Here is a 244,675-nt window from a genome sequence, read left to right as displayed (position 1 = left end):
GCTCCCCATTCCATGCTGGCAGATGCTGCCCCACACCTCAGCTTGCAAATGGCTTACCTTACCTCCTGACCCCTGCCAGGTAACTGACTGGTAATTCTTACAACTCTGTGATTATATCCTGCAATCTTTGTCTGCTTCCCCCAACATGTCCCTTCTCATCTCTGATTTTATTGAACATTTCCTGTGAGATTCTGCCAAAGATCTGCCAAAGATCTGTTCCTCGTTACTTTGATTTTTAAGAAAAGCAAAATTGATGGAACTCAAACTGGCTTTGACAGAGGAGCCATAACAAATAAAATTTTCCATTCCTAAGAATATAAATCATTAGTTCTGACACACTGCCTTTGACTTGAACTACAGCAGCTGTAATTTGGGAGAATACAGGTGCTACCTCTTAAACACAATCTGCAATTCTTACCTGGGTCAGGAGACACCCCGGGTGGAATCAGACCTACAGTGCTGAAACCGGGACCTGTGGAAATTTCTTTGGGAATTTTCATTCCCCCTGAGCTTACTCAATAACACCCAATTGTAGTCTTCCTTTGGTCCAGGTGTTCACTACAAATCTAAGATGATCAGTTGGAGAGTTTCAATTCACCCATAATCTTTGCCAGGGGGCATCCAAAATGGCAAATGTCAGCCAAAACTCTACGGGAGAAGGGGGCTTCCTTTGATCTGCAGCTCACAGCCTTGAAAAAACAAATGACTCTAGAAAGGGCAGTAGCCATGGTTCAGGGTGCTGCTTGCTAATCAAGGGCCCTCACTCACGACCTTGGCTGAGCTGTTTGCACAATTTTCCTGGACTGGTCAGAGGCGAAATGTTGATTTTAAGCAGAAACACTTATAAAGCTCTCCTCTCCCTTCCCTAACTGTCATCTTCTTTCCATGTTTCCACTATTTTTAATCCCCAGACAAGTGAGAAAGACTGGACTTAGGAACACTGTGATTTTAGGGCAAACAACCTTGGCAGATTTGAAAACATAGTTATTTTTCAGAGAGTACTTACTTCACATACACACTTTCCTCCAAATTGCTCTGCCTTTTCAGGTCGGAAATAGCCTTAATGTACAATGAAGTTTCAAGGTTAAAGGAGATATTAAACATTATCAAAGGCCTGCCAGAGTAGGGCCATCTACTTGCAAAGTACTAAAATTTATGTGATATAGAAAGCTCTGGCATGGAAAATGGATGAAACATTTGTTTATAGTTTTATGAGTGCTTGTTACCTACCAGCCTGAATACATATTCATATATCAAACCCTCAAAATATTGTTATGAAATAGTACAAAGAGCCATGTGTTGAAGACTTGGTCCTTGGCTTGGTGGGGGCTAGTGAAGGGAAGGAAAGTTATAAGGACATGCCTTCAAGGGGATGTGGGATCCTGCACCCTTTCTGTCACTCTTCTTTTCTTGGCCACCATGAGGTGAGCAGCTTTTTCTGAGACCTGCTCATGGTCGTGATGTGTTGCCTTGTTACAGGCCCCAAGAGAATAAAGCCAAGTGACTACAGACTGACATATCTGAGCATACAAGCCAAAACCAATCTTTTCTCCTTTGAAATGGTTATCTTAGTATTTGTCACAGTGATACAAAGCTGACCTACACAGGTGGATTAAGCATATTTTGCAGATGAAGGGACTATAGTCTAGAAAGGTAAAATAACTTCCCTAAAGTCACAAGATCTTGTAAATAAACTTATTTCTACATTCATGTAGCATGGGGGTTTTACTGTGTATTAGGCCCTCAAGGTTCCTCACCATACAGATGGCCAATCCCTCTCTCCACCCAGACCCACCTGACTATGCACCTATCTCACTTGCTGCCCCCAGACCCTCCTGCTACCTGAACAGGAACGGATGCCGTGGTGCTTCCTCTTCAGGGAAATATGGCTCCTCTAATAAACCTTGTAATAATCTTTCTTCTGTGCCTGCCTGCCTCCAGGTGGTCCCCTGGGATGGACATGAAGGATCCTTTCACTTATAATCCTCCAATCCTGGATGAATACCTTTATTTTAGTGCTTATCACAATATAGCGGACCCTCCACCCATCCACATCTTCTGTTTAGACTCTAGATCCTCAGACATTCAGCTATAGTTTGTGAGGAGAGGAGAGGAGGGGAGGGGACAGGAGAGGAAGAGAAGAAAAAGAAAAAAAAAGGAGGGAGGGAAGGACACAAGGGATAAGGTAGTTTTCAGAAATTCAAGTTAAGAAAATAAGAAATGCACAAAATTTCATCTGAAATCAGGTAGAACCTAAAACCTCGTTCTTTTGTCAATTGAAAATTATGCAAAACAAGTTACATATATGAAGTTTGTATAGATTTATATAAAATGCACTTTCTATGGTTGTCCCCACTATCAAAGAGATTTTTATGTGTTTTACTAATATGCACAATCTTTAGCCTTTATATATGTTTAAAAGTTTATTAAAATATTTTTAAAAATAAAATGAAATTATTATATATTCTGTTATTTTTCTAATTAAATAATCCTAAAGTCAAACAGTTCAATGTTTATTATAAGGAGAGTATTTTCCCAATTGCCACTGAATCAGAATGAGTGCTATTATGTGCACAATTCTTAAGCTATTAAGACCTTTACACCTGGATGCCAGAGGTAATTGGAAGGCATTTTTCTTTTTTCTATCTGCCCTCACTATCGGAAGCAGTTGCAAGTTTCTTAGATTTGATAACTTATTAGTTTTTGGCATCTTCTACATGTTGGCTGATACAATTCATTCATTCTTTCTTTGAGTACAATTAGCTATGAAAACAGATCTTAGATAATCCCCCAAAGAATTATTGAAGGTCCAAAATGCAGGTGATTATCAGAGTTGCCTTTGATACAGACATCCTGCTTTCCTGTGAGCCCTTTGAACTAACTTTGATATGGGATAATTAAGAGGGATTCCGCCCTGGAGGAAAAGCTGCTGTAGCCCTGCCTCTTGTCTCCTTCTATTGAATGCTTGTTTTGAACTATTGATCAAAGATTTGAAGGGATTTGTTGAAGCCTGTGTTGGGTAAAGAGGAAGGAAACAAAGGGGGAGGGAGAAACGAACTGGGGGCACATCTGTCTATAAATAGTTTCAGAAGGAACCTGCTCTCAGACGGGCTCATCCTACTTCAGAAAAAGCCTTTTCAGGTGACTTGCCAGGTTCCAGCTTGGGAAGGCTGGGCTGTAGGTTTAGTGCATCCGGCAGAGTACTGGGAACATCAAGGAGCTCCAGGTGACAAAGGATGGTGCTGGTGGCCTTGCTTGGTCTCAGTTGCTTCTACTTGCCCTTGGGAGCTCTGGTTCTGGATTTCAACAACATCAAGAGCCCTGCTGATGTGCAAGGAGCCTGGAAGGTAGGTGCAGTCAGGGCTAAGATGCTGTGGTTTGTGGTTAGGAGATGAATGTGGTCTGTATAGCGAGGGCCAAATTAAGACTTTAGTAAGTCATTCAAATTAATGCACGAAATAGCTTATCTCATAGAAAACTGACAGGAGTAGGAATGGAAAAGGCATCTAGGTATAATCCAGTTGCCTCAGTAATCACACATTAAAACAGCAAAGTGGTTTTTCAAGTCAGTTAGCTTGCCTACATATATATGTTTATGTATATACGTACATACATATATACATTCATGTGTGTATGTGTATATTTAACTATTATACTATATACTTACCAAAGAACAATTCATCTGGGAAAGGATCATCCAGTAACGGATGCAATGCTAGATGAGATTCACTACATTAAAAATTAAATGGCAATACTATCAATGCCAATTCTTACTTACATGTAGCACAACATCTACTGTTCTTAAGTTTAGAAAACCTGTCATCTATAAGACATGCATAGAAAATTATTTTCCTTCCAAAAGCATAAGAAAATTAAATTCGAGTTAAGACAAGGGATGTGACTCAGTGATGGAGCACTTTCCTAGCATGTGTGAGGCCCTGGGTTCCATGCCCAAACCTCTGCAGAACTGAGGTCCCTTCACAGGTGGTTTAAGCTCCCCTTTGCAGGAGAAAATCAACTACATTGGACAATTAAGATGCTTCCTAAAATGTCACAGCCTCCAAATTGTGCTGTGATTAGGCTGCTCCATCTAAGCCTAGAATAATGTTATCTTACATCTTATTGGATCCCCCAGCCATGTGACAAGTTTCCCTTCACAGGGTTCACAGTGTATGTCAGACAAAGACTGCAGTGTCAGAAAATTCTGCCTAACGCCCCGGGATGAGAAGCCATTCTGCACCACATGCCGTGGGGTACGGAGAAAGTGCCAGCGTAGTGCCATGTGCTGCCCAGGGACACTCTGCATGAATGGTGAGCAGTTACAACCCCATGAACAGCATGAGAAGCCATAGCCTATATAGATCTGTGCCTCCTAGACTAGAGTATTGCTCCCAGATAGTCCTTCTCATGGTCTCCTTGAGTTAGCTTGAAGTATACTTATGCAGATACCCATTTTCAGTGAAACAAATTAATTTATACTTGCAAAAAATAGTAATAATAAACTTACTACCTGGCAACAATTCTTGCCAGTAACTTGAAGATTAATGATTTTGAAGATTCAAGTTGGAATAGTACAAACTATTCCATTTTCACTTGAATCCTATTATTTATCCTCTTTGCCTTATATGAGCATGTAAATCCTTGGCGCACATATAAAGTTAAAAAGTTACTAACTTCAATATCTTCAATAACGGAGTTAATAACTCTAGTTCCCTCTGGCTGTCCCTCAGATGTTTGTACTGCGATGGAAGATGTAGCCACAATAATGGAAACAAAGAGTGATGATCAAGACAGCCTGGAAACAAAAGGAAATAGCGGGCATCCAACTGAGGAAAACAAACCCAACAGGAAGCTAAATACCAAGAAATCACAAGGCATTAAGGGTAAGATCAGCATTCTAAGCATTTTATTTCAGAAAAACATTTTCCCCTCCCAGCCTCACAGTTTGGACAGTTTGGAGCTCATTCTCTATACCTGAACATAGGGAGGATGTCCTGTCTATAATCTCTTCCTAAGCAGCTTGCACACTAAGCAAAGGTAGCACAAGGCATCCAGCAGAACACAAAGGCAGGGGAAGAGTTACAATAATGGACTAGTTAGAAAGGAAACCCTTCCTTGTCAAGTTCAATTTCATTACACACACCTTTCTTCTAGTTTATACTGTAATTTAACAAGTGACAGCTTCCCTGCCTAGATCCTCAGAACATAAGAGATGAAGTAGATGCATTAACTTTTCAACTTTGTGAAAAATATCAATTACAATTGTTTTAAAACAAAACAAAATTGTAGCATGGAGTTCCAGTCTTTGATATAGTACAGCCAGAATGCTTGAACACAAACAGGCCATTCCTGTCTTCTCTAATGATTTCTCTGCATTACTATGAATCCCATTTAATAAAATTTTGTAGTGATACTTCTTCTCTCAATAATAGAAATCCTCCTTCCTTGATGTATATTTGACTTCATAGAAAGACAGAATTTCTACTTGTGAAGGAGGGCCCTGAAGGATGCTTGTTTTTGCTTCATGGCATTCGGTCCTGGAGTCCTGACCTTATTCCTTCAGCAGCCATCCCCTTCCCCACATGAATCACTCCCATTTACCACAAAAGTCAATATTAATCTTGTTACAGGACAAGAAGGTGACAGCTGTCTTAGAACTTTTGACTGTGGCCCTGGACTTTGCTGTGCTCGTCACTTCTGGACTAAAATTTGTAAACCAGTCCTATTAGAGGGACAGGTCTGCTCAAGGAGAGGACATAAAGACAATGTGCAGGCTCCTGAGATCTTCCAGCGCTGTGACTGTGGTCCTGGACTACAATGTGGAAATCAGGTGGCTGGCAGTCGAAAACATGCAAGATTGAGAGTGTGCCAAAAATATGCAAAGTTATAATCTTGTGTTAAAGCAGGGTCTCAAACATTCATTTTAAAGCACTTCTATATGTTTTGTTGTTTTAGTTTTTGGAGACAAGATCTCACTGTATAACACAGGCTGGCCTGAAATTCATCCTCCTACCTCAGCTTCCAGATGGCTGGGACTAGTGTCATGACACTAGCATGCAACTATCTCTTAATAGCAAATCTTTTAGCAACAGAACTAGACTAAAAGTAGACAATTATGAGATACTGTATTGTAATGACTGAAAAGTAGCCTTGGCTTTTTGTCTATTATTCTAAAAAACATGAGATTCTATAACAAAAAATAATAATTTTGATTTAGCAATTCAGTAAGTTTTAATAAACTTTTTAAAAATGGAAACTATATACTTAAGATGTACAGCATGATGTTTTTTTTAATTTTAATTTTTATTTTTTGTGAACATACTGTACAGAGGGGAGCATGATGTTTTTGTTATACATATGGTAAACTAGTTAATAGTTTAATATTTCATTTTGGGTAAAGGGCTGGTATTTAATAGTATCTTCAAGGCAGAAAAAAGTGATGGAACCTGAAAAGTTAAAATTGAGTAAACTAGAGCCAGACATGATGGCTCAAGCCTGTAATTCTAACTACTTAGAAGGCAGAGATTGGGGAATTGGGGTTCAAAGCTAACCTGGACAAAAAAAAGTTATGATGTTGTTTTGTCAGTCATGGGGCTTGAATTTAGGGCCTGGGCACTGTCTCTGAGCTTTTTTGCTTATCAAGGCTAGTGCTCTACCACTTGGAGTCACAGCTCCACTTCTAGTTTTCTGTCGGTTAATTGGAGATAAGAGTCTCACAGGGACTTTTCTGCCCAGGCTGGCTTTGAACCATGATCTTCAGATCTCAGCCTTCTGAGTAGCTAGGATTACAGGCGTGAGCCACTAGTGGCCCAGCCATAAAAAAGTTCTTGAGACTCCACCGCAAGGTATGTGCCATACCTATGCCATACAGGAAGCACAAGTAGGAAGATCAAAGCCCAAATTAGTCCAAGAGCAAGCGCCTACCTCAAAAAATAACCAATACCAAAAGCAGAGTGGCTCTAATGATAAAGCACCTTCCTACTATAAGGCCAAGTTCAAACCCCATAGTACTGCCAAAAAAAAAATTAAAATAAAAAGTGGTTCAAAACCAGCAAAAAGTCAGCAAGATTCCATCTTAACCACCAAGTCACACATAAGGGCTCACACATAATGGCACATTCTCATGATCTCAGCTACTCTTAAGGCATGAGTTGAAGAATCAAAGAACAAGAATCTATCTGAAAATAACTAAAGCAAAAAGGGCTGAATGATGTGGTTCAATTGGTAGAATGTCTATCTACAAGTACAAAGCCCTGAGTTCAAACCCCAGTACCACCAAAAACAAAAAAGAGAACTCATATATTTTACCAGAGAAAATTATCACAGCAAATACTATAATTTTCCTTAAGAACCCTACTGTTTGTTTATGAAAGTGGAGCTGTGGCTCAAGTGGTAAAGAGCTAGCCTTGAGCACAAAGAGGCTCAGATACAGCACCCAGACCCTGAGTTCAAGGCCCAAGACCAGCCAAAAAAAAAGTGAATACCTATTGTTTGGTTAGTTTCCATCATTCATTGAAAGGAAACCTGACATTTCAGTAAAAAGCATTTTCACATATTTTGTTTTTGATAACTCTAGTTAACTAACATTTGATAACTATGCTTTTCTACTTATATAATTTTTGTTTGAAAGTGAGGACTTTCAAAGTATTTCTACTTCTATATTTTGACCTTTTGTATGTAAAAGTTACCTTAATGAAAGGCAAGCATTGAATTTGTCTGAAGTTTAGGAGGCCATACTTTCTAAACAAGAGTGAGTTTGTTTAGTGAAGTTCTTTCAAATAGACTACAACAAACAGCTATAGATTTCACTTAAGAAATAAACCATATACCTCATTTTCTATTTAAGTTACAAATATATATTACAAAATAGATTATGACTCAGAGGAAAAAAAATGTATGAAGGTCTTAGTTTGTAAAGAATATTAAACCATCTTCCAGAGGCAGGCCTCTGAAAGTACCTTAATAGACCAAATTAGTAAATAGGTGGAAAAGCAGTGGAATCATTCAGTGTATCATTCATTTCTTACTTCTTTCTACTACTCCCATAGTAAACTATGATCAAAAACACAATGAAATTCAAAGCGAACACATTTACTAATAAGAACATCATCCAATAGCAATGCAAGAAGTTTTATTGACTATTGTACAAGCTAGGCATGGGGACAAAGCAATCATTTAAAAACAAAGACCCTTACAAAGCAAAGGTTAAGAAATAAATTAAGACTCCTACTGGGCTATGACTGGGAGGAAGAATAGGCCTCATTCACTTCGATCCTTGGGTTCTCGGTATTTCCACTGGATGTAGTCAAAGATATCTTTCTCACTATCCACTGGCAAGGGTTCTCCAGCAACTCCTACAAGTAGAGAGAAAAAAAGAAATGTATTTTAAGAACCATTTTTGGAATATAGTTACCCAGGGTTCAGGACTGATGCTTTCAGATGAAAAATTAAATGGTTACATGGCTGAGACTATCGCTCTGTAGAAGAATGCTTACACAATGTGCATAAAAAGCCCCGAGTTCCATCCCTAGTAACACAAAAAACGAAAAAAGGAAAGAATTCAAACAGTTAGCAAGCCACTAAAATAAGATATTCACCTCCTCCCTCCTTCCATATGAGCTTCTGTTAACCTGAGTATCTCAACTATAGTCATAGAAGTCACCCTAACTTATGATTTTCCCCTATACTGGACCTCCATTGCAGTCATCATGTATTATATGAGGATTCTAAGTTAGTTTCTTTGAAGCTCAAAATGTGGTTCTTGGATTAACAGTATTGGCATTATCTAGAACATTGTAGAAACATGTAATCTTGAGCTGGGTGCGATGAGTGCACACCTGTAATCTCAGCACTGGAGAGCTTGAAGCAGGAGGACAGCAATTTCCAGGCCAGCCTGAGCTACATAGTAAGACCCTGTCTCTGATAAACAAAAAGAGAAAGAACAGGTTATATACTGGTATCTCAAGCCTGTTAATCCTAGCTACTCAGAAGGCTGAGATATGAGAATAGTGGTTCAATGCCAGTTTAGGGAAGAAAGTATGAAAGACTCATCTCCATTTAGCCAACAAAAGACTGCAAGTAGAGCTGTGGCTTAATGGTAGACCCAAAAAGCTAAGGGTCCTAAGTTCAAGCCTCAGTTCAGGGAGTTAAAAAAAAAAAATTGATTGACTGACTGATTTTTGATTCCCACTCCAAGCCTATAGAATTAGATACACATTTAATAAGGACCCAAGCCAGGTGTCAGTAGATAGGTTTGTAAACCTATCTACTCAGGATGCTAAGATCTGGAGGCTCACAGTTCCAGGATACTCTGGGCAAAAGTCTATGACTCATCTAAATAGAAAAACTGAGCACAGTGTTGTGTGCTTGTTATCCAGATAGATCAAGAAACATAAATAAGAGGATCATGGTCCAAGCTAGCCCAGGCAAAAAAGAAAGACTTTATTCAAAAACTAACCAGAGCAAACAAAAGCCCTGAGTTAACCCAATACCAAATTTCTCCCCTCACCCTCCTCCCCCAATTAAACCAAAGAAGCCAAATGCTGGTGACTTACACCTATAATCCTAGCTATTCAGAAGGCTGAGATCTGAGGATTGTGGTTTGAAGCCATCCTGGGCAGGAAAGTCTGTGACACTCTTATCTCCAATGAACTACTCAGAAAAGCCAGAAGTCTGCTGTGGCTCAAGTGGTACAGTACTAGCCTTGAGCACAAAGAGGCTCAGGGACAGTGCCCAGGCCCTGAGTTCAAACTCCATGACTAGCAAATAAAAAACAACAAAGACCCAAGTGACATGTATACATTCGGTGTATGCACATTAAAATAAGAGAAGCATTGCCCCAGGCACTGATGATTAATGCTCTATTTCATGCTTTTAGGACACAATGACAAAAATTCATTCTCCCAAACAGAAAAGAATAAACCATATAATAGTCTGTCAAATGTTAACAAGATCCATAAAGCATAAAGGATAAATCCTCATCCTTTTAAATATTTTCTTTTGTTTTGCTTTGTTGGTACTGGTATGCCAAGTACATGCTCTACCACTGAGTTATACTCCAACCTGTCAGTTTTAAGTGGCACTAAAAAGTAATATACCTGAGTCTCAGAAGACATTGTCTCAGGAGACAGTGGTTCAGAGAGCTGAGGATCTCGGTTCAAAGCCAGCCCAGGAAGGAAAATCTGTAAGACTCTTATCTCTAATTAATCACCAAGAGATGGAAGAGGAGCTGTGGCTGTGGCTCAAGTTGTTGAGCAGTTGTAGAGTGCTAACTGTGAGCAAAAAAAATCAAAGGGAGGGCTAAGAAGGTGGCTCAGTGGTAGAGTGCTTGCCTTGCATGAATGAGGTCCTGGGTTCACTTCCTTAGCACCACATAAGCAAAAGAAGCCAGAAGTGACACTGTGGCTCAAGTGGTAGAGCGCTAGCCCTGAGCTGAAGAGCTGAGATACAGCATCTAGGACCAAAGTTCAGGTCCCACAACTGACAAAAAAAAAAAAAGATAAAGAAAAAAATCAAGCCAGGCGCTGGTGGCTCATGCCTGTAATCCTAGCTACTCAGGAGGCTGAGATCTGAGGATCGTGGTTCAAAGCCAGCCCGGGCAGGAATAGCACCCAGGCCCAGAGTTCAAGCCCCATGACTGACACACACACCCAAAAAAAAAAATCAAAAGGAGAGCACCTAGGCTCTGAGGTCAAGCCCTAGTATAGGCGCATAAACACATAAAAAAGGCAATAGACCAAGTAACTAACAAACCTTTCAGAATTTTTTTTTTTTAATGATCATCATAGGAGGAAGGATCTAACCCATTCTAGTAGAGGCAGAAATAACTTGCTTTGAATAACACCCATGAATTGAGGCCTGGGAATGCCTGTCCTAACTTGAAGGACTACAATTATTTTGCATAGTCTATAGAAACCTTTTTACAAAAACTAAATTTGGTCACCTAAAATATCTTTTGAGAAAAATTTTCTCTCCAGTTGGGCATTAGTGGCTTACAACTATAATCTTAGCTACTCAGGAGGCTCAGGATCAGTTTGAAGCCAGCCAGGGCAGAAAAGTCTGTAAGACTCTATCTTCAATTAACCACCACAAAATGGGAAGTGGTGCTGTGGCTCTAAGTGGTAGAGAGGTAGCCTTGAGAAAAGAACTCAGGGACAAAAAGAACTCAGTTCGGGCTGGGAAGTTGGCTCAGTGGTAGAGCATTTGTCTTGCATGCCTGGGGCCCTGGGTTCAATTCCTTAGTACCACATAAGCAAAAAGAAAAAAGCCAGAAGTGGCGCTGTGGCTCAAGTGGTAGAGTGCTAGCCTTGAGCTGAAGAGCTGAGGGACAGCGCCCAGGCCCAGAGTTCAGGCCCCATGACCAGGCCCAAAAAAAAAAAAACTCAGTTAAAGCTCCACAACCAGCCGGGCACTGGTGGCTCACGCCTGTAATCCTAGCTACTCAGGAGGCTGAGATCTGAGGATCGCGGTTCAAAGCCAGCCAGGGCAGGAGAGACCGTGAGACTCTTATCTCCAATAAACCACCAGAAAACCGGAAGTGGCGCTGTAGCTCAAGTGGTAGAGCGCTTGCCTTGAGCTGAAGAGCTGAGGGACAGCGCCCAGGCCCAGAGTTCAAGCCCTACGACCAACCAAAAAAAAAAAAAAAAAGCTCCACAACCAACAAAAAGAAAAGAACTCAGTTCAAACTCCATAGCCAATAAAAAAGAAAAGAAAAGAAAAACCTCTCCAGATGACAAGGATAGTCATGAAGACTCACCAGTAACTCCCAAAGGACGGATGGTATATTCATTAATTGTGAAACCCTTTTCTAGGGCATGAGCTCTCATATTCTTATTGAAAATGTCACTGCCAGTGAAGTAGAGAACACCACAGTAATACTGATCTTTGGGTATCAATCTAAAAAGAAAAAAGCAGATAATTTTTATTATATATTTGAAATGTAATAAACATAGGACTTCAAAAAACAGCAAGGAACAAAATACCTAAAATATACACATATGGTCTAATATCCTGAAGAGGAGATTATCACTAGGTTGATCATTCAAATCACCCAAACTTGCAGTCTGTTTAGGTCTTCAAGTTTTTTGTTTGTTTTTTTTTTCAACGAAATGACTCACTTTTAATTGAGTAAAAGCTCAACAACTCTTGGTGTCTGTTCAGAGGCATCTGGAGATAAAGCTTCTTTCTAGAGCTTATTTTATGTAGAAAGAAGGATCCTTAAGGTACTTTACAGGTCATTTTCAAATTAAAAGTCAAGCTTTTTTTTGGTAGATCTAATGATTCACTTGGTTTTATTTAAAAGGAATCTAGACTAAAACTATATTCCTGAGCCAGGTGTGGTAGTGCCTACTTATAATTCCAGCTCTCAAGAGGCTGAGGCAAGAGGATCTTAAGTTCAAGACTAGTCTGGACAAGACTATACTTTCAGGGATCATTTCTATAATTCATTACTAGAGAAATGTTACTGATCATGTAGAGCACCCATGTAAGCCTAACTTGAACATTTTGAGGACCAAATCTTTTTCTAATCAAAAAAAAAAAAAAGACTAGTCTGGACTACATAGCAAGATCGTGTTTGTCTAAAACAATAACACAGGTCTTTAAGTTTTGCTCTGAAAGAGATAAACGAGTGAAAAGCAATTATTATTTTGCTGTCCCCCTGCAGGAACTATTTTGGGGCTGTGGGAGGAATCATGATGAGGTGAAAGCAGTCTGCATATAGTCTTTGTTCCTTACGTATTTCAGGCTAAATATTCTAATCAGCAGAAACATACGGCCTTTCAGACTAAACAGGGATTTGTCTATAGTATGGTTCAAACTGTAGAGCACTCACCTAGCAAGCATGAGGCTTTGAGTTCAAGCCTCCAAACTACCAGTTAAAAAAGAGAGAGAGGGGACTAGGAAGGTGGCTCAGTGGTAGAGCCCTTGTCTTACATGCATGAGGCCCTGGGTTCGATTCCTCAGCACCACATAAGCAGAAAAAAAAAAAAAGCTGGAAGTGACGCTGTGGCTCCAGTGGCAGACCACTAGCCTTGAGATGAAGGGCTGAGGGACAGCGCCCAGGCCCAGAGTTCAGGCCCACGACCCAAAAAAAAAAAAAAAAGAGAGAGAGAGAGAAGGGAGAAGGAGAAAAGAAAGACGAGGTTAAATGAAGATAGAGAAGAGAGAAAATCAAGAAAGAGGAGAGATGTTAAAGATGGGTGGAAAATTTAAATGACTTGAAGTGTTTGGGGGTTGGGTCTGTAGCTCAGTGGTAGAGAACTTGCATTAGGCCCTATGTGTTTATACACTAACACAATAGATAGATAGACAGACAGACAGACAGACATTTAAATAAACTTCAAGATACTCAGAGGAAGGGAGAAATTGGTTCAAAAGAAGAAAAGCTAAACAGGCCAGCAACAAAATTCAAGTCATACCTGATATCAATTCTTCTGTGTGGACATTCCTTTTCATCATTTTTACTGGGAAGTTGGCAGACACCCTAAAAGAGACATTTTAAAGAATAAAGATAATTTTAATCAAATGTTTTTTTTTTTTTTAAAAGTTAGTCCTAGCTACTTAGGAGGCTGAGATCTGAGGATCATGGTTCAAAGCCTGCCCAGGCAAGAAAGTTCATGAGACTGTTATCTCTAATAAACCACTCAGAAAACCAGAAGTGGCACGGTGGCTCAAGTGGTAGAGTGCTCGCCTTGAGCTGAAGAGCTGAGGGACAGCACCCAGACCCAGAGTTCAAGCCCCATGACCAACCAAAAAAAAAAAGCAACTTGGAAGAAATAATGGTAAAATAAGACAAAAAAAAAAATGTAATATTCTCAGATAATAAAAGGTTTTTGATCCATGAAATATGCACAGAATACTTCAGAAAAGCAATGCTCAGGAAAGATTTAAATATGACAACAGAAGTAGAAATTTGAGGAAAGCTCTCACAAATTATGAGACAGACAAGACAGAAGGGGAAGGAGAATATGGAAAATGAATATAAAAGATAAATTATAGAATCATTTTCTTTCTTCTCTACAAGTGAGGCTTCATTATACACCTATAATTTTCAAAGATGATCAAAGTTGGCCTTCCCATTTTTTCTAGAATAGGCAACAACCCATACATATATGAAAACAACCATAATCATGACCAAATTTTGAATTTTCTACCAGGGCACTGGTGGCTCATGCTTGTAATTCTAGCTATTTGGAAAGCTGAGAATTTAAGGATCATGGTTTGAGGCAGCCTAGGCAGAAAATTTTAAGAGACTCCTTCCCCTGGACACAGTGGTATGTGACTATTATTTTAGTTACAATTGGAAGTCAAATGATGGAGATCATGGCCATAGTATTCACCCCAGCAGAATCCAAGACCTTATCTCAAAATTATCAACACAAAAAAGGATAGAAAGAATAGGAAGCTGGTGCCTCATATCTGTAATCCAGCTACTCAGGAGGCTGAGATCTGAAGATCAAGGCTTAAAGCCAGCCTGGGCAGCAAAGTCTGTTAAACTCTTATCTGTGCTAAACTACCCAAAAAAACAGAAGTGGAGCTAAAGTGACTGAATGTATCTTCTTTTGTTTTTTATTTTCCCCACTTCATTCTCCTTTCATATCACCTCTTTCTTCTGTTATTCCTCATTCTAATCTTACCAGGTCTTGACCTATTCCTTCAGACCTATTTCCAAACAAATGGTACTTTATATCTGTATAGTACTCTTAGAAGATACATCTTCAAAGTTATACAAATTCTTATTTGTACACTTAATATTTGTACAAATCCCTAACATTTCTAAGCACAGTTCTTAATTTGATTTCCATAATAGTCACCTGACATAGAGCAAAGTTGTGACTTTATTTACTTGCAGTACTGGGGATCACATATGCTAGGTATCTGCCCAAACATGATCATTTACAGACAGGAAATTAAGCCCTCAGAAGGTAAAACAATTAGCCTGATGCCACCTAACAAATCAGTAACCAAGCCAGAGTAAGATTCTTCTTGCATGCTATAATAAACACATCAACATTCACCTTTCCTTTGCCACAAGACATAATTATCTATGTTGTCTCCAAATTAATCTGAGTGATTTTCTAACATATAAGATGATAATTAAGCCTTTTAAGGCACTTTATTATTTCACAAATGAGAACTCTTGCTTAATGGCAGAAAAAATTTTACATAATAAAATGCACCTAAGAGAAAATAAGTGCAAGATTCAGGAATTCTAGAGCTACTACTTTCCAGTTCTTCTACATGACAGTTAGTACTCAGAGCTTTCATAAAAAATATTAAGTCCACCAGGCACAGGTGGCTTACACCTCCAATCCTATTTAGGAGGTTGAAATCTGAGGATCTCAGCTCAAAGTCAGCCTAGGTAGGAAAGCCAGTGAGCCTTCTAGTTGACTACCAAAAGCCAAAAGTGGAGCTGAGTTGTAGATCCCTAGCTTTGAAGAAAAAAAAAAAAAAAAAGCTTAAGGACAGCACCCAGGCATGACTACTTACCAGGCCTGGAAAGATTTATATACTTAGGAAAATACTAAAACTCTAGACATTTCAAAAAAGTTCATATTCTCAAAGTTGTAGGCAACTACAAAATATCTAAATTATGCCTTTAATTTGATTGTGTGTGTGTGCATGCAAATATATGTGCACACATGTTCCAGTACGGGAACTGAACCTAAGATCCTGCTTGGCTTTTTTGTTCACAGCTGGCACTCTATTACTTGAGTCACACCTATCAAAGCTGTTTAATGACAGGTGTGCATCATCAAACCAATTTTTTTCAGTTGATTCAGAGTCTCAAGGACATATCTTTCTGGGCTATCCTGTAACTATGATCTTCCCAATCTTAGTCTCCCAAGTAACTATGATGATAGATGCCATTATCACAACCAGTGATGATGATTGAGAAGGGAGTCTTGTGAATTTTTCTGTCCAAACTGGCTTCAAACTTTGAACCCTCTGAGCTGATTACCTGCATTAACCATTTGCATCCAGGTTGTGCCAATTATTTTTCCCCAAAGTCTCAGATATCCTATTTGTTGACTGTAATACAAAGCTACTATGAAGTTATACGTTCAGAATGCTTACTGAACAGTCTCCAAAAGTTGTATTTAGTCAAGTTAGCACTTACCATGAACTTTGTATCCCCCTTTGACAGAGTATCGGTAATAAAATGCATCTTTTGCAACTGTTCCACAACACGATGTAACAACTTGGGCTGCATAATTATAATCAAGAAAAAAGAAAAAAACAAATACTCTATTACAGCAAGAAAAAAATGGGGGAAGGGGGATTGAACCCAAGGCCATATATATATATATATATATATATATATATATATATATATATATATATATATATATATGTATATGTATCATAAAACATTCTATGTAATGACCTTTCTCTTTTAAGTAAAGTCCATCTTACATTTTTTTCCAGAAACAAGTATTACACCAATAACATGATACCCAAAACAAGAATAATCTTAGGGGCCAAAAGGGAACCTTACTGCATTGCTGGTGGGAGTGTAAACTTGTTCAACCACTTTGGAAAGCAGTATGGAGGTTCCTCAAAAGACTTCACATAGAACTCCCCTATGACCCAGCAATCCCACTTTTGGGCATTTACCCAAATGATCACAAACAAGACCACACTAAAGCTACTAGCACAACTATGTTTATCGCAGCATTATTTACCATAGTTAAGATATGGAACCAACCCAGATGCCCCTCAGTAGATGAATGAATCAAGAAAATGTTTATATATATATATTATACACACACACATACACATATCCATGTATACACACACACATATACACACACAATGGAATTCTATTCCTCCATCAGAAAGAATTACATTGCCCCATTTATAAGCTAGGTCTAAAGAAATATAGGTCCTATGGTTTTCCTTATTTGCAATAACTAGTATATGTCTATGACAAGCAGAAAAGGTCAAAAGCTATGTACATATGACCATATAAGATGATGTTAAGTGAAATGAACGCTAAGATAGGGACACAAATAGTTTTTTTCTTGCTTGCTATTGTTTTTAACATATTTATAATGAACTATGTGATTTTTTTTTTGTTTCTTTTGTATGTTCTTCCCCCATGGTATAACCCCTGTTTTCACTGTATTTGATTCTGGTGCCCTATACCTTGTATATACATTTTTCTAATTTGGGGAGGGGAAGGGAAAAAACAAAACGCTTAAATAGGGATAAAGGTTGACCCATTGTAACAATGAGACATACAAGACATTATGTTGAAAACGAACTTTACAACTTCAGGCGTGCGGGGTGGGAGGGGGGCTGAGGGATGGGGGATGGGGGACAGAGACAAGTTAGGGAGGGAAAGGATGGTAGGGGAAAAACAAAGGAGGGGGTAACAATGCTCAATAGGAAATGTACTCATTACCTTACTCATGTAACTGTAACCCCTCTGTACAGTATCTTTACAATAAAAAATGTATATTAAAAAAGAAAAAATATTTTAAAAAACAAAAAAAGAATAATTTTAGTTTATCTATTTGATTAAATCAAACAGCTGTTTTATCTTTGGGGAAAATACATATATACACATATATGCTTATAAATAGATGTATATACATATATAAGCATATGTGTGTATATATATGTATGTGTGTATATAGACACATATATATATATGTATTCCAAAGTTAAGAAGTCTTTTCCTTCCTAAGTTTTCTAAGACTCTCAGAACTTTAATAGAAAAAATATTCCTTTAATGAAAACTTAAAATTTTAAGCTAACTATTTCTGAAATATATCAGATAGTAAGTAATTCTAGAAATATTTCTTTTTTTTGGGGGTGGGGGGGGGTCCGGTCATGGGGCCTGAACTCTGGGCCTTGGTGCTGTCCCTCAGCTCTTCAGCTCAAGGCTAGCGTCCTACCACTTGAGCCACAGTGCCACTTCCGGCTTTTTTCTGTTTGCTTATGTGGTGCTGAGGAATCAAACCCAGGGCGTCATGCATGCAAGGCAAACACTCTACCACTGAGCTACCTTCCCAGCCCCCTGGAAATATTTCTTAAATTTCATGTTTTTCCAATAATATCAAACCCAACAATCCTACAAGAAAAAAAAATGTGTATCTCTTCCCACAAATACTGCTTCCAACAGAATTGAAACAGCATAAAATACTTTAGATAAAAAAACTCAGAAAGATTAAAACGAAACTTAGGGGCTAGGAATGCAGCTCAGTGGTACAGGACACTTGCCTAACAGGCGCAAGGCCCTGAGTAACATCCCCAGCACTGAAACAAAACAAAATTTTTTTTTAATAGCATTTAGAAAATGCTATTTCATGCTGTGTAAGAATGGCCATAGTGCAAGATAGAGGTACCTGTTTAGCAGACTCCGAGGTGAAGTTTGGGTGGGTGAGAAGAACATCCATGTCACCACTAGACTCTGCACCTATGACAACAAAAAACATATACAGGCCTTCTCAATGTAGATCTACCAATTAAGATGAACAGAGAACTAAACTGAAGACACACATAGAAGAGCCTTACTTCTTATAGGCTAACTTTCTACGTCACTGTGCTTCATATTCAGAATTACTTAAAAGATTTCAATTTTCTGTCCAACTATTCAGGTATATTGATACAGACAGCAGAATCTGGGATAACAATAGTAATTGACATTAGATATATCTATTTATATATATATATTGCATACAAGATGTTGCATTAGTATAAAATATGCCTAATGTTAAAATGTACCAACTTATTCAACAGTAAAAAGAATATTCAAACACAGCTACAGGAATATATATACATGCGCACACACATATATATATACATATATATATATTTAAATATAAATTCTAACTTTGTAAAAGTTAACCAGAAGTCTTATTTCAAGTCTTATGACTGAGCACATTTAGTAAATATTAGTAAAAATTACATGATCACAGGTAAGAACACAACATTTTATAATGACTTAGGTTTCAGTTTGATCTTTACAACCATAAAATTCAGACAAGTTATATACAGCTGTATGAGCTATATACCATGAAGTTTTGTCTTCACTTAAATTTTATGAAGGCAAGAACTATTCCTTTTCATATAAAGGAAGCACTTTGTGACTTTTCTTTGGTGTATATCAATTGCCAGTATCACTGCTCTCAAGCTATAGGGACACAATTAAATAAAATAGGGGCTATGTGAGCACAAGCACTATGATTACTTAACAGTCAAGCTGACATCTAATAGCTGAGATGGCTATGAAATGACTAGTGGATGGATAACACATTCAGCATGAATATACTAGACAAAAAGATGACTCCTGTCAAGGATAGGGACCCGAAGATTTCATCACATTACTCAAAGCAGTATACAATTTAAAAACACAAATTAAGCTCAGCAGTACAACGCTTACCTACCAAGCATGAGACTCCCAAGTTCAAATGCCAGAGCCACCAAAACAAATATATACATGCATACATTAAATAAATATACATAATCTATTTCTGGAATTTTCCATTTAATATTTTCAAACTCATTGCTCTTGATTAACTGCAACCTCAGAAATCCAAATCATAGGTAAATGGAAGGGCAACTATATTTAAATATATGGAAGACACAATGAAACCAAGTGCCAGTACCTCAAGCCTATAATCCTAGCTACTCTGAATGCTGAGACCTAGAGGATTGAGATGTGAAGCCAGCCTGGGCAGAAAATCCTAGAGATTGCATTTTCAATTAATCAGAAAAATGAAATGTGTTCTGATCAGAGGACATTTATAGAAACTAATTTAACATGAAAGTCTATTCTCTTTTTATTTCTTTCTCCTAAAAATTGTCATTTACCACACATCTACCATCAAAAATATTTTATTCCTTTTGCAAAAGACAAAACAAGCTATATTAGGAAAATAAAACCTAAAGAATGAAAACAAACAGAAAAAATCCAGAGGTCTCTTAGTAGTAAGATTGGATAAAGTATGATAAACTTAAAATCAAATATTACACAGCGATGAAAAGAATAATGAGGCCGGCGCCAGTGGTCACACCTGTAATCCTAGCTACTGAGGAAGCTGAGATCTGAGGATCATGGTTCCAAGACAGCCGGGGCAGAAAAGTCCATGAGACTGTTATCTCCAAATAACCACTAGAAAACGGGAAGTGGTGCTCTGGCTCCAGCGGTAGGTAGAGCGCTCGCCTTGAGCTGAAGAGTACAGGGATAGCGCTCAAGCCCAGAGTTCAAGCCCCAAGTCTGACCAAAAACAAAAGAATAATGACGGGCTGGGAATGTGGCTTAGTGACAGAGTACTTGCCTACCATGCATGAAGCCCTGGGTTTGATTCCTCAGTACCACATAAACAGAAAAAGCCAGAAGTGGTGCTGTGACTCAAGTAGTAGAACACTAGCCTTGAGCACAGTAGTTCAGGCTCCAGGATTGGCAAAAAAAAAAAAAAAAAGTTGTATTTAGTTATTATTCTCATGTAGAAGCACTGAAAGAATTCACAATGGAATAGGTATTAATGAGACAATAGGTTAGAATGAGCAGAAACAAGGCAGAAGACTTCAAAGTATACTCTATATTAAGGCATAAATCCATATAACATACTCAGCAATTAAAAGTAAAAATAAAATAGAAATACTCAAGTCTAGGAAGATCGTCATATTCAAAAAAGCATTCACTTAGCCTGTTGTGCACCAAAATCTTCATTTTGAAAATATAGAATCTGGCGCTGAGAAGGTGGCTCAGTGGTAAAGTACTTGCCTTGCATGCATGAGGCCCTGGGTTCGATTCCTCAGCACCACATAAGCAGAAAAAGCCAAAAGTGGCACTGTGTCTCAAGAGGTAAAGCACCAGCCTTGAGCTGAAGAGCTGAGGGACAGTGCCCAGGGCCAGAGTTCAGGCCCCATGACCAACAAAAAAAAAGTACACACACACACACACACACACACACACACACACACACACACACACACACACACACACACACACACTCTAGATTGTGGCAGGGCATAATAATGTGTAGATGTTTTTTATACTTTCTAAATGTTTCTAACGAAGACATCCTTGAATAACTGATTATCTTCAATCCTCTCATTTTTCAAATATGGACACTAGGATCAATCAAGACAGACTTACCTAAAATCATATAGTAGTAAAGTAGATTTGGGGTCTTTTGACCCCAAATTCTTGTTATTTATCAGCAATTATGAATGTAATCCATTTTTCTTCCCAATTCTACATTCTTATAGAAGCTATCTAGAGTTTTTCTAATAGCCTGGCAATTTCCAGACAAAATTCTACCAAAGGCCATAGATTTGGCCCAGGTATCTTTTCTAACATGTTTTAAGTAAAATTTGTCTATTCCATGGCCTGGGAATGTGGCATAGTGGCAGAGTGCTTGCCTATCATGCATGAAACCCTGGGTTTAATTCCTCAGTACCACATAAACAGAAAAAGCTGGAAGTGACATTGTGATTCAAGTGGTAGCGTGCTAGCCTTGAGAAAAACAAGCTCAGGGACAATGCCCAGATCCTGAGGTCAAGCTCTAAGACTGACCGCCCCCTCCCAAATATTGTCTATTCCAACTCTGAAAGTTAATATTTTAAACTTATATTAGCCCTGCAAAATTGTAAGCTAGTTAAGAAATCAGAATCATGTGGCTCTCACTTTGTCTGCAATCACATAGCAAACAAAGATCTGGAAAATCTGGCAATTGCAAAATTATCTTTGAACTGGTCCTCTGAGACACTGTTCTTACAGCCATTACAGAAAACAAAAACAAAAACAAAATTAAAACTGAACAAAACGATGCATGGTTTTACAAACATTTACAACCATTATTAGCATTTAATAATAGTATAATTTTCCTCTAAATCTATACATTTGTAAACACATGTATATATTCCAAACTATGAACAAATAAACTCTGCTAATATAGATCTTAGTAATTACATGAAATAACACACAAATCACACTTTTTTTGAGGGGGTTCTAGTACTAAGGCTTAAAGTCAGGGCCCTGGGCATTGTCCCTTAGCGCGTGCACACGTGTGTGTGTGTGTGTGTGTGTGTGTGTGTGTGTGTGCGTGCACGCACGCAAGCACATGTGTGTTTGCATGCTGACATGCATATGCCCACTAGTCCTGGAACTTGATGGGGGCACTGTTCCTGAACTTTTATACTCAAGGCTAGCACTCTACCATTTGAACTACACCTCCATTTCCAGCTTTTTGGTAATTAGAGTCTCATGGGCTTTCCTGTCCAGGTTGATTTGAACCATGATCCTCAGATGTCAACTTCCTGATTAGGATTAAAGGCATGTCCCTTAGCTTTTCCACTCAAGGCTGGCACTCTATCACTTTCGGGTTTTTAGTGATTAATTGGAGAGAAGACTCAGGACTTTGCTGCCTAGGTTGGCTTGGAACAGCAAGTCTCAGATCTCAACCTCCTGAGTAGCTAGGATTACAGGCACAAGCCACTAGTACTTGGAAAATTATGTCTTTTAATCCAAGTTCTTATTACATACTAAGCAACTTTAACATCAAGGTATGAGTAACCCAAGATCAGGAAGTATGTTACCTCTTCTGAAACTGCCACAGACTGTAGCAATGTATTCAGAATCCACTTTTTTAACTTCATTTAGTACAATATCCTAATAGAAGAAAAATTAAGTCAGTATTCCAAAAATGGCTTTCTATCAAGTGACTCTCTCCATACTAATAAAAGAACACAATTCAGCATCTTACTTGCATTTGTAACATCTCTTCGCGAGGGATTCTTTTTTCAAAGTCCTCAAAATATCTAGATAGAATAAGTAGAAATGAATTTTATACAATTTAAAATTCTTTCAGAACTAAATTGTTTACTATACAGTTCCAGTTCTATTCACAAATTTAAACTAAAATGCAAGCGCTCCGTGGTAGAGCACTTGCCTAGCATGCCCAAGGGCCTGGGCTTGATCCTCATCACAATCAAAAAAAAGACAAGCCGGGCGCCAGTGACTCATGCCTGTAACCCTAGCTACTCAAGAGGCTGAGATATGAGGATCGCAGTTCAAAGCCAGCCTGGGCAGGAAAGTCCGTGAAACTCTTACCTACAATAAACCACCAGAAAACCCGAAGAAGCGCTGTGGCCCAAGTGGTGGAGCATTTGACTTGAGCTAAATAGCTAAAGGACAGTGCCCAGGCTGAATTCAAGCCCCACGACCACCACCAACAACAACAAAAACATTCAGACTGGGATGTAGCCCAATGGCAAAGCACATAATGTCCTGGGTTTGATCCACAGTACCAGAAAAAGAAAAAAGACAAATTCATTGAGCATACAACAGAGCAAAACTGGGGCATATGATAAGATCTAGTTCAGTTCCTGAACTAGATCAAAATCCTGAAGTTCAACCTTTGGAAGATTCCAGGGACTACACCTAAATTCATCTGTAAATATGTTTAATATTCAAGTAACAAGAATAAATAAATACAAGTTGGTGCATGTTTTAAAAGTAGACTTCAATCTATTGCTAAGTTAAGGGGTATCCATTTACTGCACTCAAAACTGCCTAAATATAAGTAATAGATTCCAGTTAAAACAAGGTAACTATAATGTACTGTATATTTTTCTTTTTTTTGTGGGGGGAGGGGGTCCAGTCATGGGGATTGAACTCTGGGCCTGGGTTCTATCCCTCAGCTCTTCAGCTCAAGGCTAGCACTCTACCACTTGAGCCACAGCACCACTTCTGGCTTTTTTCTTTTTTGCTTATGTGGTGCTGAGGAATCGAACCCAGGGCCTCGAGCATGCAAGGCAAGCGCTCTACCACTGAGCCACCTTCCCAGCCCCCTGTACTGTATATTTTTCAAAAGGCTAGAAGGATTTTGAATGTTTTCACTACTAAAGAATTATTATAAATATGAGGACATAGGCAATGTTTACCCTGATTTAAATATTATGCAATATACATGCATCAAAATATCACACTGTATTCAATAACGAATTTTTGCATTTATGTATCAGTTTAAAATTTTAATTTAGGGGCTGGGAAGGTGGCTCAGTGGTAGAGTGCTTGCCTTGAATGCATGAGGTCCTGGGTTTGATTCCCCAGTACCATATAAAGAAAAAGAAAAAAAGCCAGAAGTGGCACTGTGGCTCAAGTGGTAGAGCACTAGCCTTGAGCTGAAGAGCTGAGGGACAGCACCCAGGCCCAGGGTTCAGGCCCCACGACCAGAGCCCCCCCCCCCCCCCGCAAAAACAATTAATTTAAAAAATCAAAACTCCTACAAAAGTATTTTAAAAATTTATTCCAGAGTATAGCTGAACCTAAGCAATAATATGCTAAATGAAAGAAGCCAGGTACGAATGACTACATATTGTACAATTTTCATTTATATGCAATGTGTACAATAGACAAATAGCACAGACAGAAAGATTAGTGGCTGCCTAAGGCTGAGCAGAGCTGGGGAAATATGTCAAAGATAAATGGGCAATGACTGTAAATGAGTATGTGGGTTTTTTTGGAGGAAACAAGAAAGTGTTCTAAAACAGACTATAATAATAATTCTAGTTCTACAACTCTGTGAATATACTAAAATTCTGAGTTGTGTGCTTTACATAGGTACATATATGGTATAAGCATCATGTCAATAAGACTATTATTATCATAGTATTATTATCATAGTATCATAGTATGTCTACATACATTTCTAAGAGTAATGCACCTGTTCAAAGACCAATTTTCATAATCCTCAGCCTCTTCAGGAGATCTCTATTTACTAAAATGCAAGAAAAGTGAGAGCACACCATCCTAAATGTCTTGCTGGCTCTTACTGGCAGCATACGCATAAAGTATTTTCATAAGGCAGCAAAAAGTACACTTAAAGACATAAGCTTATAGAATAATTAAGGAGATACATATAGGGTTTATCTGACACAGAAAATTTATTGACACATAGGAACATACCTAGTAATTATTCCTATACTTTTATTTAGGTGTTTAGGATTTCTCTCTTTTTATAAAAAATGCACATTTTCATGTTCATACAAACTTATGTGTTAGCTGGGAGTACGGCTCAAGTGGTAGGTAGGCCCTTAGTTCAATTCCCAGTACCTCAAAAAACAAAATCTTATGTTTATATCTTGCATGTTCTTCTCAGATAGACTATAAATTTCTTAAAGGTTACACTGAGCCAGGCATGGTCACACACCCACAGTCCCAATACTCAGGAGGCTAAAGCAAAAGGACTGAAGTTTAAGGCTGGTCTGTGTTACTTCATGACAAACCCTGTCTCAAAAACCAAAAAAAGAAAAAAGAAAAAAACCCACAAAACAATACCAAAAACCCAGCTATGCTAATCCTAGCTCAATGCTTCGAACTATGTAGCATTAAAAATACCCACCAGAACTCCTGATGCTTTTTTTGTTGTTGTTGTTGGTCATGGGGCTTGAACTCTGGGCCTGGGCACTGTCCCTCAGCTCTTCAGCTGAAAGCAAGTGCTCTACCACTTGAGTCACAGCACCACTTCCGGTTTTCTAGTGGTTTATTGGAGACAAGAGTCTCACGGACTTTCCTGCCCAGGCTGGCTTTGAACCCCGATCCTAAGATCTCAGCCTCCTGAGTAGCTAGGATACAGGCATGAGCTACCAGCACCTGGTGATTTGATGGTTTTTTTTATGAGAACTTCTTTGATAAAGTCAGGGTTACAAAAGGAAATTCTCAAAACAAGTAAACAAACTAGAAAGTAATTTTAAAAATGTGTGAGCACTAGTATAAACTCTATAGAAACCTAAAATGAATATTAGCATTTCTAAATTCAAAACTGGTTGTTTTAGCTATATTTAAAAAATTATTAAGGAATATGAAAGAATGTAACAGTTTTATTGTTTTTGTTTTTGGGTCCGGTCGTGGGGCCTGAACTCTGGGCCTGGGCGCTGTCCCTCACCTCTTCAGCTCAAGGCTAGTGCTCTACCACTTGAGCCACAGCGCCACTTCTGGCTTTTTTCTTTTTTGCTTATGTGGTGCTGAGGAATTGAACCCAGGGCCTCATGCATGCAAGGCATGTGCTCTACCACTGAGCCACCTTCCCAGTCCCCAGTTTTATTGTTATATCTCAAGTATCAAGACAAATTTTTTTCATCTTACTTCAACCCAATTCGTTGGTGATGGTTCAATTTATCTTCATTTCTCCTGAGATCTGAAAGATAAAGTTAAAAGTGTTAATTTAAATAATTTCTGGGAAACTAATATTAAACTCAATGGTCCTTTTCCCAAAGAACTACTTTAGAGAAAATTTTATTTTGACAACACAATGAAGGAAAAAAACTATAGATAATATGAGATAGATAAAGCAATTCTTCAAATTAATGTTGTAAACCTAACAACTGATTTCATGAATTTTTTTTCAGTACTAGGGACTGAACTCTGGACCTTGCAATGGTAGGGAGTCAGTCACTCCACCACTTGAGCTATGCCCCTAATCCCTTTGTGCATTTGTTATTTTCTAGGAAGTATCTCATTTTATTCCCAGGCAGTCTTAAACTGTTATCCTTATACCTGTGTTTTCCCTTATCACTAGAAATGACAGCTGGGATAACGGGCATGTCTCATTATTCCTAGTCATTGGTTGAGATGAGGACTTATAAACTTCTTTTTGCCAAACTGGCTTAAAACCACTATAACCCTGTCTTCACCTCTCAAGTGCTAGGATTACAGGCTTGAGTGATTGCATCTGGCTAATATCTTGATCATTTTTGTGTAATAAATCCAAACTCATGTAGAATTACATAAAAAATGATCTACAACATACCAGGAATCATACCAAATTTTATTCTCTAATGCTAAAGCAACCTTAAGACAACCAAGGGGTGAGCCATGGATGCCCAGCCTAAGTAACTTTTAATCTTAAAACACATTGTTGCCAGGTGCCAGTAGCTCACACCTGTAATCCTAGCTTCTTAGGAGGCTGAGATCTTAGGATAGCAGTTCAAAGTCAGCCAGGGCAGGAAACTCCATGAAATCTTATCTCCAATAAACCACCAGAAAACCAGAAATGCTCCTGTGGCTCAAGTGGTAGAGCGCTCGCCTTGAGCTGAAGAGCTGAGGGACAGTGCCCAAGCCCAGAGTTCAAGCCCCACAACTGACACACAAAAAAAATTTACTTAGTTCCATTAAGCATTCTTTCAGGTATGAATATAGGTGTAAGCCTTGTTAAAGAAACAGCAACAACGTTCAATAGGAAATGTACTCATTACCTTACTCATGTAACTGTAACCCCTCTGTACACTATTTTTACAATAAAAAAATAAAAAAGAAACAGCAATATGCTTCAAAAGCAATTCAGAAGATCATAAGTATACTCAAAAACATAAAATTTTAATTTTTAATTTAATTTTTAATTTTAAAAATAATAATCTCTGTGACATAAAAGCATTCAATAACTCCCACAGAAAGCACTATATGTCTGAAAATGAAAACGTTGAGTTTGTTATGTAGACATTCAGTTATATACTTGAATTACAAAACAATATAAACGCCAGAACAAATTCTTGACATTACCAAGAAATACAACAGTATTTTTTACAGTAATCCACAAATTCTTGACATCTTGAGTCAGTTACTATTTTACTTACTTAAGTTTGTGCTGGTACTGGGACTTGAACTCAGGCCCTCATTCTCCTTCAGCTTTTTCTTACCTCACAGCTGGTGCTCTATCATTTGAGTCACACCTCCACTTTTTGCTGGTTAACTGAAGATAGAGTCACTCAGTTTTATCTGCATGGACTAGCTCCGAACCTAAATTCTTAGCTCTCAGACTCCTGAGAAACTAGAATTTCAAGCATGAGCCACTGTACCCAGCTCAGTTACCATTTTTAGTATTTTCTACACATCCAGTACTCCAATTTCTTTACATGCTTTATTGTATAATTTGTATAAGGCATACATTTTGTAGCTAAGAAACTGAAGCACCAAACTTACCTATTCTAATTGCATGGTACAGGTGGGACTCAAACCAGGTCCTTCTCCAAAATTTAACCACTGCTTATAAATGGTTGAATCCACAAATACAAATACAAAATGAGCTTATAAATGGTTGAATCCTCAAATACAAATACAAAATGATATGCCATGGAATGGCAGAGAAATTGCTACAGATATAATGTAATAAATCCATATGCATAGCATACATGCTTGGAAAATAAACTGGATTAAAGGATTGCTTTATCAAGTTTAAGAAAAATGTTTCTAAAATTGCTTGACATAATCTATTTTTTTACTTTCTCCAAGCAATAATTATTTCAATAAACATTGCAAATCTCTAACAGAATCTTTCTCAATAAACTTAATTTAGATTTAGTTTGATGAAAAAGACTATGTTATCTAAAATTTTATTAACAGCCAAGAACCAGTGGCTCACGCCTGTAATCCTAGCTACTTGGGAGGCTGATACTGGAGGATCTTGTTTGAAGTCATTCCAGGCAGAAAAAGTCCACAAGTCCCCATCTCCAACTAACCAGCAAAATGCCACACAGGAGTCGTGAGACAAGTAGTACAGTGTTAGCTGTGAGCAAGCAAGCTGAATGAGAGCAAAAAGCCCTGAAGTTCAAAAGTCAGTACTGGTACAAGAAAAAGAAAAAAAAAAGATCAGAAGAGAAAGAGATGAAGGAGGAGAGGAAGAAGCAAAAAATCTATAAGTATTTCATTGTTTTTAAACCAAAAAGTCATGTCTTATGCTTCTTAATTTTCTTGTTCACAAACTTAAAAATGTTTAAGATGGAAAGTACAGTTTACCCTATATCTACTTTCTACTACAGAGTTTAAAAGATAATCTTACTTATATTTACAGTTGAGAATAGGTTTTTCAAGTTTCAGTTCATTAGAGGACTATATTTAATCTAGAATTAGTGATCTATGGTTTTACTTACCTTCTAATGTTTTAATTCCTTCATCTACAAACTTCCTTGCAGCAGATGGACTATAAAAAAGAAATACATTATCTCAAATCAGGCAAAACCCAATCCTGGTAACAATAACCAACTGTGTTCTTTATTGTTAAACACTTTCTACTACACTAAATAAACAAGACCTGCTAAATGTTTCATGGTTACTTGGTAATGTTCAATTTTATCCAAAGTTAGATTTTCTGAAGCTTCAATCTGAATTCAATACCACCATGAACATGGACATAAGACATCTAAGCAGCTGTCATAAAGTCAACACACAGACATGAGGGCATTTGAAAACTGTTCATTCAACTAAGTTTAATGAGGTCCTAATAATTTGCTACACACTCTGTAAAAAAAAAAAAAAAAGCAGCATAAACAAGACAATTAAAAGCCCTTATCTTGGTGGGAATGTACACTTATATAACCACTTGGAAAGTAGTCTGGAGGGTCCTCAGAAAGCTAAATATTGACCTCCCTCAAGACCCAGTCATACCACTTCTAGGTATCTATCCTGAACAACAGGAACCTGTATACAAGGACACATGCATCTCCTCCATGTTTACTGCAGCACTGTTCACAATAGCTAGGATATGGAAACAACCCAGATGTCCCACCACAGATGAATGGATCCAAAAATTGTGGTATCTATACACAATGGAATATTATGCAGCCATTAGAAAGGACAAAATAATGACATTTGCAGGGAAATGGATGGAGCTAGAAGAAATCATGTTGAGTGAGGTAAGCCAAGAGCAAAGGGACAAACGGCACATGGTCTCCCTGATAAGTGGATGTTAAATCCAAATGTAAGGTGATACGACAAAATTAACAAGACTTAAGAAACAAAGGACTGCCACCTATCTGGTCAAATCACTACTAAATAACCTCATGGTATATATGTGCACACCAGAGGGAAACCAGGAGGACAACACAGAACTAGAGGGAATCAGGGAAAATCATACAACAGCGGAACCCATCAGGGCCACTGGACATGGATCAAAATGAACTAAGCAACTCAATGGCAGCAATGGGAGGGAGGGGACAAGTGGGAAAGAGGGAACAGTTGATGCTATGCAAAACAAATGAAATGTACAATGTACCCAATGTGGAAGAAATAACTGTATTGCAAAGCTCATAGAACTCATAAATGTTATAGACCATGATAAAAAAAAAAGCTCTTATCCTTGCTCACTTGATTCCAGTGAGGAAGAGAGAAACAATAAAGAGACACATAAAAACAAGAAAAATATGAGGCAGATGAACAAAGAATATAACATGTCAGAATAGCGAGGTCTTACTTTACAGTAGTTAGTAGGCAAAGGCCGCTGAGATTTGAATAACAAAGAGCCAGTTATCTGTGGTGACCAAAGTAGAAGCATTTGAGCAAAGAAAATGATTACTGAAAAGACCTCAAACTAACATGAGCTTTACTCATTCAAAACAAGACAGAAAAATTTGTGTCTGGAATGAAGGTATGAGGTCACCAAGCAGTACATAGGTACCATATTCTAGGATGATTTTTAAGCCAAAGTGGTAAGGGTTTTGCTAAAGGGTTCTGCTAAGTGCAATGAAGCTACTAGAGCAAAGCAATAAATGTGATTTAGATTTGTAAATGATCACCTTTATATAAATAAATCAAGACATCAAAAAGGGCCTCATAGAATGGAAGGGGAAGAAGGAACCAGATTAACCTAATTTCCCTCCCATTTTTTTTATGGAAGGACACTGAAATCTAAGAAGTTAAAGTGACTTTCTAAAGTAACAAATCCAGCTGGGAGTAGCAATAGGATGAAAGAATTGAATGAAATACACACAGACATTCACAAGGCAATAATCTGAGACACAATGCTTTAGGACATTTAAAATATTGTGATATTATATTATAGTATGATAAAGAATCTGGGTGATGTTAGCAAGGCAATGTTCAAGGAAAAAGTTAGTATTGAAAATGGCCAATAGACATATAAAGAAATGCTCAACATCTCTAGGCCAAGGAAATGCAAGTCAAAACAACCCAATTAGAATGGGTATTATCAAGATAGTATCAATAATAGATACTAGTGAGAATAAGGCCAAAAAGGAACCCTAATACACTGTTGGTGGGAATGTAAACTTGTTCAACCATTCTGGAAAGCAGTTTAGCAGTTTCTCAAAAAATTAAACTACCCTATGATCCAGTAATTCCACTCCTGGGCATTTACCCAAAAGATTATAAACCAGGAAAAAGTGAAGGCATCAGCACAACCATGTTTATTGAAGCATTATTCACTATAGCCAAGGTATGGAATCAGCCAAAATGCCTTTAAATAGATGAAGAAAATGTGATACACATACACATACACATAGATATACATATACACACACATAATGGAATTTTACTCACCCATTAGAAAGAATGATATGCCATTTTTAAATAAATGGAAAGACTTGGAAAAAAATTATTTGAAGTCAGGCCCACAAAGACAAAGGACCCATGCTTTCCCTTATATGTGGAATCTACATTTAGCTTAAAAACTCATAAGTGGCCGGGCAAAGGTGGCTCACACCTATAATCCTAGCTACTCAGGAGGCTGAGATCTGAAGGTCGAGGTTCAAGGCCAGCCTGGGCAGGAAAGTCCGTGAGACTATTATCTCCAATAAACCACTAGAAAGCCAGAAGTAGTACTGTAGCTCAAGCGGTGGAGCGCTCACCTTGAGCTGAAGAGCTGAGGGACAGTGCCCAGGCCCAGAGTTTAAGCCCCATGACTGACCAAATAATAATAATAATAATAAGTAAATACACTTGGTATGCAGGTGTACAAATTCATTAACTGAAATATGGTAGATTCAAGGGAGATCTCAAATAGAAAGCCAAAATCAAAGTTCAGCAAAATAAAACACCAGGAAGTGGGTACTAGAAAGGGCCAGGGTAGTGTCAAAGAGAAAGGGGTAGATAGATGAAGAGAAGAGGGGGTAAATGCAAACAAGAATCCAATGTATATCCTATAAAATTAATAAAGAGTGGGGGAAGGAGTGTGTAGGGGAGGGATAGGTGAGAATGTTGAAAGGGATGACATTGATCAAGATATATTGTATCCATAAACTGCTTTGTTAAATGGCATCTCCTTTGCAAAACTACCTAAAAATAATCATTAAAATATTTTTTAGAAATAAAGTAAGTCGGGCACCAGTTCATGCCTACAATACTAGATACTTAGGAGGCTGAGACCTGAAGATCATGATTTCAAGCCAGCCTGGACAGAAAAGCCTGTGAGACTCTTACCTCCAATGAACTACTTAGAAAAAGCCAGAAGTGTCACTGTGGCTCAAGTGGTAGAACAATAGCTTTGAGCCCAAAGAGGCACAGGGACAGTGATTAGGCCCTTAGTTCAAGCCCCAGAACTGGCAAAAAATAAAAATAAAAAAAAGAAGCCAATACTGAGTCAGTTCAGGCTCTCCTAGAGCTACTCACAATCTATATTCAAGTTTCATAATTTTCTTCCCTGGAAAGCCTTGAAAACATAACAAATATGGGGCTGGGAAGGTGGCTCAGTGGTAGAGCGCTTGCCTTGCATGCTCGAGGCCCTGGGTTCGATTCCTCAGCACCACATAAGCAAAAAGAAAAAAGCCAGAAGTGGCGCTGTGGCTCAAGTGGTAGAGCGCTAGCCTTGAGCTGAAGAGCTGAGGGACAGCACCCAGGCCCAGAGTTCAGGCCCCACGACCGGATCCAAAAAAAAAAAAAAACAAAAACATAACAAATAGTCACAGCATCTGAAGAATCAGTCTTTTAGACTCATAAGCTAAAAATGGGTGAATCCTATGGTCAAAAATCATAAAGGAGGGCTGGAAAGGTGGCTCAGTGGTAGAGCGCTTGCCTTGCATGCCTGAGGCCCTGGGTTTGATTCCTCAGCACTACATAAGCAAAAAGAAAAAAGCCGGAAGTGGCGCTGTGGCTCAAGTGGTAGAGCGCTAGCCTTGAGCTGAAGAGCTGAGGGACAGCGTCCAGGCCCAGAGTTCAGGCCCCACAAGTGGACCCCCCCTAAAAACAAAAACAAAAACAAAAATCATAAAGGAAGCTGGGTGCCGGTGGCTCACGCCTATAATCCTAGCTACTCAGGAGGCTGAGATCTGAGGATCACAGTTCAAAGCCAGCCTGGGCAGGAAAGTCCATGAGACTCTTTTTTTGGGGGGGTCCGGTCGTGGGGCCTGAACTCTGGGCCTGGGTGCTGTCCCTCAGCACTTCAGCTCAAGGCTAGCACTCTACCACTTGAATCACAGCGCCACTTCTGGCTTTTTGCTTATGTGGTGCTGAGGAATCGAACCCAGGGCCTCAGGCATGCAAAGCTTTACCACTGATCCACCTTCCCGGTCCCCCCCCACCCCATGAGACTCTTATCTCTAATAAACCTAATAAACCACTAGAAAACCAGAAGTGGCGCTATGGCTCAAGTGGTAGAGCACTAGCCTTGAACTGAAGAGCTGAAAGACAGTAGAGTGCTTGCCTTGAGCTGAAGAGCACAGGGACAGCGCCCAAGACCAGAGTTCAAGTCCCATGACCAACCAAAAAAAAAAAAAATCATAAAGGTAGAGAAGTACAGGTTTTGGCTGACATGAAAAATAAAACCATGTCTGCTTAAGAAATAGTTCTTACCCAATGCCACTAACTCGAGTCAGGAAATTGATGGATGAACTTGTATCATCCTGCCGAATCTTTAAGAAAAAAAAAAAAAAAGATTAACAATGATTAAGGAAACCCCTGCAGACTTCAGTGATCTTATCAGAAATATACCAATATGCTAAGAAAAGTGGGACAACCATTTGCATTTGCCTGGATAACTCATAAGTAGGATTCACATATAACCTAAGTGCTAAGTGACGAGTAGAAGCTAAAGATGATTTATTATTTATCTAATTTATTCTTTAAAACAAATGTATTCTTGCCAGTACCAGAGCTTGAACTCAGGGCCTCCAGCTCTTGCTTGTCTTTCTTGATCATGGCTTGCATCTTATCACTTGAACCATGCCTCTAGTCTGCTTTTTGCTAGACAAGTCTTGCAGACTTCTCTGGGCGAGCCGACTTTTTATTTTATTTATTTATTTTTTTTTTTTTTTGGTCAGTCGTGGGGCTTGAACTCTGGGCCTGGGCGCTGTCCCTCAGCTCTTCAGCTCAAGGCAAGTGCTCTACCCACTTGAGCTACAGCGCCACTTCTGGTTTTCTGGTGGTTTATTGGAGATAGGAGTCTCACAGTCTTTCCTGCCCGAGCTGGCTTTGAACCATGATCCTCAGATCTCAGCCTCCTGAGTAGCTAGGATTACAGGCGTGAGCCACCAGGGCCCAGATGAGAGCCGACTTTTTAAATGAAGATCCTCTAATCTTACCTCCTAGGTGTCTAGGAGTATAGATAGGCACTGATAATCAATTCAAAAAAGTTTTGAGGGAAGCCAGGCACTGGTAGCTCACATCAGTAACCCTAAATACTCAGGAAGCTGAGAATCTGAGGATTGTGGTTCAAAGCTAGCCTGGGCAGGAAAGTCCATGAGATTCTTTTCTCCAATTAATCACCAGAAAACTGGAAGTAGTGTTGTGGCTCAAAGTGGTAGAGTGCTAACCTTAAACACAAGAGCTCAGGGACAATGCCTAGGCCCCAAGTTCAAGCCCATGACTTAAAAAAAAAAAAACTTAATGGAGTAAGGGCTGGAAAATCAGGTTTAGGTGCAGAGCATATGTGAGGCTCTGAGTTTAATTCCTAGTCTCCACACATACAATTTTTGTTTCTTTGAACTGATAAATTATATGCCTCATGTTCTGAAGAGTATATACATTAAGTAATGGTTAAATCTAGTCAGTTATGCAGCTACTTTTGTGATAAGAACACTTGACATTCAACACTTAAAAAAAATGGATATAATTATCTTTAAGGTTCCAAAAAAATGCTTGGGAGAGTTTAAGCTTAGAAATTCTGATGATCTCTCTGTCTCTCTCCCTCTCTTTCTCTCTGTCTCGCTCTCTGTCTTGCTCTCTGTCTCTGTCTCTCTCTCTCCTCCCCCCAGTCCTGGGGCTTGAACTCAGGACCTAGATATTGTCACTGAGCCTCTTTTGCTCAAAGCTAGCACTCTACCACTTGAACCACAGCACCACTTCTGGCTTTTTCTGCACAGTTTATTGGAGATATGAGTCTCTCAGACTTTTCTGCCCAGGCTGGCTTCAAATTGCAATACTCAGGTCTCAGCTTCCTAAGGAACTAGGATTACAAGCATAAGCCACAGCACCTGGTTTTTCTTTTCTTTTCTTTTCTTTCTTTTTTTTTTTTTTGGAGGGGGGGGGGGTTTGCAAGTCCTTGAACTTAAGAGCCTGGAATTATTTCTGAGCTTTCTTGCTCAAGACTAACGTCCTACCACATAAGCCACAGCTCTACTTCCAGCTTTTTGGTGGTTAATTGGAGATAACAGTCTCACAATCTTTGCTGCCAGGACTGGCTTCAAACTGAATCCTCAGATCCAAGCCTCTTAAGTAACCAGGATTACAGGCATGAGCCACTGGCATCTGATGGTAATAATATTTAAAAGTTTATCATCTCTTTCCTGAATGGTACTGTAAATGAACCAACTGTAAAAGTGAATCAACTATCTCATAGATACTAATATTTTCTTGTGTGTGTGTGTGAATGTTTAAAAGAATGCAATATATTTCAAGGATGTGTTGTATTATGTATAACAAATTTCATAAAAATTCATATAGTGCTGGGCACTGGTGGCTCCTACCTACTCAGGGGTCTGAGATCTAAGGATCATGGTTCAAAGCCAGCCCAAGCAAGAAAGTTCATGAGACTCCTATCTCCAATAAACCATTAGAAAACTGGAAGTGGCACTGTGGCTCAAGTGGTAGAGCAATAGCCTCGAAATGAAGAGCTGAAAGACAGTGCTCAGGCCAAGTTCAAGTCCCATGACCGACAAAAACAAAAACAAAAAAACCCAACCATATAGTACATTGTAATATGTGTTTAGGCATGACTGAATTTTAAAACATGTCTAATGCCATTAAGAATGCTTCCACAAGCCAGGCACCAGTGGCTCACACCTGTAATCCTAGCTACTCAGGAGGCTGAGATCTGAGGATCGAGGTTCAAAGACAGCCCAGGCAGGAAACTCCATGAGACTCTTATCTCCAATAAACCACTAGAAAACTGGAAGTGGCACTGTGGCTCAAGTGGTAGAGTGCTCACCTTGAGCTGAAGAGCTGAAGATAGCACCCAAGCCCAGAGTTCAAGCCCAAGACTGATCCCAAAAAAAAAAAAATGCTCCCACAGAGTGATGGGTGACAATGTTATCAGATACTTCGTATTCATATACTGTTTCGTAGAATGGAACTTCTTTGTACAACTACTTAAAGATAATAATTTTTTTAAAAAAGAATGCTTCCACCTATTATTCTAATCAGCACAAATACAACAGCTGCTAATAGTCTCTTAAATGTCACATAAAATAAGTGGAAAACTTTTGCATAATAAAGTCTTACTATGTTATTCAGGCTGGTCCTTCCACATTGGCCTCCCCAAAATAGCGGAAGGAAAAGGCATCCTCCCTCATAACTATTAAGTGAAAATGTTTAGAAGCAATATTGACATTTCAGAAGGCACTTTACCAAACTCAGGGCTTTATATTGCCAGGCAAGTGATTTACCAACTGAGCCACACCTCTAGCCCCTTTACCTCTGGTCATTTCTAAGACTGGCTCACTTTTTTTGCCAGGACTGGTCTGGACCACATTCCTCCTGTTTGTTCCTGCTATAGCTGGGATGACAGAAGCACCCAACTATACCCAGCTTTTTCTGTTGAGTTGAGGCTTTGTAAATTTCTTCTGTCTTAGTTGGCCTGGAACAGTGATCCTCTGGCCTCCCATGAGTTGAAATCTTTAGCCAGCACTTCTGGCTTAAGAGATTAAAAGGATGGCAGTGTTTAAGCCTGGGCATAAAAAGGAAACCCTCTCAATGAATAGCTGGAGGATATACATACAGTGGCATACACCTGTCATCCTATCTACATGGGAAGCATATATAGACACATTACAATACAGACCAGCCTGGGCATACATGTGAGATTGTGTTCAAAACCTAGCAAAGAGCTGGGCATTGGTAGCTCATGCCTATAATCCTAGCTATTCAGAATGCTGAGATCTGAGGATCATGGTTTGAAGCCAGCCCAGGCAGAAAGGTCCTTGTGAGACTCTTATCTCCAATTAACCAAAAACCACAAGTAGAGCAGTGGCTCAAAGTGGTAGAGTGCTAACCTTGAGCAAAAGCGCTCAGAGACAGCACACAGGCCCTGAGTTCAAGCCCTACAACCAACAACAAAAAACTAGCAAAGGTGAAAAGCGGTGGGAGTGTGGCTCAAATGGTAGCACATCAACCACCAGTACCACCAAAAACTAAATAAATAATGGAATGCTTAGAGCCATAAAGTCCAATCATCTCTTTTCCTTCAGAGACTTATTAGAATGAGTAACATACAGTTGCCATAAACAAAGATACTGTAATCAAATAAATAAGTTACTGTTTTACCTTTTCCAGTTTACGCAATTTTCCAGTTGCTAAAAACTCATCAATCTTTTCCGCAATTTTTGTTCCTACTCCTGGCTACATAGAAAAGCAAAAGTACGTTAGTCATATAAATATAATGCTTGCCAAGTCAAAGTGTTTGAGAAATTAAAAACAAATACCACATGACAAATTTTGAAACAAAAGATACTGAAAATTGAACCCCAGCAATTAATTTTTCCAAAGGCAAATAATTAAAAAGCTTGGTAACAGAACTTTTAATGAAACAATTGTTAATGATTCCTGTTTATTTAAAATTAATTTTTGGGAGAAATGTACTCACTACCTGACAGTAATCCCTCTGTATAACACCTAATAGCAATAAAATTCTATTTAAAAATTTAACTTTTGAGAGCAGAAAATTCAGTGATCAAACAGTACCCTAGCATACGCATAGCTCTAGTTTCAATCCCCAGTACCACAAAAAATAATCATCATTTTAATTGTAGAAAAATTTGAAAATATAGTTATGTAAGTATTAAAATCAAAACTGGAAAAAAGCAAGGGAAGGGGTAACATTGTCCAAAAAGAAATGTACTCTTTACCTGACTTATGTAACTATCACCATTCTGTATATCACCTTTATAGTAACAATTTAAAAATTAAAAAATATTAAAATCATTTATCAGATGATTTCACTTATCTAAAAGTTAAACATAGGACTGGGAATGTGGCTTAGTGGTAGAGCGCTTGCCTAGCAAGCATGAAGGCCTCGGTTTGATTCCTCAGTACCACATAAACAGAAAAACAGGAAGTGGTGCTGTGGCTCAAGTGGCAAGAATGCTAGCCTTGAGCAAAAGAAGCTCAGTGACAGTGCCCACACCCTGAGTTAAGCCCCAGAACTGGCAATAAATAAATTAATTTAATTAAATATCACCTGTAATGTTATCCACTCACCTTTTCTTGCACTATTTAACTTCTTTTCTACTTATAAACATATAAACATACATATGTGTAAACTTTTTCTTTAGGATATTATGAACAAATTTCTATATCAGTAACTACATATAGCAGTAGTATCTTTTGCGGCTGCTGCTTAGCATTTCACTGTATGAGCTTACTTAACACATATCCTACATGTGAACATTTAGGTGGTCTCCAATTATTTCACTATAGTCATGAACTAGCACTGTTCTAAAAGAGCTTCTCAAGCTTTTGCATACATCACTGTTCCCTAGGGAACTTATTAAACTATAGAATGTCAAGTCTCACCTTTGAGTTTCTGATTTGTTATGTCAGTGGTAAAAAGAGAGGCCAATATTTTACATTTTAAGTTCCCAGGTGCTGGTACTGCTGCTAATGCGGCTACTTCCACTGCTGCTGGTGTAGGCACCACATAGGTACTCTAGACCCGCAAAGTCCAATATGATACACTAGCTATATGTGATCATTTAAATGTATATAAATTTTTAATTCTTCAGTTACAGTAGCTACATTTCAGGAACTCAGTAGCTAAATGTAGCTTGTGGTTGTCATGTTGGACAGCACTTCTCTAGAATGCAAGAGCAGAGAACCCATCTTTTCAATTTATCTTCCCTAGTGCCTGACATGTAAGTGTTCAAAAGTTATGAACTACTGAATCTTGCATGCACATAATGCTACTGGCTTCCTTGGAACAAACTTCTGAAAGTGGAACTGCTAGACATCCTGCAAATTATTCTTTGGAAAGACTGTAGCAATAAACATTTCCATTATTAGTAAATGAGGGTACTTTTTTTCACATCTCTGCCCACATTTCATATTATTCTAACAATAATAGTAGACGAACTTGGGTTTACTGGTCCTTTGTAGTTTATTAACATAGTTAACTAGTTTATACATGTTATGCATGAGTGCTAGCCCTCCATTCACCCTTCCAAATTCTGGATTTGTGTAGTATTTAATAAGTGCCACAAACTATTCAATTTGTATCTAACCTCTATTACCAAACAGAAATTAACAAAGAACTTAGGAAGATTAGAAGAAAAAAGAAGGGGCTGGGAAGGTAGCTCAGTGGTAGAGTGCTTGCCTTGCATGCATGAAGCCCTGGGTTCGATTCCTCAGCACCACATAAGCAAAAAGAAAAAAGCCAGAAGTGGTGCTGTGGCTCAAGTGGTAGAGCGCTAGCCTTGAGCTGAAGAGCTGAGGGAGAGCACCCAGGCCCAGAGTTCTGGCCCCACAACTGTACCCAAAAAAAAAAAAAAAAAAAAAGAAGAAAGAAAACTGCTTAAGCCTCTCATAGATAGCAGATATATCTATCTATCTATTTATCTATCTATCTATCTATCTAGAGAGAGACGGAGATGGAGACAGAGAGAGAGACAGAGAGAGAGACAGAGAGAGTTCCAAGGAGAAAGCTGTTGAGGAAAAACTGAATGTTCAAGATACAGAGTTCAGTATTTTAAATATTGTTCAAATTTACCTTTATGTCCAGCAGGTCTAAAAATCCATAACTTGAAACCACATGGAGTAGGCTACATAACTGTCATAAAACCAGTGTTGTATACATTAATACTGCTCACCAGGAGCTATATCTTAAGTTTATTTTTAACTTGACTAATGCAGATGCTTGATTTATTTTCCCCTGTTATTACTCACTCCTGCTAAAGACATGTTGTCTTTCAATAAATCTAAAATCTTTCTTTTTTTTAGCTAAAGATCTACTTTCAGCTTTTTAGTAGTTTATTGAAAATAAGAGTCTAATGGGACTGGGAATGTGGCTTAGTGGTAGAGTACCTAGCATGCATGAAGCCCTGAGTTTGAGTCCTCAGTACCACATTATCAGAAAAACCCAGAAGTGGTGCTGTGCTAGCCTTGAGCAACAGAAGCTCAGGGACAGTGACTAGGCCCTGAATTCAAACCCCAGGACCAACAAAAAAAGTCTCATGAACTTTCCTGCCCAAGTTAACTTTGAACTCAGAGCCTCAGATCTCACCCTGCTAAGTAGGTAGGATTACACAACTAGCATCAGGCTAAAATCTTCGTTTTTAGCATTTATGTTAAGGATGAAGTAAGTCTGAGCTTTAAAGAAGAATCGCTCTAATATAAAGCAGGCTATTTGCAACTAACATAAAAAAAGAAGTTTAGTGGTAACAATAGGAGAAAAGAATAAAAGTAAAAGTGATTTCCAAGGTTAATGCCAAGGCAGAACTCAGAATGAGAACTAAAGGCCAATGTACTTATTATTTAGTTGGCTAGACCTCCACAGTTACCTTTCTGTTGGGAAGGCAGATTGTCACAGAATTAAGGGCAGGGAAATACTCAGCAGATCATACAATGATGTGAACACAAGTGATATAATATGGTTTAGGCAGACTAAGCTGCATAATGAAAGAAAGGGAATATAAAATTTTGGTTTGGGAATTTCTTTTTATTTATTTACTTATTATAAATAATTACTGGGCAATAAATATAATAAAATAAAAATAAATATTGCAAGATGATGTATTAAACAATAAAAAGATAATTGGAAAATAACGCTAAAATAATTTTACTCAATACCATACTGTAATTTAGCATAAAAGTAATTTAGACCCTCAGCTCTTTTCTATAGCAAACACTGAAGAGAAAAAAAGCAAATAATTTGTTTTGGAGACTTTCGATTTCTAGAATTATTGAGAAGCTATCCAACGCAATAAATAGCAAGTGTGTTCTTAAAGCAACAGTGAAAAGGAATAATGGTATTTTTTATGTTAAGTCTAATCTAACCCAAAACATATCTTTATAATACTTTTAGGGATATACCATGAGCTTAGATTTAGGATGAAGTAAGTCTGAGCTTTAAAAAGAATCGCTCTAAAGCAGGCTATTTGCAACTAACATAAAAAAAGAAGTTTAGTGGTAACAAAAGGAGAAAAGAATAAAAGTAAAAGTGATTTCCAAGGTTAATGCCAAGGCAGAACTCAGAATGAGAACTAAAGGCCAATGTACTTATTATTTAGTTGGCTAGACCTCCTATTTAGGGGGACAGATGATGCTGAGAACTGTGTATAGCACAAAGGACTTAAAACCTTTGCAAATTTATAGGTTACATTGTGGCACGATTAATACAGGAATTTCTCACTCAAGCTTAAGATGTAAAAGATTTATAATGTTATGATTCTGAAGGGTGAAAACATGAGGGTAGCTATGGTTCATACTTTCAAGGCTTTCAGAAAAAAGTTAAGAATGATCAAATATGAATACATCAATTTCAGAGGACTTTTGTGAAACAGAAATAGAATAGAAAGAAGCAATAAAACTTCAGGACCAACACAAATCTAAGTACATGTCAGTTTGGTATCTGAAACAAGAAATAAATAAGACAATAGTCCTTTACTTTGAGGAATTTTTAATCTATTAGTGAGAAAAAACTACGATTATCAATAGGTAGAATTCCTCAGGATATTCTTAGTGAAAGTACTACAAATTACCAAGAGATGTGACCTTGTGGAAACTGGGAACTATTAGCAGACAGTGCTCACAGAATACAGGGCTAGCTACCATAATATAAAAGAGGCTTAATCCTATGTTTACCAGTAGGTTAAGATCTCTTTGGGAATGAGATGTATAGCTTGGGACCACATAAACTTACACACCAGCAACACCAAAGTCTTCTAAAGTCTCCACACTAAAGGTGAATGTAAGAGTGAGTACATGTATATTTGAAAATGTAGAGAAAGACTACTGTAATTACATATATTTAAAATTTTTTTAATGTACTCTTTCTTCAAATCAAAACACTTGAGCTCAAAAAGTATGCTTGAAATGCATTAATATTAATCCAACAAATCAGGAGCAGTGGGACTGCCTATGTGAATCTAAGCAGCTTTGGAAATATATCTGTACATATATGATCTCTACAAAAAAGAAAAAAAATGCCTACTAAACTTACTAATTTCTTAGCTTCTGCTCCACTCTTGATTTTGTGTGGGTACTTTGCTATAACAGATGCTGCTTTTCTGCAAGGATAAAAAAGCGAAATAATTAAAAATCCAGGATGACACTGATCAAGTAGTATTGTATTCATAAACTGCTTTGTTAAATAACAACTTCTTTGTACAACTACCCAGAGACAATAATAAAAATAAAATTAAAATAAAATCAAGATCTTAATTACTGTTTCTTAAACTAATATACATACATACATACAAACACACATACATACATACATACAAGCAAATATCCATATTCTACTTTCACCAAAACAGCTAATTTTCTAGTTCCATGCAAAGTTAAAACATCGATAGCTGACAGGCCCCCAAATATATCTCTAACTTTTAAAGAATATTTTGAAGTTCCTGACATTTGAGGATATGATTTTAAATGCATTCAGGAGAGCAGCAGTTTTCTTTTCTGAGCTTAAGTGGAAAATATCACTGGGAGTTTTTTTCTTTAAAGTTTTTTAACAGGATAAAATAAGAAAAAATTTAAGAAAAAAAAAAAAGAGGAAAACCATAGGCTGTACCTTATAAAGCAAATGGTCGTTTAAGACTTCAAGCCTGCCAGGTGCCATTAGCTCACGGCTGTAATCCTAGCTACTCAGGAGGCTGAGATCTGAGGATCGCGGTTCAAAGCCAGCCCAGGAAAGACCGTGAGACTCCTATCTCCAATAAACCACCAGAAAACCAGAAGTGGCGCTGTAGCTCAAGTGGTAGAGCACTAGCCTTGAGCTGAAGAGCTGAGGGAAAGTACCCAGGCCCAGAGTTCAATCCCCATGACTGACAAAAAAAAAAAAGACTTCAAGCCTTGGTCATGGAGCTTTTTGGCCACTAGCGCCCAGCCTAACCCTCATAATTCTTTCAAACAAAGATGCCACCATAAAATTCACAATATATCTCATACTAAAGGCAGTCTCATACTATGGACAGTTTTTGTCTGGAGGTGCACACGCACGTGCACATGTACATGTGTGTACGTGTGTGTGCACATGCCAGCACTATGGCTTGAACTCAGGGCCTTATGCTCTTGGTCTATCACAGCTAGTACTCTACTACTTGGGCCATGCCTCCAGACTGGATTTTTGCTGGCTAATTAGAAAGGAAGTCTCCTCAGACTTTTCAGCCTGGGCTGGCTTGAACCTTGATCCTCCAGGTCTCAGTCTCCTGAGTAGCTAGGATTACAAATGTGAGCCATGAGTGCCTAATGTCATTTTCTCAGTTCCCCGCCACCTTTTTTTTTTTTTGCACATTTTTTATGGGTTTCATCATGACAAGGAAGTAGGGTTTTTTCAATTGCTTCCATGTTGTTAGTCCAGTATCAAACACTGATCTGTGACTCTTGCCTACCTCCACACATATCCAGCTCAGGAATCTATGACATAAAGTAAACTTCGGGCACTCAATGATTGAACCCTGTCTAACTTCAATGTTAAGCATAGTTTAGAACTGATGTAAAAAAGGAAAAGTTTGTGAGGGAAAGGATGACACTGTCCAAAAAGAAATGTACTCTTTACCTGACTTATGCAACTGTAATCTATCTGTAAATCACCTTTATAATAACAATAAAAAACATATATATATATATTTTATTTTATTTTTTTGTCAGTCGTGGGGCTTGAACTCTTGGCCTGGGCGCTGTCCCTCAGTTGTCTTCAGCTCAAGGTTAGCACTATTAAAACTAGAGCCACACTGCCACTTCCAGTTTTCTATTGTTAATTGGAGATAAGAGTCTCACAGACTTTCTGCCAGAGCTAACATTGAACCGAGATCCTCAGATCTCAGCCTCCTGAGAAGGTAGGATTACAGGCATGAGCCACCGGTGCCTGGCAATAAAAATATTTTTAAAAGAAAAGTTTATAAAAAGTAATAGAGGGGGGCTGGGAAGGTGGCTCAGTGGTAGAGCGTTTGCCTTGCATGCATGAGGCCCTGGGTTCGATTCCTCAGCACCACATAAGCAAAAAGAAAAAAGCTGGAAAGTGGCACTGTGGCTCAAGCGGTAGAGTGCTAGCCTTGAGCTGAAGAGCTGAGGGACAGCGCCCAGGCCCAGAATTCAGGCCCCACGACCAGACCCCCCCCCCAAAAAAAAAGTAATAGAGGGGGTAAACATAATCAAAGTATATCATATGCATGTATGAAAGTGTCAGACTAACACTTTCTTACTATGTACAATTTAATATATGTCCTTCACAAGGAAAATAATGATGTTAATGATGTGTAACAGTGAGGGAAAACATTACTATTAATAATATTAACATTAACTATTATCTAATATTAATATTTGGTAATATTTGAAACCTTGGATTTTTTTCTATTCTAATGTATATAAACTTTCAGATTCAGATTTCAACTTCTCTGTTAGCATATGACTGGACCTATTTGTAGGCAAAGCAGGCCAAGAAAAGCTCACCTTTCAGGAAAGGCAAGTAGATCCAGATAATTGGCACTGAAGGATAAAGGCAGAAAAGGAAGATCATAAAAGGCCAAAGTACTTATTTGCAATGGAAGTACGGCAAGATTATATAACTAATTTTTGACCACAATCAAGGGAAATATGAGCCTGCTGAAATTCTAGCTATTCAGGAGACTGAGATTTGAGGTTCATGGTTCATAGCCAGCCCAGACAGTAAAGTTCAGGAGACGCTTATCTCCAATTAGTCATCAAAAAGCCAGAAGTGGAGCTGTGGCTCAAATGGTAAAGTCTTGAGTACAAAAGGTCAGGGATAGTGGCTAGGCCCTAAGTTCTAACCACAGTTCTAGCACCAAAGAGAGAGGAGAGAGGAGATGAGAGAGAAAAGAAAGAGAGAAGAGAGACAGAGAGAGAGAAAGAGAAATGTATTGGCTGGGGAGTAACAAGCAGGGGAAGACCTACTTCCCACTTAAGAATGCTGTGACCTGAATAGAGGGTTGATTATGATAACTAGATCACCAACATATGGGTCATAGTACGGTTAGCGAATTCAGTTTAAAATACACTGAGTAGGGAAGGGAAAAAGCTGAGGAAAACACAGCTTTGGAGTCAATGACACAAGTAGTATCCAAAGCCAAGAAAGAAGTATGAGAATGAGATAAGAGAACTTTAGGCTGGGTGCCAGGGGCTCAAGCCTGTAATCCTAGCTACTCAAGAGCTGAGATCTGAGGATCACGGTTCAAAGCCAGCCCGGGCAGAAAAGTCAGTGAGACTCTTATTAACCACCAGAAAACTTGAAGTGATGCTGTGGCTCAAGTGGCACAGCATTAGGCTAGAGCTGAAGAGCTGAGGGACAGCTCAAACCCCACAACCAACAAACAAACAAAGAGAAGTTAAGGCAGACCTCTGGAAACTAATATTAAAAGTTAAGACAGACAAAGACATGAAAAAACAGACAGGAGTGCCATCATAGAAACCAAGGGAAATACTTTCAATGTATGAGCCAGCAGTGAATACCACTAAGAGTCCAACAAGGTGAGATGTAGATGCAAGCATTTCACAGGAATGGTAAGATGAAAATTATACTGCATAAGAAGTGACTACAGATGAAGTCTAGGCATAAAACACAAACTATTCAAGAAGACTAGTTGTAACATGAGAAAAGAAGGTGTTGCCTAGTGTGAAGCCAACATTTGTTTTTACATCAAAGAGTTGAGGTACTAGCTGGACATCAGTGCCTCACACCTGTAATGTTAATCACTCAGGAGGCTGAGATGTGAAGACTGAGTTTCAAAGCCAGTCTACTCAAGAAAGTCTATGAGACTTATTTCCAATTAACCATCAAAAATCCAGACATGGCTGTGTAGTTCAAGTGGTAGAGCTACAGCCTTGAATGAAAAAAAAATTCAGGGATAATGCCCAGGCCCTGAATTCAAACCCCAGTGGCCCTCAGTACCAGGACAAAACAAACAAACAAAAACCAACAAAACAAGATGAAGTACTTAGACATGTTTATAAGCTAAAGAGCAGCAGCACAGCAATGGGTGTGGTAATAATAGCTAGGGGAAGGCCGCTGGTGAGGTTCCCAGTAAAGGTGACATCAGTCACCGACCAACCAGACTGTAAGAAGTGATTCCTCCAACCATACCTGTTTTACAGTTCAGACCTCTTCCACTGGTTTAAAATCACATTGCATCTCCAGATATTCACGTATGGTGGCGGAAAAACATGTATTATGCTGTATCTATTTTCAGTAAGAATTGAGAATTTATCTGAATCGATCCTATGGGGAGCACCGCCAAAATTCTAACAAATATTAAGGTACCACCTGTCATTTGTTGTTCTCACCCCTCCCCTTACTTCAGATGGTCCAAATACCCACTGTTCTCCCAGCCCTGTTAAGTGCCACACGAAACGAGGGTACCTCTGAGCCATGCTACCAGTGCGCCGCTGTCTCACCTGTACGCATTGTATTTGTGGATGGCCTGGCTCACGTTCTTCTCAAAGTTTGCAAGTTCTAAAAAGGCAGAAAGATTCCAGTGAACAAGAGTGGCGAGTTTTTCCTGTGTTTACAGGAAAGCTGAGTTCCCTGGACGAAGACTGGCAACTTCTCCGGTCGAAGATCACCCGTTTCTCCACTGGCCAGATTTCAAGGCTGCACCCGCAGCACGGGCGCTGACAGGCGACCCCGGGGGAGGAATACCTGCTGCCTACAGCGGCCACCCACAGGGCAGCGCGGCAGGGGAAGCGCAAGGGTACGGGCAGGGGACAGGAGGAAAGGCAGGGAGGAAGGTAAGAGGAAAGGAAGGACAGGGATAGGATAAAGGGCGGGGACCGGCACTAACCCATGAGCATGTCCGTGATGCCCCCGTTAAGAGTCTCCTGAGGCGCCTTCCGCTTACTCATGGCGGCCTGTACCCAAGGCCTCAGGGGCCCAGAACCTGTGACCGGTCCCCTCTCCCACTCGTTGGAAGGTACCAGGATTTAGGGAGGGGCAAAGTTACACCCAGACTCCAGACGCACGCAGGCGCGACAGGCAGAACAATGGTGGCCGCCTCTGACACAGGGCGCGGCGCGGCGTGGCGCGGCGCACGCAGTGACGTCAGGAAACAGCGACGGGGGCGGGGCTAGAGGGGCTTACGGTCGAGCTGCAGGAAGAGGGGTCGGTGGGACTGAGTGAGCTCAAGGAGGACCTCCCAAGCTTGTACTTACCAAGAGAAAATGAGTATCTCCGAATTACAGCCCATCAGAACTTTTTATGGGAAGACATGGATTCTTAACCCAAGAGTATACCTGTTTTCCTTATGCTTCTTTGGAATTCTGTCCCTAGAGAAGGAAAAAGATTTTGTTTCTGAAGTGTACAGAATGGTGGGGTTCCCAGGGCAGAAGATTAAAGATTGCTCTTAGGTATATATGTGGGCAATAACAGTAATTGAATGCATGGCATATTTTATGTGATAAGTAACACTAGTGTCATAATTTCGAAACTCTTAATGCATTATAGTAGAGAAGCACTGCAGGGACATGAAATGAAATATACCAATCTGAACTTTCTAACATATCTGCCATCTAACAGCTAAAGATGTCGTTTTTAATTCCTCTGCATTTTTTTGGTAGGAACCAATGTGATGAAAAGCCCCCAAAAAGAGAGAAGTGCCTAAAAAATAGCAAAGAACCCATGATGGAATAAAATGCAAGAAAATATACAATCTGCTTTAGAAATTGAAATGTGTTATCAATACTATTTTCTTTTACAAGTATAACTCCTAGTTTCATGCCTTACTGCAATTCCAAGCAATAGTGTAGAAAATCTGAAGTGTAATTATAAAATGACACATCTGAAAAAGGTATATAAAAGGATAAAAGAACTGAGCAACAGTGGCTTACTTCTTTAATCCTTGCAATTTATGAGTCTGAGATTGTTGGGATCACTGTTCCAAAGCCAGCCTGGGCAGAGAAAAGTATGTGATCCTTCTCAACTAAGAGCTGGATGGAGTGGCAAACCTGTTACCATAACTACCCAGGAAGCCTAAGCTAAAGCAGGAATGGAGACCTTATCTTAAAAATAATAAGCAGGGGCTGGGGATGTGGCATAGTGGTACAGTGCTTGCCTAAGGATCATGAAGCCCTGGGTTCCATTCCTTAGTACCCCATAAACAAAAACAAAAACAAAAAAAGCTGGAAGTGGTGCTGTGGCTAAAGTGGTAGAGTGCTAGTCTTGGGCAAAAGAACCTTAGTGATGATGCCCAGGTGCTTCAGGACTGGACACACACACACACACACACACACACACACACACACACACACACACACACACACACACACACACACACACACACACTGACCAAACACCAGGGCTGCAGATGGCTCAGCAGTGCCTACTGAATAACGTCAAGGCTATGAATTCAAATCTTGAGAAACAGAGAGAGTGAGAGTTTAAATTGGTGATCATCTATCTCACTACTCAGATCCCTGATAAACTACTATTTATATTTTGGGACATTTCTAGTTCTCTAATCCAGCCCTTTTTAAATTGCCATTTTTTAATTTTTATTGTTATTTTTAAGGAATTGTACAAGGGCTATAATTGCATAAGTCAGGTTATGAGGTCTTTCCTATTTGCTATGCTCCTGGGACTTTTCAAAAAGTTCCTGCCTGTGACTGTAAATTCTAATGTTTCTTCTCCTCTATTTTGCAGTAATTTCAAAGCTTCTAGTATCTGTGCAATCATTTTTATGAGTATTATGACTATCTTTTAAAAATGAGTAGCAATTTAAGGAAAAATGATCAGTTAGTTCTCTGTCCTTATGGGTTTTATTGATCTACTAACCACTCCCTTATTGAAATTTGGTTAACTTCTCTGAATATCCATAGATTTCTTAGTAAGTTTCTTTACATCTATATTCTTTTATATGAGTTAACTTTTCAGTAAAACAATACTATCTGCATATAGAAAAGGGATTCTTATTTATTTATTTATTGTTGGTTGGTCTGGGCACTGTCCCTCAGCTCAAGGCTCAAGGCTAGTGTTCTAGCACTTGAGCCACAGCGCCACTCCTGGATTTTTCTGCTTACGTGGTGCTGAGGAATCGAACCCAGGGCCTCATACATGCAAGGCAAGCACTCTACCACTGAGCCACCTTCCCAGCTCAAGGGATATGTTTTTCTTTCTTCAGATTTGGGAATGGTGAACTCAGCCCTTTTGCATTTGCTCAGCTGCTGACCACCACTTGAACCACACCCTTGTCTTGTTTTTGGAAATGGACTCAAGGAAACTTTCATGCCTGGGCTGGCCTCAAGCTGCCAACTTCTAGATCTTTACCTCCTGAGTGGCTAGAATTACAGACATGCATCACTGATTTTTGGCTAAGGAAGATAGTTTTCAATTGCAGTCACTTCAGATATTGATATGATGAATTTAAACAGCAAGAATGAATATTAATAAAAATAAATAAGAGCATCTTTTCACATAAAATATATATGTTTCAACAAATGTATGCAACAGCTTTTTTTCTAATAGGCTCTCGCTTGAAATAATCCAAATATCCCAAACTCTAACAGAAATAAAGTAAAGCACTTCTTTGAAGTAGATTGTTACTATACAATCATAGAACAAACTATGACTATTTGAAGCATTATTATTGCCTTTCAAAATCATTGTTCTGAAGAAAAGAGCCAAGAGAAAGGAAAATGAAAGTAGAATGTATAAATACTTTTACAATTTATAAACAAATCCACAGTGAAAAGTAGAAGTTCAATAGTACCCTAGGATTGGAGATAGGACCACAGTGGCTCATACCTGTGACCCTACTTGTTTGGGAGGTAAACATCAGAGGAATGTGGTTCAAGGCAAATCTAGTCAAGAAGTTATTGGAAAAACAGCTAAAAATCAGTGTGTGTAGTGGTATGTATCACCTCAACTATGTGGGAAGATGTAAGCAGGAGGACTATAGCCCAGGCCAGCCCTGGGGAAATGCAAGATTCTACCTGAAAAGCAAAAATAAACAAACTTTTGGAGGTGATGGAAATACAATTTTCATGATCACAGTAGCACTTTTATAAATGGACATTCAAAGCTTACCAAATGATACACATTAATGTCTAAAGCTTATATATTTCAAGTAGAGCTCCATAAAGAGGTTATAAGAAAACAAAACTAAATCAGAGGTGCACTATTATCCATAAATAGTTGTCTCTGGACTTTCAATTTAACATGTCTTTTGAAATATACAATGTGTCTTTATCAGTGTCATTCTTCTGTATTGAGGGTGTAGTAGACAGCCTTAATCGACCCAGGCTAGGACTGGAAGCATTTCAGAGGATAGGAGTTCATGACAAGACCCTCAGAGGCCAAGAGCATGTACCCTACAACTCCCTCCAGTTTCTTTCTGGTTTGTTTTTGAAGGGGCAGTGTTACTGTTCTGTCATCCTACCAACAACAGACAACTTTTTTTGTGCAAGCTATTTTGACTATGCCGGGTAAGGTACCTGTGGACAGGTGATTTCCGCAGATGAAGCCATTTCCGAGAGCAACAGAGAAGTACAGGAAAAAGAAGGAAGACAGGCAAGGGGCATGTGGCTCAGTCCCAGTCAGGGCCACCAACACATTTCCTGCAGCCACGCCCACAGCACATTAGAGAGTACTGGGGAATAGAGAGACTTCCCTGGACAGACTTCCCATTGTTCACAGAATTCTGGGCTTCAGATCCTAGCAAGAGAGTGAAGGCACGTGCCAGCGCTCGTATACCTAGGATCTTACAGCTGCGGCTTGTGAGTATTGTACAGAGTTAGAAGGCGCTTTTCCATCCAGAAAGCCGACGCCTACCACCGCGGACGCCGAGGCTCAGGAAGAGCAAGCGCCCGGTCCCCGCGGGGGCCAGGGCGATGGGGCCCAAAGGGCAAGGCAAGCGCCACTCCAGTGCCACCAGGAGCATGCGTGAGCCCAGTGCCCGCAGAGCCGAAGGCCAGGCCACCAGGCCTCCCCCCGCTGGGCCCGCCTCCACGGCGGAGGAGGTGACCCTGCGCGCGGCCTCCTCCACGGGTTCCACCCACAGGGAGCATTTTTCCATCGGCTCCCTAGTGGAGGGCAGGGCCACCAGACCACCATCTTCTGGTAGGCCCTCCACGACTCAGGAGGAGGCCCGACTGCGCAGGCCCTCCTCAGTGACCAGCAAGAGCCCCGGGATCATGGAGGGCAGGGACCCCCGACCTCCATCTCGTGGGGTCCCTGGCACTACCGTGGAGGTGCAACAGCCCAGGGCCTCCAGTTCCACCAGCAGTGCAGATCACTCCTTCTCTTCCGAGGTAGTGGAGTGGGGAGGCCTCCGAAGATCACCGCCCGGAGCTGCGTCCACTACTGAGGTCGAGGTCAACCTACAACACCATCAAGAGGGACCCTTCCCGCGCCATCCACCCGCGGAGGGCCCAGGGCTGGGTGACCAGGCCATGCTTCGTCGGGCCTTGGCCCATCATTGAGGAGAGGTCAGAACTGGACACAATCTTCCCAGTTATCACCCAATCTGTGCAAGTCCCTGAGAGGCCCCACAAAGGCAGAGCCCCTCAGCCGATCACCTGCTGGGGGTATCCCCAAAGAGGAGGAAGTCAACTGGGGCCAGGACCGCACCATCTCCATGACCCCCACAATTCAACTTCTCCTCAAGATGTATCAGGGAGGAGATCGCCCCACCCCTAAACTCCTTCCTGCCAGGGCCAATCGGCCAGCCCAAGACAGGACAGAACGCACGGTCTCCAACAGTGCAGACACTACACTCAGCCCCCTAAAGCTGGGGGGCCAGGGTGAAAGTCATGCTCCCCTGGCCAAGCCCGAAGCCCGGGAAGTTCAACTCCCCAGCCCTACATCTACCCAGTGCCTTCCTACACCGTCCATCTAGTGGGAAGCCCCCTGGCGGCAGTCCACACTGCCGGGGCCAATTGCAAATGGGCAGATACCAAACTGCACCTGCCCACCATGAAGAACGCCGACAACCGAGAGCGCCCAAACCATCCATGGCCGGCGCATTAAACAAAGCGCTGCCTTGGCCAAACTGGCAGCAGAGAAGGCAAAACTACGCAGGAAGGACATGGCCAAGGCGGAGAACACCTGCTCTCTTGCAGTTACTGGGGTCAATGCCTCTGATAGCAAGCAAGAAGCAGGGGCACTGCAAGATCTTCCGCAGTCTGCTTTCCCTCACCATCACACCCCTGAACCCTGCCCCAGCTCTGCCGAGTTCAGGTTGAGTGAACTGTTTCCATCTCCAGATGGACACTTGCACGCCAGGGGCCACCCCAGCAGCTGTGCAGGACGATCGCATGCACACCCGCCGCCAGAAACATCCCCAAAACCTGAACCCAGTTTCAGGGCAAAGACTGTCCTGGCATTAAGGAAGTAGGGCCAGCAGGAGAGAAAAATCCAAGTGCACCAGGTCAACAAAGAAATACTTGTAAAAGCTGTAAACAAACCCACTGTGGAATACATCCACAGTACAATTCAGGAGAATTGTGGTGAGGAAAAGGGGAGACAGTCAAAGGTGCAATACCCAGCTCACACCAACAGAAAAGAACGGGAGGCCCGTCAACCCCAGCCACCAATTCTCAGAAAGATCCAGGGCAAGTGAAGCCAGAGGAAACGCCGAGGCAGCCAGTGGAAGACAGACACTACCTGAGAGTACAGGCCACACAAGCACGCCTGAAAGCTGAAATGGAAAACATCATTCAGATGGAGCACAGGGCACACAGCCAAATGATTCGAAAAAGGTGTTGCTGGGAAAGCAAAGATACTAAACTGCACCCAGGCAAAGCAGTCACAAGAACAAAGGAACAGCCTCAAGCATGGGAGACTCCAATTAGAGTGAACAGGAGGGCTAAACTGGAAGGTGAATTACAGAATGAACTTGAGCAACTGATAGAACAGTATCAAAACTCAGAGATAACACAAAGACAATTTCTCAAAGGGAAAGAATGTTTAGAAGACAGATGGGACCAACTGAGTTTATCCACAAGGAGGTGCCCAAGGCAAAGGGTACAGACAGCGAAATGAGCCACCTAGGAACCAGAGACCAAAGTGAGAAGTCATTCCTGAAAAACCTGGAGGAGACATAAGAACTTTGAAAATAGATGAGGAGGGCAGTCTGGAGAATATGGTGGAAAGAGAAAGGAACCAATTAAGCTTGTTCCAAAGAAGAGTTTCAGGGTCTCATCAGGCTTTCCACGTCCAGAGTCACACCAAGTAAGCTGTAAGTACACAGAGATAGTTACCAAAGGACAAAATTACCAACTGTCTGCATAAGAAGACAAAATTAAGCACCTACTGGCAGTAGCAGTGGCAGCAGCAGTGGCAGTGGCTGCTGAGCCTGCGAGCTTTCCCATACTTTCAGTGCAAATTTAAAGACCAGGAATGGGAGACTACAGCCCAGCTGGCCACAGAGTGATGCAGAGACAACCCATCACGTTGGGGACAGTCTGAAACACCAAGGGAAAGTGTGAGTACCCAGAGAACATCTGGAAGGGATCCCCTCCCCCTAGCAGAGAAGAATGCCATTTTTCAAAGTGACAAAGAGCCTGCCAGAGTACCTGGCCAAAAACACTTTCCAGGGAATCGGTGCCATTTTTGAAAAGGGCAAAGGATACCCTTGCACTACCTCTCTCTGGAGGCAAATGAAAGGCCAGCCCAGGGAGAGGAAGCCCCGCCCAGGAGAGGCATAGCCGCCCCTCAGCAGTGAGCGAGGACAAGGTTGGCATTCCAGACATATTGCAGCTCAGCTCAGCACCTTGGAATTTCAAGAACAAAAGTCTCTAGGGAAAAAAAAAACAAAACTGGACAGGGTGTAAAAACTGATGACGATTACAGGATGGGCTAAGATTAGGATCTTGAATAGTCCCCACATACTAGGGAAGGCTACTGATTTCAGATACAGTCCTACTCACACCCAAGCACTCTTCAGAGATTCTAGGTGGCAGATAACAAGCAACTCCTACCTATTTTAACACACGAAGCCACTCCCCCCACCCACTAAGCCTAAGCAAGTTTGGGAGAAGACATGCAAGACATGCAGAACTTTATCCTGGCCATTCAAACAAACTGATTCGAGAATTCATTTGAGTTATAAGTAAGGTTCAGCCAGGCCTGAATGGGGGAATCTAAGTAACAGCCGCATCCCCATATGAAGAAGGCTTCTGAATCCAACTATGCCAAAGCCATCCATGCATGTGAGCATTGTGGTTCCCAACCTACAACCACCACAGATGCCTCCTACCTGTGAAATAAGGAACTCCCTCCCCCACCCCTCAGGGTTGCCTACAGCTTGGCTACAAAGACAGCTGCAGAACGCAGCAAGGAAAGCAGAGACTCCACTAAGAAACAAAGTACCCCAAACAAATTGGAGAACCTATTTTTTGTTGTTGATCTTCTTCTTAGGTTTTATCTTTTTTCTTTTCTGTTCTTTTTTTCTTACTGTTCTGTTTAGTCTTAGATATACAGTCTACGGTGACAACCAGGCCTCCTCTTTCTTAGTTATGTGCATACTTAATTCTGGCTCTATTTTTGATTGCTCAATTTTCTTTTTTTTGTTTTTTTTGGTCCGGTCGTGGGGCTTGAACTCTGGGCCTGGGCACTGTCCCTCAGCTCTTCAGCTCAAGGCTAGCACTCTACCACTTGAGCCACAGCGCCACTTCCGGCTTTTTTCTTTTTGCTTATGTGGTGCTGAGGAATCGAACCCAGGGCCTCAAGCATGCAAGGCAAGCACTCTACCACTGAGCCACCTTCCCAGCCCCTGATTGCTCAATTTTCCATTTCTCTATTTTTTTAATTTTTTGAGGATTTTAAGTTTTTATTTTATTTCTATTTTTTGTATTTTTTAAATTAAAAAATGTTTTGATTTTGTCATTTTTTCGTCTGTTCTTTCCCTTTACTCCTCTATTCATATTTGTTAATTTTTCCTTATATCATTTCTATTTCTTTTAATTTCACTTGAACTCGTTTTCCTTTATGATCCTTCTCTCTACTTCATTCTGTTGACCCTTAATTGTTTGTCTGTGAGTTAGACTTTATTTGTTTTCATTTTGACTCTTATCTAATTGGCTCATGCTGTTATCCTTTTGGTTCAGACTTTCTCACTAGCTACAACTATATATAATCTCCTTTACTGCAGCACAATCCCACCACCCACCCCCAGCAAAAAATATGGGAAAACCAATTTATGATTTAAACTCTGTGCAATTATAGGGCTCTAGTTGGTTTTTTACTTTAAATTGTGTTCTGCTGTGGTTTGAGATTTGCTTTTGTTTCCAAATGGGCAGAACAAACTATAGAAACACAAGAAAAATGTCTAATCAAGGAACCTCAACCCCAACACAAAATAACCAGGCAATAGAGCAGCCATTAAAAGATCTAGAAGATAGTTCAAGCCCCACAACTGAGCAAAAAGCAACAACAATACCAAAAACACTGTTGATAAATATGCTTTAAAAAAAAAAAGATAGAAAGCCTGCATGAGGTTATGCATTAGCATGATGAAACTAACCACTAACCATGAGACTAAACCATGAGAGAAATTATGGAATCCACAAACAGAAAGTGAGGTGAATTGCAAAAGAAGGAAAGGGAGTCCAATGAAAAAATAGTAATCCAACTAAAGGATATGAGAGAGATACCAATTAAGTCAAGGAAGTAAAGAAGTCTATACAAGACCTAAAACAAAGCTTCAAAAAAGAGACTGAAGCCATCAAAAATGATCAATTAGGGACTGGGAAGGTAGAGTCTAACATGCATGAAGCCCTGGGTTTGATTCCTTAGTACTACATAAACAGAAAAAGCCAGAAGTCGAGCTGTGACTCAAGTGGGAGAGTGATAGCCTTAAGCAAAAGAAGCTCAGGGACAGCACCCAAACCCTGAGTTCAAGCCCCAAGACTGGAAAAAAAAAACAAAAAACAAAAACAAAACAAAACAAAAAACCCCACCAAAACTTGAACAATTAGAAGAGAAATAAAAAACAAAGTACAAAGTCTTGACAGGAGATTAGATTATGCAGAACAAAGAATCTCTGGAATTGAAGATAGTTGAGACTGTATAAAGAAAGAATAGACAATTATTCAAAACAAATCAAAGAAACAAATATATCTATCCATCCCTACAAGAGCTGTAAGACACAATCAGAAGGCCTAATTTAAGGATAATAGTATTGAAGAGGGCCAAGAGAAGGAAGCTAAAAGAATAGGAAATATTTTTAACAAAATCCTAGCAGATAACTTTCCGAACATCCAAATTGATAGGCCCATTCAGACACAAGAAGCCTTTAGAACCCCAAACAGACCAGATCATAACATCCCACTGCCATATTGTCATCTGTACAGGAGAGACCAAGAAAAGGATCTTTAAAGCTGTCAGGGAGAAAAGATTGCCAGCGCCAGTGGCTCACACCTGAAATCCTAGCTAATCAGGAGGCTGAGATCTGAGGATCACAGTTCAAAACCAGCCCGGGCAGGAAAAACTGTGAATCTCTTATCTACTACCAGAAAACTGGAAGTGGCACTATGGCTCAAGTGATAGAGTGCTAGCCTTGAGCTGAAGAGCTCAGGGATAGTGGCCAGGCCCAGAGTTCAAGTCCCATGACAGACAAAAACAAAACAAAACAAAATTACTTGTAAAAGAAAACCAGTCCGAATAACTATAGATGCCTCCGCTGAGACCATGAAAGCAAGGAGAGCCTAGAATGAAGTATGCCATGCCTTTAAAACAAGCAACTGCCAACCAAGAATAGTATACCCAGTGAAGTTCTCCTTCATAACCGAGAGACAATGAAAAACCTTCCATAACAAGGAAAAATTGAAGCAATTTATCTCCACCAAACCAGCATTACAGAAGAAACTTAAAGACATACTACATAAAGAAAATGAACAAGAGCATGATATTGGCAGAGAAATGACTCTTCATCAGAGAACCAGATAAATATAGTAAGAAATGATGAGGCACAGCCCCCAAGAAGGTGGATAGCATAGCAGGAGTTAGTCCTAACTCTCAATATTAACGGACTAAATTCTCCAAATAAATGATGTAGATTGACTAGATCTATCCATCTTCTATCTTCAAGAGACACATCTTACCCACAACAACAAAAATATTCTGAAAGTGAAAGGCTGGAATAAAATGTATCAACCAAATGACCCCCATAAGCAGACCAGAGTTGCAATACTAATAGCAGATAAAATAGACTTCAAATTAAAATTAGAAGAGATGTAAAGTATATTATATACTAACAAAGGGATTTCTCCTACAGGAGGATATAATAATTCTAAATAGTTATATACCAAATGCCAGAGCACTCAACTACATCAAACAAATACTACTTAACCTAAAACACACATAGATCCAAATATATTGACTGTTAGTGACTTTAACACATCACTGTTGCCCCTGGGTAGATCAACCCAGCAAAACCTCAACAGAGAAACATCAGAACTAAATAATTACACTGATGAACTAGACTTAACAGACATTTACAGAATAGTTCACCCACCAGCATCAAAATTTATGTTCTTCTCAGGAGTACATGGGACAGTTTCCAAAATAGATCATATTTTAGGCCACACAGCAAATCTCTGTAAATTCAGAAATATTACCATCATTCCCTGAGATCTGCCAGACCACAATGGAATAAAATTAGAGTTCAATACCAAAAGCCATCATAGAAAATTCTCTATGTCATGGAGACTGAACAACACATTGTTGAATCACCAGTAGGTCCTTGAAGAGGGCAGAACGGAAATTCTACCATTTGTGGAATTTAACAAAAATGAACACACAAAATACCAGCTCCTCTGGGAGTACTCAGAGGAAAATTATAGTTCTGAGTGCTTACATCAAAAAATTGGAGAAATCTCAAATAAACAATTTAATGATGCACCTTGAAAAACAGAAACAAGCCAAACCCCAAACCGGCAGACAGAAACAATCAAAATTAAATCAGAAATAAATGAATTTCAGACAAAAAAAAACCAACCACAGGAAAAAAATCAACAAAACAAAGAGTTGGTTCTTTGGAAAAATTAACAAAAATTAACAGACTCTTAGAAAATCTGACCAAAAAAAGAAGAAAATACACCTAAATAAAAATAGAGATGAGAACGGGAACATCACAACAGAAACTACCAAGATCCAGAACATAATAAAGGGATGATATATCTAAACTAAACCAAGAAGATTTAAACCAACTAAATAGACCCATACAAGTAATGAAATAGAAATGGCAATAATACCTCCCTTCTAAGAAAAGCCCCAGATCAGATGGATTCATAGCTGAATTCTATCAGGCCTACAAAGAGAACTTATTCCAATATTCCTCAACCTCTTCAATGAAATTGAAAGTGAAAGATCACTATCAATTTATTCTATGAAGCTAGCATAACCTTCCTTCCAAAACCAGATAGAGACCCATCAAAGAGAGAGACCCAACTCTTTGATGAACATTGATGCATAACTTCTCAACAAAATTCTGGCCAGCTGAATTGAACAACAAAAACTCATACACTATCATCAAATGAAATTCATTCCAGAGACGTAAAGTGTGTTCAAAGTACCCAAGTCAATTAATGTAATTCAACACACCAACAAGAGCAAAGACAAGAAATACATGATCACTTCAATAGATGCAGAAAAAGTATTTGACAAGATCCACACCCTTTTATGATAAAAGCTCTGGAGAGGCTTCTGTGCTCAAGCTTAGAGCGCTACCACTTTGAGCCACAGCTCTGTTTATGATTTCCTGGTGGTTAATTGGAGATAAAAGTCTCATGGACTTTCCTACTGGGGCTGGCTTCAAACTGTGATCCTCAGATCTCAGCCTCCTTAAGTATCTAGGATAACAGGCATGAGCCACTGGCTCCAGGCTTGAGGAAGCTGTTTAACTTTGATTAATTTCTTATTAAATTTGTCTGATTGGAGTTCATTTGTGGAAACTTTCTATGGTAAAGGATAACTTTGAAGTTTGCCATCTGTATTTCTGAATCCATACGGTTAATGGTATTTCTCCACAGGAGAGCATTGTTGAAGTATGGATATTATTCCTATACTAGTTTTTCCATTCTAGAAAATATAAAGTTATGTTTGAAGTTTTTCATAACATAGAATTTCTGGAACACTGAAAGTAGATGATCTTTTCAATACCCTGGAACAATACTGAATCCACCTATTCCTCTGCTATGAATGTACAAATTGTTTTGGATGCAAGACTTGTACTCCTTGCCTAGACATAGATTCCAATGTTTCAGCAATGCTCCAGTGTGGGAAAGTATGATCAACTTTGTATCCCCCAAATTGAACATCATAGAAAATTTAAAATGTGAGTTTCCAAATTTTTCCTTTTCATCTAAAATGAATTTAAAATTATTCTAAAAATTAACATTTCACTGTGACTGTAAGGGTCTGGTTTTACACTTTTTGTCAGTTGTGGGGCTTGAACTCGGGGCCTGGGCAGTTTTTAAGCTCTTTTTCTCAAAGCTAGTGCTCTATCACTTTGAGCCACAGCTCTGCTTCCAGTTTCTGAATAGTTAGTTGGAGAAAAGAGTCTCATGGGGACTTTTCTTCCTGGGCTGGCTTCAAACCTCAATTCTTAGATCTCAGCCTACTGAGTAGCTTGGATTACAAGTGTGAGCCAGTACCTGGCTGGACTTTACTCTTTTGATAAAACATGTATTTTTAAAAATATTTTTCAAATAGAGTATTTATAACTTTCAAGAATAAAATGCAAAATTTCTGAAAAAAAATTTCAAATTTGTATGAAACATAGTTCATGTTAAATAGCATGGAAAATAGAATGCTACGTTGATGTCTCTTCAGTCACAACTTAATTTTTTGTAAAGAAGTATTATGTTTTAAAGAACTTATAAACAATAAAAATCTACAAATGTCTTTCAGAAGTATCTGTTAAATTTCATGTATAATGAATGCCTGTGAAACAGGATAGCAGATATGAATCTCTTTTAATATGCTTAGTTTCAATACTTTTTTATTATAAAGCTACTGTACAGAGGGGTTAAAGTTACATGTGTAAGGTAATGAGTACATTTCCTAACGAGCTTGGTACCCCTCCTTTGTTTTTCCCTAAGATTTTACTATTGTTTTGTAAAATTGTAAATCATTAAAAAGTTTCAAAAGTAATTGTTACTTATATGCATATACAATTACTTCATGAAAAATTAAATTACAATGTAATTCGCAGTGCAAATTTAAATGCTTTGTGAAATGTGGGTAGTGCTTTAAAATATGTATTAATACAAATAATTAAAAACCTACTTGTGATTATAATTTTAAAACAAAGAAATACGCTTTCGTGTGAGAGTGAATGAATGTCTTGTATGAGAGAACATGTAGGAGGGATGGGGTGTAGGGGTGAGGAGAGATGGCCTGGTGGAGGATCAAGTAAATATGAGAGGCTAGCAGCACCGGAGCAAGTTTTGCAAGATAAAGCACACTGAGAATTGTTGAGGAATCTAATGTTTTAGAAAATCTGATCTGTAGTAGGCCTTTAAGAAGCTTGATATAGAGGAAGACTCAGAAGCTTGTGAGGCAAGATGAAATATAGAAACTGTGCTAATCCGTATTTCCTTGGTATGATCAATATTTGAGAAAACTTATAGGAGGTAACGTTAGATCTGGCTTACAGATTTAATTATAGCAGAGATGGGAACACAGAGCCTAGAGGAAAGAAGAAAGAAGAAAGAAGGTAGAAGAAGAAAGAGGAGAGAGATGAGTGAACCAGGAGAGAGGAGAGATAAGACAGAAGAGGAGTGAAAACAAGAGATGAGAAAGGAGACAGGAGACAGAAGAAAGAGGAGCACAAGAATGTTCTTTCTGGCTTTTCCCCTTTTGTTTAATCTGGCCCCAATCTATGAGATGGTGTCACCCTATTTGGGACAGATATGCCCAGCTTAGTTACTCTCAAGGGAAAAGTTGTCATAGACATATCCAGAGGAATGCCACTACTACGAGCTTCTGAACCAGTCACAGTCTCATCAATGGGCTTCCAGCTTTCTGCTGTCCCACTCGTCACCAAATTAGATAAGAATGCTTTTAAAAATACATAATACCAAAACATGTCACATTTGTTAAGTACTGTTATTATTGTATGTAGAATAAAACCCAAATTATTTTCTGTGCTCTACTGGGCTAACACAATCCACCTGCTCTCCTTGTTTTCTTTTTCTTTTTCGGCCAGTTTTCTCTTTGTTTAGGACCCATACATATCTACTTCAGGGCTGCCTTCTTGCTGTGTCCGCCTTCGCTGGCTGCCTTCTCATTCAAGTCTCAGCTTAGGAGTCACATCCTTTCACATTCCTGAACAGTGACCAGGCACTCTATCTCATTCTTGCTTTATTTTCTTCATAGTATTTTAAACTATTCAAATTTTTCTTGTACTTCCTGTTTATTATCTGTCCACTGCTTATCTCTCCTTCCATCAACATGGAGTACATGAGAATAGGGACTTAATGTCTGTTATTTAGAAAATGTTCAGTAGGACTAGGGATGTAGCTCAGTTGTAGAGCATATGCCTTACAAAGCCAAAGACATCCCTTGCACTGCAAAAATAATAGTAAAATAGCCCAATAAATATTTATGAATGAATGTTTCAGTTTTACCTATGTAAAATATAAAATATTCCAAATTGCAGAGAATATCGACACACTATGATCTAAGGTGGCTCATTATCATGGCTTGGAAAGGACTGCAGTTTCCTGTAATACTGTAACTTTGAATCTTAGCACTTGGTGAGGTAGCTCCATCCTGTAATCATAGATACTTTCAAGGTAGAGTAGGATCACAGTTTAAGGCCATCCTGGGCATAAATATTCAAGAGATTCTAAGTTGGGTGCTAGTGGCTCATGCCTGTAATCCTAGCTATTCAGGAGGCTGGGATCTGAGGACTTTTAGCTCCAATTAACCAAGCTCTCAAAAATGAGAAGTGGCCATGTGGCTCAAAGTGGTAGACTGTTAGCCTTGAGCAAAAGAACTAAGGGACAGGTCCCAGGCCCTGAGTTCAAGCTCCACAAGCAACAACAACAACAACAACAAAATCAAGGTATTTTATCTCAACGAATGTCTGGGCACAAAGCATTTGCCTATTATCCTAGCTATAGGAGAAGCACAATGGCTGAGCAGAGGTACAGGCCTGTAATCCCAAAATAATCATAAAAAAGCAGGGCTAGCGCTGGGAAGTTGGCTCAGTGGTAGAGTGCTTGGCTCGCATGCATGAGGCCCTGGGTTCAATTCCTCGGCACTACATAAGCAGAAAAAAGCCAGAAATGGCGCTGTGGCTCAAGTGGTAGAGTGCTAGCCTTGAGCTGAAGAGCTGAGGGATAGCGCGCAGGCCCAGAGTTAAGACCCCACAACCGGCCAAAAAAAAAGCAGGGCTAGGCTGGGAATGTGGCTTAGAGGTAGAGTGCTTAGCTAGCATGCATGAAGCCCTGGGTTTTATTATTTCTGTTTATTTAGTACCACATAAACAGAAAAAGCCATTAGTGGCACTGTGCTCAAGTTGCAGATTGCTAGGCCTTGAGCAAAAGCAGCTCAGGGACAGTGCTCAGGCCCTGAATTCAAGTCCCGGGACCAGCAAAAAAAAAAAAAAAAAAGAGGGCTAGAAGCATGGCTCAAGTAGTAAAATGAAACCTTTGTACAAAAACTTAAAAGAAATATAAGAAAACAAAATATACAAGAACTAGTGCTCATGGGAGTAGAGTTAGAAAGGTACAGATCCATGTACAATGCAACAAATACAGTGAGGAAAAGAGGCTGGGAGATAGGAAGTGAAGCAAGTTATGATCATGCCTCAGAGTTCCTAGGGAGACTGAAGAAGAGAGAGGAGAAAATGGGAGGAGATGGAAAAACAAGGAAAAAAGAGGGGAGGGAAGGAAAAAGAGAGGAGAGGAGAGAGGAGAAAGAGAAAGGAGAGAGAAGAGAGAGAGGAGAGAAGAGGAAACCTGTTTCCTATTTTATTCTTATTTTTTTTTTGGGGGGGGGGGGGTCTGGTCGTGGGGCCTAAACTCTGGGCCTGGGCGCTATCCCTCAGCTCTTCAGCTCAAGACTAGCACTCTACCACTTGAGCCACGGCGCCACTTCCAACTTTTTTCTTTTTGCTTATGTGGTGCTGAGGAATCGAACCCAGGGCCTCAGGCATGCAAGGCAAGCGCTCTACCACTGAGCCAACTTCCCAGCCCCTGTTCTCTATTTTAGAATCTATCAATCTGTGGTCTTCCTTTGGAAAACAAGAGGTAGAACTAATGTGAAGATAGTATTTTTTTAAATAGGAACTTTTTTTTTTTTTTTTTTGCCAGTTGTGGGGCCTGACCTCTGGGCCTGGGCACTGTCCCTCAGCTCTTCAGTTCAAGGCTGGCATTCTACAACTTGAGCCACAGTGCTACTTCCGGCTTTTTTCCCCCTTCTGTTTATGTGGTGCTAAGGAATCGAACCCAGGGCCTCATGCATGCAAGGCAAGCGCTCTACCACTGAGCCACCTTCCCAGCCCAATAGGAACTCAATCTTCTCTTTTCATCCATTCTAGTCAAATAAACGTACTTATCTCCTTAAGATAAGTGGCAGAGTTGAAAGTCCCTACTCTCCTGCTTCAGGGTTTAAAACATCTACACCCTTTAAGGAAGATAGTGTTAGGTACTTGTGGGTAATTGGTATGGCAGATGGGCATAGTGACATAAAAACAAGGGAAATGGGCACCAGTGGCTCATGCCAGTAATCCTACTTATCAGGATGAGAGCTGAATATCACAATTCTAAGCCAGCACATGCAGACAAATCAAAAAATCTAAGAGCTTCTTCTACCAGCAAAAAACCTGAAGTGTAGGAGGGGTTCAAGTTTAAGCCGCAATACTGCATTAAAAAGAAAAAAAGTCAAGGATGTGTTGGGGTAGCCCAGGAGTAAAATGCATCCTCAGCAGGTGCAAAGCCCTAGTCTCATCCTCAGCACTGCAAAATCAAGTGTAATAGTCATAGGAAAGCTCCTGGGAGGTGGTGTAGAGGCTGAGTTCTAGATCAAAGTTGCTGCCCAGACAGGAACTCTCTGCTGAGGTTTCTGTGCAAAAAGATGTGAGCAAGGAAGGGACCATGAGAATGTCTAGGGGAGAGTGATCAAGGCAGAAGTGAGGGCAGACTGCAAGGCTGAAACTTGGTAATTCTGAATTTGAAAGTTGGGACAAGTTAGCTAGGAACAACTGTTCTTGATTTGAGGATTATCAGGGAAGGCAGCATGAGCATTGAAGAGTGAGCAAGGAGAGACTGGCATAAAATGTCAGACATATGCAGCCATGTGACAGAAATGTGGCAGAGATGTGGTGCCTGAGAGTAGCCCACTGTTCCATCCTTGACTTTTACTCCTAGTGAGGGAAGGAGGTTTTGAGCAGGTGACTTGATTCAACCTAATTTTCAAGGCAATTATCTGGCTGATATAGGGAAGCAATAACAACAGCACAAGTGTGGAGACAAGCAAGGAGGTTATTGCAATAATACAGAGGACAGATAGTGATGGCTAGGGCCGGGGTAGATTGTTTCTGAGGCTGAACCAACAAGACTCACTGATGATTTGGATGGGGAGTATGAGAAAAGAAGTCAGAGCTGAGTCTATGAGTGTTTAGTTGAGGCACCAGAATGATGCTACCAGGTGTGAAGCTGGGAAGACTGAAAAGAATAGGGGAAAAGTCATTAATTTACTTTTCGAACGTGTGATACCTATTATATCCAATTGGTAATAGAAACCATTGGGTATATAATTCTGGGGTTAGGGAGCAGTTCTGAAGTAGAGGTGTAAATGTGAAATTATCATTATATATGTGGCATTTACAACTCTGAAGCAGCATTAAGTCCCTGAGAGTGAGACTAGTTTAGGTTGGAAAAAAAAAAAAGAACTCCAATAAATCTAGCTAGTTCATACAGATCAGGTTGATGATGTGGAACTAGTCAGAAAAACAGGAAGTGGTATCAGTGAGGATAAGCAAGGGTTATATAAGATATTAGGTAAGAGATGAAAACTTTCTATAAGGAAAAGGCAGGTTGAACACAGGAAATCAACACTTCCCTGAAGTAATTAGAATATGGGGTTATAAGTCAAAGTAAGCACAAATGTATGCCTGGCTATGGAAACTGCACTTTTAGTTCTGGGTCAGAGTTAGTAGGAAGTTTTAAGTAGACTAGTGACATTCTCCAATTTTCTTTTAGTGGAATCTCTGTAGCAGTACTATACAAGGTAAGTCTTTGTTAGGAAGGATAGTAGAAAGCATTGTAGAAGAAGGGAGACTAAGAAACTATGGCCAGAGAGCACAGAAAGGAAAACAATAGGTGGATCTTGGTAGACAAGAGACCCACAGATCAATGCTACACTTTAGAATTTAAAAGTGTTGGGAGCCTGGTCTCCAAGGAGGCACTTTGGAGGTAGTGGAAATTGGGGGAAGAGGGTTAGTGGGAGGTCTTTAGGTCACTGGGAGAGTGTTTTTGAGAGGGAATTTTAAAACCACAGTCACTTCCTCTTCCTCTCCTTGTAGCCCAGCCATGAAGAAAGTAGTTTTGCTCTACCCACACTTCTTCCAATACGTGCCGCTTCACCACTGACCCAAAGCAATTGAGCCAGTAAGACCATAGACTAGAACCTTTAAACTGTAGTAACTTTTTAACAGCACTGGGGCTTGAACTTAAGGCTGGCCTGCTCTACCACTTGAGCCACATCTCTACTTCCAAAAGAACTTTGTGTGTGCATGTGTATGCATACACATACACCAGCACTAGGGCTTGAACTCAGAGCCTCGTATTCTTGCTTGGCTTTTTTGTTAACAGCTGGTACTCTACCACTGGATCCATGTCTCCAACCCAGCTTTTTTGCTGGTTATTTGGAGATAGAACCTCATGGATTTATCTGCCAGAGCTGGATTCAAACTTCAATAATCAGATCTCAACCTTCTGGGTAGCTAGGACTACAGATGTGACCCACCACCAGCATCCCACTTTTTTAAAAACAGATATTTAGAGACAAAAACATTCTGAAGCCAAATGCTTTCTTTCTATACCTTATACAATTCAACTTCTGGCATATACTAACCTATTTCTGTCACATGAGAACGAGGGGTTCCCAAAGCTTCTCAGTTTTCAGAACTACTTAGGAAAAGCATTTCAGGAATTCTCATTGGGGAAAAAGAAAAAGAGTCTCACAAGAGGCAAATTTTAGAAAGGATTTATTTTAGTATATCAGGGTTAAAGTAGAAACAGAAACATTTCCTGCTCCCCAGGCAGAAAACATGAGTCATGAAAGACCCATTTCCAAAAATTGTGCGTGTATGCATGTGTGTGCAGGCATGACTGTACATACAGTCATGTATGTACATATGTGTGTGTGTGCAGGCACGCGTGCGCTGTCAAGGGGCTTATCCCCAGGCACTGTCCCTGAGTTTTTTTCTCTCAAGGCTAGCCACAGCTCAACTTCCAGCTTTTCTTGTGATTCGCTGAAGATTAAGAGGCTAACAGACTTTCCTGCCTGGGCTGCTTCAAACCTCAATCATCAGATCTCAGCCTCCTGAATAGGTAGGATTACAGGCATGAGCCATCAGTGCCCGGCTCCCAATTCCAATTATTTTAACTCTATTTATTTATATTAAGAAGAAGGAGCCCCAATTCTTTTTTTTTTTCTTTTTGGTTGGTCGTGGGGCTTGAACTCTGGGCTTAGGTGCTGTCCTTGTGCTCTTCAGCTCAAGGCGAGTGCTCTACTGCTTGAGCCACAGTGCCACTTCTGGCTTTCTAGTGGTTTACTGGAGATAAGAGTCTCATGGACTTTCCTGCCCGGGCTGGCTTTGAACCACGATCCTCAGATTTCAGCCTCCTGAGTAGCTAGGGTTAGATGTGAGCCACAGGCGCCCAGCTCAGAGCTCCAATTCTTGACTTTTCACTTTGCCAATCAATTAGAATAATTCAGCACAATCTTCTAAGCTGTTTGGTAATGTCATTTTCTTACTCAAAACTCTCCTGCGGATTCTCAAATGACTGTAACAGAAGTTCACAGCCCTCTCAGTCCAGCATTCACTCCTTCCCCAATCTGACCCCACCCCAGTCTTTAAGGTCTTGTTTCCACTTGTGTCCACTCCAGGGATTCTAAAACCATTCTTTCTCATAAAGCATGGAAGAGTTATATGGTAAAATGACATTGGATCTGTACAGTGACTTAAGAATTTATATAAAGTTAGGCCAGTTTTTTTTAATATAAAGCTTTTCAGTGTATACAGTGTAAATATCTAAGAAGCAATTAAAACATGAAACATTTCCAAAACTTACTTGATGCCTCATGTCATCTCCATGGCAGCCACTCTGAAATTTGTTGGCTTCAGATCAGATTTCATCTATAAAACTCCCTACTTGAGCTTTTTTGTTACCTATGTGTGTATCCTATAATATATAAACATATATGCTTATACATGTATTTAAAGTTTTGTAGAATGTTGGAAGTAATTATAGTCATCCAGGCACTATTCAATTTTGCAAAGTCTTCCATTATATTGGCTATTGTAGAAATAGACTATGGAACCCAGAATACATGTTCATGTCACGTTACAAAACATAGAAACTATTTGTAAGATAAATTGATTTAATAATACTGTTAGCTGACAGGAAAGGCAGGAATACCCCATCCTACACACACACACACACACACACACACACACACACACACACACACACACACACACACACACACACACACACACACACACACACACACACACACGTACGTACGTATTTGACAGGGATTACTCTGCTTAAAGTGGTCAGGAGGTCAGAAGTTGATAGACACATTTTCTGGCTTTTTTTCCCTCCATGATATATGACTTCCAGGTAATCTTTGGATCTCAAATATAAGTAGCTTCTATTCCACTCTGGCTTTGGGGAGTCACTCTGTGGTTGACAGGACTAGAGTCACTGGGGAGCTTGGCACCACCAAAACATATCTAAACATTGCTAAATGGCTACCAGCATGCTAAGTCAACACACAATTTAGCAGCGGTGAAATGAGAAAAGGGCAAGAGGAGGAAGCCATGCCAAACCTATGATTAAAATGTCTATTTAGGAGGATGGATCCAGATGAAACCATGGCCATTAGGTGAGAGAAGACAGGTGTATCAAGGCTTCTCTGGAGGTCTAAAGAGGTCAGGAGAGGACAGGCTGGCTACAAGTGCTGTGCAGACATTGTCCAGAAACATTCAAGTGAGACATCAATCCAGTAGCCTATGTGGCAAACAGTACTCTGAGCACTTTTTTTCACAGAAGAGAATTCAGCTGCTGAGGCTATTTCCATGAAGACTCACAGCTGGCACTGGCATCTGCTGGGCCTCAGTGGAGTCTTGCCAAGGGTGGATAAGGACTAGCAACATCTGCTGAGGGCCACACCTATGGTCCAGGGTGAGCATCACAGCTGCACGGGGAGTGAGCTCTCCACTTAGGTGAGGATCAGTGGGACACCATCATAACAGCAGCCACTGGACAACCCCAGTCACAAGGCCTGTTCCATGCCACTCTGTTCTTCATCCTCCATCTGTAACCAGCTCCAGTCTAGACTCTGAAAGTCAACAGGTATATTAAAAGTTCAGCAGCTACCACGCACCTCAGACTGTCTTTGCAGGAAGCAACCAGCATACTTGAAAAGTCAATTTAAACCCATTTAATTGCATCGGAGCACCCTTGAGCAGAGTGAAATACATACTCAAAACCATGCAGGGTGTTTCTATTAGTTGGATTCAGAATACCTGGAATTCTGTGACTGGGAAACTTGAAAGCCATTTTTTGTACTACTTGTGGCTCACAGCATTTCTGTACATGCTCAAGAGGCAAGTGGTATCGATCAACTACAGATTCTAACCTCAGCAGAAATGCTCTGGTGAGACTTCCTCTTCCTATGGTGTAAGTTTGATTACACAGTGAGATGATCAGACAGTAACAGAAAGAAAACAATAGAGAATGGACAGTTCCCACACATAACCAGAGATGACTGAAAGTGGCAGTAGTGCCCTCTGCCTTTTCACCAAAGTTAGAAGTCAGGAGGTCAGCTAGCACAGGATTCTATTTGCAGAAAAATGCCATTTAAACATTTAAACGAACAATTTAGGATCCTCTTAGCAATTTAAACTTACTTTTACATACCCATCTCTGGCTAGGTTTTCTTCCTCCACTTTCCTGTTACTAGTGCTGCTCTAGTGACTGCTAAGCTCTGAGTCTTTGAAGTACAGGATCACAACCAACTCCATCCAACACAGTGCCCAACACACACTCAGCAATGGTACTCACAGTTCAGGTGGGGAAGAGCCTACCAGGAATACTACTGCTTTTGCCTTCTCATCAGGATTTAAGTCTCACAAAGATTTAATAATATAATGCACACAATATACTTTTAAGAATATAGTAACTGATGAATATTTATAAATGCACTAAAATCATAATATCTACAAAACTGAACTTAACACTATATTGCTTTTCCATTTTCTTTTCTTTTTCTGCAGAAAGAAAGGACAGCACAGCTGGAATCCCAAGGGTCTGTTACCATAAAACTCTGGTCCTGCGCCTTCACGGTGTTCTGCATGGCATTTTCTAGTTGGGCACAGAGAGTATGTGCTTCAGCTACCAGTTCTTCACTAAAGACAATGATAAAATTATTAAAAAAGGACATTAGTATCATACCAGTGCTAACACTACTGCTTTCAAATATACTAAAGAGCTTTAATTATACATATATATATATATATATACACATACATGTATATATGTATGGGAGAGAGAAAGAGAGAGAGAGACAGTGTGTGTGTGTGTGTGTGTGTGTGTGTGTGTGTGTGTGTGTGTGTGTGTGTGTGTGTGTGTGTGTGTGTGTGTGTGTGTGTGTGTGTGTGTGTACGTGCATGTGCCAGTCCTGGGGCTTGAGCCTGGTGCTATTCCTAAGGTTTTTGGCTAAAGGCTAGCATTCTGCCATTTGAGCCACTTCCAACTGTTTAGAAGTTCACTGGAGATAAGAGTCTCACAGACTTTCCTGCCAAGGTTGGCTTTGAACTACAATCCTGAGATCTCAGTCTCCTGAGAAGCTAGGATTACAGGAGTGAGCCACTGGTACCTAGCCCTTTTATTATTATTATATTTTGGTTGGTTGTGAGGCTTGAACTCTGGGCCTGGGCACTGTCCCTCAGCTCTTCAGTTCAAGGCTAGCACTACCACTTGAGCCACAGTGCCACTTCTGGTTTTCTGGTGGTATACTGGAGATAAGAGTCTCACAGAGGTTCTTGCTTGGGCTGGCTTTGAACTGCAATCTTCAGATCTCAGCCTCCTAAGTAGCTAGGATTACAGGCCTGAGCCTGAATGCATGAAATAACATGCATTTTGATCCTGAATGTCTGACTCCTCATGGAGTATTTTATTCTTTTGGTTAAGTACTTTTCAACTGCTCAAATTCAAGTATCAATAGTATTGCTTAAAATATGAAATAGCACATAGAACTGTGTTTAATATGCATAAGCAAAATGTCCCCTTTTGAATTACAAGATACTGAAATTAATTCTCTCTAAACTGCCAAGTATAAAGATGTTTTCTATTTATTTATGTATTTAGTGTGTGTGTGTATGTGTGCGTACTGGTTCTAGAACTTGAATCAGGGGCCTCAAACTCTTATTTAGCTTTTCACTTAAGCCTGGTGCTCTACCACTGAGCCACACATCCACTGCCAGATTTTTGTTGATTAGGGATAATGGTCATTTGGATTTATCTGCCCAGAGTGGCTTTGAATCTGAGCAGCTATATTTACAAGTGTGAGACACTGGTGCCAGGTTTTTAATATCCAATTTTTAAACTAGAAAGAAATAAAAAGGACCAAGCAATCCACAAGGTTTCCACAGTTCCTTTGTCTGTACTGAAGTGTAAAGTTCTGGAATCATACATCATCTAATCAGGTATCTTTCTTTTCTGTAGTAATACATATCTGTTTCCTATCATGAATGGGTTATCATTAATATCATCAGTGGGAGAGTCTAACAAGTTTCCTACCTTCAGTTCTGTGACTCTGTAGAAGAAAATGCCAGTGAAACGCTGGTGGCTTATGCCTGTAATCTTGGCTACTCAGGCAACTGGGACTGAGGATCATGATTTGAAGCAGGAAAGCCAATGAGACTCTTTATCTATTATTAACCACCAAAAAGAAGTGGAGCTGTAGTTTAAGTGGTAGTGTACTACTAGCCTTGAGCAAAGAAGTTCAGGAACACTGCTCACAAAAAAAGAGAGAGACAGAGAGAGAGATAAAGAAAGAAAGAAAAGAAATTGCCAAGGACAGCATAATGGTATTCTGCGACTTTCACCTTGTAAATGTGACTTTTTAAATGAGAAGGAACTCAGAGCATGTTTTTGCTCTACTTAGTCTATGGGCTCCTAGCTAGACTAAAGGTGCAGTCAGGGCATTGAGAGAAGCATATAACTAAGTTATTGTCCTCCAAGAGCTAACAAGAGGTAAGGGATATAATTAAGACTTTAACATCATGTACAATTAAATCTAAAGTAGGCTACAAACTCCCTAGGATCAAGAATAGGATATTCCTAAACTGAGTGTGATAGTACATGTCACTATACACAGCTATGCAGGAAGTAGAGATCAGGAGGATCATTAATCAATACTAGCCCATTCAAAAAGTTAGCAAGACACATGTCAACAAATAGGGCACGGTGATACGCATCTGCAATCCAAGTTATATGGGAAGTACAGGTAGGAGGATCAAGGTCTGAGCCTGGCTCTAGGCAAACATGTGACATCTTGTCTGAAAAATAACTACAGAAAAAAGGTGTGGAGGTGTGAGTCAGATGGTAACATGTCTGCGGTGTGAGACTCAGTTCAAACCTCAGTACTACCACCACCAAAAAAAGTTTTCAAAACACCTTTATTACAATACAATACAATACAATACAATTATAATACAATAAAATTACCATAAAATTTGCCTGTTTATCTGGGCACCGGTGGCTCATGCCTGTAATCCTAGCTACTCAGGAGGCTGAGATCTGAGGATCACGGTTCAAAGCCAGCCTGGGCAGGAAAGTCTGTGAGACTCTTACCTCCAATAAACCACCGGAAGCGGCAACTGTGGCTCAAGCGCTAGAGCACTTGTTTTGAGCTGAAGAGTGCAAGGACAGCGCCCAAGCCCAGAGTTCAAGACCCAGGACCGACCAAAAAATTTTTTTGCCTGTTCAATGTATACAATTGCATGTAGAATATATGGACAGAGTTGGACAATCATTACTATGCCTAGCTTTTGAACATTACTATCATGTGAAAAGAAACCTTTATGGTTTACCCCCTGCCCTGGTTACCCTCCAATGGTAGGCCATTATCAATTTCTTTTGTATACCTAAAGAGTGTAGAAAGGGACCGCTTTTAACTATCTCCAGTGACTGGGAACTGGCAGAGGGAAGCAGTGTGCACAATTGTAAAAGACATCTGAGGAATGAGGCAGTAACTGTTAGGTCCTCCCTAACAGTGTACAGCAGAGCCAGTTGGAGGACTTCTGGGAATCACCTTGATTTAGGGCTCTAAAGAGGCCCAAGAACCTGTATCTCTGCTGCTGCTGCTGCTGCTTGTCTGGTTAAGGCTTTACAAGTTGAATTAGTACAAGTGGTTTGTAAGTTGACACTGGATCTAAGACCCACACTGAAATGGGGACAAATGCCTGAATAAGTTCAGACTTGATCTACAGTGTAGTGAAAAGCTACTTTTAGTGACTAATCAAGAAACTTCTTGGTCAATATAGAAGATCGAGTGAGGAGCAGCAGTAACAGACAAAGCAGGAAGCCCTACTAGTCCATCAATACTTCTGTCGCAGTGACTCACGTAATAAAAGGGAAGAAAAGAGATGAACAGGAGATGAAGAGAGGATTAGGAGGAGAAACAGTAGATTAGTAACTCCAGGTGGATGTAAGCAGAAGGGAGTAGGCCAGGAACTCAGGTATGAGGAAGATGGTAGGAAAAGGAAATAGGTTTTGAAGAACAGAAATGATTGGTAAGACTAAAAAACAGCATGGACCGACTAGCACTTTCAATATTCTCACTAAGCAATTAATAATCCAACCATCAGACAAGGAAACTAGCTAGTTACAGCAAGTGACAAGGGACTATGAGAACAAAATATATATCAATTTTGTGTCCACAGGGTCTGGCATCTATAACAAATAGAAGGAAATCTTCAGTCACGCTGGCACCCCATGCCTATTAATACTAGCTACTACTAGCAACACATGCAGGAGGTTGAGATCTAAGAACTGCTGTTCAAAGCCAGCCCAGGAAGATAAATCTGAGAGTGGTGGTTCAAGTGGTAGAACACCAGCCTTAATCGAAAAGCTAAGCACATGTGAACAGTCTATAGTTTAAACCCCAGTACCAGCACAAATACATACACAAAAAAATCCCCTATCAGATGCTGAAGTAATGAACACTGGTAATAAACATACATCTTTATCCCCAAGGTCTCCATATGCTCCCTTAAATGTTATACTTGGCATTGTCACCATGACTTACCTTTTCTTGTTTGGCTCAGGTAAACTGTCACAGGCAGAGGAAGGCTGGGACATTAGCTGACCAGAGTGACTGACTCGAGAAGTATTGATGCTATCTGGGCTTCCACTGACAGGACCTCGGACTTTGCTCTAAAGGAACAAACCAAGAAAATTTTGGAGCCCAGTGATAAAATGAATTCTGCATTTATGCCACTGTATTTTCTAATTGTCCAAAAGTCACCAGAGTTCTTTCTAGAAACCACCAACTGACATATATTGACATATATCTACTGGTAATTTGACAAGAGCTGGAACTTTACACTTAGCCTCTAAAGTGTTTCAGTATCAAAAGGTGGGGAGACTGAAGAGCCTGTCTTTGAAGGCTTCCTTTCATCCATCTGATTCCCTAACAAGCTATTACAGGAAAAGAAAAGGAATGTGTCTTAACCCTTTTCCAAGTAGGAGATTGAGACACATGAAGAAGTTAGGACTGTGGTAGAAATAAGGAGATACCAAAATATGCTAGAACTAGTCCACTACCCAGACTGATGCTCCGTTAATGGCTCCATTTACTTACTGCACTTTTTTTTATACTTGCAGCCTATAGACAATAGTTGCAGCCACTTTTCTGTGTGCCCGGTAGCCCTGGTTGGCCCTCAGGCTAGCGATGTTTCTAGTTTCATATTCTCTTCTCTGGCTAGATTAAGGTCCACACTTCAGTCTTTTAAGCAGTTCTGTTTTGCACTGTTTTTTACCCACATGTTGTGCCTCCTATCAATCACTTGTCTATAGATATATGCCATCCACAGCCTAGATTTCTGCCTAGCCTTTGAGGGTGGCAGGTCATTCATTCCTGCTGACTGGTTCCCACACGATCAGAGAGCTTTGCTCCCCAAACTCTCTATCAGTAACCACAGGACAGATTCCAGCCCCCACTGCTCTAAATGCTGAGGTCTACCAAAGTGTCACATCCTGTTTCCAGTTGCCACCAGGGATTTTCCTAAAATCTGAATGGGATAGTATCATTTCCACACTTAAGTTCCTTTGATGTGAATGGGAACATTGAACTCTGTTCCCTCTTACACTGTGAAAAGTGCGAAAAATGAGAGAGGCCTGCATCAGATAGCTCTGGCCACTCTCCAGGTCTCCCTGGGTGTTACCCTTCTGCTATTACTCCCATCCAGACTGCACCATATTCTTTAGGGCCTCACGGGCTCAGAAAAAGCAATGTCTTGGTTTTGGAATGTCTTCATTGCCACAAAACCCCTACCTAACTCCTCTTTATTCTTCAGAAGCCTTTATGGTTGCTCCCCCACCTCCAAGACAGAAGCTGGTGGTCCTTGCCTGCATTCACATCACCATTCTCACTTGCTATGGCTACATGTTCTAGATTGTTCTTACATGCCCAAGTTTTCACATTACTGGCACATAGTCAGCACTCAATGAATGCAGGTGGCTGATCAGATGTACATACCCCAACTTCTCTCCTCTTGGATCTCACAGCTCATCACCTCTCCTCTCTTCTGTTCCTTCTTTCTTATAGGAAGAAATACCTCTTCCTTCTTGGAAAATCCAGAACTGATGCTTTTGATGGATCCTGATCATCAACTGTCCCTTTTTCTCTGATATAAATCTCCTGTGCTCTGCCTCCTCTTGCTTGTCTTACAGGCATGACCCAATCTCCAGGATCTTTACAAAACACCATCTTTGTATTCTGATCCTCTATTAGCTCCTATCTGCTTACCTGCTTTTCCTTCCCACTCTTTTTTAATTTTTTTTTTTTTTTTTGAGACAGCATCTCACCATAAAGCCTAGGTTGGGCTCCTGAGCTCATTATCCTCTAGCCTTAAGACTTCCAAAGGATAGGATTAAAAGTATATAACATGATGCTGCAAACAGAACTGAAGGCTTTGCACATTTGAGACTACTGAGATAATGCTCAGTTCCTGCACCTTTTAGACTACTGAAACACACGCTCAGTTCCTATAACCCTCTATGTGTTCTTACAAGACATGTGGATTGAGAGATTGTTGAGGTCATGAGAGAAGGAAGAGGCAGATGAGAATGAGGCAGCCATATGCTAAAAAAGGCTTCAAGTTACTAAAGCTAGAAGAAGCCAAGGAGCATTCACCCTGAAGCTGTCAGAGGGGTACCATCCTGCCAACACTTTTTGTTGTCAATCTTTTTGTTGGCTTGTTAGATACAAGGTCTTATCTAGGTTGGTCTCCAACTTTGTATATAGCTCAGGCTGGCCTTGGATTCACAATACTCTTGCCTCAGCCTTTCCAGTGCTAGGACTGCAAGAATGTGCCACTATGCCCAGCCTGACATCTGGACTTGTATATGTGTATGCTTATATGCATGTGGGGGGGGATGGGGAGAAGGGGGGGAAAGAGAGAGAAAGGAGGAGGGAAGAGAAAAAGAGAGAGAGGAGAGAGAGGAAGAGAAAGAAAAAGGGAAAAAGAGAGAAAAAGAAAGAGAGAGAGCGCGCGCGTGCGCCAAGGCCTGAACTCAGGGCCTCACATTCTTGCTGGCACTTTACCTCTTGAGCCATGTCTCCTATATGCCATTGTGTGTGTATGTGTACATACATGCATATACTGGTACTAGGGCACAAACTCAAGGCCAAGGCACTGTCCTATAGTTTTTTTGCTCAGGGCTGTGTCCGTTTCTAGCTTTTTGGTGGTTAACTGGAGGTAAGAGGCTCATGGACTTTCCTGCATGGACTATCTCTGAACCACAATCCTCAGATATCAGACTTCTGAGTAGTTAGGATTACAGACATAAACCACTAGCACCCAGCTTCTTGCTGGCTAATTGGAGTCTTCTTGGAATTTCTTGCCCAGGTTTGCTTCGAATTAAGATTCTCTAGGTCTCAGCCTTCTGAGTAACTAGGAGTTCAGGCATGAGCCACTGGCACCAAATTGACACCTGAAATTTTAACTTCTGGCCTCTGGAGCACTGAGAGGAAGATTTCTGCTATTTGGAACCAGTCAGTTTCAGTAATTAGCAACTGTGGATAAATAAAAACCCTAGTACAAGACCTTCCTCCAACCACTCTACCTAGCCCTTTACTCCCTGCCCATTCCATGTCAAAGGGAAGTGACAGTAGAACAGTGGCTGACTGGCTTGCTGGAAGACTGTAATTCCCCATGAGAGGAAAAAGCACACTCACACACGCGATCTTCAGAAGGTTCCAGAGCTCCTTCTGCCGCTTTTCCTGAAGCCGGACAACCGTCTTCTCATCCTCATTCATTAGACTAACCACCTCTTCCACCTTGGGCAGCAATTCCAACGCCTTCTGCTTGCAAACCACAGTTTTGCTGTGAAGAACAAACATGACAGAGCCCAGTGGGTTCTGGTACAGTGGGAACACAGTATTGCTCTTCAGCCATCCGCAGCTGTTACATTTTTCTGAGCAGCTGAGCAAACTATAGGAGAGTAAAGGAGACACTTCCCCATGTCCAGCTGGTACCTCCCTCCATGGAGTAGGAAGCAGTCATACCTGAGCTGTGTGTAAATCACTCGCACTTTCTTCTCGAAGCTTTGAATTGCCTGAAGGAGGAGACGAACCATTTCTTGACTGTCACCATCTGTCCGCTGGTCTGGATAGAAGAGGAAACAGTTGTTCCAGGGGGCTGGCAGAGTGCCAGTGCCCCAGAAATGAGATGGTAAGGGATGGGGCAGCCAAACCCACCTACCTCTTGGCTTCTCCCTAAGTCTCCTGTAGAGTTCCCTTGCTTGTTCCTCTCTAAAACACACAAGCAACAGTACTTATATTTAGCTTTAAACAAGCCTGTCTACAGAGATGTTCTGCTAATTCTTGCAGGAGAATCACTGACTTCCAGACACAAGACTGATGATATGAATTTCTTGATAAGAAGAACTATTTCTGGTGATATCTTTAGTAAACAAATGATCACCCTTATCAAAACTCAAACTCCTCCTGTTTAATGAGAGCAAAGTTTCAAGAAAGAAAGATCTGCTCAATCCTGAATTCCCCACTTGGCTTCTGCAAAAATTAATTCTAGGGCCTAAACAGGAGCAGATGTGAGCCCAGGGGCAGATGTAAACTGCCATTCCCTAATACAGGTGAGGCTGGCAACAATCTTAAAAGAAGGCTCCATTTGAAAACTGGAAGAGAATGAAAGATTAAAGAATTACAGGCAGGAGTGATGGCACATGCCTGTAATCCTAGCATGCAGGAGGCTGAATCAGGGGATTTGTGACTTGAAGGCCAGTCTGGGCTACATGGAAAGATTTAATAATGGTAATGAGAATAATAAGAAAAAGGAAGAATAATAAGAAAGAGGAGGAAAAGGAAAAGAAAAAAGAGGAAGAATCAGAGGACATATAGAGGAAATCAGATTTTTGATGTTTCTAATTTCCCATCCTAAAGTCTTAGTATAAGCATCAGAGAACACTTGGTACCCAAAAGGGCAAAGCCATCAATAAACAAATCCTGCTTGCTCCAGGGGCTACCTTTATTTTCTCCAGATAGGATGGGTATGCCCAGAAACCTCATCCCCTTCTGGAGCCAAAATCAATGTCAAGCATTTGACAAAGATTTACATGAACCACGTCCAGGTTCAATACATAGACTTGCCAAGCTCTTCACTCTCTTTTCTACTTCCTGCTCTTTGAGCCATGCCTGGGTGAGGATGGGCTGGAGCAGCAGTGATGTCTGATAGAACAGTAAAGGCCACTTGCATTTCATAGCCTTAACATACTACACACTCTTTTTAAAAAAAATAAGTTTTTTATTGTGAAAATACTGGGCTGGGAAGGTGGCTCAGTGGCTTGCCTTGCATGCATGAAGCCCTGGGTTCGATTCCTTAGCACCACATAAGCAAAAAGAAAAAAGCCGGAAGTGGTGCTGTGGCTCAAGTGGTAGAGCACTAGCCTTGAGCTGAAGAGCTGAGGGACAGCGCCCAGGCCCAGAGTTCAGGCCCCACTACCGGACCCAAAAAAAAAAAAAATATTGTACAGAGGGGTTACAGTTACATGAGCAAGGTAATGAGTGCATTTCTTATCAAGCATTGTTGCCTCCTCCTTTGTTTTTCCCCTACCATCCCTTCCCCACCACCTCCACAACTACACTCCCCGCCCTCCCCTCCCCCACACAAATTGTAAAGTTTGTTTTTCAACACAGACTACACACTCTTCTAATGGGCAATAGCTAAAGGGATCTACACACATCAGTGAGGGAGAAAAGTGTTTCTTGCCAATAGTAGATTTCAACACAAGGGTGCAGTTTCGGTGATTTGGCCTGGAATGCGTCGAGATGGTTTACCAGGGACATGTTCTACAGGACGGTCCCATGGGGCTTCCTGAGTCTATTCTAAACTCTACCACTGTGTTGGTGCACTGGAGAAAAAAAACAAATGGCCACTGCTGGGTGGTACTCACAAGTCATCCAGTGTGCCCCCCTGCTTCCGGCCCATTGGGCTCCTTTGTAAGTCCACAATGTCTGTTTGTAGTGCCATCATTCGTTCCACCAAATGTTTCACATCATTCTCCTGATGAAAAAAACTGTGCTAATGTCAACTGAGGTAAGAAGAATGTATGTGTGCTGGTATCAAGTGTTTGAACTCAGGTTTAGGTGCTGTCCCCTTGGCTTTTTTTTTTTTTTTTGGCCAGTCCCAGGGTTCTGTCCCTCAGTGTTTCAGGTCAAGGCTAGTGCTCTACCACTTGAGCCACTGTGCCACTTCTGGTTTTCTGGTGGGTTATTGGAGATAAGAGTCTCACAGACTTTCTTGCCCAGGCTGGCTTTGAACCGTGATCCTCAGATCTCAGCCTCCTGAGTAGCTAGGACTATAGGCCGTGAGCCACCAACACCCGGCCTCCCTTAGCTTTTTTGAAGAACATCAAGGGTGAGATTGGCCAGGACAGGCAGGGAAAGATTCTCCAAACTCACCGGTCTCTCAACTGACTGTCTAGATGGAATATGTCCTCTGGAATCAGAAGGACCTCCTGAGTTTAGATGCTACATCTACCACTCTCTAGCTGTGAAATTCATGAGCACTTCTTTAACGAGGTACAGTTTTTTCTACTATAAAACAGACTTTCAGTAGGACTGCCAAGGATTAAATCAAGTAAGCACACGTGGAATGCTTGGCACAGAGAATATGCCCAATGCACATTACTTTGTTTTCTCTTAACTTGTTCATCCCAGTGCCACCTGTGTGGGGAGGTCCAGATTCTGCTCTATGTCAGAGATGATGAATGAGAGACAAGCACGTGCCCCTTCCCATAATTAAATTCAGAACTGTCATGGTGGTCTACTTTTAAGCATGCATAAACTCCATCAGGGCTAATTCATAAACAGATATTAAGTCACAGAGGTGCAGGTCCTTGCCCAAGTGCACTGGGAGGATGGTGGAAAAAACCTTGGAAGCTGGGCCTTGAATTTGTGCATGATTCACTTAATCACACTGACTTCCCTTGATTCCATGATTACAGTTTCTCAGTGGTACCTGATTTAGTATGCTGAAACTTTCTGCCTATCTTTTATTTCAAATGGAATTTATGTCCCCCCAAAAACTAGACAAAACTTTGACAATAAGTCCTTCCTGAAAGCAAAAAGTCTGGGCTTTTCCCCAACAACAATGTAGAGCTCCTTATACTGGTTACTCTGAGTTTCTGCCCATTAAGTATGATTAAAGTCAAAGAGCATGTCAAGGAAAATTTAAATTTTGACATAAAAGAGCAATACACTATTTGATTGGGAAAAAAATGAAAATGATAGAACAAAATTTCACCTACTCCATAAGCACAGAAACATAAGATGCATCTCCTACCCGCCCACAGAGCTCCACAGCCTGTTCCATTTCCTTCCAGGCCAGCAGCAGTTTATCTGATGCTGGGGGGAAAAAATGAGAAGAAAAAAATTAAAAACAGAACAAAAACACCACAAAATCAAAACAGAAATGAACATTCTATTATAAAATGACAAAAAAAAAAACCTTCAGAAAAGAAAGGAAAGGAAGAAAGGGAGGGAGGGAAGGGGCTAAAGAGTGAGGGAAGGAGAGAAAGAGAAAGGAAGGGACTCTATAACTTATTGCAAAATACACTCACTGATCCCAAACTCGGTTTGCTCTCTGTACTTCTCCAGGTCAATCTGGATACTGGTTTTAAAGAAATCCAACTTAGCTTTGAGCTGCTGAGCCATGGAGGCCATGGAATTCTTCATTTTGGAAAGGCAACTGTTATTCCGAAGGAGATTCATCCTGCAGGGACCACAAGATACAGAACCTTGGAGCACCTTCAGGATCCAATTCTATTTCCTACACTATAATAAAATCCTTCCAATGCCAAGGGAGGTCCTTGCTATGCTAAAAATCACCACTATTATTAAAGCGGCCACTTATAACTATAAGGGCAATTTTCTAACCTCTAGCAATGCATGAGGTTCTACACAAAACTGGAATTAGCAAAGCCAATTACCTAAGTTCACCATAACCATGGAAAATATTTGCAAATCTCATGTACCTCGGGAGTTCTACCAACCCAAACTGTAGTAAGCTTCTCTGAGCTCCAAATTCTGTGCACAGCTAAGCCAGTTCAGCTCTTAAGTTTTACACTTCTGCCTCAAGTCCTCACCACAGTCTCCCATCAGGTCCAAAAGAGCCATCCTCCAACAAGCCCACACACCACTTCCCGCCCTTCTAAACCAGTCTCAGTCATAGTTGCTTCTGGATCCCTGCCTCAACCACCTCCCTGGAGCTAAATAAACCAAAAAAATTAAATTAAGTGAAAAACTGTCTGGCACAGTACATGGCAGCTCGCTGTCCCTGCTGAAGCCGGTTACAGTCCTCCTTCAGGGTTTGGATGCAGTGCCAGACCTGGCCCCACACTTTTCTCAGCTGGAAGAAAGAGAGGCTCCTCTTTGGCTCCTGAACTGGAAACAGAGATGTGCAATTGTCAGAGAATAACTGCTCTACAAGAAACCACATCCTGTTTTGCAATATAATATATAGCCATTGTACTGCTGTGTAACTTTCTGGGTATCACTTTGTGTGCCCCACTAACAGTATAATCATGTGTCAGATGGTTAGTAAATGTTTATTAATTTGATCTGAAGAAACATTTTTCCAAACCATTTATTGACATGTGTAGAGGAAGCCCATTTATTTTTTAATAGAAATACTTATGCTCACCACAATTAAAGTTGTATGAGGCTTTCTACAAAAGAAATGCCAACCAGTAGCACTGGAGATGCTTAAGAAAGCAAGAAGTTGTAACCCCCACTTTCACTATATTTGATGTCAGTATGACATGTGGAGGAGACGGGGACAAACAAGTCGTTTAAGGATTCAGGTGGACCTGTTGCAACAATGAGAAGTACAAAATGTCATGTCAAAACCAGCTTTACAATGTCGGTGTGGGGGGGGAGGGGGGTGTGATTGGGTGGGGGGGAGGGGGGAGGCTGGGAAGGGAGGTGAAGGGTAAACAAAGGAGGAGGCTGCAATGCTTGGTAAGAAATGTACGCATTATCCTGCCCATGTAATTGTAACCCCTCTGTACAGTATGTTCTCAAATAAAATTAAAAAAAAAAAAAAGAAAGCAAGAAGTCTGGAGATTGCTGAGACCTTGGGTACTTAATCTGTTTATTTTAAGTATAAATTGCGTGCAGGGGAGAGAGAGAAGTCTCATTATCAAAACTTTCTTCATTGAGAAGATTGTATTCCAACGAGAAGAAGAGCATCAGGAATTATGAAAGGGGCGACAGGACAGATGAAAAAACAGAGAAACAGAGAGGCTAAGAGTTGTTGGCCTGACTGTAAACCCAGCCTGCTCAGGAGGCTGGGGGCCACTGTTCCAAGCCAGCCTGGACAGGAAAGGCTGTGAGACTTTTTGTACAAAAACTAACTAAAAAGAAATAAAAGCCTTTGGGCTGGGAAGGTGGCTCAGTGGTAGAGCGCTTGCCTTGCATGCCTGAGGCCCTGGATTCGATTCCACAGCACCACATAAGCAAAAAGAAAAAAGCCGGAAGTGGCGCTGTGGCTCAAGTGGTAGAGCGCTAGCCTTGAGCTGAAGAGCTGAGGGACAGCACCCAGGCCCAGAGTTCAGGCCCCACGACCGGACCCCCCCCCCCCAAAAAAAAAAGAAATGAAAGCCTTTAATGTCAAACTTGTTTTTAATCTAGTAAAGGAAAACAATAGGAGAAATACTCCAAGTTACAGGCATAAGCAAAGATTTTCTGAATAGGACTCCAGTATTTCAGGAGCAAGAACTGACAAATGGGATTTTACTGTATATATAAAAGCTCTAAAACAACAAAAGCAACAAATCAAATATAGGGAGACTATCTTTACCATCTGACAGGTGACCAATATCCAGAATAAATGAGTAACTTTAAAAAATTAAATATTAGAGTAATAATCCAATCACTAAATGGGCAAATGAACAGACCCTTTTCAAACTGTCAATAAATACATGAAAAAAAATTCAACATTCTTAGTCATCAACAAAATGCAACTCAGAACTACATTTAGCTGGACAGGTGGCTGAGATCTGAGGACCACAGTTCAAAGATAGATTACTCAGGAAAAGTTTGTGAAACTCCTATCTCCAATTAACCAATAAAAAAGCTGGATGTGGAGCTGTGGCTCAAGTGGCAGAGCAGTAGCCTTGAGCAAAAAAAACCTCAGGGACAGCACCCAGGCCTTGAGTTCAACTCCCACAACCAGCGCACACGTGCATAACACACACACACACACACACACACACACACACACACACACACACACACACACACACACACACACACACACACACACACACACACCTGTTATTCACACTTGATTACAAATTACTCTATTCCCTATCAGTATAGATAGGAGTTCCTCAAAAGTTAAAACTAGAGGGTAACGTGCTAGCTACTCAGGAGAAAGAGAGAGGAGAATGTGGTTTGAGGCCAGCCCATGGCGGGGATAGAAAAGTAAGACACCATATCAAAAAAAAGCCAGGTGGGGTTGGGTATTTAGCTCAATGGAAGAGCACTTGCCTGGCGAGTGCAAGGCCCTGAGTTCAGTCCTCAGCTCTGGGGAAAAAGTCAGGCTAGGTGACATGCGCATGTAAATTCCAAGTACTCAGAAGGCCACTGTATGAGGATTATAGTCTAAATCTGGTCAAGGAAAAAGTGCAAGATACTATGTGAACAATAAACTAAAACAAAAAGCACTGAGATATGACTCAAGTGGTAGAGTGCATTTGCCTAGCAAGCTCAAGATCTTAAGTTCAACACCTAGTACCAACCCCAACACACACACAAAAATTAAAAATAGAACTCCTGTATGATACAGTCATACTACTTTTGGGTTTACACCCAAGGAAGTCAAAGTCAGCTTGCTACAGAAAGAAGCAGTATCCACATTTATCACAGCACTATTCATAATAAACTAGTTAAAGAATTAGCCTTTGTACCCATCAACAGATGGAGAATGTGTTTTATATATATATAGATATAAAATCGAGTTTTACTCAGCCATTAAAAAGAATGCAATTATGTCATTTGCTGGGAAATGGGTGAACTGGAGATCATGTTAATCAAACTAAGCCAGACTCACAAAGACAAATATCACATTTTTCTCTCATTTGTGAAAGCCAAGGGGAAAGCAAAACAACTGAAGTTATAAAAAGTAAAAAGGAGACTATTAGAGATGTAGAAGTAGAAGGGAAAGGAGGAAGGAGGAAAGAGGGATAAAAAGGTAAGAAGTGAATATGATCAGAGAATATTATATACATGTATGGAAATGTCATGATAAAACTCCTTCAACAATTTAATACAGACCAATGGAAAAAAGTCCATCAAACATTCAAGCAGAGGAATATCAAAGAGTCATTAAAAATAAGTCAGCTCCACACATATCCATACTAGTAAAGGGTAATATCTGTATAGGGGAAAAGATAGGTAAAGAAGAATATGTATTTAATGCTATCATTTGCTTGGGGAACAAATAATCCTGCAGACAAGGATGCCCAAGAATCTGAGAATAGCAGTTTTCCTGGAAGGGAAACTCACTGGTTGGCAAGTATGAAACAGAAGGTGGCTTATTTTTCATCATATATTCACTCTTTTGTGTCCTTTGAGGGTATAATTTAAACATTAACTATAAAAATGTAAGTACAAATCTAAAAATAAATAAAATGGCTAGTAGGCAGTATTCTTTGTTCCCTACCTAAATCTCTAGTTTGAGGCTGAATTCACCAATAATCCCCTTGATGTGGTTTTGTTTGTTTTTGGCTCATCCCGGGGATTGAGCTTGGGCATTGTCCTTGAGCTTCTTTGCGCTCAAGACTTGCACTCTGCCACTTGAGCCACAGCACCACTTCTGTATTTTTCTGTTTATGCGGTACTGAGGAATCAAACCAAGGGCTTCATGCATGCTAGGCAAGCACTCTACCACTAAACCACATTCCCAGCCTTCTTGATGTTTTTTCATGAGCTTCTCGTTCCCTGAGGACCAGTAAACAACTTTCTCCTTAGTAGCCCTCTCCCTGGCTTCGTATCACTTCTTCCCACTTTGTCCCCAGAATTACAACTGATCAATGCTTAAATAAATGTTCTTACGGATACAGCTGACACATTCTGGTTGTGGCCGTGGAGAGATTTGAGTCTCATAGGTAATTTTACTGTTGTCAAAGAGAAAAACAAGATCCATGTCCAATGTGCGACCCTCATTCAGCTGCAAAGGGACAAGAATAGAGTGAGATCTGACCTTCCCCTCCCCCTTTTCCAACTAATCATGAGTGGTTTCTGAGCTCTCCCCGCGGTCCAAGAATATCATATTCAGCCCATAGGCACTAGGCATTCTTTTTCCTGTTCCTGTAGTGCTTATCAACAGATTCTACTAAAGTATTCTACTTTATTCTGACAGTCCTTCCTATGCAGTTCTGAAGTTCAGCATTCACTTTCTTGTTCAATGACTGCTGCTTGCATGCAGCTCTATTTCCGTAAGTTACTTTGTAAGCTCTTTAGGGTAGGGACCTATCTCATGTTGCTGTAGCCAACAAAGGTGTCCAACACAAGTCTGCACATGCAGATATCCATCATGAATAGCTTTGGGTGACCAGAAGAGTAAAACTGAATTTTGGCAATAAATGCAAAAAAAAAAAAGTCACCAATGGTCTGGCAGTGACGTGACGTGTCTCCAGAAAACACCACAGGAGTCTCACACCACAGCTTAAAGAAACAAGCAGCTTCCTGAACTGTGTAATTAACAGACCACTTAACACTACAGATTAGCAATCTGAGAAGTTGTTTCCTAGGAGGCAGTCAGGGGAAAACAGTGTGGTCTGTAAGAAGCCAGGGGCTTACCTTGCCATCTGAAATACACTGGATGGCAGGCTTGTCAGGGATCAATGCCAGACCCGCCTCTTGCAACAGCTCTTGATCCTTCTCCAGGATTCCCGTGTCTTCCTGGATTCTGGCCTTTAAGCTCTGCAGGCTCTCATCTTCTGTCACAGGATAAGTATAAATGGTGCCTGTGACCATGTTCAAGATATGAACCAGCTGCAACAGATTTTACTGTGAAAAATTGGTCTTAACAGAAATGCCATATATCTGCCAAGACATTCCACTCCTTCACTACTCCCAAGCTCCTAAATGTTGGTTGCTTCCAAGTCCCATAAAGAAAGGCCTAGCTCAATGGAGGGAGGCTGGGTGCCATGTTCCAGGTGTTCTAGTCTTCAATTTTCCTGGTAGTGGAAGCCAACATCAATCAACTCTTACATTTTATTCTCTTACTTTGTAGAAAGACTCATAAGAGACTAAATTTCCCCCACTGAGCCAATGACTTGCTTTGTCCTGGGCACTTCTTCCTTATAATAACAACTGTGTCCCATAGGGGACCCCAGCTGTTACCTCAGAGCTACTCTGGCTTGACTCTCACCTTCAAGTTTAAGATGTTATCCAGGGCCTTAAAACAGCCATTGGGCCCATACTGGGGGTCTGTGCCCCTTTGTCTGGGGTGCCACATGAGCATCAGCTGCAGCCACTTCTCTAGTCGCTCGGCCAGTACGCTGAGAAAAGCAGAAAGTATAGAAAACACATGAGCCACGATCAAGCTGCCCATGTGCATCTCACTATAACACACATAGGTGGCAGCTAACAAATGAAAGTATTTCATGTGAGAAAAAAAGTGCGAACATTTCCATTCAATTTAACTATTGGGATGTTTATCTTCTTAGCCTCACAATTACTGAATTGTGTACAAAATGTACAGAGCTATCTACCCAGCTAGAGGCCTTGGGTTTGACCCAAGAAAGAAAAGTAAGAGAGGAAAAGGGAAGGAGAAGGAAGGAAGAGGAAGGGCATTTTTTAGGCTGACCCTTCCTGCAGGTTATCCTCACATAATCTGGACCTATACTCCAGGATTTGATAATACACCCCTCAAGAGCATGCATGAGGATACAAGACAAAATTCAAAGTCTTCCTGGCCCCTAGAGCTGCCTCCAGGATGCACTGGAATCTTCTGAGGCCAACCCAGCAACTTATTGACTCTCCCAGCAACTCACTGCCTCTCCTATATGTATGTCTCTGCTCACTCCTGTTTCTCCCCTTTGAGCTTCCTCAATATTCTTCATTGGTCCATGCCCTACCCATCTCTCCATTTTCTCAAAAGAAAACCTCATACCTGGCACCAGTATCTCACACCTGTAATTCTAGCTACTCAGAAGGCTGAGATCTGAGGACTGAGGTTCAAAGGCAACATGGGCAGGAAAGTCCTTGAGATCTTATCTCCAATTAGCCACAAGAAAACCAGAAGTGGTAGAAGGGTAGCCTGAGCAAAAGAGCTCAGGGAAAGCTCCCAGGCCCTGAGTTCAAACCCCATGACCAACAAAAAGAAGGAGAAGGGAGGGGAAGGAAAGGGGGAGGGGAACAGAGAAGAAAGGCTCCTGAGCATAGTCATTCCTCCAAGCAGTAATGCACACAATACCCTTCCTATCCTCTGATAATCATGGCAGTGGTTACTAGTGTGGCTTACTTAAAATAATTGTAGCTTATATAACTTACATACATAGGTTTTTTTTTTCCCCCCTGATAATCCTGCTTATATTCTGGCTCTAAGACTAGACTAGACTGCAATGCCCTTTGAACTACAGATTGATTTCTTTACTATGACATAGTATTAGGCCAGAAGAGGATTGCAAAGAGATAAAATATTATTCCCTACCCATAAAAGGCTTACTACAGTGGTGGACAGGTAATACCAGATTCTTGGGAAGTAGAGATTAGGAAGATTGTGGTTCTGGACCAGTCTAACAAAAAAGTTAACAAGATGTCATCTCAATGAACAAGCTAGGTGTGGTGGCTCATTACGAAAATTGCAGCTACGTGGGAGGCAAAAGCAAGACTCTCTCAGCAAAAAAGGTCTGGGAACATGGCTCAAGTGGTGGAGTGTTTGCCTAGCAACTTAGAGGTCCTGAATTAAACTTCAGTACTACTAAAAGGAAAAGGCTTAACTGTAGTAGGAGACAAACCCTATACCGAACTGAATATAAGTTAGAGAACACTAAGAGTAATAAGATGTACAGAAAAACTGGGAGTGAATTTTAAAAAAAAACAGATGATTTGGGGTCTGGGGATTTTGCACAGTGGTAATGTGGATGCCTAGAATGTATGAGGTCTTACCTTAGATTCCTAGGACAATCCATCAATCAACCAACCAATAAGACATTTCTATTTATACAGAGATGTGAGATGATAACCCATCTTGTTTGTTTAAGGTTGAGATACTTACGTCAAATTCTAGCTAACAGAATAATATCCTGATAATATGTCTAAAAGTTGTCACCTCAGACTTGAATTTTTAAGCAAGGGAAGGAAACTATGTATACTACTAACACTGCACCTTACCTGTTAAGATTATTGGGGTATGGTAAAGAGCTTGAAAATTTCACCGCTCCATTCAAGTCTTCACTAACAACGATGTCCACCTCACTCTTCTGCCGGACTTTGGAATGCCTGTAAATGTACCACCTTGTTAAGAAATCCCTTACCAAGTTCAGGGTCACATTTGTAACATCCTTGAGGACTGCACAGATGACTTAAATTCCCACGTAGATATTTCATCCTGTCTCCATCCTGTCTTCTGACAGGATGCTGAGGATGTAGCTCAGTGTATAACATGTACTTAACATGAGCAAGGACTTGGTTCCAGCTACAGCTCCATGATGAAATGAAAAAGTCATTGCTGCCTAAGTGATTTCTAGACAGCCTCTGAGAGCAGCAATTAGCCATGTGTGCCTTGACTTCTACAGACAGCATTGCCATTTCCTCCACTTCCTTTTTTCCACCTTCCACTTTCATCAAACAAACTCTCATGTTTTAATAGAGGATAGAATTAGTTAAGCCAAACCAAAGTCGCTATATATATGTCACATTGACAAGGAAGATGTACAAACACATGCACACAAGTGTACATCAATTTATTTGTACATAGCTAAGTAATATTTTCTAATAGTAAAAGAACATTTACTTTTTTCCAACCTAAGGAATTTCTTGAGGTGTTGGAAGAAGAAAAAAGTTAAATTCAACTGGTTTCCAATCTTTTTAGTAACAAGGATGATAACTTAAATAATGATTCATAGATAACCAAATACTCAGCCATAATTCCCTTAGGTACTAAGATAACATCAAGTGGTGACATTTTTTTGTTTGCCACTAGTGCAAGGAATCAAAGCTCAGAAGACTACTCCAACATGGAAGAACTGGGAATTCAAGACCAAAAATCTGACATAATTTCCACTTTTTTGTTTTGTTGTTGTTGTTGGGTCATAGGGCTTGAACTCTGGGCCTGGGTGCTGTCCCTGAGTTCTTCAGCTCAAGATAAGCACTCTACCACTTGAGCCACAGCGCCACTTCTGGTTTCCCGGTGGTTAATTGGAGATAAAGAGTCTCAGAGACTTTCCTGCCTAGGCTGGCTTTGAACCATGATCCTTAGATCTCAGCCTCCTGAGTAGCTAGGATTACAGGCATGAGCCACCAGCACCTGGCACCATTATGGTGCCACTCTTCTGAATGTCCAAATACAACTTTTCCTCAAAGATGTGGAAAATTAAAAAATAAGTAAATAAAGCTTTAGCTCTGAACACATCTCACTGGAAAGCAGTAAACTGGCCTGTATTAAGCATGCAGGAAATCCAGAAAAGGTGGGTACAGCAGATGCTGGTGGCTTACAATTCAAGTGAAACTATCACAGGCAGAAGTCAGGAGATAGCTCTAGCTGGGAACTGAGGCTCATGTATGTAATCCTAGCTACTCAAAAGGCTGAAATGTGGAGTACTAAAATTTGAAACCAGTCTGGGCAAAAAAGTCTGTGAGACTCCATCATCAATTAACCAGCAGAAAGCTAGGCTGGAGGCATGGCTCAAGTGGTAGAGTACCAGCCATGGGCAAGAATGCCTCACAAGAGTGTTGAGGTCCTGAGTTCAAGACACAGTACTGGGAAAGGGGAGTAGAAGAGAAAAAGTAGTGAGGAGCGGGAAATTACTAAAAAGATGCACTAAATAAAATGCTTATGGGGTTGGGAAGGTGGCTCAGTGGTAGAGCACTCGCCTTGCATGCTTGAAGCTCTGGGTTCTATTCCTCAACACCACATAAGCAGAAAAAAAAAAGCCAGAAGTGGCGCTGTGGCTCAAGTGGTAGAGTGCTAGCCTTGAGCTGAAGAGCTGAGGGACAGCACCAAGGCCCAGAGTTCAGGCCCCATGACCGGACCCCCTCCCCCCCCAAAAATGCTTATTGCTTAAACTAGTTCTAAAATTGTTTTCAAAACAGCTTTATAGTAGAATTATAAAACCCAAACTGCATCTGCCTGAAATTATTAGCCACCTGTCACTTGAGCTGAAACAGTGAAATTTTTAGAAGTTGGCTAAGGTTAATGATATTAAAGGAGCTGGGTGCAGGTGGTTCATGCCTATAATCTTAGCTACTCAGGAAGCTGAGATCTGAGGATCGCAGTTCAAAGCCAGCCCAGGCAGGAAAGCCTTGAGACTCTTATCTCCAATTAATCACCAGAAAACCAGAAGTGGCACTGTGGCTCCAGTGGTAGAGCGCTTGCCTTGAGCTGAAAAGCTCAGGGACAGTACCCAGGCCCAGAGTTAAAGCCCTATGACTGGAAAAAAAAAAAAAAGGAATAGATCAATCAGGCTCTTCTCTTCAATTCACAAAAGTTCACAGAAGTTTTTTAGTTTCAGAGAAGTTCATCTGGCCTATAGACAATGCTGAGATTAGAGGAAGAAGATTCTAGGTGGTGGTGGCAGGTATACTACTAAGACAGCGCCATTGGGGTATATCTGTAAACAGTATTCCAGTAATGGATTTTAACCCTTCTTGTTATACATAATGGAAAAGTTCAATATTTGAATTGGCTAACTAAAACTACTAGAGGAATATGAATAAAGCTATTTCTTTGTTGGTTCATTATAAACTCTGACTACAAGTCAATTGTTGGGTTCCCCATATTCTAGAAACTATAAGGCTTTAATAACAATGCCTAGTTTGTCAGATCACCATAGGAAGGTATGCTTTGCTGTGGCCCCAGGATTTTCAGGATGGAGCCCGCTGTCATCTAAACCTTTATTCTAGAACTGATTTCAAAGGTTACACTTTCTTCTTTTTTTTGTCATTTTTTTAATTAAAAGAGACATATTTCTCTGGGTAGGTAAAAAATATAAACATACAATAGCTAAATATCCAAAATATCTTATAAGCACAAATAGTTGCCATTATTTTTTTTTTTTTTTTACCAAAAATTAACTCATTTTCCCAAGAAACTCTGTACTTAAGACTTTAATTTTTCTTCTCATTTTTCAAATTTGACTTGATGTCTAAATAAATTTCAAAAGATGGCAGCAGCCAGTGCTGGCAACAGTTTGGTAACAGGGACCAGAAGCTTGTATTTATTCTACTTTTCTGGCTAGCAGAACTGTTTATTATGCAGATAATAAACATCAAATTTAAATGTGTTTGATCTGTTAATTCAATTCCTAAGAATATACCCCAGGGAAATAACTGTGGTTGTGAAAGGATTTACCAATAAGGATATTATTTTCTCTATTCTTTGCAGAAGTAAAAACTATAAAACACTCAAGCTTTTCACAATACAGCACAAGTTAAATGAACTTGTAGTTAGTGGATACTAAACAGATATTCTCAATAACATGAAAAAACACACAGACTGTTTGAGAGCCTTAATGTAAGAGTAGGTTGGATCAGAATATGCACCATAAAAAAAAAAAAAAAAAAAAAAGAATATGCACCATCACCTATCTTGTGCTATTCTTGGGGCTTGAATTCAGGGCCTATGCGCTGTCCCTGAGTTTTTTTGCTCAAGGTTAGCAGACTACTTATTTGAGCCACAGCTCCTCTTCCAGCTTTTTGGTTATTAGTTGGAGTTTCACAAACTTTCCTGCCTGGGCTGGCCTCAAGAACCATCCTCTTGAGTAGCTAGGATTACAGACATGAGCCACCAGTGCTCAGCACTACTTCTGTTTTTATAAAGTATAAAATACACAAACATATACTGAAGAGTCCAAAGACACAAAAAATATTCACAGCGACTGTTTCTATATTATCTAATTGTCCTTTTAAAAAGTTGTTTATACAATTTCCAAAAGCACAAAAAAAAAATCAAAATTAGTCTTTGAGATAATCAAATTGTATAGTATTGGTCTGGCTCCAGACAGGAATTTGAACTCAGGGCCGTACACATGCTATGCAGACCTTTTACCACTTGAGCTATGCTTCCAAACAAAGATTTTTGTATTATATATGAATTGGCTATGAAGAATAATTTCTCTCAGGGTAGACATGTGCAGGACATTGTTCACATTATACCACCATTGGTGAATGAAAGCAGAGGACAAGTAATGAACTAATAAACAAATGTAGGACAATCTAGTTGGGGGTAAATATCCTCCAGCACACAGTATCTGTCTGGGGGGAAAGGGAGCAGATAGTTGGGTGATAGTTGGGTGACAATCCTAGGATTTAAACTCAGGGCCTGGGTGTTAAAGTGTTCTACCACTTGAACTACAGCTCTACTGTGACATTTTTTTTTTTGGGGGGGTGCGGTGGGTAGGGAGAGGGAAAGGTGTTAACTGGATATAAAGAGTTTCACAGACTTTCCTGGCCAGGCTGGCTCTGAACTGGGATCCTAAGTAGCTAGGATTACAGTTGTGAGCCAGTGGCACTTGACAATATTTTTATAACTAGTAAAAAACCAAGTTAAAGAATTTTAAAAAGCTTGATTGTATCCTTTAGGTTTTTTATTTAGAAATTAAAAAATTTTTAATTTATATTTTAAGCCATTTCCTTTTGCTTTTAAAACAGAAATTTATATTTAGGTCAGGGACAGTAGTGTAGAACTGCAGTCCCTGCTACTCAGGAAGCTAAGGTAGATTACTTCAACCTAATAGCTTAGAATCAGTATCAGTGATACAGTGAAAATATACTCTTAAAAGACTATATTCACGTATAGTAAAACTTGCCATCAGTAAATATTTCCTCATAATCTGTCATGTGCACATATCATTTCTTTCTGTTTACTAATAGTACTCTCAGTAAGAATGAACACACTGGTTCATAATGTACTGCTGTTACTACTGAAGGAAGGGCCAATGGAATTCACATAGTACTATACTTAAAGATATTAACAACTGCTCTTTTGTTCAAGGTTTGTGGAGCTGTTGACAGCTAAGTCCTAACAGATTTGTCAGGCAAGAAGGGTCACTGAATAAGGGGATAGCAAAGAGATGAACATGGCCAGGTCTGGGCCCTCACTTACCATTGCACAGGCTGCCAGTTGGGGAGAAAAGGCCTGAAACCTGTGATGCATTCGAAGGCCAAGGTACCAAAGCTCCAATAGTCAACCGTCACTGTGTACTTCTGCTGCTCCAGTAGCTCTGGGGCCTGTAAGACATATGTGAGGCATGCCCAAGCTGCTCCTTCTTCTACTGAAAGGGCTGTCAACTTATCTGAGTGCACTTCTATCCAGGAACACTGGTACATGTACTTATAACGGAGGATGTGACCACCGGAGCAGTTTCAGCTGCTGGTACCTGGTACCTATTCCATGCCTTGTACACTATAAGCAAATATAGACAGAAGGGCTAATCCCAAGGAATTGTTTTTCTCACTGTGCTCTAATTTCTCAACTTTAGAAATGAGAGTTGTACGCCTTTCTATAACTGATTCCTGCTAACAAAAACAACAACGAAAAGCGTCTAGTGTGGTAGCTTAAGCCTTGAAACCAAGCTATATGGGAGGCAGGGATCAAGTTATTGCCATTTGAGGCAGCCTACGCAAAAACAAAAAAATCACAAGATTCCATCTCAACCAATGGCTGGGCACAGTGGCACATATCTGTTACCTACTGGGGAAGCACAATGGCTAGGTGCAGTGGCATGTGCCTGTTATCTCTAGTGACTTGGGCAAGCGCAAGTAGGAGGATCACGGACAAGCCAATCTTGGCATAAAACAAGCCCCTACCTTGAAAATAACCAATGCAAACAGGAGCTAGAGACAGGTCAAGCAGTAGAGCATCTTCCCAGCAAGCATGCGGCCTCAAGTTCATTCCCCAGCATAGCCCAAAATAATTCTTTAAAAAAATGAAGGTTGCAACATTTCAGATATTTATTCAAATCTATTTAAATGCAGGGCCCAGTCATGAGTATTGTGTAGAGATGGAAAGATAGACTTTGTACAAAAAGGAAAACCAATGCCAGGCTATACACACCAAATCAATTATGCACATTAAATATTTTCAAGTCTCTTGAACTAAGTAATGGTGGTCACATAATGGATGGGGTATTTCTAATCAGGCAGGGAAAAAAACAGATGAACAACTGCCACCAAAGCAGAGAACTGGGGTGACAAAGGAAGGTGATGAAGCCCAAGTGGGACCAACTGAGTTTAGAGAGCTTTTCACAGGAGCAGGGAAGACACACATCACAGAAAGGACCATCCTGAGCAAGCTTCAGAGATAAGACTGTGCATGGTCTCAGTCGAAATATAATACTTACATGATGTGTAAACTCATGCAAGTGAATAACCTGATTTAGCATCCAGGTCAGAATAATTGCTACTGAGCTGATAAAGACTCTACAATACCTAAATCATAGCCGCGCTCCCCCCCCCCCCCCCAATCCACCCTCCCCACCCTCCCGACCACCCCCCCCCCCCTCCGCAATGGTCATTCCACAAAACAGGAGATAAACTCAAGGAGGCCATTACTCTAGTTGGTAGGACAGGCAGGAAATAGAAATGCACATAAAAATACATCACATAAGGCTTGGAAGGTGGCTCAGTGGCAGAGTGCTTGCCTTGCACGCATGAGGCCCTGGGTTTGATTTCTTAGCAGCACATAAGCAGAAAAAGCCAGAAGTGGCACTGTGGCTCAAGTGGTAGAGCGCTAGCCTTGAGCTGAAGAGCTGAGAGACAGGCCCCAGGCCCAGAGTTCAGGCCCCACGATAGACAAAAAGAACAAAACAAAACAGAACAAAAAATATCACATAACTTCATTCTCACTTAAGCAACAGGTAAGACACTAACCTTAGCAAGGATTTTTTTGTTTTTTTGTGCTAATACAGTATTAGGGCTTGAACTTGGGTACTGGGTGCAGTCCCTTAGCTCTTTTGCAAAGGCTAGCACTCTATCACTTGAGCCATAGCTTCACTTCCAGCTTTTTGTGATTAACTGGAGCTAAGAGTCACTTAACTTTTCCTGCCCAGGCTGGCTTTGAACCATGATCCTCAGCCTCTTGAGTAGCTAGGATTACAGGAGTGAAACACCAACACCCGGCTCCTTTGTTTTGTTTGCGAAATGGCAGGCCCCATTATTCAACCATAACTTTACTGGTTGCTCTTACTAGAAGGTAAGAACAACATCTTGCCAAGCATTTCCTGAACCTAACCATGCTCTATTTCCTTTGCTACTACCAGCTCTGAATGGGCCTATTGCAAAAGCCTCCTTTCCACTTGCCCACTAATCACTTCTGTTTACAATTCAGTCTCTGTGTCATCCCAAGAGTGGTCTTTCCAAAGCCTACTCCTGCAATGTGAAGCCTTTCAGTGTCACTTAGGTGTTTTTAAAATTGAATTTTATGGTCTTTAAGTAGTTGTACAGAAGAGTTACAATTCAACATGATAGTTTATGAGTAGAGTGAATCTTGATCAATGTAACTCCTTTACTCAAGAAGCTTTTAGCACAGTCTACAATCGTTTTGTATGTACCAGTGCTGGGGCTTGAACTCAGGGCCTCATGCTTTTGCTTAGCTTTTTCACTCAAGATTGGCACTTTACCACTGAGTCACACCTCTACTTCCAGCTTTTTGGTGTTTAATCGGAGATAAGTCTCATGGACTTCTCTGAACCTTCATACTCAGACTTCAGCTTCCTGAGGAACTAGAATTAGCAGGTGTAAGCCACCAGCAACTGGCTACAGTCTACAACTTTTTAAATGTCTAAAGGTCTTTCCTTCCTTCCCTCCTCACTTTCAATTTCTCTCTTCCTTCTTCTGGAGACACCAACCATACCCTTTAGCCTCCTAAAGTACTATTCCTTTGCCAGAATCTCTTCTCTCTCTCTCCTACCTCTCCTCCTCTCACCTTAGTCAGCCCTTCCATACACTCATCCTCTAGATCCCTGGTGCAGCTAGGCCCTCCTCATATACATCTATTGCTTGCTTGCACTGCCCCTCTGTAGCCCTCAACAGAGCAGTCTCTTTGGAGTTATCTGTGTAGCATGTAATGCCTGCTTTCTTAAGGCTCTAAGCTCCTGATGAGCATGGAAAGGCTTATCTTTCCCAATATACTACCAACTCCAAGTACAGAGACAACACTGCATGGCAGAGACAACACTGGATCAATATTCCTGAATGAGTGACTCAACCAGAACTCCAATATTCAGACCATATCATGTCCAGAAGAGGGAAGGGCTGAGCTCTGCCTCCTCTTCACTAGCTCCTTGAGACCTTTATAGAAACTGCAGCCTATCAAGCCGGGAGTTGGTAGCTCATGCCTGTAATCCTAGCTACTCAGGAGGCTGAGTCTAAGGATCGCAGTTCAAAGCCAGCCTGTGCAGGAAACTCCGTGACACTCTTATCTCCATTAAACTACCAGAAAACCAGAAGTGGAGCTGTGGCTCAAGCACTAGCCTTGAGCTGAAGAGCTAAGGGACAGCGCCCAGGCCCAGAGCTCAAGACCCAAAGTCAACCAAAAAAAAAAAAAAAGAAACTGCAGCCCGTACACAATAGCTTCAGTATAGTTAAAAATCCTTCCTTTCCAGAAAACTCCTGCTGCACAAAGAGCATTTGGATCTGTGAAAGCTACATAGGCACAGCCCTTCTGACATTAGAGAAAATACTATGACTTCCAGATGGCATCTGTTGTCTGAAAATGCTGACTTGAGTGGATTATGATTCCAAGCTCATGGAATAAAAGCAGTACATCTAGGAAATACCCACCAAGCCGGAAAGGCCGAGATTGTAGGCAGGCAGGGACAGAAAAAAAGCCCCACAAACACAGCTGTCAGAAACTAAGAAGCAAATGCACAACCCTCCTTTCTTACCAAGTACTGTAGGGTTCCCACAAAGGATGTACAAAGACTGCCTTGATCCAGTTCCTTGGCATATCCTAGGTCAATAATTTTGTGTATTAACTGGAAAAAAGTGGGGGGAGGAGAAATCCAAGAGTTATAAGAACACAAAAATAATCAATGTTATCCTTCAACAAAGGGTATTGGATTTGAATGCCTAAGAGGCATCACCTACACAGAACAATGCCATTAATATGGGGATTTAAAACAAGGAGGGAGGGACGGAGGGAGGAAAGAAGGGAGGGAGAGAGAGGGAGAGGGAGAGGGAGGGAGGGAGAGAGAGAGAGAGAGAGAGAGAGAAAGAGAGAGAGAGAGTGTTCTCCTCCCTTCACCTGCGACAAAACAGCAGGTAGGCTAAAATTAACAGGCCAGACACTGGCCCTCAATCTGGACTTCATAATGTGAAAGACTAGGCCAAAGCCTGCTCAGAAAATACTTTCAGTTGGCCGGGCACCAATAACTCACCCCTGTAATCCTGGCTACTAAGGAGGCTGAGATCTGAGGATCATGGTTCAAAGCCAGCCCAGGCAGGAAAGTCTGTGAGACTCTTATCTCCAATAAACCACTAGAAAACTGGAAGTGGCACTGTGGCTCAAGAGGTAGAGTACTCGCCTTGAGCTGAAGAGTGCAGAGACAGCACTCAGGCCCAGAGTTCAAGCCCCATGACCAACAAAAAAAAAAAAAAGAAGAAAAAGAAAAAGAAAATACCTTCAGTTATAATCTGAAAACCACAATCAAGAACAAACGTGGGCACTGCCAGTCACAGGTTGGACCTAGGATGCTGACAGAAGCTTAATCAGAAGAGATTAGTGATCTAGAAGCTGAGTTACTACATTCCACTCACCTGAGCTTGCTCATCACACCCAGCTGAACAAACAAGAGTGGGAAAAGACCCTGGCATTCATAGAGAGGTTACCACTACATCTAAGCAACGGGACAATGAGGAGTTATGAGAGCTCTTGGAGAACTGCAAATTGAATCAGGCAGAAGTGGGCAATTGCTAGCTCTAAGTGTCTTATCTCAACCACACCTACAACCAGCTTACAGTTTCTACTTTAACATAAAAAATTGAGGCTTTTAAAATAACTGAGAAGCAAAGTCTATTTCAAAATGTACTAGACTAAAAGGCAGAAGGTGGAGGTAGATCAAAATAAATATTATTTTCTTATCAAAGTCCTCCAACTGGGGCTGGGAAGGTGGCTCAGTGGTAGAGCGCTTGCCTTGCATGCATGAGGCCCTGGGTTCAATTCCTCAGCACCACATAAGCAAAAAGAAAAAAGCCGGAAGTGGCACTGTGGCTCAAGTGGTAGAGCGCTAGCCTTGAGCTGATGAGCTGAGGGACAGCGCCCAGGCCCAGAGTTCAGGCCCCACGTCCGGACACCCCCCCCCCCCCCCCGCCAAAAAAAAAAAAGTCCTCCAACTGGACTTGATCCAATGTGATCCATTTCAAGCTTGCCCCAATCTACCAGTGAGACTTGCTGAATTGTTTCAAATCAAAATGCCTTCCTAGGGAATCACAGAATGTCTCAAAGAATGTAAAGCTACAAAGGTGTGGTCTACTAGAGGCAACCCCAAGACTCCTGAGCCCCAGGAAGTCACTCACTCTTTGTTCTCCTTGCTGTAGAACAATGTTTTCTGGCTTTAGATCCCGATGGATGATTCTGTTTTCATGAAGGTATCTAAGTGCAGAGGCTGAAGAAGTGCAAAGTGTGGTCAATTTTTTATTAAACCTAGAAAATGCTTCTCATTTCAGAACCTCCCACTTGTAAAAGTTAAATAGAGTGAACCTCTGAAAAGTGCTCTGTGACCTTTAGTGCATGAATTCATAGTGCAAGGAAGGGGTCTGGAGCAACTGCTCCTCAGGAGGAATGACAGTGACCTGATAAAGTAAGCAGAAGTTTAAACTACCTCAAGATTCTGGCTAATTCATGAAAAACATTCAAGGGGACTGGGGTGTGGCCTGGTGGTAGAGCATTTATTTAGTATCAACAAGGACCTAGGTTGATCCCCAGAAACATTCTCTCTCTCTCTCTCTCTCTCTCTCTCCCCCTCAGCTTTGCATCCATGAGGCCACACTAAGTGACCCATAGGTCTCCAAAGCCAGCAATTCTTAAACTGCATTGCCTAAAACAGCAGTATTTGAACTTGGAAATAAAAAATTGTTAGGCCTCACCCCAGTATCACAGGTGATGATGATAATCTAAGACACCCTCTCAGAACTCTAAGCTCAAAAGTCTTAAGTTCCAGAGTGGGCAAGGGAGAAGGGATCTTTGGGTAGATCTAACTTCTCATTAAGGTTAGATACAAGGAAAAAGCACAGGAAGGACAAAGCCAGAACACCTTCAGCACTGACAGTATGCATATTAGTTACTGTATGTCCAGTTCTGGAAGACTCTGTGCGTAAATAACCGTACAGCTCCACATTTTTTTTTTTTACTATGGTCTCATTTTGGGGATAAAGTCAGCCTATATAATCCTGGTAATGAGGTCATTTAATCTCCATAGCTCCTTCTGTGGAGAAAAATGTGAGATTGCACATGGAGGCCATAGCATAGAGCAACAGGGCCCAAACTGTAGCTCAGACTCAACTACAATTTTTATTAATAAGACAGATTTAATAACTTCAATATGAGCTAAGTATACTATTAAAGAGAATGATAGATTAAGTAATGGAAAGATATATCATCTAGAGATGGTATGACTGACTATATGCCTAGAGAACTAGCAGACTAAAAACTGTAAAGAATTTAGAAAGCTGGCTGGAAACAAAACATACATACATACATATATATATATACATATATATATATGTATATATGTATTTTATATATGTATTATATATATATATTTATACAGATCAGTAGTTCTTTCCTGTGTCACTTTAGCAGACTGTCACTTACATTAGCAACAATAATTCTAAACTCTACTACATGACAAGTTTAATGAAACAAACAAAAAGTAGTTAAGTGAGGAAAACAATATCATATAAAGAAAAGTAGCAGGGCACTGGGATATGGCTCAGTTGTAGAGTGCTTGTTTAGCATAAATGCCTGTCTAGCATCCCTATCACCAATCAATCAATCAATCAATCCTTTGCAAGTTAATGGTGAAGATACCATAAAACAAATGTCAAAAAGACAAAGAGGCTAGGAAAAATACCTACTACACGTATGCCAACGAATAAATGTAAATATATTTAATACAGAAACAGCTTTTACAGGGGCTGGGAAGGTGGCTCAGTGGTAGAGCGCTTGCCTTGCATGCATGAGGCCCTGGGTTCGATTCCTCAGCACCACATAAGCAAACAGAAAAAAGCCGGAAGTGGCGCTGTGGCTCAAGTGGTAGAACACTAGCCTTAAACTGAAGAGCTGAGGGACAGTGCCCAGGCCCAGAGTGCAGGCCCCACGACTGGACCAAAAAAAAAAAAAAAGAAAAAAGAAAAAGAAACAGCTTTTACAGGTCCTTAAAGTATAACCCAGTTTAAAAAAATAAGCAGAAAAGGTTTAGGGATATTTTATAAAAAAAGAAAATGAGTGGTAAACAATTAAGTGAAAAGCTGCTCATTCTCACTAGTAGTAAAAACTGCAAATGAAAGTAGCAATTCTTTTTTTAAACCTCTTCAACTAGTAACAACTTTAAATGAAAAAGGGAACCCTTCTACCTTGCTGGAAGGTGTCTAAATGGGGATGCAGTTGGAGAAAGTAACATGACATTATCTATTAAGTTATAAAAAGTATACAAAGGTTTGTTTTTGTTTTTCTGGGGGGTCCGGTTGTGGGGCCTGAACTCTGGGCCTGGGTGCTGTCCCTCAGCTCTTCAGCTCAAGGCTAGTGCCCTACCCCTTGAGCCACAACGCCACTTCCAGCTTTTTTCTTTTTGCTTATGTGGTGCTGAGGAATCGAACCCAGGGCCTCAGGCATGCAAGGCAAGCGCTCTACCACTGAGCCACCTTTCCAGCTCAAGTATACAAATGTTTAACCCAAAGGTTTGACTTCTAGAAATATGCTAAAAAGTTGAAAGCATTATAAGATACATATAAGGATACTTAATATAACAGAGTAAAGTAAATCAGTTGATAACTCAGCTAGACAAATTATAGTACAGCTACATTATAATAGACAATTCTTCATAATAACTTAGGTTTATAGTTTCTGACTCAGAAAGATGTAGGTGATTCAATGATACAGTGCCAAATAAATGGTATGACTATTTTTTGGTTTTTGGTTTTTTGCCATGCTAGAGACTGAACTCAGAACTCATGCAACTGGGCAAGCACACTATCAATTCAGCCATGGTTCTAGTTCTGAGCATGTATTTTATTAAAAAGAAAAGACTCTGAGTTCAAACCCCAATACTATCAAAAACAAGAACAAGAACAACAACACACACATACACATACACACACACAACACAGGAAGAAACAAAAGCACCAAGAAATGTTTAATAACAAGCTGCCTTTGCCCCTCCCTGACAAATATATACACACCCATACATACACATACCCGCGAACAGATGGGTAAAACACACAAAAACATACATATACAATTCCTCCTCAACCCCCCTTGCGCATGTTTTTCCTGTTTTTGGCAGGCCAGACTGGAAGCTAGGGAAGGCAACCAGGGAGGTAAGAGTCCTGCAGGTTTGTGTGGCCAGTCCTGTCTACTCTCATCAGCAGAAACACTGAATGGGGTAGAAGAAAAGCTGCCACAGAAGTTAAGTGATCAGGTTTGCTTTGGAACACTTTCAGATGGATATTTCCTAAAAATGCATGTGAAAGTCAAACCCAGAGAACTAAGAATAAAATTGTACTTTACTAGAGGAGTTCTAGCTCAGAACATTAAGTCATATTACAAAACTATCTAGTTCTATTTATTTAAAAATATTGTTACTGCAAAAGGGATGTACAGAGGAATTAGAGTTACCCAAGTCAGGTAGAGAGTACATTTCTTTGTTGGATAATGACACCATCTATTTACTTTTTAAACTCAGCTTTTACCAGCACAGTTCCAACATTTCAAACTTGCTCCTTACTTTCTTTTATTTCATAAACCACTCAATAATTGGATTACGTTTAACTACTCCTCAAAGAAGCCAAAGACTTGCTGCTTTCATGTATACAAAGAATTCTACTCTATCTTGTCCTCAACTGTATTGACTTCTAAAGTCAGATGCTTCATAGCAATGTATCATCATTAGTGTTTTACCAATTTTTATAACAGAACAGAGCAAAAGAAAAACAGAGAAAAGAAAAAAAAACAGAGCAAAGAGTAATAAAACTAATTAAAACTACACTCATATAACCTTTCACACAAGATGGCATTGCTAATTAATTTCAACTACCGGTTTGCAGGGAATAAGGCCATGGAATAATTTTTGAAGTGTTTCTTCACCAATAGATTCACAAAGGATGCATTTTGCTTTATTGACAAACTGTTCAACAACACTTGGATATAGCGTGTAAACACATGTGTTTCAGAGTGGAACACAAAAGTTGAGACACACTGTTATTTGAACAAGTACATGTGATACCAGTACAGTATCTTAGGGCAAATAACATGGCAGGTGCAGGGGAGGTTATCCAAGAAGCTCTGGTAAGGAGGAGCATATTCTGAGAAGCACTTGAGTCTCTAGGCCAGATTAAGAGCTGTAACCAGACTTCTAGAGAGGTTGAATGGCAAATTGATAACCAAAATCCACTGGTGTCTATAAAGACCTGTTTATTTTTATATGTAAATATCAGTATGTAACAAATTTTAGTCCCTATCTTTGGGGTGGCCATTAATTCTCAAATATTTCTGTCAACTCACTAACTAAAGTCTGGAATTAAAGAATTCTGACAGGCAGAGTTATAGTTTCTTGGACTGAGTTGACTCTACAATGACTGAAACAGCAGAACTTCTACAGGCAAGTCCTACTAAAGACACATAAATTTCATTTCTAATGTACCAATCACAGAAACGAGCTGGTGAATGTGCTTGCTCTGAGTAAACTATTAGACTGGAGTGTAGTTCAGTGGCAGACACTTGGATAACTTGCTGTGATCCTGGGCTGTCTCCAGCATAGCATTAGACTATGCACATCATGTTTCAGGATGGATACTGCCCAGAGAGATTCCACAGGTAGAAGCTGCTGTGGGAAAATAACAGCCACATCCTTGTCAGGAACAGCACCCACTGCTACTTTGGTTCTACCTCAGTTTAGGAGATATATAACAACTCTGTGGTCTTACTATGGAACTGGAATTTCACAGCTGGTGTATTTTTCAGATGACAAACCTATGACAAGTTAGGGAACAGATGCAAGCAGCTAGGTTTCAAATCCAAAAAAATGTGGCAAGGATTGTGTCTATTAATCCCTACTTACCTACTCTACACATCTCAGGCGTTCATTGAGCTAGCTCCTTTCAGTACACTTGTTTGAAATACATTCCACCAAGAAGAAATGGAACAAAATGGACCAAGACTTCTGGACAGAGCTTAAAAGAAAATGAAAAGGCAAAAATAAACGGGTGGTCCAATTTACCATGGAATAAAAAAGCAACAGGATGTCTGTGTCCTCAATTAAAATTGACTTCATGCCTACTACATGCTAGCCAGTTTGTGTCACTGGACTTTCCAGGCGAAACAGGCAAGAAGGCCAACTAGACATGTGGAGAAAGACTTAGTCTAGCTCAAGGTTTCTTGCTATTATAGACTCTATGACTACGCATCAAAGGCAGTGACATGGTAGGCTGACTAAAAGGTGCAGAACTACAAGGTGGAGAGGACTGGCCATTATCTAGCCATGGTGCATGATGATGAGTTACAAAATGTAGATAAGGAAGCCAAAAAAGCTGAACAATTTTGGAGAGTTTTACTTTGTTCATTTGCTCTCACTATGAAGCTCAAGCTGGCCTTGTCTTTTCAAGCAAGCCATTCAAAATATAATAAAAGGATGCTTCTGATAAATGAAGGAATGATTCAATTATTCAAAACTTCAATTTTGTTAACATTCAGGGAAACAAGCTTCAGCCTCCTAGTGTTTGGTGGAAACTTTTTTAGCGGGGGAGGGGGAAGTGCTGGTCCTGAGGTTTTAACTCAGCTGAGGCATTGCACCTGAGCTTTTATGCTCAAACCTAGTTCTCTACCACTTGAAGCACAACTCCCCTTCCATCTTTTTGTGTTAATTGGAGATAAGAGTCTCATGGACCTGCCCTCACTGGCTTTGAGCTGCGATCTTCAAATCTCAGTCTCTTGAGGAGCTAGGATTACAGGTGTGAGCCACTGGCTCCCAGCCTGGGTGGAAACTTTTTTAACAGCAGGATATGAAACAGTAATGAGAAGATTCTAAAAGACAAGATTCAAATTTGACATTTGTGTCTGGTAACTGGCAGAAAGATAGGACCAGTGACAAGAAAGGATTCTGGAGTGGAATCAAATTTAAGGAAGAAGTCTAGGACTTTAATTTGGAAGTGGGATAAGGAAAAATATCTTGCAGGCATGAGCATGGACTTTAGGACAAACAGTGTATTTAGGGAAAGATAATAGTGAGCAAAGATACAACCTAGCAAAGAGAATCCTGGAAAGCAGAGGCCCATGGGTCCAGGTATAGAGAAAGATGAATAAGAGTGAAACAAGGAAGAGAATGCTAGAACAGAGCTCCAGGTCAGAGATGTGGCAGAAGATGAAGTATAAGGGTCTGGGAGGCAGAAGTCAGGCTGCAACAGCTGAGTGGACCTCAATGACAATATGAGGCAACCATTCTGAAGATCAGCTACCCAAGTAGTGAAATAGAATGACTCAGGTAGGAAGAACCTTAGAGAAAAAGTACCTTGAGGCCCAAATCCATCATTTTAAAGGCCTATCAAGTTTCACAACTGTCCAAGGTTATAAATCTGGTAAAAGGGGAGAAGACAGAACTGAAATCAGTTGCCTTCACTTTTGTTATTATGAAGCTTTTCTTTTTCTTTTTCCTTTTTTGGTTAGGGGGTGGGGACGGCAATACTGGGATTTGAACTCAGAGGCCTCAGGGACTTATGCTTTCAACAGAAACATTCTACCCTTGAGATATATAGGCCCATTCCTTTTTGGATTTACTTTTCAGATATAGTTTCATGTTTTTGCCCAAGGCAAGCATCAGGCCTCTGGTGTTCTAGGGTCCACAGACGAAGACCATTACACCACCTGTTAAAATGAGGGTCTCAATAATTTTTTGCCTGGATTGATCTCTGCTTCCTGAGTAACTGAGACAGCAGGCATGAGTCACAATGTCTGTTTTGGGTTTTTTTGTTGTTGTTGTTTTTTTATTGACTTGGCAATTTGCACTTTCTAACACACAAATGATCTAAAATCAAGTAATCATCTTCTGTTACAATCAAAGGTAGAATCAGACTGAAGTATCAATAGAACAAGCAGGAAAATTCCCAAATAGGGAAATACTAGAGTGCCTAATTTTCCTACTCCTTGAGTCTGTCTTCAACCCTGTGTTCATGCTAAGACCCTCCCTATGCCTTCTTGTTGAACTATTGGATGTCTGTGAAGGGCAGCTTCTACAGGAAGGCATGAGGCACAAAGATGCAGGCTGGAGTTCCTCCAACTCACAGTACAATATATTCAGCACAAAAGTTTAGATCTGGATGTCCTGTAAAGACTTACATATTAAAGGTTTGGCCTCCAGCCTGTGGCACTACTGGGAGGCTGCAGAGCCTTCAAGAGGTGGGGACTAGTGAGAAGTCTTCCATTCCCTGGGATACACACTTTGAAGGGGTTAGTGTAGCTCTAGGTCTTTCCTCTTCAATTCTTTTAAATCCTAATCATGAAGTGAGCAACTAGGTGTATACTGCCACAGGCTCCCTGCCATAATGTGCTGCCTGACCACAGTACCAAAAGGAAGGGGGCTAAGTGACCCCCTTGAAAACTGTGAGCCAAATTAAAACTTTGCTCTTCAAAAGTTGATTATTTCAAGTATTTGTTATAGAAAATGGGAAGCTAATCATTAATTGCCATGGAAAACTGGCCACCTGGAGAATCAAGGAAGACTAATTCCAGTCTAAGATCCAGTAAGGCCATGGCAATCAGACAGCCTCAGCCTAGTCAAGAACCTGCTCTTCCCCACCCTTAGCCCCTTGGGGCAGAAGGACTGCCGTCAGCCCCTCAGTCCTGATTGCTTAGAATCTTACTCCTCCAGCAGCAGAAGGAAACACTCCAACATTTTCCAAAGGCTAATTAGCAAGACTGTTTGAACAAACATGGAACTTCCGTGAGCTATTTTAGCATGACATTATGTGGAAATCTACATCTTCCCAGCTACCTCTATATCTGTCCTCAGATCTCTTTCCAAGGTAGGGGCAATACATGGTAGGTTAGATTTGTCTGACACAGAGGCAAGGGTTCCCTGGAAGGCACATGTGTACCCTTCAGCACCTCACGTGTAACCTCCTCATGTGTACAATGCTGTATCTTCTCAGTTCATGGAAAAAAATTCTACCTGTGCTGCTTTCTTGATGCTACTCAAAGTGGATGTGTTATGAGGTTAGGGGTACAAAAGAGACTAGAAGCAAACAAGTTTAATCCAGAATAAAGACAAGGGAGCTAGCTCCTCTAGACCTGGGGTGTTGGCTTAGCCACTATCATCCAGACAGGGAGCAGCAGTGACAATTCCAACAAAAGGAGCATAGGAATGATGATTTCAAACAACCTGGAACAAAATATGTTCAGGAAATGTTTAAAAATATGAGTAATGTTAGATAAGTTGCTCCAAGTAAAGCTTTTGAACTCTGACTCAGTCATGAGACTTTCACAAATGAAATAAATATGATGGGTCTGGTATACAAGTCAAAAATGGGAATAAATGCTTATCAGCAACCTCATCTGAGGATATGACTGCATATAAAAGATGACAGAGACAGGAATGGGAGAGATGAGTCTGGGGAGGTCAGCCACTTCCAGGGAATATCATGAGACCTGTCAGGTTTGCTGTCAGGTTTGCTTCAAATTCAGATCAAAATCAAAATCAGGAACTGGCATTTGTCTAAGGCAGCAAAACCCAAATCCAGAGGGGGAAGGAAATGAACAAGAACAACTACTAACTGCACAGTCTACCAGGAAAAGAGCACTGTGCTAGGAGCTATACATCCCTCTCTCTCTCTCTCCTTTCCTCCCTCCCTCTCTCTCTCTTTTGGTCTGTCATGGGGCTTGAACATAGACTTGGGCACTGTTCCTGAGCTCTTTTGCACATGGCTAGTAGTCTACCACTTTGAGCCACAGTGCCACTTCTGGTTTTCTGGTGGTTAATTGAGGATAGGAGTCTCACTGATTTTCCTGCCTGGGCTGGCTTTGAATTGCAATCACCAGATCTCAGCCTCCTAAGTAGCTAGGATTACAAGTATGAGCCACCAGCGCCCAGCTCCATTTTCTTTTTATCTTCATGAAAAGTCTAATGAGATGAATAATGCCTCCATTCTACAGTTAATAAAACAGACGCACTGAAATGCCTCAGGTCACACTGCTGATCAGTGAAAGGGCTGGTTTGTGAGCTTTAAGTGTTATGTGGAAATCTGTTTCCTTGAGAAAGTGAAAACTTGTTTTAATGGGGGGGGGGGGGGGAGAGTGAACTCAGGGCCTAAGTGTTGTCACTGAGCTTTAGCTTGAGATTGGTTACCACTTTTGACTTTGTGCTAGTTAATTGGAGATAAGAATCTCATGGACTTTTCTGACCCAGATGGCTCCAAGTTGTGATCCTCAAATTTTAGCTTCTTGAATAGTTAGGATTACAGGTATGAGCCAAAGGTACTCAGCTTTAATTTCTTTTATTGTTGTTTATATGTGTGTATGTCAGTAGCAGGGCTTGAACTCTCAGGGCCCTACACTCTCACAGGGCTAGTGTTCTAGCTAGCTTTCTACCACTTGAACCAAGCCTCCAGTCTATTATTTTGGTGACTGATTTGCAATAGGGTCTCCCAGACTTTTCTGCCCAGGCTGGCTTTGAACCATAATCCTCAAGTCTTAGCCTCCTGAGTAACTATTACAGCTGTAAGCCACTGTCACCAGTGCTATTTTATCTTAGAACTTATTTTATTCATTTAATAAATATTCATCGATGACTTAAATATGATGAACTACTATTCTATATTCTGGAGAAAAGGCTGTGACTAAAGCTTCATTTTTTTTTTTTTTTTTTGGGGGGGGGGTCTGGTCATGGTGCCTGAACTCTGGGCCTGGGCGCTGTCCCTCAGCTCTTCAGCTCAAGGCTAGCACTCTACCACTTGAGTCACAGCGCCACTTCCAGCTTTTTTCTTTTTTGCTTATATGGTGCTGAGGAATCGAACCCAGGGCCTCAAGCATGCAAGGCAAGCGCTCTACCACTGAGCCACCTTCCCAGCCCTAAAGCTTCATTTTTAAGAAATTTAATTGAGGGCTGCATATGTAGCACAGTGAAAGAGCTTCCACTTAGCACGAGGCCCTGGGTTCTATCCTCAACAACAAACAAACAAACAATAAATAGACATGAAGTGAAATAAGAAGTAGGTTAATTCTAATGTAATAGTTTTTCAAAATCTATTTTCAATTTAGGGCTAGAGAAGAAAAACAGAAGATTAGTGGCCTAAAATACTTAATATCTGGGCTTGGAAGTTGGCTCAGTGGAAGAGCACTTGCCTTGCATGCCTGAGGTCCTGGGTTCAATTCCTCAGCACCATATAAGCAAAAAGAAAAAAGCCAGAAGTGGCGCTGTGGCTTAAGTGGTAGAGTGCTAGCCTTGAGCTGAAGAGCTGAGGGACAGCGCCCAGGCCCAGAGTTCAGGCCCCACGACCGGACCCAAAAAACAAAACAAAAAAACTTAATATCCATATATAAGTAATTCAGAGTTCACCTGTCTTCATCTGATTTGTATAACACACACACACACACACACACACACACACACACACACACACACTTCAATAGGTAGCACAGACATTGCCATACAAGTCAATAGTAACTGGATTCAAAATGTACGTAAACCAAAAGACACTGTGAACAGCAGAGGCATTATCAATATTTGTTGAAGATCACTCAAGAAAAAAAAAATCATATAAAGTAGTAGACAATCATGTGTACTTGAGCCAAAAATTTAAACATCTGGCTTTTTTCTTTTTGCTTATATGGTGCTGAGGAATTGAACCCAGGACCTCAGGCATGCAAGGCAAGTGCTCTACCACTGAGCCAACTTCCAAGCTCAGATATTAAGTATTTTAGGCCACTAATCTTCTGTTTTTCTTCTCTAGCCCTAAATTGAAAATATTTTGAAAAACTATTACATTAGAATTAACCTACTTCTTATTTCACTTCATGTCTATTTATTGTTTGTTTGTTTGGTTGAACTTGGGGTCTTGTATTTCCTCGGTAAGCCCCCTACTAGTTGATCTGTATCCTCAGAATTTATTTTTACTTCAGTTATTTTTGGAATAGGGTCTCAAATGTATGTATTGACTGGGTTGGACAGCAATTCTATCTGCCTCTTACACAACTCAAATTACCACCACACCCATCTGTTGGCTGAGACTGGGGTCTCCCTAACATTTTATTTGAGTTGGCCTTGAACTGGAATCCTCTCATCTCTCCTTCCTGCGTATCTATTTCAGGCATGAGCTGCTATACCCAGCTAAGGATCTGTTATTAACAATTGCTAAATGCATAATCTAAGGAGTAATGAGTGGAAGAAAACTATTTGAGGTAACATCAAAGAAAAATAACTTAATGAAGTTCTAACCAAAGAGAACAAAAGCTGTTCCCAGAAGACCAGACTATTCTCCAATTTACTAACTTATCTTCAATCTCCAATTCAATAAACAATAAATATTAATGTGATCACTGAGGTAAGAGATACATGTAAGTAATTAAGCAAAATGTGAATAGACAAGCCATGAGACAAGGTGGTAAGAAAACAAGTCAAACTGTCAACTTCTAGATTAGATCCTCCAGGAAACAGAGAAGGTACTTCCAGGTGATTCATGTGTGCCAACCCATGGAAAAAGCATTGGGCTGAGGGCGTCTCTCCACTCAAGAGAGGTTGGGCTGGGCGCTGGTGGCTCACGCCTATAATCCTAGCTACTCAGGAGGCTGAGATCTGAGGAGCCAGGTTCAAAGCCAGCTCCAGCAGGAAAGACCATGAGACTCCTATTTCCAATAAACCACTAGAAAACCGGAAGTGGCGCTGTAGCTCAAGTGGTAGAGCGCTCGCCTTGAGCTGAAGAGCTGAGGGACAGTGCCCAGGCCCAGAGTTCAAGCCCCATGACCGACCGGAAAAAAAAAAAAAAAAGAGAGAGAGGTTGAGACTGGTACATTGTCACCTTGCCTTTTATGTGATCCCTTCCACACAGTAGTCAGACTACTTGAATCTTTGCTTAACTTTTCCAATTCACTTCCTTTTTGCCTCCTCTTTATGGAAAGAAGTAGAGTAAGGAAGAGAGCTCCATACACTGGTAAGGCAAAATGTTTAAGACCAAAGGCCTCATCTTTGTAAGCCAGGGGCCAGAGAACACAGCTGTGCAAATGTGTGACTAGTGAATCTAACAAAAAGGTATATGATTTCAAGATACGTCTCTTAACTCTCTGTATGTTTGATGATCTCAAAAAAAAAGAAAAAGCTTGAGCAAACAGAAGTACATACAGCTTCAAAAGCTTGAGATAGGGGAGAAATAAAAAATGGAGTCAAATTCTCCAAATCTGGAGGCAAATATCCAAAGATAAACTCTAGATAACTCTAACCCTTAAGTCCTAAATGATCATTTGCTACCAATAACCTTGGTTTCTACTGTTATTTTTCTGAAAGTCCTGAGGAACCTGCTGTGACACTTTTGACATGTGTTTTGCTAGGCCAGAGTCAGGGCTGACCCTCAGAGCCCTACTTTTCCTTCCTCAGAGGAGGCCCCAGGGCCAGCACACACCATGCATTTCTGTAGACTGACCTGACTCTTCCCCAAAGTCAACTTAGAGAGTGCCAGGGACACTCTCATTCGAGGACAACAACAGGACCAAAGGATTAAACAAGGGCAAGTTTTCCTACGCCTGAAGCTGGCAGAGAACTGTCAACATGGGAGTGGAAACATTCCTAGCCAAGGGATGAAACTCATTCAAATGACAACCTATTCCATTGCAGGCTGTTCCAGGAAAGCAGGGAGTGGACCCTTTTAAGAGAAATGGAAATCTGTTCCACATACATCACACTTCATGACTTGGTCAGGAAGGAAAGGAAATCTATTTCAGCTCAGTGACTGCCTGACTAGCCCCTTGTTGACCTACCCACGCCACTAGGCCCCTCCACACCCCTATCATAAACTCTATAGAGACCAGAGAACAAAAATAGCTCCATCTGTGCCCTCAAAGGACTCCTAGGTGTGCCATATGCCCTCCCTGAAGGGCACAACCTGGCTTCCATAACTAGGACTTACCAATGTCACTCAGCAGGGTGAGGATGGCTCCTTCCCGTAGGCCACAGCAGTTCTCAAACTGGTTTAGGTACTATAGAGAAGTTGAAAAGAGTCAGTGTGTAGATGATCACCAATCAAGCCCACCAGCATCTTCTACAATAGTCATGAGTGCTAACACTGGCCATGGGCTTTTGCAGGCCACACATGGGGGAAGCTGGGGAAGTAGAAGGTAAGGCAGCGCCCAGAGGCTCTCACGTCCTCAGTGCTGGCCCTGGCAGAGATATGTGAGTCACTCTCAGATGAGGAACTGTCAGGCCTCACCTGCTACTACAGGTCAGAAGGAGGAAGCCAGAGTCTAAGCCCAGAGGCACGGCAGATTGGGGAAGGACTCACAGAAAACCACTCTCTGATCACTTCCCTGATATAGGTTTGCCACACAGGACCATGAAAACTGCAGTGAATGTTTAATGGGCACCTAAATGGATTCAGGAACAAGCTCTGTCCAGCTTCACCTGACCTATCTCATTGAATCCCACTATTCCCGCTGAGGAAAGTACTTCTGGGACCCATCTCAGATGTGAAGAAATGGAGACTAAGAGATTCCAACATCCAACAGTACACAGATGAGGGACAAAGAAAGGAAAGCCAAGTCTACCTAAGACCAATCACATAGTCCTTTGCCCACCTGGCCCCTCCACTTATAAAGGAACTTAGACAGCCTTTCTCAATAGAGAAAGGGGTCCAGGGTCATTAACTAACATGTATTATCCATAACTACTTTTAGGTTTTTCCTTTTTTTTCTTTCTTCTTCTGTTTTTTGAGATGAGATCTCACTATGTGGTCAAGGCTAATCTCAAACTCCTAGATTCAAGCAGTACTCTTGCCTCAGCCTACCCAGTAGCTGAGAATAAGTATATGCTATATGCAGTTGACTTAACTCTTTAAATCACTTCTGATGTACTTATGTGCTGGCCAGCCTTGTCTGTGATTTGAGAAAATTAAAGAAAGACTACCTCATTTGGGAATAAAGGGATTAACATTTTGTAAGACCTCTGGCAACAGTTCTGTCACCCTCTAGGGATATAAGTACAAAAGCCCCATAAGAAGCAATTGCCTCTTGCCTTCCATACCAGGCTCTTTGCTGACTAGAAAGCCAGGTGTGCAATCCTGTGACCAACTACTTCCAAGCTTTCCATAATCTGATCACATCCCTCTACACCCAGGCTGCCATCTAAGAGCTCTCACTTGGTTATAGCAGCATGGCTTTATCTCTACAGCCACACCTAGGGATTAGATGACCATGAAAAGGTTAGGAGAGTGGAGGAGAATCAAACTCCCCATTTCTAATAGGTCATCAGTCCCACTAATGAGTCATGCCAAGAATGTTACACATAGCCTGCCCTGATGGCCTTGACCTACATCACTCCCAGGATAAGCCACCTCCACAGCAGAAGTCACTCATACAGACTGACCCTTATGGAAACTTTCTTTGTATAAAATAAGGTGACAGGTCCAGAGGAATGATGAGAACAGCATATAATTTTATCTGTGAAACTGCCATGTAAGGACAGAACTAATGAGGGCAACTTCTCTGGCCCAAGCCCCACAAATCACAGACTTACTGTAAGAGTTGAAAGGAATGACTGGTAGAACAGATAAAGCAACTCTTCTGGTTAGATATCTGACTTTTCCCAATGCTATGTCATTACTCGGTGTTACCAGTAGAGATGAACCTGCAGCTGAATCCATATGCTCTATCCCTGTAGCTGTGTGAGGTGGGGCCCTCAGTCTAACCTCCCTGGGCTCCAACATCCACCAGTAATGCAGGAGTACTATCTGCATACTATTGTCATGGGGCTACTAAAAGCCATGAGATTCTGTGTGAAACAGAGGTCATGTGGAACCATTGTGAAGATCATATATAGGTATTCATGGAATTGTCACTGGGGAGGCCAGGACTGCCCAACTTCCAGTGTACACAGAAGGTACTGTAGTGAGGAGGAAGAAAGCAAAATTGGCAGATGAATCAGGGGAAGCTCTGGCACCACAGCCAGTTCCCTAATGACTCTTCCTGCTACATTTGATAACTCTGTACAGCAGTGTCACATCTATAAAGTCCCTGTCACAATGACAACAAAAAGGCCCCCTAAACCAGCAGTGTTCTGACATGCCAAGGAAGGAGGCATCTGTGGCCTCTTATGGTCCAGATCTAGAGATGACATTCCTTGTCCTTTCAGTAATGTAATGCAGAGTCAAGAGAGTCCCTCTGTGGTTTTCTTCAAAGGCAACTGATTCAACCTTTTGATTTACATTCACATATCACCCTGAAGTAGACACAGAAGAGGGCTTGGGAAAGTGAAGCAAGTCACTGTAAAAACCCAGCTTCTGGGCGATGACATATTTGATGACAGGCTTCCTACCCCTCCCTTCTAGGGTCCCAGCCTGCCTCAATGGGTCTGCATCCTGCCACCCAGGAGCTTTACCTTTCGGAGATCTCCTCCTTGACAGTACTCCATGGCCAGCAGGGGCAAGTCATTGGGTGCCAAATTCTGCATCCCCTCGGGAACATCCCGGGCAGCCACCACATTGGGGTGGCTTAGCCTAGGAAGGAGAAAAACCAGTGAGAATAGAACCCAAGCTTTAGCTCAAACCTATTCCTTGCTTCTGTGTCTCAGCCAAGCTCACCTTCCAACAAAGACTGGGAAAAACCAGGACCTTAGAAGTAACAGAAGTAGGAGGTGGAGGTCAGGAACTGGTAGCTTATTCAACACCCTGAACTAAGACATTTATGAGTGTTTCATGTGATGCAAAAGTTTCTTTAGGATGCCCCATTTCAAATGCAAAACTGCCTCTAATAGAGAAAACAAAAGAACTTCTAAGCTCTTGCTATTCAAGGTGGAAGGTGATATATGCAAATGTTTGGGCACATAATGAATGTGACTTTTGATTTCTCCTGTTATTAGGAAATTAGAGCAGGAACTACAGGCACAGACCATCATACCTGGCTATGATAACTTTCTTAAATTATTTAATATAATAGGCTGGGAAGGTGGCTCAGTGGTAGAGTGCTTGCCTTGCATACGAGGCTCTAGGCTCGATTTCTCAGCACCACATAAGCAGAAAAAGCCACAAGTGGCACTGTGGCTCAAGTGGTAGAGCGCTAGCCTTGAGCTGAAGAGCTGAGGGACAGCACCCAGGCCCAGAGTTCAGGCCCCATGACCAAAAATAAGAATAAGTTATTATTATTTTTAATATAAATTGACTATGAGGCCCAGTAAAGTCTTTAAATGCTTATTGTCTAGAAGTGTCTGGTAGCGTTGAGGGTGTAGCTCAAGTGGTGGAGCTCCCAACTAGAACTTTCTGGAAGCGGAGTGTCAGTCAGGCTAGTAGTCTGATGGAGGAGCAAGAATTATCCCCCCATACACACTCTTTTTTTTTTTTTTTCCAGTAGTAGAGTTTGAAATGAGAGCCTTGTTATTTGAACCACATCTCCAACTCTAATCTTCCTTTCTGGATGCAGCAGGTGAGACCAGTGCTTCAGAGTTCATTTTAGCATCCCCTAGACACAAACATGCTCCCACATCTAGGCACCAGGACCTTACCTCCTCATGATCTGGATCTCCAGGCACCAGCGATCTCGGTTCTTTGGGCTGAGCTCCTGTCGGCACTGCTTAATTGCAATCTGCTCACCTGTCTCCTAAGAGAAGGCCATGGTGGAGACAAACAAAATAACCAACCAACACATGCTCACCCCATGAGAGTGAGGGTACACTACACTACTCTCCTTGAGAGCCCCAAGGCACCTGTTCCCGTCTGATTGTTCTCTTTCTCTTCTTCACCTCTCTGCCTACCCAGATCCTGCCTTGTCCACCCAACCTTGTTCCTTCCTACACAAACCCCAGGGGCATTTCTACTTTTCTCTCAGCCTCAGCAGAGCACTATTAGGTTAAACCATGTATGTGCTGCTGCTGATATTCAGCTACTCTGATCTACACAAATGATGTTTCCCAGAAATGGAGGGAAGAAATGTGAACAAATGCAAGCATGGCACTCAGCAAACACTATATGGAAAATGAACTATGTAACTTGTGGACAGGGATAGGAGGGAGGAACTGGGGAAAAGTGAAGAAAGAGGTGACAGTATCCTATAAGAAATGTACTCACAGTACTACCCCTCTGTACAACAACTTAATAATAATAAAATTACATTTGAAAAAGTGATCTTACATCTGTACCAAAAAAAAAAAAAGGTGCTTCCATATAGCTCAACCTAATAATGCTACACCAAAGTGTCTCCACTATTGCACTAATGTTTGTCTCCACTACTGCACTAATGTTTGTCCCTCTTCAGAGGGAATATAAGCATTGGATAGTCTAAGGAACATATACTGATGCAAGTTCCAACTCTTTCACCAGCTATGTGATCTTGGGGGGAAAAAACCACCTATAAGATAGTGTCTTCTTCACCCATGAAACAAGAAAAATCACACGCACATACATACACACACATACACACTTTTCATACTGTTATAAAATAAGCCCCTAAGAAGTGGCGCTGTAGCTCAAGTGGTAGAGCGCTCGCCTTGAGCTGAAGAGCTGAGGGACAGCGCCCAGGTCCAGAGTGCAAGTCCCACGACCGACAAAAAAAAATAAAATAAAATAAAATAAGCCCCTAGTAATAGCCAGCTCTCAGCATTGTTTGCTGACCTGACAACCCATGTCAGGATACTTTTAAGATCCTCTTGGCTCCACTCTGCTCTCCCAGCTACTTTCCCTCAGTTCAAGCACTCAATGTTGCTGTAGATGAGACCATCAGCTCCTCTTGCTCAAGTGCTTTCTAGGCCTGTGCTCCTGCTTCCACTATGTAGGAACCATGGACTCATACAAGACAACTTACCCTCTTCCATGTCACCATAACAGGTAATTCCTTCACTGTACTTATCTGCCAGGGATTTATTTTTTATAGAGCAATAGAGTATTTTCTTTCTAAACTACGGATATATCCATTTCCATGGGCTTTGGCATTTACACCAAGTAACACAATGTCCTCCATTGTGGTTTCTTACATAAAGAGCGGGCAGTCAATAGGTTTTTTTTTTTTTTTTTGGTGACTAATCGAGTAGCTGGTTCCTGAAGCTAACTCATCTCTTTCATTGGTGCACTGAAGACCCAAGGAAGCTTAGGCACTGCTGTGCCCCCAATCTATAGTTCTGGTGGCAGTAACCTGAGAGCTAACCTCACCACCTCCAAGCAAGCTGATCTGTGCCAACATCCTATGTGTTCTTGGGAAGTTGTGACCCAAATCCAAAAATTGAACAAGTTACATAATCAGGATATGAGCCAAGACCTCACTCTAAAAAGGTACAGAAAACTAAGGCCACTGAAGTAATCTTTTTCAGTTTGTAAAAAAAATATCTTATTGAAAACATCTACCTATTTAAACTATACTGACAAATGGTTTGTGCTGAGTCTTGGACTGGGGTTGTAATGGCATATAGACATAGCAAGGACTGTCAAGACCCACACTGTATAGGAAAATCTAGGGAAACAGGATTAGGGTCATTTGTCACACTGTTCTTCCTCGTTGGGAAATACAGGTTGAGTACCCCTTATTCAAAATGCTGGGGACCAAAAGTATTTCAGATTTCACATATTTTTAGATTTTGGAGTATTTTCATATACATGAAATATTGTAGGACCAGTATCCCAGTCTAAATACAAACTGATTTATCTTTCATATACACCTTATACACACAGCCTGAAAGCAATTTTGTTATATTCCCAGGGAACCTGCAATTTGACTATGACCCTATTCCAGGTGTGCTGCAATATTCCACATGGGATGTCATGGGCTACTCAAAATGTTTTGGCTCTTGGGAGTATTCTGGATTAAGAATGTTCAACCTATATTCATTTTGGAGTTGGTTATTTAACGAGGAAGGAAAACTTAAATATTTTGTCCTTCAAAGTTTTCCTTCAGTATTTCAAAATGGTTTGGATTGTTACAAAACACTGGAAGTATTCTAAAAGTGTCCTCCACCTGGAGAAGCCACAATAGAAAAAGCACATAGGAGGGGGGACCAAGATGGTGACGGGGCAGTAGGGAAACGCCACAGCTCTCTCCAACCAAAAAGAAAGTTCGAGTTCCAACGCTTAATCTCCCCAAGAGACCGACAACAACAAAAAGACGAACACTCAGAGAAAAACCAGAGGTGGAAAATAACAAAAAAAGAAAGAGAGGAAAAGAAGAATTTCAGAACAGAGAAGAGCGAAGACCCCTCCCCCAACCTTTACTGGCCGCGCGGCAGTGCGCCAAGCCGTCGGCCAGCCGGCCCGGCGGGGGGCTGCCGGAGCCACAGAGACACAGGGGGCTGCTTGCAGATCACCAGGTACCGGATTGCAGAACAGCGGATCGCCAGGAACAGAGAAACCTACCAGCCGGGAGTCTCCACGAGGATCCCACCCCCACCCCTCACTCTCCACCGGAGCGGAGAGGCTCCATCCCGCCAAAGCCAAAGCCGCCCAGCACCAGCAGCGCGACAAAGGGACCTGTCGGCAGACCACCCGCCCAATCGCGATCGCAACTACCCGGCGGGGGCCGCCCAACCCAGCAAGCAACCACCCCAACTGAACTCGGATTGCAACAACAACTGACGACCTACAGGGTGAGTACCCAACAGGGGACAGTGAATCCCTCAAGGGAGACCAGAGCTGGTGGGAATCCCCAGACCCTGACCTAGACTCCCTACCCCAACACCCGGACCACAGGACCCACTAAAACTGGGAACTGTTCGAGAGCTCCACCAGCCAGTGGAGCACACTCTGCTGGCCAGGCCAGAGCAAGAGCGCCCCTGGAAGGGAGCTTAAATGCCCAAGCCAGGAACAGCGCCCCTGGGTCAAGACTACCAACAGTAGAAGAAATTTGAACTGTGTCCTCCAGGCTGCATAACCTAGGTGGTATACACATTAGCACAGGCCTAACGAGTGCGCTCCAGGCTGGGGCCGGAACCAGGCCCGGGGACCGGCGCCTGAACAAAGCAAAAAGGGTCAGAAGTGGGGCTGTGGCTCAAATGGTAGGGTGCCAGCCTTGAGCTGAAGAGCTGAGGGACAGCACCCAAACCTAGAGTTCAAGCCCACAACCAGCCCAAAACAAACAAACAAAAACACATCAGGAGCCCATAGCAGACTCCAGTATTTGGGAGAGTGCATCCAGAGCATCTGATCTTCCCAAGAGCACCTGCAGGAGCAAACACAAGCAGTCTAGGCTGCTCAACCCTTCCAAAGGCGGGAATTGCCAGCAATCTACAGCAGAGAGCTGAGAATCCTAAGTAAGTCAGAATAGCAGCTGGAAATAGGCTCCCAACAGAATCCAGATCAGGCACAGACTCTCTCTACCAATACAGAATCAGCAACGAAGCAAAGACAGACACACCAAAACAAGATTGAAGAGCAGTCTCCTGAACCCCCATGCGAAAATCACAGAGAAAAATCACAAGGTTTACCACTACCCAGGACAGCAAGCTCACCTCAAAAGCCAGCAGCCACGCAGGGGAGAGCCCCAGTGGGAGCAAAGCAGGAATGGAAGACAAAAGCTACATCCAAGGGTTGCTGGAGGCAATGACTCAAGAAATAAAGCGAGAAATGGATCAGAAATTGAAAGAGCACAAGGATGAACTATCAAAAGATATACAGGATATCAAACAAAAGTTGGATGCAAAAATAGAAGCTGCACAAACCTCAGTAAGAAGTGAGATAAACGCCAAATTAGAGGTAATGCATACTGATCTCACCTCATTGAGAGGTGAGATCAGTACTCTGAGAACCAACATTGAATCCATAAAGGGATCCATTTCCACCATGCAAACCACAATAGAAGCCACGGTCAACAGAGTGAATGAAATGGAAGGTAGAGTGTCAGATACAGAAGACAGAATACACCAACTGGACCAAAAAGTGACAGATATGGAAAAATCACTCAAATTAAACCAAAGGGAAATTCAAGAGCAAGCAGATAATGCTAAAAAATTTAACCTTCGCATAATCGGAGTGGACGAAGGTGAGGAATTCCAGAGCAAGGGAATGCAACACCTATTTAACAAGATAGTCAATGAAAATTTTCCCGACCTCAAAAACGACCATCTTAACTACATCACAAAAGCTTATCGAACACCCAACAAGCAAGATCCCAGGAGAAACACTTCTAGACACATTATAGTAAAAATGATGGATCTGAATAATAAGGAAACAATCCTGCATGCAGCAAAAATGAAGAAGGAGCTATACTACAACGGGGAAAAAATTAGAATCACTGCAGATCTCTCCACACAAACAATGAATGCAAGAAAAGCCTGGGAAAGCACCATACGAGCCCTGAGAGCCAATAACTGCCAACCCAGACTGATATACCCGGCAAAGCTAGAATTCACATTCGATGGAGAACTGAAAACTTTTAATAGCAAAGAAAAACTAAATGAATACATAAACATTAAGCCAGCATTACAAAGAATTCTAAGAGGGGGGACACAACCTGAAGAAAGCAACCAGGAACTGGGACCTGCCCCAAACAGGCATTACTCAAAGTCTAACTGAGCAAGCACAGGAGGAAAGAAAAGAAGAAAAACTTAGGAAAACGGAATGGCAGGGACAACAATGCATCTCTCTATACTTTCTCTTAATATAAATGGGCTGAATTCGCCAATTAAAAGAAAACGAACTGAGGACTGGATCAGAAAACAAGACCCATCCATCTGTTGCCTTCAGGAGACCCACCTCTCAGCCAAACATACAAACAAACTCAGAGTGAAGGGGTGGAAAAGGATCTACCAATCAAATTCCCCCAATAAGAAAGCAGGTGTAGCTATCCTGATATCTGACAAAATAAACTTTTCATTAAAATCAGTACAGAAAGACAAGGACGGACACTACATATTAATAAAGGGAACAATCCAAGAGGAGGATATAACCATCATCAACTTATATGCCCCAAATATCGGTGCACCCAGATATGTTAAACAAATGCTCTCAAACTTACAGAATAAAATAGATCCCAATACGATAATACTAGGAGACTTTAACACGCCACTCTCACCAAAGGACAGGTCTACCAACCAGAGGATTGGCAAAGAAGCTACCGAATTAAGTGAGGCCATACTTCAAGCGGAATTAACTGACATCTACCGAGTATTTCACCCTAAAACAACACAGTACACATTCTTCTCAGCAGCTCATGGAACTTTCTCCAAAATAGACCATATCATAGTTCATGCAAGGAACTTAAGCAAATACAAAGGGATCGACAAAATCCCCTGTATCCTATCTGACCACAGTGGAATCAAGCTAGCTCTCAATAACAAAGCATACCGCAGAAATTTCTCTAATACATGGAAATTGAACAGCACACTCCTTAACAAGGCCTGGGTAACAGAAGAGATCAGAGAAGAAATAAAGCATTTCCTACAACTCAATGAAAATACCTCACAAAGAAACTTGTGGGACACAGTAAAAGCAGTCCTGAGGGGCAAATTTATTGCCCTCAGTGCCCACATCAAGAGAATGGAGACAGACCAAGTAAATAATCTCATGTTGCAACTAAAACAGCTAGAAAAACAAGAAAAAATGGGACCTAAAGCTACTAGACGAAGCCAGATAACCAAATTGAGAGCAGAGATTAACCAATTAGAAAATCAGAAAACCATAACCAAAATAAACCAAACAAAAAGCTGATTCTTTGAAAAAATAAACAAAATTGATGGCCCGTTGGCAAGATTAATTAAAAAAAGAAGAGAGGAAACCCATATTAATAGGATTAGGGATGCCACGGGAAACATCACAACACGTACCCAAGATATCCAAACAATTCTAACAGACTACTTTCAAAAGCTATACTCTCTAAAGGAAGAAAATCTGGCGGAAATGGATGCATTTTTAGAGAAATACAAGTTACCAAACTGAGCAAAGAAGAAGTTAACCAAATAAGCCAATATCCTATAATGAGATACAGGAAGCTATCAAAAGTCTTCCAACAAAAAAAAGCCCAGGACCAGATGGATTCACAGCAGAATTCTATAAGACCTTTAAAGAAGAACTAATACCCATACTCCTCAAGCTCTTCAGAGAAACAGAGAAGGAGGGAGCTATCCCAAACTCATTCTACGAAGCCAATATTACACTCATCCCCAAACCAGGCAAAGACCCAACCAAAAAGGAGAATTACAGGCCAATCTCCTTGATGAACACAGATGCAAAGATCCTTAACAAGATTCTAGCTAACAGAATCCAGAAACACATAAAAAAAATAATACACTATGATCAGGTAGGCTTCATCCCAGAGACACAGGGATGGTTTAACATACGTAAGTCAATAAATGTAATCCAGCATATCAACAGAGCCAAGGTCAAGAATCACATGATTATCGCCACAGATGCAGAAAAGGCCTTTGATAAAATTCAACATTCATTCATGCTAAAAGCTCTGGAGAAAATAGGAATAGAAGGAACATTTCTAAAAACAATAAAAGCCATTTATGACAGACCAATAGCCAATATTATACTTAATGGGGAAAAGCTACAACCAATCCTCCTAAAAACAGGAACAAGGCAAGGATGTCCACTGTCTCCACTCCTCTTCAACATAGTCCTAGAACCCTTAGCCAGGGCAATAAGGCAAGAAAAAGACATTAAAGGGATCCGCATAGGGAAAGAAGAAGTTAAACTATCCCTTTTTGCAGACAACATGATACCATATCTCCATGATCCCAAAAACTCCATCCCCAAACTTTTAGAAATCATAAGTCACTTCGGCAAAATAGCAGGATACAAAATAAACCCACAAAAATCAGTTGCCTTCCTATACACTGATAACGTACAGGAAGAGAGGGAAATAAAGGGAGCAACCCCATTCACAATAACCTCCCCAAAAATAAAATATTTAGGAATTAACCTAACCAAAGATGTAAAAGAACTATTTAATGAGAACTATAAAAAGTTAAAGAAAGAAATTGCAGAAGACACTAGGAAATGGAAAGACCTCCCATGCTCCTGGATAGGCCGACTTAATATAGCAAAGATGGTGATACTTCCAAAACTAATATACAAATTCAATGCAATTCCTATTAAAATCCCAATGACGTACATCACTGAAATACAGAAAACAGTCCAAAAATTTATATGGAACAACAAAAGACCTAGAATAGCCAAAACAATTCTAGGGGATAAAGACAATATGGGAGGGCTATCCATGCTGAACTTCAAACTCTACTACAGAGCTATAATCACAAAGACAGCATGGTACTGGCACAAAAACAGACCCGAAGACCAATGGAACAGAATAGAAGATCCAGATATAAATCCACAGGCCTACAGCCAGCTGATATTCGACAAAGGAGCCAAAGACATACAATGGAAGAAACACAGCCTCTTCAACCGCTGGTGCTGGGAAAACTAGGCAGCCACATGCAGAAAACTAAAAGTGGACCCCAGCCTATCACCATGCACCAACATCAACTCAAAATGGATTAAAGACCTTAACATTAAACCTGAATCTCTGAAACTACTGCAGGACAGAGTAGGAGAGACACTTGAACTAATAGGCACAGGAAGGAACTTCCTGAACAGAGTCCCAGGGTCACAACAAGTTGGAGAGAGACTCGACAAATGGGACTACCTTAAAATAAAAAGCTTCTGCACAGCTAAATCTATCGCAACTAAGCTAGAAAGACAACCAACTAATTGGGAAAAAATATTTACCAGCAATATATCAGACAAGGGGTTAACATCCTATATATACAGGGAACTCACAAACTAATCCCTCCCAAACCTAACAAACCAATTACTAAATGGGCAAGGGAACTAAAGAGGGACTTCTCAAATGAAGAAATAAAAATGGCAAAGAAACACATGAGGAAATGTTCATCATTCCTGGTGGTGAAGGAAATGCAAATAAACACAACCCTGAGATACCACCTTACCCCAGTCAGAATGTCCCACATCCACAAATCAGCCAACGACAAATGCTGGAGGGGATGTGGAGAAAGAGGAACCCTATTACACTGCTGGTGGGAATGTACACTTATACAACCACTTTGGAAAGCAGTCTGGAGGGTCCTTAGAAAGCTAAAGATTGACCTCCCTTACGACCCAGTCATACCACTTCTAGGCATCTACCCTGAACAACAGGAACCAATATACAAGGACACGTGCACCTCCATGTTTATTGCAGTACTGTTCGCAATAGCTAGGATATGGAAACAACCTAGATGCCCCACCACAGATGAATGGATCCAAAACTTGTGGTATCTATACACAATGGAATATTATGCAGCCATTAGAAATGACAAAATAATGGCATTTGCAGGGAAATGGATGGAGCTAGAAGGAATCATGTTGAGCGAGGTAAGCCAAGAACGAAGAGACAAACGGTGCATGGTCTCCCTGATAAGTGGATGCTAAATCCAAAAGGTTAGGTGATACGACAAAACTAACAGAACTTAAGAAACAAAGAACTCCCGCTCATCTGGTTGAACCACTACTAAATATCCCCATGCTGCTGATCACAAATATGGTATATAACATGTGAACACTGTTATATATTACAGACTGTGGTAGACAATTTGCTCCAGGGAAGTTAGAATGAACTTGTGACTTTGAAATTATGTAATCATTTAATCACAATCAAAAAAAAAAAAAAAGGGGAAGGGAGGGAGGGAGGGGATGGTAGGGGGAAAACAATGGAGGGGGTAACAATGTTCAAGAGGAAGTGTACTCATTACCTCACTCATGTAACTGTAACCCTCTGTATAGTAGCTTTACAATAAAATAAATAAAAAAAAAAAAAAAAAAAAAGCACATGGGTTGGGATTTGAATCCATGGAGGTTTCATCAAATGCAGCTTCTTTATTTACTAGTGTAGCCTCTCTGAACATATTACTATCCTCTCTGCGCTTCTATTTCCTTAGCTACACAATTGGCTAGACAATAATACTTCCCTTGTGATTACAGTGATGACTGGAGATAAAGCATGCAAAACAGGGATAGGGATGGAGCTCAGTGGTAGAGTCCTGTAGCCCCTTGAGTTCAATCCACAACACTGCAAAAAACAATACTGATGCCAGCATATGGAAGGTTCTCAATAAATGACAACCTTGATTTCCTAGGCATCATATCTTGAGGATTGCCATTCTTAGGCTCCTAACTTCAAATATGCCCTTGATTGTAGACAAAACACATGTGATAACAGAAAAACACATTAAATACTGTTTCACTGGAGCTTACTACAAAGCTGGGTATCAGTAGCTTACGCCTGTAATCCTAGCTACTCAGGAGGCTGAGATCTGAGGATCGCAGTTCAAAGCCAGCCCTATCAGGAAAGGCCATGAAACTTTTTTTTTTGCTGGTCGTGGAGCCTGAACTCTGGGCCTGGACACTGTTCCTCAGCTCTTCAGCTCAAGGTTAGTGTTCTACCACTTGAGCCACAGTGCCACTTCTGTCTTTTTCTGCTTATGTGGTGCTGAGGAATAGAACCTAGGGCCTCATGCATGCAAGGCAAGCACTCTACCACTGAGCTACCTTTCCAGCCCCTATTGCCAATAAACCACCAAAAAACCCAAAGTGGCACTATGACTCAAGTGGTAGAGTGCTAGCCTTGAGCTGAAAAGCTGAGGGACAGCACTCAGGCCCAGAGTTCAAGCCCCATGACCAAAAAAAAGAAAGAAAGAAAGAAACACAAAGGTGCGACATTCATGTGCCTCTTTAGATTCATAAATAAATAAATATAGATATAGTGAAGCAAATTCCAAGATATGGAAACAAGAGGTTTCTTCACATTTGTTGTTATTTCTGTATGTAATTGTTATATATGTATGTTATTCCATATTGTTATTGTGTATTTCTCTATGGTTTATTCATATGTCTATCTTTAGGAGCGGGGGACACAGAACTCAAGGGAAAAAGGGTGAAAAAGTACAGCAGTGGCATTCACTGGACACTTTGTTGAACTATTCAACTCATGTGTAGAGACAGGAAGGAGGGACTAGGAAAGAGTGAGGGAAGGGATGATACTATATGAAAGGAAATGTACTCATAACCTAACATATAACTGCAATCCTTCTGTACATCACTTTTACATAACAATAAAGTAAATTTAAAAATAAAACCTGTTTGCCCAAGTGCTGGTAGCTCATGCCTGTAATCCTAGCTACTCAGGAGAATGAGATCTGAAGATCAGTTCTAGGCCAGCCCAGGCAGGAAAGTCTGTAAGACTATTTTTTTATTTTTATTGTCATTATAGAGTTAATATACAGAGGGGCCACAGTTATATGAATCAGGTAATGAGCAATCAGTACAATTTTTTAGGAACCAGTCTCCTCTTCCATCCTTTCACTGGGTTTTTCCCTCCCATCCCCATCCACAATATATCCAGTTCATTTTCTAGGTAGTGTCCAAAGAACGCCACTGCTCCATTTGTTCATCCCAGTTCTACCTTTCATGTACACTCCCACACTCTCCCAAATACAAACAAGACAAAAGGAAAAGAAAAGAAAAACAGGGGTCACTAAAAGATGGGTGAGACTCTTTTATCTCCAATTAATCACCAGAAAACTGGAAGTGAAGCTAGGACCCAGTGGTAGAGTGAAATAGCCTTGGGCACAAAAGCTCAAGAACAGCACCCAAGACTTGAGTTCATGCCTCACAATGAAACAAAAAAGAAAAAAAGCCTGCCTTCTACCTTTAGCTTCCAGCAAGACTCCACCTTCTCCCTGATCCCCTCCAATACTAATGGTTTTCATGTTACTTTCTTGAAGAGGCCTCCCTTGACCCCTTAGTATATACCTCACTGCACTTTCCTGAGCCACACTTTTAGCCACCATATAAACTTATAACTAGTAAATCACCATTCTACCCATTTGGGACATTCCATATTTGAGTGGACTGAGTGAGTGCTTTTGTGCACCTAACATATATGTAATATATGATTTTCCTGATGGGGAAATAAAAGAAAATCAAAGCCTGATCCAGCCTGGGCTGACTAGGAAATCAGAGGTCTGACATGATACTACTCCACACAGGTAAGAGGCAGCATAGGACAGGTAAAAGGGGCTCACAGTTGGAATCTAGCTACTCAGGAGACTGAGAACTGTGGTTAAAGTCCTTCAAATCACCAAATTTGGAAGTGGAGCTATGGCTCAAGTGGTAGAGCTCTATAGCTTGAAAATAGCTCAGGGCAGTGCCCTGGCCCAGAGCTCAAGCACCAGGACCATCACACTCACACACACCCAAAGGGGAGAGGGGGGAGAGGGAGAGAGGGAGAGAGAGAGAGGGAGAGAGAGGGAGGAAGAGGCACAGTATAGGAGACATACCAAATGAGTAGACACAAGGAACTCAATGGAGGATCAAATACAAAAGGAATGAAGCAGTCTGTGAAGAGTTTAAGAAACTATGATCTAGGGGCTGGAAAAGTGGCTCAGTGGTGGAGTGCTTGCCTTGCATGCATGAAGCCCTGGGTTCAATTCCTCAGCACCACATAAGTCGAAAAAGCCAGAATTGTCACTCTGGCTCGAGTGGTAGAGTGCTAGCCTTGAGCTGAAGAGCTGAGGGACAGCGCCCAGGCCCAGAGCTCAGGCCCCAAGACTGGCAAAAAAAAAAAAGAAAGAAAGAAACTATGATCTAGAGCTGATCTTGGAGGAAGGGGAAGAATTTACATAGCCTCTAGGAGAGGAAAGCTGGTTCAAAACAAAGCACAGTAGGTCAACCTGTGGGAAACCAGCTGGAAGGTAATGAAGCCAAGTAGCATATGCACAGAAGAGGAAGGGCCTCAGAAGGCTGCAGGAATATTTTTAAAATAAACTGAATTTCAAAAGGAGAAAGAACTACAAATAGTAATTCTAAAGGCTATCTCTGTCTGTCTGTCTGTCTCTCTCTCTCTCTCACACACACACACACACATTCTTAGGCCCCTATCTATAAAGTTAAAAAAATATCCTATCTGAGCAAATGCAGGCCATTCTGAGTTAGAGAAGACAGACAGGGCATATTTGGATAGAACTCTTTGTGAGGAAAACCAGTATGTCTCCAGTTAAGCTGACTCTTACAGGTACTAGGCTGTCTAGAAACAGTGCAGTCTAAGTACTTGTCAATGTTATAGAAAATCTGGTCTTTCTGTTTAATGCTAGACCTATCCTTTGAGCAGGACAAATTTGTTGTGATGGTTATATATTTTTCTTCTTAGTCATTTATCTCTTTTTTAGATTCAGTCTCATTACATAGTCTATGCTAGTCTAAAACTCAAGATCTTCTGGCTTCTGCCTTCTATGTCCTGGGATTACAGACATGCATCACCATGTCCAGCAAAGTAGTTGCAGTTTAAGGAGCCCTTATCCAAAGGGCATGCTGGAATTCTACCTTCCAAGTTGGGTGTGCTAAACCACTTACAGAACTATACAATGCTCTCCATCTCTGGTCCCCACACTCATTCAGGAGTCCCTCCTTCAGCTCAGAACTGACAAGACTCAGGGAACAGCCTAGAATGTCTTCCAACTAAACAGATCTGAAGGATGACCATCTAGAATGACTCTCTGATATTTGTCCAGCAACCTTGAAAAACCTTTCTGCTAGATGTGACCAGGCACCTGGATCATGAATGGCAGCATGTTCTTTCCTTCTAGTCCAGAAAGTTGCTCAACAGCCCTTAACTAAAATCTAGGACTTCCTTCAAGGACTTTATTGGGTTTTAATTTTGAGTCAGGAACTTAATTTTAGGTTTTTGTTGAGTGGACGTTCCCCAGAGGAGTGATCTCCAAATTGGGTATAGGTTCTCCAAATATTGCCTAAGAACGTAACTCAAGAATAGAAAATTAATCTTCCCTCAAACAATCTCTCAGCTCATCTTTCAGAAGGCCACATGTCTTCACTATTTGATATGCAGGTAAGATAAGAGCATTCAAGTCACAAGCAGGATGGTAGATGGGCCTACAGAGATGTTGCTGGGCAATACCATGCTTTTTTATGGCATGCACAATTATGTGTTACATTACTGAAGTTTAGTAAAACAACTCTTACATAGTGAACAAGTGGTTTAGAAACATCTCTGTAGAGCATCTGAGTGCATCTAGCACGTGCACCAACAGAAATGATGGAGGACACATCAAATGTGAGAAACAGGCAGGTCACATAAAGATTAAAAACAATGAGACTCAAAACACTCAACCATTTTTTTCAATTCTTGGCAGTATTAGAGGTTTGGACTCAGTCTTGCTCTTGCTAGGCTGGTCCTATACTACTAAGCCATGACTCTGATTTACACTGGTTATTTTTAGGATAAGGTCTTGCTTCCCATCTTGGCTCAGGCCTAAGCCACTATTGCCTATTTTTAGGCTTCTCATCCTCACTAGGATCACAAGTGAGGCACCATACCCAGCTTTCCTTCATAGAGACTACCTCAGGGCCTATCTTACCCATCCTTAGCCTCACACATAACTTGAGATGACAAGTGCACACGACTATACCTAGCAATCGGTGAAGAAAGGGTCTTGTGAACTTTTCTGCCTGAGCTGGTCCCAAACCACAATCCTCTAATTTTCAGTGTCCCAAGTATCTAAGATTGTAGGTGTGAACCACCAGTGCCTTGCTATAAAAAGTATCTGAAAGATGGTTTTTCATCCTTTATCCCAACATGTCCTTTTTCATGCAGATCCGTGTATTTTGAGTTTACAGTACTACAAAGAATACTAGGAAAATGGGCCTACAAAGATGTTAAAATATCCCGTTATTTTTAATATTGTTTTCATGCTTCTATTTTGTATGTTTTATATCATTTATCAGTATATAATGTGCTAATACTAGAGACATATGGCTTAAAATATGTAATTAGGACTGAGAGTTTTGTTTTTTTTGTTTTCCAATTATTTAGGTGACATAGATATTAGCCTAGCAGCCCCAAGGTCCTTTTTCTTACTGTTTTCTGTGACCATACTAAGGGAAAGCCCCTCTCCCTGTTCAGATCACCAGTGTGGGCAGCTCTGCCTGCCTCCCAGCCCGCCTTGACCTTCCCCAGCCCTGGCAGCAGCAAGGAATCCCTACCTGATTGTGCCATCGAATGACATTTCCAAATCCCCCGGTCCCAAGCCTTTCTTTCATTTCCCAGGCCCCACATGTCTGGGTTGGCAGGGAGGGTGACCAGCTCATATTGATGCCCTGCTAACTCTGTAAGCAATGGCGGGGGGGGGGGGGGGGGGGGGGGGGGTGGGGGGACAAAAGATTAAAGTTTTAAGGACAAATTGTGCTCAAGGGGATGCAGAAAGCATCACTGCTCTACAACCCAGACTTGTTTCGTGCAATGTGTTAAGTTTGTTGGAGGGCAAACTTTGCTCTCCTTCAGCTCCTCCCACCCGGACTCAATAGCAGGGCAGAGAGGAATTGTGCACCGCGCCCCGAACTGCTTCCCGGAACGGGGTTTCCGAACCCAGCACCGCCCAAGGTGGAGGGGAGAGCCCCGCTCCGGGACTCACGGCGCACACTCTCCCGCCGCCGGGCCCCCGGGCTCCCGGTCCCTGCCGGGCCCCTGCCCCTGTCCGCCTCCCCCCATTCCCCCCGCCCCCCCCCAGCCCCCCCCCCACTGTCCCCGCTCCCGCCCCCCAGCCCCCCCCCCCCCCCCCCCCGCTGTCCCCGCTCCCGCCTCCCAGCCCCCCCCCCCCCGCTGTCCCCGCTCCCGCCCTCCAGCCCCCCCCCCCGTCCCCGCTCCCGCCCCCCAGCCCCCCCCCCCCCGCTGTCCCCGCTCCCCGCCCTCCAGCCCCCCCCCCACCGCTGTCCCCGCTCCCGCCCCCCAGCCCCCCCTCCGGCTCCCGCCTCCCAGCCCCCCCCACTGTCCCCGCTCCCGCCCCCCAGCCCCCCCCCCCCCCGCTGTCCCCGCTCCCGCCCTCCAGCCCCCCCCCCCCCCCCGCTGTCCCCGCTCCCGCCCCCCAGCCCCCCCCCGCTGTCCCCGCTCCCGCCCCCCAGCCGCCCCTCCCCCGCTGTCCCCGCTCCCCCCCCCAGCCCCACCCCCCCGCTGTCCCCGCTCCCGCCCTCCAGCCCCCCCCCCCGCTCCCGCCCCCCAGCCCCCCCTCCCGCTCCCCGCGCTCCCAGCCCCATTCCCCCGCGCCGCCGCCGCTCCGCCACCCCCGCCCCTCACCCTCCCTATCCCCCCCCCCGCCCCCGCTCCCGCCCTCCTCCCCCCCACCCATCGGGAACTCCGCGGACGCTCCCGCCGAGCGGCCGGGAAGCGGGTCCGCAACAAGCCCCAGGGCCGGCCCGCCGAGGGACTCACCTGCTGGCGGGGGAGGCGAAACTGGCGGGGGGCCGGGACAGCCCCCCTAAACACGTGAAAGTGAGGGACTCTCAAACCCGCCCGCCCCGCGCGACTTCCTCAAACACTTCCTGCTCGGACGTCATGGAGCACGTGGCTGCGGCCGGCTCTTAAAGGGGCCGCTCGGGACGGCGGGTCAGAAGCTGGTCGGGGCTGCGGGGGTGGGGGGTGCCGGCGGCTGAGCTCCGTGAAGGAGCTTAGGAACCACTCTCCTCGGAGCGCCGGCGCTCACCTACCAGCCACTCCGTTCCCGCTGTGGACCTGGGGAAATGAGCGTGGGGCCCCCTTCGGTGAATCTGACCCCGATTTCTAATGACTGGGAATTTCCCGGGCCCTGTTCGGATGAATTTGGGAGACTGTTTACCAGAATTACCCTCCTAACCTACTCCCGCCGCTGTCTTCACGTCTAGACGCTCTGGTTCCTTTTCAAGGGGATAAATCACAGCAAGCTTCATTTGAAATGACAGTCTTCCCCCACCCTTCCCCTCAAGAAGCCGAGCTCAATCACTCCTGTAACATTAGCTAGGAGGCTGAAATACGAAAATCATGGTTTGAAGACAGCCTGGGCAATAAACTGGAGACTCATCTCCAGTTAACCATCAAAATGCTGGGCTGGATGGAGGTGTGCCTCCAAGTGTTAGAGCCCTACATGTGAACGAGAAAGCTGAGCAAGAGCTGAAAAGAAAACCTCCACGCAGACATCCAGGTACAAAGAAAAAGAAAAGGTTTATTGCCAGTAAAGGGGCCGGCAAGACCCCTTTTTCACAAGAGAGGAGTGAGAAAAAAGTGCCAGCTACTGTCTGAGGTGACCTATGTAACCTACTGAGGCTAGAAGGGGCTAAGAGGCTGGGACCTTGGTGTGGACATGTGGATTAGGAGCTCTGCCATGGCGGACTAGGATTTATTTAGTGTTGCCTAGAAAAAGGAGTATCCTAAACTGTGGAAAGGGGAAGAAATGTACTAAGCCATTGGAAGGAAGCTTATTGGGCTTGCAGAAGAAGCTCTGAGTTCAAGCCCCAGTACTGGCACCAAAAAGCAAGCAAACAAACAAGAAATCTAGTAGTCTCAAACTAAAGTGGAGTTTCAGCTCCAGTAATGCTGAGTGAGAATACGGTGAGAGGGGCTCACTAGCATTATAATGTCTTCTAACATTTGAGTTTATTTGTTCTATGGCATTATATTAGTAGACGAAAAAGTGTTGTTGATATTGTTGTAAGTTGAATCATCCCAGAAGCCACATTTTTAAAAATATAGAATATTGAAGTCTTTATTGAAGAGGCTCACACATCCATCCCAGGGGACCACGCAGAAGCAGGCAGGCAGGCACAGGAGAAAGATTATTATAAGGTTTATTAGAGGAGCCATATTTCCCCCAAGAGGGAGCAATGGCCTCTTTCACCATCCAGGTAGCAGGAGGGTCTGAGGGACAGAAATGAAGTAGATGGGAGTTCAGGTGGGTCTGGGAGGAGAGAGGGAAGTGCCAACTGTATGGCTATTGCGGGAACTCTGGGGATTGGAAGGAGCCCACGTCTGGGTGGAGCTGAGGACCAAAGGTGAGCATAATACTAACATTTATTATACAGTTAACAGGTTGCAGGTGGCCACTTGTTACAAAGGCCTGCAGCACGCAAATACACATAACACAGCTAGGAAGATGCTAATGAGTAAGAAATAACAAAAACAATACCAACAAGCCAATTCAGCTCCAATGGAGAGCTGAATTGGGACACCATGATGACCTAAGATAAGCCATGAGACAGGACACAGGACACGATCACAGAGACACGTGGCATGGCCTCTTGGTGGCTAGGCTGGTCTGGGTCTAAATAGGTCTGTGCAGGGGGCAGATTCTCAGGAAATTCCCAGTCCCAGGCACTGGAACTGACAGATTCAGTAACCTATCAGTCATGTGCCTGCCCCTGCCTCCAGGGGTCCTAGCACACCCATTACCTGGGAGGCAGGTGATGGGGGAGGGGGGTTACTTCCCCCAGCATGAAGACAAGATGCCATACCCTACAGTCTACCATGTAGCCAATATGGCATTGGCCAGCCCTGACCTTCTTACTTCAGTATCTTTTTCTGAAACAAGAAGAATGTATTAAAGGAAACCTGAAGATAGTTGCCAATATTTGTGGAATGCTTACTTGGTGCCAGGCACTATCCTAAATTTCTATTGAATCTCCAGGTCAACCCTAAAAATTGTACAATACCACATTTTTTTTATTATGCCATTTGCAGATGAGAAAACTGATGCACAGGAGTGGGGCACCTGTGGTATAAATAAATTCTAAAAGTAACTTTTTGGTGGCATTGGAGTTTGAACTCTGGACCTCCCAATTGCTAAGCTGGCATTCTGTCTTGTCTCTAGTCCTACTTTTTTTTATTGTATTTTTTATTATCTTTAAGTAGTTATACAAAGGAATTCCTATTCAACAAATCAGTGAATGGATGCAATGCATCATGTTTGATGTCACTCCTTTCATCATTCCTCTCCTCCGAACCTCAACCCCTTCTTCCAGGCAATTTTCTTAATTTCACTGGCTATGTATTAACTATAATAAGTGCATTCTCCCCTCTTCCTCTCTTCATTTGTCTACCCTGCTTTCCTTGACCTTCCTCCTACTTTTCAAGTACCAGTTTCCTGGCATTCATTTTGTTGCACTGTTTTTCTAAGGAATTACACCATTTGAATTCTGTCCTGCAAATACATTTCTATACACTTGCATACAACCACAAATGTGTTTACATGTACATTTATAAATTAGTTCTAGCTTCTACATATGAAAAAAAAGTGTCTTTGGGGCCTGACCTACTTCATTTAAAATAATTTTTCCGGGTCAATCTATCTTTGCAAATGATGTAATATTCTTCCTACAGGGTAAGTAAAATTTCAATATAAATATATACATGCACATATATGTGATATATGTCACTTTTTGTTCAAGACTGAGACACAAGCTCAGTACCTGATGCTTTCACTCATTGGCTAGCACTCTACTAATTGAGCCATGCCTCCAACACCCATTTTCTTTATCCATTAATCCATTGAAGTGCTTCTGGACTGCTTCTATACTTTGGCTATAGTGACCAGTGCAGCAATGAATATAGTTGTGCAGGTGTCCAGCCCCGCTTTTTGCTGATTATTTAGGAGATGGAGTCAAGCAAACTTTTCTCCTGGGCTAGCTTCAAACTATGATCCTCTGAATCTTTACCTCCTCAGTAGCTAGACTTACAGATATGAGCCACTGGTGCCTTGAAAAAAAATAAAATATACTTGTTGAGCAGGGCACTATTTTCTGGGTGATGTCATAAAGTTTCTTTTCATCCTATCACTTCTGAAAATCACTGTTCCTGACTCACTTATTGAGATATCCACTGACATGTCAAAAGTTTATACTCTATATATTTCAAGAATTCTCATTTTGCTCAGCTCAAGATAACTTGGTTTTCAACTGGATATAAATATCTTTAAACATTAATAGATTTTTTGTAAAATGAATGATGGCTCAGGAAGGTGCCTTTCTGCATTTTATTCTGATCTAAGAGGTTTATCATCTTAAGCCCCATTTTTCCTTCAGATAAGGACAGGTCCGGATGATTTGCCTGCATCTAGTCTCCATACAAAGATATAAATTGGCTGTTGACTGCAAAAAAGGTGCTCCTTTTTCTTCATGCATCAGGGCTGAGTGTGCTATTTAGATGTGAGTACAGGATAATGAAGAATTCACTAATTCTGACCCCAGGGCTGATACTAGAGGGATCCAAGCACCTTTGGTCATATCAGAGGAACTTAGAATCCTCCAGAGATATAAGACTACAGAAAGCTATGGGGTAAGAAGACACCAGAATCAGGAAATGAAAAAGCAGGTACTTATTTGTTCTGTTGCAAACACAGTAGACTTTTGATAAGGAAAAAGTTCATGAGCATCAGCTGGGCACTTGTGGCTCCATTCTGTAATCCTACTACTCAGGAGGGTAAGATCTGAGGATTGAGGTTTGGAACTAGTCTGTGAGACTTTTCTCTCCAATGAACCAGCAAAAAGCTGGAAGTGCAAGTATGGCTCAAGTAGTAGAGAACCAGCCTTGAGCATAGAAGCTAAGAGACAAGGCCCAGACCTTGAGTTCAAGCCCCAGTACCTACCCCCATACACAAACAAATAATTTCTGAACATCATTTTATAATTTACAATAAAGCCTTGTTCCCAGAGGAAGCCAAAGACAACTATCCTCTTAGTCTTTTTATGTCATCAGCTGATTAAACTTTACTCTCACCAAATAATAGCCAGGCAAAACTGTGTAGAGGTCCTGTAAGTAAGGAAAAGATGTTTCTGCATCATCTGGAATCTGACTCATCACAGGAGAAGCCATCCTCAAAGACAGGAAGGCAATAAAACAAACCATTAGAGATAGGAGGGTTTCCCAGTCCCACTCAGCTCTAGATCTGTGTTTTCAGCTACTCTTTCATTATCCCTTGAAAGTTTACTTGTTCCCTGGCCCTGGGGAGAGAGAACTCTGCAAGTCAGGTCTTGCTCCTTCAACAAATATTCCTTTGCCAGAAAAGTTGGAAAAACTTGTTTAGTTGGAGGGCATGAAGAAATCTGCCTTTCTTCGGAGGAAGTTCTTGGGGAAAGGGGTGGGCTGGCTATGAGAATGAACCTTGGCCAAGATCCTTTTAAGTTCAGTGCAGAGATGTCTGCAGAAGAGGAAAGAGAAGATGGCCACCTGCTCTGTGTGCAGATATGGGCATTGTGAAACTTCCAGAGGATGGGTGTAGGCAGACAGCCCATCGTGCCTCAAGCTTTAAATAAAACACAGAAAGCTCTTGCTAAGGCCTTGGACCCTGTCTCACCCAACCTTCAAAGAATGGTAGCTTGGAAGAGGAAATCACTGTGTTAGTTCCCTTTATGTTTACACAAATTCTTATCCCCAGTAAACTCAAATTGAAGAAGAGGAACTCACCAAAGGACAATAGCACCCAGTTTGGCCATGGTGATATAGGAAGCCTTCAGATACGCTCTGAGTGGGTTTATGTTTTTTCTTTTCACCTGACTCCTACATTTCTTAGCTCATCTCAGTACTGAATATCTGCTTTGGCTCCATAGAGGCAAAGATTTTTATTCTCTGTAGCTTCCCTAGTTCCTGGTATATCATGGGTGTTCAATAAAAATTTTACTGAATGAATGAAGCATTAGCCAACAAAAAGTCTTAAATTGTACTCTAGCATTTTACTTCATGTGGTCTGTGGAATCTGGGAAAGTGTTTTCATCCAGGCTCTACCTTTTTCCTAGATTCTTGAACTCAGACAACCTACTGAACTCACTGAGCCTCAGATATCTCTTCTGTAAAATAGAGGCAAGGAAACATAACTCATGATAACATAGTTTAAGTGAGATAATATGTAAAGGTGCAGAACCAGGTATTTATGAAGCCCTTTTTGAATAGTAGTTATTAATGCTTCTGTTATTAATTTATTTTTGCAGTGCAGGAGGCACTGGGGACAAAACCTAGAGCCTTATGTATGAATGACTCTACTCTTGGGCTTTCCCCAAACCCTGTTTTTTTGTTTTTGTTTTGTATATAATCCAGTTACCCAAAAGTCAGTTGAGATTCCTGTCCTGTGTGATTCAAGTGATCCTCATTCAAGTGTTCATCCCTTCTACCTGAAGTACAAGGTCCCTGTCCTTCTTTGTTTTTAGGAAGTGGATGTAGGAATGGGACCATATGATGGTGATGAAACAGAACAGTTCCTTCTCAATTCTGCATCTGACCTACTCAATTTGCTAATATTTTTAGTAAGAAAAATTTACAAGCTGGGCGCCAGTGGCTCACGCCTGTAATCCTAGCTACTCAGGAGGCTGAGATCTGAGGACCTCGGTTCAAAGCCAGCCTGGGCAGGAAAGTCTGTGAAACTCTTATCTCCAATAAACCACCAGGAAACTGGAAGTGGCGCTGTAGCTCAAGTGATTGAGCGCTAGCCTTGAGCTGAAGACCTGAGGGACAGCGCTCAGGCCCAGAGTTCAAGGCCCACAACCGACCAAAAAAAAAATTACATAATTTTTTAAATTTTTTGAGTTAATATACATGTGTAAGTTAAGGGTGTTTCATTGTGATATTTCTATACATGCACACAGTGCACTTTGAATAAATTCATACCCTCTACCATATTCCTATCCCTCCCCTTTCCATTTGATAAACATTTCATTATACTATCTATCTACATGCACACATGTACATATCTATGTAACAACCTTTGGTTTTCTTCACCCTTCAGTATTCCTTTCTTCTTCCTACCAGTTTTGCTAAATTCTCAGTAGTCCTTTCTCAGTGGATTCTCTTCCCCATCACAACTGATCATCATACTCTCTTCTAATCTTTAAAAATTTGAATGTCACATCAGTTCTTTATTGTCTGCCTTGCCCAGTACCATCAGCTCCTTGCCTGTGTATTCTGTACCTGACTGCCAAAGTGTTACTTCATGCTGGCCAAACACAATAATAACAACAAACATTTGCTGGCCACATAGCAGGTGCTTACTGTAATTTGGGTAAGTATTCTCCAAAGACCTATTTGTTGAAGGCTTGGTCCCCAGGCTGTGGCACTATTAGAGGCAGTGGAACCTTTAAGAAGTAGGGATTAGTAAGTTGTTCTAGTGAGCCAAGCTTGCCCTGGAAGGGAATGTCCTTTTGCTTCCTGGCCACAGTGAGGTGAGCAGCTTTGCTCTGTCACTTACTCCCTGCCACCATACTCTGTCTTGTCACAGGCCTAAAGCAACAGGGCCAAATGAGCATGGACTGGAACCTCTGAAACCATGAACCAAAATAAACTTTTCCTTTGTAAGTTGTTCATCCCAGGCATTTTGTTACAGTGATGCAAAGCTGACTAACATAGTGCTCTGTGATTATTTATAAGGGAATTTGATCTGTTTATGGGTTATTTTCCCATCAAGGGTTTATAGATCCTGTTCCGTCCCCCAGACATGAAAGTCAGTGCTGACCCATGATTTTACCTGATGATCATTTGTAGAGGATTCATAGAAGAATTGGAGTTTAACAGACTTGACCAAAAATTTGGAGAAGATTGACTTCACAGTACCACATGTCGTTTAAAATTAAATATCAGACAACTTTTCAAAAGTCCCCATTTCCAGATGGTTGCAATGGTCTGCACCTGTCATCCCAGCTTCAGAAGAGCCTGAGATAATGAGGATCTTGGTGCCAGACCAGCACAGAGTAAACAGTTTGAGAAGCCCTCATCTCAACCCATAAGCTGGGACATGGGAGTATGTACCTGTTATCCCATCTATGAAGGAAGCTTACATAGGTAAATTGAAGCCCAAGCTGTCCTAGGAATAAAAGTGAGACCCTATCAGAAAAAATAATAAAAGCAGCTGGGTGCCAGTGGCTCACACCTGTAATCCTAACTACTCAGGAGGCTGAGATCTGAGGATCACAGTTCAAAGCCAGCCAGGTCAGGAAAGTCTGTGAGACTCTTATCTCCAGTAAACCACTAGAAACTGGAAGTGGCGCTGTGGCTCAAGCAGTAGAGCACTTGCCTTGAGCTGTAAGAGCTGAGGGATAGCGCCCAGGCTCAGAGTTCAAGCCCCATGACCAACAACAAAATAATAATAATAAAAGCAAAGCGAGGTTAAGTCATGGATCAAGTTGAAATCCTGACTAACAAGAGTGAGGTCCTGAGTTCAAACCCTAGTCCTGGGGGAAAAAAAAAAAGCCCATTTCAACAAGCCAGTTTTCAGCTTCCATCCCATCATCCTCTTACCTGCCCAGCTCCTCAGTCCTTTTGCTCTTGAAAAAAGGGCCAGATCTCCTGAGAGTGACCAGCTCTCCTTAACTACAATTAAGAGCTACAGTGAACTCAAAGCTAGGAGACTGTGGCAGCCCCTGGTACAGAGTCTTTTTTTTTTTTTTGGTCGGTCATAGGGCTTGAACTCTGGGTTTGGGCCCTGTCCCTCAGCTCTTCAGCTCAAGGCAAGCGCTCTACTGCTTGAGCCACAGCGCCACTTCGGGTTTTCTAGTGGTTTTGTTGGAGATAAGAGTGTCATGGACTTTCCTGCCCTGCTGGCTTTTGAACCTCAATCCTTAGATCTCAGCCTCCTGAGTAACTAGGATTACAGGCGTGAGCCACTACCCGCCCAGTTTAGGGTCTTCATTTATTCCCAGGCCTGTACACTAAGGCTGCCTGTTTGCTAACTGCCACCCTGGCTAATCAATGTAAACTGGCTCCTCCTCAAGTTGATATTATCTAACTCAAAACACTTGTGATTCATTGAAGACCTGCCTTCAAGGAGGTAGGAGTTGTCTTCTTTTTCTGTCTGCCCTAGCCAGAGAGGGCCCTGGGGTGATTTGATTTGAATTATGCTTTCCTAAAAGATAGAAACACTGACAAATGTTGGAATTAAATAACATTCCTTTTCTATTTTTACTAATTATTAATTACGACTATGAATGAATCCCCACTGGTCCAGTGTAAGGATCAGTAGACAAAATATAGAAGAATGTGAAAGGAAAAATATTGGCAACCCCCTACTCACTTTTATGATCAGAAAACATTCAAGAATTTAAATACATAATCTATTTATTTTGGTCTCTTTCTCCCTCCCTCTCTTCCTTCCTTCCTTCCTTTATGGTTGTACTGGGGTTTGAACTCAAGGCCTCACACTTCTCAGCTTGTTTGTCTGGTGCTTTATCACAAAAGCCACACTTCCTGTTATCTTGGTCACTTAAAAAAAAATCAGAGGTAGGGCTGGGAAGTGGCTCAGTGGTAGAGCGCTTGCCTTGCATGCTTGAGGCCCTGGGTTCGATTCCTCAGCACCATATAAGCAAAAAGAAAAAAGCCAGAAGTGGCGCTGGGACAGCGCCCAGGCCCAGACCCCCCCCCCCCAAAAAAAAAAATGAGAGGTAAACTGGGTGTCGTGTCAAATACCTGTAATCCCAGGGGAGACAGCAGGCTGACAAGTTCAAGACTAGTCTAGCCTATATAATAAGACCTTGAAGGAGAAAATGTAAACCCAGGTAGGAAGTAACTCCAAAGAAAGTAACCCAAAAGATCTCACTGACAGAAGTCAAGTAGAAGAAAAGATTTATTGCCAGCAGAGCTGACAAGGCCAATTCTCATGAGGAAAGGGAGAAAATAGCTCCATCTGACTCCTTGGAGGCACCTTTTATATCGGGGGCTGGAAGTGGGAGGTGTCTCACCTACTGCGCAGGGCTGCCATGGAGGGTAGACATTAGGTCTGCGAGGTGGGCATTTCCTTACAGACCTTGTCTCAGAAACTAAAACAAGTGGGGCTTGTTGGCTAGCAAGACCATGTCAACCAATAATCTGGGCAGTGGTGGTACACCTGTGGTCCCTGCTATAAGGAGGACATAGGTAGGAGGATTTCAGTCCACACCAGACATAGGCAAAAAGCACAAGACCTTACCTGAAAAATAGCTAAGACTAAAGAATCTGGAAGCACAGATCAAATGGTACAGCACCTGCTTAGTAAGTGCAAGACGCTGGCTTTGAACTTTAGTACCACTATCGGCGTCCCCCCCCCCCCCCCCAAAAAAAAGACAAAATTCAGAGGTAGAATTTATATAAAACGAAGCTTACCAAATTCAAGTATACAACTTAGTATACAACTAACAGAGCCTGGCAACTACTGCCAGAATTGCTATTGGGGGGGGGAGGGGGGGGAGGGAGGGAGGAGCTAGATTGGGTTGCATGGAAAAAGCTACAAAGGCAGCCAAGATGGGAACTATAGCAAAGGCTTGAGCTATGATGTAGATCTTAGCCAGGCACAAATCCATCCTGAGCACAGACTTCCTGGTATTTTCCCTTGTCAGAGGTGTGGCCTCTACTACCTCCCACTTTCTCAGGGCTGTCCCACCACTGCAAGTGGCCAAATATTGTCTCTCCCCCCCCCCCCCCCCCCATAACTATAGAAAGCCAGAATATATCATCCCAAAATGTGCCTCTCTGACATAAGGATTACTTTAAGAAACAACATGCTTGCCTTTTTTGTGTGTGTGTGTGTGTGGTCATGGGGCTTGAACTCTGGGCCTGGGTGCTGTCCCTCAACTCTTCAGCTCAAGGCCAGCGCTCTACCACTTGAGCCACAGCGCCACTTCCAGTTTTCTGAGAGGTTTATTGGAGATAAGAGTCTCACAGACTTTCCTGCCCGGGCTGGCTTTGAACCATGATCCTCAGATCTCAGTCCTCTGAGTAGCTAGGATTACAGGCATGAGCCACCAGCACCTGGCTTGCTTGTGTGAAGCCTGAACAAAATATAGCAATTTTAGGTTTGGATTCCATTTTGTCCAGGAAATGTGTCAGCAACTCCCCTTGATCCCCTTGAGCTCAAATTCCAGGAACAACCTTCTTTTTTTTTTTTTTTGGGGGTCCGGTCATGGGGCCTGAACTCTGGGCCTGGGTGCTGTCCCTCAGCTCTTCAGCTCAAGGCTAGCACTCTACCACTTGAGCCACAGCACCACTTCCGGCTTTTTTCTTTTTGCTTATGTGGTGCTGAGGAATTGAACCCAGGGCTTCATGCATGCAAGGCAAGCGCTCTACCACTGAGCCACCTTCCCAGCCCAGGAACAACCTTCTTTACAATAAATTCCACTAACTACATCTAAACAGCAGATAACAGGAAAAACCCAAAGTTCCAGATGTTTCTGCAAGACCACTCGGTTCTAGCTCAGACCATATGCTTTAGCCAATCATTTCAAAGAGCATCAACTCCATGAACTAGCCAATCCCCAGTACCTGGTTGGTTCCCCGCCACTGGTTAAGCTAATCATCTTTTAGAATTACTTTATGATTTTCCTGTGGTATGATATGATTTGTTAAGTCTTGCAATGACTCATAGAAGTCTCTAAAAACTGGGGCTGGGAAGGTGGCTCAGTGGTAGAGTGCTTGCCTTGCACGCATGAAGCCCTGGGTTCGTTTCCTCAGCACCACATAAGCAAAAAGAAAGCCGGAAGTGGAGCTGTGGCTCGAGTGGTAGAGTGCTAGCCTTGAGCTGAAGAGCTGAGGGACAGCGCCCAAGCCCAGAGTTCAGGCCCCACGACCAGACCCAAAAAAAAAAAAAAGAAGTCTCTAAAAACCCTGCTAGAGGAAGAGTCAGGGCTCTCAACTCTGACCTACTTCATCGGTGATGGTTGTGAATCCAGGCTGGAGCTTGTAATAAAGGACTCTTATATCAGAATTGGCTCCTTGGTCGTGTTTGGGGATCTTTATCTGGGCATAAGAGTTGCCTTTTTATAAGTGAAATTTACATCTATAAAATAATTTTTTTTTTTTTGGTCTGGTTGTGGGGCCTGGGCGCTGTCCCTCAGCTCTTCAGCTCAAGGCTAGCACTCTACCACTTGAGTCACAGCACCACTTCCAGCTTTTTTTCTCTTGCTTATGTGGTGCTGAGGAATCGAACCCAGGGCCTCATGCATGCAAGGCAAGCACTCTACCACTGAGCCACCTTCCCAGCCCTAAAATAAATTTCTATTTGTAGGGTTTCACTCTACTAGGAAGAGAAAGATGAAAACAAGTCACTAGGTTCATCAGGAGGGAAAGGACTGACCTGAAGCTGTGTAACCAGCCTTCTCTTTCTTTACCATGCTTTTCTGGACACATCCAAGAGCTTCCTGGCCCAGTACCCATTGTTAGGTTTTTAAAAGAGATAGCCGAGTAAGAATTGCACCACGCACGCGGCATTCAGGTAAGGGGTAGGTTTATTCAGTAGACCTGCTGGGACCAGGCAAGGTTGGCACTCCATGTGGCTGGGAAAGGCCTGGGAATGAGAGAGAGCTGGGAAAGAGAGGAGAGAGAGAGGAAAGAACTAGAAAAGAGCAGAGAGAGCAGAGAGAGCTAGAAAAGAACAGAGAGAGAGATAGATAGAGCTAGAAAAGAGAGCAAGAGAGCGTCTGGGCCTGCGCTAGGCCTTATGTAGGGTATGGGCGGAGAAAGGTGTGGCCACATCAAATTCAGATGTGACCCCAGCGGATGCAGATGTGACCTCTTCCAGGTGTCCCAGTTGCCTAGGTAACTCAGGGTCTGGGTGGAGACTTTGCTGCGAGGAGGGTGGAGTCTGCTAGCCATCCAGGAGCAGACCTTACACCCATCATCTTTTGTTTAGGCTAGATATGGTATGTAAGCCTGAGGTCTAAACACATCTATAAATTTTACTTTTTTTTTTTTTTTAAATCTCCACCTGTAATGAGGCATACACATTACAAAACTTGGTTGTTGCCTGAAGCTGGTGGCTGGCTCATGCCTGTAATCCTAGCTATTCAGGAGGCTGAGATCTGAGGATCATGGTTCAAAGCCAGCCTGGGCAGGAAAGTCCATGAGACTCTTATTCCCAATGAACCACCAGAAAACTGGAAGTGGCTCTGTGGCTCAAGTGGTAGAGTCCTCACCTTGAACTGAAGAGCTCAGGGACAGTACCCAGGTCCAGAGTTCAAGCCCTATGACAAAGAAAACAACAACAATAACAACTTGGTTGTTTTTCTCTTCTTAATCTGTCTTGGTAGCCAACCCAAGACCCAGAGCACACAGGGCTGGCACTCTACCACTGAGTCACAACCCCATCCTGCCCCTACCCTTTTTTCCCTGAAGCCTGTAAATGGATCCTGGGAAAAATGGCAGAATGTGGCATTGGTAAGAATGCTAATCCAAGCCAGCTCTCTGAGTCTCCTTATGTAATGTCCAATCAAAAAAGCAGTTAATAGTTTCTCTTCATCCCTATAGTTCCAAATTCATATTGGCAAAAGTAAGTAAGAATTGACTTTGATTGACTTTTACTTTGATTCTTATTAAATGTGGTTTTAAATGTGGCTATTAGTCCTTTTCCTCTCAAGGTCAGCTATTGCTTAGCTGGTTTTCTTCTTTTATGTGCTAAAAGCGTGACTTGAATTTGTAACTCTTGACTGCCTAGATTATTGGATCTGTTGATGTGGGCTGTTAACCCTGCATGGAGACATCCAATAATACAGTAAGACACTGTTTACAACTAGTATCCTTTCTTTCCGTCCTTGGGAGTGGCTCTGAATTGTTGAAGGACTATGGGTTTTGATCCCTCTTGTGTCTGTAGTTAAGCTGTAAAAAGGCTTATTAGTTTTAAGTCATCAGAAGAATATTGCCTTTGGTCTTGAGCCACGTGATAGGTATTTCTTTGATGTTAAAGAAAAAACACTTAGAAAAGAGTTCAATACTGTCAGGATTATTTATTGTTTATCCCAACCAAACTTGATAATAAGGTATAGATGAAGAAAAAGGACTTCAGTGGCTGGAACCTGACCTGACTGAAAGCTAATATTTGATTGTCTATTCAGCTCTTTGTTTCTGTGGATTGAACTCAGAGCCTGTGCTTGTTGCTAGATATGCATTCTACAACTTGAGCTAGTTATGCCCCTACACATTTCTTTTTTTTTTTTTTTTTGCTCTAGAGTGTATGCGTATATGCACATATATGCGCACATACCAGTCCTGGGTCTGAAACTTGAGGCCAAAGAGCTGTCCCTGATCTTTTTTTTTTTTTTTTTTTTTTGTCAGTCATGGGGCCTGAACTCTGGGCCTGGGCACTGTCCTTCAGCTCTTCAGCTCAAGGCTAGTGCTCTACCACTTGAGCCATAGCACCACTTCCAGCTTTTTCTGCTTATGTGGTGCTGAGGAATCGAAGCCAGGGCCTCATGCATGCAAGGCAAGCACTCAACCGCTGAACTACCTTCCCAGCCCTCCCTGAGCTTTTTTTGCTCAAGGTCAGTGATCTACAACTTGAACTACATCTCCAATTCTGGCTTCTTGGTGGTTAATAGGAGATAAGAGTCTCACAGACTTTCCTGCCCAGACTGGCTTCAAAACTGGATCCTCAAATCTCAGCCTTCTAAGTAGCTAGGATTACAGGTGTAAATCACCAGTCAGCTTGCTTCCGTTATTTTTAAGATATAACCATAAGTTTTTGCCTCCCACTTCCCATATTGCTGGAATTATAGGCCTGTATCGCCACACTTGACCCCAGTCCTCCAGTCTCTTGAACCTTAGGCATCTATACTCTCAAATAACTCAGGATCCTCCAAAACCACTGTTAGGCCCAGTTTAGCCAAAGTAACTCCCCAGACAAAGGCTGCCAGTAGTCAGCCTTTGTCCCTTCTCCATCCTTGCTAAAAAGCAAAAGAACCTCTCTCCCTCAGTTAAGTTTACCAAGCTGGCAGCTTTGCAAAAGGCTACTGACAACCTTGAGGCTTATCACCAGCTACACTGAGTTTCTGTATTAGTCACGAGCTTATAATAAAAATAATTTCTGTAATAGTGTCAACAACATCGATAGTATTGGTCATGCTGACCAAGTCAAGATTATGTTTTGCCTAAGCTTCTGTGACTCAAGGCTATGTTTTTACTATGATTTGCTTCTGTAACCTTGCTTGCTTGCCTCGGTAACAGAGCCTGGGGTGGGGGTTGGGGGGGAGGATGGGAAGGGATGGGAAGGGGAAACAAAGGAGGAGGCTATAATGCTTGATAAGAAATGTACTCATTATCTTGCCCATGTAATTGTAACCCCTTTGTACAATAAAAAAAGTAAGAGGGCCCAGAAAAATAAAGGTGAGAGTCCGGTCAGGTGGAGGCATCCAATCAGTAAAAAGCACATATGAAACCCTTCTGTTATAACCAATAGAAGTAAGATTAGCTACATGCTTACAGTTAGTTTATGATTTGTCGTTTTGTCCTATAAAAACTAGCCTGTAAGACTGGGAGGGGTCACTCTTTCCATAGAGATGGCCCATAGAGATCAGTTCAATTCTCGATGCTTGGCTTGAAATAAAGTTTTGGTTAACTTTCACTTTGTATCATCTTCGATCCTTTGATAACAAATCTTATCACCACTACCTAAGGAGAAAAAAAGAAAAAGTAACTAGAAATAGACTGGATATTTTTATCTACTAAGAACATTTTTCCAGAGAAAAATTTACAGAGCTACTAAATCTCTTCTTGTCACTTGCCTAAAATTTAATATATGGCTTCCATAAAATTAGTATCTGAACATAAGCAAATATGCTCTATACTCTTTCTTGGAGAATCTGTATATCCTTTCTCTATATCTTTGAGATATATACTTTCTCTAGGATCAGAGAATCATTTCCTTGACAGGCAAACTTTGAGGATCACTGGTAATTAATTCAAATTATTCTATGAGTTTTTTTTAATTGTTGTTTTGCTTTTTGTGCTTCTCCTGGGGCTTGAACTTAGAGCCTGAACACTGTCCCTGAGCTTTTTTTTTTAGTAATAATATATATATATATATTATTGTAAAGATACTGTACAGATGGGCTACAGTTACATGAATAAGGTAATGAGTACATTTCCTATCGAGCATTGTTACCCCTCATTTGTTTTTCCCCTACCATATCTTCCCTCCCTACCAACTCCGCCCCCCCCCAAGCTTTTTTGTTCAAGGCTAGTGTTCTACCATTTGAGCCACAGCTCTGCTTCTCAATTTTTGGTGGTTAACTGGAGATAAGTTCCTGTCCACGCTGGCTTCAAACTGTGAACCTCAGATCTCAGCCTCCTAAACAGCAAGGGTTACAACTTGATCTACTGCTGCCTGGCTTTATGAGGTGTTTGGAAGTTTTATTTTTGGTAATACTGGGGCTTGAGTTTATGGCTTCCTGCTTGCTAGGCAGACATTCTACCATTTGAGCTACCCCTCTAACCCTTTTGTGCTTTAGTTATTTTTCAAGTAGGGTCTTGCATTATTATCATGGGCCAGTTTGGATTTTGATCTTCCTACCAATGCCTTCCAATTGCAGCACACACCACAACGAACAACTTGCTATTTCAGATTGGTGTCTTGATAACTTTGTGTCTGGGCTGACCTTGAACCAAGATATTCCCAATCTCTACCTCCTCAATAGGTAGAAATATAGGTATGAGCCACCATATCAATCTGCTTATTTGTTTTGGGTTTGAGTTTGAAGGGGTATGAGGCTTTTTTATTTCTCATGTTGAAATCATTCTCTTGCTGTTTTAATAAACTTCAAACATTTTCTTCTATCGGTTATCTCTTCATAGTGTTGATTGTCCTCTTTGCTGTGTAGAAGCATTTTAGTTAGGTGCAATTTCATTTTTGCTTATTTTGCCCCTGTTTTATGAGGTCATATCCAAAAAATATCTTTGTCCACACCAATATTCTAAAGCATTTCTCTTATATTTTCACCTAGTAATCTCATTGTTTGGTGATCTTACATTTAATTCTTTTTATCCATTTGAATTAGTTTTTGCATGTGGTAAGAGAGGGATCTAGTGTCTTCTGCCTATGTATATCAAGTTTACACAGCACCATTTATTGAAGAGATTTTCCTTTACTCATAGCCTTTGCTTAAATCAGGCTATGGTAGCTCATGTCTATAATCTGAGCTACTCAAGAGGCTGAGATCTGAGGATCACGGTTTGAAGACAGCTGGGGCAGGAAAGTCCAGGAAACTCTTATCTACAATTGACCATTTAAAAAAAGCCAGAAGTAAAGCTCAGTGCTGGTGGCTCATGCCTGTAATTCTAGCTACTCATGAGGCTAAGGCATGAGGATCAAGATTCAAAGCCACCCTAGGCAGGAAAGTCCGTGACACTCTTATCTCCAATAAACCACTAGAAACCAGAAGTGGTGTTGTGGCTCTAGCAGTAGAGAGCGTGCCTTGAGATGAAAAGCTGAGGGACAGCACCCAGGCTCAGAGTCAAGCCCCATAACTGACACACACACAAAAAAGCCAGAAGTAGAGCTGTGGCTCAAGTGCTAGAATGCTAATCTTTGGCAAAAACAAAACAAAAAACCTCAGGGACAGTTCCTAGGCCCTGAGTTCAAGTCTTAGGACTGGCACAAAGTAAAAAATCAGTCGGCTGAAAATATATAAGGTTGGGCTGGGAAGGTGGCTCAGTGGTAGAGTGCTTGCCTTGCATGCATAAGGCCCTCAGTTCGATTCCTCAACACCACATAATCAGAAAAAGCTGGAAGTGGGGCTGAGGGTCAGGTGGTAGAGCACTGGTCTACAGATGAAGAGCTGGGGGACAGCGCCCAGGCCCAGAGTTCAGGCCCCACAACCAGCAAAAAAAAAGAAAATATATAAGGTTATTTCTAAGCTCTCTGTTCTGTTCCATTGGTCAGAATGTCTTCTTTTATGCTTATAACATTGGAGAGTTGAGACTATTGATATGTTGATATTGAAAAGTATGTCCTACTTCCTATTTTGTTTCTATGGTGCTTGCTTCTTTCTTATTTTTCCTTTGCTAATCTAGTCATTCACTGAGGTTTATTCTTCACTGAATTTTCCTGTTTGTTTTTTTTTTTTCCAATTGTCTTTATCTTTTAAGTTTCTTTAGTAGCTCTAGCTAATAATCATGCATTCATTTAGCTTTTATAATGGAAGCTTTTATTCATTTCTCCCTTAATTATGCAGGATAGCTTTTCTAGGTCCACTAATCTAGACTGACAATTGTTATCTTTCAGAGATTGAATTATGACCTCCTATGCTCTTCTTACATTTAGAGTTTGTGTTGAGGAATCTGCTGTTATCCCAGTGGGCTTGCATTGTATACAACTTGTCTCTTTTCCTTTAAAGAATTGTTCTATATATTTAATTTTAACTATGTGCAGGTGTATTTCTTCCCTGATTTTGCCTGTTTGCGCTTTCTGCTATTCTTTTATTGGATAGATTCTTAATACCTTTAGTTTGTATATACTTTCCTTTTTATAATCACCAGTCCATAGGTTTGATTTTTTTTTTTTTTGGGTCGGTCATGGGGCTTGAACTCTGGGCCTGGGCATTGTCCCTGAGCTCTTCAGCTCATGGTGAGCACTCTACCACTTGAGCCACAGAGCCACTTCGTTTTCAGGTGGTTAATTGGGCATAAGAGTCTCAATGGAAGGACTTTCCTGTCCAGGCTGGCTTTGAACCATGATCCTAGATCTCAGCCTCCTGAGTAGGTAGGATTACAGGCATGAGCCACCAGCACCCAGCTAGTTTTGATCTTTTGATAAAGTTTGAGAGGTCTATTTCCTTAAGTGTTTTTTTTAATGTCTTCGACTATTCAACCTAATTTCTCTGCTTTGTCTTCAATCCTTAATAATCTATTAATTTGTTCTGTTCCATTGAGTTTTTTTTTTTTTTGGCGGTCATGGCTTGAACTCTGGGCCTGAGCGCTGTCCCTCAGCTCTTCAGCTCAAGGTGAGCACTCTACCACTAGAGCTACAGTGCCACTTCCGGTTTTCTGGTAGTTCATTGGAAATAGTTTCATGGACTTTCCTGCTCAGGCTGGCTTTGAATCTTGATCCTCAGATCTCAGCCTCCTGAGTAGCTAGGATTACAGGCGTGAGCCATCGGCGCTTAGCTTTCCACTGAGATTTTTATTTAAGCTATTGAGTTCTTCATTTCCCAAGATTTCAATTTGATTTTTTTCAAAATTTCTATATCTTCAATGAATTCTTCATTAATAAACTGTATTGTTCTCTTTATTTTATTCACCAATTTGAACTGTTTGATCTCAGTTATTTGTTTACATCCTTTTTAAATTTTTTGTCTTACTATTACATTGATCATTCTTTTTTTTGGGGGGGGGGTCCAGTCGTGGGGCCTGAACTCTGGGCCTGGGCGCTGTCCCTCAGCTCTTCAGCTCAAGGCTAGCGCTCTACCACTTGAGCCACAGCGCCACTTCTGGCTTTTGTCTTTTTGCTTATGTGGTGCTGAGGAATCGAACCCAGGGCCTCAGGCATGCAAGGCAAGCACTCTACCACTGAGCCACATTCCCAGCCCCTACAATGATCATTCTTATAATTTTAAAAATCATTATTTGAAATGGCTTCCTCTATTATGTAAGTCTTTCATTGTTGAGTTGTTAGCTTCTGGGAGGGAAATGTTACCTTGTATTTGTGAATTTTGTGTTTTTTTAACTAGGACTTCTACATCTTGGTGGAGGGTTTTTTTTTTGAGGAGCTTTTATTCTTTTATGTGTTTTTAGTTGATGATTTCTCAAAGCTTACATTACTCATAAGCTCCATTTTTAAGATACACTATTTGCTACATACTTAAAACTTTCTGGAGTTTGTCTTCCTCCCATTTTCCACTTTGAGACAAACAATTCAAGACAACCGTTACTTTCCAAGTCCTTTCTTATCCAGAGGAAACCAACTTTTTTGTTTCCTCAATTTCTTTCCTGAGTCTTTCTCTATAGGAGATGCAAAGGATATGATATCTTAAACTCACAAATATCCACTGAGACAGGGGTCAGTCTGGTGGACTGCTGCTCCTACACCCACACCTAGGAGGAAACAGGTCATTAGGCCACCGGAGCAGAGCCAGGCTGTGACTATAGAGTGGATTTCTCCAGTTCCCCATACCTTGAATGGTCTAAGGCTGTCCAGTGATGTTGTCCTTGCCTCAATATCCACTGTGGGAGCAGAGAGAGTTACTGGATATCACTAAAAGAATGTCCCACAAAATCTTAGTTTCAGCAGATCCAAAGCAGCTTTCCGCTGGGAAGCAGTCATGAGTGATAGAGGAGTCCAGTCCACTTTCACCACGGTGGAGGTAGTCAGCATGAGGATATAGTCTCCTCTGGATCATATCAAGTCATCTTTGAACTTCATCCAAACAGGTAGGCAGCAGCAGCAGCAACTCCCAGTGCCTCCAATGGACTGCTGGGCTGCAACTTTCTATGTAGACTGGTTAAGGATACATTAGATAGGCTTAGGTCGGCTGGTGTCTGGCTGGTTTTTAAGGCAACCTTTTAGGCAGTGGCCCAGGACAGTTTACCAGGGTGACAAGTTTTATTAACTAGATATTTCTTTTAATGAGGCTAGGATCTCCTAAGCAGATATAGAAGTCTTGGTCCTGTAACCATCTCCAACAAGTACAGTTTACACACTTACAATCTTCTTACCACTACTTCTCATGCCTCTTCCTTTTATCCATTCTGCCTCATTTTTGCCAAAATGACTCTGGTCCCTTGATCTTAAAAGGGGCTAATGGGCCAAGGTCCATCTTGCTGACCCTGCCTAGCCAGGAACTTATAACCTTAGCCTATTTTATATAACCTTAGCCTATTTTACCAAGGGATTGCCAGGATTGGATGTCATTAAGAACAATATTTTACTCCAAACTGTAAATTGTACAGCATTTAACTTTCAATAACTGCACACACTTCAATAGCTACACAATCTCAGATCCACAAACTTCCTTTCCTGAGTTTATGTGGCTGGTTTCAACCCAAAATTTACTGCCAATTAGGACTTAGAGCAGACACAAGGGGTTGGGGATTTAAACTATCCCCTACATTTTACAGCCTTAGCTTTTACTACCCACTATCACAGATGACTGGCAAATTCCTGCCCAGTTATAAAGTAGAGACATGGGCATTAGAAAGGCATGCTTACCAACTACCTTCCCATGACCTCCTCTGGATCTGATCAATTTTTGAAGGGCCAAGCACAAGAGACTCCAAGATCTGACACCATCTTTGCCATCCAAACAATGACTTGTAACTGCCTCTGGATGTTCCATCATTGCCAGGATCCCAAGAGTATCTTTCTCCATGCTGGGATAAATGTACTTTTGGCATTTTCCTTGGTTGGTCACTGGACTTGAACTCAGGGCCTGAGTGCTGTCCCTCAGCTCTCCAGCTCAAGTCTAGCACTCTGCCACTTTGAGCCCCAAAGCAACTCCATTTTCAGCACTCTGCTGGCAGATCAGAGATGACAATCTCTAATTTCTCTTCCCAAACTGCTTTTGAACTGCAGTTCTCAGATCAATAAGTCTTTACAAACAGCCACTTTACTCCAATTAAAAGCAGCAAAGATGGTAATTAGAAGTAGTTTTATAAACATGGTCTTACTTGGAGCTTATTAAGGGCCAACATTACATCTGACAAACTTGTAAGAGTCCTCTGTCCTTTGCTGTGGGCCTGCTGGAAACTGTTACAAAAAAACCTTTAACGGAAAACTGGAATAAACAATCACTTTGGTAATCCTAATTATCTTTTTTCACTTTGAAATAAACATTTAGGACAATTTTACATTTAAAATTTTTCGTCAGGGAGGCCAGCCACTCCCCATAACTTTCCAAATTTTTACAATGGTGATAACTTTTTAATACTTTTTTTTTTTTAAAGTCACTTTAATTTGCATTTAAATGCCCCCTTGACACACTGGGAAACAGCCATTACCTCTTGGCCAAAGGTTTAAACTGGCCACTTTTTTCTCTGAAATTTTCTTAATGCAAGAGTTACAAGCACTAGCACTGTACCAAGAATCTAGACTTAGCATCTTTTGCCTTTTTAGAAAAAAACAAATCCAATTGCAAATAGCATAGAAGTTAAATTACCTCCTTTCCTCATATACCCCTTATGGTCTAACTTGTGGGGATTAATATTACTGACAGGTGGAAGCGAACAGAAACAAATATCTGCAGTGGCTGTTTTTTTTTCCCTCGAATTAACAAGCTTTGATCATGTGTGATGGAACAAGGGCAAAGCTGTGGCATGTCCCAGCATGTATGGATTGTCACACCTCCCGCTGATTACCTGCAAAATTTCTACACATACTGGTTAAAGATCTGGTGCACACTGGGTTTTGCAGGCTGGTGCCACTGGTTTTGGCAGCTGTGACAACTTTGTTCTGTTCTCTGGGCATTTTCCATACATGAGAGCAAACTGCATCCTGAGTCATTCTGGTCCCTTGATCTTTTTTTTTTTGTTTGTTTGTTTCAATTGTCACTTTATTGGAAGATGGTAAATTAGTTACCAAATTAAACTGTAACTTGGTAATAATCCTAAATTACAACAAATTTTAATTAAAGCAAACTGCTTATTCAAAAGTGATCAATCAAATAACTAAACTCAAAAGGTAGAATAAAAATGAGAAACTTGACTGGCCAATAGTTAGTTCACTAAATAAAATTTGAGCTTTTTCTTTTTAAGAAAGGTAAACTGATTTCCACAGATAGTAATACAGAAAGATTTTGCACATAGACTAATTTCCATTCAGTTAACTTTTTTAGCGATCTCTGTTGGGAGATTCATTTACATAACTGGCTGTGCTTGAGCCTTCTTTGCAAGCATCTTTAGATCTGTGATACACTTGGCAATTGTCTCCTTTTCCTGCTGTGCAGAGATGCTCTGTATCACACGGTCCTCCACCCAGTTTATCATGTGCTCTTGCTCCTTTTGATGCATCATATTCTGCACAGAGATATGGTAGTCCAGGCGATTTTTTACCTCCTTGTATACTCTATGCAGCCGGTCCCGGTAAGTAACCTCCAAGGCCATAGCAATGTTATTCCTTTGGACATCAAAAAGGTAGTGGCGTTTCTGAACCAGTGCCTGCTGTGACTTCTCTGTATTAATTGCTTCCTGGATTTGTTTGATAGAAGCCTGTTTCACCTCTTCTAGTTGGGCAATTTTTTGCTCATTGATTTTATCAATAAATTCTGCAAACGAGGCTCCATACTTTTTAATAGCATAGATTATCAATCCTAGTAATGATATGCCAGAGAAGGTCTCTGGAGTAATCACATATATTTCTTTAGATAGAAAATACAAGATAAGCCCAGTTCCAAGCACATAGGGTCCTGTTACACCAGTTTTAGGATAAAGAAACTGGAAGAATTCCTCTGGAATTAGCCCCATACGTACTTTTCCTCCATATTCAGGAAGGGGTGGTAGAGGGGCAAAACTTGGCTGTGTAGTGTGAAAGATTCTTTTTGTCTGTAATACCCCCGGTCCTAGGAGGGCTGCGTTCTTCAGACAGGGAGCCGCGGTGCCTACGGCGGAGACTGCCACCCGGGACAACATGGCCAGCAAACGTCCACACACCAACCACAGCCCGCCAGTGACCTGGTCCCTTGATCTTAAAGAGAGTGATCGGTGCATAAGAGAGACAACAGAGAAACAAAACCTTAGCCTTACAATATTTAACTTTTAGCATAGACGGACATAAGAAATGACATAAGGGGCTGGGAGGGTGGCTCAGTCGTAGAGTACTTGCATGAGGCCCTGGGTTCAATTCCTTAACACCACATAAGCAGAAAAGGCCAGAAGTGGTGCTGTGGCTCAAGTGGTAGAGTGCTAGCCTTGAACTGAAGAGCTGAGGGACAGTGCCCAGGCCCAGAGTTCAGGCCCTACGACAGACTACGACAGACAAAAAAAAAAAAAAAAAGAAATGACATAAATGACAGCAACTTAATTACCAACTTCATTTACTTTGCAAAGGAAACCATCTTTTCTAATTCCTTTCCCAAGGCCTTTTATAACTGCTTGGGTTTTTTTTTTCCTTTGGGTTGTAGTCAGGACTCAAAATTTTTAGTGTTAACCCAAAGAGCTCCCTTCCCATAATTTAGTATGCTCCTTCCCCTCTCCACAGCTTAGCAAGCTCCCTTCTGAGGCAAATGCTAGGTCCCTGTAGTAAAGGCAGCAAATAATCAACCAGTAAATAATCAGCCATCAACCCCCTTTACCTTGGGATGACACTTTTCTGGGGCAGCTACCACCATATAAGGCAACAAGAGGCCGCTAAAGTGACCTTCAGGTCTGGATAGCTGCAAGGCCCCTTATCTACTATTTGGGCAGCAGCCATAAATCCTCGTCCACCTTGATGAAGTCCCTGGCCAAGTCTCCACCTCCTAGCCCCTTCTAGACCCTCCTAAGTCTTTAGGCTATATAGGTCACCTCAGACAATAGCCAGTGCTACTTCTCACTTCTCCCTTGTGAGAAGGGGTCTTACCAGCACCTTTCCCAGCAATAAGCCTTTCTTTGTTCTCGGTACTTGGATGTCTGTGTGGTTTCTGGTAAAGTCTAAATAATCTAACATAAAGCAACTCAGATTAAATCACAGCTTCCACTGACAACGATGTTTTGGCAAGCAGACTATTTAAATTTTGAAACCATAGCCATTTTATATATTTCTTACATAGACAAATAGAAAAATAGACATGTTTGTGCACATTTATAAAATTTTAAAATCGACCATATAAAGTATTTTTGGAATTTTTATTTTGCCTAATTATGATGGAACCATGTGGTCAGTTGAAAACACAAAACCTTGCCAACATCAAAACACTTTTCAGTAAACAGGAAACAAGACACAAACACAGATATTTGGCATGGCATAATGGTGCCTGGGTTGGTCATGTCAGGGGGAGGTTCACAGAAACAAGTGGAGTCACACAAAATTGAGTTGGTGGAAAACAGCAGCTGAGCTACCACAATGCCATGCGGGCACATCTGCCACATGATCAATGCTAGAGATAACTCAAGATTTAACAGAATTTTTTGGGGGGAGTCCGGTTGTGGAGCCTGAACTCTGGGCCTGGGCGCTGTCCCTCAGCTCTTCAGCTCAAGGCTAGCACTCTACCACTTGAGCCACAGTGCCACTTCTGGCTTTTTTCTTTTTGCTTATGTGGTGCTGAGGAATCGAACCCAGGGCCTCAGGCATGCAAGGCAAGCACTCTACCACTGAGCCATCTTCTCAGCCCCAAGATTTAACAGAATTTAATAATCGCCATGCTTAACAAGAGCAGAAAATCTTTTAGCTAAAGTTCCTCTTTAAAACAATGCAATAATTCTTTTACACTTTCGGTAATGTCCAATCTTGCTGACTTTTCTTGGGAGCTTAAACTTAAACTCATCCTTTTTTTTTTTTTTAACATAATGATGACAGTTTTATCTTAACAAGTTTATATACATATAATATTATTGTGCAAAAAGATCCTAAAGTGTGCAAAATGAATACCAGCCTACATTTTCCTGAATTTTTTAGTGGCAAGACATAATTTTTTATTTTATTTTTTGCCAATCTTACTAATATAAACTTTTTTTTTTTGGGGGGGGGTCCAGTCATGGGGCCTGAACTCTGGGCCTGGGCGCTGTCCCTCAGCTCTTCAGCTCAAGGCTAGCACTCTACCACTTGAGCCACAGCACCATTTCCGGCTTTTTTCTTTTTGCTTATGTGGTGCTGAGGAATCGAACCCAGGGCCTCGGGCATGCAAGGCAAGCGCTCTACCACTGAGCCACCTTCCGAGCCCCACTAATACAAACTTTTAAACAAATTATTCTGGCTGGGCAAAATTTTTTCAGGGCTTGCTTGCTAGCAGGTATATTAGCATATCAAATATCTTTTGTTGAAGAATGCGGGAGTTAAATTTATCCCACCAAGTTGGAAGAGAGGAGACCTTATCTGAAGCTAATTTTAGCCCTTACCTGAAGGGGTAAGGGAGAGAAGGAGAGGGGTGGAGGAGAGAGAGAGAGAGAGAGAGAGAGAGAGAGCACACTCGCACAGAGCATGAGCACACGCACTCACAGAAGTGGAGTTATAAATTTGGGGGTAAATTTGATTGCAAAGAAATTTAGTTGTGTCCTTTCCATGGTAAGTGACCCTTGAAACCAGAGCTTGCTGCCAAGTGTCCTCGGCAGTGCAGTTAAGTTGTCACCCACCAATGGTGTCCCTAGGCCACAGAAGGCCCTCAAGATGGGGCTTAGATACTAGGCCAAGTTTTGGGGGCCTTGAAGCCTCCCCGACAGAGGCACAGAAGCCTGCACAGTGGAATCTAAGCCTTTGGACTCTTCACTTACCTGGGGGTAGGACTACATTAGCTGGGTTGGATGGGCAGCAGGTAGAGTGCTCAGCGGTCAGGAGAAAGTTACCTTGGTGATCTTCTGGTGACAGGAGTGTAGGATCGTGGGCTAGGTCTCAGGGGAGCTAGTCAGGCCCCCCCATCGAAGTGGGGTGGGGGGGCAAATCTACTGGGGAATCTATGCTGGATTTCCTGCACCAAATGAAATAAATCCTTCACATCCATCCCAGGAAATCATGCGGAGGCAGTTAGGCACAGGAGAAAAATTATTATTATAAGGTTTATTAGAGGGGCCATATTTCCCAGGAGAAGGAACACATGGCATCCATCCCTATCCAGGTAGCAGGAGGGTTTAGGAGGCAGGAAGTGAGGTAAGTGCTTGCTGGGGTGGGTCTGAGCAGAGAGAGGGAGTGGCCAGCTGTATGGTGGGGGACTTTGATTTAATATGATAGTATTTTCATTTGAAATTTTTTTTTAATATTTTATTTTATTTGTGAACATACTGTACAGAGGGGTTACAATTACATGGACAGGATAATGCGTACATTTCTTACCAAGTATTGCAGCCTCCTCCTTTGTTTACCCTTCACATCCCTTCCCAGCCTTCCCCCTCCCCCCTGAAATGTTTTGTGTCTTATGTTCATTAGAGATTCTGGTCTGTAGAGGGGCGTGTGTGTGTGTGTGTGTGTGTGTGTGTGTGTCTGTGTGTCTGTGTGTCTGTGTGTCTGTGTCTGTGTGTGTTGATCTGATTTAAATATTGAGTAATGTTGCCCACAGAATGTGTTCGAAAAGATTTTTTTTTTTACTCCTTTCAATACTTTTGAATAGTGTGAGAATAATTGGTATTCATTCTTATTTTAAGGTTTGGAAATTTTTTTCAGTGAAGCCATTGAGTTCTGGGCTTTCCTTTGCTGGGAGCCTTTTCTTTCTCTCTTTCTTTCTCTTCCTTCTTTCCTTCCTTCCTTCCTTCCTTCCTTCCTTCCTTCCTTCCTTCCTTCCTTCCTTCCTTCCTTCCTTTTTCTTTCTTTCTTTCTTTCTTTCTTTCTTTCTTTCTTTCTTTCTTTCTTTCTTTCTTTCTTTCTTTCTTTCTTTCTTTCTTTCTTTCCTCTTCCTTCTTCTTCTTCTTTTTTTTTTTTTTTTTTGCAGTATTCAGGTTAAAACTGGGCCAAATGCTTTCCAGTCAGGCATTCCTACTGCCTAGCCAAGCCTCCAACCTTTTTTTTGTTGTTGTTGTTCGTGGTAGGGCTTAAACTCAGAACCCAGGTGCAGTCCCTGAGCTCTTTTGCTTAAGGCTACCTGCGCTACCATTGGGAGTCACGGCATCCCTTCTGGTTTTCTGGTGGGTAATGGAGATCAGAGTCTCATGGACTTTCCTTCCTGGGCTGGCTTTGAACTGTGATCTTCAGATCTCAACCTCCTGAACAGCTAAGTTTAAGGTGTGAGCCATCAGTGCCCAGCTCCCACCCTCTTTTTAAGTAGTCATTATTTTCAAGATAGTGTCTCCCTTCTCATCTGGTCACTTGCTTAGGCCATGATTGGCCTATTTTAGGCTTCCCATCATAGCTAGGATAACAGGCATGTGTCACTGTTTCCAATGATTCATTCAGAAGGGATCTTGTGAATTTTCCAGCCTCAAACCTCAATCTTCCCAATCACAGTCTCCCAAGTAGCTAGTATTAGGCATGGGCCACTGGAGCCAGGCTGTGGGAGACTTTTTATTTCTTATTTAATCTTATTGCTTGTTATCAGTCTACATATATTTTCTGTGTCCTCATAGTTCAATTTTGGTAGGTGATATATATCTAGAAATTTATTCATTTCTTTTAGGTTTTTATATTTAGTAGCATATAGTAATTCCTAACAGTCCATAATAATTGTACTTCTGTAGTATATCAGTTGTCATGTCTGTTTTTTTTTTTTTTTTTTTTTTAAGTGTGGGTATGGGGCTTAAACTCAGGACCTGGGCACTGTCCCTGAGCCTCTTTGTGCTCAAGACTAGCACTCTACCACTTGAGCCACAGTACCACTTCCAATTTTTGAGTGGTTAATTGGAAATAAGAGTCTTCTAAGGACTTTGCTGCCTGGGCTGGCTTCAAACTGTGATGCTCAGATTTCAACCTCCAGGTGTGAGCCATTGGCACCTGGCTTTCATGTCTATTTTTTCTTTTTCTTTTTTTTTTTTTTTTTTGGGGTCCGGTCGTGGGCCTGAACTCTGGGCCTGGGTGCTGTCCCTCAGCTCTTCAGCTCAAGGCTAGCACTCTACCACCTGAGCCACAGTGCCACTTCCGGCTTTTTTCTTTTTGCTTATGTGGTGCTGAGGAATCGAACCCAGGGCCTCATGCATACAAGGCAAGTGCTCTACCACTGAGCCACCTTCCCAGCCTCCTATTTTTTAAAGCAAGCATTCTATTCTCAAAGACGTTCCTTAACTTTTTAATTAAAAAAAAAAAATTTATTGGTCATGGAGCTTGAACTCAGCCCCTGGGTGCTGTCCTTTAGCTTTTTCTTTTTTTCTTTTTTTGGGGGTCTGGTTGTGGGGCCTGAACTCTGGGCCTGGGCGCTGTCCCTCAGCTGTTCAGCTCAAGGCTAGCACTCTACAACTTCGCCCACAGCGCCACTTCCAGCTTTCTTTTTTTTGCTTATGTAGTGCTGAGGAATCGAACCCAGGGCCTCATGCATGCAAGGCAAGCGCTCTACCACTGAGCCACCTTCCCAGCCCTCCTTTAGCTTTTTCACTCAACAGTAGTGCTCTACCACTTTGAACCACAGTGCCACTTCCCCATATCTATTTTTTCATCACTGGCTTTATTTGAGACTCTCTTATTGACTAATCTTGTTAAAGGCTTTTTGTTTATTTTGTACCTATGCTAGAGTTTGAACTCTGGGTCTAGTGCGCTCACTCACCTTTATTGCTCACAGCTGGTGCTCTACTACATGAGCCACACCTCCATTTCGAGCTTTCTGACAGTTAATTGGAGATAGAGTCTCTTTCTTTCTTTCTTTCTTTTTTTTTTTTTGCCCGTCCTGGGGCTTACACTCAGGGCCTGGGCACTGTCACTGAGCTTCTTTCACTCAAGGTTTGCACCATTTCAGCCACAGTGCTACTACTTCCAGCTTTTTCTGTTTATGTGGTACTGAGGAATCAGGGTTTCATGCAGGCTAGGCAAGCATTCTACTACTACCACTAAGCCATATTCCCAGCCCTGTATTTTTTGTTTAATTTAATTTATTTCTGTTTGAATCTTTGTTGTTTCTAGCACTCTAACAGTTGAGCTACACCTCCACAATAGTTCATTATCTCACCTTTGGCTTCATTTCCTTGATACAATCTTTTCCACCTCCTCACTTTCAGTGTAGGTGTGTCTTCCATAAGTTGTTGTTGTTGTTGTTGTTGTTGTTTTTGGTCCGGTCGTGGGGCCTGAACTCTGGGCCTGGGCACTGTCCCTCAGCTCTTCAGCTCAAGGCTAGCGCTTTACCACTTGAACCACAGAGCCACTTCCGGCTTTTTTCTTTTTGCTTATGTGGTGCTGAGGAATAGAACCCAGGGCCTCATGCATGCAAGGCAAGCACTCTACCACTGAGCTACCTTCCCAGCCCCTGTTGTTGTTTTTTAATAAGAAGCGTCTCTTGAGTCTTATAACTCTTTATCCATTCAGCTAGTCTATACCTTTCAGTTGGGGGCTTTAACTAATTTATGTTTGGGTTATGATGATTGGCAAGAAAAAACCTACTTTTGTCATTTTGCTATTTTTTCTGGTTATTTTGTATCCTTTGTTTTTCTTGTCCTCTCTTGTTCACCTTTGTAGTTTGGTGGTTTTTTGTTTGTTTGTTTGTTTGTTTTTGTTCTGGTCGTGGACCTGAACTCTGGGCCTGGGCACTGTCCCTCAGCTCTTCAGCTCAAGGCAAGCACTCTACCACTTGAGCCACAGCGCCACTTCTGGCTTTTTCTGTTTATGTGGTGCTGAGGAATTGAACCCAGGGCCTCATGCATGCAAGGCAAGCACTCTACCACTGAGCCACCTTCCCAGCCCGGTTTTTTTTTTTAATTGATAATGCTTGATTCTTTCTCTTTGTTTAAATTCTCTTCTGTGACTCTCCTTTTTCAGTGGGATTGGCTCAAGAGGTAGAGCACGAGCTATGAGTGAAAAAGTGAAACAAAAAAGACTCTCTGATCCAAGCCCCAATGCCAGAAGAAAAACCAAATACTGGCAAAGTCTGGACAAGCCTGAGAAAGTCTTAGCTTGGCTTCTATCCTTACGAGGCTTCTCTCCCCACTCCCCCCCAATCTTGGGGTTTGAACTTAGGTTTCTGTGTAGTTTTCAGGGCTAGTGCTCTACCACTTGAGCCACAGCTCCACTTACAGCTTTTTGGTGGTTAATTAGAGATAAGAGTCTCACAGACTTTCCTGCCAGAGCTGACATTAAACTATGAACCCCAGATCTCAGCCTCCTGAGTAGCTAGGATTATGGACTTGAGTCACTGGCCCTCCAAAGGTTTTTAACATCAAATCTGAGATTCCTTATTAAAAGTGTGACAAGCCAGGTGCCATTCAGGAGGTTGAGATCCAGAGGACTGAAGTTCAAGGCTAGCCGAGACAGAAAAGTTCCATAGACTCCCTCTCCAAAATAACCAGCAAGAAGTAGGGTTGGACTCGCCTAAAGCAAGAGTGACTGCTAAAACAAAACAAACTAACAGCCCCGTGCTGGTGGCTCACTCCTGTAATCCTAGCTACTCAAGAGGTTGAGATCTGAGAATCGCAGTTCAAAGCCAGCCCAGGCAGAAAAGTCCATGAAACTCTTATCTCCAATTAACCACCAGAAAACTGGAAGTGGTGCTGTGGCTCAACTGGTAGAGCACTAGCCTTGAGCTGAAGAGCTGAGGAACAGCACCCAGGCCCAGAGTTCAAGCCCCATGACCAACAAAAAACAAACAAACAACAACAATAACAACAACAACAGAAACAGAAAGAAAAAGAAATCCTGAGATAACCTAAAATGAGAAGAGGCTTATATTGGCATACAGACTTGGAAATTTCAGGCTCTTGCCATTAAGGCAAGAACACATGGCAGAGCAAATCACCCACATTATAACCAGAATGTAGAAGAGAAAGAATGAGGAAGGGACCAGGATCCCTTTATACTCTTTAAGGCCACATTCTGGAAGATCTGAAGACCTCCTACTATGCTGTGTATCTTAAAGTTTCCAATAGGGAATGCTGGGACCAAACCTTTAATCTGTGAGAGACACTTAAGCTAAATTATGGCACCTATTACCAGGGCTGAGAGACTGATGGAATAAGATGAGGCACTGTGTTTCCATTTGTCCAGCTTTTGTTTATTCGTATTCCAGTCTATGCTTTCTTTCTCCCCTTTTGCAGGTAGATCGCATATCTAATATGAAGCTCTCTCAACAGCTACAAACCCAGCTCTCTCTCCATATATATATATATATATATATATATATATATATCTTCCTTTCAAAAAGGAAACTTCTTAAAGAAAGCACACATCTTTTTAAAAAAATTTTTTATTGTAAAGATACTATACAGAGGGTTATAGTTACATGAGCAAGGTAATGAGTACACTTCCTATTGAGCATTGTTACCCCCTCCATTGTTTTCCCCCTACCATCCCTTCCCTCCCTACCTTCCCCGAGGTTCTTTTTTTTTTTTTTTTTGATTGTGATTAAGTGATTACATAATTTCCCAAATTTCACAGTATTGTGGAATAATGATGCTCATTTAAACTCACAAGTTCATTCTAGCTTTCCTGGAGCAAATTGTCTATCACAGTCTATAACATATAACGGTGTACACATGCTATACACCATACATGTGATCAGCAGCATGGGGATATTTAGTAGTAGTTTGACCAGATGAGTGGGAGTTCTTTATTCCTTAAGTCCTGTTAATTTTGTCGTATCACCTAACATTTTGGATTTAGCATCCACTTATCAGGGAGACCATGCACCGTTTGTCTTTGCTCTTGGCTTACCTTGCTCAACATGATTCCTTCTAGCTCCACCCATTTCCCTGCAAATGCCATTATTTTGTCATTTCTAATGGCTGCATAGTATTCCATTGTGTATAGATACCACAATTTTTGGATCCATTCATCTGTGGTGGGGCATCTGGGTTGTTTCCATATCCTAGCTATTGTGAACAGTGCTGCAATAAACATGGAGGTGCACGTGTCCTTCTATATTGGTTCCTGTTGTTCAGGGTAGATGCCTAGAAGTGGTATGACTGGGTCGTAAGGGAGGTCAATCTTTAGCTTTCTAAGGACCCTCCAGACTGCTTTCCAAAGTGGTTGTATAAGTGTACATTCCCACCAGCAGTGTAATAGGGTTCCTCTTTCTCCACATCCCCTCCAGCATTTGTCGTTGGCTGATTTGTGGATGTGGGACATTCTGACTGGGGTAAGGTGGTATCTCAGGGTTGTATTTATTTGCATTTCCTTCACCAACAGCAATGATGAACATTTCCTCATGTGTTTCGTTGCCATTTTTATTTCTTCATCTGAGAAGCACACATCTTTTAAAGGAAGTTTCAAATGGAGGGTTATAGGAAACCAGAATTTTCCATTTCTAAAATACATCTCCTTATCTTCTTATCACAAAAATTATTTTGAGAGGCAGAACCAAATGAGAAGTTCTAAAAATAGAGCAGAAATTATCCTCTCATAATGGAAATTTTCTTCCATAAAGGAAATGCCCATTTGTAAGGTGTCTCCCTATCTGGAACAGGAAGAGAAGGATGATTAAACCACACACAGATTGTTATCAATGGAGCAACCTCTGCTCTTGTTCACAAAGTTTTCCTTATTATATTTAATCATCCAAACTCTTTGCTTAATCTGCCTGAGTCCCTCCTTATAAAATCTATGTAAGGGATTTGTCTTTCTTGATCCTTCTTGTTAATTTAGAAAATTAACCTCTTAATAACATTTTCCCCAATTAATTATTTTTTATCTGACATTTCTTTGTGTGATTGTTTTGCTGTGAAAGCTTGAACTCTGGGCCTCAGCTCTTCAGCTCAAGGCTAGCACTCTACCACTTGAGCTACTTCACCACTTCTGGTTTTCTGGTGGTTTATTGAAGATAAGAGTTTCATGGACTTTCCTGCTTGGGCTGGCTTTGAACTGCCATCCTCAGATCTCAGCCTCCTGAGTAGCTAGGATTACAGGCATGAGCCACCAGCGCCTGACTATAAAAATTTATGATAACCAATTTAGTTATGCTTTGTGGTTTCTAGGCTTTATATGATAATTAGTCAAGCCTTCCCTGCTAAAAAGCTTGCCATGAATTTCATTGAAGTTTTCTGCTTGTACTATTGTTGGTTTGTGTTTCGGGTGACATAAATGGTCCATTTAAAATACCTTTTTGTCACCTCCATGTTTATTGCAGCACTGTTCACAATAGCTAGGATATGGAAACAACCCAGATGCCCCACCACAGATGAATGGATCCAAAAATTGTGGTATCTATACACAATGGAATACTATGCAGCCATTAGAAATGACAAAATAATGGCATTTGCAGGGAAATGGATGGAGCTAGAAGGAATCATGTTGAGCAAGGTAAGCCAAGAGCAAAGAGACAAACGGTGCATGGTCTCCCTGATAAGTAGATGCTAAATCCAAAAGGTTAGGTGATACGACAAAATTAACAGGACTTAAGGAACAAAGAACTCCCACTCATCTGGTCGAACCACTACTAAATATCCCCATGTTGCTGATCACATGTATGGTGTATAGCATGTGTACACCGTTATATGTTATAGACTGTGATAGACAATTTGCTACAGGAAAGTTAGAATGAACTTGTAACTTTAAATGAGCATCATTATTCCACAATACTGTGAAATTTGGGAAATTATGTAATCACTTAATCACAATCAAAAAAAAAAAAAAAAGAACCTCGGGGAAGGTAGGGAAGGAAGGGATGGTAGGGGGAAAACAATGGAGGGGGTAACAATGCTCAATAGGAAGTGTACTCATTACCTTGCTCATGTAACTGTAACCCTCTGTATAGTATCTTTACAATAAAATAAATAAATAAATAAAATAAAATACCTTTTTGTGTAAGAAATGAGGAAGAGATTCAGGACTGCAGTCCAGGCCCTCAATGGCTACACTAGTTCTAGTCATTTATATGTGTTGCCAGGAGCTGGTGGCTCACACCTGGAAAGTCTGTAAGACTCTTATCTCCAATTAACCACCAAACATGTAAAAGTGGGGTTGTGGCTCAAGCACCAAAACTTGGCATCAGTGCCCAGGCTCTGAGTTCAAATCTCAGCCCTGGCATGAATACACACAAAATCTCACTGCACTGAAATGCCACCGTTAGTATAACCTCTACTAACATTTGCTTCAACTCTATATTTGAATTATAAATTCTATTATGTTTACTACGTCCTGTCTCCTTCTACTTCCTCTTGTCTTTTTTTTTTTTTTTTGGCCAGGACAGGCTTTGAACTCAGAGTCTCATGCTGTTCAGTTGGCATGCTACTACTTGAGCTGCAAGTCCAGCTCAGCTTTTGTGTGTGTATGTGTGTACCCATACTGGAGCTTGAACTCAGGGCCAGAGCATTGTCCATTGGCTCTTTCACTCAAGACTAGTGCTCTACTGCTTGATACTACTTGAGCCACAGCTCCACTTCTGGGCCCATCCTGGGGCTTGAACTAAAGGCCTGAGCTTTTTTGCTCAAGGATAGTTCTCTACCAATTGAACCACAGATCCACTTCTAGATTCTTTTATTTTTTGTCATTGTGGGGCCTGGCTACTGTCCCTGAGCCTCTTTGTGCTCAAGGCTAGTGTTCTTCCACTTGAGCCACAGTACAACTTCTGGCTTTTTCTGTTTATGTGGTACCGAGGAATTGAACCCAGGGCTTCATGCATCCTAGGCAAGCACCCTATCACTAACCCACATTCCCAGCACTCACTTCTAGCTTTTTGTTGTTTAATTGGAGGAAAGAGCCTCATGGATCTTCATGCCTGGGCTGGCTTTGTATCACAATTCTGAGACCTCAGCTTCCTATGTAGCTAAGATTATAAACATGAGTTACCACCATAGAGCTCACTTCTGGGTTTTTGCTGGTTAATTGGAGATAAGAGTTTTATGTATTTTCCTGCCTGGTCTGGTTTTAAAACATCATCTAAAGTAACTATTATTTACAGGCATTAGCCATGAGCACGTGAGTCTGGCTTTTTAGGGTTATTTTGGAGATAGAGTCATACAGACTTCTCTGCCAAGGTTGGTTTTGAGCTGCAGTCTTCTAAATTTAAACTTCAAATACAGCAGTGCTACCAGTGCCTGGTCCCATCTCTCTGTCTCTCTCTCTCTTTTCTTTATTCTTTCTTTCTCTGTCTCCCTCTCTCTTTTCCCTAAAAAAACATTTTTAATTATTATAGCTTTATTATATGCTTTTTCAACTGGAAGCTATGATCTTGCTGGGCTGTGGCAGCTCACACTTGTAATCCTAGCTATTCAGGAGGCAGAGATCTGCGAATTAGTCCCAGGACTGATATCTAATAAACAAATAAACAAAATGTGGGACTCCATCCCAACCAATGACTGGGTACAGATCTCTCATTCCTAGATACGTACAGAAGCACAACTAGGAATCATAGCCCATAAAGCCAGACCCTATCTTGAAAATAACCAATACAAGAAAGGTCTGGAAGCGGAGCACTGGTGGCTACACTTGTAATACTAACTACTCAGGAGGCTGAGATCTGAGAATCACAAGTCAAAGCCCTCTTGGGCAGGAAAGTTCTTGAAACTCTTATCTCCAATTTAAAAAACCAGGAAAACTAGAAGTGGCGCTGTGGCTTAAAGTGGTAGAGCATTAGCCTTGAACAAAAGAACTCAGAAACAGCTCCAGGCCCCAAGTTCAAGCCCCAAGACTGACAAAAAAAAAATGGAGAGGGGCAGCTGGAGTGTTAGTACACTTGCCTTGCTGTCTATCAAAAACTGAGGCTCTAGTGCTGCCAAAAAATAAAATTAAAATAAAAACAAAGATTTTTAAGGCCAGTTTGGCTACATAATAAGACCCAGTTTCAAAAAGAAGTGAGAGAGAGAGAAAGAAAGAGAGAGAGAGAGAGAGAGTCAAGAGAATCAGAGTGAAAGAAAAAGAAAAAGAGGGATGAAGGATGAAACAACTTGTCCTTAATCTTAATGCCAAGCCTGCACCTGCCTCACCATTTTTCTAAGGAAAACACCAGCATTTTCTGGAGACCATCTGTCTTTCTAGCCCATGAACAACTGATGTGCCTGTTGAGGATGACAGCATGACAAATGATGACATCCACATCCTAAGACTCCCCAAATCCTTGGACAAGAAGTTTGAGATTGTCACATAGACAGTCAAAGAAAAGTAGGAAACGTGCTTAAGAAGCTGTTTTCTACTAGCTTTCTGAGATTCTGAAGCTTTCTGGTGTAAGATGAAGAAAGAATGTATTCCACCTAGCTGGTTATGGGCATAGTACAGTTAAGATTTAGTAAGCTTCACACTGTGCCCACTCTGTGCTAGACTTTACATATCTTATTGGATCTTTATATATCCGTTTCATTACATATGTCTTTCCATTTTAATACTAAAAAATGCAAAATAATATATTTGGGCAGAGAGAGGACAGAACAATAGGGGACAACACAGAGCAGTTACAGAGATAACTTTCTTCTGTGATTCTTTTCTACTTTAACGCCAAACCTTGAAAACATGCTATTATCAGTTATCTACTTCTATTTTTATTCTTTCAAGAGCAGGGCCATATTGCACTGGAAGGCTATACCACTTCTTAATGTTGATGGTTGCTTATAATTTTGCCTATTATGATAGCTTTGCGATGAGCATCCTAGTGAGTTTATCTTCAGACACACATCAAAGGATCTCATAGAAATTCCTGGAAGTATAAATATCAGCTCAAAAAAGTGTCAATATAAATATTGTGGTAGTTATTACTGAATTGCTCTCCAAATTGTTTGTCTTACATATCTTTCCTCTTGGAGATTAAGAGTAGTTAATTCTACTTTGATCAAAACAAGATGAAACTATGATCTTTAAGTTAGCAGGTTTCCATTAATGTAACAAAATACCTGAAGTAATAAACTTACAAAGAGGAAAGGCTTATTTGGGCTCATCATTTTAGAGTTTCAGTCTATGCTCAATTGGCACTGTTACTTTGAATCCATAGCAAGGCAGCATACCATAGAGACTGTTCATGGCAGAGCAAAACTGTTCACCTCATGGATGAGAGAGACCCCACAGTCTCACTAAGAGCACACCTCCAATGACCTAATACTTCCTAATCACCCAACCTGTTAATGCTTCCACTGCTTTCTAGAAGTGTCATGCTGATGACCCAGCCTTCTACTTGTGGGCCTGCAGGACACTTTCCAGACCTAAGCTCTAACAGACACCCAAAGACAGAGGATAAAGTTATGTGTGGTTTTTGTTTTTGGCACTTTTGGGATATAAACTCAGGGCTTCAAGTTTGCTAAGCAGGTGCTCTACTACTGAGCTACACCTTCAGCACAAAGACAAAGATTTGATCTTCTTTAATTGTATTGCCAAAGGCATCCAGATATACTCCATAGGATTCTTATACTTTTCAGTGCCCAAAGGCTTTTCCAAGTAAGAGCTGTATGGTTTTCCATCTGCTGACAGGTGGCTGGGCCTGTTTGGTGAGCCTCTATGAACACAAGTCTTCAGAACTGAAGCTGTTGATGCATTCTGTTGCTTTAAGCAGACCAGAAGTCATAATTACACAATACCATCCAATGACAGCTCTCTCACTTCCTTGGACGACTGAGGGGAAAGAGATGTAGTCTTAATGTATAGACATGAGAAAACTGTGATTTCTATACAACATGCCTAAGACTATCTGTAGGCCAGATGTTCTATGACCTCCTTTGTTGAAGATGTTCTATTTATACAAGGAAGGTGCTTGACCACTTTGGTACCTCTGGTTTTATAATAATAGCAAACCACAATTTATTAGTAGGATATTTTCCCTAAGAGTCTTAGATCTCTGGACCACTAGTGAGGGAACCAGTATCTGAACCTGAGTTTTTTAATTAAAAGGCTATGCTGAGGAAAGGACAATCTCAAGAAAAGGTGCTGGGAAAACTAGACACTTGCATACAAAGAATAAAGTTAAATGCTACTTCTTATCATATGCAAAAATTAACTACAACTTGGTTGAAGACCTGAATGTAAAAAACTAGAAGTAATTGTTTCTGACACATTTATAAGATTATTTCTTTGTTGTTTTGTATGTCCCTCCCCCATGGTATAACCCCTGCTTTCACTGTATTTGATGTTGGTATAATTTGTGGAGGGGAAGGGAAAAAACAAATCGTTTAATTAGGGATACTGGTGAATCCATTGCAACAATGAGATGTACAAGTCATTATGTGGAAAAAAGAACTTTACAACTTTGGTGGGGGAGGGAGGAGGATTGGGTGGGGCATGGGGGGAGGATGGGAAGGGATGGGAAGGGGAAACAAAGGAGGAGGCTACAATGCTTGATAAGAAATGTACTCATTATCTTGACAATATAATTGTAACCACTCTGTACAGTATTTTCACAATAAAAAAATCTAGAAGTATAACTCATAGAAGAAACCCTAGAGAGAAAATATCACAATAGGCTGGCTTCAAATAGAGACCCTTAGATATCAGTCTTCTGAATAGCTAGGATTATAAACATAGCCACCACCCCCCAGCTGGACATCAAAATTGAAAGCACCAGCTAGGTAATGATGGCTCACACTTGTAATCCTACCTACTCAAAAAGCTCAGATCTAAGGATGATCGTGGTTCAAAGTCAGCAGGGCAGGAAAGTCCATGAGACTTATCTCCCATCAACTACCAAAAAAGCCAGAAGTAGAGCTATGGCTCAAGTGGTAGGGCACTGTCCTTGAGTAAAAAAGCTCAGGGATAGTGCCCAGTGCCTGAGTTCAAGCACCAGGATTGGCACCCAAAACAAATACACAAACAAAACCCTTTATATCAAAGACTATAATTAACAAAGTAAAAAGTAAAACCATGAAATAGGAAGCATTTGCAAATCATGTACCTGCCAATGAAAATCATTTTGGCAACAACTCTCTCAGAAAAGTTTCTTGGATGCAACAGCAAACCTTTGTCAGTAGATTATTAATTCAGAAACTGAGCTTTTTCCATTCAAGGCTAGGATTCTAGCACTTGAGCCATAGTGCCACTTCTGGTTTTCTGGTGATTAATTAGAGATAAGAGACTCACAGATTTTCCTGCCCAAGAGTGCTTTGAACCACGATTTCAGTTCTCAGCCTCCTGGGTAGCTAGGATTACAGGCATGAGCCAGTATTTCTGTACTACTTAACAATGAATTGAAAAAGTAATTTACAGTTCAGTTTTACACATTAAATTGTCAGATTACAAATTGTCAGTTACATACAGGGTTGCTTTCTGTTGTTGGACCAGGGTTTGGAAGCCTCAACCTCCAGGCCAAGGAAAAACAACAAGACTATTTCCTATTTTGAGTCTTTACTGTGTGCAATTAGGAAATGGTTCTCTCTCTCTTTTTTCTCTCCTTACTTTATTCTGTTATACTAAAATAAATCTTGTAAAAATTTCAACCTTGTTAGTGTTATTGTGAGACACCCTGAAATGTTGACAAGTTCCTGGATTTTCCATGGAAACATGGAAATTAGATGAGGCCATCTCCTCATCCCTCATCCATGATACAGTGACCTGTTAATAGCAAGGAGTTAAACATTTTTTAATAGTTTTAACTGTTTCTCCAAATCAAATTCTAAATTATATCTTTTTTCTTTTCCTTTTCTTCCTTCCTTCCTTCCTTCTTTCCTTCCTTCCTTCTCTGATTCTGGGGCTTGAACTCAGAGCTGAGGTGCTAGCTCTGAGCTCTTTTGCTCAAGACTAGCACTCTAGCACTTGAATTCTATTTCCAACTTTCTTGGGGGTAGTATATTGGAGATAAGAGTCTCATAGACTTTCCTATCCAGGCTGGCTTCACATTGCAATCCTCAGATCTCAGCTTCCTGAATAGCTAGGATTATAGGTGTAAACCACCAGCACCAGACAATGATATCATTGTTGTTTCTGTTAATACTACACACTGTGATTTTTATTATTAAAATTATTATTATTATTATAAAGGTGATATACAAAGGGGTTACCACTTCGTAAGTCAGATAATAAGTACTTTTTTTGACAATGTCACCCCATCTTTCTCTCTTCCCCAGTTTTTTTTTCCTCCCATCACTGCCCACAAGTTGTATAGTTCATTTTCAACATCATGACTACTGAGTACTAATGATATCTTTTTGGCCTCCAAAAGTCTTTGCACAAAGATGCTAAACTAATTAAGCTCATTTGGTACTACATGAGAAGTATTGTCAAATAACTGATACTCCTTTAAAAGACACGTTTGTAGAAGTATATTTTCTTCTCTTCTCCTTCTCCTCCTCCTCCTCCTCCTCTTCCTCCTCCTCCTTTCTTTTTCACAGTACTGAGATTTAAAGTCAGAGCCTCACTCTTGCTAGGCAGATGCTTTACCTCTGACCCATGCTTCAGGCTTTGTTTGCACAGGTTATTTGCTCCTTGCTTAGGCATGTACCTAGACCTTAGTCTGCCTTTTAGGCTTCCTGCTATAGCTGAGATAATACCACTTTTTCTGTTGAGATGGAGTCTCATGGACTTTTCTACTTGGACTGGCCTAGACCCATAGTCCTCCCAATCTCAGTCTCCCATATAGCTAAGTGATAGTTGTGCTGTGGAATAAGAAGGAACTCTTTTTTTTTTTTTTTACTTTTTTTTTTGCCTGAGCTGGCCCCAAACTATGATCCTCCTAATTTCAGACTCCCAAATAGCTAGGATTATTAGTATGTGCCACCAGTGCCCAGCTCAAGTACATTTTCTTAATACAAATATTCCAGAAATGTATGAAATTCCTGGTAACCACTTGTATGTCCTCATGTAATGTCCGTGTGTGTGTGTGAGTGTGTGTGTGTGTGTGTGTGTGTGTGTGTGTGTGTGTGTGTGTGTATTGACAAGCCTTGGGCACTGTCCCCAAACTTTTTTTTTTGTCAGTTGTGGGGGCTGAACTCTGGGTCTGGGCGCTGTCCCTCGGCTCTTCAGCTCAAGGCCAGCGCTCTACCACTTGAGCCACAGCGCCACTTCCGACTTTTTCCTTTTTTGCTTATGTGGTGCTGAGGAATCTAACCCAGGGCCTCATGCATGCAAGGCAAGCACTGTACCACTGAGCCAACTTCCCAGCCCTCCCCAAACTTTTTTACTCACAGCTCTACTTCCATTTTTTAAATGGTTAATTGGAGATAAGAGTCTCACAGCTTTTTCTGCCCAGGCTGGCTTTGAATTGCAATCCTCACATCTCAGCCTCCTGAGTAGCTAGGATTACAGGCATGAGCACCCAGCACCCAGACCTATAATGTCTTAAAATACTGTTTTCCACAGAAATGGCTGAAGTTTCTTGACAGTTGTATTGTCAAACGTTTAAACATGGCCATTTAAAACTTGCCCCGTATGAACACAGTGAATTGTTTAACCCTTATGCTGACCTGAAGGCTTTTTCCAGTAACTATAACCTGAAGGTACTTTGTCTTTCAGGAGATTCATGGGAAAGGTACTAACAACTATCAACTTCTGGTTACTTTAAAAGCATTCCCCCTTGGGCTGGGAAGGTGGCTCAGTGGTAGAGTGCTTGCCTTGCATGCATGAAGCCCTCGGTTTGATTCCTCAGCACCACATAAGCAGAAAAAGCCACAAGTGTGCTGTGGCTCAAGTGGTAGAGTGCTAGCCTTGAGCTGACGAGCTGAGAGATGGCACCCAAGCCCAGAATTCTGGCCTCACAATTGACACACACAAAAAAAAGCATTCCCCTAAATTGCATAAGAATTTCCAGAACTTCATGGATTTGATTGATCTTAAGACCATCAGAACAAGAACTGATTTCATTGGACTAAATGAAGTAATGAAGGATAATTACAGTCTTTATTACTTTATTTGAAATATTAGTCTTTAACGCTTCATTTTTCAAGATTTGTGCTTTTTGTTTTCTTCAAACTAACTATATCTCACAATAATCTAGTAAATTATATCTTTTTTTTTCTTTTCTTATCTGGTACTGGGGATTGAACCCAGGACTTTGCACTTGCTAGGCAAGTGCTTTGCCACTGAGCTATATCCCAGTCCAAGGTCAAGTCTATCTTGATAAAGGGAATTGGAGCATCTGTGTTTTTCTCTCTACTCAATCCTTTTGGAATTCAGAACCTCTTAGTGAGTATTCTTGTTTTCACAGCACTAGTTATTTGCATGAGTTCATTAGGAATCTGTTCTTTGTAAAATGACACAATTGGAAGTGCTGTTTATACAGTTATATTAGTAAGGCTGTGACAAAGTCATATGTGAGGGTGATGTAGCATAGAATCAGAAATGCCCAGCTAGTTCAAAGGAACTAATTTTCACTTTATGGCACTAATCAAAACTCAGATAATTAGCTTTAGGCCTGACTTGAAAATATCTCCAGCCTTGTAGATAAACAAGAAATGTCACTAGAATCCTCAAGATATCTTGAGAAGCTCATGTAGGGAGGAGTTAAACAGGGTGTGCACCCTGTATACATGTGTAGGAATATCACACTGAACCCCACTAACTCGTACAATTAAGACATTTAATTTTTTAAAATGTGGCTTAAAATGAAAATACCATGTGATGCTTCTATTTGTTTTGTGTGTCTGCTCTGTAGTCATTATTTTCTTGTTAAAAGTATTGCCATTATCTACTATAGCAGAATAGAAAAGTAGTAGAGTACTGAGTAGAAGAGTTAAACACAAATATAGCTATAAAGCTTTCTTTTCTTTTTTTCTTTTCTGGTGCCATTCCTGGGGCTTGAACTCAGGGCCTGGTTGCTGTCCTTGACTTTTTTTGGTAATTAATTGGAGATAAGAGTCTTTCTTGCCTGGACTAGCTTTGAACTGTGATAGTCAAATCTCAGCCTCCTAAGTAGCTTGTAATAAAGGATTACAAGGGTGAGCTACCAGAGACTGGATCAGCTTTAAAACTATTAGAAAAAGTTGAAGTATCTGAATTAAAAATAGATGACATTCTTTTATGCAGCATACATTTATGAAAATGTTAGATGATTAAATAGTTCTAAAGCGGATTTAATCATTAATAAAAGAGTCTACAAAGCATTCATATACCACCCGTTGAGTGTTTTTTCTCAGTGAAACAATCTATAATTGAGTAAATAATTAATTTATTGGAACCTATAAATGAGATGAGTCAGAACATGGTTAGCAAACTGAGCAGTGCACTTGGGAGAACCAAATCATAACTCACTCCAAGCAATCAGTTTATTTGAGGAGTAACTTGATCATTCTGAACTCTAGTGTCCAAAGTCTAGTGAGACTGTGTTTAATATTTCCTCAAACATTCTTGCTCAGTCACGGAAGAGAATAAAACTAGGGATTTTTTTTTAAATGCTATTAGAAAATGACAGAAGTAGGTTGGGCATGTGGCCTCCATGGCAAGTGCAAGGCCCTGAATTCTATCTTCAGAATCCTCTCCCCAACCCCCCCAAAAAAGAAAATGACAAAAGTAACAGTAAAAGTTAGCAAAAACTACAACTTACATCTTTTCCACAAAAAGTTAACGAGAACTATGAGTGAGGAACCAGTGGCTCGCGCCTGTAATCCTTACTACTCGGGAGGCTGAGATCTGAGGATCACAGCTCAAAGCCAGTCTGGGGCAAGTCTGTGAGACTCTTACCTCCAATTAACCATCAGAAAACCAGAAGTGGCACTGTGGCTCAAGTGGTACAGTGTTTGTCTTGGGCTGAAAGCTCAGGGACAGCACACAGGCCCAAAGTTCAAGCCCCACAACCAAAGAAAAGAATAGTGCATGAACAATTAGTAGATGAAGTCATTTGTGTTACAAAATCACAAGAAGATTTACTAGTTAAACTTTAGCAAAAGTAACTCTAAAGGTTATTTTATGCTTTGTTTTGTTTTTTTTTTTTTTGTTTCTTTTTGGTGTTAGAAATAGAACTGAGTCTTGTGCATGCATACTGAGCTACTCCCAACCTTCTTAAGTGTATTTTAATACAAAAAGAGATATAGTACTTTTAATATAGAGAATAGTCTTATGTTAATAACTTTAAAAAACACCAAATGCCTCATAGGCTTTGGAGAAGGTATTGGTTGGAAGAGAAATAATATTTATATAAATTAGAAATAAGAAAATCAGATTTCTTGGCATTCCTTTAGGCAAAAGAAATATAAGAGAGTGAAGGATGTAGCTCAGGAATAGAGCACTTACCTAGCATGTGCAAGGCCCTGAGTTCTATCATCAGGACTGGAAATAAAATAAAGCAAGCCAGGAAGGGTAGCTCACTCCTGCAATCTCAACTACTCAAGAGGCAAAAGATGGAAGCATTACAATTTGTTACCGGCTCAGTTAAAATTTCGGGAGACCTCATCTCAATCAATAAAAAAATGGGCTATGGTGGTATGCACTTGCCACCCAAGCTTCCCAGGAAGCTTAAATAGAAGGATCGTAGCCTAAACTGACTAGGGCAAAAAGCAAGACCTTATTTGAAAAAATATCTAAAGCAAAAAGAGATTACATGAAAGCCTAAAAATGTGGGTGGAAACGGAATGGGGGAGGCATTGAGCTCTAAAGAATTTGCTCATTCTCCCCTAGGGAGCAGGGAATGCTTTGAAGAAAGGCAGTGAGGTGAAGAAGGCATCCTTGAGAAAAGATTGAGAACAGCTCTCTTACTCCCTTGGTCTCTGATGGGGCAGGGCAAGGATACCTGGTGCCCGGTGCTGTGGAATACTCTACCTCTTAGCTCCACTGCCAGACCAGGATGAACTCGCTGGGAAATGATAACTACAAACTTCTGCTGAGTATCTACAATGGGACACCTCTCTGGTTCACAGTCATTTTCTAGTGCTCAGATATAAATCCTGTGTTACCAATAAAGAATAAGCTCCATAAGTACAAGTCTCACAGAAGGCCCACCACCAATAAATCATAGATCTAAGATTGAAAGCAGGTTTGTTTGACCCTACCAGGGCTGATCAAGGACCTGAACACTGGAGTTTCTGTTCTTTCCAGGGGTGGTAGCAAATTAAAGGGATCCTGTGACTTTCTGTGTCCCTGCCCCATCTCACTTGACTAGCTGGGTGACCTTGAGAAAGCCTCTTCATCTTACTTTCATCCTTGAAAGGCTTGGCAAAGGAGTGAAGGAAAGACACAAGATGTGCACAACTGCACAACAGGAATTGCAGAGGTCAGGTAACTGGCTCTCACTCTCACATGTGTCATTAGCCACTTTTCCACTCTCACTTCCTTATTACTAACCAACCTAACTATCACTGCCCTGGGATGGGCTAGCTACCAGTCCATCTACTGCTGCTGCTCAAGCAGAGAGGGTACAGATACACTCCCGAGTATGGTTGATGCAGAAGAGATCTGCAGTTGCTAAAATGTTCTCTGGACTTAGAATATACCTCAATTCAGAATATAGGATCACTTTTGAAGTTTTCTAAGGCACAAGATTCACGCCAATGAGCAAGTTTCTGATTATAATTGCCAAACTATGTCCCAGTATTTGTGAAATGTTAATACTCTCAAAAATCACTAGGACAAAAACTAAAGAAGAATCACTTGGGGATCTTATTATTATAAAGGTCTGAGGAGGGGCCTGAGACTGCATTAAAAATATTATTGGGGGAGCTGGGAAGGTGGCTCAGTGGTAGAGTGCTTGCCTTGCATACCTGAGGCCCTGGGTTCGATTCCTCAGCACCACATAAGCAAAAAAGAAAAAAGCCAGAAGTGGCGCTGTGGCTCAAGTGGTAGAGCGCTAGCCTTGAGCTGAAGAGCTGAGGGACAGTGCCCAGGCCCAGAGTTCAGGCCCCACGACCGGACCAAAAAAAAAATTATTGGGGTTTGAGCTCAGGACCTTGAACTTGTAGGCAGATGAGCTCCCTCCCTCTCCCCAGCCCATTTTGCTTTAGTTATTTTTCAAATAGGGTTTCATCTTCATGCTAGATGGGACCAAGATCCTCCTGTACTTTTCTTACATAGCTGGGATGACAGAAGTGCACTATTACCATGCCTCGCTTTTATTGGTTGATATGAGATGGAAAAAACTTTCTGCTTATGCGGGCCTCAAACCTCAGTTCTACTTATTCTTGCCTCCCAAATAGCTAGGATTATGAATGTGAGCCACTGTGCTCAGCTCTTTTAGTTTTAGTTTAGTTTTGTTTCTGTGGTGCTGACCACTTCGCTCCACTACCACTCTCAGATTAACGAGCTCCTGGCAGGGGCTGGCTCCAGTTGGTGCAAGTGCTAAGCAAGGAGTCACAGTCCTGCAAATGGTAAGTCTCTGCAGAATGTTCTTCAGAAGGCTTTGATGTAGGACAAGTGGAAAGAATTAAAGAAGAGGCATTTGTACAGATGATGTCCTTCAACATTAATTGTTGAATTTAGTAAATGTTTATTGAAAGTTTACCAAATGCCTAGCATACATAATAGAGGAATGAGACCTGTTCTTGCTGATTATACAGATTTTCAAAGGGTGGAATTAAAGAACCAGTGTCTGCAACTAAGCAACACAGTAAAGGAAAATAGGGAGGCCAGAAGCCAGGCTTGACTCCTCAGTAAAAATTTCTGGAATGCCTTGCATTTGTGACCCAGGCACAGAGTAGATACTGCCCCTTCTCTGGGTAAAGGAAGGGTAAAGCAGATGAAGGCTCCTGCAAAGGCACATCCTTCTCCACCAGGCAGCCAGGCTTTTCCTTGACCTGGGTATAGCCATGTAAGAAAGCACAGAGCCCACAGGGCCTGGTTACCACTATGTAACAGTAAGTTCTGAGCATCCTTCCTCCTGGAGATCTTCTCTCTGTACCATTTAGGGTTCAACTTTTCTGTTGAACCCTAGGACACGCTGTCATTCTCTAAGTTGTCCCTGCTGGGAGAAGAGAACCAGCCTTAGCAGGTCATAGTCCAAGGGTGGGACTGGACCTGGCCACAGGTGGCAGCAACAGTGGAAAGAGTAGTTCTCTATCCCAGAACAGACTTGAGTTTGCAACCTGATCCTGTCCTTCAGGGTAAGCAATGAATGTTGGCAAATGTAGTCATCAGTAGATGGAATAAATAACACCAACCTCATGGTATTGGTGAGAATAAATATGAGATCATTTATACACTGTCCATCTATGCTCAATCCTATTTAAGTCCTCAGAATGGATCAAGTGGTCTCCCTGAGACAGCCCTTACCTCGTTCTCTAACCTGTTCTGTTTTCCTAGTTCCACCGGTCACACTGATTGATGGTGGCTGCCTACAGTTCAACACAGTGCTATCCTCAGGGGTCTTTGCTCTGGCATGGGCCTTTCTGCCCAGTAATTCATAAATCTGTTCCACTCAATGCCTCTTCCATATCCTAGCCCTAACCATCTTAATAAAAGTGGCCTGCCCCTCCCTTGGACCACTCTGTGCCAGGTGTTCACTTCTGTCCTGCCCACCTACATTCTAGTGTAGGGACTGACAAGTTGTGACTATGGACCAAGGTCAACTTGCCATCTGATTTTATAAAGTTTTAGCAGAATGCTCCCACACTCATTTGTTTACATGCTGAGGCCACTTTTATGTTAAATGATATGCTAGATTTCCATCACAGAAACAAAACACCTGAAATAACACTGTATAGGGAGGAAAAGTTTATTTGAGCTCACAGTTTCAGAGGTTTCAATCCATAGTAACTTGGCCACATTGCTTTTGTGTCTGTGGGAATGCTATAAGGGGTAGGAATATCTGGCAAAGGAGGTTGCTTCGCCTCATAGTGGCCAAGAAGCAGAGTAAAAGGAAAGACAGAGGTCTTCATGTCCCCTAGAATGGCATGTCCCCAGTGACCTAACTTCCTCCCACTACATCCTACCTTTTTTTTTTGTCAGTCGTGGGGCCTGAACTCTGGGCCTGGGTGCTGTCCCTCAGCTCTTCAGCTGTAGAGTAGCACTCTACCACTTGAGCCTCAGCCCCACTTCCAGCTTTTTCTGCTTATGTGCTGCTGAGGAATCGAACCCAGGGCTTCATGCACGCAAGGCAAGCATTCTACCACCGAGCCACCTTCCTAGCCCTACATCCTACCTTTTAAAGGTTACACCACCTCCAAGTAGCACCACAGGTTATGCTGCAACCAGCATCAATACATAGGCTTTTGGAGGATACTTGAAATCCAAACCATGTGGATGGCAGAGGTGTGGCTATGACAGATTGTAAAGCCTTACAGACTTACCATCTGGCCCTTTATCAGAAAAATTCGCTTGTCACCTGCTTTCAGTATACATTTCTTTCCCCTCAGCAGTTGGGTACTTGAGGGTAAGGACTGAGTGTGACTCACCTTTGTTGCACACTGGAATGTAGCGAGAACTCAACAGAAGTGGTTTATCTAAGACTACGCAGATAACTAGTTGAATGGGTTCTCTTTTTCTCTAGGTAGAGTGAGGGTCCATCATGTAGCTTGAATATATAGTCAGTCATATCTGATTAGGACGAAGTTTTCTTGTCTATGATACCAGAACGAAGCAGTGAAATAAAGCAGTTATCAGAGTCATGAAAAGCTCCATCAAATACAAGACTCATTCTCCCACAAAGGGCTCCTCAGAAAGGTACTCGGAGCCCCAAAACTATAGAATAAATCACAGAGGATCTGGTAGAAGTTGTGTAGATACACTTCTGCCTGAGGAGTTGTTTACAGTCAGGTTTTTGTAGCGATCAGATTTTAACAAGCAATCAAATCATTATAAAATGATAGTGACATTAAACTGAAGAAGACTTCGTATACTCATTTTGTGGAGGTTGATGATCAAGCCTTCCTTCAGATAAACAGTAGCTGTATTTAACATAATATGTATTGATGTCCTTAGCAGAAATATTTATTTCACAATGTTCTAGGAATGTCCTGGTATCTAGTCTCAATTCCACTCCTGACTAGTTGGGTTCTCCAGGGTCCAGAGAAGTAAATAATGTAAAATAAAAGACTAGACCAAGTGAAAGCTAAGGCATCCGCTTCTGGGAACACAGCCTCACCCAGAGACCTGAAACCTAGGGAAATAAGAATTTCTGGGTCCCCGAAATGTTCTCTCAGTGGGGCACGCCTCTGCGTGCTAATGGGGGAGTCACAGTTTTCTGACGTTTGAGGAAGTCTGAGCCATTGATGGAAATTTACTTTGCTTTCAGCAAAGGAGGGCTGTGACTTGAGTACACTAATAAACAATGGTGTTTGACTTTTTGTCCAACTCCAGCTGGATTGTACCACTTCACATGTATTCTTGTTTATTGCATTACCTTGAATCATTTATAGGAATTCAGTACGCAGCCACTATTTCCTGTTTAGGTAAGATGCAGAGCTTCACAGAAATGGTACCATTAAACCTTTTTTGCCCTATTCTCCCTGTACTGTCAACCCCCCAATATTGACAATCCCCTTTAGCACAACTAGATGACCTTGGGATGACCCAACAAAATCCCTGAGGCTTGGTTGCCAGCTGAGTGAGCAGAGGTAGTTGTACCTCTTTCCCCAGCATCTCTCTGTTCCCTGCCTTCTTTCTGGTCTGTATTCTATGAAGTACCACCATCATAGAGAAGTTGTAGCCAGGCACTGGTGAATTATCCCTGTAATCTTAACTATCAGGAGGTTGAGATCTGGGGATTGCAATTCAAAGTCAGCCCAGGCTGCAAAGCAGGCTCAATGAGAAAAATTAAGCCCTTGAGGTCTCCCACTCATTCCTCTGTTTTTTCTTCAAATGGTCACTAAAACTGAACCCTTGCTCAAGGGCCCACACTAGTCTGCTAAGTATTTACTAAAAGAAGGCCTATAATTATAAATACTGTCTTCCTAAACTCAGAAATCTTTTTCAAAGATAAGGGGAAGAAGCTGGGTACCGATGACTCACACTAGTAATCCTAGTTACTCAGGAGGCTTAGATCTGAGGATCATAGTTCAAAGTCAGCTGGGGCAGGAAAGTCCATGAGACTCTTATCTCCAATAAACCACCAGAAAAATGGAAGTAGTGCTGTGGCTCAAGTGGTAGAGTGCTGGCCTTGAGCTGAAGAGCTTAAGGACAGCACCCAGGCCCAGAGTTCAAGCCCCAGGACAGACCAAAAATAAACAAATAAATAAATAAAAGGGAAGAAGCATTCCTTGGAATGTAGCCATCAAACAATTAAGACCTCAGGATCCAGGGGAAGACTCATAATTAACGTGGGTAATCACTGGTCAACAAACACAGCTGCCCTAGTTTCAATGACATCTTTGTACTTTTACTTTGTACATCTAGCTATCTTTGTACTTTTTACTTCTCTGATTCTAGCCCCCTCCTCTTGCTTAATTAATTGCTGTTAAAACTATTATTCAAACCAGGTGCCAGTGGCTCGTGCCTGTAATCCTAGCTACTCAGGAGGCTGAAATCTGAGGATTGTGGTTCAAAACCAGCCTGACAGCAAAGTCCATGAGAGTCTTATCTCCAATTAACCCCCATAAAACTGGAAGTGGCTCTGTGGCTCAAGTGGTAGAGCACTCACCTTGAACTGAAGAGCTCAGGGACAGCGCCCAGGTCGAGAGTTCAAGCCCCTTGACCGAGCAAAAAATAAAACAAAACAAAAACTACTACATTTGGAGGCCACATTGCTGAGCTATATATATTGTTACATGTATTGGATTATCCCACTTTTTTTGTACTGGTACTGGGGCTTGAACTCAGGACCTCATACTCTTGCTTGGCTTTTCTATTTAAGGTTGATGCTATACCACTTGAGCTACACCTCCACTTCTGATTTTTTATTAGTGAATTGGAAATAAGCATTCACAAACTTTTCTACCCGGGCTGGCTTTGAGTCACAATCCTCAGATTTCAACCTCCTGAATAGCTAGCATTATTCTACTTTTAACATCAGGAAGTGGAGAAGTCCATGCACAAATCATACTAACTGTCATTTTTTAAAGTTTCTATGATAGGGCTGGGAAGGTGACTCAGTGGTAGAGCGCTTGCCTTGCATGCATGAGGCCCTGGGTTTGATTCCTCAGCACCACATAAGCAAAAAAGAAAAAAAAGCCAGAAGTGGTGCTGTGGCTCAAGTGGTAGAGCGCTAGCCTTGAGCTGAAGAGCTGAGGGACAGCGCCCAGGCCCAGAGTTCAGGCCCCACAACTAGACCCCCCCCCCAAAAAAAATTTCTATGATAAAGAGCTATGAAGATTGCGTATACGTGCACAGAGGACTTATTGTTCCTCCAATCACTTTCTCCATGCTTTAATTTGCTCTGCTGCTGTAACCTCAAAGTATCCCCAAACCCTGCTTCCAGGGAGCTAGATTTGAGTCTCTCACCTCTTAAATTTTTCTGCTCTGCAAATAAATGTTTTCTATTTTGTAAAACTCATCATTTTAGTGATTGACATACTATACAACAGATAAAATGAACCTGGTTTATCACCATCCTCTGGGGGTGGGGGGATGGCAATTTGGGAAGCTATACCTTCATGAATTAGAAATCATTTCCACTTTCCTTAATGATCCAGAAGTCCATTCACTTTACCACAGTTCCCTCCTTCCCAGCTTTGTAGTGCCTGACAGCCTTTCCATTCTCTTCCCTCTGTCTTTGAATCTTCATATGCTCTTCAGAGGAGCTCCTATCCTGAAGTCCTTTGTCCTCTGTCAGCCTTAATTCAGTGACCCATTACCACAGTGTCCACTGACATATAGAAATTTTTAGTCCTATTCCTAGGGCCTGGCCTTTGACATTCCCTACTAGTGCTCACTGGCCACTGGTTCAGATACAATTTCAGAGCAACCACCTTTCACACCTTCATTCCTAACTTCTACCCTCTTCATCCTTTGGGAGCATACTTAAAAGATAGCATCGAAGTGTTTTAGAACCTGATTTATTCGTTCCCATTACAAAATAATTTCCATATAAGCTCCCAGATATCCAAGGGTAACTTTAAAATGGGTGGGTCTTGAGGTGGTCACATAGGTAGATGCTGACAGAGGTTTTTCCTCTATATTAGAGTTTACATTAGATGATGGTATTCAGAGTCCATTCAGTGGTCACTTCTCATGATTTCCTTCCTTTCCTTTTCCTTCCTTCATTCCCTTTTCTTCTCCTCTTCTTGTTCTTGTTCTTCTTGTTCTTGTTCTTCTTCCACTCTCTCTTTCTCTCCAGTTTCTCTTTTTTAAAGTTGAGATGGAACACAAAGCCTTGTGCATGTTAGGTAAGTGTTCTACCTCTAACCTATGTCTTTATTTCTCTTCCTTAATTTCTTTCTTTCTTGATTTCTTGCTTGCTTGCTTTCTTGCTTCCTTCCTTCCTTCCTTCCTTCCTTCCTTCCTTCCTTCCTTTCTTTTTGTCAGTTATGGGGCTTGAACTCTGGGCCTGGGCACTGACCCTCAGCTCTTCAGCTCAAGGCAAGTGCTGTACCACTTGAGCCACAGAGCCACTTCCAATAAGAGTCTAACTAACTTCTTGCCCAGGCTGACTTTGAACCATGATCCTCAGATCTCAGCCTCCTGAGCAGCTAGAATTACAGGCATGAGCCACCAGCACCTGGCTTAGTTTCTCTCTTAATTTCTAATAAAGGCTATGATCTCAGCCACTTCTGTACATGTAATGAGGCAGGTCAAGGGACATTTGAAATGTCACCAACCCAATCTATGACAAAAATCAGACAAGAAGCTCTGTGCCCCATAGATAAAGGAAGCTGGGGAAGAAAATTAATCTCAGGTTTGTTTAGATTGGTGCAAATCCATCAAAGAAAAAAAAAAGTCTGACTCCAATTAGAATGAGGTAGGAGAGTATCTCTATAAACCATCTCTATAAACTTCCCTCCTTAAAAGGAGTTGCGTGCACTGAGCAAAAATGCCTGGCTCAGGAAGAAAGTGGGAGCAGGGAGTCACGGGATACTGCCACAAGTTCTGCGTAAACAGTAGTGTTCCTATCACCATGGACATGTGCAGCCCATGAACAGTTGGTGATCAGAAATGATGTAAGAACTGCCCCTGTGTAAGTCACCAGGCTGGCTAAAATCTGTCTCCCTCCTAGATGGGCAATGGATGAATTCACTGCTGAGGTAAAGGGGACTCTGGGTGCAGATGGCTCACATCTGTAATCCTAGCTACTCAGAAGGCTGAGATCCGAGGATCGCGGTTCAAAGCCAGTCCGGGCAGGAAAGTCCGTGAGTTCTTATCTCCAATAAACCACTAGAAAACTGGAAGTGGCACCGTGGCTCAAGTGGTGGAGCACTCACCTTGAGCTGAAGAGTGCAGGAACAACACCAGCCCAGAGTTCAAGCCCTACGACCAACAAGAAAATTAAAATTAACAAAACATAAATAAAATAAAGGGGACTTTGGCAATCTTTCTATATGGCCTTACCCAGATTCAGCCCACCATCATTTGGTGACACCTTAGGAGTCAGAGTGAGTGACTTCTACCGAATAAACCTACCCCTTACCTGAATACCATGTGCGTGGTACAGTTCTTACTCGGCTACCTCTTTTTAAAAACCTAACAATAACATGGGGCTGGGAAGGTGGCTCAGTGGTAGAGTGCTTGCCTTGCATGCATGAGGCCTCAGTACCACATAAGCAGAAAAAATCGGAAGTGGCTCTGTGGTTCAAGCGGTAGAGTGCTAGCCTTGAGCTGGAGAGCTGAGGGACAGCGCCCAGGCCCAGAGTTCAGGCCCCACAACCGACAAAAAAAAAAACAAAAAAAAACTAACAATAACTTCTTAATTTCTGTTATTGCCATTATTGTTGCTTTTTTTTTTTTTTTTTTGGCCAGTCCTGGGGCTTGAATTCAGGGCCTGGGCACTGTCTCTGAGCTTCTTTTGCTCAAGGCTAGCACTCTACCACTTGAGCAATAGCGTTACTTCTGGCTTTTTCTGTTTGTGTGGTACTGAGGAATTGAACCCAGGGCTTCATGCATGGCAAACACTAAGCCATAATCACAGCCTGTGATGTTGCTTTAAAACAAAAAAAGGATGGTCAGAAAGGCTGAAAGGAAACAAAGTCTTCCATATAAAGATACAGGATCTGGTAGCACTAGGAATGAGGCAAGGACCTGTGTAAGCAGAAATGATCATCATCTTAGTACTGGCCTGGAGGGCCTGCCCATGTAACTCGGACAGTCCTTCTCAAATTTAAATACAAAGATTAGGGCTGAGGTGGAGCTCAGTAGCAGAGCACTTGCCTTGCATGAACAAGACTTGGATGCTATTTCAACATACACACAACACACACACAGCCAACAGCAGAAATCTTGTATTATAATAGCACAATTTTCATAAATGTATTGACCACAAACAACCTTTAAAACTACAAAGTTGGGGCTAGGAAGGTGGCTCAGTGGTAGAGCGCTTGCCTTGCATGCATGAGGCCCTGGGTTAGATTCCTCAGCACCACCTAAGCAAAAAGGAAAAAGCCGGAAGTGGCGCTGTGGCTCAAGTGGTAGAGTGCTAGCCTTGAGCTGAAGAGCTGAGGGACAGTGCCCAGGCCCAGAGCTCAGGCCCCAAGATCGGACCCCCCCAAAAAAAAAAAACTACAAAGTTATGACTGAATATCTACATACATTCATTTAATATTGATACAGAAAAATTGCAACACCTGAATGAGGTCCTTTGTCTTTATGGTCTCAAAGAATGAGTCCACAGGCATAGAGGGATAAGTAAAATGGCCTAGATTTACTCTAGAAAATATAAACAGAGCTCTTGCTAGGCAGAAGAGAAGGGGCAACATCCAGCTATGGCCTCCAGTAGTCAATAAGGTGTCTTTTTAAATTTTTTTTTAATTGTAAAGATACTATACAGAGGGTTACAGTTACATGAGCAAGGTAATGAGTACACTTCCTATTGAGCATTGTTACCCCTTCCATTGTTTTCTCCCTATCAACTCTTCCCTCCCTACCTTCCCCAGGTTCAATAAGGTGTCTTTTAAGAGAGAGCTATGCGACTGTCTAGATCATTGGACAGTCTGTGAACCATATCCTTTCCCAGATCCCATCAAAGCCTCCAGGCAGCCTGCATGAGTTCTTCTTATGTCTGTTAGCCCCTCTGACCAGGTAGCTTTAGGGTGCACCCCTCTTGGGTCCAATAAGTCCATTATTCCATGCAATTCTTCCAGGGGCAATGGGCATGACTGGATTGATGCTCAGGGGTCTGCTCATGGCCATGGTGGTGTGATGTTTTAGGAGCCTGTGTGTAAAACTGCTCAAGGCCATGGTCAGGGATGCAGAACTTCTATGGGAAGGTGGCCTTTCCCCTAATTACCTAGTCTAATCATGATCTTTTTCTGCTTTCACTATGTTAGGCCGTAAGTAGATGCTAGTGTATAGCCTCACAGACAATTTCTACAAAAGTTCTAAGGTATAGCTGGGCACTGGTGGTTCACATCTATAATTCTAACTACTCAAGAGGCTGAGAACTCAGGATTTCTTTTCCTTTTTTTTTTTTTGGGTCTGGTCATGGGGGCCTGAACTCTGAGCCTGGGCGCTGTCCCTCAGCTCTTCAGCTCAAGTCTAGCACTCTACCACTTGAGCCACAGTGCCACTTCCAGCTTTTTTCTTTGTGCTTATGTGGTGCTGAGGAATCGAACCCAGGGCCTCATGCATGCAAGGCAAGCACTTCTACCACTGAACAACCTTCCCAGGCCCAAAACTGAGGATTTCTGTTTGAAGCCAGCCCACACAAGAAAGTTTGTGAGACTCTTATCTACAAATCACTAAAAAGCCAGAAGTGGAGCTGTGGCTTAAGTGGCAGAGCACCAACCTTGTATGAAAAAGCTAAGGGGCAGCACTTGGGCCTCTGAGTCCAGATCTTGGCACACATGTGCACTTGTATGAGGGCACACACACACAAATCTTAGGCATAAATACATACAGTAATACTATATCACCTTATAATATTAGAAATAGTTGTTAGCTAGGTGATAGTAGCTCACACCTGTAATCCTAGCTACTCAGGTGGTTGAGATCTGAAGCTATCAGTTCAAAGCCAGCCTGGGAGGAAAGTCATGAGACTTTTTTTTTTTTTTTGTCGGTTATAGGGCTTGAACTCTGGGCCTGGGCGCTGTCCCTCAGCTCTTCAGCTCAAGGCGAGCGCTCTACCACTTGAGCTATAGCTCCACTTCCGGTTTCTGGTGGTTTATTGGAGATAGGAGTCTCACGGTCTTTCCTGCCCAGGCTGGCTTTGAACCTCGATCCTCAGATCTCAGCCTCCTGAGTAGCTAGGATTACAGGCATGAGCCACTGGCACCCGGCTTCATGAGACTCTTATTTCCAATTAACCACCAGAAAACCAGCAGTAGTGCTATGGGTCAAAGTGGTAGAGTGCTAGCCTTGAGCAAAATAGCTCAGAGACAGCATTCAGGTCCTGAGTTCAAGCCCCAGGACTGGCTATAAAAAAAAGAAATTATTGTTTGCATTTTCAAGGAATTTTTACAAAATTAATACACATTTTCTTACAGTAGTTTTAGGTATACAAAACTGTTGAATGGAAGCAGGGCACCAGTGGCTCCTGCCTCTAATCCTAGCCACTCAAGAAGCTGAGATCTGAGGTTCGCAGTTTAAAGCCAGTCCAGGCAAGAAAGTCCATGAGACTCTTCTTCTTTTTTTTTTTTGGGGGGGGGGTCTGGTTGTCGTGGGGCCCGAACTCTGGGCCTGGGTGCTGTCCCTCAGCTCTTCAGCTAGTGCTCTACCACTTGAGCCACAGTGCCACTTCCGGCTTTTTTTTCCCTGCTTATGTGGTGCTGAGGAATCAAACCCAGGGCCTCAAGCATGCAAGGCAAGTGCTCTACCACTGAGCCACCTTCCCAGCCTGAGTCTCCTATATTCAATAACCCACTAGAAAACCGAAAGTGGTGCTAAGGCTGGGGCGCTAGCCTTGAGCTGAAGAGCTGAGGGACAGTGCCCACGCCCAAAGTTCAAGCCTCACAACTGACCAAAACAAAAACAAACAAAAAAACAACCCCAAACTGTTGAATGGAAAGAGCTCCATACATATCTTACCCTCCCCATGGCTTACCTCTTATACCCTAAACTAAGTGTGATGGTAGTATTTTCAAAGGAAAAATATACTAGTCCTGATTTTCATTCATTTATATGACAAGAATGTTATTTAGAAGACATTGGAGAAAATTTGGGGCAGATGAGTCTTAAAGTCCGTTTCAGAATCTCTGAGAAAATGGTAGTGGATTTTACTCTGGCAAAGCCTTCGAATTTCCTTCCTTCCTTCCTTCCTTCCTTCCTTCCTTCCTTCCTTCCTTCCTTCCTTCTTTCCTTCCTTCCTTCCTTCCTTCCTTCCCTCCTTCCTTCCTTCCCTCCTTCCCTCCCTCCTTCCCTCCTTCCTTCCCTCCTTCCTTCCTTCCTTCCTTCCTTCCTTCCTTCCTTCCTTCCTTCCTTCCTTCCCCCTTTTTTCCTTTAACTGTTATCTCCCCCCTCTCTCTTCCTTTCTCTCTTTTCCTCCCTCCCTTCCCACACACCTCTCTGTTTTCTTCCTGCAGGAGGCACTGAGAAAAATCTCCAGCCTTGGGAAGGACGGCTCAGTGGTAGAATGCTTGCCTTGCATGCATGAGGCCCTGGGTTCGAGTCCTCAGCACCACATAAGCAGGAAAAGCTGGAAGTGGCACTGTGGCTCAAGTGGTAGAGCGCTAGCCTTGAGCTGAGGGACAGCACCCAGGCCCAGAGTTCAGGCCCCACAACCGACAAAAAAAAAAAAAAAAAAAAAGAAAGAAAGAAAGAAAAAAGAAAAAGAAAAATCTCTAGCCCTAAACGATGTTTATAAATGATTTGTCAAATCACCAAGAGCATGTCATTTGTCTCATGGTATCCTATTTCAGTTAAATAATCCTATGAGTTTATTGCAGTTATCTGAAACACAAGAAAGCAAAAGGTTAGCACAAGGCAAACAGATTTGCTCATAGTCAGGCAACTAATTACACAAAGAAAACAAATTTCTATTGTCTACCCTCAAGACCTCTGTACTGGATAGCACAGCTCGGCAGAGTATGCTCAGATGGGTCTTGGCACTAGAACAGTGAAACTAGGTTCCTGGTGCTGCCTCATATGAGGAAGCTTAAGATCAAGGAAAGCTATTTCTGGTTTAGAAGTTCAGGAAATCAACCCGAAAACGAAAATGTGATTGCTTAAGAAGAGTTTGAAAAAAAATAATGGATAACTCCATAATAAATTACTAAGGAGCTGGGCATTGGTGGTTCATGTCCATAATCCTATCTATTCAGGGGGCTAGGATCTGAGGATCCTGGTTTGAAACCAGCAGTCAGTAATGTTCCTGAGACTCTTATATATCCAAATTAAGCATCAAAAAACCAGAAGTGGAGCTGTGGCTCAAGTGGTTGAGTGTCAGCCTTGAGCAAAACAGCCTAGTGAGAGTGTAAGGCCTTGAGTTCAAGCCCCAGTAGCTCCCCTCCCCCACAAAGAATATGGCAAGGATCTCCCTGTACAGCCCGGTGCAGAATTCTCAAAAACAGCCAATTCTAAAGGGCTCCTTTCAGACTTGAAGCTTATTTCTTGGGTGTGGAGGTGGGAATGTAATTCACATGACCAGTCCTTTGACCCAAGTGAGAGACTCTATGTAACTTATGCCACAATAACACTGATTTCAAATCTAGCCTGGCTTTTTTCTTTTTTTTTGTGGTGCTGGGATTGGAACTCAGAGCTTGTCACGTAGAGGTGAATTGGGGAGATCAGGTCTGGTTGGCACCATCTTGGCCATCTTGGTGAGTTGGAGTCTGGCATCTTCTTCATGGTGGGGGAAGGTAAAGCTCCCACCTCCCAGGTAGTAAGTGTACCTGAATCCCTGGAGGAAGGAGCAGGGACTTGGACTCAAGTTTCCCATGACCCTGCTTCCCCTCCCCGCCCAACCCTCACACTATTTAGGCCCAGACCAGCTCATGTGCCATTATGCCATGTCAAATGTCTCCTTGTTCGTGCCCTGTCTCCGGTCTCCTGTCTCTCTTCAACCTAGCGTCCCACTTCAGCTCTCCATTGGAACTGGTTCGTTGGTATTTTGTTTTTTGTTTCCTCTCCAGCCTTTATGGCTCAGTTTCCTAACAGCGTGAACTGTATTTGCTGGCTGCTGGTCTTTGAAACAGGAATCCACCACGCAGTCTTTTAAAAAAGACTTCTGATCCAGTCTTTCAAAATGTGGCTTCTCTATTTTCTCACCACACAACACAGGAAAGTTCTTCATCACTGAATTACAACTGCAGCCCTGGCTTCCAAAACTTTGGAAGTTTGTGAACCAAAAGGTGTGCTACATTGTCCAGCTTCTAGTCTATTTTTTTTTTTTTTTTTAATTCTCTACGTTGTGAAAAAGGGTCTTGTGGCCTCCTCAACGCCCCTTCTCCACCCCAGGTGATAGACATTTTTGGTGGGGGAGGTGCCTCCAGAAATCAGGCTTGCCTGGAATACTTTCAGAAATTCTCCCTTCCAATTTGTCTGGGCTACTTTATCTCCTTGGTCATCAGGGTCTAAGTTTTCTTTCTTGAAAATAAAGGGCTTTGATACAAATTTCCCAGGATGTGCTGTCATCAAGATTTTTTTTTTCTCTGGGTCCGGTCATGGGGCCTGAACTCTGGGCCTGGGTGCTATCCCTCAGCTCTTCAGCTCAAGGCTAGCGCTCTACTACTTGAGCCACAGCACCACTTCCGGCTTTTTTCTTTTTGCTTATTTGGTGCTGAGGAATCGAACCCAGGACCTCATGCATGCAATGCAAGCGCTCTACCACTGAGCCACCTTCCCAGTCCTGTCATCAAGGTTTATTTTCATGGGGCTGAGAAGGTGGCTCAGTGGTAGAGTGCTTGCCTTGCATGCATGAGGCCCTGGGCTCAATTCCTCAGCACCACATAAGCCGGAAGTGGCACTGTGGCTCAAGTGCTAGCCTTGAGCTGAAGAGCTGAGGGACAGCGCCCAGGCCCAGAGTTCAGGCCCCACAACCGGACCCAAAAAATAAAAATAAAAAAAGATTTATTTTCATTCCTTTCCTCTACCCCCCACTATCCCTTGACTAAAATCAAAGTCCCTATTGTCACTGTTCCAGCCTCCCCATTCTTAGGCTTCCCTGGAGTTCTCCAAAGGGAAAACAACCTCCTGTTCAGGAGGAACACAATAGCCTAGGTTTCTAAGGCTGCAGGGTATTACAGGTCTGAGTCATAAGCAAAGCTTGGGCACCTATGATCACCCCCAAACACAATCCTCTCTTATCAAGAACAAAGAAATGCCACTTGATCTAACCAGTGTGCTCATAGGTAAGCTCTCCTTCTGTGATCCTGACAGAGACTACAGAAGCAAAAAGCCCAACTCAACAGGTAGAAGAGCTTAACTGTAGCCCTCTTCCCATTCCCCCCCCCCCCCCACCTTTTGTCAGTCATCTGAAAGGTGTTAACCTGTCAAACAGATTGTTTGAGAGTAAAATCTAGAACACCAGAAAGGTGGTTACTGGCTTAGGGGATGGATGATGGCTGAGGATATCTCAGACCCCATTTTAGGCAGAACACTCAGCCCCCATTTTAGGCAGAACACTCAGCCCCACTCCAGGAATGTGGAGCTGATAAGGCATGAAAGGCTCCTCGGTCGAGTCCTTAGCTGGACAGAGAAGCAAAATGATTCTCCCAGAAGGCCATGACTGGGGAGTGGCAGGGCCACCTCAAGGCCAGGGCTCTTTTCACTATAGATGAACCAGGTCAGCCCAGTCCTCTGTATTTATTTCCCCCCTCCCAACTTGCCGGAACCTTGGTGCTTCCTCTGTTTGGAGGCAGCTGGTCCAACTGAAGCAGTTACTGCTTCAAACTCCATTAGTCCCCCGCCCCCCTCCAGTGACCTTCTGGGTATGTTTGTTTAGAATTGTAAACTCCTTGTCAGGACAGCTTAGAGCCAGCTGGTCCTGAGAATCCTTTTAGGCCTTTGATACTACAGGAAGGTGATCTGTCCAACCCCCAAATTCCTGTGGTTTGATGACAAGAATAATCAGGCTGTGAATAATCGGGCCTGTGAATAATCAGGCTGGCGCCAAGCCAGGAGTGACTGTTGTATCCACGGTGAACTTCCTCCCCCTCCTTCTAAGCGCAGGCCCGGCCCATGCCCCCTGGCTCCCTCCAGGCCCTGTCCACTGGGATCCTCCTGCTCCAGAGGCCCGCCTACCCCGTAACACTGGCCACACCCCTGGCCTGGAACCTTAAAGGAGGACCGAGCTGGTCAGGGAGTCTCAGCTGAGAGTCTGCAAGAGAAGCTTCTGGGAGGAGAGAAAAAGGCTAGGAGGAGAGAAGCAGGGTAAGTTGAATTTCTGTGCCTGTCTGGCCATCTCTGTCCTTTTAAAGTCTTTCAGGTAAGCTGAGCTGATGAAAGAATGCTTAGATGAAGAGACCAACTGTCCTATTTAGGCATAAAGACGACAGCTAGCTTCCATCCAGGGGGTAGCATTCTTTCTGTATCTGTACTGCTGGGGTGTGGTCTGGGCCAGTGGGATTTGGAAAGGCATAGTAGTGAGGGGAAAGGGAGAAAAAGAGATGTATTTCCTACAGAACTCTCTGCGGCAGAGGGAGGGGAAAGCGAAAAGAATTACCCAGAAATGCTCTCAATAGACAATGGGAGCATCCCATGACTAATGGCTGTAGATGTAAAGTCAGCTGCCTTTGGACGTATGGCCCCAGAGTTGGGAAGGTCCTGGCAGAAACTGTCTCCCTTCCCAGTCTTCCATGATCGCCACCAGTCAGTTTTATCCCCCAGCTTTTCTCCCCCCATTAAGTATCAATCAAGCATGTAGACCTTTTTAAAGACTTTATAATTGGGGAAATATGACATCTATGTCTTTCCTCTTAACTCACTGTGCGCAGGAGTGCAGGAAGCGTTTCAAGGCTTCGCATAGCATCTCACCATTATTATCCTTATTTTCTTACCCACTGGGATAGTGGGAGTGAAGGAAGGAAGGAAACCATGCTGAGCTTCCAAGTAACTGGAAAAAGTCAAGTGCAAAAAAAAGTGCAGTAGCAGTGGTTTACTTTGGTAATGGAAAAAGATTGTGTCTGCATGCATGTGTGTGCATTTGCATCCGGTGAGCAAATCTTACAAATACAACTGCAGGAGTTTTCTGCTAGGTGACTTGGCAATTCTTTTGTGTAGTCAGGAAGGCCAGCCTGGATCCAGACTTTCGTCTTGTCCAAAATCAGTTTCTCATGGTCAGCAGGAGTGTCCATTGCTACAATCTGTGAAGCAGAGTAAGGGAAGCTGTAAATATTGAATATAAGTAGCTCCATCTACCCATTAATTCTTATTTGGTTTTATTGTAAAAATACTGTACAAACGGGTTACAATTACATGAGCAAAGTAATGAGTACATTTCTTATTCAGCATTGTTGCCTCCTTCTTTGTTTTTCCCCTACCATCCCTTCCCTCCCACCTCCTCAGCTCCCCTCTCCCACACCTAAAATGGAAAGTTTTCAACCTAGCGTCTTATACAGCTCATTGTTGCAATGGGTCAATCTGTATCCCTATTTAAACAATTTGTTTTTTCCCTTCCCCTCCCCAAATTTTACCAACATCAATACAGTGAAAACAGGGGTTATACCTGTGGGGGAGGGACATACAAAGCAACAAAAAAAATCACATGGTACCTTATAAATGAATACATTTTTTTTAATTGTGAAAAAAACTGTACAGAGGGGTTACAATTACATGGGCAAGATAATGAGTACATTTCTTATCAAGCATTGTAGCCTCCTTTTTTCGACTTCCCATCCTCGCTCCCCCCCTTCCCCAACCAATCCTCCTTCCCCCCCACCAAAGTTGTAAAGTTCGTTTTCGACATAATGACTTGTACATCTCATTGTTGCAATGGGTCCACCTGTATCCCTATTTAAACGATTTGTTTTTTCCCTTCTCCACAAATTATACCGACATCAAATACAGTGAAAGCAGGGGTTATACCTTGGGGGAGATGAATACATTCTTTTATCGAGCATTATTGCCTCCTCCTTTGTTTTCCCCCTGCCATCCCTTTCTTCCCCACTTCCCCAAATACTCCTCTGCCCCACCCCCAACTGAAGTTGTAAAGTTCGTTTTCAACATAGTGTCTTGTGCATCTCATTGTTACAATGGGTCAACATTTGAGCATTTTGTTTTTTCCTTTCCCCTCTCCAAATTAGAAAAATCTTGTATATACATTTTACTCATCAATTCTTACACCTAAAATGTGAGCAGAGATGCCAGCCAAGTATCATGGAGAGCAATGCTGGCTGCCCTCTCTAGAAACCCCGCTTTATTTCATGTTTCCTAGCAGTGTCCCAGTGTCTGTGCTGCTGTATGCTGTTTGACCCAGACCTGGGCCATTTCTTCAGCCAGAGAGAAGCTGAGGATGCAGTGATCCTGCTAGTTAATAATCACGGGGAAAGATTCTGCTTTCTTTTTCCCCCAGGATCTGGCTGGCTGAGTACAGCCCAATAAATTTCACACATCCTTGTAACAGTCAGACCAGATCAACATTTGTGGTGTGACTTGAAGCAACTGTGACTGTCTAGGACTTCGTTGGGTGAATGAGTTGAAGGACCATAGCATATTCCAGAAACTTAATGACTGAGTCAGGTCTAGTTCTAATTTGCCAGCAGGGATGTTTTGCTACCATGGGGTTTTTATAGCAATTGACTAGGGATCCTGGATGGGTCAACAATTTTGGACTAGTGTGAGCTTTGGGACTTTCACTGCTGAAATACATGTTGGATGTTTTCAATCTGATAGCTGAGTGGGAAGGAGTGGCTCATAGGTAATGGTAGTAGATTTAGTTAGCTGCCCTTAAAATTCAAAATCAACATAGTTCTGAGATGTTGGTATCTGGTAGTGAGGAAATTTTGAGATTTTAGTTGAAGTTAGCTGTCATTTAATAACATTAGATTTCAGCCATCCCAGAGTAAAGTTTTATGTTCTTTGTGAGTGGTCATCAGATTTGTTTCGATAAAACAGGATAGATGGTTAGGGTCTGGCAAATTCTCTTTATTCTTTCAGCCTTTGACTTTGTACATACAGGGAGGAAAATGCATCAGGAAAAGCTAAATCCATAAACTCAGAATATCATACTAGTTTTAGGTTATAACCTAACCCTAATCTGCAGCTCAAAAGCTGGATTTCCTACCAAACCTGGCCAGAATGAGCATGATTTAGATTTATAGAAAATTGTAGAACTAGAAAGAGTCTTTGAGGTCATCACCTTCCTCAGGCCTAAAATAAGCAAGCCCCAAGGTCTTCTGCTACTGGCACTGTTGTCCACTTACACACTACAGGTAAAGCAGACTTCTGTAGGAGTAGGAACAGCTCAGAAGAGCTCTGTACTGCTTGTGAGTGCCCAGGAAATGCTGGCCAGCTTGTTTCCCTGTAGGACTTAGGTGTCTAGCAGCTGCCTGTGGCTGATTACACAGCCCATTGGCCGACTTCTGGAGGGTGGTCATTGGCCAGCAGGTCCAGCTGAAATGTACCTGCTGACTGTCAATGCTTGATGTATATATTAGGGACTCAAGATATTCATTTGGAAGTAGAGCTAGATCTCACTGTTAGATTCTGAAATAATCACTTGGACCTTACTGTAGACCTCTACATGGAATGCCTTTCTGCTTTATACAGTTAGAAATATTGCATTAACTTACAACTAGATTAAGAATTTCCAACCAAACTCCCCAGAAAACTCCCCCAACTCCTTCCACATCTTTAGAACTCTCCAGAATTCAAATTACTTCCCTAGACCCATGAAGGGAGAATCTGAAGAGTGTGGATGCTAACATTTTGCCCATTGAGTAGTTTGTCCTGAAGCTTGAGGGGATCTGGTTGCTGGCTGCCCCTACCTACAACTCAGACATGGACCCATCTTGGGGATAGGCTTTGTCAGGAACACCATCATTATTTGGTGCATTCTTATTTTTGTTCAATAGACAGCTTATATATTATGAATTCCACCGCTCAACCACTTTCTTCTCCACATCCCTCTCTAACACAGCACAGCTCCCATCACTCTTTGACTGTGACTAGTTATTTGTCTACTGTGGCACTGAAGTTTGAACTCAGGGCCTCAAACTTGCTAGCATTGGGAAGAAGCAGCCTGGGAGATTCTCAAGCTTCTTTTTAGAGGTCTTTAGTGAGGAGTCTGGTGTCAGCAAGGATTTCTGGAAGGCTGAGGGCAGAAGTAGGGATTCCAAACCCAGGAGCCCAGTCCCCACAATGTAAAAAAGAAAGACTGTTGGTGTCTCGGTCTCGTTTGGCTGGCCACACTGCATTATGCAGTGTGCTCAGAAAAGCAGCTCATTTTGTTCTGCTTTGTGTGTACCACATGGGCTGTAGTGAGAAAGGACAAGGTTTTGTGGCTGATGTTGTTGGCTTTTTCTCCAGTCCTTTCTCACAGAGCCCACTGGCTTCCAGACACAATGTGCTTCTCATTAAACAGGCCTCATCAACTATGATGCCTGACACAGTTGGAGTGAGACCTCAGCTGCTAATCCCAGTTTCCTCTCAGAGTTCACAGAGGCCCTGGCCTGAGTGGTATAAATTAGCTTGAAAGGCAAAGAAAGAAAGAGATTAAAAATCAGATTCAAGTCAGCACCACTCTAGATTCAGGAAATGACTCTTGTTCCTTCTGTCTTTGAGAATGGATGAAGGGCAAGAAGTTTTGTTTCACTTGTGGGGAATCTGGTCATGGATTGTCACAACTTGTGAACACAAGACTGGGTACTAATATTGGACAGAGCAAGAACCCCGGGAGCTTGGCACCCTCCAAGGCCGAGTTTCTTAAAAGCTGTTCCCTGCTGCCATCCATGATTTTGCTTCCTTTGGTGAAAGTTATTCACAGCTTTTTGTTTTTGTTGTTGTTGGCCATGGGGCTTGAACTCAGGGTCTAGGCACTGTTCTTGAGCTTTTTTTTTTGCTCAAGGCTAGCATTCTGCCACTTTTTTTTTTTTTGGTCGGTAGTGGGGTCTGAACTGTGGGCCTGGGTGCTGTCCCTCAGTTCTTCAGCTCAAGGCTAGCAATACCACTCAAGGCTAGCACTCTACCACTTGAGCCATAGCACCACTTCCGGCTTTTTCTGCTTATGTGGTACAGATGAATCGAACCCAGGGCCTCATGCATTCAAAGCAAGCACTACCACTGAGCTACCTTCCTAGCCCAGCACTCTGCCACTTTGAGCCACAGCTCTTCTTCTGAGTTAATTGGAGATAAGTCTCAAGAACTTTCCTGCCCAGGCTGGCTTTGAACTGCAATCTTCAGATCTCAGCCTCCTGAGTAACTAGGACTACAGGCGTGAGCCACTAGTGCCCAGTGTGTTCACAGCTTTGAGTGCAGCTCATACCTGCTATTTATCTGATGCCTCTAACCAACAGAACTATCTAGGAAGAGGGGTATGATTTACCCACTAGAAAATGCAGGAACACCAATACTCAGAGGCCAGGCGGTCCACCTCAGCAGTAGCTGGGGTTCTAAACTGAGAATCCTTGCATTGCAACAAGCTGCTCTCAGACATATCAAGGATATCACAAGCAAGGTAGCATGTATAGTTCAGTGGTAGTGCACATGCTTAGCATGCATAAGATTCTGGCTTTCCATCCCTAATACTGGTGGGGGGCGGGAGGGCAGAGAGAAGAAATGGAACAGTGTCAGGTTTCAGGTGTCAGCTAGGAGGACCCAGCATCCTGGTTGAGTACCAATGCTACCTCCTATACCATGTGCCACTATGATGCAGTTCCTTCTGCTTCTAGAGGTTCAACTTTTGCATCTTCAAAGATGAAATAATATTGACTTAAGTGATTTAATGTATGTAAATTAAGTGATTTGTAAACTCAATACCTGGAATTGAGTAGGCGGTTCCCTCGTATGTGTTGAATGGCATGAATCTACCCACATTTTCACATGTGAATTCAGATAAAGTATAAAAATACAATGAAAGCTTCTGATCACTATTTCCTGATCCAATCTGTGTTTCAATCTGGAGGCATCTATAATTAACCTGCACAGTACTTGCTTTAAGGAGTGGAGGGAACACAGGGGCCATTATCATAGCCTAACAAGATGTTCTTTCAAATTGATGATCCATGTCAGGGTTTGCTTATCTACTGCATTGGCTAAATTCACTTTGGTCAGTTGACCCTTGAATTTCTCTTCAGTAGGATCTGCATGCATTAAAGGTCTTTTCCTTTCCAGCCACTGCTAAGTACAGTGGCTGACTGCCATAACATTACCTATTAGGAGGTGACATTTAGGGGTATCTTTTTTTCAGCTCTGGAATAAAGCTTATGACATCTTAGGTCAACCAATGAAAGTTAGGTATGGTGACACATTGCCTGTCATCCAGGGTCACAGGTCAGACCATTGTTGAGTATAAACACAGACAGTATTTGTTTATTAAAAGTTTTTGAAGCTGGTCCTGGGGCTTGAGCTCAAGGCCTGGGCACTATCTCTGAGCTTTTGTGCTCAAGACTAGTGCTCTGCTACTCCAGCCACAGCTCCACTTCCAGCTTTTGGGGGATTAATTGGAGATAAAAGTCTCATGGACTTGATTGCTCAGACTGGCTTCAAAGCTCAATCCTCAAATCTTGGCCTCTTGAGTAGCTAGGTTTAAAGACATAAGTCACTAGCATGTGGCCACAAGACAGTATTTAAAAAATAGATGTGCTTAAATGATAGAATACCAGCCTACCCAGTGCAAAGCCCTGAGCTCAAAACCCTTGCATGGGGTCTGGGAAGGTGGCTCAGTGGTAGCGTGCTTGCTTTGCATGCATGCAAGAGGCCCTGGGTTTAATTCCTCAGCACCACATAAGCAGAAAAAGCTGGAAGAGGCATTGTGGCTCAAGTGGTAGAGCACTAGCCTTGAGCTGAAGAGCTGAGGGACAGCACCCAAACCCAGAGTTCAGACCCCATGACTGATAAAAAACAAAAACACCCTGCATCACAGAAAGACAGCAGAGACAGTAAGAGAGAGAAAGCTTTTTGTGTGTGTGTAACACAAGAAGAGGCAGTGATTACTGTTTTCCTAGATTCTAATCCATACTTTCTTACTTCTTTCAAAGACCCAGGTTAGCTGGTAGACCGTGGAGCTTAGAGGAGATGGAACAGGTACTCCAGTGGATTTTCCAGAGGTTAATTTCATGGAGCTTAGATGCAGATCATGTCTATATTTTGAAGATGCTTTAGAGAGAATGTTTCCTTTATGGTGCGTATCAGGACACCAGGAGAGAATTCTACTTTTTTCATTTCATTTCAATTGATTACCTTAGACTAAGAAACAGATTCTTCCTTTCTTGGTTATAGAGTTTTGTTCAAGAAGAGAAGGCTGGGTGTGGTGGTGCATATCTGCTGCCCCAGCACTTGGGAAGCATAAAGGTTATGAGTTCTAGGCCAGCCTAGGCTACATATCAAGAATTTAAAAAAAAGTAAAGGAAAAAAAGAAAGAAAAAAGAGCACTTGCCACCGAGTTAGGTCCTTAGATATGCAACAAATAAAAGGGGGTGGCAGGTGGCAGGGAGAGGGTGTAGGCATAGGGAAAGAAAGAAGGAGAAAATGGCCTATGGAAAATTACCATTTTTAAAGGTTAAGCAAGACTTCTGGATCTGGGGCTATAACTGACAGGCCTCAGGCTCCTGCCCTACATCTGACCCTGCTACAACAAAGATACTGACAGGGGAAACTTTCTGCCCTGTCCACTGCCTAGTTCCTTCTCCCAGAAACACATCTTTGGTGGTTCAAGAGGCTCTGGCCATTTCTTCTCTAACTTGGCTCAGTTCTGAGCTAGGATCATGGGGGAGGGGGACGGTGGGCAGGGGATGGGGTGGGCATTGGTACTCTTGGAGACTGACTGTCCTACTCAAATTTCCAGAGAAGTAATAAGATTCTTGCTTTAGCAATCCTTGCACATGGTGCAAAATTAGGTGAGAGTGTCAATTTACTTGTGTTTTCCTCTTGCAATCTCGGCCTCCTGTAGTTTGCTCTACAAACTACAGGTCCTCCAGCTCACCAACATCCAGGGCCATATGGTTTGCACCTAGAATCAGACTTCAATGGATGGGCTCTATTTGTCCAGTTCTTTTATCACAAATTGCTTTCCTGTATTTAAATATAAGCATTTCTACCTAGGGAGGAACCTCTCCATCACCACTGGGCTTCTTTTGTTTTCATAAGAACTGTAGCTCTGAGCTGAGCACTGTGTGGTTCATGCCTGTAATCTTAGATACCCAGGAGGGTGAAATATGAGAATTGTGGTTCAAAGCTAGCCCAGATAGAAAAGTCCTTGAGACTCTTTTCTCAATCAGCAAAAAGCCAGAAGTGGAATTGTGGCTCAGATAGTTAAATTTCACCCTTGATGAAAAAGCTAAGGGACAGCATCCAGGCTCTGAGTTCAAGCTCCAGTACCTGGAAAAACAAGAAAGAAAGAAATGGGGGAAAAATTAGCTAGGTTATCCTTGGTTTCGCCTCTTGGTTTTGCATGACTAGGAGCAGGTTTTGTGCCTCAGCTAATAGGTGCTTCTTGAAGGGATGGAGGGACAAAAATGACAACTTCATCTGGTCATTTTACCTCCTGTGCATGTGTTCAGCAGTTGCTTTCCTTAGTGCAGATTACTGTGAAGGGAGGATGGAGAAGGTAGGAGGGAGGCAGAGAGGGAAGGGTGATAAGGCTCAAGAACCGGTACCCTACCCTTCCCCAGGCCCTTCAGCCAGGCCTCCTGCTGCCGGTGCTTCTGTCCAGTCCACAATCATCTCATCTTCCCTGCATGCTAGAGGAGATGACCATGTGTCTGCTGTCCTCCCCTACTTTCTCCCTCCCTACCCCCTTCCTCTCCTTCCTTCATCCTCCCCCTCTCCTTTCTTCTGTCTTTCTTCCCTCTCTCCCTCCTTTATTTTCTTCCTTGTTCTTCCCTCCCCCTTTCCTGCTTCCTCCCTCCCTCCCTCCCTCCTTTCCTTCCTTCCTTCCTTCCTTCCTTCCTTCCTTCCTCCCTCCCTCCCTCCCTCCTTCCTTCCCTCCCTCCCTCCCCCCTCTCCCTCTCTCTCTCCCTCTCCCTCTCCCTCTCCCTCCCTCTCTCTCTCTCTCTCTCTCTCTCTCTCTCCCTTGTTCAGTTATTTGATAATCTCGGAAAACTATTACATAGCACCAAAAGAAGAAGATAGGCAAATAACAACAACAAAAACCATGTAAAACCCCTAAAGGGTTTCTCAGATTTAGTCCTTCAGTCCTACCTCCTACCCAGCCTCCCCACAACACATGTGAACCTGTTTCCCTGAAGTCCACAGAACTATAGTCTGGTCTGGCCAGGCCTGTGGGCCTTGAGTTCACATTTCTGGTGTTCATTTTGTTCATCATCCTGGCACTGCCCCAGACCTCCACACCCACTGCTCTAACAGCGGATACACTTTCCCCACTCTTCACTCTCCCATCTTGGGACTGAACTGTTTTCGAACTGGTTGGTGGGTGACTAATTTCTCTGTCATCCTCTTCCCCCATGTGGCCATCCAGAACTCTGTCTACCTCTGTGGAGACTGGTGGGAGCTATCATGTTGCTGATATGAAACTCATTTACACTGGACTCAGGGCCTAGCAAGAAGAAAGGCAGCTGGAAGACAGAAAACAAGGCTCTATTTCTTCCTACAGCCCACAACATGTGTTTCTGTCCCTTGTGCTTGATTGGGAAAGGGCAGAATGCAATGTACCAGTTGGTATCTTCTGCCCACCCTGTCTTTGAGGCTGCTCTTCCCCAAGCCTTGACTACTTCCAGTACTTCAGGACTAGGGCTGATCCTTGGGGAGGAGTAAATATTGTTCATATTTCACTTTGCCTTGTCCAATTTTTATAATTGGTTCTATTTAGAAAGACTTTGAGTACTTGAAATACAAATTTACTTGTCCATGTGTGCTGGCACACACCTGTGGTCCTGTGACTACAGGTAAGATCAGAAGCAGGTGGATACGTAGGGCAAAGGTCAGGTGACCATAAGATGAAAAGGCATGGTGGATTCATGGGCAGGATGAAGAAGAGAGCTTTCTTCTTCTCTGAGTGGTGTGTTTCTTCTTTCATGTAATTATATATTTCACCCCAACAGGCGCTGAGTTGAGCATGCAATCTGTCCATCTTACAGACAACAGAAGGTAGGACAAGCTGGCTGTGGTGGCTCAGGCCTGTTATCGTAGCTTCTTGGAAGGTGGGGATTGCAGGGTTGGAGTTTGAGGCCAGCCCAATCAGTCAATCAATCAATTTTATCTTGACCAGTGGTGGTATGGTGGTGTGGTGGTAAGGTGGTAAGTGCCTGCCGTCCCAGCCATAAATAGAAGCATGAATAGGATTGTAATACAGCCCAAGCATAAGTCAAGACCTGATCTTAAAAATAACCAACCCACTATGTAACTTGTGGGCAGAAATGCGAGGGGGAACAGGAAGAAAAATAGGGGGAAGTGGTGAAATTGCTCCAAATAAGAAAGGTACTCATTAATTGGCTTGTGAAATGGTAACTCCTGTGTACAATGCAATAATAATTAATAATAATAAATTATATTTTTAAAAAACCAACCCAAAAAGTAGTTGATGGAAAAGCTCAAGAGGTAAGAGTGTCTGCTTAATAAATGGAAGGCCTGAGTTCAAACTCTAGTACTTACTACTGCCCACTCCCCCCAAAATCCATTTAGAGAAACATCAAGATAGAAGAACAGGATCTGTTTTTAAAATTTTGTGTGAGTATTGATATAAAATTATGAAGGGAAATTTAAGCAGAATTTTGGGAAATTTTGAGGAAAAGGAAATTTAAAGAAAGATTTGAAAGAGAAATCCAGAGAATTTCCCCAAGAGCAGAAGATTCTACCCAGGCCCCTGTTTTCAGTGGCCACCACTGCTACTTCCTTTCTTCCTTGACTCCTTGGAGCCAGTGAGCCAGTGGCATAGCTTTCCCTTGAGTGAAGAAAGGCCCTCACAGTGCTCAGCCCTCCCTGCCTGGGGCCTGCCAGAGAAGTGCACTCAGAGTGTCCTGGAGAAAGTGTGCAGTCTTGTGCTCCATCCCTCCCTCTCTCCCCATTCTCATCTTCCTTTATGCCTCATACATACCCTGAAGGGAGCCTAAGATTTAAGAGATGGCTGATGATGCTTCCAAATGGACTCTTTCCAACAGAGCCACAACCACCCAGACAGATGGAATCCTGGCAGCCTCTGATCTCATGGGCTTTGGTTCCTGAGGATGGGGGAGGGATGGGAATCAGGGTTGTTGTGACTGAGAGAAATGAGTCAGGGAAGAAAGGTTTTGCTGTGATTCTGTGAAATCAGACCACAAAATAACACCGACCAACTAACCTACTTTCAGTCACCAAAGGAAAGATCAGGAGAAAGGCAAATGGAAACCTGGAATTTGAGGTCTGTGAAGATCTGAATATAGTGACTAAAAGCCAGATGCTGCCTCTGTTTGTGCAGATCTTCACTTTATTGGGCTTGTCATAGTCTAAAAAAGGAGAAGGTAGGGATTCTCTTGGATGGACAAGACCAAGGGGCCTGGAGCCAGCTGTGGGCCTTACAAGCAAGACAGCTGAGAAGTCAGGTGAGATGGGCTATGCTGTGATATACCAGCAGCCTACTCTGAAACACACAGCAGCCCTTACTGTGCTTCCAGTGATATTACCCCAGGATAGCAAAGCCCTTTCCTGGAAGCCAATGATTGGGACTGTGGTCCCTGGGCCACCAAGAAGTGCCAGAAATGGCCTTGTCCTTCTGTCCACAGAAGTTTCTAGGCAAAATAATCCTTCAGCAACCAAAACATCCACCAACAGATGAATGGATAAATAAAATATGGTGTATCTAGACAGTGGAATATTATGGAGCCTCAAAAAGGACAAGCAGAAACATGGCTGAACTTCAGGACATGAGGCAAATAGATATCATTTTTTTGGGTCAGTTGTGGGGTTTGAACTCTGGGCCTGGGTTCTGTCCTTTAGTTCTTCAGCTCAAGGCTAGCACCCTACCACTTGAGCCACAGCACCACTTCCAGCCTTTTCTTTTTATGTGGTGCTGAGGAATCAAACCCAGGGCCTCATACATGCAAGGCAAGCACTCTACCACTGAGCCACCTTCCCAGCCCGATACATTACAATTTAAAAAATCATCTTCTAGACAATTGTCCCAGGACTGATGGTAGAAAGATCCGAGTCTCAGGCTCTTAAACTTTTGCACTCTTTGACCTCCTATGTTAATGTCTTCCTCTCCTTTTAGGATTGAAAGACACTGAAGAAAGGATGAATCTGATAAGGAGAGAGCTCTTGTGTGCACTGCTGCTCTGTGGAGCGGTCCTCACCTTGTCTAGCCAGGTAGGTGTCACCATGTCCTTGAACCTTGCCCTGCCAGGCAGCTGTGCTTGCAGATATTCCTGGTATACCCAGGAGTCCATTCCCTTCCAAGTACCCTGGGATGGGAAAGATGTTCCACAATGGAGAGCATGACCATATGACATAAATATACTGTACACTATCCCATCTGAGTGAGACATTTGAGGTCTAAGTTCCAGCAGTGGAACCTAGGCATTTATTCAAACTGAGAACCCCCTGCTTCTGATTGCCTTCTTTGAAGCTATTTTAGAGAATATATTTGAGCCAAGGGCCAGTGGCTCATGCTTATAATCTTACCTATTCAGGAGACTGGGATCTGAGGATTACAGTTCAAAGCTAGCCCAGGGAAGGGAAGTCTATGAGACTATTATCTCTATTAATCACCAAAAAGCCAGAAGTGGAAGCTAATGCCAGTGGCTCACACCTATAATCTTCACTACCATCCCAGGAAGAAAGGTCCATGAAACACTTATCTCTAATTAACCACCAAAAAAGCCAGAAGTGGAGCTGTGGCTCACATGTCAGAGCACTAGCCTTGATCAAAAAAGCTCAGGGACAGTGCCCAGGCCTTGCATTCAAGCCCCAGGACCAGCACATACACAAAGCTAGAAGTAGAGATATGGCACAAAGGGTAGAGTGCCAGCCCTGAATGAAAAAACTAAGTTGAAGCTCTAGGACCAGCACCAAAAAACCCCCCAAAAGACCCAAAAATAAAAAACAAGAGCTAGAAATGTAGGTTGGTGGCAAATAACTTGCAGAGTATGTATAAAACACATGGCATGATTCCTGAGCACTGGAAAAAATTTTGAATAATCCATCAAGTATAGAAGACATGCAAGTACTATGTGTGAGCCATAGAAGCAGGTATGCTGATAGGAATGGAATCTACACACTCTTCAAACATTCCACATGGCAAAGGTCATATAAGGTCAAAGATGCTTCTGTAGCAAGGTTTTAGGGAGGAAAGAATTGGACTAGCTACTTAGAGGACACTGTCTAATATGGTAGCTAGCAACCAACACATGATTAGATAAACTTTAAATTAATTAAAATTAACTAAAATTGGAAAGTCAATTCATTGGTCACATTATCAACATTTCCATTGGCAACCCTATTGGATAGCATGGATAGGAACCAGTTCTGTTTCATGCATAAAGTTCTGCTAGTGAAGGGGAGAGGAAGGATTAGAAAAAGGTAGGATATGGACATTCCACCCAGGCCATTTCTTGAGAAGACATATACCTGAGCAGATAGCACCTGATTGACAGATTCTTAGGTGGTCTTTGTTCTGATTCTTCCTCCTGGTCTCTTTGCAGGAAATCCACTCCCGATCCAGAAGAGGTGCTAGATCCTTCAGAGGTAAGAAGATGGGGTGGATGGAAGCAGAAGGCAGGGTCACTCTAAGGTACTTTATACTGTCAGGAGGTTCATATACCCATTGCCTGCTTACTTTTTCAGGGGGATTCTTCCTACATACCAGCCAACCAATTAGCTGAACTCCCCAGACAGTATCTAAGAGGAACAATCAGGTTGTCTGGGGATCTATGTCTGTGGAACCCACCTGCTCAGTGGTCAAATACCCTTGTTATATGCCTGAGAAAATGTTGTATACATGGCCATGGCAGTGCAGGTCCTGTGGAGTCTTCCCCAGGCCATGATTTCTTAACTATCTCTGTTCTAGTACCTCCTGTTAGTAACTGGGATAACTAAGCTGGGCTATTTCATAGGCATGGTGTGCAAATTTTCTTTCCACAACTCCATGTTTAAATTTCTTTTTAGGAAGTAGAAGAACATTTCTATCAGGATTTCAAAAAGAATGAAAATAACAGCTGCCTTTTCTTGATTTGGATTTGAAGAATTCAGTTGAGGTCACAAGTTACCAAGCTGAGGCCCCATCTTTTCTCCCCCATGTCTTGGTTCCTTAGAGTTTGGAAGACTTTTCTTCCTTCTCCCCCTCCCCCCTACCCGCCTTTTTTTGGTCAGTTGTGGGGCTTGAACTCAGAGTCTGGGCACTATCCCTGAGCTCTTTTGCTTAAAGTTAGCACTCTACCACTTTGAGCCACAGGGTCACTTCTGGTTTTGCGGTGGCTCATTGGAGATAAGAGTCTCACAGACTTTCCCGCCCAGTCTGGCTTTGAACCATGATCCTCAGATCTCACCCTCCTGAGTAGCTAGGATTACAGGCGTGAGCCACCAGAGCCCAGCTCTACCCCCCCCCCCTACTTTTTTGGAGGGGGGTGATGCTAGAGGATGAACCCAGGACCTCAAGCCAGTGAGGTACACTAGGGAGGTACACTCCTGCCCTCTAGAAGACTTTTTAACATCCCTGTAATAAGTGAAAGTTTTCTTACAGTAATAGCCTCCCCCTGATGACTTTGTTGTTATATAGCATAGTGTTTCTTACAGCAATATCCTGGACTCAGCAGGCCCTCAAAACAATCAATGGTTGTTTTTTTTAATTTAATTTGTTGATGCTGGGGATGGAACCTAGGAATGGTATGTGCTAAGCAATTATTCTATGACAGGATCACATCTCCACTTCTTTAATCAAAAGTAAAGGTGCCAGGTGCTGGTGGCTCACATAATGTGAGCTACTTGGGAAATTGAAATTGGGAAGATCACAGTTCAAAGCCATCCAGGGCAAAAAAGTCTGGGAGACTGTATCTCAATGGAAGATTGAGTGTGGTGATGCTCATCTGTCATCTTAGTTATGTGAGCCAGTGGCTCACACCTGAAAGCCTATCTACTCAGGAGGCTGAGATATGATGATCACAGTTAAAGCCAGTCTGAGCAGGGAAGTCAGTAAGACTCTTATCTCCAATTAACCATCTGAAAACCGAAGTGGTGTGGCTTCAAGTAGTAGAGTGCTAGCCTTGAGCATAAAAGCTCAGGGACAGTGCCTAGGCCCTGAGTTCAAGTCCCAGGACTGACAAAAATAAAAAATGTGCACTATTTAATATTAGATATATATTAATAAATTCTTTCAAAACAAAGCACATCAAACTGGGAGCTGGTGGCTCATGCCTGTGATCCTAGCTACTCAGGAAGCTGAGATCTGAGGATTGTAGTTCAAAGCCAGCCCGGGCAGGAAAGTCTGTGGGATTCTTGTCTCAAATAAACCACTCAGAAAACCAGAAGTAGTACTGTGGTTCAAGTGGTAGAGCGCTACCACTGCAGCTCTTCAAGAGCTGAAGAGCTGAGGGACAGCACCCAGGCCCAGAGTTCAAGCCCCACAACTGACAAAAAAAAAAAAAAAAGGCACATCAGAGGAAAATCAATAAAGAGAGTCAGTCATTGGTGATATAATATTAGGTATTTTGACTGGATTATAGCTGCCCCTCAGTGTTGGCAGGTCCTGAAAACATCCTGTCAAAATCCCCACCATGGATGGACAGATTCCTCACCTAAGAGGGTACCGATGTCCTGGATACTTCCAGTCATATCTAGATTACCTATAATACCTAATATAATAAATGTTATAATACCTAATATACATGCAAATAATCATTCTATTGTATTACTTAGGAAATAATGACAAAGAAAAAGTTAACATGTTAATCAGTGAAGATACATTTCTAACTATATTGTTCACCCACATTTGCTAGAATCTGTGGATACAGAAGGTTCACTGTATATTGAAAGCAAGTGAGAGCCGGGCGCTGGTGGCTCACGCCTGTAATCCTAGCTACTCAGGAGGCTGAGATCTGAGGATCGCGGTTCAAAGCCAGCCCGGGCAGGAGAGACCGTGAGACTCCTATCTCCAATAAAACCACCAGAAAACCGGAAGTGGTGCAGTAGCTCAAGTGGTAGAGCGCTCGCCTTGAGCTGAAGAGCTGAGGGACAGCGCCCAGGCCCAGAGTTCAAGCCCCACGACCTTCAAAAGAAAAAAGAAAAAGAAAGAAAGCAAGTGAGAGACTATTCTCAGTAGGTCCAGCCTTTATTACTATTTTTGTTATATTCTGAAGCGGTCAACTTAGGGTGTCTTGTGTTACAGGGACCTGCAGAGATGAGAAAACACAGATGATTTACGAGCAGCGTGAGTCATGGCTCCGTCCCATGCTCAGGGGCAACCGGGTGGAATATTGCTGGTGCAACAGTGGCAGGTCACAGTGCCACTCAGTGCCTGTGAAAGGTAAGTATCCAGGCCAGGCAGGGTGGTACACACCTGTAATCTCAGTATTTGGGAGATGGGGACTTGAGTATCATGAGCTTAAGGCCAACCTGGGCTACATTAGTGAGATAGTGAGCCTTTGTCACAACCCTCTCCCCCTTCCCCCAAGAAAGTCTATTGACTTTTCCAAGGCCAGCACTCTATCATATAATCCAAAGCTCAATTTCTGGCTTTTTGCTGGTTAACTGGAGATAAGAGTCTCATAAAACTGTCTCCCTAGGCTGGCTTTGAACAGCGATGCTCAGATCTCAGCCTCCTGAGTATCTGAGAGTATAGGCATGGACCACTAGTGCTCAGCTTGTATTGACTTTTTGCTTATGCTTTATGCCTGGGTCTCAGCTCATGGCCTGATCTCATCTCCAGTGTGTATATACCTTCAGCAGATGGCAGGCATGGTGCCCTGTGAGCAAAAGTGAAGGAAGGTATTAGGTCAAAACAGGTGACTGTGTGGCGCTGGGCAAATGCTGTAAGCCTCTGTTTCCTCAAATGTACAATGGGGTGATACTTTGTGGCTAGCTGGGACATTCCTTTTGTGTATTACAAACCAGTTGTTTAACATCTTAGTTCACATTATTCTTGGAACTGCTTCCAAAGTAGCCAGGGGTTTCCTCATTTACGCTTGATAGGCTGCACCCAGCCAAGGTGTCTCAACGCGGGAACGTGCTGGCAGGCTCTGTATTCCTCAGACTTTGTGTGCCAGTGCCCCGAAGGCTTTGTTGGGAAGCGCTGTGAAATAGGTGAGTACAAAGGGGTGTCTGTAAGATAAGTTCTGATTGCACCCAGAAAGAAATGGGAGTGTATGGTGGAAGGAGTAGGGAATGGGGACTAAAAAGAGCCTAGGGACCCACAGCATTGGAGTCAGTGGGTGGCACCTGTCTTGGCATTGCCTGTGGGACATCTCTGGCCACCTAGCTCGCTGGGTCCAGCAGCTTCAGCAGCCAGTCTGACCCATTGGACTGAGAGTATGCGGAGCAAAGGGGTCTTGAATGTGAGTTGTCATTATGTCCTGCTGTTAATCAGATACCAGAGCCACATGCTACAAGGGCCAGGGCATCAACTACAGGGGCACATGGAGTACAGCAGAAAGTGGGACCGAGTGCATCAACTGGAACAGCAGTGCACTGGCACTGAAGCCCTATAGTGGGCGGAGGCCCGGAGCCATCAAGCTTGGCCTTGGGAATCACAACTACTGCAGGTGAGAGGCAATTATCCTCCAACATACAACTGGGACAAAGACAGTGTCAGATCATTACAGAGAAACAGAGCCAAGACCACACAGATAGGTGGCAGATGGGTGGGTAGATGGATGGTTGGGTAGATGGATGGGTGGCTTGATGGACAGATAGACAAATAGAAGACAGGTAGGCAGATGATAGGCAGTTAGGTAGCTAGATGGACAGACAGGTTAGAAGACAGAGGCTGATTTGGGGGGACAGACAGAGGCTGATTTTGGGAAGTACTGGTGAAGCTGAAATTCTAGGGCAGGCCAGAAATCTGAACAGTTGGGCAGGAGTTGGTATTGTAGTCTTGGGGCCAAATTTCTTGTTTTTGTTTTTATTTTTTATTTTTGGTCAGTCATAGGGCTTGAACTCAAGGCCTAGGCACTGTCTCTGAGCTCTTTTTGCTCAAGGCTAGCACTCTACCACTTTATGCCACAGTGCTACTTCCAATTTTCTGGTAGTTAAGCGGTGATGAGAGTCTCATAGACTTTCCTACCTGGGCAGGCTTCAAAACACAATCCTCAGATCTCAGCCTCCTGAGTAGCTAGGATTACAGGTGTGAGCCACCAGTGCCCAGCTATCTTGGTTTTTGCTTGTAAGGCCTAATTAATTGATTGAATGAAGTTCAGACTCATTAGCTAGGATAATAAATACTTAAAGTCAACTGACTGTATATTCTAACCACAGCTATAACACTCCTGCATAGTAGCACCTAAATTAATGTTTGATGACATACCTGATGACTGTAGCCTGGTCATGTGAACTCAAAAACTAACTAGTATTGTCCACTGCTGTTAACTTGGCAGCCATGTACATTTCCTTCAACTATACTTAACTTCCAAATACAGAGAATTAAGTGAGTCATACTTCTGCATAACATGATGCAAATGTCCAGTGTTCAATCCACAAGGCACTAACCCAGTCCCAGAGGAGAAGACAGTCTTGGATCTAAAGTAGAACTATTCTTTTTAACTCTCCCTGGTCTTCTCTGGTTGATTTTTCAGAAACCCAGACCGAGACTCAAAACCCTGGTGTTATGTCTTTAAGGCGGGGAAGTATATTGCAGAGTTCTGCAGCACACCAGCCTGTTCCAGGGGTAAGTGACAGCCACAGCCAGCCTATCTTCCCCTGTAGTGTCCCTAGGGAAGAAGCGCCTGGGAGGACAAGGCAACAATCTTTCTTCATCTGAGAGGAGGAGCAGGCTGGGGGTGAGTTATCACTTCCTTAGAGAGAGCAGAGGGAAGAATTGAGGAGACGTAGGTTCTCCCCCCAGCCTGGTCAGCCTCCTCATCTACAAGGCTAAGAATGGGACCGAATCAGTGCTTTTCAGTTCTTGAGAGTGAATGGGGTTTCTTCCCTTGTGGATTAATGGTGTCTCTTTCTTCCTCCATCTCTCAAAACTTGTAATGTGAAATAATTTCCTGTGTTGAAAGAAAAATACAGGTTTCAAAAGAGCAATCAGTGATTGCCTCACAAATAATTATATTATCGATCCATAGCATGAAACATTTTAAGTTCTAAACACATACCACTCACACACACACACACACACACACACACACACACACACTCACACACTCACACACTCCTCTGCAGGTCTCTGGGTAATGCTGATATACCTGTAAGGACAGACATAATAATTCTAATGGGTTCTCCACATCTCTAGACCTAGTCTAAATTAAGAGTAACAGATCTCATCCTCCAGATCTCTCCTATGTCATTTTGGCAGAGGTGGACTTTTTCAGCTTCATGTGGGGAGAAAAGAAGGGGAGGTAGGTGGCACACCACAGGAAACTCCTAATTGCTTTCAAAGCAGCTTCACAAACCATTGCTACCAGTCTTACATGGAATCTATTCCTGTGGAACTTGAGGATCTCTGGGAGCTGTTCACAAAGCAGTCAGGCTGCCATAGCTAGTAGAAGCTGGCACCGGAGATGAAATCTATTAGTCAGCCTTGCATCACATCTGAGATAAGCAACTGTTCCCAAGGATTTATTTTGGCCCACAGTCTTAGGAGTTTCAATCCAGGATCACTTGACCCCATTGCTTTGGGCCTGTGGTGGCATGTCATAGTGAAAGAGTGGCAGGGAATTAACTGGCCACCTCATTACCAGGAAGTAAAAGACAGAGAAGGGAAGAGGCCAGAGCTTCCCTGACTCCTCAGAGCCACACCTCCATGACCTATGACCTCTGACTCAGAAGTTTCTACCTCTTAAAGCTTCTACCACCCCCAGCAATGCACAGATGACTTCCCTGACCCCCAGAGCCACACCCCCATGACCTATGACCTATGACTCAAAAGTTTCTACCTCTTAAAGCTTCTACCACCCCTAGCAGTGCACAGATGGAACCCAGCCTCTGACACATGGGCTCTGGGGGACATTTCTAATCTAAAATATAACAAAATCCACTTACTGTCTCCATGTATGAAGAAAGAAAAAAAGGGGGACCCTGCAAGCAACACACCCCCTTTCATGTTCAACTGACTTCCACTTCCCTCACCAGCAGATCTATTTCTTCTACTTTGCCCACTTTGCCACATAATTGGCTTTGCTTTTTTGTTCCAGAAGTAAGTGAGCACTGTTACACTGGAAAAGGGTTAACCTACCGTGGCACCCACAGCCATACCACGTCTGGGGCCTCTTGCCTCCCATGGAATTCCATGATCTTGATAGGCAGGAGTTACACAGCATGGAAGAGCAACTCACAGGCCCTGGATCTGGGCAAACATAACTACTGCCGGTATGTAGCCCAGGGTCTGAGGGAGTCAGGGCTTGGCAGAGAGAAGAACTGGGTATGGAAGGGGAGAAGACTGAATGTTGAATGTTACATGATCAGTCTCACACATGGGAAGGAACCATGGGTATTATCTAGTCCAATCTAGTCACTTGCTACAATAGTCTTGAAAAGCAAAGTACACCTGTTGGGGAACCAAAATCTCAAATTTGAGACCTGTGTCCTACAACTAATTCATCTTTCTCTATTCTGTTCACACACAACATTCTATTAGGATGCATGCAGAAAGTTCTTCACAGAACAGCCCCAGTTCCTCTCAGCATTCTTGAGGGATTACTGAATTACTAATAGAAAAACAGATATAAAGGGAAGTCTACTTCCCCATGTGGGGAGCTTGCTAGAGTCAAGCTGAGTTTGAGACCTCCATCTCTCCATCCCTCCTTCTTTCCCTTCCTCTCTCCCTCCCAGCTCAATGACACTACTGTAGGTTTAGCCCAACCCCTTCTCACTTCCTCCATGGCATGTACTGTGATTGGCAGTGTGACAGAAAACTTCAAACTTTATATAGGAATCCAGATGGAGATGTGAAGCCCTGGTGCTATGTGCTGAAGGATCGGAAGCTGACATGGGAATACTGCGACCTGCCCCAGTGCTGTGAGTGCTGGCCCCTGCCCTTCTGTGTTGTACTATCTGCTTCCAACTGTCACTACCAGGTACCCAAGGAGGCTAGGCCTTGGTGGGGAGGGGGATTACATTCCATGACAGAAGCAATAGGGCAAGTTGGCACTCTTGGTCAGCTGTGTGGAGCTGATGAGGAGAATCAAAAAGAAAGACAAAGCTGGGTGCCAGTGGCTCAGGAGGCTGAGATCCGAGGATTGTGGTTTGAAGGCAGCCATGACAGGAATGTCTGTGAGACTCTTCAATTAGCCACAAAAAGCTGGAAGTGGAGCTGTGGCTCAAGTAGTAAAGCACTAGTCTTCAGTATAAAAGCTTAGGGACAGCACCCAGGCCCAGAGTTCAAGCCCCAGAAACAGCACACAGACACACACACACACACACACACACACACCACACACACACACAGACAGACAGACAACAGTGAAGCAGTTTCTGTTATATTCAGTGGACTCTCAAATGTCCTGTCTTGATGCCAGTGTAGCCATGGCAACAAGAGGAGGAGGAGGTGGGGGAGGAGGTGGAAGAGATCTCTCATATATGGTTCCTTGGACAACAAAGTGCCTTTGCTGCATTTTCCCAGTAACACAACATATCGTGGTGAGGGGAGGCTTCCTGCTTCCATTCATCAGCTCTCATGTTCCTGCCAGGCTCTGGGCTCTGAGGGATGAAGCTGGGCCTCTGACACTAAGGCTTGTACTTCTGTAAACTCTTCCACATTCCCCCTGGCACCCATTTAACACAGAGGAACTGGGTTAAAAATACAGGATAGGAAACTAAGGGAAAATTTGAGTTGGCATGTGTTCTCAGAAAGTCAAAGTTTAATTTGGAAATTACCTGAGAATAGATTATCACTTAATTCCTATGAACACACAGATAAGCCAGAATGTTCCTCAAGGAATAGAATCTAACTGGAAAGTAAGACAAACTACCAGTTGACTCCCAACCACAGTCGTGTACCATGGGTCTGGAGACAGTTTAGGACAGGGAGCTAAGGAAAGCCTTGTGAGTAAGTGGGGTTTCACCTGGCCCTAAAGGTCAGTTGAGGCTCAATAGTTGGAAGAGAACTGAAAGACCCTTCCCTCCCTTCTTTCCTTCCTTCCTTCCTTTCTTTCTTCCTTCCTTTTCTTCCTTCCTTTTCTTCTTTCCTCTCCTTTCCTTTTCTTTCTGTGCCATCACAGGGCTTGAACTCAAGAGCCTGGGCACTGCCCTTAGCTTTTTCGCTCAAAGTTGGTTCTCTACCACTTGAGCTGCAGCTCCACTTCCTGCTTTGTGGTGGCTAATTAGAGATAAGAGTATTAAACTTTCTTGCCTAAGCTGTCTTTGAACCACAATCATCAGATCTCAACCTCCTAAGTAGCTAGGGTTACAGGTATGAGCCTGTGCCCAGCTTTATTTCATTATTTCTTGGGCCAGGAAATGGGGGCAGGAAAATTAGAAGGGATGAAGCACAACAAAAAGATCCCTAGATTGTGAATCAAATAGACCTGGGTTCTAATCCATTTGCCACAGTGACCTTGAACAAAATGTCTCCATCTCTCTGCAATTTAGTGGGGGATAAAGATAAGGTATGCACTAACATACCTTATTTAACATAGCTCAATATTCTCATGCAAGCTGTGGTTTTGAGACCATTGGAGGCTGTTCTATTGCTCTGTATCAACCTGTGGAAAGACAATGACCTGTCAAAACTTGGGTTTGCAGGAGAAACAAACTCAGCAGGGCAAGTCTGAGTTCCCTTCTCCATTTTCCTTTCCTTTGCAGCCACCTGTGGCCTGAGACAGTACAAGCAGCCTCAGTTCCGCATTGCAGGAGGGCTTTTCACTGACATTTCCTCACACCCATGGCAGGCTGCTATCTTTGTCAAGAACAAGAGGTCCCCAGGAGAGCGGTTCCTGTGTGGGGGTGTGCTGATCAACTCCTGCTGGGTCCTGTCTGCTGCCCACTGCTTTCTGGAGAGGTAGAGGCTTGAAACTAGATGAGTTCCCTTACCCCATTAGAGTAAATCATAACGAAAAGCACTGAAAAGCTTTTCCTCTGCCCTTAGCTTTCCTTATGAGCACCTTACAGTGGTCTTGGGCAGAACATATCGGCTGGTGCCTGGAGAGGAAGAGCAGAACTTTGAAGTAGAAAAATACATTGTCCATAAAAAGTTTGATGATGACACTTATGACAATGACATTGGTAAGAAGTCATTATTCCCTGTTTTCGTTCATGCTCCAGAGCACACATGTGCACTGTTGTCTACACACAGCCCTCCTTCCAAGCTCGATGCCTCTGCTTCCTTTCATATGGCTCGTACTGTCTCCTCTTCTCCCTCACAGCGCTACTGCAGCTGAAGGCCAATTCTGGGCAGTGTGCCCAGGAGAGCAGCTCCGTCCGCCCCATCTGTCTCCCGGACCCCAACCTACAGCTGCCCGACTGGACAGAATGTGAGCTGTCTGGCTATGGCAAGCACGAGGAGTGTAAGTGGAAAGGAGTTTGGTCACATCCTGTTGAGTGCAGGATAGCAGGGGCTGTGGCAGCTGAGCAGCTGGAGGGAAAAGGTGCCCATGCTGAGCAGAAGTGGGTGAGGCCCATCTCTCCTCAGTAGAGCCCAGTTTCATCCCCTTGCCTGGCTGGGCAGGGCAGTGCTAAGAGCCTGGGTCCAGGGAAGATCAGAGACGAGGGCTGTGCATTCTCGCAGACTGGAGTTTTTGAACTGAATTCAAATCTCAGTTCTGCATCTGCCTTAGGTGTGAGCCTTTGGGGGCTACTTTTTTCTATAATGTTAACAAATGCCTGACATAAACCAACTTACAAAGGGTTTTGTCATCCAGTTTCAGCCTATGGTCAGTTAGCATATTGTTTCTGGACCTGTGGCATGTTTTTCTACACCATCACTATACCAGAGATAGTTACTCACTTCATGGTGACCCCAAAACAGAGATAGGAAAAGGAAGAGCAAAAGATCCTAGCTTCCTCTCCAAGACACACCTCCAATGACCTCCCTTCCCACATGGTTCCATCTACAAAGGATCTGTTACCTCCCCAAAACACCAGTGGCCGATAGTCACATCTTCACATAGCTCTTAGGAAACATTCAACACTCAAACTATAGCACAAGATATGGAGGTTTTAAAAAATTATGTATATTTTTTTTCTCTTTTCTTTTTGAAGGGATCTCACAATGTTCCCTAGGCTAGCCTCAAACTTGATCTTCTTTCCTCAGCCTCCTGAGTAGCTGAGACTAAGGTTGTGAGCCACTGTGCCTGCTTGGACATGGATCTTTTTATTTGAAACAGTTCTTGTTTTTGTTTTGTTTTGTTTGTTTTTGGGGTCCGGTCGTGGGGCCTGAACTCTGGGCCTGGGCGCTGTCCCTCAGCTCTTCAGCTCAAGGCCAGCACTCTACCACTTGAGCCACAGCGCCACTTCTGGCTTTTTTGTTTTTGCTTATGTGGTGTTGAGGAATCGAACTCAGGGCCTTAGGCATGCAAGGTAAGCGCTCTACCACTGAGCCACCTTCCCAGCCCTATTTGAAACAGTTCTAAGTCTCAGATTACTCACTGCAAAATTTAAGCTGGAACTAGATCCCCAATTAAATGATAAAAATTAAATGGGATATTTCACTAAACTAGTGAATGGTGTGATTTTGTCCAGGAGACATTTGGCAATGTCTAGAACATGGGATGGTACCTCTCTGGCTGAAAAATTGACACTGGCAGTTAGTGAGCAAGGGCCAGGGCTGTTAGACATTTGTTGCACACAACTAAGAACTATCTGGCACAAACTGTTAATTAGTATTGTCATTGAAAAACCCTGGGGTGAACCTTAGAAAATTGCTGATTTTGCTTGGCGCCAGCAGCTCATGCCTATAATCCTAGCTACTCAGGAAGCTGAGATCTGAGGATCGTAGTTCAAAGCCAGCCTGGGCAGGAAGTTCGTGAGACTGTTATATCTCCAATAAGCCACCAGAAAACTGGAAGTGGCACTGTGGCTCAAGTGGTGGAGCGCTCGCCTTGAGCTGAAGAGCTGAGGGACAGCACCCAGGCCCAGAGTTCAAGCCCCATGACCCCCTCCCCCCGCAAAAAAAAAAAAAAAGAAAACTGCTGTATTTTACGTCAAAAAAAAATATTGGCAGTGGCACAGAAGTCAACCTAATAAGTGTAAATACTTGTTATTGGAATATTTGCCTTCTCTTTCCAAAACATGGACAGATAACTTTCCCTAAAATAACAAGACATGTTCTCTCTTTCAGCTTCTCCTTTCTACTCTGAGCGTCTGAAGGAAGCCCATGTCAGACTGTACCCATCCAGCCGCTGTACATCACAGCATTTGTTCAATAGAACTGTCACAGGAAACATGTTGTGTGCGGGTGACACTCGAAGTGGAGGAAATCAGGCAGTGCTGCACGATGCCTGCCAGGTACACACAGGCCTCTTCCTGGGGATATGAATGTTCATTGGTCAACAGGTTCTGAACCAAGGAAAAGCATTAAAGCCAGAATGGAGTGGTTTCATCTTAGTTGAGGCCCTGATGATTCTAGATGCAGCCTTAGAAAAGAAACCAATTGGAGAAAAACTACCTAAACAAGATATTTGAACTGCAGGAAATTTCCCTAATGTCTGTACAGGAAACTCCACCTGCTACAGGATTTCCTGCAAACCCAGGCGATACAGTAGTTATTGAGATGATGGGAAGAACAAAGTAAGAAGTTCTTGACTTCTGTAGGTGTTAGAGAATTGGGAGTTTGCTTTGTAGAAGGACAAGGAAGACTGGCAACTCGTGGGGGAACAGGATATGGGCACACTGTGAGAAATGAGTTTTAAAAGCTGGTGTTCAAGCAAGCAGGTGCTGGTGGCTCACTATCTAGAAAAAGAAATTTAGTAGCAGGTTGTGGCAGAGAAGAAAAACTGCCAGGCACCTGTGGCTCACACCTGTAATCCTAGCTACTTAGGTGGCTGAGATCTGCCACAACCTGGCAGGAAAGGCTGTGAGACCCTTATTTCCAATTAACCACCAAAAAGTCAGAAATGGAGTTGTGGTTCAAGTGGTAGAGTACCATCCTGAAGCAAAAGAGCTAAGGGATATTGCCCAGACCCTTAGCTCAAGCCTTAGCACTGGCATACACACACAAAGCAGATGTTCATCGCTAACATCCTGGGAAGCAGAACAATGTAGGTTCTCTGTGAGTGGATCCTGTTTAGAGTGAGTACTATTTCATGATTAAGATGACCTTGGAGCATGGTTCCTTAGCATTATTTGCTCTCTTTTCATATGTGTTCTTTCTAGAAACCTCAACTGTACCACTTAATCACAGTCAAGACAAGCTAGCACACAAAGTGAAACCTTGTTTCACCCAAGGGCTTAAAGTTAAAAACAAAAAATTATTTTGATTCAACACAATAACAGCGAAAAATTACCAAGAGTTTACAAGCTTTTCATACATCTTCCCACTTACTTTTCATAACAACCTCAGGAGATAGATAATATTATCTCTTAATTTATAATTAAGGAAAACAAAGCACCTGAGGCCCCATAGCTAGTGGTAAAGTTAAAACCAGGATGGATTTTTATGGGCAGTCTTGGGGTTTTAATTCAGGGTTTTCCACTTGCTAGGCCGGTGCTCTACTACTCAAGCCACACCTCCAGCCTTTTATGTTTTCGTTTTAGGATCATGTACTTTTGCCTCAGACCAAAATCCTCCCATCAATGCCTCCTGCATAGTAGGGATCACAAGCACCTACCAGCATGCCCAACTTTATTAAGACGAAATCTCACTAATATTTCAAGCACCATCCTCTCAATTTCCATCTCCCAAGTAGGTTAAATTATAGGTGGGAGCCACCAAGCCAAGTTGTGTTTTTACAGTTTATTAATCCCTTCATGAAAAATTCGTCATCACCACAGGTTAAGTCATTAAAGGCTCTTTATTCCTTTGGCTGTTATCCAATCTCCAGTTCACATTTTGCCAGATCCAACATAGTCTTGCAGTCCCTCTGACTTGCTTCATTCTGTTTATGTGTTTCTTTTGCTGTTCCCTCGAGGTCTTTTTCTTTTCATACAGGCTGTGTCTTGCAAGTCTGTTGTTTGGTCTCATTTTTCTTTGCATAATCCAAGGAATCATAAATCATGCCAAAGCCAGTTGTCTTGCCACCATCCAAATACAAAGATGACATCAGGTGTGGTCTTGTACATTTTAACAAATTTTCCCCAAATTTCTGTCTGTTGCCTTTCCAGGATGAGGGCCATCAATGACCATCTGCTTCCTCTGAAGTAATTGGTTAGTCATGAACTTCCTGATCCGGATGGTTACTGTGTCATTCATGATGGTGGCAGGCTGTCAGTCAGGGAGGAAAAGAGTATTTGTTTTGTTTTGACACACGGTTTCATTACATAGCTAGGCTAACCTCATACTTGGCATCCGCCTTGCCAGACTACTTTGAAGAATACCATTTTATCACTACAAATAGTAATCTTCATTTCTCCCCCAAATATTCTGCCCTGTTTACAAATGACATATTCTGTGTTTTGCAGGGTGATTCAGGAGGCCCCCTGGTATGTGAGAAGGATAAGCGCATGACCTTGGTCGGCATCATCAGCTGGGGCCTTGGCTGTGGGCAGAAGGACATCCCAGGGATATACACCAAGGTCACTCATTACCTTGACTGGATTCAAGACAATATTGAGCCATGACATAGAAAACCTAGTTTCTTGGAACCCAAGGAGATCTTGCCATCCCCCTCTTCAGGAGACCCTGTGCAAGGATCAAGTGCTTCTTCTCCAAGCCAGTTTTCCCAGAAATCACCACACAGTAGCAGGAGAGGAGCCGTAAGAAAGGACAGAGTATATATCTTTCATAGGTACTTTACATTTTGGAAGCTTTCAGAATATATTCTGTTAGATGAGAAGACATCAATAAATGCCCACCCCTCTCAGAATCCCATTGTATACAGCAGAATGTAACTAAGGCTTACTCTTTTATTTGGTTGTAAAAAGCTTTGGAAATTGGATCCCAAAAATTAAAACACTCTCAATGGTAAAAATACTAGATAGTTCTGGAAGGAAAGGCTGTAATAAAATGTATGTTTATAGTCACAAGAGAGATGGACAGAGCTCCAAATAAGAGATGAACTGGCTGGCCAGTTCATGTTCCCAAACCAAGCATCCTTGATCAAATATTCTTCCAGCTTTCCACTCTACCACTCAGGTGGTAATCTTTGGGTGTACAGTGTAAATCTTTTTTCTTCATAAACTTTATAGTTGAGTAGGAGTATTTTAAATTGATAAAATAGACTCTATATAGGTCCATTTTATTTTTTACTTTCTGCTACCACAATGTTGTATTATACTGTATTTAAATAAATTCAGATGTATTTTTCACATTTTTCTCAAATTGGAGTAGAATGGTTTTGTTCCATATGCAAGAGTTCCACAGCTGACTTTTTATGTCGCTCACATTCACATTTAAAATGCTTTTTTTCTTCTCCAGCATGCAGGGAATATCTTTAACACACAGAGAAACTTGAGGTTTTCACAGACTGAGACTAGATTGTGTTCAGGTGTAGAAAAAGCAGAACTGAGATCAAGAATTTCACTACTTGCAACTACAAAGACTTGGGAGACATGGAGTGCAGGGAGAAAAGTGACCTTCATAAACTGGAGACTCTAACTTAAATTGTGGGGCTCTGAATACGGAACAATTTATACTTAATTCTGTAGGCAACAGGGAGCCATTGTGTTTTTTTTTGGGGGGGGGGTGTGGGGAGAGGGGAGGTAAATGATGGACTAAAGGTGCTTAGCAAAAGCAACCGCTTGGTGGCGAGAGAGAACAGAAGTCACGGGACACAAAGTGAAAAGGAGTCCTCGCACAGCAACATCTCATTTGTAGGTCTGCACTGGAGCCATTGTTTGCCATTTGTGTTTCTTTTTTTTTTTCTTTGGGTCTGGTCGTGGGGCCTGAACTCTGGGCCTGGGCGCTGTCCCTCAGCTCTCCAGCTCAAGGCTAGCGCTCTACCACTTGAGCCACAGCACCACTTCCGGCTTTTTTATTCCTTTTTGCTTATGTGGTGCTGAGGAATTGAACCCAGGGCCTCATGCATGCAAGGCAAGCACTCTACCACTGAGCCACCGTCCCAGCCCTGCCATTTGTGTTTCTACATCAAAATTAACTGCTAGTCTTCATATGTAGTTACTTAAGTCCTGCTGCTCTTTTTCTCATACAATTTTCCTCAGCTTTTATCACTGATGCCCTTGTTAAAAGAATAAATCTAATAATGCCATGTGTGTGCCTGGGTGTCTGTTGACATTCTTAGGTAAAAGGCCTTTATCTCTTGAGGAACTGACAAAACTTCATCAGTTCTTGGACAAGAAGTTGTATGAGAGGAAGTGGCGCTGTAGCTCAAGTGGTAGAGCGCTCACCTTGAACTGAAGAGCTGAGGGACAGCGCTCAGGCCCAGAGTTCAAGCCCCACGACTGACCCCCCCAAAAAAAGTTGTATGAGAGAAAACCTCTATAGCCCCAAAGCTTGGTAGGGGGAGGAGGATCTTCCCTGTAATGCTAACGTTCCTGTGTTAGTTAAGTCAATGGAGCTTACAAACTTAAATCACAGATTTCTTTTTCTTTGATGGTACTGGGGATTGAACTCAGACCCTCAAACTGGCTAGGCAAGCACTCTACCACTTGAGCCAAGTCAGTCCCTTTACTTTCAGTTTGCTTTTCAGACAGGGTCTTGAACTTTTGCCTTGAACCAGTTTCAGACCACAATCCTACTTGTACTATGGAGGAGCTGGAATTACAAGTGTGCACCACTGGTCCTTTAAAATAAAAAAAAAAAAATGGGGTGGGGTGGGGGGAGGATGGAAAGGGATGGGAAGGGGAAACAAAGGAGGAGGCTACAATGCTTGATAAGAAATGTACTCATTATCTTGCCCATGTAATTGTAACTCTTCTGTACAGTATCTTCACAATTAAAAAAAAAAGAAAAAAATAAAATTTAAAAAAAATTAAAAAACTTGATTTCATACAATCTGCTTAGGTTCTAAAAGATTTTTAGACAGAAACTAGCACAGCTGTTTCCAAACACTACTGTTTGAAGGTGGTAAGAAGCAGGACTCACCCCTCCCCCTCCACAACAAGCTTTCCTTCAGACAGTGGGGTTAATGAGATGAGGCAAAGCAGAAAGGCCTCCAGAGATGGAAATATAGAGTCAAAAGGACCCAGCATTCCACAGTGGAGTCTTGGAAACTTCAGACCAGATGAGGACAATTGCTTGGATCAGGCCACTGCCTGAGTTATAGGGCAAAAGGCCCAGCCCAGCTAGACAGTTATTTGAATCACACTGAAATATCAAAGGACAACACATTACTATCCAGTATGCATTAGGAAATTTAGGCTTAAATGCCTGGAACTTGTCAGGAAAAGAGAAAGGATCTAACAGTAAATTAAGCATTTTTTTTTTTTATTGGCTCTGGCTGATTTATTTATTTATTTTTTTTTTGCCAGTCATGGGGCCTGAACTCTGGGCCTGGACGCTGTCCCTCAGCTCTTCAGCTCAAGGCTAGCACTCTACCATTGGAGCCACAGCACCACTTCTGGCTTTTTCTGTTTATGTGGTGCTGAGGAATCAAACCCAGGGCCTCATGCTTGCAAGGCATGCACTCTACCGCTGAGCTACTTTCCCAGCCTGGCCCTGGCTGATTTATAAAACAAGGAAATGCTAACAGACCCAGAGAGGAATGAAACCCAGTAACTGCAGTTCTTTTCAATGGGTAAGACAGAGGAACAAACAGATGGTTCCAGTTGGAATGCTACTCATGCCTGTTTGTCAGAAAGTGTCAAGACCTTTTGGCTCCATATTTAAACATTGAAGACTCATACAATCCCAGTATTTACAGCCTTGGAGAAAGCTGTAGTTTCCAATTAAATTCACTTAAAAAAAAATCTAATCATTGAGCCAGGCACCGGGGGCTCACACCTTAATCCTAGCTACTCAAGAGGCTGAGATCTGAGGATCGCAGTTCAAAGCCAGCCCAAGCAGGAAAGTTCAAGAGATTCTTCAATAAACCAGAAGTAGCGCTGTGGCTCAATTGGTAAAGTGCTAGCTTTGTGCTGAAGAGCCGAGGGACAGCCCCCAGGCCCAGAGTTCAAGCCCCATGACTGACCAAAAACAAAAACAAAAAAAAAATCTAATCATTGCAAATGGATGGGCACTGTGGCTCATGCCTGTAATCTGTAATCTTAGCTACTTACGAGGCTGAGCTGAGGATTGTGGTAACAGCAGTCGGGTTGGTTAATCTCCAGTTAACCAACAAAAAGTTTAAGTGGATCTGTGGCTCAGGTGGTAGAGTGCTAGCCTTGAACACAAAAGCTAAGGAATGGTATCTAAGCCCTGAGTTCAAGCCTCAGGACCCATGTGTACACACAGACAACACACATACATATACACTAACTCAAACCTAACTAACCCTTGCTAACATTGGTACTGATGGCACCTAGTCACCACCTACTGGCCACAGAGGAAAGTACAAGTACTTACATTTCCTGTCAGGCTAGACCAACCATACCCAGTCAGCCTGATGGACACTTGGAGTAAATGTACCTTGCTGCCATTTGTTTTTCAGGAGGTCTTCTGCTGAAGCCTGTAAAGGGTCAATACTTCATGGTGCAGCACATCAGCCACTGGAACACATGCTCTACTAATGTCTTCCACCCACAAAGTTGATGCCTTTGGCATGCTAAGTAAACACTCATAACATTTTGGCATTAATTTTTTTATAGCTTGTAGGGTAAAAACAAAGCTGCTAGGTTTTTTTTTCTTTATAATTTTTAGATAAATGTTTTGTTCTAACTGTAGATCTTATGTATGGTTTGCCTTATTAATCTGACAACTTTTGCTTTGTTAGAGGGATAACTTCTTTTTGGCATACCAAATTGCTTTGGAGCCTTATTAAGTAATGGTTACTTGAACACAAGCACTGTCATACTGTAACAGTTAATCTGATAACCAAGACAGCGACTTAATGACTATTAGGAAACACCAGCGTGAAACTCTGGGAAAAAGGCTGATTTACATCCAGGGCAAGAAGGTGAAGAACGTAACAGGAAAGGACACCATGGGACAGTGAAAGATTTCGCCAAGTGGAAGATGGTAGATTAGAAGCATCCACCATTTGGACTCTATGAATAAGAAGAGTCAGGTAACATAGAAATAATTACCTTCTGTAGAGAGAAAGAAAAAGAGCATGGAGAACTATGAAAGGCAACAGGATGGCAGAAAAGCAAAAAGAAACCAAGGCAACAGAGAAAAGCAACAAGAAGTTTCAAGCTTGTCCCTGGGTTCCTGAAAGGTCGAGGGGAAGATGAAAACACCATCACCAGACAAGACAGCCCTCATAACAGATTGCCAACTTTAGCTATAAGATCACATATCCTAAAAGCTATAAGATCACATGAGAGGATGTGTGACATAGTGACTGCTGCAGTGTAGAAGGCTAGCCTGGGAAAAGGCATATTCTATTCCTTACCTTGTCTCAATGGGTGACAGAAAGCCATCATCTTGAGAGAAGCCTTATTGTTTTAAGACAGAGACACTTTGGAGCTGGAAAATAATGGATTTTCATAGCTCAAGGGTCTAAGATAAATGTCATAGAGCCTGAAAGGAAGATGGCCATAAGCAATGAATGTGGCCCCGAACATTTCAAGCTATGGGGAACTGCACTGGCAGTGTGCAGGAGATGGCAGTGGTAGTCAGGGTACTTGATGGTTAGAATTCTCACTCTCCAGGACCAGGAAGGTTCCACTGGCTGAGGCCTGACAAAAAACTGAGCCTGACTTATGGTTCCGTTTCTGGGGCCTGCCTCCTGACAATGCGTTGTCTGCTGGGTGGACCAGAGCCTTGCATTCAGATCCTCCAAGAAAGGAAGATCCCACTACTTGGGAAGGTGATTCGTCAGGTAGGGCTTGAAAGCATGAGACTTGCATTTGCTAACACTTAGGACTGAGGGCTCAAGTCCAGACCCTCTGAACCACAAACCTAAGCTCTGAGACCAGCCAACAGGGCAACTAGATCCCTCAGTCCTGCCCAAGCCAGTACTGAACTCAGTACTCTGTTTGTTCCGCCCACTCTCTGACATAACTGAGGGTCACTTCAAGACTTAAATGCTTGTTGCCTTGGTGAAAAAACTGTGGGCCCATGAAGTAAATGGGAGCTTGTCCAGCCCACAGGCCCAGAGCCAACCCCAATACACAAAGAAGGGAAGGCTCATATAATGAAAACAATCCAGAAACAGACAACTAGCCCTGCACAAAAGACTCTTAGATGAAGTTAACCTTCATCTAAGCAGTGCTGAGGATCAGGCCTGATGTCCCTAGTACTAGGCAAATGCTTGGCTACTGAACCTTAGCCCTCAATTTAGTGGTAAGAAATAGGATTCAATCAGGTCAGTATATTATTTTGCTTTCAGTTGGAGACTACAAGTGACTAAACCTCCAACCAGATGCATAAATCCCAACATAGAAATAAAAGTTATTGAAGAAAACAAGGCACAATATCCCCAGCAAAAAACAACTCTACAATAAAGGTTTTGAATGATAGTAAAGCAGGTGACTTTTCAAACAATAAACTCAACAATGATAAGAACAACCAATGAAACTTCAAAAGGCATGTATAAGCACATGAATTAAAATAGAACATAAATAGTGGAATAAACTCAATGAGAATTCAAATGAACAGCCAAATAAAATAAGGAAGATAATAGAGGATATGAAGGAATTTATTAAGATACAGAAATCCTAAAAAATTGAATTTCTGCTATTTGAAAGGTTTAGTAATTCAAAAACTCAAAATGAAAGCCTTACTAATAGTATGGAATAAATTGAAAGTAGAGGATCAGTGATTAAAGATAAAGTAGCAGAATTAGATAAATCTTGTAAAGACAAAAAATACTAAGACACTACAAACAGAACATGTAAGACCTCTGGGACACATAAAAAACAGACTTACAAATCAATGATAAAGGAGAGAGAGAAGAGAGAGAAGCAACAGAAAACACAATAGAATAACTGCAATATTAAGAAGGTCATCCAGGTAGAGAAAACTCTCAGAACACCAAAAAGGCAACATCCTAAAAGATACATCCCTAGACATATTAAGTAAAAGAATACAGAAAAAAAATATTGAAGGCTGCAAGAGAAAAGTAACAAGTCACAAAGGTAAACTCATCAGAATAACAGTTTTTTTCAAGAGAAACTCTAAAAGCAAGAAGGCCATGTAATGATGATATCTATTATCATTTGGCTATCCAGTAAAGATATCCTTAACCACTAAAGCAGCACTGCAAGATGCTTAAAGAATCTTACACGGAGAAGAGGAAGATAATGGAACCAGGAAAATATAGGAAAGAATGAATTCTACTAGATAAGTAAGTTGATAAGTGAGGATTAGATTAGTTGCAAACACAACAAAACGATAGGAAATACTACATATTGCACCTTTTGATTATTAAAATTCAATGTTAAAATGATCTCAATTATCCAATCAAAAGACAAGAGAATGAGCCTTAGGTATGGCTCAAGTGGTAGAGCTTACCTAGCAAACACAACATTCTGGGTTTAAGCTCCAGTACCAGGAGAAAGAGAGAGAGAGAGAGAGAGAGACAGACAGACAGACAGAAAGACAGAGACACAGACACAGACACAGAGAGACAGAGAGTAGACAGACAGACAGAGACAGACAGAGACAGAGAGTCAGAGACAGATAGAGACAGGCTGACAGACAGAGAGAGAGGGGGACAGAGAGACAGGTAGGGTTGGATTAAAAAGCAAGATCCTATCCTTTGTGCCCCACAATAAACTCAACTCACTAACAAAGACAGTGTATTAGGGTGAAAAGATAGAAAAAGGGTTTCAAGGTAAACGAATCTCCAAAGCAGGCACAAGTAGTTATAATATTTGAGTATATACTGATACACTAATAAAACAGGCTTCAAACCAAATTAGTCAGAAAGGACAAAAAAGATCACTTCATATTAATAAAGTAATAATCCATCAAGTAGTACTAATAATTTTTAACATATACACACCAAATATTGATGGATCTAATTACAAATGAACATTACTAGATTTATAAGCACATATAATAGTGGGGGACTTCCGAATTTCTCTCACCAACAGATGAGTCATCCAGACAAGAAAAAAAAAAAAAACAACTTCAGAATTAGTAAACACTATAGACCAAGTGAATCTGACAGACATCCAATAGCACAATATATACTTATACCTCATATTTTAGAACATAAAGTAAATCTTAATAAATACAAGAGAATTCAAATAACCACTGTAACAGGACACAACAGAATCAAACTAGAAATCAACAACAAAAGAAGATACAGGTAATGTTTAAGCCTATGGAGACCAAAACACAAAGACCTGAATTAAAGAGGCTGATGATGTACCCTAAGTTCCAAACAAGAACAAGCCAAACTCAAAACTAGTGGGAAGAAATAAGCAAGTTTAATGAAAAAAGTTAGTGAGGCAGAGATTTTAAAACAATACAAAAAATCAATAAAACAAAAAGTTAAGTCTTTGGAAAGATATGTATGATTGTCAAAATGACCAAAAAGAGAGAAAAGACCAAAATTAATAAAATTAGAGATGAAAATGTGGATATTACAGAAAAGATGAATGAAATCCAGAGGATCTGGAGAAAATACTTCAAAAACTCATATTCTAATAAAGTAGAACATTAGAAGAAATGGATAAAATTCTAGATGCATTTGACCTACCAAAACTAAACTAGAGAATTAAGCCATTTAAACAGCAATGAGATTGAAGCATTAATAAGAGTCTCCCCAAAAAGAAGAACTCAGGACCAGATATATTCACAGGTCAATTCTAGCAGACCTTTATTAATAAAGAATTAACACCAGTGTTCCTCAATTTCATAAAGCAGAAAGGGAAGAAATGCTATTAAACTCATTCTATGAAGCCAATGTTACCTTGATACCAAACTCAGAAAACATTCCTTGATGAACATAGATGTAAAAATTCTCAACAAAATAATTGAAAATCAAACTAAACGTACATAAAAGGGTTTTTATGCCATAGCCAAGCATAGTGGCTCATACTAGTAATCTTTAGAAAACTGAAAGTCAAATGGCTGAAATTGAGAGGATTGAGATTTGAGGCCAGTCTAGGCAAAAAAAAAAAAATCCATAAACCTCTTCATAAACAATTGCGTATCCATCATCCCAGCTATATCAGGACATATATAATAAGAGGATTACAGTCCAGGAGCAAGCCTGGCCAAAAAAATAGCAAGACCCTATTACAGAATAGCCAACATGAAAAAGGGCTGGAGGGGTGAGGTACCACCTAGCAAATGCAGGGCCCTAAGTTTAAAACCTAGTAATGTCAAAACAAAACCAAAACAAAGATCAAACATCCCGATCAAATTCATTTCAATTCCACAGATCCAAGGATGACTGAACATATGGAAATCATCAGTGCAACAAAAAATAAAATCAAGGGCAAAAATCACTTGGTCATTCAACAGGTGCTGAAAGGCCTTTGACAAAAGTCATTGTCTTGCTGGGTGCTCCTGGGTCATGCTGTAATCCTAGCTACTTGAGAAGCTGAGATTGAGAGGATCATGGTTTAGACAACCATATTCAGATAAATTGAAATCCTTTTTTTTTCTTCTAGCCGATGGATATTTAATTTTATAGTAATAATGAAAATGAAAATACATTATTGATAATTTCCCCAAAAAAGATGCTTAAAGAATGGAATGTCACTGAGAAGGCAAATGTGACATAATCCATAATAGCAACGCCTTTTGCTTGCTTCCAAAAAGGGACGTTTTCTGGCTTCCTCTTCCCTCCCCACCATCTCGTCAAGGCAGCTTCTTGTCATCATTAGGCCCTGACTCCAACATCACTTGTTTCAAAAAGCCCTTCAGCTGGGGCTACAGTCAGCTGCAAGTTTGGGCTGGGCCGGCGATTCACTTCTCAGTGCTCACTCATATGGCACCAAGCTGATATTGCTGTTGGTTGCAGGCAGAAACCAGAAGACCAGGACAAGGAATGCAGTCTCTTTAGACATTTGTCCTTGGGAGTCACAATAGTTGAGATCCCTTTTCAATGAAGAGCTGGACAAAAGTGATAAGCATCTGTTAGCCACAATGGGAAGTCTAACAGAGCCCCATGCTGCCCTGGGATGTAAAAACAGGGCTGGAAGCATGGCTCAGCAGTAAGAACACCTTTCTAGCACACAGAGTGTTTGTCTAGCAAGCACTTCACCCTAGTACCACCAAAAACATTTAAAACATCTTTTCATGATAAAAGCACTGAATAAACTAGGACTAGAAGAACATTTCTCAATATCATAAAGGCTATCTAGAAAATCCTATTGCCAACATCACACAAAATGGGAGGAAAACTAAATTCATTTCCTTTAAAGTCAAGGATGTCTTCTCTCCCCACTCTTACTTAATGTCTCTACATCTAGTCAGAGCACTAAGGTGAGAGGAAGAAATAAAAGGAATTCAAAAGGGAAAGAAGTCAAATTATCCCTATTTGTAGATGATCTGATCATATACTTAAAAGGCCCCAGAGATTCTACCAAAAACAACAAAAACAAAACAAAACAAAACCTTGCAGATCAGATAAACACTTTTGGCAATGCAGTAGGATACAAAATTAACCTAACAATGAGTAGGCTAAATAATCAGGAAACCATTTCATTTATAATAGCCTAAAAAAAAAAAACCTGAGAAATAAACTACAATGAAAACCATAAAACTTTCAAGGAACTGAAGGCACCGGAAGATGGGAAAATTTCCCATTCATAGATTGGCAAAATTAATATTGTAAAAATGGCCATACTACCAAGAGCAATCTACAGATTCAATACAATCTCTATAATTCCAATGTCATCCTTCAAAGACATGGGGAAAAAATTAAGTCCTAGGGCTGGGAAGGTGGCGCAGTGGTAGAGCGTTTGCCTTGCATGCATGAGGCCCTGGGTTCAATTCCTCAGTACCACATAAGCAGAAAAAAAAGCCGGAAGTGGTGCTGTGGCTCAAGTGTTAGAATGACGCTAGCCTTGAGCTGAAGAGCTGAGGGACAGTACCCAGGCCCAGAGTTCAGGCCCACGACCGGACCCTCTCCCAAAAAAATCAGTCCTAAAATGGAACATAAAACACCCCAAATAACAAAAGTAATCCTGAGCAAAAGCAGCAGTGCTGGAAACAACCAAAAACACTGAATATCAAACTATACTACAAAGCCATAGTAATAAAAACAACATGAGCCAGGTGCTGATGGCTCATTCCTGTAATCCTAGCTACTTAGGAGGCTGAGCTCTGAGGATCATGGTTTGAAGCCAGCTTGGGCAGAAAAGTCCCTGTGAGACTCTTATCTCTATCTAACCACTCAAAAACTGGAAGTCGTGTTGTGGCTCAAAGTGGTAGAACACTAGCCTTGAGCAAAAAGAGTTCAGGGATAGCACCCAGGCCCTGAGTTCAAGCCCCAGAATGACAGGAAAACAAAACAAAAGAAAACAAACAGCATGATGCTGACACAAAATGACACATGAAGACCAATGGGACAGAAGACTCAGAAACAAACACACAGCTACAGCCACCTTAATTTCGACAGAAGTGAAAAAAAAATACACACTGAAGACTGTCTCTTCAACAAATGGTGCTGGAAAAACTGGTATCTAGATGCAGAAGACTGTCTCACCCTATAAAAAAAAGCAATTCAAAATGAATCAAATTTCTTTTTGGGGGGGGGGGGGTTCCGGTTGTGGGACCTGAACTCTAGGCCTGGGCTCTGTCCCTCAGCTCTTCAGCTCAAGGCTAGCGCTCTACCACTTGAGCCACAGCGCCACTTCTGGCTTTTTTCCTTTTTTCTTATGTGGTGCTGAGGAATCGAACCCAGGGCCTCAGGCATGCAAGGCAAGCGCTCTACCACTGAGCCACCTTCCCAGCCCAAGGATCAAATTTCTTAAGGCAAGAACTGAAACTTTGAAATTACTATAAGGAAACATAGAAAACACTTCAAGGGGCAGAAAAATATTTTCTGAATAGGACTCCAATTGCCTAGGAAATAAAGGTAAGAATCTATAAATGGGACTTCATTAATTAAAAAGCTTCAGCATATCCAAGGAAACAATGAGTCACCAGAATGGAGACAACCCACAGGATGGGAGAAAATATTTTCTAGCTGTTAAACAGATAAAGTATTAATATCCAGAATATACAAGGAGCTTAAAAAATTAAACAACAAACGAATAATCTCATTACAAAATAAGAAAATGAATTGGACAGTCTTCAGTACAAATAGTAAATACATACATGAAAGAAAATATCCTTAGGTACAGAGGGAATGTAAAACTACACTGAGATTCCATCTGAGTAAGAATGTCTATCCTCAAGAAAAAAAATGCTGGCGAGAATGTAAAAGAACTTTCATACACAGTTGGTAGGAAAGTAAATCAGTGGAACTACTATGGAAATCAATATAGAGGTTTCTACATTATGACCCTACCTTTCCTGGGCATGTATTCAAAGGAAAGTACATGTTTAGAGAAGCACTTCACAAAAGCCAACTGTATAATCTGCTTAGGCACCACAAACAGCTAATGGATACAGAAAATATATAAATGCACCATGGATTTTTTTTTTTTTTTTTGGTCAGTTGTGGGGCCTGCACTCTGGGCCTGGGCACTGTCCCTCAGCTCTTCAGCTCAAGGCTAGCACTCAACCATGTAAGCCACAGTGCCACTTCTAGCTTTTTCTGCTTATGTGGTACTGAGGAATTGAACCCAGGGCCTCATGCATGCAAGGCAAGCGCTCTACCACTGAACCACCTTTCCAGCCCCACCACAGATTATTATTCAGCCATAAAGAATAAAATTTTGCCATCTACAGAAAAATGGATAGAATTGGAGACCATCACGTTGAGCAAGACAAGCCACAATCAAAAGGCCTAACATCGCTGGATGCCAGTAACTCATTCCTAAAATCCTAGCTGCTCAAGAAGTAGAGATGAAGAGAATCACAGTTCAAAGCCATCCAAGCCAAAAAGTTTACTCATTTTGGAGACCTTCCCATATCAAATAACTGAGCACAGTGGTGCATGTCTGTCATTTCAGCTACTGTGGGAAGTATAAATAAGAAGACTGTAGTCCAGGTGAGCCTGGGCAAAACGCAAGACCCTATTTCAAAAATAACTACAGCAATAGCTACACACACACATACACACACACACACACACACACACACACACACACACACACACACACACACACACACAGAGTGAGAGTTAAAAATAGGGGACGAACTTATTCAAAATACATTATACATTTACGGAATTTTTGCAGTGACACTGCTAATGCATGCTAACAAAAAACAGGAAAACAAGCAAAAACTTTTCATTAAACTACTCTGAATGGTTTATCACTTAGAACTGGGAAATGCAAAGCTGAAGGTAAGTGGGAACCTCAGTACAATTAAAAGAAGCAATAGTATTAACTACCACTTGAAGTCCTAGAAAGGATATCATTTCAGTTATGCAATGTCTGTGTGCACACTTCCATGCTGATGGGGAGCCTCATCTCTAACACATGACTGCTACAATAAAAATGTCTGGTACCTTGCAGCTCAGTTTCCTGCCTAACCAACCTGAGAAATTGGGAGAAAAGGGAAAGTTTTAGAATAAACACTGGCAGCTTTAATGACTTTTGTGATCTGAACCATAGTTTCTACCACCTTAGAAATGACAGAAACACTAACATTCCCCATTTTCCAGAGGTGGGTAGAGAATCAAACTCTACATGTGGCTTTAGGTCTCCAGAATAGACAAACTCCTCATTGCTTCTACTGCATGGTGCCTGACAGAGTTTATGTTGGTCCTGTCTCAGAACACTTGGGCCACAGAGAACTGGTACAGTTCAACTTTATTAGGACGTAAACAGAAGCATCTTGTGTATACCACCCTAGAGATGTAAAATGGCTGTTCATTGTTTCCTGTGACCTGGGAAACAAAGTCTTTGAGAGCCCTCAGGAGAAGTGATTCCCAGCATTCTGGAATCCACATGCAGAGATGTTTCCCCTTGCATGGGAGGTGTGCGTGTAGGGGTGGAGTAATTCTGAAGTGACACGGTAGGAATCACAACTGGTTCACAGTGCACAGTTCATCCCAGAGGGAAACCAGAAACCAACATTATTCTGCAGCAAAACTAAGTCCTGGAAGTAACAAGATAAAACTAGCAAAAAAAATTGCATAAGTATTTGGAAATAGGACTTTAGGGAAAAATTCTATGGTCTGGAGAGCACAGATTTCCCTTTTCTCCATGCACAATGCAGAGCATAACTGTTCCCTAAGCTATGATTTTTTGTAGAGACAGATAAATGCATCATTACATATTGAAAGAAAAATTACTCTTTGGAAAGCCTTAAATATTTCTTAAATTGCCATGTTCACTAAACACAATCAACATGGACTATTATCTTATGGCATTAATTATAGTCAAAGATTCAAGGAATTTTTTTGCTTTAAAAGAAAACTGGACTGATAGGTATCTATCATTAATAGGCATATTACAGAATACAAAAGTGAGCACAGTGACTCACACCTGTAATCCTAGCTACACAGGAGGCTGAGATCTAAGGATTGTGGTACTAAGCCAGTCTGGGCAGGAAGAGCTGTGAAACTCTTATCTCCAATAAAAACCAGAAGTGGTGCTATGGTTCAAGTGGTAGAGCACTAGCCTTGAGCTGAAGAACTCAGGGACAGTGCTCAGGCCCAGAGTTCAAGCCCCATGACTGACAAAAAAAAAAAAATAAGGAAATGATAAGTTTACCAAGAAGCTTCAGTAATCTCATGCCCTCAAAGCTCCTTTTATCTACGTCTCCTCATATTAAAGTTTCAGACAGGCAGCCTAAGGGCCCCACTGGGTCCAGCACCAATGAATGTAAATATGAGATCACTGGTTTAAGGTGAGGAATGACTTTATGGGAAATGACTTGCTGTTTCTACTCTAATATTATGAGACATAAAGTCTCCTGCTTTTAGAAAACTACAGGCAAGTGTCAGGTAACCAGAAAGGACTGTGAATTGTGTAAACTGAAGTGAAAAGAATGGTTTGGGGAGGCAGATAGGTAATCTCACTGAAGATGACAGACTAGATACTAAAGGCAATCAAAAATTAGATTGAAGAGCTAGTCCAGTATCGCCACAGTCTTTAAGATGAACTCTGATTCTACTGGAGTTCCATGTCAACAGTAGACTTGAATTTAAGAAGTCTCCAGTTAATTTCAACAAGTACAAATTATTTTTACATATTAGAGGGATTAGTAAGAAACCAACTCAGCTCTATTCTCCCATCCTCTCATTCATGTACTCGTTTCTTGCTGGTCTTTCTTTTTAGTATATATCCCTGGACTTCCTCTTGCTTCTCCCTCATAGATAGAATCTATTTTACATTGTGTGTGTTGCTGGAGATGAACCAGGGCCTCACACATGTTCAGCAAAGGGCTCTACCACTGAGTCACATCCTTGGCCCTACAGATCAGATCTCTAACTGGCTTTTCCTTAACTAACATTGATGTTTTTTCTTCCAAACTTTCTACCATAAAAAAAAGTCAAGATATCTTTCATTGGCTTTAGATACTAAAGCCACAAGCAACAAATGCTGGTGTTTTTCTAAAAGTGCTAAATCCAGTGTCAAGTATGGCTTCCCTCCATCACACACCTCTTCTCTAGCACAGAGTTGTGCTCAGTTTCAGTTTTGCCAAGATCTCCCTGGTGACCCTTTCTCCCTTGATTAGTTCCATGGCACTGAAGGCTGAGGAAAAAAGGGAGCAAGTAGGCCCTGGAGGGGACTGACCTAAGAGACAGGCTGATATTTTTAGACAAGTAAGAAATGAAAAAAGTGTTTCTGGCTGTTCATTGGCAAGACTCTCTGTTCAGGTTCGAACTTGGAACTTTCCAGCTTTGGTCATGTATTTTATACCCTTGAAGGGCTTGTACTTTTCTCCATACATATCCAGACGGTTCACTTTGAGTCCTGGAGGGAAGAAAAGGAAGGGGACAAGAGGAAATAAGACATGAGTATTATTCAGAAGACACAATTGGCACAATTGTTTATACTCATTTTAGCTCAGAGGTGAGCTGGAATTAATGGAGACTGATAACCATAGCCACTTCTGTGCTGTCAGATTCTTGGCTCTCGGTATAAATATGGACAGTGCAACTCTGCTTCAATGAAGATGCTATCATAAAAAAAATGACTTCTTGTTCTTATTACTTAACTGAACTCCACTTTATTAGACTTAAGTCTTTTAGTGGAGAAAACTAGGAATGTCATATAAAAGCTAAAGTCCATTTCTTACTTACCTACAGTTTCTCTAAAAATTAAATAAGAATACATGGAAATGGGGCTGGGAAGGTGGCTCAGTGGTAGAGCGCTTGCCTTGTATGCCTGAGACTCTGGGTTCGATTCCTCAGCACCACATAAGCAAAAAGAAAAAAGCCGGAAGTGGTGCTGTGGCTCAAGTGGTAGAGCGCTAGCCTTGAGTTGAAGAGCTGAGGGACAGCGCCCAGGCTCAGAGTTCAGGCCCCATGACCGGACCCCAAAAAAAAAAAAAAGAATACATGGAAAGAACTCACAAGAGTGCCAGCACATATTGACGCCTACAAAGTAGTAAAGTTTTGTGGTGTGTGTGTGTGTGTGTGTGTGTGTGTGTGTGTGTGTGTGTGTGTGTGTGTGTGTGTGTGTGTGTGTGTGTGAAGAGTGCCAGCACATATTGACGCCTACAAAGTAGTAAAGTTTTGTGGTGTGTGTGTGTGTGTGTGTGTGTGTGTGTGTGTGTGTGTATAAGAGTCTCATGGACTTTCCTGCCTAGGCTGGCTTCAAACAGCGATCCTTAGATCTGTCTCCTGAGTAGCTAGTATTACAGGTATGAGCCACTGGCATTCAGCTAGTATTAAGTTATTACCTCTGCTCTATGTAGGTGCAGAGTAGATTGACAATGTTCCAAAATTATATTAAGGACAAACATGAACATCTTTTGAAATTGGGAGAGAGGTGGACATTATTCTTTACTACTAGGAGTGGACATTATCCTTTACTACTATGAGCTAATCTTCTCAGACCAAAAACTTTGGGAATCTCAAATCAACAATCCTGGTCTGACCCAACAATGGCCTATGACCCTGCTATCTGCCATGGCTACTGCTTCTCAGCACTCTCCCACTGCAAACTTATACCAGCACATGCTGGAAAAAATACTTATTAAGGTTACATAGCATGTAATAAAGTCAAAGTCCGTAACTACTACCTCTTCACAGAACAGAAAGTCTAGGAAGGCTTTCTGCAATTTACACCTAGGAAAGAGCCACTACTCTCCTGGGAAAGCCTTGCAAGATGTGGCCACTTACCAGATATAGCCAGCTGCTGGATTTTAAACTGCAGGTTAATTGTGGGGTTCTCATCTGGTTTAGAAGTCCCAGCCTGAAGACTCATGGTCCCCTTCAAACTTGGTAGCTTCTGAGGGTTTATTTTCCCTACGTCCCAAGACAGCATCTTCAAAGAAAATGAAAACAGTAAGGTGGTCTTCCCAATACACTGTGGAGCTTTCATTTGAGTTGGTTGAGCTTCAGCCTCAGGGCAGGTGTTTTTTAACACCAATTTGTTCTCTCTCTTTTTTTTTTTGTCGGTTGTGGGGCCTGAACTCTAGGCCTGAGCACTGCCCTTCAACTCCTCAGCTCAAGGCTAGCGCTCTACCATTTGAGCCACAGTGCCACTTCTGGCTTTTTTTGCTTATGTGGTGCTGAGGAATCAAACCCAGGGCCTCATGCATGCAAGGCAAGCGCTCTACCACTGAGTCATCATCCCAGCCCCCTATTTGTTCTCTTAATGAACAATGTCCTTTAATGAATCTCATCTATAAAGGCTCCTGCAGAGCCACACTGGTTAACTTGAGCAATTCCCTACCTTTGTCACTGGGTCAAATGTGTGTGCTCCCTGGGACGGAGTGAGGCTCATATTCAGGACTCCTCTAGGCATCTGACTGGTGACAATCACCCCCTCTATGGTCTTCCCCATGGTCTGTTTGGGTCCCACGGTTATTTCAAAACGTCCAAGTGAACTGCTGTCCCGGAAACTGATATTATGTTTGACATACACTGGGATTGCAACCAGACTGGAAAGAGAGACAAAGAGGGAAAAAGCTCTTTCATTAATGTACTGCAAAGTGATATTTTGACATTTTGCTTGTGTTTGTCTGTGAATGTGTGTGTGTGTGCGTGTGTGTGTGCACCAGTCCTGAGCTTCTTCTGCTAAAGGCTAGCACTCTACCACTGGAGACACAGCTCTATTTCTTGCTGTTTTAGTAGTTTAGTGGAGATAAGAGTCTCACTCATGGACTTTTCTGCTGGGGCTAGCTTTGAACCATGCTCCTCAGATCTCTGCCTCACAAGTAGTTGACATTTTGCTTTTTGTGTGTTTGTATGACTATTGTGGTGTGTGTGGTGGGGGGAGTGGGAGGAACGGCTTGGGACTTGATCTCAGGGCCTGGGCAGTCTCTGAACTTTTGTGTGTGTGATTGTGCCAGTCCTGGGGCTTGAACTCACAGCCTGGGTATTGTCACTGAGCTTTTGTGCTCAAGGCTCTTCTACTTAAGCCATACTTCCACTTATGGCTTTTTTGTTGCTTAACTGGAGATCAGAATCTCACATATTTTCCTGCCCAGGATGGCTTCAAACTGTGATCCTCGGATCTCAGCCTCATGAGATTAGATGTTTGAGTTACTGGTGGCCAGCTGTCCCTCAGCTTTTTTGCTCAGGCTGGTACTCTACCATTTGAGCCTCAGCTCCACTTTTGGATTTTTGCTGGTTAACTGGAGATAAGAGTCTCACAGTCTTTCCTGCTCAGGCTGGCTTAGAATTGCAATCCTCAGATTTAAGCCTCCTGAGTAGCATTAGAGGCATGAACCCCTGGGCCCAACTACATTTTGCTTTTTTTGTCCAACTGGCAGCTTTTCTTCCCTTACCTGTGTTCTGTTTGCCTTCAAAAATAAACACAGGGGCTGGGAAGGTGGCTTAGTGGCAGAGCACTTGCCTTGCAAGCATGAGGCCCTGGGTTTGATTCCTCAGCACCACATAAGCAAAAAGAAAAAAGCCAGAAGTGGCGCTGTGGCTCAAGTGGTAGAGCGCTAGCCTTGAGTTGAAGAGCTGAGGGACAGCGCCCAGGTCCAGAGTTCAGGCCCCACGACCGGACCCCCAAAAAAACAAAACAAAACAAAATGGAATAATTAGTATTTTTCCTTTTTGAAAAGCAATGACAGTGTGTAGGACATAGCTTCTGATGACTCTGAATAATGTGAATAAGATCAAAAGGCCTACCTGAGCCTACCCTGAGAAAGCCACAATGTGCAATATAAAGAGACACTATACTTGTTCATGGCATATGATCAATCATTTACATATAATAACACACCTCAGGGAGATTTCATAATTTTTGATGTGTATGTGTGTGTGTGTGTGTGTGTAATTGGAGATAAGAGTCTCACTGACTTTCCTGCCTGGGCTGGCTTTGAACTGCAATTTCCAAATTTCAGACTAGAATTGCAGGCCCTCAGCTCTCTTGTAACTTCTTGAGAGTAGTTTCATTTGGCCTCAACTGATCCTCACAAGACCCCTAAAGAGGTAGGCTAGGCTGTCATGATTTGATGAGACAGGAAATCCTAACCACAGTTTCTAACATTCATTAAGTACCTCCTTTTCACCAGTGATTATACTAAATGCTTTCTATCCATTTACTCCTTAGCTTATTTAAATCCACCAAGTAACTATGAAACTGAAGCTACATGCTGTTTCCTAATGCGAAATAGGTACTGAGGGATGGACAGTATTTATGCCTTGTCCCTACACTTAAATGAGAGCAAGTTGGCCCAAGGTTACAAACCGTAAGAGTTCCAGGCAGGGTTGAGTCCAGGAAATCTGAACTAGCACTTATTCCCTAAGTCATTGATTCCAAACTGCTCAGGGAAACACTTGTAACTCTGAGGTCTTTTGAATCACTTCGATACACTCACCTCCTAACCTTCTACCATGCACCACTGTTTCCAAAAGTCTTTACACTCCAAATAAATAGAACATCCAAGACCAAAAGTCACTGCACTGATGCTTTTCATAGCATAATTAAACACTTTTTCAGGTCAGAAGATTAAATAAAGGTACGCTCAGATTCTGATTTGAAAGGGAAAATGTTATTTAGATAAGATGTATAACAACAAAAATAAATGCACAAACCAGGTACGGTATATACCTATTATCCTAGTACCGAGGAGGCTGAGATAGGAGGATCACAAGTTCCAGGCCAGCCAAGGATATACAGAGAGATACTATCTCACAAAACAACAGTAGCCAAAATGGTGACAAAAGCCTGTAATCGAATCTACTTGGGAAGTGGATGTTAGAGGATTTACATGCAAGGTTAGACTAGTTAGCAAACATTCTATCTAAAACTCAACTAAAAGTAAAAGGACTAGAGCGCCTACCTTTACAAATCCTGAGTTCAATCTCCAGAACTACACAGCACAATAACAACATCAGTAATCTTTTTCTTTGGCAGGAGGGTTTCAGTACTGGGGCTTGAAATCAGGGCTTGGGTTCTGTTATTTAGCTTTCTTGTTAAGGCTGGTGCTCTACTACTTGAACCACAACTCCACTTCAGGAGTTAATTGGTGATTAACTGGAGATAAGAGTCTCTCAGATTTTGCTGCTTCAAACCTTGATCCTCAGATCTTAGCCTCCTGAGTAGCTAGGATTATAGACATGAGTCACAATCATAATGAGCCCTTTCTTTGTGTTAAACATTATTTAAGTTCTTAATCTTCATGAGGTACTTTTAAAAAAAATTATTATTTTCAGGTAAGAAAGCAGACACAGGGTAGGGAAGAATTCACCAGAAGTGACACAATGACAAATCAGAGAAGCTGGAACTTGAACCCAGGTTAAATCTAGAGCCCAAGTTCTTAATTGCAACAGACATCATGTTCTCACACAGAAACAGGTTCCATTCCTAGTGACAGGACCGCTTACTTCTGCGCACTGACGTGGTAGGAGAGCAGACGGAAGTTCCCATCAGGAGGGATAAAGGATAGGATTCGTTCGGACTCCCAGCGCTTGAAACGAACACAGGGATGGAAGCTGACATCGTCCAGCAGCCTGGGATTCTGCAGCACCAGGCAAGGAAGAGCAAGACTCCAGATCAGATATCCAGTTTCTTTTGAAGTGCTTCTGCCACTGTTCTTGTTGAGACACTGAGCCAGACAGCTCTGTGCTGCCCTAAGTACTTCCTCTTCTCCATGCCCACCACCTCAGAAGCACCCACATCCATCCCAAGGGCTCACGCTTCAACCCAGACCTTACCATGAAGGAAAGGGTGAGGTCTGGCATTCCTGTCAGCTTGACACAAGCATCGATTACACCCTGGATCTCAGCAGCCACTGTGGAGCCTGAGGCAGGAATAAGACTAATGAAGGTTTAGTGTAACATAATATTAGTGAAACCATGGGATCCTATCAAAATGTCACGTGAAAAATGAGAAAAAAGTATTTGGCTGATTGTAATTTTGTGGGAAACTTGGTTATTACTTGAGAATTACATTTGTTTGAATTAAAAAAAATAAGACAACATCTAAGACCTCTAAAGATTTCTTATTTCCTTTCCTCCTCCATTTCCTTTCTCTTCCCTCTCTTTTTTCCTCTTTTCTAGCCATCTAGCTCATGAGCTAGATCCATACTTCTTCCAGACATTTACTAACTGCACATCCAAAGACACTCTGATGAAGTAAAGGATACAAAAGGATGAATGGGATAGTTCTTAAAGCAGAATCTTTGAGCCAAAATCAATTTCCCACGAGAACTTCCCTCTCTATGGTTCCCAGTGAACACTGTTCTAATTACAGGAGTCTTTTTGCAACCCGTGTGGCTCCTAGCCATTTCTTGCTGCTCAAAATGCTGCTCTTCTTTTTTTTTTTTTCTGGATGGGGGTCCGGTTGTGGGTCCTAAACTCTGGGCCTGGGTGCTGTCCCTCAGCTCTTCAGCTCATGGCTAGCACTCTACCACTTGAGCCACAGCGCCACTTCTGGCTCTTTTTCTTTTTGCTTTTGTGGTGCTGAGTCTTTAAGCATGTCCACATCCCAGAGCTCCCTTTTGTCCCTATGACATTACAAAATTCTTTTCAATCTTCATATAAATGTAATAGCACAGGTTATAATTACAGAAATTTAACAGTTTTCCTCAATATTGTGGGATTCTTTTATGTCATTGGTTAAATCCATAATTCATTCTTTCACTACTATATAATATTCTGATGGATAACCACATCAAAATTTATGTCCTTTTTATTGTTAATGTGTTTTTGCATTATTTCCCAGTATGACATATGAGAGGTTACTATGTCACTTTAGCTTGAAATCCTCAAGTTTTCTTAGTTTTCTCTTTTTATGCTTATCAGTCTTTATTTCTCAACAACATTTTGGGAAACACTCATTAGAGTGGTTGCTCCAAAATCCATGCAGTCTCAAATCCTTCTGCTCACTCTGCTGATAAATCAAGCACAGTTGCTTCTGTATGCTGTGCTCAGATCAGCAGGACACTTTTTATCTGTTCCACCTTTCCTGTCCTTCTGTCTGCATCACTAGACTAGCTTCAGATGTAGCTGTTACAGTAGCCGCCTCATTTCTCTTTATCACCAAATACCCACCATCGCCACTGTGCTGCAGCAACCCAATGAGTTTACAATAAGCATGTATTGGATAGGTAAATTCATCAACGTGAAAAGAAATTGCTGCAAATTGCTCAGCTCTTGGACTTATAACAGCGGTAGGAGTATGACACAGACATGTGTGTCATAACACCAAGTCTACTACCATCACCACAGACAGTGCCTGCTGAGGAGTCACTCACTCAAAAGCACTGATCCTAGGGGAGGAGTTCTGACACTAGCAGTATCCTGGGAAGGGGTCTCTTTCTATTTGCATACCTGTGTAAGATCTTTGAAGCACCTACCTGATTTATCAATGATGGCATCGATCTCTTCAATCACATCAAAGTAGGCCTCGTTGTTGGTGTATTTCACCCCAGTCCGTCGCCAAGGTACCACGGACAGCTGCCCAGTTGGAAGCTGGTCACCTACATTGGTACTTCCTGAGACAATTGATATTGCTACTTTTAGAATCAAATTGATACTCTTGTGCCAGTTTGACTCTAATATAACCAGAGAACACTTCCCTAGAAGTTTCTCTTCCCTCTGTGTTCATGCACCATCAAACAGCAGACAAGTACTTCTTTATAGGGTAACACTCCATTGTCACCACTGCTCTGTTGCTCCAGCAGAATAAAGGTTTTTTTAAAAAAACCAGCTACCTGTGAAACAGATATCATATTTTTTCAAAGTAACATGAACTGAAGTATCTCAAATTCCACAATAGCTTGCAGCTTTAATAATGTATTGGCTTTCCACAGAGTTGGTAATCTACATATTGTTATAAAATTTTCATGGCTAAAAAGAGCATTTTTGTTTGAGGTAGGTTCTTAAATATATTAATGGTAGGTATTAAAATGTACATGTCAACTTTCTCTATCCCACACTAATACTGAAACTTAGGAAAAGAATATAAATCAGAGCCTTCCCTGTCCTTAAGAACTGTATATCCATTCACTGACCTGCTTTTTTCCAACACATTTACATACAGTTATCAAAAACTATTTTTTTACTTTTAAGATTTTAAACTGAAATAATAAGTATAATTTAAATTCCATTTCCTTCTTCGATTACCTGGATCTTTTTTTTTCTAAAGAAAGAAACAGCAAATTCATAGATATTCAGCATGTTTATAAAACATTTTTATTTTATTTTTTCCAAAGGGTCCTCAAATACTTCCACCTCTAAGTAGGATACTAAGGCTTAAATAACTTCACAATATCCAAAATACTCAAAAAGCTTTTAAGGCTTGAAATGAACTATGGCTAGTGCAAACAGACCAAATCTGTTACTGAGCTAATACCATATACTTTTTTTTTTTTTTTGTCAGTCATGGGCCTGAACTCGGCCTGGGCGCTGTCCCTCAGCTCTTCAGCTCAAGGCTAGCGCTCGACCACTTAAGATACAGCACCACTTCCAGCTTTTTCTGCTTATGTGGTGCTGAGGAATTGAACCCAGGGTTTCATGCATGCAAGGCAAGCACTCTACCACTGAGCCACCTTCCCAGCCCCCTATATACTTTTTAATGATCAAAACTTCACAATACAACCTGTATCTGGCAGGACACATTTTCTGTTGCTCTGTTCTTAAATTTTTTATTTTGTTTTGGTTCTTCTAACATGGCTGCTCTGTGAGCTTTTGCCTTATACACTATAAGAACTAAATATTCCTGGGCATTTCACAGGGCAAATCCTTCTAAAACCCTTGTATGTAATTTTTTTTCCAAAACAATCCTGGCTAGTCTTCAAGTTTATACCATTTTTTCCTTTCTCTTTCCTTTTTCTTCCTTTCTTTTTTGGGGGACAGTGCTAGGGGTTGAACTCAGGTTCTTGCACTTGCTTAGCTGGGGCTCTACTACTTGAATCACACCCCCCAGCCCTACTGTGCTTTAATTTCCAAACAAGTTCTCATGAGTTTTACTCGTGGCTGGCCTCAGACCACAATCCACCTATTAATGCCTCCTGTGTAGCTGGAATTACAGTGTATACCATCATGCCCACCTTGTTAAGATGTGGTCTCACTAGTTTTTTGCTTGGGCAGGCTTTAATTTACATATCAAACAAGACCCCAAAGTAAAACCTTAACAAAGCACAAAGATTACATTGACTAAGTCACTTAAAGTGTGGCAAGTGACAATTGTGAGAACCTATCTTTATATATTAAAAATACATAGACTCCTTCACCTTGTCATGTGTATTTCTGTGATAGCTTTGTATCAGTACAAATTGGTAACTTTTCTAAGGGTCAATTTGGCTCAGTACATGAAAATTCCCTATAATATACATGTATCTTGGTCTAATACTTCCATTTCCAGTATACAAACATTAATCCTTTGTCATTTAAAAGGAAAACAATCATGAACATCAGAAAAAGGACTAAGTAAACAACTTAAAGGCCAGGTTAAGTTTAAATATTTGCATATACATATATACATACACACACACCCACAGAGGATTTGTTACTTAAAATTTTTTTGTCCATCTATTATTTATCTGTGTAGAAAAGATAAAACCAGGCATAGTGACACATGCCTTTAATCCCAGGCCTGGGGTGTGGGTGAGTAGACAGTAGGATCTGGAGTTCAAGTAGGAAGTCTCAAAAAAATTTTTTAAAAAAGAAGAGATAAGGTCATATGTACATAGCTTTTGAGCTTTTTGCTCATCTGATAAAATTATCTGAGACATATCCTAATTATTGCAAATGAGGGAAACCATGGGGAAAAAAAACAAGAGAAAAAGAATGAACTGTATGGAGGATCTAATGAGAGCCTCTTTTTTTTTCCAAAAGTTGGAGTCCATGTTAATATGCTTCATTATATATAGTCTTTTGCACTAAGTGTTTGACGTTTGTGATCTTGAGATCCCTGTTTAGAATATCTTCTACATATTCTAGTTCTTACAGATGAGGGAGATCACGTGACCTGCTTTTCTTTGGGTCTGCCTTACTTCACTCAATATAA

The 244,675-nt window shown here is 41.9% G+C and overlaps 6 protein-coding genes and 2 pseudogenes across 12 annotated transcripts in view; 3 read left to right on the top strand and 5 right to left on the bottom strand.

Annotated features, from left to right (window-relative positions):
- Window positions 1-3,236: 3,236 nt before the first annotated feature.
- On the top strand, window positions 3,237-6,013 carry Dkk4 (dickkopf WNT signaling pathway inhibitor 4). The gene is made up of 4 exons (XM_042679496.1): window positions 3,237-3,347; window positions 4,161-4,311; window positions 4,731-4,883; window positions 5,631-6,013. The coding sequence occupies exons 1-4, from the start codon at window positions 3,237-3,239 to the stop codon at window positions 5,888-5,890; spliced, it is 675 nt and encodes a 224-aa protein (XP_042535430.1). The 3' UTR covers window positions 5,891-6,013.
- A 2,101-nt stretch (window positions 6,014-8,114) lies between these two features.
- Polb (DNA polymerase beta) lies at window positions 8,115-47,323 on the bottom strand. Of its 2 annotated transcripts, XM_042679443.1 has the most exons (14): window positions 47,128-47,322; window positions 46,742-46,799; window positions 42,330-42,396; window positions 37,442-37,516; window positions 33,536-33,594; window positions 28,885-28,934; window positions 26,105-26,156; window positions 22,722-22,776; window positions 22,555-22,627; window positions 18,354-18,424; window positions 16,121-16,207; window positions 13,419-13,483; window positions 11,756-11,895; window positions 8,115-8,354 (listed from the first exon to the last, which is right to left on the bottom strand). In XM_042679443.1, exons 1-14 carry the CDS (start codon window positions 47,186-47,188, stop codon window positions 8,260-8,262), a joined length of 1,008 nt encoding a protein of 335 aa, XP_042535377.1. In that variant the 5' UTR covers window positions 47,189-47,322; the 3' UTR covers window positions 8,115-8,259. The 2 variants fall into 2 exon arrangements, with proteins under 2 accessions (XP_042535377.1, XP_042535378.1); XM_042679444.1 differs by lacking the exon at window positions 37,442-37,516 and having other exon boundaries at window positions 47,128-47,323.
- On the top strand, window positions 12,412-12,511 carry LOC122107688 (annotated as a pseudogene).
- A 21,245-nt stretch (window positions 47,324-68,568) lies between the features above and the next one.
- Window positions 68,569-131,185, bottom strand: Ikbkb (inhibitor of nuclear factor kappa B kinase subunit beta). Of its 3 annotated transcripts, XM_042679469.1 has the most exons (22): window positions 131,098-131,185; window positions 129,876-129,998; window positions 115,406-115,500; window positions 114,287-114,404; window positions 111,825-111,894; window positions 99,021-99,109; window positions 97,391-97,480; window positions 93,610-93,734; window positions 88,680-88,787; window positions 86,713-86,842; window positions 86,139-86,333; window positions 85,392-85,506; window positions 81,593-81,716; window positions 80,894-81,045; window positions 80,582-80,678; window positions 79,226-79,348; window positions 77,518-77,567; window positions 77,322-77,421; window positions 76,992-77,139; window positions 73,839-73,966; window positions 69,843-69,933; window positions 68,569-68,864 (listed from the first exon to the last, which is right to left on the bottom strand). In XM_042679469.1, exons 2-22 carry the CDS (start codon window positions 129,978-129,980, stop codon window positions 68,799-68,801), a joined length of 2,319 nt encoding a protein of 772 aa, XP_042535403.1. In that variant the 5' UTR covers window positions 129,981-129,998; window positions 131,098-131,185; the 3' UTR covers window positions 68,569-68,798. The 3 variants fall into 3 exon arrangements, with proteins under 3 accessions (XP_042535403.1, XP_042535402.1, XP_042535404.1); XM_042679468.1 differs by lacking the exon at window positions 131,098-131,185 and having other exon boundaries at window positions 129,876-130,008; XM_042679470.1 differs by lacking the exon at window positions 131,098-131,185 and having other exon boundaries at window positions 79,226-79,335; window positions 80,617-80,678; window positions 129,876-130,008.
- A 21,989-nt stretch (window positions 131,186-153,174) lies between these two features.
- LOC122107641 (ATP synthase F(0) complex subunit B1, mitochondrial) lies at window positions 153,175-154,004 on the bottom strand. Its single transcript, XM_042679445.1, has one exon. It carries the CDS (start codon window positions 153,964-153,966, stop codon window positions 153,196-153,198), a length of 771 nt encoding a protein of 256 aa, XP_042535379.1. The 5' UTR covers window positions 153,967-154,004; the 3' UTR covers window positions 153,175-153,195.
- Window positions 154,005-192,055: 38,051 nt separating this feature from the next.
- Plat (plasminogen activator, tissue type) lies at window positions 192,056-220,331 on the top strand. 3 transcript variants are annotated; one of them, XM_042679446.1, is made up of 15 exons: window positions 192,056-192,112; window positions 201,898-201,943; window positions 204,042-204,136; window positions 205,471-205,513; window positions 208,149-208,286; window positions 208,952-209,062; window positions 209,346-209,520; window positions 210,550-210,641; window positions 212,113-212,287; window positions 212,850-212,935; window positions 214,721-214,916; window positions 215,004-215,140; window positions 215,281-215,421; window positions 217,194-217,360; window positions 219,473-220,331. In XM_042679446.1, the coding sequence occupies exons 3-15, from the start codon at window positions 204,065-204,067 to the stop codon at window positions 219,629-219,631; spliced, it is 1,692 nt and encodes a 563-aa protein (XP_042535380.1). In that variant the 5' UTR covers window positions 192,056-192,112; window positions 201,898-201,943; window positions 204,042-204,064; the 3' UTR covers window positions 219,632-220,331. The 3 variants fall into 3 exon arrangements, with proteins under 3 accessions (XP_042535380.1, XP_042535382.1, XP_042535381.1); XM_042679448.1 differs by lacking the exon at window positions 201,898-201,943 and having other exon boundaries at window positions 192,076-192,112; XM_042679447.1 differs by lacking the exon at window positions 201,898-201,943 and having other exon boundaries at window positions 192,098-192,167.
- LOC122107643 lies at window positions 218,738-219,464 on the bottom strand (annotated as a pseudogene).
- Window positions 220,332-233,732: 13,401 nt separating the features above from the next.
- The window catches only part of Ap3m2 (adaptor related protein complex 3 subunit mu 2), a 19,170-nt gene continuing 8,227 nt past the window's right edge, over window positions 233,733-244,675 (bottom strand). For both annotated transcript variants that reach the window (XM_042679479.1, XM_042679480.1), the window contains exons 4-9: window positions 242,022-242,159; window positions 240,379-240,464; window positions 240,049-240,182; window positions 236,939-237,146; window positions 236,383-236,527; window positions 233,733-235,009 (exon numbers count right to left, since the gene is read on the bottom strand). In XM_042679479.1, the coding sequence (XP_042535413.1) occupies window positions 234,909-235,009; window positions 236,383-236,527; window positions 236,939-237,146; window positions 240,049-240,182; window positions 240,379-240,464; window positions 242,022-242,159 (812 nt within the window). In that variant the 3' untranslated portion in view covers window positions 233,733-234,908. The remainder of the gene's footprint in view (window positions 235,010-236,382; window positions 236,528-236,938; window positions 237,147-240,048; window positions 240,183-240,378; window positions 240,465-242,021; window positions 242,160-244,675) is intronic.

The sequence above is a fragment of the Dipodomys spectabilis genome, unplaced genomic scaffold, assembly GCF_019054845.1.
Source record: "Dipodomys spectabilis isolate Male_0828 unplaced genomic scaffold, ASM1905484v1 ptg000052l, whole genome shotgun sequence".
NCBI classification, from domain to species: Eukaryota; Metazoa; Chordata; class Mammalia; order Rodentia; family Heteromyidae; genus Dipodomys; species Dipodomys spectabilis.
Note: the sequence above shows the minus strand (reverse complement) of the source record. Positions and strands in the feature narration are given on the sequence as shown.

Excerpts from the sequence above, each read along its gene's own strand:
- Dkk4 (XM_042679496.1), top strand. The coding sequence starts at position 3,237 with ATGGTGCTGGTGGCCTTGCTTGGTCTCAGTTGCTTCTACTTGCCCTTG. Across the intron at positions 4,312-4,730 it reads AGGGACACTCTGCATGAATG|ATGTTTGTACTGCGATGGAA; the intron begins GTGAGCAGTTAC and ends GCTGTCCCTCAG. Across the intron at positions 4,884-5,630 it reads GAAATCACAAGGCATTAAGG|GACAAGAAGGTGACAGCTGT; the intron begins GTAAGATCAGCA and ends ATCTTGTTACAG.
- Polb (XM_042679443.1), bottom strand. The coding sequence starts at position 47,188 with ATGAGTAAGCGGAAGGCGCCTCAGGAGACTCTTAACGGGGGCATCACG. Across the intron at positions 42,397-46,741 it reads CACAAATACAATGCGTACAG|AAAAGCAGCATCTGTTATAG; the intron begins GTGAGACAGCGG and ends TTATCCTTGCAG. Across the intron at positions 33,595-37,441 it reads AATTGCGTAAACTGGAAAAG|ATTCGGCAGGATGATACAAG; the intron begins GTAAAACAGTAA and ends TTTTTCTTAAAG.
- Ikbkb (XM_042679469.1), bottom strand. The coding sequence starts at position 129,980 with ATGAGCTGGTCACCCTCCCTGCCAACCCAGACATGTGGGGCCTGGGAA. Across the intron at positions 99,110-111,824 it reads CACCCTGCTGAGTGACATTG|CCTCTGCACTTAGATACCTT; the intron begins GTAAGTCCTAGT and ends GCACTTCTTCAG. Across the intron at positions 77,422-77,517 it reads ACTTAGGGAGAAGCCAAGAG|ACCAGCGGACAGATGGTGAC; the intron begins GTAGGTGGGTTT and ends TCTTCTATCCAG.
- LOC122107641 (XM_042679445.1), bottom strand. The coding sequence starts at position 153,966 with ATGTTGTCCCGGGTGGCAGTCTCCGCCGTAGGCACCGCGGCTCCCTGT.
- Plat (XM_042679446.1), top strand. The coding sequence starts at position 204,065 with ATGAATCTGATAAGGAGAGAGCTCTTGTGTGCACTGCTGCTCTGTGGA. Across the intron at positions 208,287-208,951 it reads CCACTCAGTGCCTGTGAAAG|GCTGCACCCAGCCAAGGTGT; the intron begins GTAAGTATCCAG and ends TACGCTTGATAG. Across the intron at positions 217,361-219,472 it reads TGCTGCACGATGCCTGCCAG|GGTGATTCAGGAGGCCCCCT; the intron begins GTACACACAGGC and ends TGTGTTTTGCAG.